The following is a 221,685-nucleotide window of genomic DNA, read 5'->3' as shown; positions in this document are numbered from 1 at the left end:
CCACACGAAATGGATAGCATCTCTATTCAGTAGTAACAGATGGAACTACATTGTTGGCAGGAATTGAAGAAATACATTCTTACAACACGACAGGCATGAATTAATCACTAGCTGAAAGGAAAGCATGCGTAAAAGAGGGAACAATATAGTGGAATTATTACCCTCTGTGGGGAAAATTACAATCTCGAGATGGCTGAAATTCATGGCATCAAAAGTCTTTCTTCCACAGAAGATTTTGATTGGGCTTTGCGCGACAGTACAGAGGGGAAGCAATTTGAAAATTGGCCCAGCCCAACTGGCTGGCAATTGATGTGGTATCACAATACAAAGCCCAGGGAGACGGATGGCAGTGGTAACAATCGTGAATTGATCAATGGATGATATCTACTTCTTGAGAATAAATCATGACAAGAATAGAACAGCGATCTCATGTCCCGGTGTCATCCACATTGCAAAATTTGTGTCGTACATGGCGTATACAAGGGTCGCCAATTTCAGCCGTACATCATTTTGACAGACGAGATCTCATCACTGCTTTGACGTCCTTTCTCTTCCAACATGACAACGCGGCCATCTAACCCAACCAGCAGCAGTCGCCAAGTTTGTGTACAGGTATTACAAATGTGGTTTCAGACTGTTGCATTCAGCAAGATTATAATGTGAGCACAGAGAAGGCATACAGGACAAGGAAAAAAAAGAACAAAATCTGAAGCAGGCTTTCAATGCCCTTGGTTAACCTCTAGATCCACACCATCCAGGATTTCCACACATATAAGACAGCCATATTGGTTTACCTTGTCTGTCTCTTTTCTCAGCCTTTGGAACACAGCCCAGTGTACATGAGTGCATCATGGGCACTGCTAAGGATGTCCATGCTAAATACCATTCACTTTTTACTGAAAAGCTGATTACACAGACAGAAATTAACAATGAAAATCACTCATGATCCAATATGCATATATTGAGCCCGTATCATGACAATCATCATGGCTGAAAATTGCTGGGAAATAAAAGCCGACAAACATTCAATTTCACCTACAATATAGTGGATTTCTGCTATGCAGCTGAAGTATAAACTAGTTGTGTGTTCTCCTACCACACAGTGTCAACACTGTCATATCATCACAGCGGAAAGATTTATTGTAAGTATCAGATGTAGCCATATAAGCAAAATATTGCATTTCTACTTTAATGAGGAAGAAATATTTTACTGGTGAACCCTGTTATAACGAGCATAGACGTGAGATTTCAATATTGCCAGAAGATTTTCCTGACACAGAGATTTTATCATGTATGTCTCCTGTAGGCCTATATGTGCCAAAACGCACTCAATATAGCCAGCTAATTCACTGTCATTATTTCCCTTATTTATGCCATGTTCTGATCCATGCTTTGAGGATTCACAACCAGATGCATGTCTTGGACATAATATTATCACACAAACATGAGACATATGTCGCACCTCATTACACTTGGAAGTGAAGAAGAAAAATTCACTGTGCAACGTACATGAGTGTCACATCAGTAGCACGCAGAATACAGCATACTACTGTGTACGCCAAATATTTCACGAGGTTTTTAGTTTTGCAAATTTTGTGAGTCAGGTGCTTTGCGATCCTCCATTCAGTAATGTGCCCCATAATTGTGAATTTTACTCACGAAATAGTCCAGAAGTCCAGGTTTGCGAAAAATTAGACTCGCTAAATATATGGCGCATACAGTATCTACCCATCGTACACACGCATTGCAGGAGAGAGCGTGACTAATTTTTTTGGCTGTGATCAGCGGATGCTTCCACACCTTTATGAATGATAGAAATCCATGGAGAGTTTGCCATCGAAAAGGGGTACTGTATAAGCTGTTATTTTCGCGAGGGTTTAATTTTTGTGAATTTCGTTAATCACTTGTGGACCACAAATTTTCAACAGCAGAAGACATTTTAAACTGAGAGACATTAGTGCACTTATGACAGCTTCAGTGTCAAAGTCGCAAAAACATCTCGCGAAATGTCTGTGACAACCTCATTAACAAAACAGCTTAAATACAGTAGGACATTCTCTCCCCCAAGTCTCTCTCTACACAGTTTTTATACTTGCAGACATCCATATACACTGAATATTCATTAAGGATCATCAGAGGGCTCACTGTTTGATCACAAATACATTTAACAGATTTACTTTTCAAAACTCCGTATTTGACATGAACAGCTAAAATGAAACCGCTCTCACTTGCAAGTGGGGCTCAATGTGTCCCGACCGTCTGTAGACCTACATGTATATATTTATGTAGCAACCTATGGGTGTCTGTTTTAATGAGATCTGTTATAACGGGAGAATTCTTGCAGTTGCAACTATCTGGCTACAACGTGGTTCGCCTGTACAGAATAAAACAAAAAAATGGCTGACCGTAACTACGCCATTGCAAATGAAACATTATTAAGTATCAAGGCAATGAAGCATATCGAATAGAATGTTTTGATGTCTTGGCAAGTTGAATACTAAGTACTCTCTACTGCATAGATGTTTTCAACATCATTCTTGCATAAATTCACAGTGATGACATACATCTCTTGATGTTAGTTAACATGATATATCAAGTCATAATTCAAACCCTTTGTGCTTTTCCTCGAATATTAATATTTTGCATTTATCTTAATTGAGTGCCGCTCTACTCTCTTCATCCTCAAATATGCCCATAAAATGAATTGAAATCACTTCTTTTGGCCCTGCCAAATACCCACTACAGTCACAGCACTATGACACAACACTCAAATACACGTGTATCTATATATCCAAGTCAAACAAAAATAAATAAATTTACTAAATTCTCACTGAGAAACAAATTAAAATCACATGCATCATTGCAAATCACAATGACTTAAAATCTGCTAGAATGACTCCATATTCTGTTCTCCCGTATATCAACCTTTTAAGTCACTGTGTAGCTCTGAATTGATACATCTTGAGGTTTCAGTAGGAAGTGAATTAGGAAGAAGAAATGAGTAGACTGTTGCCTTTGCATTTGTTGCAGATATCCACGAAACAGTATTTACTCTGACTACTAAGTGAACATCCAATTGCAAAAGTATCTAAAGCTGAGAGCTAAAACATTCCATGTTCCTTGTAAAATGTTACCCATACACCCTACTAATTTTTGCCTAACCATACCTGCAAAGTGTCCAATCTTCTACTCTATCAAAGCTGATGCCACTCAAAAATATTAAAGAGAAAATCACTTCTGGTTAAAAAGATCACACAGTAAGAGAGTTGAGAGGAAATTTCCAATTTTTGCAGCAGTTGCACGTGATAAGAGTAAATCGGATCCAAAATTTGTACAGCTCCTTTTCCTGAAAATAATGGAATGCCACTGGAAAAGAAAAAGAAAAGCATTTTGGTCTCCAACCAAAACAAATATGTATATATGAGAAATAATACACACATATCATTCCATTTTCTGTTTTATTGTATCTATAAATCTGTCTGTACAACCATAATAGAAGACACAAAAAACAAGGAAATTTTCCTTGGAATATATATGAACAGAAATGTGATACACTGAGCAAAAATAATGTTAAATTTGGAACATTCCTACAGCATCCAGATTGTATTACACTGATAAATTACTGTATTTACAGTCATACACTGCACCCACATGCTCTCAGTGACAAATCAATGGAAACGGACAGTGTTTCAGATTTGCCACATTGTTTCAATGAATGAAATATTCCTATTCAAACTTCCGAGGCCATTTGTATGTCACTTTTGTTGTTGTTGCCATTGTTTATCCAACTAAAGTGATTGCCAATCAATACAATAAGATGAAAGTTGTGAAATTCACAGCAATCAATATTGACGTAAATCTTGATTATTATCCCATAGCTATTGTCTTGCTTGGATGAGTTCCTTGATGAGCTTTTCTCCCATGAAAACGAATTAAAAAAAAAAAGAAATCAATATAGCAACAGCCAACAAGCATGCAAATGCTACTCGTATCCATGCCAGCTGCAGTTACTGTCAGCTACATTGTACTTTAAAGAAATATTATGTTTTCCATGGGACTCTCACCCAAAAAGATGCCTCCCCAAACTCACTTGAATTTCATAAAGTTTTTGGTCTGCCACTGACAGAGAATTTGCTAACCTAATATCATATTTTGATGGCTAGTACAGGAACCCTAATACCATCATGTGAAGGGGCTGGAAGTTGCAGTTCTCATATTAATACGAAAGTACTCTTTGAAGTTACTAAACTTTCAAATCCTTGAAGAGAGAGAGAGAGAGAGATCTGTGCAAATGCTCGTTTGGGTGACTGCTAGAAGTTTTAGTCAAGCTTGGATGCCACTTGTTGCTTACTTACACATTACACTCTATGAGAACAACTGTGGCAATCTTAACAGCTTATTCAAGTATCAGATCTAAGAAAATTCAGTAATTGCAGTCACTGAGCTACAAGAAGTTCCAGCACTACCCTCCCCCTCTCTCTTCCTACCTTTCTTCTTCTCTCATACACACACAAAGTTTCCGAGTGACTAATGGGAGTTATTACCATGTTCGAGTAGCAAGTGGCATGTTTTTGTCCTCCAACCCTTTATGGAATAATGCAAGTTTACAGAAACAGTTTTACCCAGCAGGGTGCAATAGCGAACCCTCCCACCCACGCCCTTCCTGGGATTAAACAGCTCGCAGTATCATAGCCACAGCCCAGTCGTAAGAATGAGAAGAACTACATCCTTGAAACACAAAGAGAAAGTAAAATAAATCAGACTTTAAACACCACAAACATCTTTACACTTCACAGTGGACTGATGATGTGACTTCAATAGAGAACAAGCTATTAGCACCACTGTCAAGAACTGAATGAAATATTCATACTCATGGTTCTTTTAAAGACAAGCTTATATTTACTTCAAACCTCCTATAAAGGACATTGTGACCAGCACAAATATTCTTCCTTCTAAATTTGTTTAAGAACTGCTTTTCCTCTAAAAGCACTCGCTTTCAGTATAGATAATACTTACACATCTGCATGCACTTTTGATGTAATTTGCATAATGATAACAGAGAAAAAGCTTTGCAATCCACCATGATAAAATGAAGCAATGCCGCATTGCATTGAAAAACAAAACCACTACGATTTCAGGGAGACATAAGAGACAAATAAAAATGCGTATGTAAGGACTGATGATTACTCTCCATTAAAATCTGCTCTTTTGCACTTGCAAAACTTGTATATACAAATAAATAAAGCCAATTGCTCTGTGAATGGGCAGGATGCTCGTCAGAAATGGATAAAGCACATGCTTAGAATCATGAGAAGCCAAACATGAGAAGCACGTCGTTGAGCAATATGTTTCTTATCAGATTTATAGAAGTGGACCACACGTAAGAGCATTATGACATCATAAAAAGAGGAACTATACCAAAGGCAGAGTAATTGCATACCAGGCAGTAATATCACCAGTCACACAACATCCAATGAATATTGGCAATATTGAATGCTGTGATCACCAGGAAAATTGCCTCTTTTTTGCAGTATCTCGCATATTTCAGCAACTTTCACTGTCATAGTTGCTTTAAGGTTGGGAATACAGGTCATATTTCAATATGGATTAGGCAGTCTGATGGCTAAGGGGCGATGATTAACGAATGGAGTGCTTACTCTTTGAGTTTCCCAAACTGACAACACATTCAAGGAAACTTTCTTTGCAGCTCTTCTGCAAAGATTTGTCAGAGCTAAGCACTTGAGGGTAAACCCAGACAAGCAGACCCAAGTTCATGATAGACACAACTATGCCTTCATCACACGGGGGTGTTCTGTAGGATGGTTTCCTTGAGGTCACGGCTGGCTGCCGCCACATCGTTGATCCTGTCCACCATCTCCTGCAGGGGCTGGACAGCAGGGAACTGCAGGGCAGCATTCTTGGTGGCATTAACGCTGATGTTGAGCCGCTCACAAAGCAGGTCGCTGTGGTAGATGATCTTGTTGCGCACCTCCTGGTTGTGGAGGTTGTGGTGCAGTGTGTCGCCGACGAACACCAGCTTGTGGCCAAGCAGGATGATGTGCTTGCTGTGAGCGACAAAGACCTTGGGCGGCTGGTTGCCTTCGATGCAGGAGAAGAAGAGGTCAATGGCATTGTGAAGGGAGGTGAACAGAGTCTCAGTCTCATTGTTGTAAAACGTCAGCAGTTGTTGGTCTCCTTTGGAGAGCAGGGGAAGTGGGGGTGGGGTCAGAGGAGGGTGCTCCGTGTTGACAATGATCTGCCGGTTGTTGAGGGACTGGGGCTTTTGGATGTAGCCATCGTCTGGGCCTTTGCCATTTTCCGGCATAGAGTGGTTGCCGTTCGTGCCGGGAATGAGATGCTGCGGAGTGACTGGGGTGCTGGGGACGAGGGGCAAGGGTCGCGTGCGGATGGTCTCCCTGGTGGCAGCAATGGGAGCAGTGGTGATGAGTGTCTCCTTCTCGGCAGCCATCCAGTTACTTGATGCTGTAGAATGGCTGGGAGGAGGAGTGGGCAGTGGTCTGTTCTGAATGACGCCTGCTCTCTTGAAGAGCAGAGATGAATTGCCTTGGACAAAAGTAACAAACTTTTTGACATCATCTGGAATTCTCTTGGCTGTAGCAGCAAAAGTATCTAATTCATTGTTTGTGATTGGGGTTCCTGGCTTTTGAATCAACTTACTCACATCCCAGTTGAGTTCATCTAGCATCTCAGATGCCTTTGTCATGATCTGAAGCTCATCCTGTATTGGCTTGTATTGCTTACTCAGTTTATCATGCAGTGTTGGCTCAGAAACATAGCGTGCATTTGACAGCGCACCGTCGGCGAACTCCATGAATTCTCTGAATGCGAGTTTCAGCTGATTGCAGGCTGCTCTGATCTCGTGGATGTGGGGCTCCAGATGTGTCTGGTGTCGCCATGTGCTGCTGACGTAGCTAAGCATGTACGCGACCGCAGAATCCAGCGCCTGCTGGCGCTTTATGAGCAAGTCCATAGCAGCGTCGCGGTCAAGGTTTAACCGCCTACCATACGTCTCATCCAGACATTCAGCTGACTTTGATAACTGCGGAAGAGAGAGTTTATCCACACCAGTTGTGATATCATCAGCAGAGCGGTGGTGCTGAGATAAGAGAACGGTTCCTCCAACGGGTCTATCCTGAGTGACTGTTGGAGGAATATCGTACACATGATCTGAAATTCGCTTCTGTGAGCTGCTTGCGAGTGGTCTCAGCCCCCTGGTAGAAGGTGGCTGATCGTAAATTTCGTGACCTAGACGTGCAGGCGAGTCGTAGACTTCACCTGGTGTGAGTTTGTTTGGAGGCACGTCGTACAGGTCACTGCCATCCTTGTCCTTTTGAAGCTGAGTCTCGTACAAAATCTGCGTCTGCGTCCTCTGCGGCGGAATGTCGTATTGCTCTTCGGGGGTCATAGACCTCTGCTCCCCCTTCAGGGGTGGTATAACATCATAGAGGTCATTCGCTTCCTGGAAGGAATTCTGCGAGGGCGGCACATCGTACGTGTCTACTGAGTCTTGCGGTGACACAGAAGACACTGACATCTCGTCCTTCCCTTTTGGCATAGACGGCAGAACATCGTATACATCCTGCGACATGCTGTTGAGATTCCCCACATCACGCTTACCTGGGGGAATATCATATATCTCTCCCATATTCTCCTGTTTGGGAGAGCTCTGTCCACTTTTAGAGTTCAGGGATTCGCCGCTTCCAAACGCCCGCGGAGGTATGTCATAGTTTTCTGCCGGAGATATCCTCTGCGCACTGGGTGGCGTATCATAGAGTTCGTGGCCGGGGGGAGTCCGGCGGCCCGGTGGCGTCATTCGTCCCTGATGAGTTGGGGAACTATGTACTGGTCGCTGTAGCGATGGATATGAATTTGGCTGCTTCCGCATTGGCGGTACGTCATAGTCTTCATTGGGTCCAAGCCCAGTATTTGCTGTCAAAGTCATGTAGCCAGAGGATGACAGGCCCTGTACAGAGATAAAGAAAACAACAACAAACAAAGGTACGTGAGAGTTTGCATCACTGCAACGATATTGCTGAAGAGCGAAATGGAAATGTAAAGTTATGTATGGTTGCTTTGTTAGCATAAAATCCTTTTCAGAAGGTTAACTATGACTCTTGCCACTGAGGCATGGAGTTGCTATCATAGCATTTTTGTTTTGTGTGTGAAATGGGCCCAGGAGATTTCAAATTTACATACAGTATCTGTTTTGTGTTTCACATATCCCATCAAAGAAATCTTCAAATGTGCCCCATTCCCATAATTTTTAGTTTATCCCTCCATCCTCTTCATTTTTTCTTTTGCTTTGTTTATGCTAACCACCAAATGTTTACCTTACATTTAAACAGAAACTGTCATCTACACATGCTGACATTTCAAAACTCTATCAAAGTACAGATTCCTTGCAGCACCATCTCTTTTCATCTTCATGGCTCATAAATTGAGGCTCATGGGGGAAAAAGTGCTAGTAGATCCAGACATGCCAAATGGAATGTTCCAATAAACTCCAATCTCCGCCAACATTGTGGCCAACCTTCGTGCGACACATACATTCTCACCCTCATGGAAGCAAGGAATGATGATACCAAAAAAAAAAAAGAAAAAAAAAGATCCCTGCTGCAGATGCAAACACTATTTTCATTTCCAAAGACAGAAGCAATTTGTTATGCTGCTCTTGTAGCAACAGTGGCGCCTCTCCATGAACTGCATCTCTCTGTAAAGTGCATTTTTATTGCCCGATTCTGGGCAGCATTAGAGGCGTGGAGGATTGCTATCTACTCTACCAAATAGTGTGCATACACTGATGTTTATGAGAATAGGCACTTCTAATATGAATTTCAGCAACCTGTATTAGATTTAATCAGAAAACCAAAAAAAGATGATGAAAAGGTGAAAACAGCTCTCCAAATGAGCCCCTTTTAGAATTGGGATACAAGAACTTGAACACTGATTGATAGTCTCATCTGTGTGTAATTGATTTAAGAAATTGATTCCCTAATAGTCATCATGACAAATAGGGTTTCATTAATTAATTGTGCTTGAAAGTAGGTCTTTTATTTTCATGTAATGCCCCTATTCCTATTCCTCTTTCATTTTAACATCTTTGTAACAATAACCTTTAGTGACCAGAGTAGCACGTGTTGAAGAGTTATACAATTTTATGATTCTTATCTAATTTGTGATGACTACTTGTTTTTTTTTCTAATTCCTTTCAAAATAATTGATGCCCTCTTTCTCCCTTCTAGATAACACAAATTCTACCTTCACCCTTGTTTTTTGGACACAAATTGTGCAGATAAGTAAATAATTTTCATGAAAGAGTAAAGATTCATAAAAAAAAACTGTTCCTAAGGGTAATTTGATATGCAATTGTAAAGCGAAAACATGAATTCCACAGTGGAAAACATGACTCAAATAAGTACCATTCCACACTGACAGAGAGAGAGAAAAAAATAGCATCGCAATATATAGCATTTAGTTTTTGCAACAGCAAATCAATGGCAAATGGGCGCTCTTCATATCGGGAAATTAGCATTTACTTGATGTCAATGGAGAAATCATGTGATACTTTTTTTTTTTCTCTAGTTTCTATCTCTCAGACCTAAATCAAAGGGAGCTGTAGGTATTGCAATTATCTAAGGGAATTAATTCTCATGATGAATGTAATGTTCAGTGACTCAAAGTGAGATTATACTGAAATTGCTCGGATACACAGACATAAGCACAAAGAAACAAACACACACTAACACACACGGTCTACATACACATGTGTACACAAACACACACACATGAATACACACTCAACTGATCATACATAAACAAATACACACACACACACACACACATACATACATACAAGCATATCATAAGCACGTCTTTCTACCTAAGTAATAAAGCATCAAATAGCTTTATTCAAGACAAACATGAACTTGCCACGATAATCCCAGATGGAATAACACTCCAACAGGTTAAGAGTGGCGGCAAATTACAGACTTCAAAATGAACAGATATCTTGCCATCAGACTCAAAGTAGACACTGATGTCACTGCATCCTCTTGCTAGAATGAAAAGATGGCTTTTCCATTAAACTTAATAAAGTCACAGCAGCATCTCCATTCTTCCCTTTTAACTCTTAATGTAGGAGTTCATATGGCATAATTTCCATCACGGCTCCAAAAGTATGCCTGAAACTAAAAAAAAAAGAAAAAAAAGAGGGTATATCATTGTAATCTATGCTTGCCTAATGTGATGTAAGGTATCTGGTACTCAAGTGTAGTCTCTTTGTTAAATCTACAGTGAAAATTATATTCCTTCAGATGGGGCACAAAAATACATGTTGTTTTTGCTGTCTTGGCACAACCTAATCCAATAAATATTACGAGGACAAATGAGCCAGAGCAAGCTTCATTAGAGGCAGTTACAACTGTTGGAGGAGATTCTTGCTAAGGCAGTAACCGAGGACAGCCATTCTTGGAATGCAGCTGGTGGGTGCGCATCAATATCTCATTTGTTCATATCTGTCATACGCCAGTGCGCCGGGGCACATATATTTCACACACGGTGAAATATACACTGTACATTGGCTTCCATTACATCACCAATGCAATATACTCCCTTTGGAATCTGGGGCATTCTACTTATTTCCTCAAAGCTCAGCTTCATTCCTTCTTTTTTAATGAACCATAACATATTGCACACGATCCTCTGACGATTCCTGTCGGCATGGGTTCACCAAAAAGCTGATATTCTTCTGCGCCTTTGATTGATAGACAGCAAAGCAGAACAGCTGTGTCTTAGCCCATCTCATGCTGGTGTCAAAATAGAAATAACAAATCCTACCACGTAAATCTTTCTCAAATTTCTTATTTCTTTGGGAGGGGGGATTCTCCATATTCTTGCAAACTCTTGACATGAAATCATACTCTGAATTTTACTGCTTAAATTTTCAAGAGCCTTCTGGGGCTCCAATAAATTGAATTGTCGCCCTGCACAGCAGTCTTTTACATATTTTCCACTCTTCCCTGTATTCCTGGTATTTCCATTGGTTGATACTTTCATATACTTTATAAAGCAGAGCAAAAGAAAAAAAAAAAGACTCTTGTTCAAACAGACTAATACATTTCAGGAAATGTGTTTTGTGAAAACATTGGAAGGAGACCGTATGGGTGGTATGCGATTACAAGTACATTTGTGACTTTTTTTTTGTGAGTGTGTGTTTGCGTGTGCATGTAGCGTGTGTCAAAACATATGTCAAGATGCGTGTATCAAAAATGAAAGAACCTTACTGTTTATTTTGGTTACATCATTGTTTGTCCTAAACCACATCCTCAAGATCAAACAACACTGGAGAAGTGGACGGAAAGGAATCAAACAGGCACAGACTGATGTGTATTCATCAAGAGATGCATTGGTAGATGTGCAGACAGATAGATAAATAGATGGATAGATATAGATAGATAGATTGATAGATAGAGATAGATAGATAGATAGATGGATAGATAAATAGATAGATAGATGGATGGATAGATAGATAGATAGATAGATAGATAGATAGATAGATACAGTGTACATGTAGATATAGATACATACATACATACATACATACATACATACATACATACATACAAACATACATACATACAGTGTACATGTAGATATAAATAGATAGATAGATAGACAGATAGTGAAAGAAAGAAAGAAACTGAGAGGCAGAGAGCGATGAAAGGAAGAAATCATGCTGAAAAGTCACAATACACAGAACTTCAGCATGATTTGATGTATTTGTATAGAACACATCTATCAGCATAGGCGTGACAATACCTGCATGATTCATGAAACTCAAATAGGGGTTATGGTGTCAAGTTGTGACAAAGATAAATTCAAATTGCATGAACAGCTCCCCCCCCCCCCCTTTCCATCTTATTTCTTTTCTTTACTATTTTCTGGGTAAACAGAGGGTTGTCACACAAGACTTTGAGAACAGGTCCTCCTGACATTTTCACAAAAGAAGAGAAATTTTCTCGAGGCTAACAAAAAAATTTTCATGAAAGGACATATGTACACTTGTTATGATTAAGGTGGATGATCAATGGGATTGCGCAGGGTAGATACAGGGGGGTGAGAATGTGTTGGTAGGCATACCTGGGGATTCTTTTTGTTGTTCTTTCTTTTTTTTTCTTCAGTGTCTTTGTTGCTTTCATATATTATTCTGGCTCAGCCGTTTGACTTTAATATGCAGAGGTTTGATCGATGCATATTGTGCGCTCCTTGGGAATGAGAGGAAGGAAAACACATGTTCGAACATCGCATGTAGCTATCGAAGCACACCGCACCAAATCAAACCGTCATCGCGTAATGGGATTCGTGGACGCATCAATCACCACGATACAAAAGAGATAGAAATTGATATTTGCAGGGGACAATCTCGCTCTCCATGCAGTAGGCACTGGATGAGCAGCAGTAGAAGACTGTTATATCATGGACCATTCTGAAAGAGTATAAAAACTAATAACTACATTGTACCACCATTAAAATTTATATAATTGAGATCGTCTGAATTCAGTACTGCTATGTAGTAATAAAATCGCTACATCACAACACTTTACCAGTCAAGTTTGTGACAATGTCATGTATATGCACACTGAACTTGACAGTTTGAGTGGGCCTACATATTAGCAAAGCTGGCTTATACATTAAGAATCTAAGCACCTGGCTACAAACTCACAATCTATATTTCAAACTTGGTGGCAGGCTATAAATCAGGACAGGGGATGGAAGTCAGATGACCAAAATCACCAGCTTTCTGCAGTGAGAGTAAGAAGTTCAGCTTTGCAGTGTAGTCTTTTTATGCCAATTTTTAGAAAGTTTGTAGTATAGTTGCTTAGAAACTGTTGATCACCACAGAATTACATTTTTTTTTTTAATATCACAGTATTTCCCTGTCAGTGTGAAGCCATTAAGCAGGATATTGTAGCCTTACTCATGTATGAAACATCACCACATGCAGGGAACTTTTGAAATAAATTCTACACAGTGTAAGACCCAAAATGTGTTACAACAGCAATGATAGATCCCATCAATCCTCCATCAAAGAGAAAAACACTTTCAAGAAACAGCACTCGGAGAGACTCTGAGAAATTGCATCGACATACAATTGACTATTCACTAAAAAAAAAAAAAAAAAAGACAACCCAAAACAAACTCAACCCCTCCCTCAATCTGTCCATGTCTTTCTCCATGCCCCCCCCCCCTTTCATTCTCTGACATTCAAAGTTCTTTTCTTGGAATAGAACTGCTCCTCTAGTTAAATACATGATTAGCAGAGTAAACACTAAGATGTGACAGATTGGTCAGACCAGACTCTTTGCAGGGACATCAAATAAGGATCCTCAATGAAACATGCCTTCAGAATGGACCCCTGTTATGTCCACTCTTGTTTTACAGAGAATGACATGCTATTTGCTACACCCAAACAAGACTTGCAGGAATGATTTGATCTTTGTTGGTGCGTTGGTATTCTCAGTGAAGGGGACATTAATCCTTCTAACAATGCTTGAACATTTCATTTAGATTGCAAACAGAGGACTCCACTATCTACAAGGGAGATGTGAGATTGTTCTTAAGATTTCTGTGTATTTAAGCTAACTTTGCCTTTGTGGGGTATCCTCCTTTCCCCGCCCCCTCCCCCCCCCCTCCCCCCCCCCCCCCCATTTGACTGAAGGCAGCAGAAGTTTGTTATTTTTCAAGAGTTTTGAAACTGCCTATAATCAGTATTTACAGGTGAGGAGTGAATTTACCCGTGTTGAAAAGCCTGAGCAGGCACCACTGCAAATCTCAGTTCCCCACATCTCTGTGATGAGTTTGCGACTCAATGACCAGGTACATCAACTGAAAGCCTAGGGGTCAAATTAGTACTCTGCTACTTCCTAATCAATCAATCAAACCCCACACTGCTGGCTACATTCATGGAACATTTGTATTTGTAATCTTATTACATTAAACATGGCATACTCATCACTTTGTTCTATACGGTTTGATTTGGTTTATTTTAGTTTTGATGGTGGGGTGATTTAAGGGGATTTAATCAACTAAGATTGCCCTCCTTTTAACTGTTTGTATTTAGGTTCTAGGTACAACTAAAGACATTGTTATCTTTATCTTGCTTTGTGATAACGCAACAGGATTAATCTTTGATAAAATATTTTGTGTGATTAACTGCACTCAAGTATGTCATATTAAAAGCTCTACTGAGAGTAGTAAGACTGCCATGTTGAAATTCACAAGGATTCTTGGAATTTTTTTTGTAACTTATACAAACTGCATCAAGTTAAGTTGTATAACTTTATTGGTATTGAAAACCCACTGCAATGGCATTCCTGGAAAGCAGGTGAATGGCACATTTTTCTTTTCTTTTTATCTCCGTAAAATATATATTTTTCTCTCTTGAAAATAAACTAAACTTTGTAAAATCCCAAATCAAGGTCATTTCAAATGAACAACACACTGAGTTGATCACTGCATTTTTTTTCTCCATTTTTACTCATACATTTATACACATATGACATATAATATGACCTTTTGACTCTCCAAAATAAAAGTGACTTACTCTTTGTAACAAACTTATCAAAGTTTGATTCACATGGTTCCCATGACTTGGGAACTAAAGGAAAACAATCATCCTATTTGCTTTCACTTTCTTCGTAATATCATGTAATTCATTCACGAAAGGCATTATAACGAAGAAAGAAAAGGACCAATTTATGAATATTTAAATTGAACAATTTGCTGAGAGAGCAAAACAGAAAGCAAACAAAAGGCTGTATATATCTGCATTGGTCTCACAAAAGTGCATGTACAAATGTAGCTTGGTTAAGTGATACTGAGAGCCCATTGGGATCCTTGAAGACTGAGATGAACTAAAATCTAAAGTGTTGCTATTTCTGAACCTGAAGGCCACAATGGACACATTACCTCTCAGGGCGCATAGACAAAACAGCAGATAAAGAGAGAATGGACTCTAGAGATGATTGCCAAAAACCTTTCCAAACACTTTCTCAAAAGGTGTGCCCAACAACTTCCCAGTGAAGTGGACCCCACTTCTCACCTGACAGCTATCCAGAGCGCGTGATGTCACTCAACAGCAGAGAGATCAAGATGGACGTGAGGAGAGAGAAAGTCATGTGCAGAGAGTACACACCTACTCCTGTCTTTCATGCCCTGTTTGTCCTTCCTTCATCTCCCCTCCCCCCCAGCTTCTTAAAGGTCAAGAACCATCAATCTGTTACAACCTATAGCTGGCAATTGTGCCAATTGACCCAATTTCATTTATTCCCCACCCCCCCCCCCTCAAAAAAAAAAAAGAGGAAAAAAAATCAAGTTTTCCACAAAAATGAAAATATCTTTGTACATAGTAAAGATACAAAGGTCAAGGCACAAGACAGAAAACATATTCTAAGCCCTTGTTTGTAAACTTCAAAAAGAATAGAAACTATAATAGTGTATGCTTTTTCTACTTTCTTATTGCAATTTTCTGCAACACGGGACTCTGAGTTGCCTGTCAGCTGAACCTTCTGAAGAACAATATTTCCTAACATTGTACACAAGTACACAAGTTGCTTTTGGCATTGAGAGGGTAAAAGCCACACAGACGGTGTGCCAGCCTTTTGGCACGTACAAGACTCTGTCACGTATGCACAGTTTGAATCTTGGTTTCCTGAATTGCAGTACAAGTATGCACATAATACATATTTGGGGTGTAATACGTAGTGTATACACAGTGGATTTTATTTACCTCTGTAACCACAAGATGTATCACTGTAAATGTCTTGAAATTATCATGATATTGTGCTTGAATAGCAGGATAATTCATATACTACCTGTTAGGCTTTTTGCCCTAAAACACACTCACTCACACACATACAACTAGAAATATTTTTCATTCCATACTTTAGTATGATCAACAAAACAGGGTATGGACAGAAATAAAAGCACAATCCCTAAGCACAAGCACATGAAAATAGCTTATGAATTTCCTATAAACTAAGGTAGAGTTGATGCTAGAATTTCATCAACATTGTAGAACAAATTAAATGAGATCCTCCAAAACTCAGAATTCTCATAACCTAATAAAATCCTTCATCAAAAAAACTTTAAAAATGTCTCACTCTAATGCAGGAATCAAGTACAACAGCCTCGGAGTCACTTTACATCGATATCTGACAATCACTCTCTATCAATTCTCTTTCCCTCTTGGTTTCTCTTCCCCCCCCCCTCCTCCTTTCTCTCAATCTCTATCTCTTTCCCTTTCCTCTTCTCTGTATTATCTTTTTATCCTGGTAGCTTGTTTGAGCTGTTACCCAAAGACTCTACACATCATTTTCAAATTTCCTTCACAACCTATGACTAGGCAATTCTTTAACAAGCTAACAGCACACACATAAATGGACTCTTTCTGTGTTCATTACTTTTCAGCAAATTCAATACTCCGGGTGTGTTCTTTGACAGACTATGATCTCAATCACCGCATTTCTAATTCCATATATATTCTTCCAGATTTCCCCATAGAATCTGGGAAAAATTTGTGATGATCAAACGAGATATGCTTAGCTAAAAATACACCCAAAATCCAAATGCGATCCATTCGATATGCACGGAGCAACTTCTCCCAGGACAGAAGTAGTCTCGCTTCAATCCTTAGATGTGAATAAAAATCACAGGTTATCATAGTGTGCATGTTTCTGTACTAACCACTTTTTTATAGCCCCTATGTATTTCTGGTAAGGAAACTAATTAAGCTTCATAAAACAACAACAACAACAATGAGTTCACTTGCTTCCAGATGGTTGATAATGGAAATTCTTTTCATCCTTGATCAAAGCAGACTCACAAAACCTCCAGAACAATATAAGCAAAACATTGTTATATAAGACCTGGAACGCTGAAGCAGCATTAATATGGAAATGATTAAGTCAAATTGACAATATCATTTTTAGATAACATATCATTATAGTGGTTTCTCTGCCCATGCATAAAGATACTCTCTTCTATTTTGAATGAACAGTAACTTCTACCCTCACCCAAAATGCTGTTTCTGATGCAACTGTTTTGGAGTGTCTTTTTTTCGGGGGGGGGGGGGGGTTGTAATCCTCTGTTGATTATTTACGTGTCTGTGAGCAATTTAGAATAAAACTCAAGTCACTCTTCATCTGTGAAAAGCTACAGCACTTTCAAGATAAAGACAAGAATGTAATCTTGAGACGAATTGAGGCAAAGTAGCCAATATTACAAAGAAATAGCTAGATCAGGAAGACTTGAAGCGCAATGCCAAAGATAGGTACAGAAACAGAAAGATGTTTGGGGAAGGAAGACAAGCAAATATAGTTCCCTCGGATGTGCAGTACTGGCCAAATGTTTTCAGTCAATCCCAAGAATTGTCGGGCAATGTCTCCTACTTATTCTGCAGTTACAGCCGGTTAGAGCCTTATTGGCAATAGATTGGTGAAAACCTTGAATTGATCAGAACCCCCTGTAATGAAATCGCCAGACAAAATTGTTCGGCCAACTTCAATTCCATGGCCAGCTCGAGGAGCTCGAACACAGGACATTTATTTTTCACCCTCTTTTCACTCTTCACAAGAAAAGGCAAAAACTAAACTACAAACACACACATACACACATACACACACACACACACACACACAAGCACACACAAACACGATCCAATAGTACTCCTATAACCTGTCCTTCCCAGTTTATTTTCATCCTTCTGTTGCTGAGATCTGCCCATCTATTTGACTTAGTTGTAAATCTTCTATCCCACCCACGAGAAGCATGCATGGACAGCAATTATCGTTCCTGTAACCAAAGTCGGGCATCGCACAACGACCACATCCAACACATGTCATTCCTGAGCAAAGCCTCGATTAATTACATGGGACAAGGATAAGGAGAAAAGACTATATACAAAGTATAAAGAAAATGGATAATTACAGAATATATAGCTGAATATATGTGAGCATGTACACCACAGGGAAAGAGATGAATAGATATATATATAGATGGATAGATTTGTAGGTCGATAGACAGAGGGGATGAAACTTAATAAAAGAAAAGGAGAAAAACAAAGAGGAAGGTGTATGAGGATGGGCATGGATAGTGCATGCATGGCTGGCTTACATCTCATCCACATTTCATCAAAATCGCTGGACTTTTTTTATCGAGAGAGATTCCTGCCTAGTCAATCCTACAAACATGTAGGCCTAAGTACCTGTATATCAACTTGGAATGATAGATATATATGAATATATACATACAAACACATGAACACTTATAAATTGCTAACGATGAATGAAACAGATGTCGTTCTCTCTGCCAAAAGGTCTAAATATGGCACTTGTTACCAGAACAGCATGTGACACATTTCATAAAGATCAGGAATCATGAAATATAAGAATTCCTGGAATTTCCTCTTTTTTCATATTTCATTGTAACAGGTGTGTTTCCGTAAGACCTTGAGATTATTATAGGCCGCTTCATCTGATAAGATGTGAAGACAGTGACAAGGAATGTTGCAATATGCGGACATGAGTCAGCATTTGTGGCAAACAAATGTCAAAGAAAACAGAAAGAGGTTAGATGGAGGAGGAGAAGGAGGATGAAGAAGATGATGAAGAAGGCTGAAGAGGAAGAAAAAGAAGAAGGAAGGAGGGAAACAGGAAAGAGAGAGGAAACATTTATGGATGATGTGTGAAGCTACCATTCATCTCTTCTCAACGCCATCTCTCCTTCCTCAATGGTCTGCCTTTCTCTCATACCTAGATCTCCTCCACCATTCATGCCACCCAGTTTCTCCTCTTTCACCCGTCTCACATTAAACAGAGACAAATAATGATAAGGAAAAAAAGAAAAGATTAAAAAAAAAAGAAAATTGCCTGAATGTCATCACCGGCTGCCAAGTCTGTTCCCACTGGGGACTTGGCAAAATCTAGTTATGACTGCCGACACATAGCGGTCACATTCACGCCACTCTTTCTTGGCAGAGTACCAACTCTGGCATGTAGTGAAAGCCCTGAACCTGAGCAGAGGTCGCAACAGTGCAAGGCTTGAACTTGCAGTAACTGGTGTCGAAAACCCCCTTCGGCAAGGGGTTGAAGCAGTTACAATCACACCGATGTCATTTATTGAGTTAGGTGATCAGAGGTAAGTAGGAAGATGACTGTGCCTGATGTACATCTCCAGTTGCTTACTTCACCAAGCAAGTTTAAAAGGCAAGAAACAACATCAAAGTGCTTATCAGGAGTATATAACAAAAGAAGGATGCACGGCAACAAAAGTCCCTTTGATGAATAGAAAAACTAGCCCCCTAGTCTTAACCCCCCTTCCAAAAATGAACAACAAAAAAAGAAAAGCACAGAAAATGAAAATACATGGGAAACTATCATTCCAAGACATAAAATACCCAGACTCGATGTTTAAACTGATTTAACTCTCTTATGACGTGACTACTTTCTCTAATGAACCACAAGATATGGAAAGAGTTACTATAATGTAGCAGTAAGTATGCTTTAGATTAGAATAGGAAATCACTTTTAAACACTGACAATCAGAAACCTGCTTTAATTGGACAAAATGATCTTGAGAGGTGTTCTGAATATGCAAGCAAACGACTTCTTAGGAAAGGCTGAACTGTCCTCTCGGTATTGCCAGTGAGGCATGCCATGGTTTTCAGACTGAGTGAAACCGCTTCATCGGCACTTTGCAGAACGAGAAGGAAGAGATGGGAGAGATGAAGGGAAGAAGGGGGCAAGAGAGATCAATATGGCAGATACGACCGTCTGACGCAATCCCATCTCCATATTCATTCATCCCAAAACAAGCTCTGAATTTGCAAAAAACCTAGCAGAGAGGACATGAAAAGAAAGTGTTACCGGTATTTCTATGCTTTGTACATAGTATACGGATGTATGTGTGCGGGTACACACTACTTGACATAAATTGAAAAAGGCAAGTATAGATCATGACCCTTTATACCAGGAAATGACACATACCCGTGCATATAATGTATGAAATTAATGCAGAGAATAAAGCAGCGTAATGAAAGATCGAGGAAGGCAAAAAGAGATCGAAAGACAAGGAGAAAGAAAGGAGTGCTACACAGACAGAAAGATAGTCACTGATGCTACAAAAATACTCTAGACAACTGACATTTGAAAGGTCCCTACAGACACGCAGCGAGGGGGGAAGGAAAAAACATGTTAGGCCACCCTTCACCCTTCTTCTATTTTCTCCACTCTACAATTTGAAAAAAAAAAAGTCTCTGAAAGTCATCTTCTCTTAATTTCGAGGCAGAAATGAGTGCCTTTCCTGTTGTTCTATCATTTTAAATCACTGAGACGCAGGTCTACGCTATCACACTCGCCCCATCTCGATGATCGAGCTAAATGCGGACTGATAATTTCCTACTGGATAAAAATCAAATTTCTTCAACTGGGACTGACAAATTCCGCACGTGATGGCAACAATTCTAGGTCAAACCTTCTGTGTGTGTGTGGAGCTTGAGACAAGATGTGCTGATAAGTTCTGATAATTTCTGCTGAGCAAGTCTACGGAGCATTTGCCTAATCTATGGACTGAAAATCTGAATAATAGAAAACGTAACTGTACAGTTCATAATGACATGTCACTTTTTTTTTTGAATAAAATAATCAATAGAATATGCCAATTACGTTTCTTCCCATGACTGAGAGTCTTAGAATAAAATTAAAAAACAACAACAATAAACGAGAGCTGCAGTAAAGTGGTGGTTAAGACGTTGAGACGTTAAGACGTTTACTGAAATGTGTCTCACAATAGAGTGCATGGCCAAAGGCAAACCAATGCTGGGGTAATTACTTAATGCAAAACAAGCTATCAGCTATCAGCTATCAACAATATATTCCCCTTCTTTGTCGCCATGCATTATCACTAGCAGACTCTTCCTCAGTCTAGTGTATACCTCTAATCTCTTATCTACCTCCAGCTCTGGAGCGGCACACTTGATTGAAGAAGACGTGCTGGAAACCGAAAGAGTTGATTGCGCCACACGCAAGGACTTTTTTGGGCCCACCTCGGTGCGTGCGATTATCGAGATATGTCGCATCCAACTTCGAGATCTGCGCAGGATCCAGCAGCATGGGAACTTATCGGCTCAGATACTATTTCCCCTGCGAAGAAGGCGCGACAGGAAATTCTGAAACCCTGATCCTACTCATCATGAGCTATTTTTTCTTTTTTTTTAATATCAATTTCTTCTCTCTCTCTCTTTCTGTTATGCATACAGCATGGTTACATTCCATTTTTTTTTTTCCAAGCCAAACTGCAGTCCCTGGCAATTAAGAACCCGATGGAAATTCTTGGACTTGATGGCGCACCTGTTCACAGCCGACTTGGATTCAAGCAGGCGCATCTCTTGGCACTTGTAATCTCGGCTCCAGGCATCCCATGCATCACTTGTTTACCCCGCAATGATAGTTCCTAAATTTCCACGCCAGTCGATGTGCGACTTAAAGATCTCACTCGCTCTCTGCAGCAATGCAAGATACTCTATCCGTAGCATTTGTGTGATGACATGCATGCAATTAACAAAGAAAAATTGCTTGCTACACAACATGTGGCAAATTTCTGCATACAAAAAGTGAAGACAAAAGTGCTTATTTTTCCACTCTAGAACAAGTCTGAAATGCAGGTAAAACTATGAAGAATTGTAAGGATTGTGTTGCCCATATTTGAACGTTTCTTAAAAACACATGAAAACACAATCTTTGGTTGTTTTCCACGATTGGTGCAAAACTCTCTGTGGAAAAATGGAACATCACTTACACAAAAGCAGAAACAATCACTTCAAAAGAGACACAAATTTTTTAGATGCCATAAGTTCACCTTAAACACAGAGTCAAGTTCAGTGCATGGTGAAACTTTCTAATTGAGCACATCAGAGAAATGTCAGATATAAATAAAATTGCTGAAAGCATCCTTGCATCAAAATTTGGATGACCTTTACTCACCACCAACAATGACAAAATCAGTTAAGAGACAGTGATGGGAAACTGTCTAGACTTTGGTTCTCTTCACAAACATCTTTCCTTCTTGTTGTTGGGTTTTTTACGGCTCAACGCCTTCATCAAAGACAGCCTATGGTTGACACGAAAAGCTACTGTTACATGAAGTTCCGCTCATGAGGGTGTGTCTACAAACTGAAGATTCACAACATGCCGAAATGTGTCAACACCTCGGTTCAAGTTTCTTGAATTATTTACCCAAATCTCTCTTTAAACATGACTTGCCTATTGATCCTGCCTATAGATTTTCCACTTCACACTATGCTCAGGGAAGGGGAAGGAATCTGATTTCTTTCCAGCAACGACCAGCGATAGGAATTTTTTCGATGAGTTATAGCGCTGTATCGGAACCATCACAGACTGCAGAAATCAATCAAATGGCCCACACATTTCTCTCACCCACATGGGGAAAAGAAATAGAAACAATTTCTAGCTCTGTGCCAAAGATGTTGTTTATGGGTAGTGCAGTCGATTTCGGCTTTCCGGGGGTGCGCAATGACATAGTTCCAGGGAGTTGAGTGCAGTTTTTTCCCCAAATATTTATCCAGTAACTTCTGTCGATGGCTGATAAAATGTCTGCAGGATGATTTGATCAATCAAAAGCTGGCTGTTGGATCACTTTCACTACAAATTCTTTTTCATAAAAAAAGAAATATCTTGACGTTCTCATCGCAGCATCATTGCCTGATGGCTTACAGAAATGTTTCTGATGGAATCAATCTAAATATTCACGTTATTGTTTTTGTTTCTTTGGGGGGTGGTGCTGAACAGTTTACGTGAAAAAATGTGTAAAATCTCTGGAAATGGACAAAAGTTAAACATGAATATGAATTGTATCAATTTGCAGGTGTATGCAGGAGCACGCAACAGCAGATGGGCCACAAAATATGTGAAACACCCACACAAACATGACAATGAAGCTATCAGAAGGATAGGGATGGATAATGGAATACAACATCACAGCTAATCAGCTCAAGGTAATTTTTCTCAGTTCATCCAATATTCGGGCATATTCTGCATACCTGCAATACCTTACACAACACTATGTGCTATGTATTTCTTATACACGACTCAAGGTCCGGAAGACTGTAGCCTCTCTGAAATCTAAAAACCTCCCCCTCGTTAGCATGGTGAAAGCCATCAGGCCACGCAAGGACGCATTCAAATTGATGAAGGTCCCAATGAATCCAGCCTCACTAACGAAATCTCAAGAAACATCTCCTTTGTTTTGTAAGCCTACAGACCTGGTACTGACTTCTCCTTGACAGAATCACAGATGTGGAAAAGATCTTGAGCCGACAGCTTTCGCCCACTCTCACTTCACTTCTCTCTCCTCTCCCGTTTCTTTGCGCTGAAATGTCAATGCATTAACAGCATCTTTGAATTCAATCAAGGTCAAGACAAGAGGTGAAAGCTCTTTCACTCATCTATAGCACAAAAAAAAAAAGGAAAACAAAAACAAAAACACCACGAAAACACATCAAAACACGTTTTCCCATTTTGGATTCTGATGCCTGTAACACAAACAGTACGAAATGAGCTTGTTTAACTTTAGAAACACTTTTTAATCTTAATTTCTTCAATCAAACTCATGATTGAGACTCACTTTATATCTGTTTTTAAAAAAAAGTTGCTTTATGCTTTGAAAATATTCAACCAATTTTACCTGTTTAAAGTCACAAAATGGAAAATAGTTCTGGGATATACTCTACAACGGGCATGTTCAAAGTACATATAAATGGTATAATGACAACTGAGTATCAAGTTCAATTCACTCTTTTTCATAATTGAAGACAAATTTTACATTTAAAACATAGGGGAGAGGCTTATTCCTTATTTAATATTAACACAAGCAGGTCTGTTCCAAAAAGTACTAGACATAACTGCTTACTGCTTATTTCAATGCTGATTTCTCAAAGTGAAATTCGTATAGATCTGATCATTCTGATGGAGGTTTATTGAGTTAAGGATTCTTTCTAATTAGACTAAGCTCATCGGAGGAAAAGATGCTCATGACCATAAAAGCTGGCTATCTAGAACACTTTTGCATCTTAACTCGGAATCAATCTATATCTACTGATTGAAATAATACATCTAACAGCTCTTCATTTTTTTTTTTTTGGGGGGGGGCGGGTGGGAGGATAATGATTTGACATCTTTGTTGCATCTGCTGAGATTTACATGAACGGCAGACACTCTCTTGGGGTCTAGCAGAGGGGAGGAGCGCAGACCAGCTGTCTGCAAACCTTGTGCAAACTTAGAACAGACACCCTGACATTCTTCCTCAGACTACCTGGGGGTTGATGACGGATCCCAACACCCTTGTTGTCATGTAACCTTCGTGGCGCTCCAGATATAGCACAGTGACAAGTACATTGTACCCTCTCAGCCGCAAAAAAAAAAAAGAAGAAGAAGAATGTTTCAGTTCCACGTAGACGAAGAATGTTATTGTGCATGCCCTTCTATCTTCACTTCTTTAAAACGCAGGTGTGAATAGCGTGAAATTATACTCGCTCACATTCTCTCTAGTTTTTACCTTGTCGTGGCACGTTCCTTCCTGTGCAATTTTGGATTGAGAATGATATTCCAGGATGTACTCATCACGATATCCATTTCCCTTTTCAGCACTCTTTCCTACATAATATAACCACACCTATGCTCTCTCTCTCTCTCTCTCTGCCCCTCCTCTTTAACAGCAAGGCAATTCTTCTATTTTGATGTCTGTAAGAGCTTAATATCTACTTGTGATGACTAGCCCTAACTGCCTACATTTCTGTGCATATAAATGCTGCACTGTTTTGAGGGTGATTGGATCCCTTGCAATTTATCATTATTGATGCTGTTGGAGCTCTTTCTTCAGGATACTGCAATACGTCTCTACAATATCTACCTCCTACTGTGCTCCTTCTTTCCTACCCCAATCCTACCCATCACTACTCTGTCCATATCCAGCCTACTCTTGACTGACACATCCTATCAAACGAACTCTTCATGATGGTAATGATCACATCTACACAGACTAAAACGGGGCAAATTAGTGGGCTGGTAGGTCATCCACTCTGCTACTATAGAAACTACTCGGACACGATGACGCTATGACCTTAGATGGGATTAAATGTTACCTGAGATGGGTGGGTATTACAAGACATGTTAGGGAAGGCGTAGGCACCAGTGTCCTTAAAGAAGAGAGGAAAATGAGAAAACCAGGCACCTTTGTTTTTGACAACAAAAAGCAAAAAAAAAAAAAAAAGAACGAATAAGGCTACTGAATTACCAGAAGATCACGTTCACTTAGCACAACTCATCTGTCATACTCTCCCCCTCCCCCTCCCCTTCTCTGTCTTTCTCCTTCATTTTTTGTCTTGTCATGAACTTCTAGGAAACAAAATTGTGTAAAGGGAAAGTGTTGCACCTTCATCAGCCTGCCAGAAGTTACAAGGCTTCCTGAAGAGATTTGCATGTTTTGTACGTCACAACAATAACAGCAACCACTACCACAAAGACGTTGCACCACGTCAGCTGATGAGTGGCTACTGCTCTGGTGGCTGCAATGATCAACATTTGCAGTAGTTGTGAGATTTGTTTTTTTATGAGGGCCCCAACAATCTACCTAAAAGTCATGTCTTTGTCCATAAACTATAATGCAATTTGATGACAAGCCATTGTACAGAATCATGTGGGAAGCAACAGCATGGTAACAGAGACCTGCCTCTGACATACAACTGAATAGTTCAGTCTCAGTCATGTTTCACAGTGAACTGAAGGGAAGAAAAGTCTTCCCAATGATGATTTGACCAAAGGGATGTAATCAAAGGCTAGCCATGACAACCTTGGACCACTGATGCAGGTGACAACTCTTTATGGCTCGCTAATTGCAGTTGCAGCTAGGTTGTGACATATATATATATCTCAGTGGTGGTCACAGCTCTGTCCTGTACATCTTCATAACTCCTGGAGGGCATTTCAAGAAGCATTTTGGTCAGATATTTTTCTGACAAACTGTTACAAGCTACTGAAATCCTTGCATCTGATTGGCTGAGAGCAAATTTGTCCGACAACTTTGTCGGACAAAATGCTTCATGAAATGCCCCCCTGGTGGAATAAAAACTTCCAACTTCAGCACGTAATGGCAGGTTAGATGTCCTTCACCCTGATGTGGCTAAATATATCTAAGAAAAGCTCAAATGTATCTCCTACAGACACCAAGTCTCCTCCTGTCAGATGAGACAGGAATAGGACCTGGTGAAATTAGGGCAAGGGTAACATGCATATTTATAACGCTCTGTGGGCTGGCAGGCTTTTGAAGCCAAACCAACATTATGCAGTCGGCGGTTTGATGACTGTATCAACAAATTATATCAAGCAAACGAGAGCAGAGGTGCAGAAAAAGATTCCTGTCACTATGAAATGATGTCCTTGAAAACAGAGTAGACAGCCTCAAATTGGCACATAATATCTTAACTAAACCTCTTTCCTTCACATAGGGAGAGATGCAAAATCTGCATGAACTTCAGACAACATCTCTCAAGGTCTATAATGCTGGGCCTTCACACTCCACCTGAAAAATTTTGCAGGCAGAGAGGAACAGAGAAATTATGAGCGACATAGAGAGAGAAGGGGAGCTGCAGAATTCCGCAGAACACTGCTGACTTTTGAGGAAGTATTTCAGCAAGTAGCAGCCTCAAGTTTATCCTAAAAATAATCCAGCGCTTACACAGGGCGCAATGAAAATTAAATGCAAAGAGCGCAGCACACTCGCTGTCATGTTCATGTGAGTCATATCTTCTTTTCCCCCAACGGATCCAAATCTAATGTGTTAACTTGTGTTCATTCCACATCCACCTGCTTAATGCAGAACAGCTTTGAGCTGCATAACAGAAAGAAAAAATGGCTTTCAGCAACAGGTTCTACAAAGCATGTTTACAAAGTGAAAGAGTTGGACCATTTCCTGTGAAACAAGTTAAAACTATAAAGAAAAAAAATCCCTTCTTCCTTTAAGTTTACACAAGTTACCAATCTGAATTGATTCTGGTTTGGTGGTAGTGAAGAAAATGCACAACCATTGGATCAACCTTTTCTTCTTCTTTTTTGTACGGATTTTCATGGGCTTTGTCTGTTCAGGAAAGAAATGCATAATAGCCATAAATAACTCAATCATTACTTGATGTCATAAAAAGACATAAATAAATTTAATGTGTATAGTAAAAATAACTTCTGTCTTTTTGTCTTAAAAATTGCAGAATGTTGAACAAGGCATTCCCCCTCCAACAACAACAACAAATCCTAAAAACTGGCCAAAAAAAAAAAAATGTTTCTGCAAGGAATCCCATCAGTGTACAGTGATTTATGAATTCTCTTGCAATAATTTTGGGGAACTTTCTTTGTTTTCAACAAGCATTGTCATATGATATATCAGATAAAATTTCTCAAAAGGTTCAGTAACAGGATTTCCAGAAATCTTGACAACCTTTGCCTTGGACAGAATCTTAGTGCGATTTTCACTTCACACACGGACAGCCTATCCATCCATACCTCAAGCTCTTAGTCTCCTCTCAAGGGTATCTAATCTTTATGAAAGTTCAGCCTTAAAGGTTGCTTAATTCCTTCCCCTCATAATCCCCTAAAAAAAAAATATGAATCATTTTTCCATGATTAGAAATTCAAAGGTTCTTTTTCTGTGTTGTCGTTGTTGGGGGGCAAAAATATGCCCCTCTCCAGGGGCAACAATGATTATCCATTACACCAGCAAGGTTTAACCCCGCCTCCAAATCAGCCTCTGTGATTACACGTTGCCAAGTGATGGCGTGCATTCGGTCACGTCTAGATTCCCAGTTGCCCTTTACCTCTGCAAAGATTAGCTGCATCCACCTGTTCAAAGGTATCCAAGTTTTGACATACTTGGCATGGTAATTACCTAAATTTGTAATTTTCTTCCAAATGACAACTTGATTTTGTTACAGAGAGAGAAGGTTCAAGTGGATAATGCACATGCTGCTCCTTAGCATCTGCCAAAAAAAAAAATGTTTTGCTGTCCTCATCCTAAAGCCACTACGTTACAGTTAACCTTTCCTCTCTTTTGCCCTCACTCTTCAAGTCCTGTACGTTTAACTTATAAGGATGAATATAAAAAGGTATTCTGTATAACAGTGACTGTCTTTAGCATGCGCAAAACATGAAGACAGAAAACGTGGGCTCTGTACAAACATGTGGCGGTGAAAACCCGATTCTACGCGAATGATCGCTGACTCACGGAGGTTCCAAGTACGCATAATCCCAAGAATTAGACTGTAAAGAATGTACATCCTCTTCAAGGAATCCTAATCTCATACATAAACCTATTTGGATATACGTTACAGGACTTAAACAGCTTTAAATTCAGTTATGGGTGGGGGAAGAATGTGAAATGTGATCCCATGAATGCAGTGATGTTGCAAGGAGGGAAAAAAAAATCTTTATGCAGTTCTGTGATGAGCAGTGTAATGCTGCCACAAATCTGCACATCTAGCTTAAGACGCAGCCTTGATAATGATCCCTCATCAGGCTAGACTCAAAGTCTAAGGTGATGTTAAGGCAGAGGCGGGTAGGGATTTACACTTATTCATCACCGACCAGAACACAGGCCCATTGCATCTTTCCTCCCCCCACGTACTGCATTTCCTATGCTGCATACGCCCTTGAGGGCTTCCCACCCATCTTCAAAATCTTTGTCGGTTGAAGAATTTCTGCTTCCTGCTCCTCCTACGGCGCAGATTATTATTCAAAGAGTCTTAGACTGCCATTTCTGCAAATAGATCATTGCGCACATTCTCAACTTAATTCTCCTGGTTTACTCACTTGAAGAACATGAGGCAAGTGGTGCTTTCAAACATCAGCACCATCAGTGATTGACAGCTCTATCGCAGCAACTTTTGAGGAAATTGTTGAGATGTCGGAAGAGTTATCCAGCGTGACACAACAAGTGTTTTACTGCAGACAGAGAGGTAGTCTACAAACAATTCTTTTTCTGAGCACAAATGTTTGGGCTGCATTTTACTTGGGGGCAGGGGGTTGATTTAAATTAGAGAAAATATAGTTTGATAAACATCATCACCACCACAACAATTCGAAATGATGCTCATTTGCAGCATGTGACCAAAAACTTCTTCTTTCTTTCTTCAAGGAGAAGTGGAGGGTTTGGTACAAACCTTTTGACTGCTAGATTCCAACACAGAGCGTGCGTTCGTCATGGGCTGGTTTGGGCTTTCGTAGATACCCGCCAGGAGCTTCAGGCGGTTGCCAGGGGCGATGCCCTGCCGGCCATTCAGGGAGCACAGCCACCATCCTTCCAGGCCACCAGTGTTCTGTTCGATGACCGTCACCACATCTCCTTTCCGAAAGGCCAGCTCGTCTGGCGCCTCCGCTGTGTTGTCGTAGAGAGCTTTGGCGAGGACATGCTGGAGAGACAAAAGATGCAAAGACAAAGAAAATTAAGTTAGATGGTGATTACTTCCAGTTAAGAAACTACGTACTAATACTGTAAGAGATGATACAGAATTTGCAATGAAGCACTGCCACAGACTGTGAACTTTTGTGGGGTTAATGATTAGTTTTCGTGCATGTCAAACAAAGTCACGCTGCCTTGCTGGTCTATATACTGTATTCTCTCCAAATTTGAACACTTTTCAGCTGGTCAAATATGTAATGCTCCAGGAATAAAATCATATCCTCTAAAAAAGACATAATTGATGCCATTTCATTCTATTTTATATTTTATAATGGTGGCTTGTTGGAGACAAACAATGAGTATGTGACAAAATCAGTCACCTTGTCAACAGGGACTGCAGCTATATGTTTTCTTGGCTGAGAGAACATTGATCTGTCTGTATCTCCAACGAAATTCTGCACAACTTTGAGAAGATATGTTCTTGAAGGGCTGGAACTATCTTCACGAAGTCTGTAACTTCCACAAGCAACCGGTTTGTATGAATTCCCACTGGCACATTAACCCTTTGCATGCTTTGAGTGGGGCATGGCACAGAAAAACCCCATAGTGTTGTACACACTGTTAAACATTCCTGGCACAGAAAGGGACAGTGGTCTGGTGATGGCTGGGAGAGGGTTAAGGGCACACTGCTCTGCTTTCCAACATGGATCCCATTGGGGATTGGGAGTAACACTGTAATAAGGTAATCAGCTATCTTCTGTGGAAGGGGTATGATGCAGATGGAGTCTGATAGGCAATATCGCGCCATTTTCACATCTTATTAGCGACACCTCTGAAAACTTAAAGGATGGAAGATGACTTCTAATATCCGATCTCTACTATGTAATATCATCTATGGCTGCAACACATGATAGACACCTTGCCGAAAGGGAGTGTGTGTGTGTGTGTGTGTGTGTGTGTGTGCCTGTGTGTCTGTGTGTCTGTCTGTGTGTGAGGAGGGACACAGGAATTTGTCATCCTACAAAAGAAGCAAGTCAAGGCTGCGATGCAATTTGAAGATATTACTTGGTCAATATCAGGCCAGTAGTGGGTGTTCAAATAAGTGACATAAAGAGGATATTGCCTTTCTCGTAGAGTAATATAGCATGAGCACCTGGTATGAGACAAACGTGAGACATTTCAAGGACACTATAGGACATTTACATATCTATCTGATGTGCTGCACAAATAAATCACTAAATAATGATGCAACTTGGAGTAATGTTTTAATTCTATCCTTTTCTCTGCTTGTCTTTATATTGTTCATGGAATATTGAAAGAGGAGCTGGACTTCTAAATTCATCTATGCCATGCGCTCCATGATGCCCGGCTGAAAGTAGAAAAAAATAGCCCTCTATTCAACTTGGCATCACAGCGTAATGCAAGTCCTTTAAATCACAAATAGCAAATAGTGAGTATTCAAATTTGTATTTCAATTGTTCCATCAAAAATCCATTCTTCTCTCTTTCTCTTCCTTTGTACACATCTATATACCTCTCCATAAATCTACATATCTATCTATCTATCTATCTGTTTGCCTTTATAACCGGGCTGCAGGCTTGTCTTTTATCATCCTTTCTATATTTCATTCTCTCTCCACTTTGAGAAAAAAACAAGAAATGGTAAGAACAAAAACAAAAAGGAGAACCAAAAATGGAGTCGATATTGCAGTCTGCTGCAAAGTGCTTTTTCTCATGGCAATGGGAGCGATGGAGTGTTTCAGGTCCGTAAATGAAACGTTGGTGAAGTGATCCTTTGAAGGGGGCTTGGAGGATTTGAGACATGACAAATGATCCAAATTCCGATGCAAGACAGTGCCTTTCCTCCCTGGATGGATATTGGCAATGTGAGCGAGGATGACAAGGAGATATATAGATAGGCGACCTTCAAAACAACTGTGTCCCATCCCTACGACGAAAGGAAAAACTTATTTCTCTGTGCGCTTTGGGGAAATATTTCCCGAGAACACTTTGATATTTTTGCAAACAGCATAGCGAGGAGAGACAAAAAAAAAAAGCCTATGAATAATAAACTTGATCAGCAGAAGTTGTAATCAATATACATGAACAAATAAACAGCAAAATCAGAGTCACGTTGTAACAACAACTAGATTTTGGCATATTCTTGTTTAAAAAATAATAAAAAAATGTGCTTCAACTTTACAAGAGAGTCAATACCACAATAGATATGTGGGTTGTTTTTTTTAGAGGTATTACTGTCAAAAAGTTATTCCGATAGAGTTATACAATCTTCTCACATTTGAAAAGGTATAACTTGCCTTTCTTAAAATTCCTTATACTCAAGTTCCATTGATTTTCAGGAATTGCCTGTTTTTGGAAGAAACTTTTTCTTTCTCCTTCAAGGTGCATTCTTCTTCAACATGCTTCCATTACAAATTTTAGAGTAAAATTTCACCAATGAAAAGGTCACAGACATTTTCACAAGATGTTGCTTTTGCGATTTGACTCCGAAGCTGTCATAAGTGCACTATACTGCATATCTATTTGCGATATATTTGTGTGCTGTTAAATTTGTGGTCCAACAGTGATTCGGGAAATTTTCCAAAATTAAACTTTGCGAAAATAACAGCTTTAAGAATATACACATCAAACATGCAGTGATGTGCTACACACTTATATAATGCGTGAGTATAATACACATCTATAGCTACATATTACAAATCATTTTGAGTGATATATCATATTGTCTAAAGTGGTCTGATTAATACTGCTACATTTTTCTTATCATATAAACCAGCTATGACTTCATGGTACACATACACATACAAGCAGAGCCTAATTTAAAGAAATAACATATCACTCAAAAATATATATCGGCCGATATGATATGAAACAAGGATAGGTTTAAAAACCATTTCAGAACTAGGAACACAACAAGAAATGATACTGACCTTTTTTGGCATTTATTTTTTTCAGTTCTACAGAACCATAGCAAAGTTTTCATATTTTCAAAATGTTTTTGTCATTTTTCTATACACCTTCCTTATAAATAGCATACTTATAAAACTATATTATGTAACATCAATATGCAATTATCTTCTTATAAAATATATCGTATTTACATGTTTTGTTGAAAATGGAAACTAAATAAATTAATAAGAATGAATGAAAGTAACAAACAATGCATATTTTTCTTCCTTAAAAATGAAAGGGAGCCACATATTTTTGTGAACACTATACATTGTCATACTGTCTTTGGGATTCAATAAAGCTACATATTATGTCAAAGTAGAAGAGATATACACATGACTGTCTTCTTCTAAGAAATCCAAGCAGTAAAAGTTACATCAAAAGCAAAGACACCATTGGAACGGCCCGTAAATTCTACGGGAGTTCTGACACAAAAGACATACATGTCGAGGAACTCAGAAATACCAGTGGAAATACCCTATCCATTTGGCTGTCACCTTTGGACACCACTGAATAAGAGGTGAGCACAACAAACACTTCAATAAAACACTCTCACAGATACCTAGCAACCTGCAGTGATCTAACCGCAAGAGTATGTTGACTTCTCAGCGAAAAAACAGTACGGAAAGCAATCTCTTCTCTTGTTCTTGTTCTAACTCCGCATGGCGTCTGAGTGATTTCCACTTTTCACTAAACTAGGAGGGGAGAGGACAGTTATTGACAGGATGTGTCAACAAATCACAATAAGTTTGAAGACTGCGTCAACCACAAATTTGTTATTGACTAGCTATAGACTTCCAAGAAAGCAGTTTTGATTTTTTTTTTTAAAGAGTGAATGAAGATTGTCACTAGAAACTCCAGGAATACACACAGACACCTGTTTACAGCAAATTTGGACACACTTGTGTCCGTTAATTTGACAGCAGCGTCTGGGTATAAATGCTCAAATAGAATCAAAACTCACCACATGAGCGTAAACATCCCGAATATAATAGACCAGGCGTGTTCCATGGTACACCATGGTGAGCTGGGTTTCCGAGTGCTGCCCAGCAGGGAAACAGGGAAAGAAAGTGTCAAGTGTTGTAGCTCTTCCCTTTCCTCTCCAGTTTGGAAGGAAAGAGAGAGGAAAAAAAAAAGAAGGAAAGGATCCCAACTTGACAAGAACTGTTATAAGATGAAGCTATTCCTGGTGGCAAGAATGAAACCACTTTGCTCACTCTCCTAGAAAGCAGTGGTGTCCACGCTTCAGTCCAGCAGCCAGCTCTTTTGGGAACGGCACCACTTCTCGGAGTGACACTGACAGAGTGATGCCGTGTTTGCTCAAGCAGGGGTGCGGGGACACACAGAGGAGTCACGACAGCACGCTGCCGAGGCTGGAGCTCCTTAGCGATGCATCCTTGGGGCGGGGTATGCAGAGTTCATTGCCCACGCATGCAAGTAGAAATGCACACACACACACACACACACACAAACACACACTGAATTAGCAACTGTGATATTTTTACACACACAGAAGTGAGCATGTAGCATCGACGGGGGAATCTGCACACGCAGGGCAAACAGGACCAGCAAAGAAGAACATCTCCTTCGTCACTTAACGTCACTTAACTACAAATCCCTGTTTCTTAACTTGCTTGGGCAATATCTGATCCTTATCAGCGCTCGACACCTAACCCAAACCAAATGAGGGGATTGAGGCCTTCCCCTTAACCTCACTCTATCTCTCTACTCCACCCCCCCCCCCTTCTCTCCCCCTCCCTCTCTTTCTCTCATTCCTTCTAAGGCAAATGACGTCACTGGTTATTCCCCCACGACTTTACGGAAAAAGTGTAGAGGAAGGGGTTAGGCTGTCGGTCCTGATTTAACTCAAACATGTCATCGTGACATTGACACTTAGAGTGGCTGGAAAATCTGTAAAAAAAAAAAAAAAAAAAAAACCTGTGAGGCAAGGCTTCCCCCCCCCCCCATATATTCTAAGAAAACACCATTGAAAGGAAGGCTCATGTATGACCTATACATATTAAAATCTTACGTTGCCAGTCTCAATTATGTTGTAAGTGTGTTTCGTTTTAAAGGCATAATTTACTATTTGCAGATGAAACAAAAACCCTGCATTAGTGCTTCAAAATAGTTGTAAAATGTGAGTTAGGGATAGAAACAACCAATGTAAAAATTTGAATAAGTATAATCGATAAATATCAAAATGTGCACAATAGTTGTAACAAAAATGTCTCCAGACTAAACCATGAACAGTTATGGTTTAATGAGAAAAATAATGATATCTCCTTCTATTTTTGGCTTTATTGCAAAAATGTTATATGGCAGGATGTTTTGCGATACAACTGACCTACACATATGCATCAAAAGTGATATCTTGAAAAATTTTTAAATCACTGCTCCCAAAGGTAAACATAACTTTATAAGACTGTTCTGAAATCTTTAATTTTCATGTTTTTTTTTTCTAAAAACAGAGATATTCCTTGCAGTTCCCAACAGACATTATACAAGAGTATGACATCATTACCTCATGATTCTCTCACTGATTGGAACATCAGGATATATACAAATTGATTTTTGCTCAGTAGTAGAACAGCTACATCTACAACTGAAAAGGTTATCACTGCCAAATTTTAATGACTTTAGAACAATCTGATACAAAGGATTAATTTATATTTCTTCAATTTATTTGAAAAAATGGAGCTCTATTGGGGGAAAGTGAAAAGAAAATGAGTGAAGATATCGTCCCAACTACCAAAGCTACAACAGGCGTGAGGTGACTGACTTCAATAATCCCATCACATCTGTCCATCTTGTTGAGTGACATGTTTGACTAATTGATTCCGGCAGCCAATAATCTACTGTACCAGAGGGAAGGCTAGATTCAGTTGCCTTCTCTCCTTCTGCAGGTCCAGAGTCCTAATACGGCCCGTGAGTCCAGGTGGTGAACGACCGTGTCAACTTTACAATAAGCAACATACGTACAGAGGCAGATATACTGTAAAACCAGAAATTTCTGTGAGCATGAAATTTTTGTGAAATTCGCAAGGAGCCAAGATTTGCTAAATTTAAATGCATACAAACGTTCTTATATACACTACATGCATTGAATGCCAGTAGCAATTTGCGAAAATTTCATGCTGTGAAAAAGGCTGTTGGCTCCACTTTGTGAAAATTTCATGCCACAAATATTTCTGGTTTTAGAGTAGCATGCTCATACAGCCTCCTATACAAGATTTTGTACCACCTTGCCAGGTTGTTTTTTTTTTTCTTCAGTGTGACTCAGTCTTGAGTAAGACTATACATAATGTCCTGATTTCTGTGACAAACAAAGATGAGAATGCGATATGTGATCTATCAGGATACTCCAGGTCTACTTCACATGAAAATCAATTCTCTGTACAGCAACCAAGTGCCGGGCTTTAAGCTTTAATTTACATGCTGACAGACTTGTAATAGAGAAATATTTGAAATTCGGTGGTCTGAAATAATGATGTTGATATCCTCAGGGGATCTAAAGGCATGTAGAATATGCAGGTGTGCGATGGATTACGTTCTTTCACTTAACCTTTTACCCCCGTGTGCACTGCATTCAGACAGTTACCGTACCAATCACTGGATCAATTCAGATTCAAATCATACTTCATAAATTTGCATATTTGCCCATTCCTCACAAAACAAAACTGGCTCAAAACCAAAGGTGGTATTAAAAGAGTCACTATCATCAGCAACAATATTTCAAGCTGAGCAATGCTTCAAGTTATTAATGTTGCTTTTCTTGAGCTGAAAAAAATCCCTTTCTCAAAGGCAAAATTACACCTCAGTTCTACTTGAGTGCTTGAGGCTTGAAACTATAAAGAAACATAGATTTATATAGTCAATTTTAGATTGAAATCTTAAACTGTTATGAAAGGAAAAAAATTGACATACGTGGGTGAAATGACCTTAGCGCTAGAAAGTCACATCACTCTGTCCTCAAAGCCTTCCAGGTAACATCCACCGCGTCGGAATATTGCACCGCTCACCGACTATCGCATCGATATCGCCAGCATGGTGCTTCCTGTGACGCAAACCGCACGGTATTCTCCTTTCTGACTCTCTTTCGATCCCTCCCCCCCCCCCCCATCCTTTCCTTCTCTACGTCTACAAAGTATCTTTCGGCCGTCAGCCTGCGTTAATAATATACCCAGGAAGTGGCTTGGCTTTGCTAATGTTGTCAACGAACGCCGAGGCAAACTGACTATCACTCACAGAAAAAAGACATGGGGGAAACAGCGCTCAATTTACACTTTTCAACTCCCTCACGGCCTACTCAGAAAGCTTGCGATTATTTGTAGATATGCAATAGTCCCTGCCAATTCATTTGTCTGTCTAGTTTGTTTCTAGTTGCCCATTGAGTTGCTAAGATATTCTTTCCTGTTGAGAAGCAGGAGTCTAAACATTTGATGGGCAAATAACACAGGAAAGCACTTGGGCAAATGTTAGGTGTTACATTTCATATTCGGGCTGTTTGCAACTCTGGAAAACATACATGACAAGAGTGTGCAGCCATTCGCCGGACGGAAATATAAAACCGTATTTCAACAAACATTTCCACACAAACGGGATGTTGTGGGAAATAGTCACTGCATCAAAAATTTGATCTCCACAGCAAATATTTAGACAATGAAAACTAAATATCAATATATTCAAAGATATCTTTGACAGTAACAGAAAGCGATATTTACAAATTAGGTATGTAAGGATTCTGTTCACTCACAAATGATACTTTCCATCCTCTCAAAATAATCTTGACAGATGTCCCATGAATGTCTACAATATAACTTTTAAAGTGATTCAATAATAATGTTTCATTATTTGATTTGCGCATGTGTGTGTGTGTGTCTGTGTCTGTGTCTGTGTGTCTGTTTATATGTATAACCTAGACAATATTTGGTCATCCTTTGACAACATATTTTTGTTTTGATACAATTTTGCTAGATGAACTAGAGTCAATTGGGTCTTATATCTACAATGTGTGGTGTATCTAGAACTATAAATAATTTACTTTCATGGTAGAAGATGGTCTTCTCCTACCCTTAAGTTTAGGATGGAAATATGATTAATTCAATGCATCACAGCAAACGAGTGATGCCCCTAATTTGGCAGGCGTCATCAGTCAAGCTCACATGAAGGTGCTGATACCAATGACCAGATATCTACCTTTAAGCCGCACACACACACACACACACACACACATCCCAACCCATATCTTGCCCTCCAGTGATGACGCCTGCATTCATCGGAAGGAAATGACATAATGAGAGATAAAGGCAGGGCTCTTCTGCTGATCACCGAGGCAACCCTCCACCGGCAGTCACTGTCATCCATACAAGGACTATACCATCCTGACGTCATCCTCCTCACCGCGACGATAATCGTCTTCAGTCTTGACCCGGGTATAACAACACCATTATTAAGCTCCATCAATTCCTTACATCTCATTCACAAAGTAAACACACGATATGCGTGGGATTCGCTCTTACTGGTTTTCACTAACAAACTGGCCAAGATTTGTACACTGACCATTTCTCTCCCAATGGCACCACCATGAATGACTGGGCAAACAGTTCACAAGTCAAGTGCATTGTATTTGTCCTTCATTTCACATCCCTCATTATAATAAGTCCTACTAGTAAAGTGGGCCTAAGGACAAACACACCATGACTAGATGTGTTTGGAAAGACTAATGCTGTGAGAAAAATATACTGGATGACAAAGAGGGATGAAAGATTAACTGTCAACTACTTGAAAAAAAAGTGTAAATAACAAAGATCTACGCACAATGACACACTGTCAAGATGTGCTTTTTTTTTAAGTTTGGTAGGAGAGAACAATGACCATTACCTGCTTTGCTACACAAAGCATCTTGGTCAGCAGATTTACCCTGACCCTTACTACACTAACATAACGTACTGGTTTAGTCACAAATGTTGAAAGATGTTGCCGTGACAACTGGACTTTGACAAGAAGTCAGGGTGTCCTCAACATTTTCCCCCTTGAATTTCTCCACCGCTAAAGAGCTTTAAAAGGGAAAACAGGGAATGACAGAGAAAAGTTGATCTGACTGCAACATCAAACGATGTGGCATGACCTATCAGCAGGAATCGTCAGGAATCATAAAGAATCGTCGTCAAGCAATCAAAAATATTTCACCAGGAAGTTGTCAAGGAGAGGTCATCCCTGTGTAACAACATCTCAAATTTTACAAACCTATACCTCCTCCCCCCCCCCCCACACACACACACACACACAAAGCCTGTAGCATGGGCACGCTGGCGAACAGGAGGCTGTACAGATTGTAATGATTATGTAAGGATGGAGAAAGAATGTCATTGAGAATAAAGAGGTCATGTTGTCCCAGCAGCGAGGAGAGGAACAGCAACTGTCATTATCATCTTCTTCCATCGACTAAGAGAGAAATAAAAGGAGAAGAGGGAGAGGTAAGAGGGATAGATAGAGGGAAAAAAGAAAGACAGCAGGGTAAAAGGAAAGTCCTGAGTGAGATATTATTAAAAAATGTCTCCATAATACTACGAACAAGGAAAAGTAGAAATTACGCGGTGCGTAACATATGTCCCCGCCGGAAGTAGCATTTTGTAACAAAATGTGCAATATAGGTAAAAAATCAAGGTCAAAGGTCAAAGAAGTCAAAGGTCAAAATTCTGTGTAGAAGTTTTGAAGCCCTCACCTAGTGCCATCACATAAAGCAAATGGAATCGAAATTGGGTTAGAAATGGCGAAGGAGTAGCATTTTGTAGCCAATGTACAATATAGGTCAAAAATCAAGGTCAAAGGTCAAAGAAGACAAAGGTCAAAATTCTGTGTAGACGTTTTGAAGCCCTCACCTAGTGCTATCACATAAAGCAAACGGAATCGAAATCGGGTTAGAAATGGCGAAGGAGTAGCATTCTGTAGCAAAATGCACAATATAGGTCAAAAATCAAGGTCAAAGGTCAAAGAAGTCAAAGGTCAAAATTCTGTGTAACAGTTTTGAAGCCCTCAACTAGTGCCATCATATAAAGCAAACGGAATTGAAATCGGGTTAAAAATGGCGAAGGAGTAGCATTTCGTAGCAAAATGTACAATATAGGTCAAAAATCAAGGTCAAAGGTCAAAGAAGTCAAAAGTCAAAATTCTGTGTAGAAGTTTTGAAGCCCTCACCTAGTGCCATCACATAAAGCAAACGGAATCGAAATCGGGTTAGAAATGGCGAAGGAGTAGCATTTTGTAGCAAAATGTACATTATAGGTCAAAAAATCAAGGTCAAAGGTCAAAGAAGTCAAAGGTCAAAATTCTGTGTAGAAGTTTTGAAGCCCTCACCTAGTGCCATCACATAAAGCAAACGGAATCGAAATCGGGTTAGAAATGGCGAAGGAGTAGCATTTTGTAGCAAAATGTACAATATAGGTCAAAGGTCAAGGTCAAAGGTCACGACTGAAATTCTGTGTAGAAGTTTCAAAGCTCCCATGTAGTGCTATCATATAAAGCAAACAGAATCAAAATTGGCTCATAAATGACAGAGAAGTAGCAAATTGAAGATTTTGATCACACACGGACGCACACACGGACACACGGACGGACGGACGGACGGACACACGGACGGACGGACGGACGGACGGACACACGGACACACACACGTACGGAGCCCGTTTCATAGTCCCCTGCTCGAACTCGTTCGGCGGGGACAAAAATCTGAACTGAAAAAAAAGAACTCACTGAAGAGGACAAATCCTTCAAAAATATTTTCTGCATGCCTACATTACCACAAATTGTTCACAATGTAACGCTGCCCCATATAAAGACATATATCACACATATAAATGTAGACAAATACATGTTTATGACTACTGGAAAAACAAAAACAAAACAAAACAAGGCCATCACCTCTAACTGTGATCAAAATGTTTAATTCACTTTTGTATTTGGATGAGAAGATTTGAACAATTATTCCAGGTAGAGAAAACATTGATCACCATGATTATTGTGAAGTGGTTGCTGATAAAAGACATTTTGTTTCAGCTAAAATACACATTTCATGAAAATTTACAAGCCATTAATTTCTCACTCCATGAATGAATTTCCACAGCAAAAAAACTGCATTATTTCTTTTCAGCGAAAACACAAAATACCACCAAGACTAACAAATGACCCAATCCCTCACTCCATGAAGAGAAGAATTCTCATGGTCAAACTATATCTATTCTTTTTGAAAAAAAAATTGAAGATATGAACTCCAAAGTCTACCTCAACTGCGTCATCATGGTAGTAGTGTCCACAGAGGGCTGGCATGGTAACCACCTCCCCAGTGATGACATCTAAAGATGTTGTCAGTCCACAATCCATGCTCACAATTCTGACTTTTTCTGGGGGCAGGCCAGAAGGAATGCAAACATGCAGAATTGCAGCAAACCCCTACCAATGAAGGGGAGTATTTCACGTACTGAAAATGATAACTGTAAATTAGGATTCTTCGGCAGATGTGAGTTCCTGGGTCAGAATCGGCATGATTATAATCATCGCATCATGTTCCTTTTCAAAGCAGGTCCACTGAACTGATCAGAGGTTTCACACATAAGAACTTCACCCGTGCAAGAGTCTCCTTCCTTGAACTAACAAACATTGAAACTTCGGGAAGCAATTGAGTGACAACTTGTGACTGAATCAGATACAGTCGGTCAGTGATGCTCTCAAAATTTCTCCAGAAATGATAGCAACAATGGTGAATTTCATTCACAGCAATCCACCATAATCCACATCACAGTTAGCACAGTTTCAGTCCGGCTTCCACAAAGAATTTTTGTGTCACATACGAATCCAGGTTGAAGCAGTTCTGGTGTTGAACATTGTCTCTGCTGGTCTCGCGCAATTTTATAGTCCAGCACTATACACAGGATATTTAGGGTCTCTTGCTGTACAGGCTTACGATCTCTCCGCAACATTTGTGCCTTGCCGCCAGTTCCTGTCACACTCTTTCACATTTGCGTTAATTGCGAGACAAACGGTGGCCACATCAGATCCTGTTTCCCTGTTATCGTGAGCCTATAGCCGTCATCCTGTTATGATGAAACACAAACCCCGTGTTCCTAATCGCTGTCGGAACCCAATGAGAATCTTTCCTGCTTTGTGTTATCACAGAAGTAACAGCGTTCAAACTAAAATGAGACTTTTTCCTGGAAAAGCTATAAAAATGCCTGATTTTCTTTACAAATACCTCTTGCCAATTTGCACATTTGGCACAAATGGTATGCACAGAAAAAAAAAAAATGCTTTTGTAGCTAGGAGCAAGAGCAAATCAGCAAATTTGTTTGCTTTGACTCAACAAGGAAAAACAAATTTCTCTAAATTGTCCAATCAGAAATTAGATTTTATATACAATCAACAATGCATTGAGGAAATGTTCAACAGCAAATCGTCATGTCAGCTCTGGGTCCTGATTGAGAACTGACTGAGAGCAAATGTGGCCACTGTTGACTTATGGTGTCTTGATGAAGCCTATCAATACCAGTGGCTGCCAGAGGATGTAGTGAATCCACTGCCATGCTTTCACCCATGTGGAGGGATGCCATCCGATGCTGCTCCTCCGTGGAAATGGGTCATCCAACTCCACCACAGCAAACAAACATCTTCCTCTTTTTTTTTTTCCTTCCGAACCTATGAAAGAGATTAAGTGCTAGCTATCAGCAACTGACCAATCCCTGTTGTCCGCCTGCTACTGACAGAGAGAAACTTCAATATCACGAGAGCACAGTAACACATTCCTATTGGGTCTATCATCTGTTGGTATTTGGAATTAAAGGCCACATAGTGAAATAATACATCAACAGCAAAGGTGCAGGTATATTTTGATTACAGCTCACAATTATTTATCTCATGATAATATACATAGAAACAAAATTTAGATACCCCCCCCCCCTTCCCCTATGCTTCAAGAAAATCCTGGTCATGTATGTAATAAATTCATATATCAATCTAAAGAAGACCATTTCAAGAAGCTACAATCAATGAATCTACCATGACAATTATCTGGCTATACGTATGTTCCACTGGTTCTAAGAGAGTTAACGTTTTTGTTGGTTCATACACCCCCACCCTCACCCCCACCTCCCAATTATATGTATTAACTGCTTAACCCATATGTCACACAGATGGTGTACACTGTACTTTCTTCAAATACAGATTACCATGGCAGAAGTTTTCATGACCTTCAGATCGAGGAAGTTGGGGATTTCTCAAGCACTTTAACAAGCTGTCATTTTTTCCTCTCCTTCTAGAAAATTTGGAAATACCAATGAAAGAAGCTAAAAGGGCAAGGTCACATGTCAAATTCTTGCTAAAATCCACCCAGTTTATATATTTTTCCTCTGCCAGTGCCCGTGAGGGTCATGCAAACTTGACTTCCATTCTGGAGTTGTAACTTTAGCCTGCCCTGCCCTGATATCAGACAGAGCGGCCAGGCACAAACTGAAACTGACCAGAGAGAAGGTAAAAAAAAAAAATCAACACCCCAACAGCCAACAAAACATTCCAGAGCAGTTAATATTTGACCACAACATGAAGACATCTACCCCATGTGTAATCAATCAAACATACAAGGGGCACTGAAGGTATGTTCTTGGAGTTTTCTATGCCCACGATTGTCCACTTTAAATACTTCACGATTTGATGACATGAAAAACACAACAAAGAAATGTCATGATTTTCACGATTAGAGTCAAATCAAAACAAAACAACAACAACAAAATCTTCCCATTTTGACTTATATGTCCATTTAAGATCATTAGAGATGGGGTAATAGTACAAAATTCATGGTTTCTCTTTGTAAACTTGACGGGGACAGTAGTATGCATGCTATGTTGCTGTTCATTGGTGGATTGTCTGGAATCCCCCGAACAGGATGCAAATGAAAGTAACATTCCCCAAATGCTTGCATGCACAGGGGTGGGGAGAAGCACTTGATCAGAGTCTAATATTTAGTATAAACTGATGATAATGTACAATGGCAAACCAGACGAGTTAACACAAAATCTTCCGAGATGCTTTTATGTTGTTGTTGTTCAAGTTTTCACAAAATTCACAGATAGGCCTAGTTAGTAAGCAACTTCCCTCACGTTAAAAATGTCTGCACAATGCAATTAAATACCACCACTCACAGTCTTTCTCAACACTAAAGCAATGAAACTTTCCATCTCTGTCCAAAAATATGGCGTCGACAAGGGCATCTACTTCATGTTGCACTCTAACCATTCAACATTTTTTCTTTACATCATGAGCACTGAATTTTTCCACTATCAAGACAACACTAATATGACCATGGAACCATGTTACTTCACGGCCAAAATCTTTACTTTCTCCGCTGACAGTACCAAGACTTAGCTGTGACGAAAAGATGATTGATATGCCCCAAATTTTCAACCTCAGAAATACAAGCACAATCTGGTATTTTCATTAAAAATGCTTTCACTGGCAGACCTCCCTTTCAACTCTCACTTTGCAAAAGAAGCAAGAGTATCTAAAGTGCATGTGAATAACGACAAAAAGAAAAATGAAATAAAAACAGTACTTCCTACATATGCAACGGATGGACTGTTTTCTAATCAGCAGCAGAAAGGACATGAAATTTGCATTACAACAGATCCGATTTTCCAGTAAAACGTCCTCGCTGGGTGGAAAAGTCTCGCCTAAATTAACTTGGGCTTTTCCGTGGACAGGAAACTATCTGTGTTCCAAGGTCTAAGAGCACAAGTTCACACAAACGTTTAAAGCTGTGATTTCCTCTTCTAAATAACTCTAAATAATAAACCCTCTAACTTTGTCCTCACTCCGTCATTCCATATTACATAACTACACTACAGGTTGACTTTTTTTATTCATCACAAGTTAGATGGACCATTCAGTATGAATCCCTATGTATCAGTTACCCAAACTAATTACCTGGTACTTAAATACCTCATGACAAGAACTCTACAATTGCTTACAATTTGTAAGTCAAAACGTCAGAGCAAATGCTCCTGTACCAGAAAGACAACTAACTTTGACTACATACAGAAGACTAGAAGCAAAAGACATGTGAAAAAATCATGGGAAAGCGGACACAAAGTAAAACTGCTCAGTGTTCTACACTCAGTACAGTTATCTCCATCTGAAATTTTTGAGTGGAGTCTCGAACTATCCTGCCTGCACATATAACCTTCAAAAAGATTGCTACACTTGTCACTGACCATGGTACACTTGACATTCCTAAGCAAAGGGTACAGAAATAATCTTTTTTCAGGGCCAGAAGAGAACTGCCAGAGAGAAACTATTGGCATTTGGGGAGAAAATGCCCAAGACGCAGCCTAGTTTTACAGCCATCGCACGACAGAAGACTTCGACAATGCCCCAATTCACTCTTCACAGTTGAAGAGTTTAGACTGCAAGAACTGAGAAAATACCAGAAATTTTCCCCCGGCTGCTGAATGAATTCCATCCCTCGCTCCGGGGCAATGTAAGGCTCTCTTTCAGTTTCTCCAGGTTTCTTTTCTTTTTCTTCCTTTTTTTTTTTTCCATCCTCAACAGCCTCCACTCTGTTCTCTATCTTTAGACAGCTGCTCCTGTTCTTGTGGGTTTATTCACTGTTTTCTAAAGCAGTGATGTTGGTCTTACATTCAGCAGTTTGAGAGCAACGAGAAAGGATAAGTACAGTTCCCATAATCCAGCGTGTTTCTGTAACCACCGAAGGCCTTGAAGCATTTCTTTAATAGCCCTTTTGTCACTAAGAAATATGACAAACCTCAGAAAGTATATTTACTCATACATGATTGGCCATGAATTTGATACAAATGAGAATGAAATATATAGGTATATAAATATATAAGAAACAGATATATTTTGTGTCATTCTGAGTACACTACAAAGAAAAGTGTTAAGGCTGTAATACCTTCTATGCACATATTCACAGAGAAAGCAATAGAGAAAGAAGGGGAAAGAGAATTGATAAAGACATTCAGAAAGTAAGAGGTTTGAAAAATAGAGTAGAGAAGAGACAGAGACAGAAATTAAGAAAGAAGAAAGAAATACAAAAGACAGAAAATATGAACAACAGAAATATATGAGAAACTAAATCAAACCAAAACTGCACACTGGGAGAACAAACAGTCATGATATAAGCAGAGGGAAAAGATATGATAAGATAGAGAATAACAGACAGAGACTGAGAGACAGGAGTAATTCAGTAATTGGAAAATTTGTCCGATAACAGATCCTCTTTTCAAAATCAGATAACAAGTTTTTGACACAGACAATGCAGACAAAAGTACCGCTTTCATCATGGCCATATTTGGCTATAGTATTACTGGTACTGAGACAGTGGTATAATCTTACCCATGGGCCATAGTTTTCCATCCATATACCTATCTCGCCTTACACATTCTCTTTGCTATGCAAATTCTGATATTCTTGCTGACATTGTAGAATTTGGTGCATTTACTATTAAATGTGTACAGCAAAACATGCTCCTTGAATCGAGTCATGCAGTTCAGCAAATACAAGTATTCTCAAACAATTACCACACTCACACACACACAAAATCTGAAAATTTCTGTATAGTATCAGTTTGAATATCAAGAGTGGTTGTCAAATATAAACTTTGGCTTCAAATATTTCATACATATTTGAAGATCTGGTGAAGCAGAAAATTTGCTACCCACTGATTTTTTTTTTTCCTTGCAGATAATGGTATGATAACTGATTATCTGCTTGGCATAAAGTTGGAGAAAATGGATCTCACTGTACACCCCCCCCCCCCTTTTTTTTTGTATGCTTCTGTATGTCAGTGGTTGGGGTCAAGTTAGAAGCTTATCATATCCACAACCACAAGAAAAGATCAATAATCATCATAATCTCATCAGGCTTTTGGACAAGTTTTCCCTGTCAAAAGGTGACGGACTCGTCACGCATGAGTTCAACTCTGCCGTTCACTCGCCACCAGAACAACTTGGTTTTCTTCGATAGCGATCACAGGTGCCTGATCTACAGACTGCAGATGGATCGCTAGAGATGTGATGGGGCTGCCGGGTACCTGGGAACGTGCTAACTTTAAAAGTGGATACCCTGCATAAGTGCTTTATCGCGATGATTGATTACAGGAGAGATGGATATAATATATGATCCAGCCTATTTTTTTCCATAGCAGATCTCCCTCATACTTGAAAAGGTTTATTTGTGCACTTTCTCTGAGACACTGCATACCTTCCATATGAAATATGATCACTGGGGCTTATTTTCTTTACTTTTTATATGTTTGTAAATGTATGTGTGTGGGCCTTTTTTCCCCGACAAAACTAGACATACAAACCACTGGCATTTGATAATAACTTAAAAGAGAAGTATAAATATAAATTGACTCATTAAAAAATCAATTCAAACCACATCAAATAGCTTCTAAATTCATGGATATTGCCTTTAACCAGCCTCACAGAGGAGTGAACATTCATCTTTCGTTGACAGCACTTCACAGGACATTCAGAATCTCATTGTATAGTTGGTCTTAGAAAGCAGTGCTGAGAAATTGTAAGTAAAAGCCAGCAAACAAGAATGACACCTGAAATGATTTCAACATGCATTCAGGATTCAGGGCATCCGAAACATACCAGTGTAACCTCCCTACCATTCCTCCTATGTTTCTCTTCAAACTCTCCTGCCCTTTATTAATCACATAGTTCATCAGAAAGTTTAAGATATGCCATACTTGTCATTGATAAATGTTTAACTTGCATTTAACACTCATCAGGGCAGATTAAGACCATATGTTTGTAAAAAGAATTATCTCATTTCAAAGCATACACACCTTTTTGACTCATGCTTCCTAGAAGAGGCTGATATCAAAGTAGTATGCATTTAGGACCAAGTGTAAACTCTCCCTCTCTCCATCCCTCTCTTCTTTCCTCTCTTTCTCTCTCTCTCATATGAATGATCCTACTTGGTATCTACAGTAATTGGCTGAAATATTCCTAAGATAAACAGTGCAGCTTCCTGAATTTATTTTCACGATGGTGGTTACACTCTCAGCCCTCTGCAAAGATGATTATGATATTGACAGAGTGCTGCAACGAACCCACGACCGACAGCATCGGGACATGTTACCGTATTTTCGCTGCGATGCCACTATCACAGACGGCGCCATCTCACGATAAGGTGGCTAGAAATGCCTTGGCAATAACGCAACTCTCCCAATGTCAATTATCAGTCACTAGAAATGAAGGGTATGAACTTGAATAACATGAATAGATACATAATGAATGCACAATTACATTGCACTCTACTTTAGTAACCTCAGCTCATATAAATTCAAAATATCAGAGGAAGATTTCACAAATATCTGTGTCTAACTTTCCATTCTACTTTCCATTCAGTTAGTATGACAGTTCAGACTTTGAGACCACAAGAGTGTGAACTCTATATACCCTGTACAGTTTTGACTCATCTATTCAGCAGATAATATCAGAAAGATGAAATGCTCTTCAGAATTAAAAAAAAGAAATTCTTTCATCTTCACTGGTCAAGCACCTTTTGAAATTCAGTTAAAAGTGAATAAAAACCTCTTCAAATTGCTTGTATGTATACAGCAAAACTTGACTAGCAGACAGACAGACAGTGTTATTGTGATAAACCCGAAATGCACTGCCTACACTTTGTGCAACACAAACAGCACTGTATGAAAGAGAATCATTATGTCCTGCACACAAATATGAAATGGAAAACCACAAAACAATCTGGGGGATTGTGTATATGTACTTGGGATTCCCTCAGCTTTACCAGCTGGGGCACGGGGCCCATGCAGCCCGCTTCCTAGGAAGTGCATACAACTCCCACAAGCTCTTCTATCAAAAGAGGGAGGAAATTATGTCATCCATTGATGTGGTTTGCGGTGACTCTAGCAGTGCCTATGCCCGAAATGATAGCAGATGCCTCAACTTGCCTTTGACAATAAGAACCAAGGGCTGACGTATGCAGGCATTACATCAGTCTCACATGCATGCACAATCAGTGTAGTGTATAGATATCTCTTGAACTTATCTTCCAGCGTTCAGTGACATTTAAACAACAAAAAGTGCAAGGGTCGTACATGTTTCCTTTATGAAGGAAGAAAAAGGCATTGCCTTCAAAATAAAATAGTTTGATGTGAAAAATCTCTCTTCATTTAATCTGGTTGTAGAAAGATAACTTGGACCAAAAACAGTAGTTGAAAAAACGGCACACTCATGCACATACAAACACACTACCATCTACAGGACATCTGCCTACAGGTTTACCACAGGACTCACTTGAATGGATAATTATTCCCGTCTTTAAGGACACTGTAAACATTTCATATATCTTCTGAAAAAATAAATCTCTAATGCTACACTGTAACAAGCTAGCCTCTACTCCATGCTGATAATACATGATTTAGATTTTGCGGACATGCCAATCCTAGCATATCATAATGGGTTTCCCATCTATGGTCCGTAATTAATGTCTAAACTCTAACCATCAAGAAAAAAAGATTAAAGCTATGAGCCATGGCAGAAGTGGGAGGTGGTAATTACTCTGATATTGTCTCTCCCATTTTTTCTTTCAAAAGGAGAGTTGACATTGTATGAGGTTATGAAAAGGCTGCATGTATGCAGAATCACCATTACCATCAAATACTACCCGACAACCACCAACTACAATTGGAACTCCAGGCCACCCAATAATACGGATCAAATTTAATCTGGACAAAATTGCCACTTTCAGGCATGGTTGGGTGCCCGGTATGCTGGCGGTAGGTAGGTACCGCTGCAGCCTGATGGTGCTACGTGTTTATTGGACAGGCATGAATGCATCACCTCTCACCATCCCAACTGGGTTCATCCGATCTGGACGGTATGTATATGGAAACCAAGCACCTGGAGGACACCATGCTCTGCTATGGTTTATATATAAATATCGGTTCCATTTATTCAGTTGTTATTTCTACAAAACAAATGGGTTCTCAAGGGCACAACTCTTTGTAAGAGGTATAACACCAGTAAGTGTCTTCCACGTTAGATCAATGCTTTAAAGGTCATATAACTATTTTACTTGGCCAAAGGAAAAAACAAAAACGAAAGATTGTGAAATAAAACAATTAGAAAGAGTATCAAAATGTACGTTAATATACTTATTATCATTAAAATGCATAGAGCTACAAATTTGATAACATTTTAGTTATGAACCATAATTTGTATCTTGTCATTGAGTTGGTTCACCCTTCTTCCACTATCTTCACTATCTTAGGGATAAAACCTGCTTCATGTTCAGTCAAAATATATTGAATGAATTGCTACAGGCAAGCACATGCAAACAGCAATTATGATGCATGATAACACAATATGCACTGATCTATTAAACAACATGACTTGCCTGTCAGTACACCAGAGTACATCAGAGTTACACTTGCATGCAATGTCAAATATGTAGGCTTGTTTCATGCACAAGCCCTTTAAGCTTTGGAAATAATCACTTGTACTGTCTGAATATGATGTGCTCAAGAAAACCTGCTTTGAAAATGAATATTTAATATAAATTCATGGTGGTTCACTCAATAACGTACAAGTCTTGGATACTGCTAACTTTATCAGCTGATCTGAGCTTACCGTGCCATTCTTTACTAAAAAGAGACTTCTGGATTGTTATGGTATTATATGGCAGGAACAAACTGTTATAGCCATGAAGGCAGATAAAAATGTGCCATTGTTGGCTTGGCATGTATGCATAGATGTTCTTACCACTATCTTCCTTATTTGTGTATACACAAGGAATACTAGAAATTTGACATTTTCATTATTAACTATTAAACACAATGGGGTGGGTTCTGCATAGTTATCTGATGACTTCAGAAGGCAGGTTCTCAGAAACAGAATTCACATAAGGCAATCAGCAGCAATAACTTTGCCCCAAATGACCCCATTCCAACTTTATGAAGTCATCAAGCCAGAGGGGAGTAGTGGACACCAGATACTACAACCTTTGACCCCATTATGCCTACATCCCATCCTGCACCCCCTTGACCTCACATAAAGAAAGTGCAACCTGCAATTAGTCCATGCATGTCTGGAGATAAGCATGTCTGTAGGATGACCTTACAGGGTCAATTAACACCTCCTTACCAAACAGGTTGGCCCAAGCCAATGGGGTAATCAAGCACTCTGATAAGCTTGGGGCCAGATCATTTACAACCTGCCAGCTGAAATTAACTTGATACCCCTGCCAAATAACAGGTTCAAGTCACTTTTGGAGAGTTTGGCTCTCCCACAAACACACTGGAAATATGACAGCCAGTGAGGGAACCTTTCTACTACATATGTATGTGAATTGCATACATTTAAAGCAAAATGTGCAAAGCACAAATAATGGAACAAAACTATCTGCAGCATATAGGCATATATAATGCAAAAGTATAGAAATATATCGTCACTGGGGCGACAAGACCTCGTATCTACAAAATGTCAAATGTTCAGGAGAGCCAAAAAACATGGCGGCCAAAGCACTGTGGTGAATGGGATAGCCTTTCCTTTGACATACCGTGGTGGCTTCATTTTTGGAGTAAGACAGTTGGGATTTGGACAGGATATCACTTAACCCATTATTTGACCACTAATTGAAAAAAGTCATTTTCACCAAAATTGCAGATACAAGGTCACCCCAGCGACGATATATCAATATCAAACTGTTGAAAGAAAGAACGTTCCAGGAGTTTCTGCATGATGTTGCACTATATTACTTGATTAGCCTTCTCAAGTGGAATAAAAAGCACATACAAAAGCAAAGAAGATGAAGGGGGGGGGGGAGAAAATGAAACTACAGTCCAGAAATGATACATATGCTTTAATTAACTCTTATCTACTTGCTCTACTGTATGAGTAGTTGCTTACATCACAGCACAATTCAATAATACTTGTATTCCCTTCACCATTCTATTCTTTGTCACACTCTGCCCCCAGAATAAGTGCACAAACTTTCATTGATAACAATCATATCGTTTATACTTGTGGCTAGTTGTCAAACGTGACACTTGTTTTGCAAGCCATTGTTTCACACAAGATTAGCTGAACCACCATTAGTATTGTATTGCACAAATCTATACTCATGGAAAGTTACAATACAATGAGACATCTCATGAACAATGGCATGCATATCTACAATACTTTGATACAAATGACTGCTTCTGAGAAAAGAGGAAACTACTCCCCCCCCCCAAAAAAAAAAAAAAAACAAACAAACAAACAAACAACAACAACAATTCTGAGTCAAATACTGTAGGTACACATGCGGAAGGAAGCAGTCCCCAGTATAACCTATGAAATCATTCAAGCAGTCTTATACTGATATTTTTCATCACAACAACACCCATCTTCAATGAATTTGCAGCTCAGTGGAGTAGTCAGGAATGCCGAACGCACACTCAACAACACATAGGCATGCACATGCATACAGACACCACATACTCCAGACTTGTGCACACGTATGAAAAGCTCGACCGGCTTTTCGAGAGTTTGGCAGAGTCAAGGGCACACGAGAGTAAATACCACCCCCTCAAAACATTCCTAGCCATTTACTCAGGGAGCTGTGTCACATATTATACGGAAAGCCTTGCACTCACAGTCTTTACTACGTCAAAAATTAGGACCAGGTTTTTCATGTTGCCATGGTATTCTCACTCAGGTCATGTGACATGTCTGAGGAAACTAAACAGTATTAAGACTGACATCAATAAACTGTGAACAAGGGAATTATGGAAGTGTGTGGATGTGGGATGAAAATGCATTAACGACAAACCATCACCTTTAAAACATAAGACAACATTGGAACAGCAAATGAGCAATCCTGCAATGTGCATTTAATATCAAATATGGTCAAATCTTCTTTTTGTGTGTGTGTGTGTGTATGAATACAGAGAGCTATCATGAGAATAAAACAGGATTTGTTATTTTACTCATTGCAACAATTGTTCTACAAACATTGAACAACAAATTCCACTACAAGCTTTTGTCGGGAAAATGTCAATTTCTTAAGAATTACAGTGAAAATAACACACTATTGGTGCCACTTATTTATTGAAAGCCCAGACACACACACACACAGACAGACACACAGGCACACAAACACACACATCATTGCCAACTTTCTCAATACCTCCATCAATCATTCATCTACATTGTAAACCTTACACTTGTACTCTGGCTCATACAAACCTTGTGGGAATAACGAAATCTGACTAGGCCAGCAATAATTCTAGCAGACTAACAAATTTTGATTTAAGGTGCCACTTCATTCCCAACAACCCTCCCCTCTCCCCTAACCCCCCCCCCAAAAAAAAAAAAAAGAGAGAAGAAAAGAATAATGGATAGAAACAACCAGTTAGACAGCATTCCATCATACAAATTTTTAAGAATGTGCACACTGGCCAAACTGAGGACACTATGCAGCTCATATTCATTGACAAAGCCTGCCTCTTATTGGTGCAAATTAGGTTTAGTGACCTGATATATTATCATATCACAGTGTAGTCAGATACCTGATACTCACAAATATTTGGAAGTATCCCCCAACGATCATGATGTCACCAGTCAGGTTTACTTTACATTTGCAGGATTAATGGCATTCCTGGTGAGATGATTTGTGAAAAATATGACTTAAATGTCAAGTGGCGTCACATGAGCATTCCATCAGCATGGACTGTAGACAGTTAAAGCAATATCCCAATTAATTCTCACTGAGACATAATCCAAACTCTCCTCGCCACAGCACATCAAAAGACTCTCCAAGATTGCTCGGAATCCTTCTTGTGCTCGCCTCCAGCCCCAAATTAATGACAAATATTGATCTCCTCTCTTAGAACTGTGTGATGCATTGATGCGGTTGGATTACTCCCACTCCACCAACAATGATAAGACAATTGGGCAGTTTGTATGTCTCATCCCCCCTGTTTTCATCTACGCCGAGGACAAGACGCGGGGACCAAATCAATGGAGCCACATGAGAGCGGCAGAGGTGATGTGAAAGATCGCAGGGGTAACAAAAGGGGAGCAAAGATGAGTCACTGGTGTGTGGACAGGGGGGCGAGAGGGTGGGGATGGTGACAGCCATGAATTATTCAAGACATTAAGTTTGGTGTCATCCCACGGCAGGCCTGGATGATTAGCCAGGGCATCCCAAAGGGACTGCCCGCCAAGCTGATGAATAAAGTATGTCTTACATATCTGTATCAAAAACTTTTTATTGGATTGATGAACAGGCGGTGTGAATAAATGCAGTCTATCTCTTGTCTCCCCCCCCCCCCCCACCCTCCCTAACTCAATCAAATTTCTAAATTTCTTTCCTCTTTTTTCTTCTCAATCTCCATCTCCTAATCACTCTTCTGGTCCATCAGCCCTAGGATTTCCATTCTTTTTCCTGGGGGGGGGGGGGGAGAGCAAGATGGCAAGTCATTTTAACAACAGTTGTTGCCTCTGGGATTAGCTGAGAAGCAGAAGGCCATTAATGCCACAGATCTTTTTTTACAAATTCTAATCGCCTCATGCTGCTCAAGCAATAGAATGTAGGATCTACTCAAGATTCTCTTGCATTTCCTCACACTGCCTCCATGTTCAGTTCATTACTCCTTGCTGTTCCATCTCCCGTCATTGCTACACACTACACGTGGCCAAATCGTCAAGAGCACATGCTATTAACAGCACGCAGCTTGACAAATTCGAGAAAACAATGCATCCACCAGGCGTGCCTGACAACAGTTGCTCGTGATGGAGAAATGTCTTCATTGATGCGAGAGGCAGAAATTAATTCTGCCAGCTAGAATGGAGCCCGCAATCTTTGACGAAGAAGCAGATTTCTGTCAGAGACTCCTATCGACACGGGAGCTCGATGTCATTTTAATCACTTTCCGTGTCAATGCGATGTCACTCCAAATTTCTGGGGCTAATTTCAAATTTTTGGTGACATACATGAGAAAACCAGAGCATAGGCATCAATCAGTAAAATCTGATGATGTACCAGGCTTTGCATGTCTATGAAAGATTGAGAAAAGGAAGCGGGGAGGACGAGAGAGAAGGTGGAAGGGTGACATACCAATGCTGTATTTGTGGATTATTTCCACAGTGTTTTCACATTCACAAATTTTGCGAGTAGATCAGTTTTTGCGAAATTAACAACTTACAAAAATATTGCCTTGCATAACACAAATGTGTTGCCATGACATCTCTATGGCAGGAAATTGCTAACTTTTCTTTTGAATAGGGCAATACTTCCTTCTCATTCCACCCACATGGTTCCAGATCAAGAATTCCACTACTCGCAAAACTGTCTTACAAGTCCAAATATGCAAAATGTATGGCAGATACCATACTGTACATAATGGAGGCACTCGATCTCATTCTTACCTCTGACAAAAGGCAATCGAGAAAATCATTCCAATAAGTCAAATTATTCAATATTTAGTGACAGACAAAATCAAACCAGCATTAATCAGTAAGTTCTGATGATGTCCCCGGCTCTAAAGTTTATCAAAAGATGGGGGAGAGATAATATCAAACTAATCTTTTTTGTTTATATATCTTGTACTTATGTCTATGCCCTGTACATCAGTGTCCCTAAATTTAGATGATACACTGTACATCAATTATTACCAGAGTGTACTGTGTCAGGTCTCAACTCAAGACAGTGAGAAAATTGCTGCTAATCCTGTCACAGCTGTCTAAATTTCTAGGAATCAATACTATTGTGATTGTGTAATGAAGCAAGAGTCAACTGAACCCATCACAACACAGTATATCTATTCCAGTCCATTCGCTGGGCACGTCTAGCATACAACAATAACGCTAATTTGTGACTGACAGCTTATTGTACAACCATCATCTCAAATAAAAACACACATATAATACACATAGGCAACCTACACACATACACACACACAAATATGGCCAAGGACGCTCCCGACAAAATCAATTCAGACAAATCGGGCACATAGGGATTATGAGTATGCCTAATTTACTATAACTGTGTATAACATGTATCCCATCTGCACATACACACTGTAGGGCATCTTCAAAAATATGGTTCAGAAGATGTAGTGCTGTAGAGTAGTCCATCCAACGTATGCAAACATTGCTGCTACATTCATCAACGATACACAGCTACATTCCACATCAAGCTTACTCTACGATCTGTCTCTACTTACGACGGAGAATGCCTTCCTTTCATCTTCCATGATTTCTGCATTACTATATTCCAGAGCCGCGGGCACGCTTCGTTCATGACATCCTTCTCCCCTCATGCCTTCAGTGGTTAATGAGTCAAGTGAACCACGGGTCTATTGACTACCAGTACCAATGCCTCCGACTCTGAGTCCGTATAATCCATTCCTCTCTCTCTTCTCTCTCTCTCCCTCCTTCTCTTCCCCTATCTCTCCATCTCTTTTCCTCTCTCTCCCTCTCTATCTCTGTCTCACTTGTCTATTCATCTCTCTGCTCTACCAGTCATACACGAGATGACTCCCAACCATCAAAGCCCGAGGGTCACTCTTGCATTGCAGGGGTTGTAGTCTGCGATACACGGACAGCTCCCGAACTTGACTTTTCACGTTCTCTCTTTCTCCCTATATTCCATCTCTCCCCATCTCTCCTTTTCTGTCCATCTGTCCTTCTCTTTCTGTGACTCTTCTCTGATCTCCCAACAACATCAACTGACTGACAGACAGACAGAGAAATACACACTACTCAAACAGAGAGCCTCACACAAACACTGGTATCTAGCCTTCACACCCCAGTCTCCTGCTACGATGACGATGGCATATTAAAAGTGCTCTGATATGTCCCCATGATTGATTGTGATAATGACTACTGCAATGTATCTTTACACATGTACTGAAAGAAAAATGATCAAATAGATGCAAAACAGCCCTCACGAATATTACACATGCATTAGATATTGATGACATTTGGATACCAACTGAAAATTTTGGAAGGTTTTCTAACCTCAGATCACTGTTAGAATGAATAATATTCCAGCACAGAAAGAGTCCACTAATCATAATAAAATAAACATACTACCAGAAAATCACTATCAGCATGTGATGACTAACAACATCTCTTCTGAAGGCACAACAATTAACTAAATTAAACACACTCCTTGTGCACCTACTGCACACAGAATAGCAGTGAAGTGAGATATTTCTTCTCTTTTCAAACAGGGCTGAATATCAAGACTATCAACGATTGGCCCTGTGTTGCTAAGTACACAAGCGTGCATACCTATACACATCGAATGTAGGCCAAATGGCTCAGCTCTCAAACGCAGCAGAAGCAGCAGCAGCGACAATGATGTTGTCACAGCCAGGACGTGGTAGCCTGGCTCACCCTACTCAACCTTCCCCCCTCCTCCCCCCCCCCCCCCCCTTTAACATCCACACATTCAGTCATAAATTCTTGATGCATGAGCATGCCTTTGAACTCCCACTAGGGGACAACACATCCCCCGCTGTGCTTCTCCAACTCTGCCACCATCTCGGGCAGAGACTCCTTCTTCGTTCCACCCTGGGAGCGGTAGATGATGAGGAGGAAGTGAGGTGAAACGTGGAGACAAGAAGGAGGAAGAATGAAAACCAAGAAATTCATACCAAAAAGAGAGTGTGGGAAGCATGCGATATGATTAGATCTGACAGGAAGATGATGAGTGGAACGTAAGGCAATAATTAGGACTACTAATGAATGGACAGTATGTACATAATATATCTCAGTGGGGGGATTATCATGAAGAACATGCCTTGTGAGGAAAAATGCGATATTCAAAGGAAGAACAGTGAGGAGAATAGAGCACTCACTGCAAAGAAGCAGAAGTTGAAATATGCAGAGAAGAAACAGAATTATGGGGTCCATCTAGGCCACTATGCACTCAAAATGCAATCTCACCAGAGACGGAAGATTTCAGATTTCGAAGGTGGCACAAGTGCGTAACTCTCTCAACAGCCTAACTCCCCTTGTAAATCTGAAGGTCAGTCGTTTTATTAAAAACCCTACCTATGCCTGGCACCACTCCTAAAAGTACATGCTCTCTCCCTTTCTCTCATGCAAAAAAAAAAGAAAAAGAAAAAAAAAAGAAATGCATTAGTATGGAATACAACATTTGCAGCTTCTGGCTTCAATAAACATCCAAGGCAAAAACCTGTGTTGAGTTTATCTTCCACTAGGAGCAACCACCTTCCTTCCCATCAGTATGTGAGTAGAAAATCAGTTCACATCCAATACACCAGTTTCATAAGGTTATTCAAATGCAGAACTGTAGACGTGCAATAAATTTTCACGTAGCAGTAGGGCGAATTTCAGTAAACTTTAGTTGTATACAATTTCCAAGATGAGTATTTCTATTCATATTTTGATAACTCCCAAATTATATGTGTGTGAGTGTGTGTGTGTGTCTGTGTGTCTGTGTGTGTGTCTGTGTCTGTTTTCGTATTTTCAGGCTCATTCAGAAAATCTCCATATTCCATGTTAACATTATTATTAATAATGTTAACATGGACTATGGAGATTAAGATAATGTCATTATCATGGGTACAGCTAATCTCATATTCAACATCTTGGTACAATTTTCTTTTTCATTTCACTTTGCTAGATGCAAACATGACTGCAGAGGCAAGACTTATAAATTCATGTATTGTCCAGACATTGTGACTAGGAGTAGGTGACAGTTACCGATGATAGGAAAGGCTCACAAATCTTATCCACTGCCTTAGAGTCGCCACTGTGCACTGCTGTATGAGTAGGAAAAGGTCAAGCATCACAAATGTCACTGTTGCTGCCGCCGTATATCCCAGTAAGAATGGGCCTTCAGAGATAGAGCGATACTTTTACAGTGAGATAGAGAGAAAGAAAAGAAAAAAACAAAAACAAAGAATGAGCAGAAAAAGAAACAAGACAAAATCTCACAGTATGTTATCAAATAGGACAGAGGGTTATTGGACGGAGAAGCAAGAATGTAGTGACTAGTCCAATCTTGTGATAAAGGATAAATCCATAACTCTATTTTAGCAGGAGATATCACTCAAAATCTACTAAAAAACCAGAAATATTTGTGTGCATTTAAATTTTGCAAATTTCGCTATCTGAGCCAAGATTCACGAAATTGAAATGCATGTACACAAAAGTTCTTGTCTATACTACATGCATTGAATGAGGCAATTTGCAAAAATTTCATGCCACAAAAAAGACCATCGGCTCCGGTTCGCAAAAATGTCATGCCGCGAAAATATCTTGCTTTCCAGTAACCCGCATGATAAAAATGCGAGAGGAGAGATCAAAGACGGGGCATTGACCGACTGACGGTGGCTGGGACCCTTAAAGATGCTGAGCACACTGCCGAAAGATGAGTAAGATGACCTGCTATCATGAATAATCAAACATGGGGACACAGGATAGGGATCAAAATCACCGAGGGGGGGGGGGGGGGGTAGTGCTGCCGCCGAGATGTGAGTTACATATCCTAGAATCCAATTGATATGGATATTTGTCAAGTTGATTTATTTGCACATCCTATGATATCATCTCCTTTTTCACCAACCATTTTCATTCATCTCAATTTATTCATCTCATCGTGACAATGGTATTTAAATTTTAATTTACCATGCATCAAATTTTTTACTTGAATGTCACCTCTGGGCTTTGAAGTGAGAACTTGTCTTCCTTGTGAATTTCTTGATATTTTACTTAAATCACTGATTGGCATGATATATTTCATATCATGCAATCATGATATGATATCATGATATGATTCATATCTCAAATATCAGCCCTCTGCCTAAGATCACTCAGCTCTAACTTCTATCAGAACGGAGAGAGAAAGAGATTTGATATGTGTCATAAAATATTAAGACATAATCAATAAAAATATTTACGAGGTGGTTTTCTCCACATCTACCGGCCTTCATAGACTTCATACCATAGAGCTACTAACTGTAGCTCCATGTTCATACTGCACTGGCCTTTCAACCTTCTCATAAACTTGCTGGACAAACACACTCTGGAAGGTTGGCCTTTTATTGACAACAATTGCAATGCCATGTCCAGTGACATCTACAACAAACATGTTGTTCAACAACAAAAAGTAAGATAAAAATAAACAAACTCCAGTATAGTGTCAATACTATATTTACCTCTGGCTTTTCATTGGTAAAGCAAATACTCTTGGCACAGTCTCTGCTGTTTACTCTTTTGTAAGTGGCACTCTTTTTTTTTTTTAACCCAGTTGCTACTACTACACAACACGGAGGTCAGGTTCCCTACTATTATGCACCAAGGAAAGGTCATCTAATTCATTAGGCTCCACGCATTCATCGACTAATTGATTTTGGGTAAATATGGAGAGGGGCATCAGCGGACCTGTTTTATCGTCCTCATTAGAGGGGAGATTGAATTAATTGATATATTGCACAACAGCAGAGGGCACAGGCATTACATATATCAGATCTACACACTGGAGACTGGATGCTCAGTTCAATCGACTTCAGTCAAAAAACAAAACAAAAAAAAAAAACAGATGGTGTAGCTATTGTGTATGATGTTTTACAGTATCAGCCCTGTTTGTGGACAGATGATGCATTTTTACCTCCTCCTTTATGATAAATATTATTGAAAATTGCTACATGTCAAATCCATTCTTTCACAATACGAAGGGGTGCAGGCATTGTTTCCATGCGCTTTTGTTTTATCCATTATCAGTTCATAAAGTTCCTAGTTCAAGCTAATCAACAAGAACAACCAATAGCTAGATCAACTGGTAATGCACACAGCAGCAAGTATTATTCAGTATAATGATTGATGACTAGTTCAAAACTTTTCCTATTTCTTTCCTGGTATAGATGACCTTATTTTCCACATGGATGAGCATGACCTCCCACTTAAAAAAAAAGAAAGAAAGAAAATAGAATGGTTACAATTACAAATGGTTGCTTTTCATTACTGTGAAAAGTCATTCAGTGGCTATTATCCAGCTGAATACAAAGAACTACTAAAAACGAGAAAACATGTACATCTTCACTGCAGTTACACATTGTACCTCTTTCATATGTGTCTCAGCTAGGACCTAAACATAACTTTAAAGGAAAACAAACCAAATATCTGATGATTCCCTCCACAATTAAGTTACACCACAAATAGGCAATATACCATGAGTGCATTGGTGACTTTGTAAGTTTTGGTTGAACGACAGCTATCTCATGAGAAGGAATACTGTAAAACATGATATTTTGGCGGCATGAAATTTTCACGAATTGGAGCCGACGGCCTTTTTCACGGAATGAAATTTTTGCGAGTTGCCTTTAACATTCAATGAATATAGTGTAGACGAGAACTTTCACATGCATTTTAATTTTGCGAATCTTGGCTCTCGCGAAATTTGCGAAATTAAAATGCACGTTAACATTCGTCATTTTACAATAGTATGGTTATATCAGGTTCAAAGTTAAGTATCCTGTCTGTGGTGTAACCTGTAGCTTTGCTTGACCGTTAATGGGCACATAAAGACAATGCCCTTTTCACTCAACAACCAGATAATGTCCTCCCTTGAGGATGACCTGAGATAGAGGAAGGTTCATCTCCCCTGTCCATACACCACACAACATTAGTAGACACCAAACAAGCCATGCCTGCCCGATGACCTATCCTCCCCTTGTCACATCTCATCCACGGCTACACAAATTTGTAACATCAACCCCATGCAGCTGAAGAAAAAAAGAAGACGAAGAAGTGAGGGGCACTGGAAGGGGGGTGAGAAGAGAGAATGGATGATACCAGCGAATTCAGATGGAGCTGAGGCAAAGAGGGGCCATCAAGATGGGGGGGGGGGGGATGGGGGAACCAGATTGGATACGAAACAGAGACGAGACCGGGGAAAAGGGAAGAAAGAGATAAAGAGTGATAGCAGGAGTAGAGGAGAGCAGCAACAGATTCTTTGTGAAACTGTGTGAAAATGGGACGGGGAGTAAATAAAATTAGAAGCTGACAGTTTGACTGATGTTACACTGGAAGACTCCATTTTTAAACAGTGGATACCATGTCAGAACGAGGGAGAGAGTGGCTGTAATGTCAAGAGAAATAAACAAAGAAGAGGATGAATGACATTTGAGAATGTACAAGCAGGACAAAGTCATGGAGGCAGAAGGAAAATTTATCAACAGCATTCAACAAAGGATCTCAGAGATGTGGATAAAATTGGTAAAAATGCATGATATACACAACAGAAATTTAAAAAAAAAAAGATCAATACCACAGTTGACTAATAATAAAAGAGGGGGAAAAATCATTTTGAGAATGAGAAAGGAAATGATTTGCGACACTCGAGCTGATACTCAAGATAGGTGGAGTGCCTGATAAGTAATGACTCAATGAAATGGGAGGGTGCAGATTTCCAAGGTTTCGATGGCAGAGCACAGCCAGGGAGCAGCTGAGATATCTGGAGTGGGGATGGAGGCAGAGACACTGGACTCTCATCTTCTTCCAGTGGATGACTCACTGAACTCAGCTTGAGTTCCCAGACAGTCTGGAGTGCTCATGGCAACGACCCCCCACATACAGACCAAAAAGGTCTGGCTCAACTTATCTTAAAGGGAAAGATGGGCTTGTCCTACCATCATTTTAAATTCTCTAACATGGCTCTTCTCTTGATACTGTAGAAAAAAAAAATGATAGGTGGGAAAAATCCAAACATTCAGTGGCAGTCATGTGACAAATACATGAATTTTTGTTGCAGTAAGCAACCTCGTTACAAAATGTCACCAAAAACTTCACACAAAGTCTGAAAAATAGTGCCCCAATCGGTAACTTTGTTGGCAATGTTTTGAGTCGCTTTTGGCAAAGTTGGTAGGCAACTTTCACACGAACATAATAATTGTTTTTTAATGTTGTGCTTTTCACAGGCAGCATGAATTACCCCTAAGGGTGATCATTGAGGAATAGAATGATTTTTTTTTTTTAACCTGACAAATTACATCTCAATAAGTTAATAACTTTAACAATTTAGTCTTTCAGTACTTCTTTGTCTAAACTTGACCTGCATGTTTTGAATTTCATTATGCCTTCTTTTGTACAGGCCTACTTTTAAAGGACAAGTTCACCTTCATAAACATAAGGATTGAGAGAATGCAGCAATATCAGTAGAACACATCATTGAAAGTTTGAGGAAAATTGGACTATCGATGCAAAAGTTATGAATTTTTTTAAATTTGGTGTTGGAACCGCTGGATGAGGAGACTACTAAGGCTCATGATGTCATATGAGTACAACAGTATAAAGAAAATGTAAAGAAAATTCAACATATTGTAGCGAACAACGGGGCCTTGGCACTTATGCAGACCGAGCCGACCGTCCGTTTGATCGAAATATACGATCACTCTATGAAGAGGATAAAACCTTAAGTTTCCCACCACTTGTACGTCACCAGTCTACACCTTGCACTTCACACTATCTGATTCAAACACACATTCTCACTTCTCACATCTAATTCACCCAACACACTGACCAGTGAATTTTCACTCTCACTCCCGACGTCGTTTCTAGAGTACGTCGTTCTCTGACGTTCGCCTTGGAAGTACGTCGTTTGTACTTTTCATTTCCAAAGTACTGTACTTCGTTCTCCGACGTCAGTTCTGGAAGTACGTCGGACGTACTTGTTTCTTCCAAAGTACTGAACTTCGTTCTCCGACGTCTGTTCTGAAAGTACGTGGGACGTACTTGTTCCTTCCAAAGTACTGAACTTCGTTCTCCGACGTCTGTTCTGGAAGTACGCCGGACGTACTTGTTCCTTCCAAAGTTCTGAACTTCGTTCTCCGACGTCTGTTCTGGATACTCAGTTATCCCACGGTGCAGCAAAGCCCGCTCGAGAATGCTCGCAAAGGCTGCTGGATGAGTTGTCTTCTGCTGCAGAACCACCGGATGCCATCCTAGTCTCACCAGCATTCATTCCAACCAGTACTTATGTTATACTGAACACGAATGCATCACAATTTCAGAGGCGATGTACCGGAACACCAACTTGTTTATTTACAGGTAGTGTGTACATACTCACGTTCACAACTCGTACCGAGTACAAGACAGAAAGACAATGCTATCCCGAGGATCAGCCTCTCTTCTTCACTGCCGAGCACTGAGAATATGAGCAGAGTAGCATGTAAGTGTGATACAAGCACATATTTTACCTGAACGAAAAATGAGGTAGCTAATAGTACCTGTGCTGAATTATTATAGGCATGGTTATCAATTTCTCCTAAAATTTCCTTTATTCTTTCTTTAGTTTTACACAGAGTTAAGCTATCCCTCTAAACTCTTCACAGTTTGATTGAAATCATTTAAATCAAACATCAACACCATATTCAGTCCCATAACTGATCAGGTTTACTAATTAATCAACATTAATTGTCTAAAATGTGTCATATGGCCAACCTGTATACACACGTATACACACACAATGCTAAATGTGTGTGTCAAACCTCTGTAACACAACTTTGAACTTACTGTAGGAATTATCGCTGCACTTATCATCCATACTTTTTATCACTATCTGAATCTCCACAAAAACCACTAATTGACAAATAATCATCAATACAGAAGGCTGACTTAAAGGAACAATTCAAACACTCTTTTAGAATGCATAGCTTGTTACATGTATAAATCAGCACAAAGTAACCACGACTACATTGTGTTACTGAATATCTATGAACAAATTTCGCTCTAACAATAGTTTCGCACAAATTCCAAAGGAAATGCACTACACTCTACACAAAATAAATATCATTTTGTTACAATATTTTCACTTTTTTCGCATAATAAAAGAGCACTTGACTTGCCTCTTTCTAAAGGCAATGGGAATAATATTACCCATAACATATGTCAGTAACGAGTCAAGGGAATGTGTACTTTTTTTCAAAAGATGAAATTTTGTGAAATTCTCTTTATATTTTCCTTATATTGTTGTACGCATGTGACATCATACACTGCAGTAGTCTTCTCATCCAGCGGTGACTGCACAAAAACTTAAAAAATTCATAACTTTTGAACGGATTGTCTGATTTTCCTCAAACTTCCAATGATGTGTTCTACTAATGTTGCTACATTCTCTCAATCCTTATGTTAATGAAGGTAAACTTGTCCTTTAAAGGATTTGAGATTCAAGGGAAGTACAGCATAGTTTTCATGGACTTTCGTTACCATTCCACAGAAACTGATCTATGAGAGTGAGAACTGATGCACAAATTGACAGTGACCAAAATGGGGGGGGGGGGGGGGGGGCGAGGAGGAGGGAGGATGGGGGGGGGGGGACGGAAAAGAACCAGGAATGTGATTACAGAGGAATATGATTCATGGGTTCTCTGGGCAGTAAATTCTGTAACAGATGGCAGGAAAGCAGTAGGATCAGACTAATGATCCCATAACATTATCACAGCTCTGGCCCAGTTACACCTCGGCAACATCCACTCACATGACCTCATGAACATAATGTGGCCTAAAATCATTGTAACTCTCACTGTACCGTTACATTTTTTCACACATTTCCGAGCCTATTATGCAGCTTTCATCTTTGACAGATGGGGCTAGTGAGCAAGTGTACTTGCCTATTATAAAGGCACTACTATGCTAAACATGAAACGGACACAATAAGCATACTTGCCAACTAGTAACAGATTTTATCAGATTCAGTAAGATTTTTTACATTAAAAATAGCAAAATCAGATTTTCTGTCAGAGAAATCAGATTTTTTAAAAATATTTAGATATACCTTTCATGTGTATTTTCTGAAGATTTGACCGAAAGTAAGATTTTTAACTTCAGTTTGCATACAAAATAAGATTTTTGCAATCCATGAGTAAGATATTTCATCTTGAAATGTTGGCAGGTATGAATAAGAATAAAAAAGAGAAACTGATTTAGAAAGCCAAACTATCATGCATTATCAATGAATTCATCATGCATGCTTGGTCAACAGAGGAAAAGAAAAAAACATTTATACTTGAGCAAGTCTTCAGCATTTGGGGTGGGAGAGACTTCATGATCAGAAAGTCTGCAAAATATCAAAATTGTGATTATTCATCAGGCTCCACACACACATAACATCACATGTGAAGATGCAATTATCCTGTCTGTGGTAGAAAAAAGAAGAAGTAATGAGCTGTAACAGATATGTCTCTGTCATTAAAGAAAAAAAAATGAAAGCAAGTATGCCTATTCATGGTGTGTGGGGGTTTTTTTCAAGTCATCAAAAAAGCTTCAAATCAAAATGAACATAAAACACTATTTCTGTGTGGCACATCTTTGGGCATATTTCATCGCCTTGCATAAAGATGCATGGACAGTGCCACTTACGGTTGTACCTGCCCCACCTGGTTCTGTATAAAACACATCTTTCCACGGACTACAAAGGGTCACGACACAATAGGACAACTCCTGAGAACGTGCCGAAACACTGCAAGCTTTCTGGGTTATTCTTTTTTTTTTTCCCCCTCACTCAATTCACTTTCTCTGCCTTTCTCACATAACAGCTGAAAATAACATCACTCAGCCCCAAAGTAGGAACATCGTGTCTGGAAATAACTACCCTCGTTGCGACCCCTGGTTTTTCGGCTGATGTTGCTGCTGTTGCTGCTGTTGTTGGATGGCATGCCTACTCTTGTTTAAATGCTTTACCGGTTTGCGTGCCAATGCGCACTAAAACAATCTAATCCCTATCCTGTCAATTGCTTGGACAGACAAACCTTGAGCGGTGGCGTTGGGATTTTTCTGTTTCTCCTTTCTCTTTCCAGCTACACAGAAGAGAGAAAATTGGCCGTCTTGTTTTCTTGTTTTCTAAGATGTTTACTTTTTCTAAGACTGATACCCCCCCCCCCTCAAAAAAAAAAGAATGAAAACAAAGAGAGCTCTCAAGTTACCTGTCTTAAGTTAAATGTACCTGCAATCCAGTAAGCATACAGTAGTTGTCTTATAATCCAGTTAGCATATTATATTAGTTGTCATACAGTAGAACTTGTGAAGTGGTCATGTCAGAAAAACCTTTTGAAGCTTTCTGGTGGCCAGAAATGGCCTTTTTATGCAGGTACGCATGAAAAATATTTAGATGCTAGTGCAGTGGTCTCCAGTGGGCGATAGGGCCTACATGTACAGATATACAGAAGCTTCATGGACTGGGCACCCCATGCACACATGGGTGTATAGTCAATGTACTGACTTGACAACCAAATGGTGGTTTGGTAGTGGTAATGCTCACTCAAATGATTGACATGAAACATGATGTTGAACACTGAACTCGACAGCCACAAGTCGATGGGTGTGTCCACCAATATCTGTTTCTCCTTTCTGCAGATCTGGTGTCAGCCAAACTTAGTCTGCGCCCCTAACCATCACCTTTTCACCCACGACTTGGGACACGGCAGGGTAGATATGATGTCATATGGTCTGATTTAGTCACATGCCTCTTCACGCTGAGGACGTAGTCCTCAAAACATTCCTACGCCTGGCAATAAAAAATTTCACATGAAATTCACTTTGACACCAGCAAATACCCAACCTTCTCTTTTTTGAGTTTGTGCACAGCAGACATCCAATATAGTAAAAGCTGAGAGCAATCTGCATTTGAGTAGATTTTGATTGTGCAGTTTCTATCGATGTACATATTTGATAAGTTATCGAACAGAGTACTGTAAAACGAGGAATGTTCACGTGCATTTTAATTTCACGAATTTCGCAAGAGCCAAGATTCGCGAAATTAAAATGCACATGAAAGTTCTTGCCTACACTATATGCATTGAATGTTAGAGGCAACTCATAAAAATTCAATGCTGCGAAAAAGGCCATCGGCTCTAATTTGCGAAAATTTCATGTCGCAAAAATATCTTGTTTTACAGTAACATGAAAGCGTTGAAGGACCGAGGCTCACCAGTGATCTTCATATTTCAATGCAATTGAAAGGTCCCATATTTTGGTTTGATCAGAGTTGTCTACATTTCCCTATTCACATCTTGTGTATCTCCTCATACAAACTACCATACAAGGGACTGCAGATCGAGAGTAAATGTAGTCTTCTGAGTAAGATCCCATCCTTTGAAGTGCAGTTTTCATTACCGCAAGTTTACCAGACAGGTTGCTCATCAGTTTTTTTGTGTGTGTGTGAAGCAGCGGGGCCCTTCCGTTCGGCAAGGTACCTGGGAGACGTTGCGTGTTAAACCGTTGCCTGTCATAGTGGATCACGTGGGCACAACAAATTGGTTTGGAGCAAGTGTATCCCTCCTTGGTGTGCAACATGTCTAATTGACAGGATTATGATTAAAAATTTCCTTCCTTCCTGATGATGCCCCCCGTCCTTGATATCAAATCAACCTGCTACATGATCTAAATTCAATATTTCATGGACACATTATGTCTTGCTCTTCATCTTTCTTAAAAAACTCACGCTATATTCTCCAGAGCCCAATCCCAATTTCCCACAGCATACTCCCACACCCCTTCCATATTCCCTCTTGCTCTAACTACAAACCTATTTCACTCCAACAAGTAGTGTTTAACGTTGCTTTAAAAAAACAACTACAAATACTTTGCTAACTGAGCTATATCAAAGGTGTTCAAAATGGATGAGAAACATGGAGACATACACAAGTATAATTCACAAAGTGGATGAGAAAACACTGAGAATGTATAACGTTTTGAAAATTATCATGTAACTATCAAGATATCTATTCAATGAACAGATATCATCAAACTGGTAAGTGAATCCTTCAATTTAAATGTAATACTGAATGGTATGTTGTTTACAATTTTTAATGTTTTCCCATGAAAATTATTTACAGCTATTTTAAGGAGGAAATATAGACATTATGAAACAAAGATAGAGAGATATATATAAAGAAAACAAACAACAAATACCCCATATAAAGAATGACTTTTTTTGTCACTTCTTACCCATGACATGTTTACCATAAATGTCTAAAGCATTCAGACCTATATTGTAGCCATCCTTTTCTCGGACACTAGTATAAATACTAAATAAATACTAGTATAAATACAATGGATTTCTGATTACCAAGACAATTATTTCCCAAACTGCAGTATATCCAAACAACAAACATCACCAGGCAAATGCTTGTGTGTTCAAACTCAACAAACATATGCTCTTTAAAAAAAAAAAAAAAAAAAAAAAGTAAAATATTGTCTGCTTAGATACATTTAGCAGGGACAAAGTATGTTGACAATTTGTCACAAGTCATTGCCCGGATTTCTCTCAGAGTTTAACCACAACATCTGGAAGTGGGTGAAATGCATAAAGAACAGCATATTTGCGGTTACTTTGAGGAAATGGAAGACTTGCTGGAGCCAATGGATGCTGTACAAGAACTTCTTGGTTCAGTAACCTACAGTGCATGATTTGGGATGAGACACACTATTCAATTTTGTAAATACTAAACAAACTCAGCAGAGTTTGGTGTCATCCCCTTGACAGTAGATTCATATACCAAGAAATGCAAAGAAATCAAGTTACTTTTTAAGGCTACACATTCTGAATAAAATCATACCACTTGTGGATGAAGGTAGTTTCCGGTGGGTTACTTTTTCCTTTCTTACTTTTTTTTTTTTTCATGTCATATTCTTTTGAATAGGGGTAGCAAGCAGATGTAATAATTTCAGACAAATTGAAAGAGATTTGAATTGACAAACAATATCCAAAATTCATTGTTCTCGTGTCGACTTACACCTGCAAGGAGCCACTAGCACTACATCAGTGACAAGGACGTGCCATGAAAGTGGTTTTCTGATGTTGGCAAACTATTTTCGACAGACAGGTGGAGGTCTCCAATGGGGAACATGACTGGTAGTGAGCTGAGAGGGGGGAGCTGGGGAAGAGGATATCCATACAGTTTCCCCTATGAGAGAGAGTTTCCATGATGAATGGAAGGGGTTGAGCAGGTGCATCCAGGGTAGTTGGGAAGTGACCTTAAACCCTTTTTCAGGACCAGATGCTGAGAACTGGGGTACAAATCTTTTCACTCCTGGGGTCACCAAGTTCACATTCCTGTGGCATGACCAAATTTGGCAGGGAATATTGTGGTTTGCATCCCCTTCATGCATGCTCCCCCCCCCCCATAAAAAAAAAAAAAAAGAATGAATAGAGTCAGGTCCTTTAAGATTGAAGTGGGTAGACGCAAGGAAAGGAGAGGCTGCTAAACCAGTCTGTTGGTGGTTCAAGTCTTCTACATTTAGTCAATTCAGTCAGAGCTGCACTGAAACACACACACACACACACACAAAAAAAAAAAAAAACTTTCAATACTCCATTGTCTTAACAATCTAAGATATATAACAAAGATATTTCCATCTAAATCCACAATATCTTTCTATTTTTCCCCAAACATTTTGTCGGAAGTCCATTTTCGATTACAGAACTGCTCATGTGTTTTCATGAGATTGCTTCTGACGTTTGTCCAGGTAAGTCTTTAAGTATATGACGCAAAACTCTCGTCACCATGGAGGTCAACCATACAAAAGCCTACCTCAACCAAAAGTTGTCACTATCCTTCAGATCCTATAGCACACATACATTCTTTAAACACTGATAAGATTCACTCAGTGAACTTGAAAACACAATAAACAATCTTCTAGATCTTTAAGAGTCGCCGCCATCAAACAAGCATGTTTAAGATGATCAGACTTGCAGAAACAACATTCATCATCTTCTTTCTTTGGGTAGATAATGCATGTTTTCTTTTTCCCTCACTGTTACATATCACAAGGGAATCATGACTTTTTTGTCAATTTAACAATATCAGTCTTTCACTCCATTGTCATCATTGTTCGCATTGGGAAGACTTTCAGTCCCACATATTTGTATAAATATTGGTGTTATTCAGCCTAAGGTAATCTTCAGAAAGTGCTTTAAAGAGATGGTACACTATTAGTTGAGGTGATGATTCATCTTTTAACTTTTTGTGAGATACGTAGAAACCTCTTTATGAAATGTTAAAGAGCATACAATTCTAAGAGGAATTCAAACTTTATTTGATGAAAATCTGTTATGAAATGGCTGAAATATCTAAAAACAAAGTAAAACAAAGCAATCCTAGTAAAAGGTATGACCCACCTTTTATTAGGATCGCTTTCTTTGGGATATCTCAGCAATTTTAAAACCAATTTTCATCAAATAAACTTTAAATTCCTTTTAGAATTATATGTCCTTGCATATTTCATACCAGGTTTCTCATTATCTCAAAAAGTCATCATCAAAAACATTGGAAACCTGAAGCCCCATCTCAACAGAAACACCAAAAGTTCTTCATGAAGACTGTCATATATCTATTAAAAAGATCAGAAAGAATAGTTTATGCTGAAAAAATGAAGAAGTGAAACTTGTAATAAACAATGAAGAACATACAATCAGTCTATATATGAAAGGAAAGATGTTGCTTTGGGACTTTTGGGAAAAGAGGCTAGCCAACGATATTAAAGCATTTGGGTGTAAACTCACCGTAACCCTATTTTGTTCCACTACCATGACGACATGTCCATTAGTCTTATTCATGCTGAAAACATCTCCAATCTCTGTCAGCAAATTGGCAATGTGTGCTGACGAGAAGGATGAGAGTAGCCAATGCTCTCCTGACTGATGTTACTCCAATGATTGATCAAGTAACACTAACAGTCAGCCAGATGGGCTGGGTTGACCAAAAGAATTCCACCAGCATCTTATCGGAAGTGAGGTCTACCAAGAAATGTGTACTGCTTTTTTTTTTCTTCTTCTTCTTCTTTTTTTTTTTTTTTGTAATTAGGCAAGGCTGTTTAACCATCATGAGCATATTCAGATAACAATCCAGTTTCTCTGAAATGAATTCCTGACTTTGTACTCACGTTCCTGTATTTCTCCTAAGACTATGTGCTCTTGTGTACTCAAATACATTCTCAGCGTCACAGCTGAGGCAATGAATCACTTTATATGCAGTGTGTGTGTGTGTGTGTGTGTGATTGTGTGTGTGTGAAGTTCAATCTACAGTCATGTGACCCAAGTACATCAGCATGGCAGGCATTCCGGTGGTAAATTTCATTTCCTCGAATTTGTGAATCATTAGCACATGAGTTTCGAACGGTGTAAGTCTTACATATTTGCCCACATCTCCTGATCCATACCATCAGAATGCCGTTGATAATTACATGAATATATACTTGTGTGTATGTGCCAACATTATGTATGTAAAGAAAAATAGCTCAGTTGTAAACTTGTCAAACTGACAAACCATTAAAGAAAGATTAATATGCTCATTATAAAATACCACACACTCACAGTGATATTGGATACTATACATGCACATGCATGCACAGGAAGGTAGTCTTTTCTGAAAAGTTGGTTCACAATAATAAAATAACATAATCTTGGCCAACTGCAGTATATACCAAAACCTAAGCAAAAACTTACATGCAAACATGCTCACATTTACTGTTTTTTTTTTTCTTTGTAAAAGGTGTACCTTTTCGTAAACACTATCAATTCAAGCATTTGCATCAGTTTGCAAACAATATCCTGTGCGAACCTTTCTCTCTTCATTCACATTTACATTATTCATTATTATTACTATTATAATAATAATAATAATTATAATTATCATTATCATTATTATTATTATTATTTTTATCATTATTATCATTATTATTATCACTATTATTCAATCAATCAATCAATCAATCAATCATAGTTTATTTCCAATCAACGAAAATCCAAAAAAGAAAAAAAACATAGTACAAAGTATACATGTGATGAAATATTGTTCAAACGTTTGCATTATCATTATTATTATTATTATTATTATTATTATTATTATTATTATCAATATTATTATCATTACTATTATCAGTATTATTATCAATAGTAGTATTATTATTATTATTATTATTATTATTATTATTATTATTATTATTATTATTATTATTATTATTATTATTATTATTACATGGCAATGGTTGCTAGCTTCGATGTAGTACATCATGACTCCTCAGGTCAATAACTAGATTTCTATCATTCTGTGATGTGAAGTCACAGTCTACCAATTCCTTTCACAATGCATCGTGTTTCACTGCGTCACACTTTGCTTGATCACATACAGTGATGTCACCACAAAAACAATTGTCACGAAGCATCGCGCAGATAAAAGAAGTCATTTGTAATAACTCTGCTGGTCCTTCGTCACTTGGATAGTTCTGTTGTTTCCGGCTTTAGTTTGATCAGTGTCTCTGCTCTATTCAACACACACACGCACACACACACACACACACACACACATATATATCACATATATATATATATATATATCCATAGTATGACGATGAATCAACTTTAGTTGTCTGTGTCAAGTAATCATGCAGTGGCCGACCAGCAGTACTGATGAGATATGGACAGACTCGTTTGATTTATGCTATTGACATGACATTTTCAGGCTTGAATATTTTACTGCTACACAGGCACTTTAATTGGGAGTTTGGTTGACAATTTGGTAGTAATGAGACGGGTGACACTGTTTGTCAATTTTCGGTACAATTTACGGCTGGCCCAATGCGGGCCATGAATTTGACAAGCTACAAGAAAGGAGCACCCAACCATGCATAGATGATTCCAAAAGATATCGGTCCACTACAGATGATTCTATAAGATATCGGTACAATACAAACACCAAATACTGTCTCTAGGAGAGACTTGTCATTTCTGTTTACAGTCATTTTTTAATGACCTTCATAAAAAAATCTTCAAAAATAATAAAGATCTGACAGATGATATTTGGCACTAGGAGAGCTCTTGTCCAATATAGGAGAACATATCAAGGATAAAATCTCTTTCCAGGTGAGTGATGTGATTTCTCCTTCTTTCTCTCTTTCCTTCTTTCTTAATTTTTCTCGCTCCCAGCACACTCAAGATTTTTGTAGCAGGAGAAACATCAATTACTACTGGAAATGTCATGCTGTAGCAATAAATCAAACATCATACTGGCATGATGAAAAATGCTTGTTTGTATCAGGAAGCAAACTTCTGTTCAAGGTTCCCTTGGGTGTAGTCTAAACTACAGGTTCACTTTTTCATCACATGTCCCACCAGACAGATATAGGGTGGGGGATGGGGGGGGGGGATTAAAAAAAAATCCCTTTTTCTAGATCAGGATGCAGAGAATATAGTTTATAAGGTACCAAAGCCTTCATATGGTCCATATCTACCCATGCCATCACCATAAAGTGTAACACAATAGTGAAGCGGTAAGCTTTTGAAGTTCATCTCAGGTTCTCAATTCCTGCACTTTTAGCACAATTCCCAGATGTGTGCCGCCAAAATACATACTATGTATATAGACACTAAAAATAGGCTATGTATGTAGGCCACTTCACAGGTAGGCATGTTTTGGCCCAATTCAATTCAATTCACTTATCCCTTGAAAGGGATCATACAGTTTTGGTTGAGACCTAATTTCAGGTTTCTAACTTATTTGGTGAGATAATGAGAAACCTCTTATGAAATATGAAAGAGCATGTAATTCTATGAGGAATTCAATGTTTATTTGATAAAAATTGGTTTTGAATTGGCTGAGATATCCAAAAAAGAGTGATTCTAATAAAGTGTGGGACCTACACTTTATTACGATCGCTTTGTTTTACTTTGTTTTTGGATGTTTCAGTCATTTCAAACCCGATTTTCATCAAATAAACTTTGAATTCCTCTTAAAAAGGTATGCTCTGTACTATATCATAAGTGATTTCTTGGTATCTCGCAAAAAGTTAAAAGCCCAATTCTCATCTCCACCAATACTGTACCATCCCTTTCAATTCGATTCATTCAAAACCAAGTATATGGGCCTATCAGAGATTACATAAATCACTGCTACATTGATTAAATTTCATGAGCTACATACGAATAGTTCCCTATTTAGTTTTACTACTCTTCCTTCTGAAACAAGGAGACAGTATGGCATAAACTACTCCCCAAGTCAAAGCCATGCCCATAAGCACAACTAGAAGGCTGCAGTCTTGATTCACATCTCTGAGAAGTTAAAATGCCCTGGTAAGTGAACTGTGTATAAATCCTTACAAAAAGTATAAAAAGGTCTGCAAATAAGGTTACCCCCTTGCCTAGCCAAGTTCAAAGGACCATTACCTGTTTAGAGGAAATTCAAAATAACGTGTCTGGTGTCCGGCGGGGAAAAGACTAAATGCTTGTAATGTTGAACAAGTTTACAGAGCACTTTCCTCCAGTGGCTGCAGGAGAAAGTGTTTGCCATCTAACCAAGGAGTGCAGGTGGCTTAGGATAACATCCTCTGTGTAGCTAGGCTATCATCTTGAAGTAGGCCACTTGTCAAAACCAGGGCCATTTGAAAGTTGTCTTTTGTGCCTCCTAACTACTACACCCACTTCACTTCTCCAGTCTTCATTCATTCTCCCTTTAACTCTGGCTTGTCTTTCCTCAGTTCTGGCAATACCAACACCACTTTATCTCAAGTACTCGCTCTTTACATCGCACAGGGATATTAACTTGTTGGAGTGACTTCACTCATGTCTTTTTCACACTTCACTTCAAATACTTGCTTTTCTGACAGGTTGGTCAAAGACTTTTTGCCTCACAACTCGACATAATTACATGACTTTCTACTCACATGCCTTTTTTAATTTTTTCCAAGGAAACTGCTTTATACACTTAGCTGCCAGTCAAGGGGATTTTGCAGATATTTCCACTGCATATGCTATGTTCACATATAATGACTTTATTTTTTTTTTCTTCTTGATGTGGACAATACGCCACTCTTGTATCATTCATCCGCATACATCTATTTATCACACAAAAGGCAACTTATCTCTTCTTTTTAATTACAAAATTGTATGTATTCAAACATGTCAGTATGATTCAACACATACCAGAAGGATGAAATGAAGTGTTAAGAGATTACGACAATCAATTATTGTCAACAGATAAATTCACTGAACACTGTTCTGACTCCTTTTTTGAAGTTCCTCTATTCTTCAAATCATGAGACTTGCTAAACCACCCCAAAAGCATTTCACATTAATTTTTGAAGAAGCTTTCACAATGGAATGCTCCTTGATCATTACAAGCTCTTCCCTTAACTGCAATAGATAGTTGTACAACTGTAGGTGGTGAAACAATTGCTAAGCAATGATATTTACTGACTAACATGACAATCCTAGGACCTTATCCCACATATTTAGCGGATGACATCAATCCTTTCTGAGTCCAAACACAAGACCAGCAGAGCTCACAAGAATCAATGGTTCAGATGTGTCTGGAACTCAGCCGGTACTTGGCTCAAAGCCCGAGGGTCACACAAAGAGATATATGGCGCTATGCAAACAATATGTTTGCCCATCCTCTGAGTGCTTCTTCTAACAATAGCAATGTGAAGACAGAAACAGCCTGGGAGAAAGGGAAAAAAATAGGGGGAAAAAAAAGAAGAAAAATCATACCAACATGGCTGTCTAATGGAGCCCATGATGCTTTGAATCCAATATCTAAGTGTTTGCCGAGAGCCTTCAACTTTGTAAATATTACGTCCGGGAACTTTTCATCCCCCTCCCTGGTAGACCCTGACGAGAGTCAATGACATCATCACAGAAGCACTGGGATCATAATGAACCACACATTTCCAGATTTAACCGTTCAACTCCACTTCATGTTCTTCCTAACTTTGTGTAACAAGAGTAAAATTGCACAAAAGCAAATTGCAGAAACCTGTGGTATGGCAGAAAATTCTAAGCACAGAACCTTTGGAAAATATGGGTGTTCCAATTTTTCCCCTAATTTCTCCTATTTTTTTCCCAAATTTTTTTCTGGCTGCAGGTCAGTTCCACGGCCCCATACCATGGTATGAAACAGCATCCCCTATGCACCTAAACTCCTTCCCCCTGGAGGGAAAACATCCAACATCAAACTAGACCTAAAATATAGCATGAAAACAGCCTGCTGCAAATGCTACTGCTAAAGAGTGGACAGCTATAAACAGTTAAAGGACAAGTTCACCTTCATAAACATAAGGATTGAGAGAATGCAGCAAAATTAGTAGAACACATCAGTGAAAGTTTGAGGAAAATTGGACAATCGATGCAAAAGTTATGAATTTTTAAAATTTTTGTGTTGGAACCGCTGGATGAGGAGACTACTAAGGCTCGTGATGTCATATGAGTACAACAGTATAAAGAAAATGTAAAGAAAATTCAACATATTTTCACTTTTTTCGCATAATAAAAAAGCACTTGACTTGCTTCTTTCTAAAGGCAATGGGAATAATATTACCCATAACATATGTCAGTAATGAGTCAAGGGAATGTGTACTTTTTTCAAAAAATGAAATTTTGTGAAATTCTCATTATATTTACTTCCTTATATTGTTGTACGCATGTGACATCATACACTGCAGTAGTCTTCTCATCCAGCGGTGACTGCACAAAAACTTCAAAAATTCTTAACTTTTGAACGGATTGTCCGGTTTTCCTCAAACTTTCAATGATGTGTTCTACTAATATTGCTACATTCTCTCAATCCTTATGTTAATGAAGGTGAACTTGTCCTTTCATGACAATGGTATCTGCAACCCTCACTTAGGGCCCTTCATCTGAACCAGAGAGGTGAGTATGCATTGGGAGACAACTACAGCAGCAGGGCAGAGCCCTGTTGGAAGGGGTACTTCACACTTTTGACCAATAGAGGGAGACAGATCATCTCACTCAGGTCTTACCCTTGTGATCAAGCACAGACCTTTAGAGGGGGGCCTTGCATGTGTTATTTTTGATTTTCAGTTCAAGTTGATGTAAAAGTTTAATTTTTGGTACCATTGTAAAGGTAATTGTCTATAGATCAATTTTGGTTCGAGTGTCAAGCACACAAGTAAGAATACTCTTCTAGACTTTTGTCAAAAAATTGGATAAAACTCTCCATTTGAAGTGATTTAAGTGCTGAACCTGATATTTTCAAGGGTAATGAGATTATTGGACACATTTAGAAATAAAAACAATTAATGCCTTTTGCTTAATTTGCATAAATTTACATAAATTCCATTTTTTAAGCTTTTTTCTTAAAAAAATACAATTATTTAGAGACAAAATGTATATAAAAAATGAAATAATCACAAGGAAATGATAATAAGGAAAGAATTACAGCGAAATCTTCCAGAAATGACCTAAAATACATTTTCAGCACATCCGATGAATAGGGGGTCAATAGCTCCATGTTTTACAGAGGCATTATACTCCAAAGAAAGGTCTTGGGACTGCTAGCGCACCCATTTGAAGTGATTTAAGTGCTGAACCTGATATTTTCAAGGGTAATGAGATTATTGGACACATTTAGAAATAAAAACAATTAATGCCTTTTGCTTAATTTGCATAAATTTACATAAATTCCATTTTTTAAGCTGTTTTCCTTAAAAAATACAATTATTTAGAGACAAAATGTAAATAAAAAATGAAATAATCACTTTCAAAGCAATGTATCAATACATTGCTTTGAAAGTGAATGCTATACAGAATCAGAGCGTATGTGAGTTTTGTCCTGGCAGCTCATATTACAGGATATAACAGTAGTTGTTGAATTCATGTTCATGGAATACAGCAGTGAACACAGAAATGTACACATGCACTTTACATGATCAGGAGTTGATATTTCACATGTTGTTAGATTTGCGAATAGTACCCAGATCGCAGAATTCCCACAAATAACCCCAGGAAAACAGGTACGCTATGAAGTCTCATTAATAAAGATTGTCTTTGATGCGTTTGAGGTTACAAAAAATGATGTCAAGTATCAAAACTAAATGCAAGCGTAGAATTTGCTTTGTGTTTGCTCTGTGTTGTGGGCTGCTCAGGTACAGCCCTGTCGCGATTTATACAGCGACTGGGCTGTGTATAGTTAGTGTACAGTGTATTTACATACATAATATGCACAGCCCTGTACAGTGTATTTACATAATATGTGTATGCACAGGCCTGTCACATCATTATCACAGCAAGTCATGACTGGTACTCTTAGTGGTCTCAGTCTGGTGGCCCCTGGCTGGGCCCCCTGCCTTGGGCCAGCACTTAGGCTCCTGGCCTCGGCCCGGCCTTGGGCCCCGTGAGCCCCTGGGCCCCTGGGCCACCGGGCCACCGGGCCACCGGGCCCCCGGGCCTGGGCCCACTTGGGCTCTGGGCCCCTGGTTCTGGGCTAAGGCCCGTGGCCTTGGGTCCGGCCTTAGGCCCCGCCTTTGGCCCGGCTGTACTTTGTACATGGTCTATGTGAAATCAAGCTTGTCTGTAACTATATAATTACAAATAATTACAAATAATCACAAATGATCAACAGGTCCATACTATGAATATATGAATATATAAATATATGAATATATGAATATATGAATATATGAATATATGAATATATGAATATATGAATATATGAATATATGAATATATGATCATATAAATGTGATCAGGCGTTCTGTTACGGTGTCAAATCTGCAGTCATTCATATACATAGCAAATTTTATGCATGTATAAATGGCATACATTCATGTGTACAGTATGCTACACTACCGCTATGAAGTAACTTTGCAATAATGCTCTACCGGGAAAACCGTTCCTTACTGGTAAAATATTGTCTTACCGATCTGCTTTCATTCAAGCATTACCGTTTGAAAACCGTTGCAAAGCTGACATGACTACTGGTAAAATACTCACGTAAAGAGAGGGCTTACCGTTGGCACAACTTTTACCGTACCGTACCGTTGTTACCGTACCTTTACCGATAGCGCGCAAGTACTGCAGAGCGTGTGCGCCCGCAAATCTGTACTTCTACCAAAGATAGTAGATAACAAGATACGAAGGCGTGCGATAAAAATGGACACATTATGGCTACCCTACATGACGATACAAAAGAGAGCTAAGTACAAACTCAGTACACCTAGGAACATCATTCATTTCCAAAGGTAGTGGTTAAAAGATTTAAAAATTATAGTCGTAGCTTTTTTTCGATTAAGGGGATTATTTTGAAGAACGAGATTTTGGAGTAATAAGGATTATTTCGTGGAGGTAAAAATTTGGCAACAACATGATCTCACAATCAAAACGCTTGATAAACAACAACAACATCTTCAAAGACAGCGCGTCTCCGGCAAAAGAGACACACATCACCTGAGACGCGCTGTCCCTGAAGCCGCTGCTGCTGTTTATCAAGTGTCAAGGCAGCGCGTCTCAGGTGATGTGTGTACTTCATGGACCCCATCACAGGACAATATTCTTGTCTTATTCATCTGAAGGAAAGTGAAAACAAATATCATTCATGCATAATTTCTCTGGATCTTAGAAATGGAGCAGGCAGTTAACACGCGAGAACTATGGGACTGAAGTAAAACAAACCAAATAATTTAATGTGCTCAAAAATACAACATAAACATTTTCATCTGTCATTTTCATGTCTTTCACACAACTACAAAAACAGCAGTCAATTGTTGAATACTTTCCAAGGATTTCTCATCCATAGTCTATTGTCTGACTGTTGTCATTTTTTTTTTTACAATTCTTACAGGGTAACAGATTATATAAAATTTATGCTACACATGGCATTAGTGCATGGTCTGATTGCACGTACTATTTGTGGTAAACTTGAATAAACCTCAAAGCAACCACAATAAGCCCTCAGGATTCAATAAAATTAGAGGAAGATTGTATAAACCCTCCCACTTGTCATCAAAAAATAGTTTCATCTCAGAGTTCCTACATGCCACCCTGAGCCCTTTCAGAATGACACAGGACCTTGTTTGTAAACATATCTAAAAATGGTATTCATGCTAACTGGGGAATTTTGTAAACTCGGAAAGCAGATATCGCATTATGTTTCTCCCTGGACTATCACATTGTCACTTTCATCATGATACATGCATTTACGTATGTACTCTGGAATGAACAAAAAGCATATCCTGAGATATGGGATTAATTGACGGACCATGGAGTTTATGACATAGATGTTGTATTGAATTCTACAGTATATTTGCAGTAAGTAGTTTGTGAGGGGACTCGTCATTCAACTGTAGACACTCCCATCAGTTCAACCACTTTCAAAAACATGTTTAAGAAACGTGATTACAAACGAGTTCTTTTCTCAGTCTGAAACACTCTCTGATTCTGATGACACCCAACACTGGCAGAGAAGACCTTAGCAGCAAGTGAACAAGCTTGAAGAAATATCTATATCTATCACCCTCATACCATTGTCCTAAAACAACACAGTGTGAAAAGTGGGGTCACTGCCTGAGAAAATATGGCCACTACTGACAAGCCTTTGTAAAAGGATCAAACTGATTGCCTAGAGACCTACCCACCACTGTTTCTTGAGGAATTTCTTTCTCTGGAGATGGAGATCATCTCCAGCTTGGGAGGAAGATGAGGATAAAATCCCCAAGAGACTATCAAGAGCCCATACAGACCCAGATCTTGTGTACATGATTTTACTGAAACAACATCCTACTTGTTGACACCTCCGCAAGGTATCACCCACTCTCTGTATGAGGGATTTCAGACTGAAAACAAAAATGATTTTGCAAAGCAGTTTTGAAGCATATGGTCATGATCATGCTTAGCATTATGAGCCCATAACAAGTCTTCTCACTGACTTCAAATCAAAAACAACATTCTACACAGTGGTTATGTCGCTAATTCCATGGCTGGTCAGTCATGCATGCAACTGACTCTCTACATGCCTACCATGTATGTGCAAAAGTAGGTACGTACACATGCATGTACTACAGTTATGACGTAAAAACTGTGACGTCAAGCTAAGCTCTATCTTCTCAATCATATTTTAAACTGCAAATTTGCTCCCAGAGTTCTGTAAAACTTGATTAGAAAACAGCATGAAACATGAGTATCTAAGCATGATTTGAGGTACATATTTGGGAGAAAAATCATGCTGGGTTGCTTTCAGACTGACAAAAAAAAAAGTAGCAATATCAGCATGAAGCATGTTTCTAATCACATGTACAAGTTCTTTTGTAAGTCTAAAACTGTCTCCCCACCCCCATCTCTAAAATATTTCATTGCTAACCACAAAGGACAATTTCCATTTTCACAATGAAGAGCTCAATTCCAAAAACCTGACCGTTCTATTCTTGTGGATTTCCATGAAAATTTTGAATCAGTATTTGACTTCGTATAGGGGCCTGAGGATATTGTAATTCAAATGATACAAATTTGAACAGAGTTCCAGTGTTGGCCATTGTTCAGAGGTGGTCAATGTGCAGTGATGTCATGGCCAAGTCTTGAATAGCTTCCAGAAAGCTCCATTTTGGACAAAAATTTATACATCAGTTTGATTGAGATCTTCAAACACTCTGCCAAATGTTTGCAACCTCGGGGGAAAAGGGGATTTTGACATGTGTTTCCTAGCAGAATTTTTTTCTTTCCTCCTGTGACTTTCAATTTGGAGATATATCAACAGCTATCATATAAAATATTGCCTCCAGTAAAATTTGCCAAGAATATTTTGTGGAAGGAGGCACTCGATAAAATCAAAAAATTATTTCGGAGAATTGTTTTCACAAATGGAAGGGCGACAAAGTGAATCATGGCGTTCAATGAAGCTCATTAGATTCATGAATTCAACACTAAGAATTTGTTGAATACATCAAAATTCCTTGGTCAGTAGTGACCATCCTGCTATACAAATTGATGCTTATCATTATGCTATTGTCACCTTCTTCAAACTTGTACAGATTAATACAGTTTGTCTCATAACTGTCCCTAGCCCCTCTGACAAGGAGATATATCTTAGAAGATTGATGTCCCATTTTTCCAATGAACACTGCAATTTCACAGAAATTTCTTCAAATATTTCTAGAACTGTTGCCTCTCTGCTGAAACTTACAATATGGTCTCCATAACAACAACAACAACAACAACAACAACAAGAGCTCTGTTTGTGTCCAAAGTGTTGACCTGAAAGCCATCAAACTTTTCCAGCAAAGCAAATGTTTGGCATTACTTTCATTCTTGAATACAAAAAAGAACAATGAGTGGTATCCTGTAAGGTTGACAGATAAATGGGGAGTAGAATGCATAGGGCTCCATTTCTTGGAACTAGCATTACGCAAGCACCAAAAGGGGAAATCAAGAGAGGAAAGTGTACTTTTTGGTTGACTTCATCATGTACATGTACAGCATACTGCTCATCATAAATTCCTTCTGGCACTTCACTGGCTGTTCTGATTTATGCCATTGTGAAAGAATCGCTGCTATTGCTACAGAAGGGAATGCAATCTCAGCAGGTGGAGTTGAACTTGAGGCATTACCTCATGACCCTGAAGGAAGAGAGGTCAAATTCTGTGATCAGATCACACTGTTTATCAACCTTAAATAAACAATAAAGAAAGACAAAGAACTTGACAAGATCAAAACCCTGGGTGGCTATTAATCAGGGCACTTCAGAAATGAAAACCATAACAGTGAAATTGTAACTGCTTAGCGGTGATTAGAACACATATCTGACATTCCTGTGTTTCGGATTACTATGGAATATGAGATGATTAAATTAGGGGATTTAATAGATTGGCACATTTTCTCTTCCATTTCCACTTCCTATGAAACATTTATCATTTATAACCATTGTTCAGAAAGATAAATGTTCAGAAAGATCAGAAAGACAAAAATTTGTTTGCAGTTAAAAATGAAATACATTGGTTCTTATGGCATGTTATTATGACTGTTGTTGCCAAGTTGATTCTCTGTTTGAAATCAAAGCTAGATGAAAAACATAAAATGTTTCCCAAACTTAAAGCTGAAGGCATACCTGGGGAACTTGATCTTTTTCTAACACATCACATACCGTGCCTGTATCATTTGCAGACTGTGTTGGTCTACTGCCACATCAGGTTTACACATCAACTCCAGTTCAATTCTCCATCCCCAGACTACATGATCCTGATCTCTATTAAGAACAATACTTGGAACGCTTATTAACAGAAAGTGCATTCTTTTTACTCTTGGGTTGACTTGGGTTGACTGCGAGAATGACAAAGCTATTAAACTACTTCTTGAAGTACATACAGAACAGCATTGTTAGTGTCTAAGCCACTCTTATACAAAAGATAAACAAATCATTTACAGATTCAGTATCAAAGAATGAATAGATGAATGTGACATTACACTAGCAATGTGCCCTTAAGTCTGACAACATATCAATGGACAATGAACATCTGTTTCTCTAATGACAGCTCAGATTTGTGTCATTTAATTACAGACAAATTCAAACAATGAATAAGATGGAAACTCATCTGGGTAATGGAAGAGGGCGAACTATTGAAAATAAGAATCCCTGTGTGTTGAGGTGACGATGGCTTAATTCTGTGATAACCCCTTTAAAGGGATTACACTCAGGCAGCAGCACAGTTACATTCAATTAAAACACCTAAGAGGATTAAGGTATTGTATTGTGCTTTATACAGTTCTAGAGTGGCTTTCAGGCTTTTCACACATTATGGCAGAGAGGGAAAAAGTGGAAAAAAAAGGAGAGAAAAAAAAAAGGTGGAGAGAGAGGTGTTAGGGTACCCAGTGTCCTTTTTGCCAGACATTGACTACAGAGCACTTTCCGGCCTTCATTCTAAGCATATTACTTGCCTCACTATCTTCAGTTTCATGTGCGAGAGATTACACACATTGACATGAATGGTCTTCAGAGACAGAACTTGTGATGCGCTACAAATGTTCCCAGGAGTATCGCCTGAGCCTGAAAATTCCATTTGAGAAACTGCAAAACTACATTTGACTCAGGGAGGTAACATTTCAAAACAGCAAGTTACTGGAAACTTTTTTTTTTTCCACTTTGGTAAGAATCTGTATGTACTACAGTAGCTTGCAAGGATGTTTAAATGTCTTCCTATGTATATTATCTGGAGGAAGGAAATAGTTAATGTCCCACTTCATGTATGGTGTACATGCCCTCTTTGGATAACACTGGAGTATCGAAATGGAGGTTGATCTGGAAATGCTAATGTTTTTACTCAAAAGATATTTACACTTCAATAATGTACACAATGGGGGAAAACACTTTTCAAAAACATTGATACATGATTAACAAGGCCATTTAGATTATTATATACAGATTATCCTCCTTTCAATAAGAACATATATATCAAAGTTATTAAAATATGATGTCCCATTCTCAGTAATCTTGCATATCATTCACTATCTAACCCAATAATAAAAGGAGCTCATATGGATTGACATTTGTTCCCAATTCACACACAAAAAAAAAATTATGAACTCTTGATAAAGCTAAATTACATTAGATTAGGTTCAGCTTGATTCTAATTTGATTCATGCAGAGAGACCATGATTAATGGCAACTTCCTTTCTTGTCCAATCCCTGTTGCACTGGTAAAGAAGTAGACTGACCCCTACCTGTACCACGCAAGGACTTGCACAGTGTAAGCCACAGAGATAGTTTAATCAATCCAACAATACAAAGTGGCCTTTCTTCTAATTTGCCATTGTCCCTTACAAGATCACCAGTGACTCAAATAGCTGCTCTGCTTATGTGCGCATGTAATTCATTCAAATCATTTTGTGGAGCAATCGTACGTCCTCCCACTCGGGGATGAAGCAAGCTCTGTCCTTTCACAATCCCCCTCTCGGATAAATAAACAGTCAATTCCTGGGATCCCTTCCATTGTTTGGTCCGGAGTAGCATTCAATCCCGGCGCACGGCCATTTGACTTATTATCAAACAATAATACAGCCTCATGAGGGAATTAAGGAATACACAGCTCTCTTCTGACGTCTTCTCTACTCTCAGTCTTTTTCTTTCATTTTTTCCTTCTCTTAGTTTCCTTTTTATCTACGGTGATTGGTAGACTTGTTGCCAATACATTCCTTTCTTTTGGTATTTTGTTGGGATTTTCCTGGAGACGTTGGCCCTCACTTGACAATTCTTTTCACAGTCTTCACATCGTGTCAGTGCGTCATCAGTGTTTTTGGTTTAAATTCTTTCTGAGTGTCAGAGCGTGCGTTCACTTGGCTTGTTTTGAGTAAGTATTGTCAGTGCCCATGTGTGTTTTTACAAAAGCATCAAAGAAAAATTTGGTAAAACTTCACTTTTCTTCGACCTGGAGGTAGAGGTAGACGTCATCTGATGACACATAATAATACACAGATACACCTACAGACAAACAGACAGAAAAATAGATAGACAAGTAGACAGATAATAAAGGCAGATATAGCAGATAGATAGATATACTGTAGATATAAACATGTGTAGATAGAAAGATAGATAGATTCAGAAAGATGGATAAACAGATAGACAAATAGATAGATTGTAGATACGTGGACAGATCATCATGAATAGCACATGTGTAAAAGCACTACATACATGAGACCACAGTGCTATGTGAGTGCATCTGAATGATCACTCTAATTCATGCATGTTTCATGCAGTCATTGTCAACCTGCGGGTTGCAGGGTTACCCGAGTTCAAGCATTGCACAATAATTAGTAGCCACATCCTGCCATTTAGAGTAAATTGCGGGCGAGAGATGTACAGAGAAACAGACAGACAGACATGGGTAGAGGATAAAGCAGAGTAGGGGGTCAAAGATAAGTTATCAACCCCTCTCTTCTATAAATGCAAAAGATTGTTCTATAGCTAACTATGTACCCACCTGTAAAGAGCATAAATTAATTTAATTGATTTCAACAATTTCTGGAAATTCTCACCACAGTCCCATTGTCATGAATACAGAAGAAATAAATTGTTTTGTGGTACACTTTTGAATTGATTGATTACACACATAGCAGCAGTCTATCAAAAAAAAATCATAATATTGTGATTGAAGAGCAGAACAACACTGGGTACCTCACTTCCCGAAACTTAATTACCCCCCCCCCCCCTCCACACACACACACACACCTCTGTAAACTAGAAGAGACACTCACCAACAAACACATCCTGATACTAGAAGTAGACAGAAGGTAAATTGCACAGACTGGTACTAAATACAAACAGGAATTGTCAGAATACCACTACATCATTTTATATCTAATTTACAAGAAAGGGATTTTCTTCTTCTTCTTCTTCTTTTGTTTTTTGTTGAAGGACTGGCTGAATCCCTGCATAATTTGCAAGAAGGCAGATATGAATGATAAATTATTTGGATAGAGATGTCACATCCAAAACTCTTGCCCTGGGATAAATGTTTGCTTACCATTCTGTCCGATGATTTCTTTTACACGCAAGTCTGCCAAATGTAATTAAAATCCAAATATGATCTGTAATTCTTGGTTAGCTGTCCACAGCATTGGTGGGTGACGCAAGCATTCCCCAGGGAGCTTCTAACATGCACAGCTTCCCACGTCGTCCTGATCAACCGATGGAAGGGGAAAACACAAATGCACACAATCCAAGGCAATAAGGACCCAGATGAAAGAGAGGAATTATGATGATAGCATGGCACATGGCCGATGACTGTCCCACCGCGACTAGCACGCCAGCTGTCCAACTATTTATAGGTGGACAAAAACTTCTCCACTGTCCACATATCACTGCATCATATCTTCACGACAAGGATCACTGTAAATATTCAGTCCAAGTCAAATCATTTGAATGTGTGACATACAGTTTTGAAGCAGCTTTATTTTCCTTTTTTTTTTTAATAGATAACAGTGGGCATAGAATGTCCAAGTGTGGCAAGTTATTAGAAGCACTTTCCCTTGATGTGTGATTTCTGTTCTGAAAACACACTCGAACGGTGTTTATCCAGGGATCACTGAAATGTTTTTCTTCCCAAGTGTGATCCTGTGTGATCTCGCAGAACAAGGACAAACAGCATCGAAGGGCCACAGAAGCTTAATTTAATGCAGGGTTACTGCTCAATCCTTGCAAAAAGTACAGCCGCTAAACCGAACCTCTCCATTGGCAGCCCTGAAATAGATGGCCATGCTAACACATCAAACATGGGATGCATCGTAAAACGTGACATCAACCAAATGGATACTGCTGGTTGCTTCATCAAACCAAAGTCACATTGGAATTGTACAAAAAAAAACCAACAACAACATAAACATATTCGCAGACCACATTCACAAGAAGGGCTGCATGGAAGAAGAAGAAAAAATGTTCCACTATCCACGCCAGGAAGGCAAGCTAACGATCATCGGGCGATAAATATTGCCAGTGGTATGAAGCAACTTCACAGACCCATCTGGTCTGCACCTCAACGCGTCTGATAACTGGGACGCAGCTCAGTCTGGGCCTGCCAGTGATGGGTATTGTTTGTGCCAGAGCTGAGCGGAGGATCTGCGACTACCAAAGAAGTGACTCATTTACTCCTAAGCCATGCATATCAGTCTTTACAATGGTAGGACGATTCACGTGAATGCCTGTCTGAGAAAAGGGAGAGAGACTTAAAGAGAGTATGTGTGCGTGTGTGACAGGGGAAGAGAGAAAGAAGAAAAAAATCAAACATACTTTGAGAAGGGTACCACAAAGTTATTGCAAAACCTAATCATATCAGTCGCAAATCACAAGCACGTCCCAGACTAGATATTGGTATGGGGGATTTCATCTATTTTCATTTATATCAGATATCATACAGCCTACTGAGAGTGAAAAGGTAGTAGAGTTGCAAAAGATGAATATGAGGGAGAGAAAATGTTTGCAATTTCACAAGGAGAGACATAAGGGCCAGATAAGGTACAGGGAAGAGCAGCTTAACCCGTTGAGGACGAGTCCAGAGTATACTTGGGCGGGTGTCTATGGGAAATGCATGTTGTAGTAAAATCAGCCCATCCTCAATGGGTTAATACCCCTTTCACACTCAGCAAATTTTATGGGGGTGAACCCAGGAGATGTTGCATTGTGAAAGGTCTCACACGAGAAATCACAGGTAAAACGTATGGTGACTTTTCAGAAATTTTACCACTCAAATCAGAAGGCCAGTGTGCTAACAAGATCTTGTAGCCCTTTTTGCGCATTTGCCATAATGTGTACTTCCACTGCAACAGAAAGGGAAAGAAAAAATCAACCTGGAGCTCCTTCGCCTGTACTGTAAAACCAGAAATTTTCATGTGCATTTTAATTGTGGAAGTTTTGTAAGAGCCAAGATTCACAAAATTGTTACGGTATATATGCAAAAGTTCTTCTCTACACTAGAGGCATTGAATGCCAATGGCAATTCGTGAAAATTTCATCTTAGGTATCCCCCCCCCCCCCCCAATGATTCCTGAGTGACTTGTGTGAAAGGAGTATAAGATAAAGTGTTTCTCTTCTTTCATTTTTTCTCTTTTTTCAGGAAAGAGGGATGTGGGAGACCTTTCAGTGTCCACTTTATTTTGACCTAAAGATGGCAAAGATATGAGAGGACCGGGCGAAACATTGTAGCTGAAGTAACTAAAGGACATCAATCTTTGAGATTGGAAAATGCTCCTTGACATTCTATTTTCTTGTCCAATATGTACAAAGACAGTCTCTTATTGGTCCATCATACAGGTGGGGAGCGACTTATGTGACAAAACGCTGTTGTTTTAACAAGGTATTTCATCTTAGGATAGTTTCTAAATTGCAATGACAAGCATCAAACAAGCAAACAAACAAACAAACAAACAAAAACTACCCCATTAATTTGACTTCAGTTCTTCTTGAAAATATCTACGAAACAACATAAAAATTGTATTCATGGAACAGAATGCATTGATGTGTTCATCCATTCTGTGATAAATACAGGAGATAAAAAACAGTGTTTGATGTCACCGAAATGGGACACTCTAGAAGAGAAACAAAATAAACAAATGGATGAAATAGATTCTCTTAAAAGTGCTGTCATAACTGAATGGCAGAATATTATATCATTTACCCTTGATACTCTCACACACTTGCACAGATTAGATTAGTTTTTCAAATAAGCAAGTGAAGTGGTCTCAAAAATATTTAAGGAAGGATAGCATTGACACTGTGCAATACAACAGCCAGACCCAAATCTTGTGCTTATTTTACCCCCATTACCTTGGAAATGATGTGTGAATGATTTATGGGAGTTCTCTGAAGAAAATGTCAAACTCCATTCATGTGTCATTGTCTACAGAGACCACATAGAGCCGATTGTGCCCAAGCTTATGTAAACACTGCAAACTTGACACAATCGCTAGTTCAGTATAGAAAGGAATAAAAGCAAGTGCACTTGCCGCTTTGATGAAAGATTCCCACTGAAGACTATGGCAGGCTTGAATGAAGTTTGATAACAAAGACTTACAGAAGTCACAGCCAGCAAAAGAGACATAATAAATTGTGGACCTCTAAAGCTACATTTTAACAGCATGTCAGTATTATTGTCTACTCTCTTTAAGAGGACAGAAGTCAAATCTTTTACCTTGACAGAGACTACAGAATAGGTTCGATGTAGACCTGTATTCTTGACCTATATGCCTGAAATGTTAGCACTTGATTTTAGGCACCTCAGAGTCTATCTTCTGTGGGACTTGTGTACTTTGTATATTTTTGGTACTCAATCAATTTCCATTCAGTTAAAGAGACATTTAGTTTGAAGAAGAAAAAAAAAGAGAGAATACAATAGCAAAGCTCCATAGCATCCATCAGGCTTCTCTAGGTAAATGTCTGGATAGGAATAAGCTTGTAACACACCATCAAGCAAAGCAAGCAGCAGAAAGGTAATGAGCCTTTACCAAGTTAATTATCCATGAACAGATTATTAATGGGTAAGAGTCATTTATGAACAAAAATTCCTGCTTTGGATACTCTTTCCTAACTGATTGCATGATCACAGTCTTTTGCCTTAATGTCATACTAATATACCAGAAACTTCCATGAATCCTTTGGCACTAAAAAAAAAAAGAAAAAAAAATCAGCATCATAATATGCATATCTGTAGCCTGTTTCAAAACAATATTGAGTTCTGTTTCCAGTCCACTTGCAAACTGCATTATGAAGAAGTAAGCTCAAAATCAATTCCAAGAATCAAAGTTCAAAATGTGATCAATTCTTGTTTCTCCTCACACTGAAATAAATGGTTATATGTTATCATTCGAGAATTAGAAACAAAAGTGAATTTATACAGACAAAGTCATGTGATCAATACACATGTTTTGCCATACTCACAGCAAAACATGTTTAACAAATGATTTACTGATACTGAAATAGTCATCAACAACACATCATCATCATTTGTGTAGTTTTAACGATTTGGGGTTGTGCTTCACTACTCATATTCCACTGCTCATACAGTACACAAATATCTTCCATGGTGGAATTCTCCTGTAAGTTCCAAATGCCAGTATTTGACATAACACTCCATTTTAAGAGGATACGCTTGTACCAAAATCCTGCTTTTGTGTCGGGCTTATCCCAAACGAAGCCTCATATCACGCTACTTGTTATACACGGATTAGCCATCTGCGACTCTTTACACACATCTTGTGCACTGTGAGATATTATATAGTTTTCCAGGTCTCCTATTGGTAACTGAGACAACTGACTTCATTTAGTACATTTGTATCAAACATTCATTATGTCCATCTTATGACATTCTGCATTCAAAGGCATCTTATGACATTCTGCATTCACAGGGCACAACACACACAATATATATTTGGAGGCTATTACCTTGTTGGCACCTTCATTTTGTTGTATAAGGGTGCAAAATACAGTGTTTAATTGGAGAGTCATTCTATTTCTAAACATGAAGATATCATTTCATTAGATGATGTACAATATATCAGCAATCATTATTCAAATTAGCAATTCAGAAATCTTTTTTTTAATGAAAGGAAATATGTACCTTTGTGTGCTATGTATCTCATAAAATAATGGCTGATTCAAAGCCAATTTATCAATTCAGACTGCTCAATCATCACACTGGTGGGCAGATTACCACACTAGACATGACTGATGCATATTATGTATATGCTTTGTATATTATTCGCCATTGCCTAGTTGAGCGAGTTGAGGCAGATCCAATTCTGAAAGGGTGTGTAGTTGATGCTATTCTGTTGCACAATCGGTTACAGCTCGTTATTCCGAAGGTTCGTTATTCCGAAGGCTCTTTATTCCTAAGATTCGTTATTCTGAATTTCATTTTCGGATTAACCAATCTTCGGAATAACGAACCTTCGGAATAACGCCACAAATTTTCGGATTAATGAACCCTTTTTCATTTTCGGATTAACGAACCTCTAGGTATAGGGAATTGCGTGTTTCGGATTAACGACCCTTCGGAATAACGACCCTTCGGAATAGCGAACCTTCGGAATAAGGAACAGCACCCGCACAATCACCCCTTGCTTCCCAATTACTTACCAAAACTCGCAGCATCCATAGAAATCCACGGGTCTGAGGGCCTTTATTTTTTTTTCTCATATACAATTTTGTACGTTTTTATTAATGAAAAAAAAAAAATGTTTTCTCATTCCTTCGTTAAATTGTGCTCTCTTATACCCATGACCACCCTTCCCAGAAATATAATATTACATTTGTAGTACCTCCCCGATGATCTGGTCCATTGGCTGGGATCTTCCCGCCACTTGCTTTTATTACAGAACTTGAGTTTCAAGGGGTTATCTGCACCCGTTGAAGTCCAATGGTTGTCTCTTGTTGTCCATCACCCACCCCTACACACACACACACACACACACAGATTTCCACCCCCCCCCCCCCCCCCCCCCCGCAGAACAAAAAAAGACAAAAACAAACATTCAGGGAAAAATTACTATAAATGCTTTCCCTGAAAGTTCTGCCCACAGATTCTTCCCGTCGAAACAGGGAAATACCCTTGACACTATGATTTTGATATTAATTACCCCTGCTCTTGCCTCCATGCAGGCACCCGTGGGAATCCAAAGCTGGTCTCAGGGCCTCATATTTTTTTTTTTGCATTCATATTTCTTTTCCCACGTTATGACAATAGGCTATTGTCCCATGGCAGTTTGCACATTACAAGCATTCAAGTGTTACATCTAATAACTCTAGAAACAAATAAATATAACTAATAAATTTCTGATTGTGATATCAGTGGCTAACCTCACCAGTGCCTCTTCCACTGTGCAAGCGGAGAGAGGGTAGGCATTAATATGGCATTACAGACAGTGACCAATGTCAAGAGTAGCACAACTGTGATACAGGGGTGGGGGCTGGGCTCCATGAAGGGGTCAATGATCTGAGAAAGCTCTGATGAGGTCACCGCCCACTTTAACACAGATAATAAGTCACATGGAGATCCCCTCCCCAGGTGGGCTGTTAATCTTATTCTCTGGACACAGAATCTTCCTTTAAACCTTCTTTTTCATCCTCATCCTTCTTTTGATACATATCTGATGTAGTCTATACTTTCAGACCTATCTCATATGACTGCTGGCTATTACAGTCAAAGCAATCATTACCCTTGTTTGGATTGCCATTTTTGTGCAATAACCTACACCTGCTTTCATTGCTGGAATTGATCTACAGATATAACTTTATTCTTCAAAGTTTTGTATTACTTCATATAATATGGACAAGCATTTCTCCAAGTGCAATGAAGAACACCATAAATCCATTGACTCATGGCCCTCTATCAGAATGAATTTCAGTTTATGATTTACATTTATACAATTTATTCGTTGATTTCGAACAGGTTCAATGATTTGGATACTTCCTCTCCTTGGAACTGTGACATAACTTTGGAGTAGATGCAGAGACTGAAAATCTTCAAGAATGGAGTTTGAGACAGAAAAAAAAAACACACGCTAGTGTTCCTCACAAGATCAGTTTATCAAAGCAATCAATAGCCAAGTTCAGTGCCCAGCATGAAATCATGGTCACTGCAGGACATGGTTTGGTCAGTAATCCTTTGGTCAGTCAATGGGGAAACTGTCTGCCCAGCCAAAACTTTGTGCTTATGGTCAGCAGACCTTGCCAGATACATCTGTATAAGAATCTATAACTGTCTCATACAGTGGGAGATGGTCATTGCCATCACCAATGACCATTTGGACATGTAATAGTCCAGCTGTTGGATATATTGTCAGCACGAAGAATTTAAACACTGGCAAAACAAGTGACAACAATGAAGCTTTGTTTCATTGGTCCCACTAATGCACATCTTTGTATGGATGAAACAATGTTCTAGAGTTAGAGAATTCTGAATTATGTCACAAAAATCTATGGGTAATAGAACACTCTTGCTATGCACACTGCTAATGACATGGGTATATGTGATGGATATGGACCAACAGTTATTACAATTCTTTTGTGGTACATACGTATTGTCAAAATTGTGTGATACCAGGGAGGTGGAAGAAAGATGGAGATGGCACTCTGAGAGCTTCCCTCAGAGAAAAAATCAAGTGGTCTTACACCGATTAACGTCTTGAAATCCAACCCTCATTCTGTGATAAATATGTCAAAATCTGGCCTTATCAGTCCACCCATCACCCTCCGGCGCACTAGAGTGACGCAACATGATCTCCTTTCCAGGCCTTCCATAAACACACGCTCGTAAAAATCGGGCTTTGAAGCGATGCGTGGCACCGACAATATGACGTCATATTCAAAATTTTGGCAGTCTATTACATTCAGTGAAAGACGTCCCCCTTCGAAAGCTACAACTTATGGCTCAAGAATTGGGTAGCGTGGTATGTCTATACCTGTCGCTGGTTCAGCAGACTGTGCTGAGGAGATTGCCGTTTGAACCAGCGAAATCGGTACACAAACAACGGAGTTACTGAGCAGTAAGTTTTGTGCGCTAGAGATGTCATCATATTGTTTCTGTATCTATTATGAGAAATCCCGCACATTTCCGCAATTTTTTTATAGTTAGAGAGGTAGGCCTGACCTTGATCTTCAAAATGATATAAGTTACATGAGCGTGTTCGGGCGTGTTTTCAAACAGTTCGAGTGTAAAAGTAGTGCTTCATAGAGACCGAGGCGGTTTTTTTTTTCGTCTGCACCCGAGCGAGCTGGGGCTTTTCAGCGTACTCGTCGGGTTGTTGTAGGGCCGCCGCGTAGGCGTCGGGACAGCGTTCGTTGCCGTTGTTTCGGTGAATTTGAGTTACTAGTAAATACATATTGGAATGGAAAGTTGAGTGTTAAAAAGTGTAAATTAGACATATCAGCCTTGATTATAATAATTTTCCGTAGAAAATTAAAGATGATATCTATAAAAGCCTAGATGTATGATGCTGTAAGTATATTTTAGGGGGAAAAACAGAGCTTAGTATACGGTTTTTCGCCTCACTCTCCCTCGATCATTCATCGGTAAATACCGGTAATCGGCTTGACTCTACCCCATGCTAACGTTCCAAAAAATTGAATTAAAAAGTAGTAGAGTACACCTCTGGAGCTAGTAGAATCTAACGTTTAACAGTGGTTAGATTCTAGTTTGTGAAATACTAGAGTCTACTAGCTAGGACTAACGTTAGGTATCCCCGCTTTTGCTAGGCAGCGTACCTGAGGTGACGCTGCGCTATTAAACAGTGTCCTGAGCCTTGCCCTTGCCTTGGCCTCCAATTTCCAAGCCAAGGCCCAACTAACTTTCTGAGTTTCAGTTTCAATTGCAAATCAAATTTCGTTAAGTTGCTGTGTCAATGTGATTTTGAATTTGCTAAAAGCAATTCCTCCTCAACAAACTCGTCTCCGTCAAAATCACGATCGCCAGAACCACCACCACTGCTTACACCACTGCTTTACAGAATACACTCTATGAGTTCTGTGCCGACCACAATGCATTTCGCGTCGTGATTTCCGCCACAAGATTTACGACTTGCAGTGCGCCGAGCGTGAGTAATGGGATTACGGGAGGGGGAAAAAACGCTGTCGGGGCCTGTCGGGGCCACGCATGACTTCAAAGGAAACTCAGAAGAGCACACTCCATCTTTCTTCCACCTCCCTGGTGATACCATGTCAGTGAATTCCCTACTATACACTGTACTTGCCAAAAGTTCCACAAGTGCTTTTACTGCTCAGTATCTTTGCCCAAGAGCAGTACAATTTTATAAAGAGCAATTGATACTGGAAGACATTTTTTTCTTTTTATATTAGAAAAAATATCAAAGGCCAAGACTTTGCATGTAAAACAAGAGAAAGCTATGAATGCACAAATAATGCCATTGATATACCACACTTGACTCTAAAGACAATAAATTTGCTGGCTGGTCATACAATGCTTTGATTTCTTAGATCTAATGCATGCATACCATGGCTTACAATGCTAGAATATGCACAGTCAATTTTTCACAGAGACTATCATTAGTTCATTTGAAGTTCAAGTGGCATTAGAATATTGATGATAATAACACATATACGACAGTAGTTTGATATCAAATCAGTTTGGTTGGATGTATGTGGGTGTATTAAAAGGGTAGCTGGGAGCACACATGATGCAGGTACAGGCTGTGCTCCTGTCCCTTTCTCATACACCCAAAACATGCAGAAACTGGCTACACATGGTTATTTAAGACTTCTATATTATACTCATTAAAAAAGAAATACTTTGCACCAAAAAAAGAGTTAACCCAATAGTTGAAATCAATAAAAACATATAAATTTAAAAAAAGTTAAGTCCCTCTGTGACTTGTTCCCTAATCAATCACAATTCAGATGATTTTTTTCTCTTCCTTCATATCCTCTGTTCTCTTTCCATTCTTTCTATATTATGGTCCCTGACCCCTGCCATGCAAACCTGTTACAAAGAGAGAGAGAGAGAGACAAGCAAAACCACAGGAATCACAAGAATGTTGATAATTCACACCTATCCCTCTTTATACTTTTTCCCTTCTGTACAAACCTGCACACAACACTCATTTCTTTTCATGTATCTATCTCTGTGGTTTTGTTGTTATTGTTGTATAAATGTAACCTGTCTACAGAAGGGAAACAAGACAAAAAGGAAAAAAAAAACAGTAACAACAATGAAATGCAGGAACACAGTGCAACGACCCACAGCATGATTGACACGTACATGTACTTCAAATTAGGCGCACACTAGCACTGCAGTGGGAAATAGTTGTGCCCAAGTCCAGATCTGCGGTCACAAATCCGTGCCTTTTGTGATGCACAGACGCATGTCCTTCTTGCACTACATCAAAACAGGAGCCAATGTCCAGTGGGGGACAACTGAAGCCTTACTGGGGTGGGACTCTGGTCACAACTTGGCTTAGGATGGAAAAGAAAAAAATAGAAAAGAAAAAGAATCCTTTCACCTGTGTTTACATTCATTTACTTCGCGGGAATTCGATGAATACCTAATTAGCGACAATTCCTTTCAAGGACTGATCGTCCATCCATCACGTGGGGAAATACGAGAAAACTTTTTGAAAAATAAGAAAAAGTGATAGCAAGCAAGGAGTAGGTCAACTTGATTACTGGCCAAAGGGCAAGCAGTGGGATGAGAATGTCTGTATTTTTACAATTTTGATACCATGCAGTACAAAGAGAAATATGAAAATGGCCAACATTTGTGACAGATCTGATAGAGTTGTCTCAGTTTCAGTTCTATTTGCAAGAGAAGCAAAGGACTTTGATCAAACACATTTAAAAAAAAAATGCATAATTTGCATATCTTAGCATTTTCATCTTGTCTTCATGAATTTTCATAAATCTGCAAAGGCAAAGCCACAGCATACACTGACTTCAAATTCCTCATCATTTTAGGAAAGAAAATGTCCAGCATATTCTTTATCTTTAATATGACAACTAGAATTTTTCACACTATACTATCAGGAATCATAACTTTTATTTATATCAATAACCACTGTAATTTGAATTTTAAAAAGGAGTCTCTAAATAAGATTTCAGCAGTAGCTATGTCATGTTGAGACTTGATTTAGACCAGCATGCCTCATTTGTAGCCTCCTTTAAAGCATGGTTGGTGGGAATTTCCCAATTAGAGGCAAAAAAGTACAACTCTGTTTTGCAGAGGGAGGTCAATTATTGAAATCCGTCAAAACACAGTCAATTCTGGTCGAATCAAAACAGTTTCCACTTCTCAGCATGGCTCTAATCTCAACTTCCATCTTTTTTATCCCAGTGTACTGCTTCAAGCACATGCACTCATCAAATTGGCAAGGTAGCACCTGCACCCTCAAACCAAAAAGGTAGTAGTACCTCCTTGCTCAGACACGGTAGTAACATTAGGATACTTAGGACTTCTGACTGGAAGGCACTGACGACTAGCAATTTGTCCCCTATCAATATCCAATTAGAATGAAATTAGTACAATTTAGATGATTATTGACAAGCCAACACCCAGAGGAAATGGGGCTGGAGGGGTAATGAAAAGGTCAAAGGTTGTATGCTCTGTATTCACCTTCCCTCAAATCGCTATGGCTTGGTAACATGGAGAGAGTCTTTCATGATCTCCACAAACTTATAGTACATGACACTTTTAATCACAGCATGATAACAGCAGTATTTTGATGTTGATGTTGTTGTTCAAATGGTTGCTTGTAACTGGCCAAGTATTCATCATAATCACACAGAATTTATGATAAACACAATAATTCCATCTGTGAACTCTTTTGGTAATCATACTACATATCTACATGAGATGTGTACATAGAAGAAGTACAAGACAAAAATTACTCAGGGCTATATTCAGTTTATGAATTCCATTCTGCCTTCCTGAATCAATTAGGATGAAATGCAGTCCATTAATAGACTGTTGTAAAAAGCAAAACAAAACATAACAAACATCTTGAGCAACAGAACATTCATATTTCATTTCATTTATTTGTCATATCATTGTGCATGTATTCAATCAAAATGATCACTAGCAATACCTATGCAGTTGAACAAAAACAATATTTCAGACATTAGATCTCAAGTTTTTGGATAGTCAGATGTGTTATGGATATGTTATGAGTTCCTTACAATACTTAAATCACTGGAAAATCTCACTGCTCTGTAGATCTTAAGGGAAAAAAAAAATGCACAAACACAAAGGATTGAATTACATGTGTACCTAAGCTTCCATACTGGCTTGTTTTCTTTGCCATGACATTATTTTGTTGTATTTACCCCTGGCCTACATATGAAATCCACACAATGGCTATCAAATCAATCCAAAATCCACATTCTGGCCTCTCATGCAATATACAATGTGGCTCACTCGGATGAAAAAAAAAAAAAAATGTGCAGTTTTATAAACAGGCCTGATCTGCAGATGTAGAGTGTAGATTAATGATCCGATCAGACACGCAGCCGGAGGTAAAGATTTCAGAGTTCTGCCTTCCAGACAAGATAAAAAGACCTGAACAGGAGCGGAACATTACTGCAAGATTATCCACATTCCAACTGTAAGATTATGTGCATTCCAACATCAGAAAAAAAAGAGTCTGTATCGATAGTTATGAAAGAAAATTCAAGGAGAAAATCTTGGCAGGAGATGGAAGGGGGAAAAGGCACGGGGGAGTCTCTGCATCAGCTTTCGTCCCCAAATGTTGCCTCAGAATGAATTAAAAGAGGAACTTCAGATATTTGAACTTGGAACCCCAGGGCATAGTTAACCTGTGTTGCCCCTTCCAAAGTTCTATGAATAAAGAGAATGTATGAAGTTTCTTCATGATTTCAGAAGTGTAGTCTTAAGAGTACAGAACCTTTGCTTCAACCCCCTCCCATCCTCTCCACAATACTTTTCAGTTGAGAACGAGATGTCAAAATGTCCTACAAAGTCTTATGCATTCAGTATACCCTCCTCACTCTGCACTGACAATTATGAAGGGTAAAGTATCATCTCTTTTTACTGCATAATTAACTGCATAAATAAACTGCATATTGCTACTTTTGATACCACTACCAGAGTTTTTTTACATGCAAAAAAAAAGACAACATTCACTTAATACGTATCTTTGATACGATGAATCCCCTCAGGCAGATTATACCAAGACTGCCAACATTCAAAAATCAAAATCAGGGAGGTTCTGCGAGCATTTAGGGAGATACTGTTATGGAGGGCTGCACACTAACCCATTTTTTTTCTACTGGTCCGACCTGCCTGTCGGACCAGTAGGTACCAAGTTTTTCCATGTTTTACTGGTCCATTTGTGAAAAAGTTATTGGTTCGAAAGTGATTTTTACTGCCAGGTCAGGGACAGTCGGACCAGTGCCAGTGTGCAGCAGTGCTTTATGTCGCTTAATAATGGTCCATGGCTGTCCTCTTGCAGATTATGGTCCACTACAGAGAAAAGTTGACAAATTTATATCATACACATTAACTAGTTAAAGACTACATTATGTTCTTCCAGCTTGTTTGTTTGTTCATTTCCATCTGAGAAGATGGCTGGATAGCCCATATTCAGCTACATTAAGCTGGTCTTCCATGGGGTCCAGTTGGATGTGAGGTGGGAACACTTCACCCGGTTAAACACCCTGCTCTTTGCGATGAATGAATGAAGCGGGATCTTTTACGTGCATGAGTTGCCACTCTCTCATACACGAGACCTCCATTTTATGTCCTATCCGAGGGACAGAGTGTTTTGCCTCTTGCTAGAGGGGACGGTATGCTTACACACAACATTGCTCAGTCCAGACTCGCGTTCGAACCCGGGCTGCGTGATCGTGAGGCAGACGCGCTACTGACTGAGCCAACTCACTGCCCTGCTATCTTTTGAGGGGATATTTTCCTTATTTTCTGTATTTCTTGGAGGTTGTGAAAGCAGTAGTCGGTGCCATAAATAATGACATTCGCAGAGTGGTATGGAAGATCGGACCAGGGAGGTGGCTTTCCACCTTCCTGATCGGACAGGGCATGGGGAACCAAGCAAAGGATATGATTCAACTATCAATTGAATATTAATTTGTATTCATACTTCGCAACTTTTTCTTTGAATGATGCACATGGGGACAGAATCTAGCTTTGCGTGAAGTAACACTTAATTCAGCAATTTTCCTCTTTTTTTTTTTTTTTTTATTTGCCATTGGTACAATCACATTGGCTGCCAGCAAGATTTTTGAGACGAACACTGTATGATGGTCTGCCCGCAGGCAACTTTTTCCGCCAATCACATGAATGAATGTACCTAGAAAGGAATGAGAGTGGCCCCACTTCACTTACACACAACAGAGGAAAAATTGATCTCTAGGGAGAAGTCAATCTTACCTCACCCCCATAATGGACGATCTTTGTGAACTGAAGAGGAGCATGAAATTATCTGTATTGAAAAAAAAAAAGTATCAGCAATCATACATGTGTGTGTGTGTGTGTGTGAGGATGCGAGTGTATACATAGGCCTATATGAGCCTGGAAAATGAGATTTGGTGAGTCACACATTGCCTGAATGTGATGAAGAGCTGCAGACCGAAGAATGGTGCCTGGAGGGATGGTGGTGGTGGAGGGAAGGGATGTGGGAATTGATGTGGATGGTGGCAAATCTATGCATTTATGACGTTTGACTGAAAATGTGCCACGCGTGTAATTGCCTCTTGCCCCATAAATTGATTGCCTAGAACATGACTAATAGCCCATCTTTTATCTCTGCTTGCATGCATGCATGCATGCATGATGCGCAAGTTGTTAAAAAGTCTGTCGATGTACTGCTGTCATATGTTGTATCTGTGTTGGTGTTGTTTTTTTTTATATGTGTGTGTGTGTGTGTGTGTGTGTATATATATATGCGTGTGATGGAGTACATGCTTTTCCATTGTTACTGCCTGCAAGATGGCAAGCAAACTTTGTGATAAAAATGAAACACTAAAGATGGTACCTCCAACCCATAGGCCTATATGGTGTAAAAGTATTTACAAACCCAAAATTTAATGACATAATATGGCAAATTATACAATCAAAATCTACATCTTGCATCTAATTCTACATATTTTTCTTTTCTTGCTGCAAATGCACAAAAAAGGTCTTTAAATTTTCTCAAATGTAAATGCAAAATAACTGCTCTTTACATTGTACATTGGACTTAATTACTGGTTTTCATCGAAGCCTGTGCATCTATATATCACTGCACTTTGACTAATCCTTGCAACTATTAAAGGCATAATTTACCATTTGCAGATGAAAGCATTAGTGCTTTAAAATAGTTCTAAAATGTGAGTTAGGGATAGAAACAACCACTGTCAAAATTTGAATCCGTATAATGGATGTTAAGTGTTGTTAAATACACAAAATGTGAACAATAGTTATAATAAAAATGTTTCCAGACTAAACCGTATACAGTTACGGTTTATTGAGAAAAATCCTGATATCTCCTTATATTTTAGGTTTTATGGCAAATATTTCATTTGGTAGGATGTTTTATGATACAACAGACCTACACATATGCATTAAATGTGATATCTTGAACATTTTTGAAATCACTGCTCCCAAAGGTATACTGGACCTTTAAAGCTCATGACAACAGGGCCCACTGGGCTTTAACCTGTGAGTACAATGTGGATTTTGCATTGTCTCTATCTCTCCAGTAGTATTGGCATGGCTACAGCCCAGACTAACCACTGCATGTTCACGACCTATTAAATCTTTAACTGGAGAATGACCACAGCGGGACTAAATGTCCTAAAACAAGGAACAGTCCTTTGATTGAACGGCATTGGAGGGACCCTTGTTTGCATCATGTAGTAATGACTTATAATACCTCAAAGGGAGTACCTCATTTACACCAAGGCTGAGAAGGTGACTCATAATGAGTGATGCCAACAGGGAAAACAAAGATATCATGTCATTCTGCCCGAACAAGCTGATGAGCGAATACCGACAGAAAGAATCAGAGCAGAACAGCAGTATGTTACATTTGTGACCCCTGGCACTCTATGAACATACTTAGCATCGAATGCTTGACTCACGATAATGCCATTTGGTATGTGACCCATAAATAGAGGCCCAATAACACTAAGGTACACCTGCAGTACCTCCAGTGATTTGCTGCAGTGGACTCGTGTCATAACGAAATGCTTGGGACTAGCAGTTTTCTTTTTTCATTATATCAAATTTCATGATAATCCAACAAATTAACAAATATAGAACATAGAGCTGAGTGATGTTGGAGCCTAACTTTTTACTTTGTTGTAACTGAAATTTCATTATAACCATGTTCGTTATAACAGGAGTGCACTGTATTGGAAGTGGTGACTTGCTGCTGGAAGTGAATTCATGTACTATATGTGATTTGTGCACATTAGTATTGGATGAAATAATTTGCATATCAATACCAAACGACCAGGGTATGACTTAATAGGTCTACATCGTATGTTTTACATTTTGTGCAGAAAAGTATTTGATGTGAAGTCAAGAGGGAATCAGAAAATGTCATGCTTTCAATGAACTGACCATGGATGCAACATTTATAACACTCTTGTTTTCATACTCAGCATACTCAAGCACTAAACATTCCATAACTTTCACATGGGATGAGTGAAAATGTCTATTTTTAACATAGTGTATTGTTTAGATCTTGTGTCTGTGTGTATAAAAAAAGAAAAAGAAAAAGAGAAGAGTAGTTATATTGCATGGAAAAGTCCAGACTAATGCTACAAGATAGATCGGCTTATAAGTAAAAGTTCACTGATTCCAGGGTCCCTTGAACAATTGCCATTGTAGCTCATCTATGTGCTGATTTGTAATACTGCATGATTGCCTAGAAACTGGAATAGATAATAGGTTCAGTACTGGATTGCTGAAGTATGGTCAACTGGCTACATTTCAAGTACATCTGAAACACAATGATTCAATAGCATTGCTCATAATGCACAAGACAGACAAAAAGAATGTAAAGTCTAACTTCACAAATCAAATTCCATTTATCTCCTGAAAATCCCATCTATACAAGCTCAAGACTTAGCTGGTGGATAATGACTACAGTACGCCTAGAAAACAAAGGTTTACAGTGGTATGTTCCGCCCTTTGGGCATGGGAAAAGAAGACAAAGTAATTTGAATGGCACAGCCCTTTCTGCCAATTGTTGACACAACTGCTATATCAAAATTGAAGCACACAAATTTCCCAAAATGTGTCCAATTTCAACCCGCACTAGGTCACGGAACAATGCAGAGACAGATACATGACAAAAGGTCGTTGTCCTTGTCGCGATGTTGTCTCCTGCTCCCTGCTGATACAATGATCTTGTCAAAAATAAACACTGCCGTAGATATAAGTGGGCTCTTGGCTGCATAGTAAGCAGAAAGGAATACTGGTGATATTAGTAGGAGGACAAGTGTTTCACAGTTTTGAATAGTGATATGGCCTTGTGCTGAACAGGTCTCCTAGGCAAGAAGGACTGCTGTTCATTCCAAGTTTTATGTCAATACTAATTCTACATTCCTCTCTCCCTATTGATATCATTACTGAATGTAGCCATGACAGCCAGCATATTTTTTTCACTCCTACATGTAACCTGTTTGTGTAGAATATTGGCAGCATTTTATAGTGATGGCGCTCACATGATAAACCCTTTGGCCCAAATTCACGAAGGTGGTACAAATGAAACCATGGTTTAAACCATGGACAAAAACTATGGAGCGCCAAGTGTCGCGTGGAACATTTCGTTACAAAATCAGTCATTTTCGTTGATGAAATGATTACTTTGTAACGATATGACAACATTTTGTAACTAAACGAACATTTAGTCCATGAAATGATAATTTCGTTAACGAAACGGTCATTTTGTCAACGAAATGACCAATTTCGTAACGTTCGCTCCATAGTTTTTGTCCATGATTTAAACCATGGTTTCATTTGTACCACCTTGAATTCGGGCCTTTGTGTGCTTTGAGTGCCAACTGTCACAGAAAACTCAACATTGTACACACTGTCTGTATTACAGTGCACACAGAAAGGACTAAACACTCTCCATGATATATTGTGTTCCTCCTTACCTAAGAGTACCTTTGGTAACCTTAGCATTTTCCACACAGATTGAATGCATCAGAGTTCTTCATTGATAGTGAGTGGGAACGATTCACACATAGAGTGAGAGCAAAATCGCTGCATCCGTTATTTGATAGTTCATCCCATGTTTCAACAAAACTGGTCTAACAAACCATTTTTCTTCTGCATCAGGGCATGTTTCAGGTAGCAGTCCAAACAAAATACTTTAGTGTCACTTCATATTTAAAGGTCAGCACAATCCAAACTAGATATGATACATTTTCAAACCTTTAAGAAACTATGCAGACCCTATTTCATGGGATATCTCCTGAAATTGACTTTTTAAAAACAAAAATTGTACTGGGCCTTTAAGTCTGACGATAGAAGACAGCTTCAGTATTTGCCTCAGACAAGGCACTCTTCCTACCTATCACAATCAATTGGTAAACTCCATTGGTTCGTCTCGCGACAGAATTACGGCTGACAGCCAGCCATGCATCCATCTTCATTGTGATCTGTCATCAATTTTCTACCGTAATTCTCCCTAAAATTACCTGAGATTGAGTAAAAATTGCACTCAGTGACGCCTTGGGGAAAAAAAAAAGGATGCCTACAGAAAAAAAAAAAAAAAATCCTCTCTTTGTGTTGTCTATAAAGCCTGCAAGGCAAGACATACTGCTGGGGTTTGGAACTCCTTTATCCACTAAGAAAATGTACTCTGCAATTGTTCAATGAGTGGAAAATGGGCTTGGGTATTACTTCTGTCACCAAACTGTGAGACAGAACTCTTGGAAGAGTCTACAAAACCGAAGACATTTAATGCACACTCTTCTAAATTGAGGCAGAACAATCCTCTTGCAGAGAAATTGAAAACCATTCTAAGGTGTACATGTACAGTTGTACATCCTCTCTCATTTTCCACGATGTTTTGGTTTCTCTCTCTTTTTCTCTTCTTCTACAATGCATGTGTATATATCTTTATTGATCTCAATCTATCCATCAATCTACCTATCAATCTCTCCATGCAAAAATCTACACTCCTGTGTTTGTGTGTGAAAATAAGTGATTTCTATTTCTTTTTTTGCATTTCAATGCACTTTCAGGCAGCATAATTCAGGGGAATTCTATTTTCACAGCAAAGCTTCATACCCAATATGGGATAAACAGTTACATAAACATTAATTCACATATAATTGAATTTAACTGCCGTTAACCATAGTACAAATTTGAGAAATCATGATTTATTTATTTATCTATTTATTTATTTATTAATTAATTAATTAATTAATTTATTTATTTATTTATTTATTTATTTATTTATTTATTCATTCATTTCTTTATTTCTTGTATACAAGAGGATACTGACGTTTCAAGCATGCACACAATACAAACTCTATAGGAACACACAATACAGCTGAAATTCTATTTTCCACAATCCGTATATTTCCTTTATTGGGCTGTCAGAAAGTAAAAACAGCATCTAAAAGTATTGATGGATGCAAGCCAGGGTGGGGTGCTGAGTGATGCTGGTCCTATCAATCAAGCCCAGCTCTACAAATCCAATCCAACAACACATTAACCTTTTCACAACCACTAGCCTAATATCCTACTGACTATATAAATAGACATTATGGCAGAACTACAAGAGTTGAGGGCATATAATACTGCATGGAATTGGGGGACCATGAACTTTGTTGGCCTACCTACAACAGGGAAGAAATGCAACTTAGTGATGATGAGTTTTGAAAACCCCAAGGACAGTTTCCCCTGTGTGATGGGGTTCCCCATTCCATCTGCTCTACTCACTTGCCTTCATTGTAATCTCAGGCAGCTCTTTCCAGTACTTGGGGACCTGTGTAAGGTCCATGCTTACGAAATGTCACGGGGCCAGTTTGTTGTCTTCCTGTTTTACTATTTATGACAAAATCAACACTGGTATTATGCATCGTCAATTTATTCCTCGTTTGACGTGTTGTACTCATGCTTTCTCTTGTCATTTTGTGGGTCTAGTCTTTCCCCAAACCAACACAGCAGGCAGAGGGCAGTATTCATATACATTTTATTTTTTTATTTCATGAAGTCAAACCCATTGCTTTGTCAATAATATACAGAATTTACTGCAAGAAACACATCAGTGAATGTCAGATCACTACTTGAGCATCAAAAGTATATCAATAACGGGCCACACACACAAAAGGGGAAAAGAAAAATGATTAAGAAAAATGCCCCTTCTGGCACTCAACTCTCATATGATATAGAATTGCCAGTATAAGATTACCAGAATGTGCAGACAATAAAAGCACTATCTTATGAGGGAGATGGGGGGGGGGGGGGGGAGGGGGTGAGAGGAATATGATTGTTCAAACAGAAGTCTGTGGCATGCATGGCCACACTCTTAGGCACATGAATGCTCACTAAATTGAGAAAAGTGATGTGCATAATTTGACTTTTTCGTGTAGCAACCATGGGAAACCCATTCGTGGGAAAGATGGAGGGAGGGGTGGACCTTTCTCTGGTTAACTTGGCTGCAATGAATGAAGAAAAAATATGTCAAAATATGATATTCATTTTCAGTATTTCTTTGTTTGTTTGTTTTTTTGTGTTGGTCATGAAATTTTGTATAATGTCAGTTTACATTCAGAACCCAAAATGTGTCAAAAAATGCTTAATGATGCATAATTAATTGTATAGATATATCACAATGATGAATCAGTGACAGACAATATCTATCTTTTTTTTAGCAGCAAACTAAATAATAGAATACCATCTATTGCCTTGTGCAAACACATATATTTCATTGTTTCCATCCATGAGTGGCTATCATTCTTAGTCTGGCAAACTTGTGCATTTTGTATTCTTTGTCTTCTCACCCTAAATTGATCTGAACACAGAAAATCTACACACATTTTTGCAAATGGTTGACTTTGCAATCTAGCACCACATGGACAAAATGGGTAAGAAGTATCACTTTCAAAGAGCAAAATCAGTGATTTCCCACCTTGGATATGATAAACTAAGCAATTATGTTACATGAGGCAATATCTTTACAAATTGTTAATTATGCAAATAGGCCTACTGGTTGTCTCATAAAATGTTGCATGAAAACAAGGCAAAATATACCGCATAGTACTTTATCATCATCATCAATTTAAAGAGCAATTCGTTTCTCTCAAATGCACATCCTGAAAAGATGAAGGCCACTGCACCAGGAAAGCTGCTACCTCAGGAAAAGGGTCCCCAACATCAGGAAGACTCATTTCTAAGTACGCAAACAAAGAGAACATCACCCATCCCCCTCTTCATGTTACCCCTCCTTCAACTAACTACCATGAATGTCTAGCCCCTTCTTGCTTTGTTTGGTATCAAGTATTGGTATCATCAGACGGCCCTACCTCATTAGGGGTGCGGCATCAGCTAGATCCATCTCATACCCATTAGACACAGATGTACTGCTCCATTCTCCCTTTTCCCACCATGAGCAGGAGCTACTAGCATTCCAGCCCCTTTCTCCATTTCTTTGTTCAATTCCACGTTACAGTACCATTACCAGTAAACACCAGCTCATTAAGGGTTCAGATTCCGAGGGGGCTGTGAAACTCATTAAACGATTCTCTGTACTTTCGCAGGGAAAAAAAAAAAAGACAGACAGAATATGAGTTCTTTGAGAGCATCGCAAATGGCAGATGACTTTGAAAGGCGCGAATTACATGCATCCTCATTACATATCCCTCGCACTGATGCCCAACAGTCTCCAGACCTGTGATGCAGGTTGACATCCGACGAGCAAGACATTTATCTGTGGGTGTCATCTCTGTACTCATCCAGAGCAGATCAGATAAGCGATGGGTTTCAGACTTACAAAAGAACTCGTTTAAAAGGTATGGAGTATTCAGATGCCAAACTGAGTCACTTTGTTGACTGCTTACTGCAAAAACATACCATACAACAGCTTTGTCACAAACTCCTTCTGCCTATCAAAGCATGCAACTTCAAAGCACGTATTAAAAATTATGCAAGAGTTAGTACTGGTAAGTAAGCACCATGGCGGAAATAGATGAACATAAAATTGTACATGGTCAAACTATTAAGTTCTACCTCCTCAACTGTGTTTTAGAGTCAAACCCCTTGGATTACAAGTGTGTGCCCAGAATAAAGAAAACTTGTTTTGGAGAAAAACGCAATTGAGGTTTGTTTAAAGACCCAAAAGCAAGGGGATACCGTGCAATCGGAAGGCTGGCCAACTACAAGTATTTGGGAATCCATGCAACAAATTGCGTACAGCTTTATCACTAATATCTATGTCAGTACATACACATAGCTGGAAGAATCTTGACTAGAGTCAAATGTTACCGATGAGCGTAGGCTTCAATGCGCATATTCTGTGGCGGGCAATTCTATTTTAGCAGGCCTGCTCTAGTTGTGGTTTTTCAAATCTATACCCAGGTGGGCAGTGAGTGAAGATTGATTCAAACGGGTCAACCCTCTCTCCCCTCGACTTTAATACAGAAATTACGTGATCAGAATGAAATGTAAATTTCTCACCAGATTTAGAAACAACTTATTTGGCAGATCTGAATGAGCTCAATGAGAAGTGCACAGTGACCTTTCAATGCAGCTATAACAACAAACGCATCAAGAAACAATGCTTAGACTCTACTGCACATTGTTACATCAAGAATGTATCATGTGTATCTATCCTACTGGCACATGCTCTTACTATCCAAGGGAAACCTGGAAGGCAATGATTTTCATGAGTGCAGTATAATTTAGACAATACATTGTACATTTGACGAACGAATAACAATAGCCCGTGCTCCAGCTGGGACCTTGGTGAATACACAGAATGATGTAACAAAAAGCACCCAAAAAAAAAATACAACTACAGAAATCTCAACATGACATAAATGCAAATTACAGGCAAAAAGGGGAATTCATTCTTTTTTAACAAAACATCACATACTTCACAAGAAAGTATGTAAACTTATCACATTTAGTAATGTAAGTTAAGTAGGCCCAAACTGATCAACGAACCAAGACTTCAGGTGGCCTGAGTTAGAAACTGTCTGATATACCCAGACAAGATACCAAACAGCTCACAGAAGAACGACTCTTCTGCACCGCTGCATTTCCATAATGAGATTCTTGCGCATTCTTATTCCCTCGTGAATTATGACAGATCAGAACAATGATGAGGTACTGCACTTGTGTTTAACCAAAATTAACTAACTAAAAAAAAAAAAATTATTTAGAAACAACAGCAACAACAATGAGCATTGATCACTAGACTTCTATCAAAACTTGTTAAGACCACCATCTGACAAGTCAGCTGCTACATGTATTGCACATGGCAGTTTTACTCTGGCTGCAAGTACAAATTGTACTCTGGCTGTTAGTACTTGATGCTCATTCCCAAAGCTGTGCTTCCTTTAACTGTAGGCACAGATAGTACCAATATACTCTGAGACAAGCCATCTTGCAAGATCATACGTGTATATATGTCACTACCATAAACATGGCCTAATTTCTCTTCCTTCTGTGATCATTGGCAACACCACAGTGTCTTTGTAATCACCCAAACTATTCTCAAATGATGTCCACCCCCTTGTCTCTAATTGCCCGCCTCCTGAAATGAAAAAACAAGGGCTTCTGCAAACATTTGCCATCAATCCTGCCAAATATTTACGGTACTTTTGTGCCGTGGTGATGATGATCACTGCCTCACGTAAAAACAAGAGCAAATTACGCGTTCGACAGTTCTGAGAGAAAGAGGTGAACGAAGAGCAGACATCGAGATTGTCTGAGGCCCAATTAATGCTTTATTCACGATCGCATCGATGTTTACCTTATCCTGTCTGAAAGCCCGGCCGGAGTTTGACTAACGTTCCTTCAAATCATAACATCAATAACCCCTGAAGTGTTGAGCATACATGTCCATGTCTGGACTACATAAATGGTCCTGTCTCCTGTACATTTTGGTATCAGCTCATGAGAGAATACACTGGAGAGACCATGATATGTAAATGACTGCAGTACACCATGTCTGTCAAATATTCTGCTTGTATATCTGCGGGTATAACACAAACTTTAGAAATGACACACTCATTATTTTACACACACAGGTGTACACAACATTCTGTAATGACATAGGTACTAAAAAGTGATAAATTCTGTAAAACGAATAAAAGAAACATCAAATCCTGAGATGTGTTTTACATTTGTAATCAAGTTTCCCAATTTGTTACCCTAATTTCAATGCTGAAATACACAGTGGTTTCTGCTGCTAAAATGCCGCAAAGAGGTTCTTAAATAGAGACTGTAATTTTAAAACTCAAAGAGTATACCACAAAGTATGTTTCCTAAGTCCATGCTTATACAAATACTGCCCCTGTGAGTTTGTAGGAAAGAATAATCACGGTAACCCACGAGGGGGATTTAGCGATAAAATTCATCCTCGCCAACCACTATGTGGCAAACCATCTCTAATTATACGTCAGCATTTCTCAATTTTGTTTTCATAATATATAATGTTCCCTGTTTGTTTATACGTAAAGCATGTAATGGGATTTACAAAGGATCATGATTATACAGGAACGGGGTTACACAGAAAGAGTGAATACAACTAGATAAAGGGCTCTATTTGGGCTTGAAACCCACAAACTATCTAACTTTGAAAGCACCCATCACAAGGGGCCAACCCAACAGTGTTGTCTCTGGAAAGGAATAGCGAGAACAGTGTTTGAACATTGCTGAAGCACAGGAAATCCTCCAATCTTGTTTGAATTTAATACTACAAGTGAATTTGTGACTGAAAAAGGATTAATCATTGTGTACCCTGAACATGCAATGAACCAAACCTCATTCAGTGTACATACCTTCATTGCTGTCATGATGATTATCTACACGCTAGACAGACCCATGACCATAATGCTGCTAAATGAATGACCATACTCATTGAATTTACATTGGTGATTCGAATTATGCTGTCATTGTTTACTAATGACTTTCATAAATATGCAGCGTTGCTCATTAGCAGAGTCTAGAAATGCAAAATATTGAATATTCATGACTAATTATGTATGGTATTGAGCCTGTTGTAATTGCATAGATAATCCAATAATCATCTTGAACTGGAAGGTTACTTTCATGTCAAGCTAATGTTAGCTTTCAATCAATTCATGAATAATGTATGTCATTTGACATGTACCTAAATCTCTTTTCATGAATCATGGGGTGAAAAATTGCCAAATCTACCTTGTTCATAAGCAAAAAACAAAAAAAAACAAAAAACAAAAACAAACAAACAAACAAACACACACGTTTATTAAAAAAAAAAAAAAAAAAAAAAAAAGGTTGACCAATCTCATTCCACTGCCATTATGATGATGTAAATGTTGAATGATGATTTGCCAATCTGGTATTTCTCTTTATTATGGATTTCTCCTAAAAGTTTGTTTTAATTTATACTGGGCGCTAATAGAATACTTTTTGGTATTACAGGTATATGGATATTTTTCAAACATACATCAAGCGCCACTGTGAATTCAGAATGCAAATTTGCCTTAAATCAAATCTCTTTTCACAAGATTACATACACAGACACACATACACAATCTTATCTGATCCTTTTTATTCATGAAATTACAGCCAATGGCAATTAGATAAAGGTCAAAGGTCAGAACAGTTGACAAGAGGATCAATGACGCTCACTGTTGAATCAGAAGAAGTACAGTGACATAAATATCAAGAACACAGGCTTTACAATGAAGCCATCCTGGGGTTTGGCTGATACAGACTACTTTAATATTTCAAGTTAAGCCACAGCTAATAGATGATTCACCTTTTATAGGAGCTCTAGATAGCTCATGGCCAGATGAAATTAGATCATTGGAATGCACAGAGGACTCAACCGTTTCCAAATATTATTTTCATGATGTCCTGGTTCCAGATCAGCTTCTTTTCATCAGCTCTCATCAGTATTCATCTTTCTTTCCTAGGTCTCGACTCTCTCTCCTCCTCAGTTTCTATTTTTTTTTTCTCCTCTGCATTATTAAATGTCATGATTCTTTGTTCTCCCTCTCGTCAATCAAGTCCCAGAAAGATGATATATTTTTCTGTTATTTAATGCTGCACCATTTCATTCCTTTTTTTTATTGTTAGTGTTTTTCCTGAAATGGAAAAAAATACAGTGTATCATTCAGTGGAGTCCTACATTTTCAATTAGTAGCTCACCTCAGTTGCAGAATTTTCAGAAGCCTAAATCATAACTGTTTTTTAAAGCAGCAACACATTTGAAAATCCAAAATTCTGTGTCTTTCTCATATTGGTAAGCTGTAAATTTCTCTATCTCCCTTTGTGCAAAATTTATGAATTTCATCAATTCCTCTAGTCTTTCTGCAATGTAGGCCCTATAATATGCAATGAAATTCTGACGTACCCATTTCTCAATTACATTTTCTGCAGCCCAATTTCCATAAGACATGTTGGGTTTAAAGAGAGCAGGCTGATTGCGACATGAAATTGTTCATGAATTCAAGTTATTACTGCACATGTTCACGAAATGTGTGCTCATACAGTCGTAAATATGATTTATAAATATAGCTGTGCTGTGCTCCTCTGGCACGCATCAGTAAAATAGCTATGATTCGTTCAGAATAAATATAACACAATCTACATTCATAGTATAGCCACTGTATCATTACCAAACCAGCGGCATTTCCCACCGAACCAATATCCTTCTGAAAGCTGATACATGTATATTTCAGTACAGACTGTTTGGAGCAGTGGTTTATTGTACAAGCGTTTTGCAGGGCATATTGCCGTTATTATTATCATATCCATCGCCACCACAGGCAGGCAAGTAGCCGCTGGTGTGGAATACGCATCAAGGCTGATTACGACACAAGGTACAACCAGCAACTACCGGCAGCAGAGCGTAGATAATGGATGATTCACTTCATCACTGCCACCATTTCGCATGCTACTAGTAAAGATCCCAGGACCCACCCACTGATGGAATGTGCAGTATAGGAACAAGAAAGACTTTAAACAAGATAGTGAGAGGGAAAAAAGGAAAACAAAAATGAAACAAAGAAAACAAATAATGCTATCAAAACAATATGAAACAGAGCAATAAAGACAGCAGTCATATAACGGAATATAAAGAGTTGATTAAAAAGTTATATCGTAGAAAAAGATAGTGAGAGCAGGGCTTGACATGTAATGTTTAAGCAGAGGCCCAGTGACCTGGGGCCACTGAAAATTTACATCGGGCCACCAAATTTCCAAAAAGGCTATCTTTGGTGGCCCAATGGATTGTCATGTTTTCATTTATTTCGGGCCACCAAAGTTTCAGATTTAAAGATTTTAGAGGCACAAACAGGCCACCAGTGAAATAAATTAGTGTGTGTCCTGAAGAGATACTTATACACAACTAAACAAAAAAAAAAAGGTAAGAAATAGATAGGAAACACATTTCTTTTCTTTTTTTTAATAAAAAAAGAATATGAGCACTATCAATATTGTCAGACTGACAAACAGCGGCACATTCACAATATGCATACCTTTGGTAGAGTGCTAACATGTGTATACACGCCTCTATTTTCTAAGCAGACTTACTGTACATTGATTGCGCATAAACAGGAGTGACTTAGTGTTGCACCCTATGGCATATGCCACACGTTATGGAAACAAGGAAGAGATACTCTCCTTTGGATATTTCACGAAATAAAGTGCTCTTTCTGATCCGCAAAATCTTGTTTTAAATAGAAAACCACAAACTGAATACTTAATTTGATAAGATGACATCATAAGGTATCAGTTTAAAGCTAACAATGCTTTCCGTATTTCCACAGAAGGCCTCACTATTTAGTACTTGTGAGTGAGGGTAGCAGCATTACATGGTTGTTTCTTGAAAAGCATAGTTCATATCATAAAAGAGTGACAGCGTACATGCATTCAATAGTAACCTCAGGACACATAATTTTATGAAGTGTTAATAACAAGGCATGTGAGATGTCCATAAAAAAAAAAATTGTATCATTCATGACTCACAGTCTACCCAATCATAAACCTCACAAATGTCTCTGAGCATACAATACAGTGAGTTAATATGAGGTGCAAGGTTGTCTGCCTTGTAATTGAATGCTTGGATAGCATACCAGTGGTGGATCCAGAAGGGGGCGCACCGGGTGCGGGCCCCCTCTTTATTTTTTGCTAAAACAAAAAAAGAAAAAAAGAAAAAATGGGGAGCATGGCCCCCCTCCCCTTTATGGAATTCCTAGATCTGCCCCTGCGTACTTAAAAAGTGAATAAAAGTGGCAGAAGATTTCTCCACTAAAATTTTATAGGCCTTTACCTACAATTTTACTGCTTCTTACATAAGGAGGAACTGCACAGTAGCTAACCGTACCACCATCACATTTTCTTCGTGTCCCTAAGAGGGATTAAATTTCCATGGTAAGTGTCATTGACACATATATTTTATGTCACCATCCTGGTAGGGATTGGAGAGTGCTGTCAGCAATATTCACTGGAGTTGCTTTAAAAGTAGCAGTGAAATTCCCCTACACATGCTCCAAACAGCAAAGAAAAATTGTACAATGCAATAAGGAAAATTTTGTAACTTAAAAACAAACAAATACAATCATACACTACATTTAGTAACTGGTCACTTTCTGTTGCACATTTTTGTGTAGTTGCTATTGCAAAGACGGTCATTTCCTTGATTAACTGAGCAAACAGACTTTGTTCAGTAACACTATCTATAGATTCAAATGAAATCCAGCTAATACATATTACTGTAAAACGAGGAATGTTTGTGTGCATTTCAATTTCGCGAATTTTGCAAGAGCCAAGATTCACTAAATTGAAATGCACGCAAAAGTTCTTGTCTGCACTGTATGCATTGAATGCCAGTGGCAATTCACAAAAATTTCACGGCACGAAAAAGGCCATCGGCTCCAATTTGCAAAAATTTCATGTCGCGAATATATCTTGTTCTACAGTGAGTCATAAAAAAGCCTCATGTATGGAGTCAAAACAACTGCTTCACAGTTCACTTAACCTCAAGAGGAATGATGTCATTGGAGAAGCTGCATGTGTGTTGTTAATTACATTGTCTTTGCTCAAGTTTATTGTCCTTCTCACTTCTGTCAAACCTTGATTAACTCTGCTAAATTTCATGGCAGTATCATATTCCCACATATTATGCAGGTACTGTATTGGGATTTACCAGGTGGAGAACAATCCATTCATGGTCTGTAACAGGCAAAGCAAAACATGGCAAAACATGGCAAACTTATCATTATCATTCATTATCATTAGCATTCTTTCAGCACTCACACACATACACACACACACCACACACACACACACACACACACACACACATACACACACACACATACACACACACACAAATAATATATCATACAAAAAACAAATGCAATCTCTCACTTAAAACTCTTCCTCTTTCTCCCCCTCCTGACAGTTCATTTCTATTGTTTTACCGGGTATACCTCACTCATCCATCAACATTCCACTTCCAATGATATCATCCACAATGTTCTTGTTGATTCCATCTGAATTCTATACAACAGATGGTGACAAAGAATCACACACACACACACACACACCCACACACAAATGAAATCATGTTTGACAGATATCTATGCACCAAAAAACAAAAACAAAAAAAAGAAGAAAAGTAACAGGATTGAGGATTGTAACTTACCCCTCTGTATGCCATTGTTTTGTTATTGTTTCTTCTTTCCTTGCTTCACGACTCCCAGTCACCACTCTTCCATCAGTCATGTGGTAGTCTGCAGGGAGACAAAGTCATGTGTTTAGCAAATTGCAACATAACGGCAGCCCGTCTAATCCCTCTTCAACGGGTGAAAGGACAGGGGTCTGGTTCTCGCATTAGACGTGGCAGCCCTCAGTCCGCAAGACTGCATCACTTCGAACCAAACATCCACGCAGTACAATAATTCCAGTTCACTTTTCTACAGCAGTCACATAAATACACTATAGAGCCAAAAGTATAATTGCACATGGAGACATACAAGTAAAAACTGTACACAATATTTGGCATTTCACAAACAAGGGTGCATAGCATGTAGTTTTGTATGTCCACAAATAGCAATGTACACGTAGTAATTACGCTCTTCTAATCTGCTCATAACCTCTTCTCAAGCTACAGGGCCCTCCACCCATTTGAAAGAATGCATTCCACTCCTGTGCTTAAGTCAACATTAAACAAACAGTCACATTAAACAATCAGAACATAAAACTATTAAAACAAATGAATAGTCATCGTGGTTTGGTCTGTTATTGAAGGGATCGTATAGTTTTGGTCAAGACCTAACGGCAGATTTAAAACATTTTTTGGTGAAATAAGAAACCTCTTATGAAATATGAAAGAGCATGTAATTTCAAGAAGGATTCAACGTTTATTTGATGAAATTAGTCCTGAAACGGCTGATATATCAAAAAAAAAAACAATCCTAATACAATTGACAGGCCACAACTTTTATTAGGATCTCTTTGTTTTACCTTGTTTTCTGATATCTCAGTCATTTAAAAACCGATTTTCATCAAATAAACTTTTGATTCCCTTTGGAATTGTATGCTCTTTAACATTTCATAGAGTGGTTTCTGAATATCTCACAAAACGTTACAAGCTGAATCCTCACCTCAACCAGTACTGTACAGTCCCTATAAAATAGGGTTATAATCATTCATGGGGAAGGCGGAGCATACAGTAGATAAGCATGAAAAAGACCATATAAGGATATGGCACAAAACATTCATGTTACATATGAAGAAAAAAGGAGATAGAGGGGGTACACTCAGTAGGTCTCGGACAATTACCCCCCCCCCCCCCCCCACCCCTCCCTCCAGCAATAGATGACTCATCAAACTTGGAAGTATGATATGTCCTTAAATCATTTGATAAAAAAATGATAATAAAGAAAAGTAGAGGGAACATTGGGGTTCTCCCCTTATCTCTTTTTATCCCCTCCCCGCCCCCCGCCCCCCACACCAGACATTTATTTAGACGCAACTTCCACAAAACAGTAGTGCGGAAGGAAGTGTTGGTAGTCACAATGTGGAGCATGTGCATTGTTCCTATTGTACACCAAGTGATGCATGTACACTTGTATGTGCGTACATCCTGTATATTGTGTGTACAAGCACCATAGCACTCATAACCCTGAGACTAAAGCTTCATGTAACAGGCTGCATGAACGCATGATCCATATCTTGAACAATATGCTTCTTACGACATCCTGAAAACAAGGGTAAAACTCATTGGCACTACACACTTCTCCACAGGGACTGCACGCAGGGCTAAGAAACCACTGGCTTGTGAAAACTCATTTATCATGTACAATGTATGAACTTGCATTTAGTCTATCAAAATTAGAAAAGAACAACAAATCTGAAATGAAGCAAGATACAACTACATACATTGTAAATATGCACTCTACCCTGCCCTGAAAGTGTGAAAAATGTAGTCTTCTCCAGTCCTGACAATAGGCAAATGCAGATCATGATGCCACAACACAATGTGACAATGACATTATATACTGAATTGTCTTAATTCTGACCGTAAGTTGTATAACAACTGCAACTGGTGGTCATGTGTCACACAAACAGCTAAAACACTTACTTCGATATCAACCAAGAAGTACATAGTACATCCATGGACAAGATGATTAAAAACCTATACTACAATGCATACATACTGGTTAGGGAATGAATGGTTCCATAACACCTATGTAAATTCAATCTTATCTGTATTGACATCAACAACTTCTTGGGAGCATCCAAGAAGATCTGGAAGAATTGTCCTCTTGCACATTACAATGCAGCCATCATTAGAGTAAGACAATCCAATTCTGACATTTTGATACCCTGGCTCGAGAAGAAGAAAATATAACATTTATAAGCACTCCTCAAGCTGTGATATATACAATGGTTTGTATATCTATTTATTCATTGTTTGTGGGTATTTCCACAGTAGAAGGGTACATTTCAGGGATGTCCAATATGCATTTCTTTCCAATACAATATGATCTTTCTGAAAACTCTAATGAGAGAAATCTTTGCCCCAAACTTGCTTTAAACAAGGAATCAATTCAATTCAATTCAATTCATTTTAAAGGGAGCGTATAGTTTCGGTTGAGACCTAATTTCAGGTTTCTAAAATTTTTTGATGAGATAATGAGAAGCCTCCCATGAAATATGAAAGAGCATGTAATTCCATGAGGAATTCAACGTTTATTTAATGAAAATTGGTTTTGAAATTGCTGAGATATCCAAAACAGAGCGATTCTAATAAGTGTGGGACCCACACTTTATCACAATTGCTTTGTTTTACTTTGTTTTTGGATGTTTCAGTCATGTTCCAAACTCGATTTTCATCAAATAAACTTTGAATTCCTCTTAAAATGGTATGCTCTGTACTATTTCATAAGTGTTTTCTTGATATCTCTCAAAAAGTTAAAAGCCCAATTCTCATCTCCACCAATACTGTACCATCCCTTTAATCGTTCCATTAAAAAAAAAATTAAAAAAAAAAATTGATTTTTTAAAGCCAAAATGAACATTTCAGGCAAACATACATGTATGTAATGCTAGACTGACATCTACGTACATAACATATGAAGGTCAAATAATAAAATCTCATGGAAAATTTGCTTTTCAACCAAATGGCCTGATATCAATTAGAAAAGATAAGAACAGCCCTAAAATTCTGTCGAACACTGTGTTTTATACCATTTCTTGAATTAGTGGTATGTACGTAACGTGGACTGACCAAATTGTCTCATTTCACACTATTATACAATAAATAGCCCACAAGAAGTTAGCAAAAGTTAACACAAGTTAACTTTACAAAACATATATTTTGACAATTAACATTGCTAACGTAAAGGTTACCTTTTTCTTATTTAAGGTACAGTGTACACTGTACTTACACAGTGCTAACTTAAAGGTTACCTTTTCCTTATTTAAGGTACAGTGTACACGGTACAGTGTACACGCTACAGTGTACACGGTACTTATACAGGAAGTCATAATGGGAAGGGGGTTAAAGTCCAGTGATAGGGCAAAGCTTCCCACTGTACTTTGTCTGAGTAATTATTGTAAAGAATGTGCAGCACTGTTTATCAATACTGAAACTAGACACAGACACTGCATTCTGAAACTCCATATTTCAGAATAGGCATGAGCCATTTCTATGGCTGATATTGTGGTAAATCAATAATAACGTAGTATGGTAAGGTACTCCATTTCTTTACCTTTTCTAACATGCCCATCAATAACATACCTTTCTATGTTATTCTTGCTTAAATAATATAGTTGGTAGAAATGCTGCATTTCAATAAGATATTACAAAACAATTCAAATTCCAGCTACATGTACAATGTACTTAGTATATGACACTGTATAAATTGGCACAGTACATGACATTTAGAACTGAACACAAGACACAAATTCCAGTCTTTGGCTATCTTTTATATCCCTCTCTTCAACGGCAGTGAAACAACTAGAACTTTAACACACAGATCTATTTTACTACCTACATGCATATCAACATGAAAACTGACATCTAGAATTCACAGCTGATTTTCTCATGCAACACTATGTTCTTTGTCAACAACAACAAACCAATTCATTTACTTGCTGATGACTAACTCAAGATTGTATTACAAAAGTGTGTTGACCCTACATTGTAGCACACTCTCATCAACCTAAGCACTACAGAGTGAATCAATTTGTCAGAAACAAAGGCATAGAATATCATGGGGGGGGGGGGGGAGGGGATAAGACTGTAGCATATCGCATGAAACACTACTAAGTACCAAAATGCTTTATTTCCTTTGGGCATTCCCACTCGTGTTCCATTACTATTAGCAAGAAATAGGGCTATAAACACAATGAATAGGGACTTGGTGGATATGATTTGGCTAAACTGTGTATCATTACCTGAAAATACCAAAATTGCCACTCTATTTTCTCTTTCTTTCCTCTTCTTTTCAACTAGAAACTGCTTCAAGCGTACCTAATATAAATCTCAGCCTTGGTGGCTCATTGGGAAAGAGCAAGGTAAACAAATTTGTCAGGTCCTTTATTTACAGAATGTAAGTGCACCGACAATTGCGATACTGCCGTCATCAAAAGGCACTTATCCTTCTCTGCCTAGTGTTTTACAGGACTTATATAGTATACAATTGGTCTTTTAAGTGGGCTTTTTTTTCTTTCTTTTTTTTGGTGTCTCATGGTTGTGATTGCTTTCTAATGATGCCTTTAATCCTTTCCTTCAGCCGCAAATGCCTTGATAAATCAAAACTCACAGATCAAACTTCAAGAAGAAGCCATAACAGATAAAAATGAAGAAATGGTGTGCAGTTTTCTTACGCAATCTGCCAATAATTTGACCACAGCAATGTCCAAAATTTGACCGCCTGCTACATGTACTGTAGAAACGATGTAGGCCTATGGGCCTTTTACTACCCTTGCGCGTGGTCGAACCTTGGCACGGAGGTCGAACCTGGTGCAAATGCCGATATGCATACATAGACTTTATCAACAAGTGTATCTACAGTTTTTCAAAAATGAAGAATGTATACTGGTATGGTTATCTTTGCGACTTCGGGCAATCATGATCTGCTGACCTGTGTTGTCATCAACAACATTTCACATCATTCCATAAATCCATGGATCAGTGCTATCCACAAGAAAAATGACAAATACAGTTGTAAATGAGGCAAAATTTTCTACAACACAGTCTGGTCTCAAGCCTTTTCACATGTGCATGAGGAGAAATTGTAAATATGATTATTCCAAACGATAATCTCAAACGAATCCAACTCCAACAGAATAGTTACGTTGACTGTTCTACTTCTAGAACGGAAGGGGAGGGCGAGCCGAAACTCTGGGCTACTACACTGACTGCAGCCTTCGCGGCAGGCCCGCTGTGATTTCACCTGCTTCGCGGTCGGCGGAGGGGACTCCACCGCGATACAGACAGTATGCTCTAAAAATACGGAGAATTTATCTGCTTTTATCGCCAGATAATTTAAGTAATATGTCAAGGCCTGGCAATAAAATGAGTCAGAAATAACGATAAACTGTGAACAATATTAGATCTTACCGGCTATCTGGTCTTAAATCCGGCAAATCTACACCGGAAGTGTCAATGTTTTCCTCAGATATCACAGGCGAAACACTCGTTACGATCCACAGTTCCAACTAGGTATAGGAATTGCACATCCACACAGTAAACCCTGTTACCGTAACGTACGTACCGCTAAAATCAGCTGTCAAGGCCTAAGTGGCCACCAAGAGAGGGCGACATACATGATTCACCGTGGAATTGGTTCAGTGCTCAGCACAATGAGTATCTAGTCAAACAGTGAATTTTGTTTTCTGTGAAGTGAGACAATGGTCAGAATTCTCTGGGCCCTGTCTTATAAAGACTTGTGATAGAAATCAATCACAAGTTTATTGAGAGCTGCAATGCAAGTTGCGATTGATTTGGGGACTTGTCATTGATTTGAAGTCTTAATAAGTCTTTATATCTGAACTACGAAAAAGATATTACACTGACCGTTCCATTTTCGATAATTTATGTCATCTCCTCTGCCAAGTATATAATGACAGAATGACATTACAAAGATAAAACAGAAGAAAAGTTAGTTTTGTTCATTGATATCTTGAGTTGTTTGCTATACAGCTTTCAATAAAATCACTTTCCCTGCATTTCAAAATAAGGCTCCTTTCTTTTCTTTTCTTTTCTTTTCTTTACTTTTCTTTTCTTTTCTTTTTGTCCCTCCTAACACCTTTTGCATTTGAAATACGCTGTTCTGGTAAATCGTCAAATTCAACATTAATATAAATGACAAAGATTTATGAAGGAACTGCATATATAGCTTGTAAATATCTGAATGCCAGTATTTTCTTCATAAGTAGAGCAATCCAAGTTACTGCTATGTTTTGTTTTAATAAGGATTGCGTTCGAGAGGCGACTATAGCCGGTGGTATCTGATATGGTAGTGCATGGCATTATACTGAAGTCTTCACTAGAAGAGATCATCGTATACATGCCTCGATTTACCCCTGCGGAAGAAGCTGGCTATTGCCAAACCTGGAATCCCTTACGTTGGCGGTGCTGATGCCGAACAGATAAAGTGCAGTTTATTTAACGTCAAGTTCTTCATTTGACTTCAGCGAATATAGAGACAGAGTAAAATCTGATGAACAGAATGATAACGGTTGAATCAAAATCAGACATAAGATTTTTTTTTAAGTTATGATATGCGAAGGATGTTTTTCTTTGATTTCAATTCCGTGTCAAACAAGAGAGAGAAATTTAGTGAAGATTACTGCTCAGAGTAAAATTTATGAGATGATGATATCGTTATTACTAGTATCACCTCCGCAAATATCAGTGTATGCGTGGTTTTCGTTTATCGTATCAGTGAGCTAAGAAAACATGAGGAAACTTTGATATTTTCTTACTTGAGGTCCAAGTCTGATGAAACCTACGTGATTCTAAGGCTGATTTTGCTCTAGTTATTTAGACAATTTCAACAAGGCCCGGAAATGCTTCGTAAGGCTGAAACAAGAACTTTCACAATGCGTTAGATTTGTTCTGACTGAAAGAGTATGCAAGCGTAGTTCAATAAAATGATATTCCATTTTAGCTCATTTTTTTTTCTTTTGGAATGATTACCCATAGATACAGACGGTTACAGCTCGTTATTCCGAAGGTTCGTTATTCCGAAGGCTCTTCAGTCCGAAGATTCGTTATTCCGAAGGTTCGTTTTTCCGAATTTCATTTTCGGATTCACAAATCTTCGGAATAACGAACCTTCGGAATAACGCCACAAAATGTTCGGATTACTAAGTAACGAACCCTTTTTCATTTTCGGATTAACGAACCTCTAGGTATAGGGAATTTGTGTGTTTCGGATTAACGAACCTTCGGAATAACGAACCTTCGGAATATCGAACCTTCGGAATAACGAACAGCACCCGATACTATCACGGTTTACAACTGACTCAGTAGAGTAAAGATCTACAGTGAGGGTTCTCAGGTCTGTGAAACAGGTCATTACAAAATTGTCCGATCAATTACTCACTCCAAAATATGACGCCACAATATAACTGACTGCCTGCAGGCAGGCAATAGCCGGAGATGAAGTTTGCCTCAAGTTCTAAACAACAACGCGTCCAGAACATTTCCTTGGAGTAAGAGAATGAAAACAAAGACCCAATGGACAGCCATTCTGAATGATAGGGGAAACGAATGATATAATACCATGGTATCAAAGTTATGACAATCCCCATGATGGGAGAAATCTGCTACGTCAAACTATTACTGAGTACGATACCTCCATATGTATATATATATATATATATATATATATATATATATATATATATATATATATATATATATATACACATATACATATACATATAAATATATATATGTATATATATATATATATATACATATATATATATGTATATATATATATATAGATATAGATATATATATGTGTATATATATATATATATATATATATATATATATATATATATATATATATCGTGTGTGTATGTGTGTGGTGGATTTAGGGACATGGGTTATGATTTTTGATGTAATAAAAAAAAATCGTTTTAATAAATTCAAGAATGTTTTATTAGATTTTAATTTACTGAGGCTCTCATGCCATGTTTTTCCTGTTATTTGTCGATTTTATACTATTAGCAGGCTTGCATGTTATGCTGTTATTTCATTTGCATATCTTGTACGATTAAGAGGAAGTGGTTTTTTTTTTTCAGTTTGATTACGTTGATAACGTTGAATGTTAGTATTCGTTTCATTGTGAAAACGACGGTGACATCAAACGGAATTCTAATTAAAGATATTATTTACAAAAGTGTGTGTGTGTGTGTGTGTGTGTGTGTGTGGGTGTGGGTGTATATATATATATATATATATATATATATATATATATATATACACAAATGTAACATATGTGAATAGAATAGATACGGTAAATAAATATAGAGATACTATCTAGATATCTATCTATGAAGCACAATGTGGAGATATAAATAGATAATAGATAGATGGATAGATAGATAGATAGATAGGTAGATAGATGGATAGATTTTCATAAGTGCAGAGATATAGGGAGAGAGATAGACAGGGAGAGGGAGAGCTCAAGAGAGAGGGGAAGTGTGTGTCTGTGTGTTGTGTGTGTCTGTGTGTCTTTGTGTCTGTGTGTGTGAGAGTGTGACAGGTCACAACAAGAAGAACTCCATCCTATTTATACAACGGTCCCATGGTGTAATGGTTAGCACTCGAGACTCTGAATCTCGCGATCCGAGTTCAAATCTCGGTGGGACCTTCTTTTGATGGACGAACAAAAATGACAGAAGCTTTCTTCACACTCTGCTACTTGTTTTTGTTTTGCTTTGTTCGTGTTTTTTTTTTTTCACTTTGCGTCATTGAAATGGTTAGGCAAGTGTGTTCCTCACTGTGTATACCCAGATGTTTTAATAAAATAATAGTAAATATTTCTGACAAACAGTCCTTCCTTTTTCTTCCAACTTACTGCAGCCTCCCTCCCTCCCCCCCCCCTTCCCCAGACTTTCTGCCATCTGCAGTTATCACATTGTGTACATAAAATTACATTTTTGTCTATCATATACATGTCACGCACTCAATAAAATGAGATGGTGTGTGACTTCACGTGACTAGGTTTGCTTTGCCGATGTTTGATTACATAACTTGGCCTTCCTCACTGTTTGGATTGTATCATAAAGCACAGTATCGGCCTTTCAAGAGACGAAAACAATGTCAAATTCCAAAGCACGATTAATATCTTGCACTCCCATTGTTTTGTTTTGTTTTGTTTTGTTTTTTTACATTTTCTGCACAAATGATAATGCTCCTCACATTGCAATTTCTATCAAACTGTTATTCTCAGCGAGAAATAAAAGCACGGACCTTTTGTGTCACTGTCAAATTTTGTTAGCTTTTGTTAACAGGATGTTCACGGGATGGAGTCACAACAGTCTTGTTCCGTTGGATCCATGTCCGATGCTGCCACACGAAAAAAAATATTTGAAGTATGTGCTAAACTGAAGCTGCTTCAGAGATAGGAAAACAAGCGATTCATGTGTCATTGCATACACTTTTTAAGGAAAATGTGTCTTTAAGATGGTAATTTCTTTTCGCCATCCTTAGTTATATAAGATGAGCAGTACATACTAGTACAGACAAGGTGATTCGCAAATGAATATTGCGCAAAAAAAAAAAAAAATTATGAAATAAAATCACAATTACTCGGCTTTACATGTCTTTGCACTAATCCGACATACAAATGAATAAAGAACTATACTTGAAGACTATATCATATCAGTTTCATTGTCGGAAGTGATCGAAAAATGATTAAATCGGCTTTCCAGTGAGGATTCAGTTTCAAATACTTTCATAATATACAGCTCAGATTTGCCATTTTGCACACATTTCTGAGAAGGTTATACTTTTGATTTATATGCTTTATCATTATGTGAAGTTTTATTTTGTTCAATAAATAAACAAGCAAAATATATCCGGCATTCCGAACAAAAATAATTCTTTACGACCATAAAAATGTGGGTTATTGTTGATACTAGCACAAAAATAAAAACAGTAACACATAATCGATCAAAACAGAGCAAAATATTCCAAAATTACAGGTACCCTGTGGCTTTGCTAAAAAACAAAACAAAATGAAACAAAAAAACCCAAACAAACACAAAAAAAAATAAACTAAACAACAAAAAGAGTAAATGAAACAATGACGATATGAAGCTTTTTCAAGATCTAATGATGCCAATACCTCATCTTACTGTGCAGATTAAAGTGCCCAATATTTGATAGATAACAGTCTAGGATATAAGCCTCTTACTGTCTGAAATATAATCAGCAGAGGATTTCTTTTGACTGATAGCCTGATGATAAATCTGATAACCAATAATCTACCTCACCATATATTCGGCCATTTTGCGACCATTGTTCCAGTTCGTAAATCGTCATCTGACTCTGACGACGGTTTCCAGTTGACTTGCTCGGCTAAAACTTCTCACCGAAGATGACAGCGAATCTACGAGTAAGTTTCCAAACGCCAGACTCCACAATAATTATTTTACTTGTCTTACATACACTGATTTTGTGCTTCAGCATGTATTTTCTCTTTCGACATATTAGAACTCACTCTTAAAAGATAACCCCTTTGGTATATATGCAAGTGCAGCTACTCATGACTTAGACATGATTCTTCAAAGTAGATGCACGAGAATCTATGTCGTGCAGCTGCTTGTGTTATTAAATTTTGTAGAATTGGTAAAATCCACAAATGATTGAGTCCACAAATGATCGAACGTTTAATTCAAGCAAATGTATCTTCTCGTCTTGTTCCTCCGCTCCTCCACTTCAACCCGATCTCCTCTCCGTTCTTCCTCTACGCCGAATTTATCATGTAGTCCTCGCACTTGTACACGTACTAAATATATATATATATATATATATAGATATAGATATATATATATTGTAATAGTATTCTGTATTTCAATCATATTTCTTTGTCTCGTATCAATGCGCTCAGAATCGATCGTATTAAGTGCTATGTAAATGTAATTTATCATATCATAAATGGGCAGTTTTACTTGATTCAGACATTTCATAGCAGATTGCAATGAAAGAGGGCGTTAAGAACATAAGATTAAAACGATCCAACCAATGCCATGACGAAATCGTTATTTCTGTTTGCATAGAAATGACATATCTCATCTGCAGAAATACGTCAACTTTACTTTCAACAACCTTTTTTTGCATCACTCCATTGATTGACTTTATTGATCTGAACAATGTTGTATTTATATTATATAAACATGAGAGTTTCGTGACACAATTGCTCAAAACATTGCCGGAGTAATTGGTTGATTGATTGATTGATTGATTGATTGATTGATTGATTGATTGATTGATTGATTGATTGATTGATTGACTGAATTCTATTTCCCAATATTTATCATGAGGCACACCACACAAAGTACCAAATCACAACCTATGCTCAGTGTACATGAGTGACAGAAAGGACTTCACATTTATTTCACTTCACTTTCAAATGTAAAAGCCTCAGATTCTAGCCTTGGCGCTATATATAGCGGCGACTTTGACTCACGTCTGCTCTGGTCAAGGGAACTTGCCCCTCCCAACAAAATGCATCCGACCAGACCCCATGCCAAATTACGTACCAAGCAATCACCTTGGGATCTGGTACGAAATCGGCCGGGTAAGTCTACATCGTCCTCCATCTTGAACGACAGGTGGCTAGCATCTTTCACCATCAACGTTGATATCATTATCTATCTCCTTTAAGTCGACCATAGTCTCTGTAAGCATAATTATCCAAATCCGTTAGTGATTCGTTCATGTTTTAATCTATGATACCATACTCGTAATGTTGACATTTTTTTAATCTAACCTGTTACGTAATGATACCCGTGGATTTTGTTTTTAGGGGATGAGAAAAGAAACTTGCTCGACAGCTGGTAGTATTTTTTCGCCTTGACGAAAATATAGGAATACACTACTCTAAAGGGATGGTACAGTATTGGTGGAGATGAGAAGTGGGCTTTTAACTTTTTGCGAGATATCAAGAAAGCACTTTTAAAATAGTACAGAGCATACCATTTTAAGAGGAATTAAAAGTTTATTTGATGAAAATTGAGTTTGGAATGACTGACACATCCAAAAACAAAGTAAAACAAAGTGATCGTAATAAAAGGTGGGTCCCACATTTTATCGGAATCGCTCTGTTTGGATATTATCAGCCATCTCAAAACCAATTTTCATCAAATAAACGTTGAATTTTTCATGAAATTACATGCTCTTTTAAGAGGTTTCTCACTATCTCACCAAAAAATGTTAGAAACCTGAAATTAAAGGTCTCAACCAAAACTATACGATCCCTTTAAGATGATCACATAACCATGAGGAACAAACACGCACATGCATACTAAAAAAAGACGCTTTATGTTGTCATGATATTGCGAGCCAGTTTTTATACAGCATGGGTGTGTTGTCAGTGATTGCGATGTAGAAAGGTGTCGACGCAATGTGTGTCACTTATTGCCACTCCTAGTGTTGCCCACACTATCCTTGATTTCACGGCCACTCTTCTTCAAATAACTTTTATAGAATTGTAGTCAATTCTTATGCACAGCCGATTATTATCACTTTTTTTTAATATGATCTCATGAATATTTCAATGTTTAGAAGAAAGATATTAGGAATTTAATCAATTCATGTCGATCGACTGACAGAATGTCCATTTTTAACGTTTGGATCAAAATGTCGGAGATCTGTGGTGAGTGGATTTAAAGATGGAATATATATTAATTAATTGTTCTGTCCTTTGATTTTGACCCTCCTATAGATCCAGCCCCCAGGTCCAGCCAAATACTTCCAGAATGACTGCTTCTGTTCCACAGCGAACGTCTTCCAGTCCCCGAGGTCATCCGTTCCAACTGACTATGACGTCATTTACAGCTGCAGGGACAAGTCCGTCTACGGAGACCTGACTGCTTCGGGAGGTACCTACAATGTACTATATAACTACACTAATTACAGTATATGGATTTCAGATTTAAAGCAACAACATCATCAACGACAACAACAACAACAACAACAACTTATACAGGAACTTATAAAACACTGAACTTATAAAAAAAAATTGTAAAGAACATCCACATACATACACACACGGACACGCGCACATTATTCAGGGTTTCATGTTGGTAAATAATGCGCTGGTATATGGCAGAAGAACAATCCTTGCCATTGAGCATCGCACACATGCACCCACCACCCACCCCCCCCCCCCACACACACACACACGCACGGACAAGCCGTATTTCAGCATTTGAATAAAACGAAAATATCTATGCAATTAAATGACATCATTGTTTAACATGCCAATAGACACGAACTTATCTTGTAAACTGTACCAAAGTTAATCGCGTAACTCTCGTTCGAGTAACTGCATGTTCGGTTAACCGTAGATAGCTCGCGAATAGAATCGTGGTAACTTTCCGTATTTCTCTTCCACCTATGCATAGAATAGTCTGTGCATGTATAGCATGTTGTTGGTTACAGTTTGTAATTTGAAGGTTCGTATTACCAAATGTTCATTAGTACGCACCTTGTTTTCATTTCCGGATTGACGATCCTTCTGAATGATTAACGAACCTTACTAGCATTTAATTTTCGAAATAACGAACCTTCGGAATAACGTAAGATATACGTGTATATGGTTAGTGAATTGTTTTTGTTTGTGCGTGTAAGCATGCAATGCCAGTGAGGTTATTTGTTCTTTCTTTCTTTCTTTCTTTCTTTATACTAGCTTACTTGCGCAAAATGGGGACACCTGGATTTTGGCTGGAAGAATACGATGAATGGGATCCGGTATGTCAAAAATTTGTTTGGGCATTCAATGTTTTCTTCTTCTAGGTATGCGTGCGTGTGTGTGTGGGGGGGGGGTGTAGAGAGAGAGAGAGAAAGAGAGGAAGAGAGAAGATTTACATGTCAACTCCAATATAAGGAACAACTAGGGATATATCGAGATTTCGTTAATACGAGAGAATTTTAGCGATAAAATTGTCATAATTTCCATCACTTGCTTTGTTCGTTACAACGAGATTGAATCAAGGGAAGGGGGGGGGGGGGTAGTGGGATATTCGAGCCTCTCGACTTTAGAAACAGTCTGCAAGACGTTGTTGGTATATTGACACCCCCCCCCCCCCCCCCCGGAGTTTACCGTGATGCTTTTCATAACACAGTGTCACCCCGGAGTTCGAAGGGACACTAATCGGGAGTTTACTAGGGACGGTTCGAGGATAACATTTTCTGAAAAGTTACCCGCCATTTTATCCGGCATTTTACCATTATTATTTGTTAAGGGTCATCTCCTAGAAGAGAGAGAGAGCTTTTGCAGTTTTAAACTTGACATTCAACGATCTGGCGTTTGTTTATAGGAAGCAATCTAAAGGCCTCCGTTTCAATGAAATTTTGGTAAAACGATGGTATTTTCGTGATCCTGAGTATCGGGTTCGCCCGTACCATTATGGGGGCGACGATCGTAATGTTATGTGCATGTGTAATGGCAAAATGAGTGATAAAGTAAATAGTACGGAATTATAAGTTTTTCATATCATTTCGTTTGGCGATAGATTATTCCTTTTGAGAAATTCGCGCAGAAAACAAAGAGTTGATTAAGCAAGTAAAATGTTTCACATTAAACTAAGTTAGGAAAGGTGACGTTATTTACATTTGATACATAATGTCTATGTGTAATCTAAATAAATTCGAACTTATTATGCAATTCAATGTTGTCGTGTAAATTGTCCAACCTTTCTCCCTCTCTCTCTCTCTCTCTTTCTCTCTCTGTCCGTGTGCAAAGACTGATTACACTGTCATGTTAGAGGACGCGGATGGAAGTGAGTACTCATTGCTGTACACCTGTACGCTGGGATCCATTCCGAATAAGGTCAACTACTGTATCCACGTGATGTCCCGCACGCCCACACTCGACCCCGCCATCACGCAAGGCCTCCTGGATGAGGCGGAGAAGTTGGGACTGAATTTCTACGGCATGGATTTCATCCCGACACCTCAGGAAGGGTGCTGGTGAACGAGTCTACCTCAAGTTCACCTTCTCAGAGATACCATACCTCTCACAGACTCCCATAATGGGCCAGTGTGATATGATCAAAAACAATCTTATTAATCGAGAGCTTTTTGAGAGTGCAAATATGATGAAATAAGTAACATATCCTACAGAACTACAAAAAAAAAAAGAGAGGAATGTACAACGAGTTTGAATTATTGTATTGAAAGCATATGGCAGGTGGATAAAGAGATGCGTTCACTTAAATTGAATAAATGAATACAATGAGTTGAACTGGTGTTTCCCAACATTTTCTTTTATGTTCCACAAGGGAAAATATAGTACATGTACATAACCAAGTGAGTGTAATATCACATTAACTGTGTAAAGTTGGGGATCATAAAAGGAAGGAGAGTGCGTTAAAGCTACTTTTGCAATGTATTGTTGTTGTTGCTCATTTTCCATCTGTGAAGATGGCTGGATAGCCCATATTCAGCTACACTAAGCTGGTCTTCCATGGGGTCCAGTTGGATGTGGGGTGGGACCACTTCACCGGGTTAGACACCCTGCTCTTTGCGATCAATGAATGAAGCGGGATCTTTTACGTGCATGAGCTGTGACTCTCTCACACACGGGACCTCCATTTTATGTCCTATCCGAGGGACAGAGTGTTTTGCCTCTTGCTAGAGGGGACGGTATGTTTACACACAACATTGCTCAGTCCAGACTCGGGTTCGAACCCGGGCCGCGTGATCGTGAGGCAGACGCGCTACCGACTGAGCCAACCCACCGCCCTATTCTATACAGTTTTCTATTGTTTCTTTTTAAAGATACTCTTCTTGCTAAGAAGTTGGGCAAATTAGATATAAATTTAAAGCTTAACATCGGACCAATTCAATTCTTCCAAAATATTTCATTAATTAATTCATTCATTTTTTCCATCTCCAACAGAACTTGTAAATACATTTTTTTACCCACATAGAATATAAGTACAGAATTGTATATGTCAACATTACAAAATATGATAAATGAGATTTATGGATATACAAATGATCGTGTGAGAAAGAAAAAGCACAAAGAACATTCTGAAGTTTAGAAGATGTGGGAGATGGGGGGAGGAATGCTGAAGAAGCTATGTTTGTAGGGTGCATTCCCCCAAACAGTAAAACACTGAAGTATACCTTGTATATATATATATATATATATATATATATATATATATATATATATATAATGGTATTATTATCTGCGTGTTGGAATAAGAGCATGAAGACGATGAAGACAAACAAGTTGACATAATGCATTAGATTCCAACTTCATTTATTTGTAAACCAAATTTTCGACCCTTGCACGGATCTTCCTCAGGGTAACAGTGATATTTGTATTTGAAGCTCAGCGCAGAATAATAATAATAATAATAATAATAATAATAATAATAATAATAATAATAATTTTGATCTAAGAACACCGTGCGTGTTGGTTGCTAGCTCAAACTCTAAGCTGACAACCAGGCGCGTTTCTTTGTTATTATTATTATTTTTCTGTGCTGAGCTTCAAATACAAATATCACTGTTACCCTGAGGAAGATCCGTGCAAGGGTCGAAAATTTGGTTTACAAATAAATGAAGTTGGAATCTAATGCATTATGTCAACTTGTTTGTCTTCATCGTCTATAATATATATATATATATATATATATATATATATATATATATATATATATATATATATGTGTTCATCTTGGAATTTTCCACGTGTTGGACTTCGAATGTTGTAATTATTAGAAGAAAGAGTCTCAAGTACGCCATGGATCCAACGATTACAAAAAATTTTTATTACAAAATTTTCGGTCTGCCTCAGACCTTCGTCAGTGCAAAGACAATGATGGACAATGATGTCCATCATTGTCTTTGCACTGACGAAGGTCTGAGGCAGACCGAAAATTTTGTAATAAAAATTTGTTGTAATCGTTGGATCCATGGCGTACTTGAGACTCTTTCTTCTAATAATTATATATATATATATATATATATATATATATATATATATATATATATATATATATATTCCCGACATGATGGTTTTTGTGATGACGCATCACATATAATCACAATGTAAGCACTGAACGATACAAATAGTTATCTTTCTTGAATGTCTTGCTCGCTCTTTATTGTCTTTTTATCAGCTGATGACAAAAGAAGCAAAAGGACTTCAATGATGAGATGCTGTGTGTCTGTGGCTGTGTGACATGTGTGTTCACTAGTATACTGGGCATCATCATGGGACACTGTGGCATTATTTTGTATATAATGATCATGAGTACCTGCACAACATCAACAACATCAACTTGGAATATTGTGATGGATAAAATGGTGTGTACATAATGAAATTTAACATGATTTCAAACTCAAAATAGTGTGAAAATGCATAATTTTCATTAACCCCCCCCCCCCAAAAAAAAAAAAAAACCCCACAAACTATATTTAGAATGTCCTTGCCAATACTGAAATCATTAAAGGAATTAGATTTGGTACCTCTCCGCAATATCTACAGCCACGTTCACAATATAGGAAAAAAAGAATAAAACAGTACACCGCTTACAATAACCATTAACGATGCACACGGGAGAATGGGTGGAGCAGGTCGGAAGAGAGATGCCTTCCATCGGCTCGGCACTTTTAAGACGCAGAGCGTCATTCGCAGTAGTACAGGCAGTGTTGACAAATGCTTTGCTGCCACCTAGTGATCGCAGTCACGTCGTAGCAACGTTACGCGTACTGCTTATCTTTGGTATTGAGACCACTGATCCGATACGATCGTCTGCGTCACCGGTTTGTCTGCTAAATTACTTAGTAAGCGAGCGTCCTGCGCATAATGCGCGGCAGGGTTATTAGATGGTGGTGTCTGCGCAGTCATTAGACTAACCGCTACTACAATGTTTTAATGTTGCGTTCACAAAATTTGTCCGTGGACGTACGAGTAAAGTGTTTTGGGTAATTCGTCATTTACCGGGTGTGTTTTTGTTTCTTTTCGATACAAAATTGAAATTTGAAATGTATCTATTAGTATTAAACACATGCATGTTGAAACAACTTATCTAGGTCTTTCTAGAGTCTAAAGTAGTACTAGTAGATAATACTAACCCCAAATTATAAAATATTGGAGATCTACAAACAAACAAACAAGCAAAATCCCAATCAAAACAAAACCCTTCTCTGGAACGGATGCCTGATACTAGACTGATCGCTAATAACTTGTTCGACACCATGAGCAGACGACGAGACGCTGGCTGGTTGGTTTGGTGGTCGTCGCGTTGTTAGTGATCTTTCTCTAAGCAAGAGGGCGCGCATCCCCGGCCGTGAGTGTAGTAGACGTACCGAACTCTTATCGACGCCGTATCCGCACCACCTACGCAATAAACGTATACAGAAACAGTCTACGGGAAATCGGATTTGTTTCCCACGGCCAGACAGGCGATCTCGAATCTCGAGCTAATCCCGCTATGACGGAGTGTGTGTCGCGTCGCCTGTAGCTAGCTACAACTGTAGCTGTACATCGTACCCTCCCTACCCGTCGATGATACACGCGTCGGACTCCGTACTGAAACCGAAACGTCTGTAACACACTGAGTATTTCATCTGCCAATTTTAATAATCGTCTCCGACTCCGACTACTACCGGTAGGGCCTACCGTCTAATGACAGGTGAGCTGTTACCAAGGATAGGCTAGCGCCCAAGTATTTAACCCAGTTTGTGTGATACCCACCAGTGCCATTTAACCGTATATGCGTGAATAGTATAACCAACGGAGCACAACATCCGTTTACGTTTTAGTCCTTAACGTAGATGAGTTAGAACTGAACAAGGGAAGGCATTTGGCGTCATGCAGTGTTTTCATTTGAGGCTCGGAAATGAAACTGAGCTGAGAGGGGTCTTCTCTCACAGTCCAGTCTCAGCTCGGGCTAGTTGTAACGTTACTCAGATTCTAACGTTAGAGAAAATGGGTCTATAAAATTTAACGTGGGTCGTTAATAGATATCTTATATCCAGTTTTGGATGATGCTGAGTATCCACGTAGAGAAGTAACGTTAGAAGTAGAGAAGTAACATTAGAAGTAGAACTTTATGTAACAATGGGCTACTGGTGGAGGGGATCCTTGAAGCCAGACGCAGTCTGTGGAACATATCCCTGATGACCAGATACAGACTGATCTTTCGGTCAAGGTTCCTCGTGTTAACGTTTGACCTAACAATTTTTGAAAGAAATCTTAATTTGTAACGTCAATTACCGTATGGTCGCCACTTGTGTGTAATTCTTGTGCACGTCCGGCTGGCGAACTAATATCGGCACTGAATTAGTTCGCCGCCCCTAGCCGGCCACATATTATTAGCGTGTGTGTTATACATACGCTTCAATGAAGGAGGCATTGTCGGTCACCGTGTTTGAAAATCTCCCTTAATCTGCCACCTGAAATCCATTCTAAATCAAAAACATCCTCGCATTAAAAATGGTTTTATCACCTGTTACATATGGTAAAATATATTTTGATTAAAATTATTTGTGTTTTTACGGAGGAAAAAGGTGAATTACGAATGTATTTTGAGAGTGATGAAAATCCGTCGCCCAACCTGATCTCCGATCGCGGCGCGCGTTACATGCGATGTGAATGTCTGGCGAACTTACCGCAGTGGCGACCATACCGTAGTTGACGTTAAACGTTACGCCTAACGTTAATCTTTGTCTCTAGAACCCAGAAAATCTAAATCTGTCCTAACGTGAAATTCTACGTACATTATATAGAATCTAACTTAAATATAAAGGGTGTGTCCAATTCTCGAGCGCTCTCCTAAAGCGAACTGTAACGTTACCGTACCATACCCATGCCAGATGAGCGCTCAAACACTCTTAAAGTGTACCGTACGTAGAGAGTCTAGAGTAAATGTCCAAGTTCGCGGCCAGGCACCTGTTCGTAGCCACTATAGGCCTACAGCATATTTTGTAATATAATGCTGAACACAGCGACACACTCTATACCCCCCCCCCCCACCTGTATACCACACATTCACTAACACATTGCTAATATACAAAAATCAACCGATGACATGGGCAAAATCTCCAACCAAAGTGAAATACTAGTATTCTTACCTAAATGATGACATCTCGCATCCAAAATTTCATTTTCGGTACTTCTTAACATTACAGTTAAGGAACAAGGGATCTAGAAACTGGATTTTTTGTCATTTTCCCGATATTCATGGATTTTGAATACACGTCCTCACATAGTTTTATAGAACTTTAGCAAGGCGATGTGGGCTGCCATTTTTTCTGGAAGTGGATGTTACGATCAAAAAAATACACAAAAAAAAAAAGAAAAAAAGACAACAGTTGTAAACACCGCCACAACTGTAATCCCTGTTCGTGGTCAGTACACACACGCCAGCCCTTTTCACATGCTTTCACAATGGGACTTGGCGCTTACGCAACGTTCGCGAGCCAAATGAAGGCGTTCAGCAGAATATCGCGGAGCACGCCCGTATCGCATAGGAATTGTACATTAGGCTGCGAACCGGCGGATGCTGTACCGGGTCGTGGCCGTCGTCTTTTTTTACTATCGCGATGGACATTGGTGACGGTGACAATAATGTGACTTGCTAAGTGGTCAACCTCTATGATATAACCTGGGTTAAAGCAATTTGCAAGTTTGCGTTTCTGAGTGGAAAAACCCTTATGCGCCCGCAAACCGAGACATTTACTCTACTGTACGGAGCCAAAAGTGGACCACTTCCCGATTTGCTCCAAAAAGGTACCCTTAAAGGGATGATACAGTATTGGTGGAGATGAGAATTGGGCTTTTAACTTTTTGCAAGATACCAAGAAAACACTTATGAAATAGTACAGAGCATACCATTTTAAAAGGAATTCAAAGTTTATTTGATGAAAATCGGGCTCAGAATGACTGAAACATCCGAAAACAAAGTAAAACAAAGCGATCATAATAAAATGTGGGTCCCACACTTTATAACAATCGCTTTGTTTTGGATATCTCAGTCATTTAAAAACCAACTTTCATCAAATAAGTTCAGGACATCTGTAAGTAGATCTAGTTCAAGCACGCCAGGTGAATGATCCTTTCGGTACAAAATATATGACCCCCTCTAAAAACAACTCGTGAGGTAGGATTCTATGCATTCTCAACAGAGCGCTCGAACGCTTCTGCACAGTTCAGTACGGTACTCTTTAATTCATTTCGGTTTGGTTTGCTTTAGAGGGCTCGAATGCACTGTAAGATAGTACCGTAGTTTATGGGTAGGCCTATACTCGGCCTAATGATAGCGGGTTAACTTGGCCACTTGTAATGAGGGTGCTAGGGGCCTTGTTTACCTGTTAGGCTGAGTTTGCCCCCAACTACGGTAAAAAATGAAGATCGAGTCAGTTGGTTATCATTAGGGGGTCTAGAGATATGGTAATGACCCTTGTCTCCACATGCTACCAGGTCTAGGGAGTTGATATTTTTAGTTGTTCAATTCAATCTGAAAGGATTTTGTCGTAGGATGTTAATTTGCGAATAAAACGTATATGACTCAGTGGCGGATTCAGAGGGGGGCGCACTGGACGCGCGCTCCCTCTTTATTTTTTGTTAAAATGACAGCAACAAAAAGAAAACTAGACTCGGAATTTGTCAAGACTGACAAATTAGGTGATCCAAATTTTTTTATAATCAATGATTCGAGTCCTGATCGCAATAGGCATGACCATATAGGTTTCATCTGTGTTTAGAGACATTGGCCGTGTGATATTTGGATTCTCATTTAGAAAAGAGAGTCAGGTCTGCCATCTTTGGTACCAAATTCGGTATACACTATAACGAAGATACAGAATGAAGTATATTTGACCATTGACCCAACTTTGCACACCCAAGATGGCATCTGAGCAAAAAGTGGTTATTTTGTGAAATGATTCTTGTAACATGGTCTTTGCGTGTGCAAAATATGGGAAAGATAGGACATGTATTCACCAAGGAACAGGTTGAAACATTTATGACCTTTGACCCTAATTTACATACCCAAGATGGCGTCTGATCAAGTAGTTGTTATCTTATGAAATAATGTACGTGACATGAACTAAACATGTGCAAAATATGGAGATGACAGGGGCTGTTTTTCTCGAGTTATTGCAAAGAAAGTTGCAGAAAGAAAGAAATATCTCAATACATCGAAGATAAGTTTGATTTCAACCAAGTTTTTAGACGTGATCTCGGCGTCGTCTGAAAAATTGGAGAGAACATCAACGATAGCCCAAAGTCTCAGCTACAACATATTATAATCTGGGAGAAATTCACCGAAGAGTAAGTAAGCTAGTGCTCGATAAAGACCGTCATGTCAATTTTCATTTCCAGAATAATTCCCTCCCATAGAGATAACACGTAAACTGGTTAAATTTGACAAGGTTACATTATATCCATTTTCACGAGGTGAAGACATTATCCGATTAAAACTTTGATTGAAGAAAACTTAAAGAGTATTACATTGGCTACAACATACTAAAATCTGGAAGAAATTCACCGAAGGGTAATTGAGCTAGTCGTCGATAAAGACAATCATGTCAATTTTCACATCTAGAAAAATTCCCTCCCATAGAGATAACACGTCATAATGAAGATAAAGAAAGAAGTACATATGACCTTTGACCCTACTTTGCACAGACAAGATGGCGTCTGAGCAAAAAGTGTTTATTTTGTGAAATGATTCTTGTAACATGGTCTTTACGTATGCAAAATATGGGAAAGATAAGACATGTATTCACCAAGATACAGGATGAAACATTTTTGACCTTTGACCCTAATTTACATACCCAAGAAGGTGCCCGATCAAGTAGTTGTTATTTTATGAAATAATGTACGTGACATAAACTAAACATGTGCAAAATATTGGGCTGATAGAGCTTGTTTTTCTTGAGTTATTGCAAAGAAAGTTGCAGAAAGAAAGGAATATGAAAATACATGGAAGATAAGCTTTAATTTCAACCAAGTTTTTGGGCATGATGCCGACTCCGTATGAAAAAACGAAGGGCACACTTACGATAGCCCAAAGTCTCAGCTACAACATACTAAAATATGGGAGAAATTCACCGAAGCATAAGTGAGCTAGTGCTCGATAAAGATAGTCATGTCAGTTTTCATTTCCAGAAAAACTGCACTCCCATCGAGATAACACGTAAACTGGTCAAATTTAACAATGTTACTTTTAATCCCTTTTTACGAGGTGATGCCGTCATCCAATCAAATTGTTGTTATTATATATCTGAAAGACCATTTAATAAGCTACAACATATTGAAATTTGGACGAAAATCAACTAAAGAATAAGTGAGATATGCTTGAATGAACTTGAAATTTGATGACGTCATTTTGAAAATTTACTTTTTTAACTTTATTAAGAAATTTGATATATTTTAATCATTTTTCCAGCATCGCCAACCCATGAAATGACATGTACAACTCATCAGCTTTCAGAATATGTAAAGAAAATGGGGGGTCACCGTCCATCCTGACGAGTAAAATGGGATTTAAAATTGGCAGTTTTTTTGGCATTGTTGCACTGTATATCGCCATTGACGCGCGCGCGGAATTTCAACTTTGACGGACCCGTATGACATCATTTTGAGTGGGATTGACTTGAAACTTGGTAGAAATATTCCTTGACATTTCAGACATCCGATCAAAGTGAAAAAACGGGAAATTTTCATTGCATATGAGCTGTGCGTGCGTATATGTGCGCGCGCGTACGCGTCCGTCCGATTTTTTCAATTTTTCAAAAAATGCTCCAAATGGTCTTAAACGTGTGCAAAAAAATTTTGAGCTCGATTTGAGCATACAAATATTTCAACGCGCGCGTACGCGCACGTTTGAAGTATATAGATGAATTTTGAAAACATGAGTAGAATCACGTTGACTTGAACTATATGTGACGTAAATTTCATTGAAAAATTCCATTCCATAATTGAGATATAATTGAGAATGTGTTTTCATATAATGACGTCATAGTGACGTCACGGTCGACTGATCACTTTGATTTTAGTTCGATTGTCGTCTTTGGGACACGATACATATATGGTATAAGTTTGACATTCATAGGCAATGCACTTTCTGAGCTAATCTCTACACAACTTTTGTAGAGAAATAAAGAAGAAGAAGAAGAAGAAGAACTAGACTCGGAATTTGTCAAGACTGACAAATTAGGTGATCCGATTTTTTTTTTTTTTTAATCAATGATTCGAGTCCTGATCGCAATAGGCATGACCATATAGGTTTCATCTGTGTTTAGAGACATTGGCCGTGTGATATTTGGATTCTCATTTACAAAGAGAGTCAGGTCTACCATCTTTGGTACCAAATTCGGTATAAACCAGGGAGGTACCTCCCTGGTATAAACTATAACGAAGATACAGAATGAAGTACATTTGACCATTGACCCAACTTTGCACAGCCAAGATGGCATCTGAGCAAAAAGTGGTTATTTTGTGAAATGATTCTTGTAACATGGTCTTTGCGTGTGCAAAATATTGGAAAGATAGGACATGTATTCACCAAGATACAGGTTGAAACATTTATGACCTTTGACCCTAATTTACATACCCAAGATGGTGTCTGATCAAGTAGTTGTTATTTTATGAAATAATGTACGTGACATAAACTAAACATGTGCAAAATATGGGGGTGATAGGGGCTGTTTTTCTAGAGTTATTGCAAAGAAAGTTGCAGAAAGAAAGAAATATCTCAATACATCGAAGATAAGTTTGATTTCAACCTAGTTTTCTGACGTGATCTCGGCGTCGTATGAAAAGATGGAGCGAATATCGACGATAGCCCAAAGTCTCAGCTACAACATATTAAAATCTGGGAGAAATTCACCGAGGAGTAAGTGAGCTAGTGCTCGATAAAGACCGTCATGTCAATTTTCATTTCCAGAAAAATTCCCTCCCATAGAGATAACACGTAAACTGGTTAAATTTGACAAGGTTACATTATATCCATTTTCACGAGGTGAAGACATCATCCGATTAAAATTTTGATGAACAAAACTTAAAGAGTATTAAATTGGCTACAACATACTAAAATCTGGAAGAAATTCACCGAAGGGTAAGTGAGCTAGTCGTCGATAAAGACAATCATGTCAATTTTCACATCTAGAAAAATTCCCTCCCATACAGATAACACGTCATAACGAAGATACAGGAAGAAGTACATATGACCTTTGACCCCACTTTGCACAGCCAAGATGGCATCTGAGCAAAAAGTGGTTATTTTGTGAAATGATCCTTGTAACATGGTCTTTACGTGTGCAAAATATGGTAAAGATAGGACATGTATTCACCAAGATACAGGATGAAACATTTATGACCTTTGACCCTAATTTACATACCCAAGATGGTGTCCGATCAAGAAGTTGTTATTTTATGAAATAATGTACGTGACATGAACTAAACATGTGCAAAATATGGGATTGATAACAATTGTTGTTCTTCATCTATTGCACAGAATGTAGTAGAAAGAAAGAAAAATAAAGAAAAAATTATGTTATTTTATAGAAATTTGAAGGAGAAGCATTAAAAAATCAGAAAAAGATAAAGTTAGGAAGGGAGATTAAGACTAAATAAAGAAAAAGAAGAAAAAAGAGTTTGGAAAAAAAAATAAAAAAATATTGGCAAGGGTGAGGCTCGAACCAGGGACCTTAGGATTACGAGTCGGATGCGCTATGCAATGACCTATTTCATGCTCCATAGGCCCTGTGTATTAAGCAAAATGACGCTGCATCGAAGCCACGTGCCATTTTCAACCAAGTTTTTCGACGTGATGCCGGCCTCGTATGAAAAAATGGAGGGCACATTCACGATAGCCCAAAGTCTCAGCTACAACATACTAAAATCTGGGAAAAATTCACCGAAGCATAAGTGAGCTAATGCTCGAAAAAGATAGTCATGTCAATTTTCACTGCCAGAAAAACTGCCCTCCCATAGAGATAACACGTAAACTGGTCAAATTTGACAAGATTACTTTTAATCCATTTTTACGAGGTGATGCCGCCATCCAATCAAAATGTTGTTATTACATTAATGAAAGAACATTTAATAAGCTACAACATACTGAAATCTGAGTGAAAATTGGCAGAGGATAAGTGAGATACGCCCAAGTAAATTTGAAAATTGATGACGTCATTTTGAAAATTTACTTTTTTTACTTTATTAAGAAATTTGATATCTTTTAATCACTTTTTCAGTATCGCCAACCCATAAACTGACATGTACAACTCATCAGCTTTCAGAATATGTAAAGAAAATGGGGGGTCACCGTCCATCCTGACGAGTAAAATCGGATTTAAAATTGGCGGTTTTTGGGCATTGTTGTACTGTATATCGCCATTGACGCGCGCGCGGAATTTCAACTTTGACAGTCCCGTATGACGTCATATTGAGTCGGATTGACTTGATACTTGCTAGAAATATTCCTTGACTTTTCAGACATCCGATAAATGTAAAAAATCGGGAAATTTCTGTTGCATATGAGCTGTACGTGCGTATATGTGCGCGCGCGTACGCGTCCGTCCAATTTTTTCAATTTTTCAAAAAATGCTGCAAATGGTCTGAAACGTGTGCAAAAAAAATTTGAGCTCGATTTGAGCATACAAATATTTCAACGCGCGCGTACGCGCACGTTTTAAGAGAAAATATGAATTTTGAGAATATGAGTAGAATGCGCATAACTTGAAATATATGTGACGTAAATTTCATTGAAAAACTCTATTCCATTAGTGAGATATGATTGAGAATGTGTTTTCATATAATGACGTCACAGTGACGTCACGGTCGACTGATCACTATTATACATTAGATCTGTCGTCTTTGGGACATGATACATATATGGTATAATTTTGAAATTGATAGGAAGAGGACTTTCTGAGCTAACCTCTACACAAATTTTGTCCAGAAATAAAGAAGAAGAAGAACCAACAAAGAATCCGTACAGATACAGAAGGTGATCCGAGAGGATTCTCGGATCACCTAAACACAAAGAATCAGTACAGATACAGAAGGTGATCCGAGAGGATACTCGGATCACCTAAAAATGGGGGGGGGGGGGGACATGTGCCCCCTTTAATTTTGTAAAGGCGCCTAGATCCCCTTTACGGAATTCCTGGATCCGCTCAAGATTGTAATTTATCCTTCTACTCACCATTCGTTGCTTCTATCACATGATGAAAATACTCTGCGCTTCATAACTGTGTCTGGAGTCAATGTCACAGGAAATGGTCCTTGGATATAAAGTTAAGTTACTGAACGTTTCCTGTTTAACGTACATGAACATAACGTGACACACATAGTCCCGGCAATTGAGGTAGGCACAATGATGAATATGCCATGAGATGGCAAATTTTAGAGACAGAGAGAGAGAGATAAATAGGTAGAGAGGGAGAAGTTCACGAGACTGATGTTGTAGAGAATGAGATCATGTGGAGCGAGTTTGCAAGATGTGCTTTCACCTTGAAAGGTGGTCAAGAAGTGTAGTGAGCTTGAATTGTTGAATTTTGTGAAAGAAAGAGTAACAGGCGTGCGAAACTTCTCCGAAGGAAGGAGGTTGGCCAAAAGCAGTGTTCATCTTACGTCGTTGTGGTGACCGGAGGAGTGACTGGGAGGTGAAGTTAAGTCATTCGCAAGGAATTTGAGATACATGTGTGTTCGCAACACAGTGGACCAGAGTGGTCATAAAATTGTGACCAGTGACAATGGTTTCAGGCAAAAGTCAGGAATTTTGAGAATTCATTTTTGTCGAGCCCACCGGAGGTGCGGGGAGACTAAGGGATCGCCTGCAGTGTCTGTCCGTCTGTCGTCCATCCGTCCGTCAGTCGTCCGTCCGTAACACAACAAAAACTTGAGTAACTCTCTACTGAGGACTTTGATTTCAATGAAACTTGGAGGGAAGAGTGGTTACACAAAGTTACACATTTTACCAAACATGAAGGTCACCTCAAGGTGAAAGGTCACAGGCAGAGGTCAACAAACTTTAGGGCCCAATGTTAAGTTTTTACGGCACGTTTTGATTATGGCTCATAACTTTTGATCCCTATGTCCGTTTGTGACCAAACTTGGATAGTAGATGTCCCTTGGGGAGTTGAAAGTCACCACAAGGTCAAAGGTCACAGACAGGCGTCAACAAACTTTTAGGGCCCAATGTTAATTTTTTACGGCGCGTTTCGATTATGGCTATATCCCTATGTCCATTTGTTACCAAACTTGGATGGTAGCTGTCCCTTGGGGAGTTGAAGGTCACCCAAGGGCAAAGGTCACAGGCATGGGGTCATCAAACTTTTAGGGCCCAATGCTAAGTTTTTACGGCGCGTTTCGATTATGGCTCAAAACTTTTGATCCATATGTCCGTTTGTGGCCAAACTTGGCTGGTAAATGTCCCTTGGGGAGTTGAAGGTCACCACATGGTCAAAGGTCATAGGCGGGGTCAATGAACTTCCGGGATTTAGAAAAACATTGATTTCTTCTACGCGAATGGGTGAGACACATTTTGGCACTTGCCTTGTTTCACTTAATCACCTTGCCTATTTCCTAAGCTTTGCATCAATATAAAACACTTGCATTCTCCGGCACCGTAAGCGATCATATAATGTGAACACAAGTTTTGTAATATGTTACCCTGACAAAATTGTGAGAAAACGGGCTTTGAAGATTCACCTCTTGCTCGAAAACAATGTCCGAACGGCAATGCGAGATGAGAATTATCCATCCGTACGATGGTGCCAATCAAGCTTATGCTCTACCTCTAGCAACCACAGCACCTTCTGATTGGCTCACTGAGAGAGTCAAATTTCCTGGGCACCTTCCTGGGAACTCGGCGTATGGAGCAAAATACACAATGCATTTTGCTCGAGTTTGTTTACCAGTACGTCTGTCATATGGTCATACAGTGTGGATACGGTAATTACAAGCTTGCTGGTTTACGTGTGTATATGGGGCTCGTATTACCCAAAGGCATTCACACGCCATACCTGTGTGTTCACGTAACAGGAGCGGGTGGCGCATTCGTATCCACATCTTTACAAATCATGTTTTCATTGTGGTTAATTTGTTTTATTTTGTTTTTTAAGCCGAGCATGTGTTACATTGTATGGAGGTATTAATAAAACAAACGAACAAACACACGGTCTACTTGTTTGGTGTAAATGTGACATTTAGGATTTGAATATAGGTCATTTATGACCGCTCCTATCCTCTCCTCTGCTGTCTTTTGAGTCAACCTGCTAAACCAAAGCCAAACGAGCATACACTACAGAGCGAGTGTATCTATTGTAGCAACAATGATGGAACATGCACACATATGGACAAACCATTCCCGAAATGCTGCGAGGCGGGTCTCCGAAAGCTGAACTATGTAAATGTGCACAACGCCCTAGCCAATTGCATGCGAGATGCTGTGCCGTAGCAACACTGGGCATATTGGTGCGATGTTCAAAAGAAGGTCAATACTGGTAAGTGCGATCCAACATAGGCTGTTTAAAATTCCATTTTCGATAGGAAAAACTTAGTCTTATGCTATGAAATTTAGTTTACATGTAGAAAACATGTCAAAGATTCTATTTCTACAAAAACCCCAAATCTACTAAAATATTGGTCAAAATCTTTGTACCCCACCTAGGAGGGAATTTGCTCTTGCGATTTGCCTTAAACTATTGTCGTGGGTCACAATTGCTGTTATAGAGTGACCACAAGTGGATATTGTCAGAGAATAGACAAAAACATTCCTCAGTAAAGTAAGAAAATGAAAGCATAACTCCATTTGCTGAGACAAGTTGGTTCTGGGGTGCGTTCGAGCATTGTCCTTAAGCAAAACCATGCCGAACCTGCGCCAGAGGAGGGCTTGAAAGCTCCTAAAGTGTATCGTATTGAACTGAACGGAATGTGCCTCATGTTTTCCTGTACTCTAGAAATTGGCAGAAAAAATATGTTTTTTTGTTCTTATTCAGCCATTCCATGGATAGGCTATTGTGGCTTTTATTTACTTAAAAGCGTACAAAATTGTTTTATGTTCAAAATGAGCTATATCAACAGAAGTCTGCTGTGTGATATGAAATCTGACCCCACAGTAGTACTCCATTGTTGTGTCCTGTTATGAGCATGAGACTAATGGAGTTACCTGTACGCAGTGCCTCTGTGTGTGTACGCATCTTCCTTTCAGTTATATCATATAGCTTGCTGTCATGGTTCATCAGAAAAGACTTGGGAAGTGCAGCAAAGCGATTCCAGTTCACTCTCTCTATGGTAATGATTGCACACAATGAATGTATCAGCGTTGGCGTGGAAAGGAGTGGAAACGTGAGAACTTCCTTTGTGCGCATACTCTATGCTGGCTTAGCGCAGCTTGTTTTCCCCAAGCAACTGAATTACTGCTGTTTGCCAGCACACAATCGCAAATCATATGCTGCTTTGCTCCTGAGGCAACTCTGAAATGTTGTGTAGAGCACTGCTGATAATGATCAAGATAGTGGTTATGTGAAAAAAAAAAGTGAACAGATCTTATGAAGATGACCCAAAGTTTATTTGAGAGGATGGAATGAGAAAAGGTGATAACACAACAACATGCATTTAAGGAGTTTCTTCTACGGAAAGCATGATCCATTGTAACACACACACACACACATACTCACAAAAAATGTCCAATCTTACATGGCACTGGAAAAGTTCAGTATTATGAGAGAAGGCATATTTTCAAACAAACAACTACCGTAGTAAAGGCCAATAATAAATAATGGTGTTGCAAGTGCTTAACACATGAAAGAGTGCTGTATACGGCTGTATGTATGCCATAGGGCCTTTATGGACATGGTTTGGATTTCCTGTGTTAGCCTTTGTTGTCTCCTCATTTATCTACCAAAATTGTATTGGCCAATCAACAAGCTTGCTGCTTCAGCGGCTTGAATTCAGTATGCAGATCGTTTACGCAACTGTAGATAATACAATGGGTTTTCAGCAAGCATGACACAGACATGTCTTCTCACGTGATGCAGGAAGAGCTTGATGTGCTGAAGCTTTTGGCTTGTTGGCATTGTCTGAAGTTTCATACAAGTGCACTGTTATACAGGTGACTCCCATTATAACGTAGTCCTCTTGACTGGCAATTTTCTTTCGTTTTCTGGAAATTTCATTATAACTAAACAATAAAGTGCATAAAGATAAATAGTTCAAGTTCAAGTTCAAGTTCAAATTTATTTCATATTTCCATTTTCTCAATGATGACATTACAAAATTATTGACAAAACAAGAGTACAAAATATATACAATCATGTCTTTTGATTGTAGAATTAAAAAAAAAAAGAAAATATACTTGACACAAATGTACATGGTCACATCGTATGAAAGTGTCACTAGTAAGTATAAGAAATATGATGGGGCCTACATAAAAGCTTTAAAGCTTGTAAAACTGTAGGTTCCCGAGTTCATAGGCATATAATTTTACACGGAGAACGGATTTGTTTGTCTTGACCAACTAAAATTACACCAGTACAAAAAATCGATGAGTAATAAACTAATGAACCACATAGATATCGCACAAACCGGACTGCATACAAATCTCGCAGTGTTTGAATAACAAAAATGCTATATTATAAGATGTATCGGTACCATGAAATCACTTGAATAACTTGGTGCTGAGGACAAGGACAAAAGACTGGGAGCATAAAAAGGTTGCTAAAGGCTTGGTAGTGTGTATCCACTAAGTAATAACTGTTTTAATTTGCGTTTGAAGGTGAATAAGGATAAGGAAGAAGTGATATCTAGAGGGAGATCATTCCAATATCTGGGTCCAGTAAATATAGTTGTCTTCTTTGCAAAATTAGTGCGAGTACGGGGAAGGTGATAGGCGTCACTCTGGCGAGTGGGATAACAGTGGATAGAAACGTAACAATTCCTTTTGAACATGTGGATAAGAACAGATGGTAATTCATTAGTTGTTAGTTTATACATAAAAATTCCGAGATTATAAGAAAATAAGTCTGAAATTTTCAGAATTCTGTTTTGATGGAAAAAACAATTGGTATGGGCGAAATATCCGGCGTGATTTATGATTCTTATTGCACGCTTTTGAATACGGAGAAGGGAATCTAGTAATGAGTGAATTGCATTTCCCCACGCTAAAATTCCATAATTGAAGTGTGGAGATAGTAAACAAGAATATATACTCTGCAAAATATGAACAGGAAAGAAATGTTTGAGTTTATTCAAAATGCCAATATTTCTAGACAAAATTTTACTTACAAAATTAACATGAGTTTTCCAGGATAATTCTTGGTCAATCCAAAGCCCTAAAAACTTTGTGTTATTAACCTGCTTTAAACATAAATCATTTATTTTGATATCACATGGAACAACATTCAAAGAATTACTAAATACCATATATAATGAGCTTTTTCTATGTTCAAGGATAATTTGTTCGCATAAATCCAGGATTGCACGGACCTGAGCTCAGTATTCATCATATTTATTAGTGCATAAGGGTCTCGATGTGAAAAAAACAAGCTTGTGTCATCGGCGAAACAAATGAATGACAAAATTTGCGATGATTTTGGAAGATCGTTTATGTATACGATAAATAAAAGTGGGCCCAAGAGGGAGCCCTGCGGGACTCCACATGAAATAGGCTTTAATTGCGAATCATGGCTATTGATATTAACAAATTGCTTTCTTTCTGTGAAATAACTCTTAAACCATTCTAAGGGGGTACCGCGGATTCCATAGTGACACAATTTATGAAACAAGATTTCATGATCTATCGTGTTGAAAGCTTTAGAAAGATCAAGAAAAACTCCAATTGTAGTTATTTTGGGACCTGAATTTTTACTCTTTTTAAAAATGTTTACATTATAACCGTGTTCATTGTAACTTACGTGCACTTTCCTGAAGCATAGCTTGAAGAGTACCATAGCTGGAAGAGTACCTGGTCATGTGAATACCACATAATCATGAGAACGATATATATGCATATTCTATACATTGTGCCTGCAATTTGTAACACGGGCAGACAGCAGCTACACACAGATGCCTCGCCTACTTGTATCGGGGACATGCATGCCAACGGTTTTTGCTGATGTATTAATAGCACATATTTTTAGTCAAGAAAATCTAACAAATTGGGAATGCAGTAAATTTTGGTACACGGTTTAATACAGGGAAAAGTCCAGTGTTATTCCATGTACTGCTGCAAAAGGTCGCATGGCATCTTGGTTTTGACTGGCTTGAGCGATAAATAGTGCATCGATCGTGATAATTCAACCGCTTACGTGTATGTACTTGGATAACCTCATCAGACACCCTTCGAAGCTGTGCCATAGCATTGTGTATGTGTAGAAAATCTACACCCGTAGTGAGTGCTTGTTGGGTGAGCAACCAAATTATCATTTTGAGTCAGCTCAGTTTCCCCACGTTCAATTTCTGCCTTTTCTCCTTTACCTCTATATATCTATTCCTATTCCTTTGTTTCTCCTGTATACGAACATACTTTTGATATTGTTGATGGTTTGTAAGTGGTCGTTGGGTGCATCATGTTTCTGCAATCATAAGTAAGTGTCTGTTTGCATGATGTATGATCTGTGTGATGATGTAGCATGCAAAAATATTCAAACCATATTTCCGATGTATTTCTCATTGCACTTGCGTTTACTTCGATGTCTGGATAACAGAGAGATGCAGTTAATACTGTATACGCCAATATTTCGCGAGTCTAAATTTTCACGAATCGTGACTTCCCAACACTTTTGCGAGTGGTTAAATTCGCGATCGTGGAGCCCTGTACTGAATGGAGAATTGTACGCATACGTCACATTCATATCGGCATGAGAGTCAATATTTTCGCGTGTTTTTAATTTTACGAATAGCAGCTGACTCGCGAAATTCGCGAAAATAAAAAACCTCGCAAAATATTTGGCGTATACAGTAGATGGCCGCATAATCGAGGTTGGACTGCATGTGCTCTTTGATTTGTTAACTGAAGTATTTAGCTTGAATGGTGATGATAGCAGTTCTGAATGTTCAGCAAAGGATCACATGATTTGATTAGCGATAGTGATGATAAATTACTGCTGCTGGTGTAAAAGACAGCTTCCTAAGTAGGCATTTCCTCCTTCCCTGTCCCTTGTCACCTGTCACTCTGTCCCCCAACCCCTGAACAATTAACAAAAAATACCAGTGCGCTGCCACAAATGAGGAGCACCTGCTACAACCAATGAGTGCGTTTATGCTCAGTTTGTGAAGGTAGAATCAGTGTCTTAAAATGCTGACCCAAATTTCTGATTCAAAACACCATCCATAGGGTAACACTTAATTTTTTTGAGCTCGCATTAATATTGAAAAACTGTGTATACCCCTTTTGTAGTACAGTTTACACGATTTTCCATTTATGTTTCCTGAGTAAATGTTATTAGAATAATCAATCATAAATGTGACTTGCATTTATTCTTCTGCAGTAAATGTGATTAGACAGAATCGCCGATTGTAAATGCACCTTTTTGTGTGAAGTTTTTATGTAGGTAATTCAAAACACAACTGTGTTTTGCACTAATCACGTTGCAAAATGCTGATTGTAGCCCAAAAGAGGTATGCATTAATGTGCCCAATGTCTCCTGGAACAAAACGTTCATAATGATAATAATAATATTGATAACAGTTGATATTTTTAGAGCGCCTTTTCCACTAGATACAAAGCGCTATGAGATGACATCCCTGGTTGCCATAGGAGATGAAATATATACCACACAGTGACAATATACTGTAAAACGAGGAATGTTCGCATGCATTTTAATTTCGCGAGCGCCAAGATTCGCGAAATTAAAATGCACGCAAAATTTCTTGTCTACACTCTATGCATATTCACGAAAATTTCATGCCACGAAAAAGGCTGTCGGCTCCAATTCGCGAAAATTTCGTGCCGCAAATATATCATGGTTTACAGTAAGTCCATTGCATAATGACAGTGAAATACACAGGTAATGATAGTGAACACAAACTTTATGATAATTTCCATGAAAGACAAAGTGCTTGATGTGGAGGGCAATGGAGGGAGAGATACCGTTGAGCAAGAAAATGCAACACGCTCGCATTCCTCAAGGTCATAAGGAAGAAGTGGTACCATGTCATGACCTCTCTTTGTGTGGGAGCAATGATGATGCGTCAAGAAGCTAGTCTCAAAGTAGAGAACCCTTCAGCAATAATGCAAACATCATGATTCTATATTTCATTCACCCGCTCTGTTCAATATTAAAGTGTATCTGTACCCAGAAATGTATTTTTCTGACATTGTCGGTTATTGTACTGTACTTATATCAAATATAAGAGTGCAGCGTTACTCACATACAGAGATATAGCAATCAATAAAGAGAAATAGAGCAATCTCTAAAATGCCAAAAATTACATGCATCTTGATCTAAGGGTAGTCGTCTGGCGTTATCGACTGCATTCGATTGCATAGTTCGATAATTTTTTGTACGATAAAGTGTACTACTATACTAGTGCTCTCAAAACACGCAAACACATGCAAATCTTCATGTACGCAGCTAGGTTGGTGCTGCCGCGACAGCCAGCCGCGATAGCATCTACTTATGCGGCGGGATGCATGGCTCGAGAGAGAGAGAGCCAGCGCGTGAGGCTGGTGCGGCATGCATGCAGTGGACCGGCGCGGCCCAGCGTCTATGCACAGACTCCCGAAGTTGTAGTCCCGTAGTACTACCTAGTAACTGTGCACTCTCGAAATAAAATTGCATGACGCTCCGACGATGGAAAATCTGATACTGAACACAGTCCCGGGCATAAATTTTGATTCAGTGCGCTTGTAACCATTTTAAACAGGGTGGCGGTGTTCGAGCCCCTGGCGAGGTGCAGGCACCTCACTTATGTAGGCTACAGTGTTAGACGTCTGACATTTATAGGGGTCTTACGTTAAACACACAGATCTAATCATTGATAGGTCTACAGTATGTAGTACCTGTTAATTAAGTACCAGGTACTAGATCTTGTTACTCGTTATTCCGGAGGTTCGTTATTCCGAAGGCTCCTTAGTCCTAGGATTCGTTATTCTGAAGGTTCGTTATTCCGAATTTCATTTTCGGATTAACGAATCTTCGGAATAACGAACCTTCAGAATAACGCCACAAATGTTCGGATTAACGAACCCTTTTTCACTTTCGGATTAACAAACCTCTAGGTATAGGGAATTTGCGTGTTTCTGATTAACGAACCTTCGGAAAAACGAACCTTCGGAATAGCGAACCTTCGGAATAACGAACAGCACCCCTAGATCTACTAGACCTCTAGACCACACAATACATCTAACATTAGAGTTAGACCTAACATTAAATCTTCACGGTCTAGTGACAGTTAGTGAGTGTTTCTGACTACCGGTACTCTAGTAACTATTCTAGTGACTATCACTTTTCAGTGTCAATTTCAAATTTCCATCATTCATCATGAGTTACGGTTGTCTACCTCCGTAACTTACTGTTGAGTCTACTCACAAGACAAACGGGCTTGATGAAATCTGAGGGAATAGCATGCAAATTCAGCCTGATTCTGGTGTTCTGATGATGATGTTCTGTACAGTCCAATGTCGACAATGTGTGAAGGCGGAATGGCTGTTGAAAGTCACATCTACTATTTTCAGATTTGGCTACTATTGCAGCGCACACTAGTGCGTGCTGATTTATTAAAATTAATATTTCACAATTTGGGGCATTTTTTTGTGATGGAATGGAATTTTCTCTTGAGTTCTTAGGACATGCTCCCACACCTCAAATGTAAATTTTAGGGTGCAGATTCCCTTTAAGGGTACATTCTTTTTTTCAACAAGCCTCTGGCTTCCTGTAAATTTTCCCTTTTACATTTTGTGAACACTTTATACTGTATTTTCAAATTATTGACATTACTGGATTAATGTATGAATTGAATTGAATTGAATTGAAATGAATTGAAATGAAATGAAATGAAATGAAATGAAATGAAATGAAATGAAATGAAATGAAATGAAATGAAATGAAATGAAATGAAATGAAATGAAATGAAATGAAATGAAATGAAATGAAATGAATTGAATTGAATTGAGTATTTCTTTCTTTTGGCCTAAAAAAAGAAGAAGAACCAGTGAATGGTCCATATATGGAGATCTCATGAGCTTATATCACCCTTGTTGGAGCAGACAGGGGTGAACTTTGAAGAAATAATCCCTGACATGCGTAAAACTAACCGATAAGGGTGATAGCACACGTGAGCTTGCCTGGATGAGCTTGCAGTTCGGACTGCCCACCCCGCTTTTTATTGTCAGATTATCTGTCCAGAAAAAGGAAGCTAGAATTTGAAAAGATCGAAGCAGCAGTTAACAATGTACGTGCAAAAAAAAAAAAATTATCCACACAGATCGCAACAACCCAACTCTACACATCACACACTAGCATGATAATACAGCCAGTATTCGGGATCCACACACACGTCCCACTGCCTTTTCTCAGTGTAAACGTTAACTGGGCCAAATGCGCGGCCAATTTTAGTCTGGCTTCCAAACCCTCTGCCTGTACTATTTCGCTGTTCAGGATATTAACCCCCTCACCATCGAAAACTAGTATAGTTTAAGGTGGTTTTGTCCTGCAAAGGATTTTTTCCTTCGGCAAAGGCCTTTGCCCGAACGGTGACTTCGTCGCCATGGAATTCATTTGGCAAAGGGTCTGAAAACCAGACAATACCAAATTGCATTTGTTTACAAGCAGAGCGCCACTATGACAACATATTGAAAGGTTTGAATCAAAAGCACGGCCGAGCCCGGCAGTGTAAACGGACAAAATTGCAGGGCCTGGCCTCGCAATTGAGGCTGGGCTCGGCCGCGGCTCGGCCGCAGCTCGGCCCAGCCCCGCACTGTAAACGGGGTCTTATCCACTATGCCACAGCGCCCCCACTGGAGGAGAGCAACAACAACAACAATAAACAAAAAACAATAGAAGAATAACAGGGGAGAAGGGAAATTTAAAGAAGGAAACATATGCTCAGCAAGCTGTCTTTTTATTTTTCTTTTATACCAGTATCTAATCAAATCATTTCCTCTGCCACTTTGACTATTTTCATTATTATTACTAATATCATTATTATCATCATCATTATTTATTATTTGTTTTTACATTGGTTTCTTGTGTGTTTGTTAGTTTGCAAGTTAACTTAAAATGTAATGAACAGACTTGAATGAAATTATCAGGGAAATTTTGATGATGACACAAGGAATAAGTTATTAAATATAGGTAGTGATCCTGATGACTGTCGCTGTGTAGGACTATGATACCTTCAAACCTGTGTATAGATGCCAGGCAAAACAAATTATGAGACTTATACAGTCTCACGATTTTGGCAAATGCATCATTGGAACAAACCTTCATTCATTTGATCCACAAAATAACGCTGTTTAGAGATCAAAGTACGTGAAAGTCACGATGCCTGCCCTATTTAATGCATAGAAAGAGGCAGCTATGCTAACTTCCAATGCTGTTATAACATGTTAACAACATGCACATTACAACAACCCTGATTGCAACGATTATACGAACACATTTTTCTCATATTCAGGCCACACGCAAACACACACACTGTATGCATACTATGCATGAACAGGGGGAGTATGAGCTGCACGCAGGGAAGGTGAATCTCTGTATTGCACTGAAGGGGGTGGTAGGCCTGCATTGTAAGTGCATGAGTAGAAGCTGACAACGTTCGATAAGATAACTGCCTTTGCTCTGTGTCTCACTGCCTAACGGCAAATGTTTAGATTTGCAGTCAGGATAATCTATCGGGAACTGGTTAGAAAATAATCCTTCTGGTAAGGAAATGAAATCCCTGCAATTATTTCTAAGGATTTACTTATTACTTTTAGACATTAATGACTGGATGAATGGGAAAAATTTACGTCAGAACAATAGAAGTGTTTCAGCCAGATTTGTCCCGATAAAAGAGTTCATGGTTTTTATTAAGCGGTGGAAATAATGTGAAAATTTTGTTACATCAAGTTTTGTTGCACTTAAGCAGGGTTCCCGCTAAAGCGGTTCCCGATTAACAGGTGAGCACTATATCTCAGTTTCCACTCGCTTCACTTGAAAAACTAACTGCTCACAGCCTGTAGAGATGGCTGTGCTTTCAGAGGTATATATGACAAACTCTTTTCAGCTGGCATTATGTGCCGAGCTGGTACCATTTGCTGGTTATTGCCAGTTACGTGGGGCGAACCATGAAGGTTTGGCATCATTTGCTCATTTTACAACATGTGTGCCAAGCAGATCTCTGGGTTTGCACCCATCCTTTGAAAGAAGTGAAGTGTAAATTTTGTTTTTTGTTTTTTTGTTTTGTTTTCTAACATGCAAGCAACAGTTGTGACTTTCTTGCACATGGGTTGTTCAGTTTTTATGCCTCCGCCACGAAGTGGTGCCGGAGGCATTATGTTTTCGTGTTGTCCGTCCGTCCGTCCTTCCGTCCGTCCGTAATGAATTTTGTGGACAAGGTAACTATCAAAACCCATTGAGGTATCCTAATGAAACTTGGCATGTATGTGTATTAGGGGGTGAAGTTGTGCCTATCAACTTTTGGGTGCACATGCTCAAGGTCAAAGGTCAAAAGGTCAAGGTGAAATACATAAAATTTCACTATTTCCACCATATCTATTGAATGCCTGAAGATATTTTCTTGAAACTTAGTGTATACATGTATTACCCAATTAAGATTCTCTGGTGAAAGTTTGGGTCATGAGGTCAAAGGTCAAAGGTCAAAAGGTCAGGGTCAAATACATAAAATTTCACTATTTCCACCATATCTATTGAATGCCTGAAGATATTTTCTTGAAACTTAGTGTATACATGTATTACCCAATTAAGATTCTCTGGTGAAAGTTTGGGTCATGAGATCAAAGGTCAAAGGTCAAAAGGTCAAGTAAAAATATCAAAACTTTTTTTTTTCTCCATACCTTGGAAAATTGTTCAAGGTATCTTCATGGAACATAGTATATACATATACTGACTGGAAGTGATTATCTAGAGAATGTAGGGTTCATGGGGTCAAAGGTCAGGGGTCAAAGGTCAAGTGCAACACTTCAAAATTTTACTATTTCCCTCCTATTATGCAATGCCAGCAGGGTTATTTTTTTTACACTTGGTGTATGCATACATGTGTAACCTAATAGAAATTCTCTGGAAAGTTTTTTTTTTCTTCTTTTTTTGCCTCAAAGATCAAAAGGTCAAAGATCAAGTGAAAGTGCTGAACTAACTTTTTCCTCCATATCTCGGAAGTGGCTCAAGTTATCTTGAAACTTAGTACATGTTATGCATGTTCTACCTGAAAGTGATTATCTTATGAATTTTAGGGTCAAGGGCCAGATGAAAATGGTAACAATTTACTATTCAATTCAGAAATTGCACTTTTTCTCCACACCTGTACCTTGAAAATTACTCAGTGCCTAAATGTATGAATGGGTCAAAGTCGAGTTAAAGTCCTTAAATCCCTAGATACATGCTCTCCTATTCATCCAATTAAACCTAGGTCAAGGAAGGTGAACATTCAACACATTTGTGACAAACTTGTCATTTCAATATTTTGCCAATTTTGTGAAAATGTAATCACACATTGTCCACATGTACTATCTAGACCTATTGGGAAAATCATGCATTATGGCGGAGGCATACCAGTCGCCAAAGCGACATTTCTAGTTTCCTTTCTGTGTATAGCAGGAAAGGTAAAGATAACTGTTTTTCCATGAAAAATATGCCTTCTCAGCCCTCGGAATGCTGCAGTACTGTTTGCACGGTTGATATTTCTGGATAGGTTGTTTTGCGTCTCATCTGCTACAAGGGAGGATATGGTCACCCACAACATTATTCCACTAGAGTTATCAGGACTGGAACTCTAGCCTATTGAATACAAGGCACGATTATGTTCTTCCATCTGAGCCTTGTCCTTGTTCTTGTAATGAAGTCGTGACTTTCATTACCGGTAATGTTGTTGTAGCTATCCATAGAAATATTTTATGAATTACATGTAGGTTGACTTCCTGTGCAAGTTTGTGTTTTTGGTATTTGTTTTTTCGTCAGAAGCAAAAGAATAAGTGTAACTTCAGAAATGATAAATTCTAATTCATTTAAATGGTGCTCTGATACTGCCACATCCCATAGGATCCTAATCCTATGGGATTAGGATCTCATTTTTTGAAAATTGGGCACCATGCCCCACCCAGGGGGGCCCAAGGAGCCCCCTTAGAGGTCAAAATGAGAGCCTAAATTGTATATTTTCATCTTCTTCTTGAAAACATTGGGATGAATTTCACCAAACTTAGCAGGTAGCATCCCTAGGGGGTTAGGATCTCAATTTGTTAAAGTGGGCGCCGTACCCCACCAAGGGGGCCCCAGGAGACCCAAACCCCCCAAAATTAGGGGGTTAAGGAATCTTTAAAAATCTTCTTCTCCAGAACCAGAAGTGATAGAGCCAAGTTAATACTATGATTTAGTACATTAATGACTGTGGTTTCTAGTTTGTTCATGGCAGAGTCAGGGGTGCCCCTCTTGGTGCGGGGGGGGGGGGGGGGTCCAAATGGGGGCCTAAATTGTGTTTTTTTCATCTTCTTGAAAACCCCATGATGGATTTTTACCAAACTTGGTAAGTAGAGTCCCTAGGGGGTATAGGATCAAAATTTGTTCAAATTGGCACCATGCTCCCCCTGGGGGCCCACCCCCTCTCCCCTCCCCCCCCCCCAAAAAAAAAAAGAAAAGAAAAAAAAGAAAAAAAAAGGAATCTTTCAGGGGATCTTCTTCTCTAGAACCAGAAGTGATAGAGCTAAAATTAATAATTATATTAGTAAGTACATTGATGACTGTAGTTTCAAGTCCGTTCATGGCAGATCAATGGGTGCCCCCCTTGGAGCCGGGGGGAGGGTCCAGATTTGGGCCCTCATTGTACATAATTTTCATCTTCTACTTTAGAATGCCTAGTCAAATTTTAGTAGAGCTGTGTGTAATTTAGGTTAGTGAATGTGTGAAAGGTGAACTTGCGATACTCAGGTGAGCGCAAGACCCCCCGGGTCTCTTGTTGTATAACTTGTAACAGAGGTATGCATTGATTTTGGTTTGCATTTTCTTGGGTAAAGAACCTTGAGTGGTTAGTAGAACTGTATTGCTTATCGTGAAATTTCTATCACATTGAGATGTTGAATTTCTAGAACCATTGCAGTATAAATGTCAAATTTCTGTATCACACTTCTTATTCCACACCCATTTCCCCCCCCCCCCCCCCCAAGAAAAGGTCAGGACATTAAGGCCCAGTCACACTGCCCAAAAGTTGCATAAATGCATGAATCACGCAAGAAATTTGAGCCTTATGTGATACATGCGCAATTTGCGCATTTCATGAGTTTGTCTGACGTGGAACCTCTGTAGTTGTCTGCCGATGTGCGCCGAATCGGCGCTTTACGTGATTCCAGGTTTTGAGCAGCTCAAAACTCGGCTTCGCGTAAGAGTCTATGCGGTATTGCGCTGTTTTACGTAATTTTTGCGTAGTTTGCGTAGTTCTTACGCGGACAGTGCGCGAAATATGCGTGGAATATCAGTGATCGTTCGCGAAAATGTTGCCACTATCGCATTCATGGGCGAATCGTGCAATTCATACGCAGTTCCTTAGTGTTAATGCGCAGATTATGCGTGGTTTTCCTTGGACCTCGGTCGTCGCGCACAACTACGTATTCGCCCTATTTGGGGCCTTTGTGTGCCTATGTGCTGAAAGTGCATGGTTTGTTAGTGATTTTTGTGTGATCTTTCCGTAGTTTTTTCTGATATTCATCGCTGATTTTCATCGTGTAAATCAGCGAAAATTGTCGACAGACAAGCACGCACAACCAAATTTCATGCGTGATTCATGCGTTTACGCGACTTTTGGGCTGTGTGACTGAGCTCTAAAGCAAAAAGGTTACAGGAGCATTCAGTCTGATTCTTTAGCTGTATTTATCAGTCATGTATGATGAAATATGTGTACCTCTGTATCCTCTGGACGCAAACTGCAATATTGAAAATTGTACAATATATGACCCCTTGGAGTGACCCATTGCCCTTGTTCAAATGGCTTGAAGAATAGCTGTGGCTGTCATTCTTTTTAAAGTGAATGTGAGTAATGTTGGTGTGTGAATTTGTGTATCTGTGTGAGAATGATTTATAGGTTTGATACATGTTCAGAGAAAATAGGTATTTTGCAGAGACAGAAAAAAAAGCAAACGAAAAATTGCTGTACATACAGAAATCATTTGAAAGGTGGTAATGAATGCAGTTGTAGAGAGGCCCAGAAGTTTGGAGATGGAAAACATGATTTCCAGGAAGGAGTAGATGCTTACAAGAGACTTGCCTGGGGCAGTTGATGACTTGTGCACTGATTTTTCTATTAGGTAGCCAAAGCTTCCTCTCGCCCGTGCGTGTGTGTGCCAGACAGACCTGTAGACCTTTTTCCCTGGTTTTGTTAGACGTGAAATGTGGCCCAGAGCTTTGAAGTAAAACAGAAAGGATTTGGATATTCTACCTCAATCCTGTGAAAAGAATGCTGTGTTCAGAAACAAATACTTCATGCTAGAGTAAGAGATGAAAACCTGTGACATAATTCCACTTTGTGACCCAAGGGTTTACAAGAGTTGTATTCCAGTAAAATCTTGTGGACTACTAAAAGTAGGATGTTTGAATAGTGATACAACTTTGTTCATTTCTAGGAATGCGTTCTGGTAAACAATCCCCTAGGGGATGCTGTTTTTCTGCAGTAGTCTGTCCCCGCGTTCACATTAGGCCCGTTCACAAACAACGAAAATCGAAATTTCAATCGCGATCCAAATTTCGATTTTTTTTTCGACCGTTTATACACAGGGAAAAATCGCACTTCGCAGCAAGGAAAGAACGATCAGTGGCCAAACTGCGCATGCGCGAATCTTGCATGACCGAAGACTGACCGCGCAGTCCCAATAGAGTTTCGCACGCGCTACGAACGATGGGACAAAAAATACCGATTTCCGAATCTCGATCGCGCTCACACACACGACGCTTGGCAAAATAATCGCGATTATTCTGAAAAATCGCACTAATAGTGCGAGTTGGATCGCGATAAGGATCGCGGTAATTAGTGAGATTTTTCTGTCCACACTGGAAAAAATTTCGAAATTTTGATCGCGATAAGAAAATCGATTTTTAAATCGCACTTTTTCCCTTGTGTGTGAACGGGCCTATTGGTCCCCGCGACGCGGGGACAGCCACAAGAGATCTTATCTTTTTTACGACTGACCGTTCACATTGGTATCTCATCTGTCCCCGAGCTGTGGGGGCATTTTGGGGCTTGGAGCGAGCTCTGCCACTTGAATCCAGGCATAGCGCATGCGCACATTTGATGACCACAGCTGGACGCTATCAATTGCGCCCCAAGGTCACTCTCCCCTCCAAATCTTGTCCCCGTACCCGACTTGCTTCGCGGGGACGAGGGGACAAGTCCCAGCGAGCGTTCACATTATGGTTTTGGAGGAGAAAGTCCCACAGCTCGGGACTTTCCCCGCGTCGCGGGGACCAATGTGAACGCGGGGTATGATGCCTTTTACATGACCTGAGGCTGGCACCTAAGAAGCCTGGAAATAGATGTAAATGATAACCAGCCAGCCTCAAGATGTAGATCCCTTTTGGTCCACCTGTTGGTGTGATCTAGTACTCTTTTCATGCTCAGTAAATTTCACCCGAGATCTGCCGGAAACTGTAGTCTGAAAGGCATTGTGGGTAAAATTCTGTGTGAAATGCCAGGGGACTTCTCAGAAATCTTACCCTTGAACGTCCCTGGTAAACTCCGCATGACGCTGTGGTATGAAGGTATAGGTGAATTTTGCTGGCTATTTCGCACATGTGCCATAATGTTTGCTTGCACTGCTGAAGAGCAGAAGAGAGAAATTCAACTGGGGAGCTCATTTGCTGTATGAAAGAAATTTTTCGTGGGTCTTCCTCGTTTGATTCCCTGTTAAATCTTCTTGGGTTTCCGAGTGACTAGCATGAAAGGGGTACTGGGCCAGACCCCCCCCCCTTGGCAGTCAACCAATCACACATGATTGTTCCAGACAGTCAGAGTGCAGCATGAGTGAAATCACACATTTATTCAAGTCATATGCACAGATGAGCGGCGCTTGCGTATGTAATGAACAGATACATGGCCATAAACAAATTCATGTAGAACAAATATTTCTAGTCACTTTTCAATACTTTTACCATCAAATGAAAGAAAAAAAAAATCAACGGATAAGCTCATGATCAAAATAAAATGGAAAAGAGGAATCTAGATTATCAAAATAATTTCAGTATTGTATTTCAAGCAGAAATTCCTTCATGTTTGAGGCCAAAAACTAACATGAAATCTTCCATTCTCCTCTAAAGATATGGTGTGTGCTATGTTCACTAAAGTATATTGTATCACATTTACGACACCTTTTTTCAGTTTTATTTCAATACGAGCCAGGAATTAACAAAATTCAGAGACATTCCAAAGGTAGAGTTAAAATAAAAATGTCTTCGAGTCTGCACTGGAATTTTGTGCCTGTGATTGGTCGAAACATGTTGCATGATGCGAGTCTTGCTTTGATGTGAGGTGAAATCTTGATAATTATCTGGCAGTGACACATGGATATGACAGTTGTCAGAATCTGTTATTAATTCAACTTATCACAACACGTAATCATTCTACTCATGCTATTACCATCCCACCTATTTGGTGTGTTACGACGTCAGTAAAATTAGCTATGTACGAGTCAGTATGACTGTGCGCAGCTAACTCAGAATTCTTAAATTCTAGGCCTGTGATTGTGCGCAGCTAGCTCAGCCTCAGATGCCGGTTTTGGCTCGCAACAGTAGTGCTGAATGGTATAGAGACAGGGCTGTATATTGGAAGTCCTAGACAACGATGTGATGCCCCTCACATGAATGTACAGATGAATTTCCTGTTGACTCTGAGGACATACTTAGGAAAACTCAAATTCCACGAAGTAAAAACCAGCGTAAGATCGATAATCCCCAGTATAATTGAAAACAACTTAAAAGACTACGAGAATTCCCACATGTGGTATCTACGTATTAAACTTTGGCATGACTGGCACACACAAATTCACACATTATAACATAAAATTCTCTGTTTTAAAAATAGTGTCCCTCTTTGTCTTTTAATTATTCACAGTCTCTCAAGTTTCATGTTTGTGTAATTGAAGAAATTACGGATATATCTATTTTTAGTAATGGTCTGGAACTAGCAAAACATGAAACTATGTTCTAAAAACTTCGTAAGCAGTGGCGTCATATTCATATATTTTGATGCTAAAAGGCTTTGCTAAAATGACAGCAAAAATAGGGAAATGAATAAGATATCAAATTAACAAGCACAATCAGCTCTTTCGCTTCCCTCAACCATCTTGGAGTAACACAATACATTGCAAAGGCTTCCAAACTTCTTATTGTGACCTCTGCAAAAACTCTCGCAAAATCCTGTCGGTCTTGATGGTACTGACTGGGCAAACAAGATTCTGAATAAACTCAGCAGTTTTGTCTCATTATCAATGCACTGCAGACTTATTGCAGAATTTGAAGAGATACCCCCTTTTGAGGATTGAAATGGGTTACGATTTTTACCCCCTTTGAGGATTGAAATGGGTTACAGTTTTTACCCCTATCACAGGCTTTTTGGAAGGGAAGCCAGCAGAATTATCCCCTATCGCAGGTTTTTGGAAGGGAAGCTAGCAAAGCGGCTTGACCTATGTGTAGTGCATATGGCAAAATGTCTCGTGAATACAATGTGGAAGGCTAGCCAGGCATGCTTTGGAGCAAAACATGCACAATAAGCATATTTAGGTGGATTGGGGCAAACACCAAGAAGCTAGACTACCCCTATTTCAGAATTTCTTGGCATTTGAAACTAACCCTATTTGGGCCATATTTCAGGATTGAACAGAGAAGATTTGAAAATTGCCCAGCAAAATTATTATCAATGTTTCAGAGAAATATATACTAAAATACCTCCTTTTTCAACGATTTTCAGGATTTTCCCCCTGAATTGTACTCCTAAAAAATATATTATACTCCTTTTCCCCAAAAATCTGGAATGCGCATATAGTACAGATGACCACCTTAGTGTGTGTGTGAGTGTATGTGTGTGTGTGTGGGGGGTGGGGAGGGGGGGGGGGGGGCAGGGCCTGCCCCACAGGCAACCATAACTTAGAACTGTAAAAATGTTGTACACGGTATATATATTTTCAACCACACTTGTGAGTTTATTCGGGTGCTGCTTATACATGTACATCCTGACAGCTGATATGTACTTTGTATCTGCATATGGTGTGCGGACAGTGTTCGCTCATGTGTACTGTACAACTCTATTGGTATACAATCTATCTCGATCTCAGTAGGTCTGTGTATGGTTCCTGAGTGACAAAGTATTTTGGCAGAAAAAGTGGCATTAGTGCCAAACTTTCCAGGGGAAGGGAGACCTTTGAACAAAAAAATGCCCCACGTGTATGCATGTTCTGTTCCAAACAGAAAGTAAACAAGAGGGAGGACTCCTTCATGTACACTCTTTGGGTAAGAACAGTGACAAAATGTCTACAAGCTAGTTCAAGAACAGAACCTTTGGTATAATCGCAAACATCATGATTCAATTTTTGTTTCCTTTTCCTGTATTAAAGACAGCCAATGGTCAACTTTTATGTGAGGTATGTTGCAAAGATATCAATCTACCAATTTATGGAAAAACTCAAATGCGACGTGTCCAAAGAAGAAGGCAAAGACATTGACGCTGCCGTCACATAAGGCGTTTTCACATCAGCCCGATGTTTCCAAATAGCGCGCTATTTTCTGACTTGGGAAATTAACCCGATCACGAAATAGCGTGCTATTTGATAATGTGAATACAAATTAGCGCGCTAATTTTATCGCTCTGATCGAGAAAATTTCTTGAGTCCAACTCGGGAAATCTCTGAAATAGCGGGATAATTTGCGAACTAGTGCGCTATTTGATAATGTGAAATCGCCTCAAGAAATTAGCGCGATGCATCCCATCATGCCTAGCGAGCCTAGTGTGACGGGGGAATCGCAGTTCTCCCGCTGGAAACAACGTGAACACCATGGCAGTGAGCAGAAGAAACGAACGGTTCCTTCTCTTCACAAATTCGAAGAATCGTTCACGATTCCTCTCCTCACGGCGTATTCTCTTTCGCATCGTAATATTAAGCAGGGTTTCGTCAACTGCCATGACCGATGAATGAATACAATAAAACACAAAACTGAACAAATCTAGAGCAGGAAATTAGCGAGATCGGAACAACTAATAAACAAAACGTGCTTGTAGTGTAGTCGATCAGTCGGTTGAGGCAACCCGCACACAAAAATGGCAATCACGCGGGTAATTTTTTTGAAAGCGCGCACTCTACTGGTATACCCAACACTGCTTGTGCATGCTCAGCTGTCAAATTAGCTCGAAAAAATTTCGGGCTAATTCTCTTCGGGCTGATGTGAATAGGAAATGAAATAGCGCGCTAATTTGCGATCGCGAAATATATCTCGAGCTTGGATTTTTATCGGGCTGATGTGAAAATGCTTATTCTCAGTTTCATGAGCTTACATATGTATGACAAGCACACTCTGTACACAGAGCAGCTACCCAGCTGCATATTATTATGGTATGAACATTGCATGCAGCTGCTCAATTTTGAAGGAACTTGAACTTCAAACTGTTGAAGTTACTCTGATCATACTACTTAAATATGGATTTGGCAATCTGCAGTGATTTGTTTTTTGCTGGTCTAATAAATGATGGCTACTGTTTGTTATTCTGAAGGTTCTTAATTCTGAAAATGGAGAAAGGTTTGTTTCCAAAGGTTTATTAATCTACACATCACCAATTATATGGTGGTCTCTGTGAATATATAGCAATTATTATATAGGCACATGGTGCGGTGGTAGTGCAAGTACATGTTTCATGCATGTGACACATGCACTGGGCAGTGATTACTGATGGCTGAAATATGGAATGTAGTATATACACAGGTGCAGTTTATACACCATTAATTATGGTTAGGTTGTGTTCAAATTTGAATCGCTGTGGCATTAAATGCCACGGCAATTTATTGGAACCGTTCTCACTGACAAAATGCCATGGTAAAAGATACCACGGTACCACTCTCATTCAGGAAATACCGTGGTATTTGTGTAGCGCTGCACATCTCTTATGGGGAGAAGACAGGAAATCCATCAGTCACATGAGAATACTACACCCCTTTATGATCGGTGATATTTTGTGACACGATTCACACTCAAATCTTGCGTGCATATTTCCACGATACAGTAGTCTCCTCATAATTGGGTATGCCGCTGATGCTACGTTTACACCACGTTCCCGGTGGCCACGGCAGCCCCGTTTGCCCGAAACGTAATGCGTCGTGGTAGATGAGACATTCTCCTAGATTTTCTCTTGGAACTGTATTCTAGTCCTCGTCCAGTTATCGCTCCAGTGAACGTGTAGCTATCAGACACTGTTCTCACAGCGTCTGGTCAGGCTAGACTATGCAACATTTTCAGTTGCGTTTTGTTACGGCCTGTTATGCGCCGTCTTGTTTTGTTGTGTTCATCCTTTTTTTAATGGTCTACAAGGTTTCTCATAAGCACCCGGGACTGCAGTTTGCAAGGACAGGCCACCGTCTACCCAAATGGGGGTTCTCGGCTAGCCCGGCGTGTGGCTGTGGCCATCCTGACCAAACCCTGCATCACATTGTGGAAGACTGCCACCTGTGGAAGTTCCCAGTCAGGCTTGAAGAACTTGCTCAAGCAAGTGATGCTGCCCTGAACTGGAGCCGCTGCTTAGATATCAACCTCTAAGTCTATAACCCCTCACCCACCCCGTTGTATTGCATCATATGACAGAAGAAAAAGTGCCAAATGTCATGGCATCCACGACAATCACGGCCTGTCACGCCTGCCTATCCTGTCCCTTTGCGTTGTTTCACGTCCTTCCCGTTTTGTCCACAGTGGCCTGAAACGTGACTGCTGTGACCATCGGGAACATGGTGTAAACACAGCAATAATTGACGTAAAAAGTGAACAGTCAGTTCCGATTCATGTTATATCTACCTGGTAATTGATTGGACATTTTGGTTAAATGGGTGGAAATTTTCCAAACAAGCCTCATCTATTCTCATTGTTTTCCACAGAAAGTCTTTAGATTAATGATTGTAAATATAAATTTTGAAGGAATTGTGAGGTGCCAAGAGGTGATAAAGGGCTATGGTTTATATTTATGTTAGAATGTGCAGTGAACATCCATTTGCTGCATCACCAAAAGTAGACGCAGGGGCAGATCCAGGGGGCGCATTTACAACATGGGGGGGGGGGGGGGAGGCGCACGCACCCCTCCTCTGTTTTTTATGCCTCCGCCACGAAGTGGTGCCGGAGGCAGTATGTTTTCAGGTTGTCCGTCCGTCCGTCCGTACGTCCGTCCGTACGTCCGTCCGCACGTCCGTCCGCATTCGTTTACGCGATAACTTGAGTGATATTGACTGGAATTTTACCAAACTTGGTCCAAGTATAAAGTATGATAGGGCAATTACTTGATTAGATTTTGGGTGAAATCGGCTAAAGGCCAAGGTGAAAGGTCAAAGCCAAATCATGAAATTGTAACTGTTTACGCGATAACTCAAGACTGGATCAAGCAAATTTCACCAAACTTTGTCCGAGGATGGTGTATGATGGGACAATTACTTGATTAGTTTTTTAGTGAAATCGGACAGAGGTCAAAGGTCAAAGATCAAGGTCAAATCCTAAAATTTATCTGTTTACGTGATAACTCAAAATTGGATGAAGCAACTTTCACCAAACTTGGTCCAAGGATGAAGTATGATGGGGCAATTAGTTGAGTGGTTTTTTAGTGAAATTGGCAAGAGGTCAAAGGTCAAAAGGTCTAGGTAAAATGCTAAAAATGTTGCTATTTCCCCCATATTTATGCAATGCCCAAAGGTATTCTCTTGAAACTTAGTGTAGACATGTACTACTGCATAATGATTCTCCAGAGAGAGTTTCATGTCATAAAGTAAAAGGTCAAAAGGTCAAAGGTCAGGTGAAAATGTTACAATTTCACTTTTCTCGCAAATGGTTCAATGTATCTGCATGGAACTTGGTACATATGCATGTATTGACTGGCAGGGATTAGCTAGGGAATTTAGGGGTCATGGTTCAATATTCAGGGTCAAAGGTCAAGGTCAATGCCTTAAAAATTATACTTTTTCTTCATACCTTGAAAATTATTCAATGCATAAACTTATATTAGGGTTGGTTAAAAGTCAAGTAAGAATCCTCAATTCCCCAAATACTTGTACATGTACCTGTGCTCTTAGACAATTAAAGCAAACCTAGTTCAAGGAAAGTGAACATTCAAGACATTCCTGACAAACCTGTCATTTCAATGTTTTGCCAGTTATGTGAAACTGTCATCACACAGTGTGAAGACATTTTACTGTACACCTATTGGGCGAAACATGCATTATGGCGGAGGCACACCAGTTGCCATAGCGACACTTCAAGTTTTTCTAGTGTGCCTGGTGCGGTCTCCCTGGATCCTCCACTGGTAGACATGTCTTTGTACATGCCAGATATAAACCCTTGCATTTTTAAGCATTACAGACAAACTGTCCAAACTACACACACAGTGCACACTAATCACAACTCATATGTAGCCAGCTCTCGATAAAAATGGAGAATAACAAGTAAGCTTTCCTTGAATTGTGTTTATGACATAGTGAACTTACGATTGCCGATATGGGAACAACAAAATTTATAGCTGCATGCAAAATTTATGATGTTAAGTTGCATTTACAATAACTTGTCCGATGTACCGGTATGTTGTACAATGTACTTGCATGAATGGCGAGTCTGCACTCATGCAAGCAGGACCTCGTTGACTCAAACGTTGACTCATTGAATTTGCAGAAATAAAAGTTTTGCTGAATATATGCCATTTTACAGTAGCATGCAGATAATCATTTCAATGGACCGTCCATAAAATGTGAAAGAGCTGATTTACAATGTGTAGTCTTGCAGGCCTCAAATTTCGCCAGTTTTAGGGGCAGCCAATTTTTGGTTTTGGGGGCACTCTCTCGCAATATTTTTTTATGGGCAGCAAGGCAAGTCAGAGGGGCACCAAGGCAAAACCCAAAAATTTGAAAGGGCATCAAGGCAAAACCAAAAAAAAAAAAAATAATAAATAAATAAAAAATAAAATGGCTTCCAAACTTTCGCATAAGTGAACATTATTTCCAGTCATTCATTGCTGTACTTTACATGGTAAGGGCTCACCTCAGTTTGAGTTTAATTAATGTAGACCACATTTAATTATGTCTTTCAAGAAAGAGAGAAATATGATAAAAATGGTCCATTTAGAGAAGAGAGAAATACCATATTCATTCACAGGTACATGTCCAGTAGATTTAGTGGACTCTGAAGCGCAGCTGTTCAGTTGGTGGAGAGAAAACGCTGTCACTGGTTGAGATCAAACATGGAAGATCATTTTATTACCTGTACAGAGCTGCCTACCTTTGGAAGCACAAATTAGTATTCAGCAGCTCCAAAATTTGTATTCCATCAGAATTCGTATTTTTTCTATCTCCCTCTTTTTGCTATTTTGAAATAAACTCGCCAACTTATGAGGCCTACAGGCTCTAAACATAACATTACGACACATACTGAAGTACCGAGTTGGTCATCAGCACGATAAAGATTCCAAACTACGCAATTTTCAGTGTTGATTGATTGCTTACTCGCTCGCAAAGAATGTGTACTATAACTAGTGCATGTATGTACCTCTAAAAACTTGCTGGGCTGGTTGTGGAAATTTCCACTACATAGCAGGGGAGGGGGAATGCTTTCATCTTCTCAGAGCTTTTGTGTGAGCGAATGCAAAACTCTATTGGGTGTTTCCAATTACTGTATAATATAAAACATAATTATGCGTCGTTTTCAGGCTTTTTCATTTCATTGGATTTAAACATCATTTTCTGAAGTATTCCAATTTCTTTTCCCCTGAATGGAATCGGAATGTCTGCCATAACGATGATCGTTGAATGTCGCGCTGTGTGTCGATGTGCCGATGTGCAAAACATGTGGTTTGACTTGAAAGGAATGCGCCATGTGCTTACTGCAAGTTCAATGGATCGAATAATGCGCCATAGCTGATTAATGGCTTGGTTACGGTAAACACTTTATGTTCGATATGAAGAAATCATTACGTCTTTCACGAGGAAAAAAAAAGACACACAAAAAAAAAAAACACCCACGAATGAATATTGACAGCCAAAACTTTGAAAAGTAATAAGCAGTTTTGATGAACTTGAAATTAATTGTCATGATGTTGCTGTCTAAGCGGGTGATGGCTGCATCTCATAGGACCTACTCATAAAGAATTTGTCTGGGCATACGAGACCTTTCATGTATTTCTGTGATTGCATTTTTAATCGAATGAGTAATCAATCATTTTGGGGTTTTTTTTATCGTTCAGGAAACATATAAGATATTCGATGAAGTACACTATAATCGACTCTTCGATGTTTCCTACTATGTGCCAAAAGAAAGGCTATAGAATCATGATATCTTTGCGATGATTCCTTTAATTTAACTCTTGCGCAAGTTCTTCGATCGATATTTCCAGGATATTTACAAGCTGTTTATTCCAGTGCACGCATTCTTTCGTCTGGCACCTGGGCCTGACACCTGCTTTTGTGGAAATTTCCATAAGGGGAGAGGGGAGGGGTGTCAAGTTTCTTCGAGCCAAACAGACTGCATACACAATCTCCTTGCTTCTATCTTGCTTCTATTTACTGTACTGTTATTTGTGTTTTCCCCTTATTCTTTGCTGGTTATGAACATTTAGATTTCACTTCATGAAGGTTGGTAGCATGTGGTTCTTTTTGTTGTAAGGTGTATGTATTTTCTTTTTTATCATTCTTGGGAGGGGAAAGAAGAGTAAGAGGGAAAATGAAATAAAATGAAGGGCAAGTACGCTCAGCATTCACAGCAAGCCGTCTTTTACACCTGCATCGTTAATTATCATCACCATCAGGCATCACTCTGATCATTTTGACCTTTTAGTTTTCCTATCAACATTTTATAGAAACACGATCACCATCATCACTCGAGATAAACGCCTAGGAATATAAATCACAAATACATGTACAAAGTATCAACAACCTCCCGACAACAACACAAACATTACAAAAGATAACACACAACACACCGAAGCGGCTGGGATCAAACTCGCTTCGAAATATTGCAGCAAAGCAGAGAAATTGCCTTTAAGAAAATGTATGTACAGTGCTAGGCACTTGAAAGAATTACGTTTAAATAATTCAAAGTATAAATGGAACGGATAAAGTGATATTAAACGGAAGAAATCCTACCAAACGAGGCATGAGAAATGACAGAAATAAAATGATAAGTAGGCCTAGGCCCTAGCAGAAGTTTGCCGCACCGAAACTACAAGAAAATAAATGTACAGTAGAAACTCGGTATTATGACGAGATCCTTGATATTGGGATCAGCAGTCAATAAACGATACAGAACAAAGGAAATTAATTCATTTGGACCGGAAAAAATAGTTTGTTAGAAGTATTTATGTTATATGAGATCTCCTTAATAGGCTTAGAAATACATCGAGTCACAGGAAAGAAAGTTTGAACGCTTTTCACCTGCACTACTGCCGTACTGGTACTGCAGTGCACATCAACACATGAACAGAAACTCACCTCTTACTTGCAGAAAAATGATGCAATAACGTTTAAAAAAACACACAACAGTCTAACAGTCATTTCGTACTTGGAGACAAGGGAAAAGCGGATGAAAAAGAAGAGAAAAAGAAGAAGACATTGCTTCTACCCCACCTCAAAAGAAAACGAAATAGGATACTACTACTATGTACTACTTAGGCGTCTAGTAAGTATGTGGCTGGAAACTGGCTAATGTAGCTACTAGAACTCGTGCTCCCCAGCTGGCCAGGCTGCACACACACGGGGATGCCACAGCGATCGATGTAAACATCCTAGGGGTCCGTAGGCGGCAGGGATTCACGCGCGCGAAGTTCCATTTGGTGTATAGAGTACGCAAGCAGCGATTTGCGTGTGCGCCCACTTTTCTATACAGCGCTTTCTACATTAAGTGCGTACGCGTTGCGTCGATATCCCAGCCGAGTACAGATGACAGGGCACATAATGCGATGTGCGTTTGTCATTTTTTTACCCAATATTTTTTCCCACTGTGACTTCGTACTTTCTAAGGACGTTTTCGTATTTTCGTATTCCGTTCGATTTTTCGTAACAAATACAAATTTTTTGAGCTGTATTTCTGATGAAAGGGCATCATGGCAAACCAAAAATGGGGGACAGCAACAAGTTGCCGTGAGCATGGCAATTTTGAGAGGGGCATCGCGGCAAGTTGATAGGGCATTGCGGCAAATTGCCTTTTGCCGCCCGGGTAATTCAAGGCCTGGTCTTGTTTGGAAAGGCCAGTGGTCAAAGATATATAAAAGCTTTCTTCATAAGCCCTCATAATTTAGCTGTAATTATTAGTCAAATTGTAATCAGACTTCATTCAGGCAAAGGCTTTGTGGCATTTTTACTGCTGTACACTTCACCGAGAAAACGACAGCGTTGCAAGGGTCAAAGGTCAGTTAGTTTTACTGATGTAGTCCCAAATAAAACGCACCGTGCCACAGCGAACCAGAGCAATCTGGATTGTACTACAATGGTACAATCTGGTATACAAAAGTTCAGGGAGCATTCTGGTCCATTTTCAGAAGAGTGCCACAAAGTTACCTTTGAGGCATGTGTACAATGTAGCTCATTCAGCAAAATTTTGTGAAAGCGTGTTCAGCATTCATGAAAAAAAAGATGTGATTTTAGCACATAATACGTGGTATCATATTTACTTTTTCCAAACACTTCTCAGTCTTAACTTTTAGTGGTATATTATTGTAAATTGTATACAAACTCAATGCGACACAGTATGCTCTGGCACTTTTGTGCTCAGTCCCATTCTGTGGCGAGGAAATGTTTGCTCTGGCACGTTCTACACCACATTGCGGGTGGTCTACCATGGTATGCTTCCTGGCATAGGCTGCAAATTTATTGTCTTTCCCATGATTGAAACACGTTTGAATACCAACTATCAGTGCGCATTTGCAAAGGCCTTCTGAATCACATTTCTTGAGTTGTTGCGTTAATCATCTCTATTGTGAGTCGAGAGGAAGGCTTTGTCACTTTGCAGATCCATTGCGCAGTTTGACCCAAGGAGCAGAGATCATGTAGTTCTAGTTGGCATGGGTAGGTTTGAGATAAACGTGTTTCAAATGTCTTTGCATCTATCATCTCTATGTAAACGTGTTTCTGGCTCAAATGTGTTTTTAGTGTTTCAGAAAGACATTTCCTACCCCACAATCAAAACAGCTTTGTGTTTATCAATTGACCGTATCTCCCTTAAAGCCGTTTGGAAACCTTAATTCTGCTCCAAAAGTGAGTTGATAAACGCACCCAAAGTTTCCTCTGAAGGTTCGGCTTGGGAGTGTTTTGCCATAACTGAGAGGTTGCTCTAGTCTGCTCCACCTGGATCATTCAAAGGCTGCGTTTATCTAGAAATTTTCTGAGGCAGAATCACAATCCTTAACGCGTTTGAGGCATTTTTAGGGGTTAGATAAACGCAACCGTGTTTTCAAACGCGTTTAGAAACGCCGTTTTGAAACGCCTTTCTAAGGGCGTTTTGAAACACGTTTGAAACCACGATCGCCATTCTGTGAGTTAAACGCAATGCCGTTTCGAAATGCGTTTATATTTCAAGGTCAAATCCCAGCTGTTCCCGGTTGTGCTCTCTAACCATTATTTGTGTGTGACTGATGAGGCATGTTTGGTGGTATGCAGTTGACCTTTACTTCCTGGGTCAAATGGCGCAAAGGAGCTGCGCAGTGACACCACTCAAATCGTGATTGTATGATGGTTAGATAAACGCAACACCCTGAGAATCGCGTTTCAAACCACGTTTGCAAACACCGTTCCAAACGTGTTTTGAAACATGATTCTCTCTCTCAAGTTAGATAAACGCAACCTTACACTCTTTAAAGATTGGACTGCACGCGCCCATAGATTCAGGGTTAATATTGAGATTTTAAATTTTGCAATGTCTTTTTTCTTTATGTATCATATGTTTCAACAAATGAGAGCAAACTTTTGATATCAAAGGAAGAGTAGATAAAAAAAACAAGTGCTGTAGTTTGTCTTTTGTAGTGTTGACATGACGCGTGACATTATTGGATGTTTAAATTTTGTTCAAAGGGATGTTAGACTTGCACAGTTTATAGCCAGCATGAAAACTGTAATTAATAGAGAAAGGAAGATGTGGTGCAGAGAGAGAGAGAGAGAGAGAGAGAGAGAGAGAAAACAAACGAAAAGTTAATTGAATACAACAGATGATAAGAATCATGTTGGTCATGCAAAAAGCTTCATATGTTGAAAAGTGGAAAGTTGTGCAGATTTTTTTTTCTCTCTCTGTTTCTGTGCATTATTTATTTGTGAATAATTTTTGTTAAATGCAATTTCAATAGTTTAAGCATTTTTATTGTTTTTCTGTTTTAAATTTTTGAACTTTAACTCCACCAAATAAGCATCCCCCTTCTTGTTGATGTGTGGCATCAATTCTTTGCTTCAGACATAAGTACTATAACGTTAAGATGTACCGGAATATCTGCTGATCACTAACATTTTTGTACAAGATAGTTGCGATATTTCCTCACATTTCGATAATGTCATCTGTATTTGATTGCAACGCACAAGTTCACAGAATATCGCATTTTAGTGCGTGGAAAGCATCAGATGTCTCTATGTTGAAACAAAGAAAAGAGGATGGTACATATATTAGTAACTATCACACCAGTTGGTTTCACACGGCCCAAGCTTCCTGTTCACATGGTTCAATATGTACAGTGGCAAACACAGTGGGAGAAACTTGGGCAGGCGGGCCTGATCTACACAGTAGGGATGGAGTATAAAAAGCTCCGCTGAGTAGACTGGTTGTGTGCATTGACGGGCAGGCATTGTGTGCATAAAAAGAAAAAAAAAAAAAAAAACACCGTGCAGAGGTCACGGCACACCCTGGCTTTGCCTCATTGGTTGCCTGCCTTTTACCAGTCAACGGGCATGCGGTATCCACATGACAAGTTGGTTTACAGCATCGGGCACTTCCATGTCGAGCACAGGGCTTTGCATTTCTCGGAGGCAGGTTACGTGGTTCAAAAATAACTTTTGAGGGACGGGTGCTTCCGTTTAATATGGAAATAGAATTCTGCTCGTGAAACGATGTTCACATTTAGATGTACAAAACCTGTTGAATATGAGATATTTTAAGACTTTCCAGGAGTCGAAGAACTGTTAGTTTACGTTATTTTGTGAAATGTGTATCTTTAAGAACTACTTTTAGGGTTAAATCCTGGATATTTTAAGCCTCTTGTATAAATTATGTAAAAATCCTATGCCTTTTAACGTATGCTATGTAATCAGTCTAGCCACAATTCAGAGAACGTAGTTTTGGATATTCTTGCCTTTTTTCTCAAAAATAGTTCCGTATGCTGATATGTAAAATTACAGAAAAAAGACCATCGTGTTTACATAGATCTAATACCATATTACGTAAACAAAGTGTCTTTTCATTCTCTTTAGCATTTGAAATATGCCTTCAGATTCCAGAATATTCCACTTAAGAGCCAGAAAGATAGTGAAACTTAAGCACGTATGTTTGTATTTATGTACGTAATTAAGTGTATGCATTTATTATATGTACATATGTGTACTATATAAGCTGTTATTTTCACGAGGGTGTAATTTGTGTAAATTTTGCAAATTATTGTTCTACCGTGAATTTAATAATATGCGGAAATGTCGCCATGCGCAAAGGTGATAGTGCACTTACAATAGTCTTGATGTCAATACGCAAAAACAAAATCTCACGAGAATGTCTGTGACCTCCTCATTCGCAAAAATGTATGTACGCAAAAATGACCATTTATACAGTATGTTTTTCTTGGATTTGATGGAATATGATAAATTCTAGAACTACTCATGTGCAATGTAACACATTTTTACTGGAAACAGGTTTGAAGGATGATATTATAGCAGGGAAGTTTCTTTGGAAAGAGTAACGCTCTCACAATGTAATTTGTGAGGTGTTTCATAATCGTCCCAGTCTTTTGTGTCCATACATAATGTTCCTACTTTGTAGAGAACATGACAATTAGTAATTTCCTGTAGTAGTCCATATTCGTCTCATATACCCACGTACGTTTGTTTTATTCATGTTTTTGTAGTCTGCTTCGTAATATGATCTGACAAACATAGCTTGCAATAATGTTCGGTAGACAGTGGATGCCAGAATCTCAGCTCAACAAGAGCAGCTATCTGCACGATTATTCGTGTTGATGTGTGCCTGCTTGTCTTTTGAACCAAAAGCAGTTACCATGCATTGGCTGATCGCTCTTAAAATTCACGCAGGTAATGATAATGTAAGAGCTGGTGTTCTCAATAGACAGCTGATATATACAATATATAATGCATTCATGTTAGAATAGTCCATTCTCTCGGTTGTACATGTACAAACGTGAAATTCACTCATAACAATATAAAATAGTTGTTAGGTCTGTGACAAGTTGATATTGAAAAGTGGGAATTTTCTTGTGATAATGAAAGATAACATGGACTAGTTTCATGTCAAATGGTTCTTTGTTACTTATATATGCCATACAGCAAGAGTAAAGGCTTGCGAGTCTGCACACTTGAATATTTGCACAGAATAAATTTTGGCTAATCATAAATGCCATTTACTTAAAGAAAATAACAACCACTTGGTATGATTATGCATCTCCAAAAATGTCTGCGTTACTCACGTGAACTCAAGAACGTAAGTTTTTCTGAAATGAAAAATGCTACAATTTGATTAAGATCTGTCAGGAAATATTTTCAGGGATTTCATAATTGATGTCAAACCTGCGCTTTTTTGTGTTCATATATTTCATGCGGTCTTTGTACTGCTGTCTCTGTTGCGTATTCTCAGAATTTAACATTTAGCTGTTACACATTGATGTCAAAAGTCAGTCATTGACACCTATGATGCAAGTCATAGATGCATTTTCATTGCTACGTGTTTGAATAATAACATTAAACATGTTCAAAGTCGTCTGCCCGTAATTCATGAAGTGAAGTCGTAGGAAAGGCTTGGAAGGCAGATGAAACATGCTTTGAAGGAACGTACAGTTGGCCTGTATGTACCATAGTATCACCTTTGGAATTCATGAGAACCTGCCTCTTTGCAGGTTGTATTTTTAATGTTCACAAATAATAGTATGTTTACATTTTTTTTCGTTTTAACAACATGGTGTGCATTACGGAACTTTTAAACAGGAAACAGAATACAGAAAACAACTTGTACTGAAACGTATGAGAACCTGTCTCCGCATTATACTTGTTACTTCTTCTTTTTTTTTGCCATGGGGGGGGGGGGGAGGGGATGGGGAAAGGTGGATAAAAACACTCATACTGATGGACCCGGGAGAACCCCTACAGCTATGAATGGAACACCCAAGTGATTGAGGCCGCACAATGGAGGAGGCTCGTGAGGTGTTATGCAACATTGCTTTATCATACTAAAACCTCTCCTTTTCAGCACAGCCAAACATTGTGAGGGCACAGCTGTGAGTTGTTATGCTAATGCCTTACTACCAACGTATGATAATGAGCCCGGAGCTCTGCAGCCAGTAGCTACAGTGCGTGCATGCACACCAGGGTCCGTGGACACATTTTCATGGGGGCTGGGCTTAGCAGCGGTCTGCCCTCCTTCCACATGCATGGCAAGGGGTCTTGTCATTCGACACCACTCTGGAGTGTGGAGTGTGTTGGCCTTTTTTCCCCCACTCCACCCCTCCTCTTCCAAGAGCAGTCTGTGAAGTTATGTGGTAAGTGACAAAGTTTGTGAGGCACGCAGATTTCACTTGGGTTTACAGACCAGAGGCGGAGGTACAGCAGGTTGCCACAGCCATCTTGATTGTGAACTTTTACTGATGGTGAGGGACCGTAGTCATTCCTGTGTTGGTTGTAACTTTTAGTATTGTGTGTGTCATGCTGATATGAATATATGAGTTGGTTCTCGTAACAAATTTTTGGTGTCATGTGATGTTCGTTGATACACATGTTATTGTTTGTCGTGCTCACAAAAGTTTTTTGTCTTGTTGGTGCATACTTCAGTTGGTGTAAACTGCCAAACGTCAGGCCCCAGGAAATATCAGTGTATCGTAAAAGCAGTAGCACCAAATTACCACCTGAACATTCTGTGGTCATTGATGACTTAGGCGATTAACCTGTTGCAGGATTCAGGAAGGATTCAATATAGTAAGCAGGCTGTGGGGGAGGGCCGGGAGGGGGGACAGGGGTGCGAGGGAGAGGATGGATGGATGAGATACCTTCCTAGAAACTAAAAGGTGTGTAAAAACTTAACTTTAGAAATAGGATTTGTCTTCTGGTTGTATGTATATTAGATGTGTACTGTTTGAACCTTTGGTGCTTTCAAACATGAGTGACTTTCAAACATGGTGCTTTCAAACATATAAACTTTACTGTTTGAATGAGAGTTGAGACTTGAATGTGTGGAGAGTTATAATGGCAGCATTTATTGTACATATGTGAAACCTGTCCACATTTGCCGCATTTAACTTTCACAAATCGGAGCCAACTGCCTTTTTCATGGCACGAAACTTTCACAAATTGCCTCTGGCAATGAGTGCATTGTAAAGAACTTTTGTTTGCATTTTACTTTCACGAATCTTGGATCGTCACAAAATTTGTGAAAGTTTGTGAAAGCACGAACAGTTGTGGTTTCATCGTACTATATTCTCCATTTCTGAATATTTTGTTTGTTTTTTCTGTGTTTGCTCAGAGACTCAGAAAGTACTGTTTCAAACCAAAAATGTTAGTGTGCATTTGAATTTGTGTGAGCCAAGATTTGTGAAATTAGGATGCACATGGTAGTTCTTTTCTTCACCAAGTAGTACTATGAAGCAAGATATTTTCGCAAATCGGAGCCGACAGCCTTTTTTTCGCCATGACATTTTTGTGACTTGATACTGGCATTCAAGGCATAGGCTCTATATGTGAAGACATGAACTTCCGATGGCATTTTAATTTCGCAAATTTGGCTTATGCGAAGTTCGCGAAATAAAGTTTATGCATGTAAACATTTCTGGTTTTAAAGTGTGTTCTGAATGCCAGTGACATTTCCCAAAAATGTTATGCTGCAGAAAAGACCATCAGCTCCATTTTGCGAAAATTTCATGCTGCAAATATATATTGCTATGCAGTTACGTTTATTAGAAATGATGTGTTTGACCGAATGCATGTGTTCTATTTAGGTGCTTCCCCATTTTTGAGCAAATGTAAAATATCTATTTTTCTACCCCATAAAAGGAATATCTGAGCCAATACAGTATAGAGTTTGATCAAAGCCCAGAAAATTATTCGTAATGCTTCTCACATATGAGCATGTTGTCTTTTCTTTTGTACAATCTTGTGAGCAATACTTGTCATAGTAGGGCCTACTGTATAAGCTATTATTTTCGCGAGGGTTTAATTTTTGCGAATTTCGCGAATTGCAGTTGGATCGCGTTAATAGAGCATTAACGTAAGTGTCAGCATCGATTCGCGAAAACAGCATCTCGCGAAAATGTCTATGACCTCGTCATTCGCGAAAATATCCGTACCGTACGCGAAAATAACGGCGTATACAGTATTGTGAATGCAAAGTTGTGCATTTATTGAATGTAAGTGGAAAATTTGTACTTGCACAAACATTCTAACATTTTGAAGTTGCTGCTTTTTTGTTTTGTTGAGGGAATTCTTCATCATTGCTTTGTATGAACGACAGTTATGCATCCTTTTGTCATTCATTAATGTCAAATTACCATACGGACCTGAAAACACATCAAGTCTCACGCCGATGGCGTGAGACTCACACCTCAGGGTCTTTCTCACGCTCACGTGCTTGTTGAGCTTTTTCTCACATCTCACAAAATAAACTCTCATAACAGTACCACACACACGCTCACACACACACACACACACACACACACACAAAGAGAAGGGGAAAAAATTCCAATTACCATAATCATATTTTGAGACAATGTAGGCCTTATGTTTTTTTTTTTATTTTTTTTTATTGTGACAGAATAAGCCAAAATATTACATTCCGTATGCATTGTTCACATGATTTACAGCTTATTAAAAATGCTAAAAGTGGTGCTGACACGTCGCAAAATCTCGCGCCGAGCTGCTTTCTGGTCCTGACATTTCTTGACGTGTGAAGTTAAAATGTTGTGTAAGTAAAGCATAAAAAGTTTGCATTTTGAGCCACAATTTCAAAACATCAATGATTGTCTTCTGCAGCCTGTCTATAAATCAGGCACTCTGAAGACCAGCAGGATACTGCAACACTAGCTCATTTATTGTACATTCAAAACGGGCTCGTCTATGAGCAGTTATATTATGGAATGCAGGTGGTTCCCAGTGAAAACATGATGATGCAAAGTGTTATATTGATATCCAATGGCGTCATTTTCAAGTGCTACTTCCAAGTCATGGTAGCTGATTTAACTACTCGTAATAACTGGAGAACAGTTTGTGTTGATGTGTTAAAAGTTTGTGATAGTAGTACTAGTAGGGTAGCAGTGCCAGTCTTCTACACGCATGAAGGTACTTATGTACAATGCAAACAGTGTTTTCAGTAATAAACCATATCTTCTGCAAGCTACATATTGAAAGCTGCAAGATTTTGTGCTTGTAGGAATTGATAATTTCCATAGTTTGATGTTTAGTTGGCATCACAAAATTAACAGTGCAGTGATCTATACTGATTATCATTATTTGTTGTTGATAGTAAAACGTGATTGCGGAAGCTCATTAAGTAGTAGCTACGGTGTAAAGTAAGTAGTACATGTATACGGGTACTCCGTAATAGTATGAAAATGTTCAATAACATGTATCGGAGTATTTCAAAGTATTGATCATCTTGGAAAAATTTGGAATTTCCAGCAATATGTTGCTCTCTGTTTTGATACAGGCATGTTGTACTGCAGTGTGCACATATCAAATATGTTATCACGTGATACGGTTTTCTTCATTGCATTGATCCTGTATGCCATGTTTTCCACACTGTGTACGGGCTTTACCAGTCACACATGCCTTTGTACATGGACAGCCATTGCTTATAAATCCTGCGTACACTCTCCTCGTTCCACAGTCACTGCCCTCCCAGTGGCCTCTTTGCGCCAGCCTTGAATATATTACCCCAGCCGTTTTTCCCTACTGGCGTGTCAGAACTTTGGCAGGCAACCAAGTGCCCTCCACCACAAACAAACAACCCTCAGCCCAGCCACACAGCCATTGGCTTCCATCATGCCACCCAAGCGTGGGATTTCAGTTGACGACTGCATAATTACGTGGGGCTGTTCCATTACTGAGAGGGAGAGGGGGGTTGTACGGTGTGCTGCAGTTTGCCTGTCTGGTTAGACGCTAACATTGTGCCTCATATTTTTGCAGTGTTCATTGATAAAATTTCAAGTATGGTGAACGTTGGTCTGACTGACGTGATACGCCATCGATAATCTCTCCCGAACCTGATTTTCACGTAATGCTTATTTCTGTGTTAGAAACAAGAATGCTAGAATTTAGTGTTTGGTTGGAAATAGTCTGTGAATATTGTGCGACTAAATCTGGAGAACTGTCAAGAAAACGTCAAGCATGCCATTTTAAAGGAAATGTAACAAAAGTATATTACTATTGAGCAAGCAAGGTATACATATTGAAAGTTGTGGTGTTTGTGCGTACGGATAGACATAATCATGAATAATGCAGAACTATTTCATCGTATGATGGGTTGCTAGTGATGTTTCGCACAAAATTGAAGTGTTGATGTATATAGAGTGTTCAAAATGCAGAAGATGAGTTTGTGAGTTTGTGAATGTGTGAAACTTCATTCGGAAATTGACTTGGACTCAATAAGGTGCATAATATTTGAAAAGCTCTTAAAGTGGAGACGTATTGACATTTATTGAAAAAAGAATACTTCTGTGAATGTCCGTATGTTGTTACCTGTGACATACATCTTGCTACTTGAAATAGTTCTGTAGGGCCTGTGACTTTACTGACTGTTACATACAGTTTAACCCGTTGAGGACGAGTCGCGAGTATACAGGTGTCTGTGGGAAATGTGTGTTGTAGCAAAATTAAACTGTCCTCAACGGGTTAATGTAGTACTCTACATTTGCATCATACAGGATTGAACACAATAATGATTTACGGACTGTAGAGTTTTCAGGGATGGTATGGACTCCTACATTTACCTGAATGATGTATTGAGGCATGTTTTCATTGAGTCTCCTTGATCAGAGCCTTGGAAAAAAAAACAAAAAACATTTGTACAGGAAAATGTGAAATGTGGCAACGTTTCACATTCAAAACCAAGTAGGAGTACAACTGTATCAAAAGTCCTATGCAAGTGTCGCCCCTGTCACGTGATAATGATTACTCTTACGATGCTCGGAAACAACTGTACCATTAGACTTCCTGACTTCCCAGCTTCAAACAGTCTTAACTTCTTCATTTACTGCTAAACTGCTCAGACTTCACTTAAAGGCATAATTTACCATTTGCAGATGAAACAAAAACCCAGCATTAGTGCTTTAAAGTAGTCCTAAAATGTGAATTAGGGATAGAAACAACCACTGTAAAAATTTGAATCCATGTAATTGATGTTTGTTAAATACACAAAATGTGAACAATAGTTATGATAAAAATGTTTACAGATTAAACCATCTACAGTTATGGCTTATTGAGAAAAATACTGATATCTCCTTATATTTCGGTTTTATGGTGAAAATTTCATGTGGTAGGATGCTTTGTTATACAACAGACCTACACATGTGCGTCAAATGTGATATCTTGAACATTTTTAAAATCACTGCTCCCAAAGGTGAACAGGACCTTTAAATGTTACTACATTTTCACAGTTCTTCAAAATAGCTTTTAAAAGTTCTATATTAATATCTCTTTCAATTTTCTCTTTCTGTGCCATTATGCAGCAAGAAGCAGTCAGCGAGGACTACCGGTAGAAGTCCCATCTTGCTAGTAAACTCAAGCAGGACGAGGGAAACGGCAGACCTGCTGGTGAGAGACTTACGCTATCTCAGCGCTTTGTGGTCAAGTGTAGAATGTCAGAGACATTGGGAAGAATGCAAAGGTCCCTTTTCTTGTGATCCCCAATTATTCATACTCGGTGCAATATCTAACAGATGCACAATCTTTATCAATCAAAATAAGCTCAACACCAACAGAGCAATCGATAATTCTTGACCTACATGACATTGCGCACAAAGGTTGCCCATGATCACCCTTTTTTTTTTTGCGAGTTGGAAATGTGCTCTCAAGCATTCCAGGTTGTATACAAAATCTGGTTAAATTCAATCAAAAAGTAGTTTTTCAACTTCTTGCTTAACAGTGAAACCAGAAACATCAAACATTTCATGCATTTTTCTGAATGTAAAATGTAGACTGATTTCAACTCGCCTGAAAGAAGCATATTTGCTGTGGCACAGGTGAATATTTCTAAACGAATAATAATGATAAATCTTTTGCAGGTAAGGCCAAGTAAAAAAACTTCTCGCATAACTATTTGCAAAACTTCCCACTCAAACAAGGGATATTTCCCCCACCCCTGCCAAACTTGTGGATCTGTTGGCAGTGTCACACCAGAACTGAAACTTTGCGAAATTTGTCACTAGACTGGTCCACCATCTGTTTGCAGGCGGTGCTTCTCCCCCTATTCAGATGCATGCCATTTTATACCCAAACTCGGTAACGTTACGATGTATAAAAAATCATTGTATAGTCGACAGACTGTTCAGACACTAATTTCGACCGTTCTTTGAAACGTTGTATAAATACGTGCAGTTTCCCACTGCGCATGCTGTTACAGTCATGAGTGACAGCTGTGGGGTCACCTTTCGTGTGCGCTTCCGCTAAACCCCGCCCAGTTATACCGTTTTATGGTCGCCATATGTTCAGACGCACACGGAATGCTGATTCGTTATTGAGTTCTAGTTCGAAACGATGCTCTGACCGTCATTTCATTATACGTCATTTTGTTAATCAGTGTTCAGACGCAGAGACTCCAACTCGCCTGTTTTCGACGGGAGATCTCCCGCCGAAAACCCATTTTTGCAAAATCTCCCGTTCTCCTGCTTATGATTTAATTTCTCCCGCTCTGGCTCTGTGTCTCCCGTTGGAAAGGATTTTTTACTTATTGCTTTTGTATGTTTAAAGAATAAGCCTTAGATAGCACCAGAGAGCATCTAGAACCCTGGGAATTTTGCGCTTCGTGCACATCAACTTGGAATCTCCCGTTTGCTAGGGGTTTCAGGCGGGAGAATCTCCCGATCAGAAGGTGCTTTGGGGTGGAATCTCTGCAGACGTATAAATTCATCGTATAGCTATACTGTTTTGGTATAGCTATACTGTTCTAGTATAATTTTTTTTTTTTTTTTTTGCATCTGAATGCCTTGAGAGAAGCGCATGGTCATTGTGATATAGGTGTGCATTGTTATGTCACAATCACCAGCTGTCAGATGGTGTGCTCTTTCTTCTTTCTTGCGCTCACTTACCAGTGACCCAGACTTCTTGATCCAAAGATCAAGAAGGGGATTAAAAAAAAGAAAAAGATGTAAGCAGAGAACATTGTCATGTATGTTCATGTTAAAGATTGTAAATTGATGTGTTAGTTTGGAGTACCGATAGGTGTTTTTTTGAAAGAAAAAAAAAAATATGTGTTTGAAATAATACAGATCTGCAGCATTCCATAGCACATGGGGTAATGTTTGTTATTCCGAGGTTTGTTGTTCAGAAACAAGCAAAATCCGTATACCTACAGTCTGTAGATGGTCAGTAAATCTGAAAATGAAGTGAGGTTCTTTAATCTGAACATTTGGTGTTACTCCGAATGATCATCATTCCAAAGTTTTTTTAATCCGAAAATGAAGTAAAGTTCGTTATTCGAAAATTTCCATGTCGTCTGAAAATTAAATAAAGTTTGTTAATCCAGAAGAAAGATGTGTACTACAAACCTTATATCATTATCAGCTACGTTTTGGAACAAACTTTTACCCACACTTAAATTACAGTGTACCAAAAGTTGCTGTTGTGATGCAACTCAGACAGAAAGGGTCACCATTGCAGCCTGTATGTTTTGGGGTTAACTTCGTTGTGAAAGTAGGATTTTACATCTGATACCCCGTTTATACTCTGGGCGGGTTTCAGAGCCTCCTAGAGGAGGTTCAGTAGCCTGCTCAAAAAGCAGTCTCTTGTCTATTTATATTGCTCGGGCTGGGTTTGTCCAGGCAGGTCTGACTGCCTCCATTCCCATGGTAACCAAGCTCCCATTAGATACACAGCGCAGGCTTTTGAATTTCCTACAAAACCACAAATGTAATTGAGTGTGAAAGTGTGCAAGTTGTGCAGCGTTTATCAGCGATGGTTGGTCAAGGTGGCTGGTTTATTCACATTAGCTGGCAATGACCTTCAGGAATAACTTCGGAGTCAGCAAAAGCGGCTTCTTGAACCCCCTAGCGTTACTAATGTATTGCAGCGGAGGCTCTTTGAGGAAGCTAGAGCAGGCTCTGAATGCACCCCATGTACAATATGTACATGTACTTGATTTCAGAACCTGAACTGATCGGATCTCCTTTTTTGAATTCTGTCTGTTTATACTGAGCTTGCTGGGTTTAAATGGGGTACTGTATACGCTATATATATTTCGTGTGGGTTTTATTTTCGCGAATTTCGCGAGTCGGGAGCTATTCGCGAAATTAACAACGCGCGAAAATATTACATTCCAAAATGAATCCCTTGCCTTGACGATACGATACGAACATTTTATGGCTTACCGAACAGACCATACTGGCTAAGCTTGTTTACGTACATATAGCATGTCCACGTCTAACTACTAGTATACACAGCCCAGTCGCTGTGGTAGCATTCGTGGCTAGTAAGTTGAAAATTCACACTTTCTTTGCCACTTCATATTTTCTCTGGTCCCCCAATCGCGAATTTAACCACTCGCGAAAATGTGTGACACCGGCAATTCACGAAAATTTATGTACACGAAAATTATAGCGTATACAGTATTAGGTGCAAATGTCCCACAAAAATTGTCAAATTATAAGTAAGAAAGGTGAGATCGTTATGGGGGGGGGGGGGTGTCATGGTACAATACAAAGAGGAAACAACTTTGAGCAGTCTGCCTGCCACTACTACAGAACACTTGGGATGTAGAATGTGTATGGAGTTGTAGATGTATGGTTACGAAAACAACAGACTGTTCTCTATCCACTAGTGCAGTGCACACTACCTAGGGCTGTGTTTATCTATTAAACTTGACAGATAGAACCATGTTTCGAAATGCATGTTGAAAGGCGTATACATAGGATATGAAATGTGTTTCTCAGGATGCATTTATCTGCGAATCTTATTATCATGATTTGGGAGTTGTCACTGCACATCTGCCTTACGCAGTTTAACTGGGAAATTGGCTGTATTTAAACATGTTTCAAATCAGCTTTGCATTTGTCTACTTTGCAGAAAGGCATCTCTGGCTGCAGTGCATTTCACAACACCCTTATATTAGTGTTTCAAATAGGCATTTCTTACCATGAATGAAAACACAGTTGTGTTTATCTATTGTCCGAGACGGTCATTATGGGTATACCTCAGAAAATTGTATGGTAAACTTTACCATCTCCTTTGAAGAAGTCCTTTCTCCCGGTTTAAGGAAGAGTTTTCGTGTTCACATCCTTTTCAGATGTGACAAGTTCCAACAATGTGCTCAATGTCCGTATTGCATTCCTCTACTCATAAAAAACCCCAAATCTGTCTGATCATCTCCAATTGAAACAACAATGAAATCATGCTGAAAATTAAGCCACTTGTGCATAAACATCTGTGATGTATTATGAAAAGGTTGCTTCCCAGCACATCCCACTTGACAGTCAAAAAGTATTTATTAACCTCTTACTTCCGAGATTACTTGATTTCCCATTGCTTCAAAACAGGGTGCACCCTGTTACTTGATTTCCCATTGCTTCAAAACAGGGTGCACCCGGTTCCCGTAGACAACTGGTTAAAACATGGCATCCACTAGGGTGCGGACAAGGCATGGAACAAAAATATTGTAAATCTGCATTTATTCAGCAACCTCTCCGCATGTTCTTGAAAAATTCTGTTCACTGTCTTTGTTATTCCTAAATATTTCCTGGCATTTCAGGACACTTTCAGGAGAGGGCAAAATTTCCACATCCAAATTTTGAATAAGGCCAAAATTTAGACATGGAAATGAACTTCCTTACACATTCAGTGACATGTCTGCATTGTTATGAGACCATTATGAGGACATCACGCCATTCTGTAGCTCTTCCTCTCTTCTGCTCAAGCTTTTGTGGAAGCATCTGCTGTGCAGATAGCTTCATGAAGGCAAGTAAGTGGTAGTCAACCAGAATGTTTCTCTTTGAGGAAAGCGCGGACCTGATGCAGATCTTTACAAGTGTGCGGTCAAGACATGGAATAGCTGCAGATCGCAACATGTATCCCTACAACCTCAAAATTAAATTCAGTTTTATGCCAATAAAATACAAGAAGTCAGAGAAGGGGATTGTGGGCAAGGATCCCATTCCTCAGTGGACCATCTCATCTTATGATGAACCAGTGAAAGTCAACATTCCCCAAGGCCCGAAGACTGAGGCAAAGCTGAAGATCAGTGTTGATTAATGGGCCATTTGGTCACCTGGTTCATGCAAGTTTACTCTTTGACATGTGATTTGATTTCTCCCATGAAGTGATAATTTTATCTTTTTGCAGGCTTGAATGAATGTCTCAGATACATAAATTGACTGTTCACTGTTTGTATTTTAGGTCAAAGGAAAGAAAAATAAAATCATAATGTTTGCAATTATGGCAAGAGTTTGTTACGTGAGACTAGCTTCTAAACATTTTGTTGCTGTTCACATGCAAAGAGAGATCATGCAGTGGTTACGCTTCATGTTCATAGTATGTTTGGAACCTAAGGACTGCTAGTGTGGGGCATTCTTTTGTTCAAGGTTCTCCCGCCCTCATCGTCGCAAGTCTAGCACCTTGTCTTTTGTGGAAATTATTGCCAAGTTGATAGTATCCACTGTTGTTAATCTTTTATTTCTGTTTGTCAATGAAAATTTTGCTTCAAGAGATGTAAAGATATTGGTTGTTAGCAGGTGGCCCTTGTCTGTGGCAGAGGATCTTTTTTGTCCATCATTCATGGGGAGGGGGGAAAAAAGAGTAACGGGTGAGAAGGGAAAACGAAAGAAGGAATTACTTGCTCAGCAAACTGTCTTTTACACCGGCCAGCATCAGTAATCATCATCACTATCACAAATCAAAGCACTTGGTCCTTTGCAGAACATTTTAAACTATTGTCATCAGTTGAGCTGAACACGTCAGCAAACAACTGACAAAGTACCACCATTCCTGGTTGTGAGACAAACATAAGCCAAGTAAAAGAATTATTAGTTTCTTGTCCCCGTCCGCATCGTTTTTTGCCACCACATCAAAAAAGTTCTTTTTTTTAATGGTAAATAGAGATGAAATTTCGCACATGCACAGCCTACATATCATACCTTTTAAAAAACGACTGGAAATTAGACTAACTGAATAGCGTTGTGCAGTAGATCGGCCATTTTTAAAATCCATTGTGTCAACTGTATCCTGGTACCTAAGGAATTGAAGTGAAAATCTGTCAAAATCCACTACAATGCAACATCCAAACTCATTACCGTGCAGTGAAAAGTATAGAATTCAGAGGTTTTTGCATCATTCTAATAATGGTCTGTGTGTGTGCTTGTATACAATCGCTATAAAGTGGCACATCATTCAGAGAACTCTAAAACCATGATATGCACATACGTTGTATAATGGATGGATCTTGAGATGGCACTTTGATGGACGTTTTCAATGGCATTGCCAATGGAGAATTTACTTGCGATGCATATATTGCATATAAATGTTCACATTCAGTCATTAGAGGTTGGGTCCGTACACTAGCCGTATTTTACTTGTAAATGAATGAGGTGATCTCAAGCACCCATATGCCACACACGAAGTCTCACTTTCGCAGTTCATTCATGCACTTCCGGTAATGCGAATTTACTGTGCTGCAGGCATGGGCAAAGCGCTTACCGGTATATGTGGTAGTCATATCTACAGTAAAAGTGGAAATTTTTGCGGTGTTGAAATTTTGTGCGCATTTCACGCAACCAGAAGCTAGCGCAAAAATAAAATCGCACAAATATTTTGCGTGCCATATGTTCCAGTACTTTATGTCTTGATTCCGCGGAATTAAAAACACGCGAAACTCTTCATACATGGCCAAATGTGAAAAATTAGTCGCGCGAAAATATCCACTTTTACAGTAATTTTCCCCTTTCTATCTTGACTAAAATCTTTTCACTTCACTTTATACATTTTCAATCTAACATATGTAGCAGTTACTAAGAAAACCTTTAAAACTTTTGTAGTTTCGAGGTAGATATACACTGTAACATAGTAATCCTGTGTTATTCATGTATGATCAGATAGAGCTCATGCTGTGCACCGGCACCTAGCATTGTCGAATTGTTGTTATCGAAATTAAAGCCACCACTGCCGTTTGAGTTTTTACATGCGATAGTGAGATAATAATTAAAAAGAAAGTGCCTGCATTCTCCTTTTTTCAAAAAGTTAGGAGGAGAAACTAACATTTTTTTTTTTATTTGGTTTTACTACAAATAACATAGAGCAGTAAGAACAAAACTTCCTGTACAAAATTCTGCAGTAAAACAAGACAGATGAATTTTCAACATGAAAATAAACACACTTGAAAGAACTAATGTATACACAGAGTATTTTGCGAGGGTTTTATTTTTGCGAATTTCTTGAATTGGATGCTTTTCATGAATTTAAAAACACACAAAAATATGAACTCTGATTCCGACGTGAAAGCAATGTACATACATTTCTTCGTTCAGAACTGTATACTCCACAATCGGGAATTTAACCACTCGCAAAATTGTCGGGAAGCCCCAACAAAATAAACAATGTTTTTAATCATGCCCGTAGATTTGGACATTTTTCATATCTGTTCTTCTCTTCGTGCCGTGGTCTTGATAATGGCAGAATGATGTGAATAGAATCAGAGTTCAAAACTGGAAGTCTTTTTACCTATCACAGGGAGAATTTAATCATTTTTATGATTCAAAGTAGTATAAATGCTGAGCTATTGTATTGATACGTTTCCTCCTTTTAATAAAATGCATTTTAGGGTACACGTAATGAATTATGAAAGTGGTAACCGCATTTCTCAATTGTCGCTGGTGCCTAGTGCTCGTATTTGTATTGTAATTAAATATGAATAACCACACTGTAGTGTTATATTGGATTAGATGGTTTGCACATTATGTTCCAACACCTATACTCCGAACCATGCCTTTTTAGATGATATAACTTTCTATCATCTACGATGTACGTTGTAATATAGACATCATCTTTTAGGGACCTGAGGTTGCATGGTCCGTGAATACTTCATAATTTGCATGTGGTCTCTGCTCAGAAAGCTCCGTCAATTCTGTGGTGGCAGTGCATGCTTGTTCACAGTACGTACCAAACTTTTGTGCACAAATCCTGAGTGGCAGTTCTATTCAGTGTACCCTGTACTGTGCCACTACAGTAGACCTTGTGCAGCCTGCATAATCCCTGGACTATTCCACTTGCTAGGCAGGGGGAAATGCATTCATGCCTAGCCTAGACAGTGAACAAACCTCCCCTGGTACACTGATTGCACTGAAAAAAGAACACAGCTGGAATGCTGGCTCATTATGCACACGTCCCCGCCTACGCAGTGTACGGGGATCACAACTGCCCTATATGTTGTGCACGTAGCTCAGTTGTTCACTCTTGTGCGCAGATGGCACATTATGTGCACATGCACAGTTTACGTGTCCATATCTGACTCTGTACCGACTGGTATCAACGGCAAGCGTGTTTCTGCAAACTTTGCACTGCGCTCTAAGTTATGCGCATCAGAGGTATGTGAAAATGTTATTCTGATGTAGAATGTTAACGTGAAGTTCAATATTTTATTTCGTGTTTCACGAATAATACACTTATGCAGTTTGGGAGCCTGAGTCAGTAAGTATTTTGCGTCGATCTCGAACTGTTTGTGTAGCTGTTCATCTTAACGTTTTTAATCTTTAAGAGAAAATTATACATGCAGTGGTTCAGTAGCAACATGCTTTCTGCAGTCAACGAGGAAACGTACAATTCTCATCTCATCCTCAGTTGTGTACCTGCCCCGTTAGGTCGGGGTGGGATACCGAGCTGCAATGCCTGGGTGTGCATGTGACCGTACAACACGGCTCAGTGTATGCCTTACTTTACAGCAGGTTCACGTACAGCTTTCTGTCTGAACGATGCATGTCTATCTGCTGCGTGCAGTCTTTGATCATTTAAACGTGTCTTGGCAACTGTGAAATGTGTACGTTTCTGGACTTGATACAGTAGTAATGAAATAGACTTTCTTTATGTGCTGTGTTGTAAAGGTATTTGTTTGTGTAATTGTATGTGTGTGTCTGTGCTTATGTGTGTGCGTTTGTTGCTGTTCGCAATAATCGATGAACATCTTCCCGAGAGTAGGCAATACAAACTGTAAGTCTAAAAAGTCTGGTGTATATGCACACACATTACATGATATAATCATTTCTCCTCAGCATTGGTATAAAATCGTAATGTCATCAGCAAACAATCCCTATGATCCACGCTTTTGTTTGTAATGTTGATGAGAAAGGTATGCCTTATTTTTATGCAAGCTGACTATTTGTAAAAGTAGGTGAAAAATAGATTTTATCAGTGATACGTGAAAGCTTGACATCTACCATTCAAGATAGATACATACGTAGGTGATACATAGGGGAATGCGCGATTTGTTCATTCTGTAATCTGTAATATGTCCAATTTTAAAATTAGGGACAATCAGGGATTGAAATAGGGTCAGGATTTTGATTAGGTGTAGTTTGGGATGGAGCTGGAGGATGTTTCAGACAGGTAGTAGACCAATTTGCATCAAACTAAATTGACCAATGATGTATCATACTGCAAACTGCATAAACTCTACCAAAGGTGGTTTTCAGAACTGGGAGTTAATAATGTGTTGGAATTAGAACATACCACGGTATGTGGATAAGACTTTTCTGTTTAAAGGGAGATATCACTTATCTAAAACTTATGGTGAATACGGAAAATTATTAGATCACATGGAGTTTTAGGAAATTTGGATGAGCTGTGCAAATGCAGTCAGGGTGCTACATGAGACTAGCCCGATTGCCTGGGGCAAGTAAAAATTAAAATCGGACAGGCATTTTGGGGCAATGGAAAAAGTTGCTTGGCCGCATTGGGCAAGCAGAACGTTTTGAAGCCACCTTTGCTTCCCAATACTTACGTGAAGAAGTCCCAATCCAACACCAACACTCTATCAAACCACATCTGATGTTTAAATTCAAATGATGGTGTTTTATCTAGCCCTTGACTTCACAAGTGATTTTCTATATCACTTTCTTATATCTTTGGACTTTCTTTTGAGGCAAATAAAATTCATGTTCAGGCAAGTATTCTGCAACAATTTGAAAATCTGCTTGCCCGACCGGGCAAATGGTGAAAAAAAAGAAGGTTTTGTAGCACCCTGGTTATGTATTTGTGGTCAAGTCTCTGTCCCTATCAGAACAAGCAGAAAAGGCTGCAATATACATTGTCATTTAGTAGTTCAATAATATAGAGGAAAAAACAATGATAGAAAAAAATTCAACAAACTTGTTTTTTAAATGAAAGTTACACAGTCACCTGTGTATGAAGAAGGTATAAAGTCAGAAGTGCTCTCTCATTATGCTGCTAGAGTGGCAGTATTGTGCATCCTCTTTATATTTTATTCAAATGTACTCTTTGAAGTTATGAAGTGTTTTATTCCTCACATTCAGCATTGATGCCACATTGATTTGACAATACTGTACAGCTACAGAATTTCAAATTTACCCAGAAATGTGAGGCGTCCTGAGTGATGAGAACAGTAACCCTAAAAGACAAGGAATCAATGATACTGGGTACGAGTAGATTTTGTGTGATCATGTCTTTACTAATCCAGTGTTCTGTAAAAAGTTTATTGTTTCAATCATACTGACTCTTTCAGAGCATTGCATTAGGCTGTTTTGTATCCCCCCCCCCCCAAAAAAAAAAGAAAAAAAAAAAGAAAAAAGGAAGACTTCTCCGGAAGATACGGATTTGAATAAAATGATGGTGTTCATGGCAGGTTTTTTGTTTTGTTTTTTTCTTGGAAAGAGTTAAAAACCTGTCAGTAGCAGCCACCCTAGGAAGAAAAAGAAAAAGGTGGCCCTTGTAGACAGGTGGCCGCTATAGACAGGGTCGTTAGCATGGCTTTTCTCTTGGGGGAATTGTGTTTAGTGGTCGCATATGGCAGGTGACCGCTATAGATGGTGGTTGCTATTAACAAATTTGACTGTAATTTTATCCAAAATACACTCTCCTTTTCAGTAAATTGCACACCCCTCCCTGAGAGATTTACATCATATTAATACACTGAAAAAACAAAAGCAGATATTTTTGAGAGTTTAGACTGATCAAGTGTCAGTCAGTGAAACTGCTGTTCAGTGGGCTAATAGAGACAGCTGTCTTGGCCATGTGACTGTATATTCCTTGATATATGTTTCTGTTTTGATAACAGGCTGATCACAATTTACAGTTTGTTTGTAATACCTGCTTGTATGATATAATCCCGACTCTAACCTATCTGCTCAATGTGAACAGTGTTACCAAATTCATTCTTACAACTCTCGAAAAGGAAAGCAATGTCTAGAGAGGAAGTTTATCTTAAATTGAATTTTACTCCAGCACTTGATGAAAATAAGACAATTTGCTATGACATGGTATTGTATGCTAAAAGTTTTATCCTGAGCATTTAAGCTCTGTTTGAAGGTGAAATATTATAAGAATACATTATCATATAGTCATGTATGCTCAGCCCAATTGTTAAGTTGTGATGAAGCACAAGTATGCTCATTTTTTTTCTTCACGTGTGAAAGCTCCCCCTCCCCAGATCATCAAGTAATGTCACAGTGAAATGAAAAAGACAATGACCTTTGTCGAGAAAATACCACATAAATCATTGATACATATATGATCTTAACGCTGTTATTACTGTTCTGATATCATATTTTTGGTCACGTGCCCCCAAACCCTCCCCCTAATTACTTTCATTGGAATGATCACTTTTAAGTTGGGATTTAGATCTTCTTCAAAGACAAGTAAACCACAAATACTGGCACATAAACTTTAAGGCAGCAAAGTGTCATTTCACAATGAATCACTGACCTCCAGTGAACCAGCCACAGTTGAGTGGGCTGCAGTTTGTTTACCAAGAGTTTCTGAGAAACTGGTATAATAGACATGGGGTGTCTTAAAGACCGGTAGTATGGGGATTCTTTTGAGTGGTTCGATTCATTCGCTGCCCACTGAGGTACAGTCGAAAATCACATATAGCACCAGTCAGCGAATATATGCATCAAAGCATAGGCTCATCAGCACCAGTCGACTACAGTCAAGATTCTTTGGCTGTGTGTGTTTACAGCTTTAGATCAGTGATAAGGCTGTACACGATTTGTTATGGGGATTCTCAAATATATCCAAACTGGGCCAGCCTTCCCACTCCTTGAAACCCCATGCTACAGGGTCTTTAATTAACCCGTTGAGGACGAACCCCGAGTATACTCGGGCAAATGTCGATGGGAAATGCATGTTGTAGCAAAATCAAGCCGTCCTCAATGGGTTAACCCGTTGAGGATGAACTGATTTTGCTACAACACGCATTTCCCATAGTCTTCTGCCCGAGTATACTCATGACTCGTCCTCAACAGGTTAAAGGCTTCTATTTTTTAGCTTTTGGCTGATAGACTGATTTTTTTTTTTTTTTTTTTTTTTTTTTTTTGGTATTATGACATGTTTTTCTGGGTGCTGTACAAAAAGATTGGAGATCAACACATAGTTTGCCGTAAGTAAAAAACCCTCTTTTGAAATTATCACCATGAAATGCTGGTTAGTATTTGTTTTTAACAGTGCGTGCTGTACATCTAAGATTTCATTGTTAAGGTTTTTGTAATGTGGCATCGAGTGATGTTCGTTATTACAGAGTTTGTTTATCCAATTGAAAAAAAAAATGTTTGTTATTCCGAAGGTTAGTTAGTCTGAAGGTTTGTTAATCCAAAAATTGAATAGGGTTCATTAATAAAGAAATGGAAAAGGTTTGTTATTCTGAAACTGAAATATGTAATTGAAAAACAGGTCCCTACTAACGAACCTGTGGAATAATGAACCTTATTTCATTTTACTATTCATTAACCTTTGGAATAACAAGCCTCATTTCATTTTGGGAATTATAAACCTTTGGACTGTAATGATAAACCTTTGGAATAAGAACTGTAATCCATGATAATGTACCATAACTACCACAGTGAGAGTTAAAGGGAAATTTATCGTACATGTGTAATGCACGTATGTGGATTCAGAGAATGCAACAATATCTGTAGAAGATGTCAGTGAAGTGTGATGAAAATTAGACAATCTGTTGAAAAGTTTTGGTACAGCAATTTGATGGATAAGCAGACTGCATTTGTTTGTGATGTCATAGTAATGGAACGATTTCTGAAGAGATTCCCACATGTTTTCATTTTCTTGTCATAATGAAGAGCACTTGACTCAACTCATTCCAGAGGCAGGGGGAATGATATTGCCCTGAACATATGTGTGTGATAAATCTAGGAACTGTGTACTTATCGTAACAACTTGAATATTTTGTGGAATACCCTGAATTTTTTTTTATAACATTCCACGTTCCATTATACGTCACAAATTATTGTAGCCTTCACATCGAGCGTTGACTGCTCATAGATGTAATAAAAACTGAAATTCATAACTGTTTAACAGATTTTCCAATTTCCTCTAACTTCACTGCTGCATTCTTCTATCATGTCTGCATACACTAACTAAATACCTTTTACACGTTTTGGGGGGTCAATTCATCTGTACTAACTTGTACCCTTTTGTGAGTGGTATAACAGGCCATCTGTTTACACATTTTATGCTACATTTGATGAATACCTAAATCTAAAAACAAATGATTTACTCTGTAGTGTGTACTGATGAGAATTCTTGTAATTGTACGGTGCACAACTAGTCAGTGGCTAACTCACGTGAACATAAGTGGATCGTCTGCTTTGCAGACTGCCTTTTAACCCCATAGTTTGTTGCCATGCGGATACTTCAAGAAATAATACAAGTGATGCTACCATTACGTTTCACATGACGAAAAGTTTCCTTTTTTGAAGTTGCATGATGTTGCTAGGAATTGGAATTGGTCAAATAATGAGATATGCTGTTTTTGATACCCGTTCAATGTATGAGAACCTATGGTGGCCAACTGTGGCAACTTGTCGTGTGCTTATACAGTAGTTCATACTCATCTGACAACAAATTTGTGTGCATTGGGCAAGTAGATGTGCAGGTTACAGTTGGGAGCATCTTCCATGTACTGCTTGAAGCTGGTTAGGCATTTGTATCATGGAACCATGTACATGAACTGGCATTAAATTTTAGTTTCACGCAGAATGCCAAGTTGTCTGTGAACAAAATGAAAATGTTTGCAGAGAAATCTTATCTCTGAAAGTCCGACATAACACAGTAAATCCTATGCACAGACCTTAGGGTTCTTTCAATCCTTGACTTTTATAGTTCGTGTCAACAGTGTTCCGTACAGAAAAAGCCAATAAAAACTAAAGCGACAGGGATCTACAACACTTCTCTGTTGTTTTTGCACTATAATGTTTGTCAAGTCATAGGTAAGTGAAAATGTTATTCTAAATAAATGTTAATAAAATAGACGTAAACTGTACTTTGGGAATGTATCATCATAATGTTCCCTTATGCGTAAGCTATTCTTTTGCTCCCATCGTCCCTGTTGTGGCTGCCGCGTGAATTGCCACTACCCACTTAGACATGCAGTCGAACACACACGCCCAGTTCCAGCTCGAGGGAACCTATGGAATGTGAAGGAAGCAAAGGTCAGTCAGCCTTGCTATAATGCTATTGGCTAGCGCTCCTCGTTGTCGTCGCTCTTCCCGTAGACTTTTTTTCCCTCTCTCCTCACTCTCCTTCCTCTGCGCCAGTCTCCCTTCTAACTCCCCAGTTCTTGCCAAAATACAGCCAACCTACATGTACAAAAAGAATAAAAAAAGAGAAAATGAAAGGAAAAAAAAGAGGGAGAGGGTGAGAAACAAAAAGCTGCCAGACTACTTATGTGAGGCATTGCTTGTACTCAGGCTGAAGGATATTGTTGTGCAGGAATATTCCATTTTGTGCGGGAGGGGATCGAAGGTGTGTTTTTTTTTTTCCAAAGTTCTTTGGAGATTGACTTATTGAAAACCTGATTCCTGTCAGAAAATGTAATATGTACTGCTTATTTTTGTTGTTGAAAGAGATGGAATATTACAGTATGTTGTCTATAACTGATGTGACCGTGAACATTTAGTACATTGCACATTACTTTGAATATAGGCCTATTGCGATGCTTTATGCTTTTCTCGGACTTACAGATGGTCATGTTACTTGTCCCATAAAGTAAGTAGGCGTATCCTTTCTATGGGTGGCTATACATGTATCTTCATGCAACGCATTGGTATTCTAGTGTATTTCGATAACAGACTTGTGTGTTTGCACCTGTATTGAGTTTTTTTTTATTTTTTTATTTTTTATAAGATCAAATTAGACATGATGACAGTATGGCAATCAAGATTTTTTTGTGGTAACTTGTAGCAAATAATCCTAACTAGAAGTGTATAGACAACTGAAGAACATGTAGTATTGCTGAGCAGTGCTGTGGAAATATCGTTTAATGTTCATGATGACATGTAGTGATCCTAGATCTCCTGATTATCTGTAAATTTACATCTTCATGTGGTAAATCTTTTATTTTAATGTGTTATTTTTTAAGGGGATCTTTTTTCAACCTCTCCTTTTATACCGTGTTTCATGTAAACATATCTTTTGACTTTATTCAGGCAAAATTTGCATGTACAAGGAGGTCATCGAAATCCACCAGAGTTTTTAGGCGTGAAATGTACATTGGTTTGTATGATTGCCAGACTTCAGAATAGTGAAACATGTTGGCATACATGTATACGGCAAAATGCAGCCGCTGCGTGTAAGAACCGTAGAAGCAGAAAAGATGGCTGCGAGATTTCTCATAATGCATGCAGTTCGAGCGGGAGTGTTCGCAAAATAAGATTGGCTCGGCGAATTTGCGCTGGCACCCTGATGGTGAGTCATTTCCCAGAGTAGGCAATTACCCATGCTCTGACAGTGCTTACGCGTTGTGAGTCTTCTCCTCCCCCCCCCCCCCACACCTTTTCTCTCTCTCTCTCTCGCTCTCTTACCGTTTGGCTGTGTTATCGCGTGCTGGAAATGGCTCGCACTTTGGTCGTCATATCTGCTGATTAGACAAAGAAACGTACAATACGTGTGGAGCAGTGATCCCCATGCCCACAATTTAATGCATGGAATGCTCAATCAATGCGCATAATTACGACATTTTTGTGATGTACAAACTGTTTTTAATGCATATCTGTGGGTTAAGCAGTAGCGGAAGTCTTGTCAGACAGTTTGTAAGTCTGCAGAGCAGGTATACTATGGTTTCAGATACATTTGTAGTACCACATGCTGTTAACTTTCACACAGCGTTATCATTTTTCGTGATGTTGCAGTTTTGAATATTTTGATATGTTGGTAACACTGAGACAACACATACGTGTACAACATGAAATGATACATTTCTCACGTTTTAAAGTGTTTCACATGTCATTTGTTGTCTGCTTCTATTGTCTGTTTTCGTTTCTTATAGTAAAGTGGGAATGTCTGAAACAAAAATCAAGAATCTTCCCCTTTCGTGAAGAACCTGATTTTAATGAATCATGATAGAAAGTTTTTGTCATATTTTTTGCACTAGGGTTTTGGAAACAAGTCTACTGCTAAAACCAGCAAGCGGTGTGGGAATCCAGAGTCAAATTTTGCCTGTTGCTTGCTTTTCAAACTGTGCTTTTATTAAGCGTAATACTTAATTTTTATGTCTGAGCAGAGACTTGTACAACTAAGTATTAAAGTTTTATGCATTCATTTGCCAAAATTCTCTGTTGCTCAAGCAGATCTATGCATTGTATAGAGCCATATTATATCAGTGGCTTTTATAAACGTATACAATTAACTGAAGTATGCATTTTTTTTTTTACTTATGGAGGCAGTAACATGCATCATCTCTCCTGCAAGTCCATGGATAAGTGTTACGTCTTTGCCTTTGATGTAGAAACATTATTTTATACAATTGACAAAGGTTGATGAAATTCACGTTACACGATTGCAGAATTGTCACGTTGCATATGGTTGCAATGCCATATGGTGCACTGTAGCCACGATCCAGCTATGGCCGTTTTCACTATGCGTTTTCAGTCTCGTGCATGAGTAATTTCCTGGTGCTTGTGATTGTGTGCGCACAGCACATGTCCCCCCCTCCCCCCCCCCCCCCCACCCGTCATGTATGGGCGGCAGAGAATTAATTCACACTCTACATGGCAGCAGAGTACTGCCAACTTGGTCAGTGGTTTTAATTATGCTTCCCCCAAATCAACTCGGTGGACCATTCTTTGTGTTTGCTTTTCGATACTTTTTTTTTTACAGCAAACTAATTATAGATAGTGAAATGATAAAGAGATTAGACATTTAGCACAGAGACCTTGAAGATGCTTCTCTTATGTAATCAGTATCTTCTTACATGTTCTCTACCATTTCTTTTGTCATTTATGTATGAAATAATGGATCTCGTGCAGAATCAAAGTAAACCACAAAACTGTTCACTGCATGATATGTGCATGTATTTCGTAACTTTATTAGACTGGGAAGAGCAGAAAGAAATACATACTCTATGTGCCGTATATTCAGCAAGTCTAATTTTTCACGAATCAGAACTTCCCAAAAATTTCACGAGTTGTTAAATTCGCGATTGTGGCATACAGTACTGAATGGAAAAGTGTATGAGTGCACGTGACATTCATGACAAGATCAGCCTTAACCTGTTGAGGATGAGTCTTTAGTATGCTCGGGCATGTGTCTACGGAAAATGCATGTTGTGGCAAAATCAGTCCATCCTTAACGGTTAATATTTTTGCATGTTTTTAAATTTGTAAACAGCAATCAACTCACAAAATTTGCGAAAATAAAAGCCTCACAAAATATTTGGCGTATACAGTTAAAATGATGCTCACTGACACAGAATAAGAAATGACAAAAAGTGGAATGACGTTTACCTTGTCATGTTATGCCATGATATGCATTCTGAGTATGATCCTTTTTAGTTTTTTTGCCTCATGTCCCCCAAGTGCCAGCAGGTTTGTGAGAAAGAAGATTATTAAAGACTGACTGAAGTGGTTCCAGAATTGAAGCATTCACATGAAATTATACTTTAACCTGTTTAGGACAGACTGATTTTGCTACATAGTACAACACACATTTTCTATAGACACCTGCCGAAGTATACTCGGGACTCATCCTTAACAGGCTAAAACCAGAAATGTTTGCGTGCATTGTAATTTGGGGAATTTTGTGAGACCCAAGATTCACGAAATTAAAATGCACGCAAACGTTCTTGTCTACACTATATGCATTGAATGCCAAGTGGCAATTGATAAAAATTTCATGCTGTGAAAATATCTTGCTTTACAGTTACTGCATGTTATGATTTTCAATTTGAAGGTTTCAAATGAATCTGTATATCAAATTAATGATTTTTCACATATTTTAAAGAACCAGACCAGTTTTCAATGACAGTCATGTCACATGACCAACTCAAGATCACGCTAGGCTTCTACACGTATTAGCCATTCAGTTCGTAGGAGAGTGCAGCTACAGCGCAAGCAGTGGTGCTTGAGGCCCTGCTACCCGGCAGCAACTGGCCTTGAGCATGGCAACGTATACAGATGTAGTAGATGGCTGCAGGCGACTGCACTTTATGGCCGACAGCACCATAAACACGGTAATACCAAAATTCTTTTTAATACTTGTATTGGCTGTTACGCCAGCAAACTTACAATTAGGCCAACCTTGAGGATTCGGGGGCAGTCTCCTGGAGAGAAAAAGCTGTTTGATAAAAAAAAAAAAAAAAAAAAAAAAAAATTCTGATTGAAGGAATAGGCAAAAATGGCCTTTTCACCTTTTGGCCTATTGATTGCTGTCCAGGCCAGGATTTTGACCCCTTATCACAGGCATGTGGAAGGGAAGCCATCAAATTTACCCCGCCCCCCCCCCCCCCCCCCCCCATCACAGGCTTTTGGAAAGGAAGCCTGCTAGCGATGTACAAGCAGCGTGATGTATGTGCAGCGCATGTGGCGAAATGTCCTGTGAAAAGCCCAGCTTGGCATGCTTTGCAGCAAGACATGCACATTAAGTGCACTTGGGAAAATTGGGGCAAACAGCAAGGAGCAACATTCCTATTTCGGATTTTTTTTTTGGGGGGGTGGGGGTGGGGGCAAGGGTTGAAGCTAAATTTATTCGGGAACCCCTTGCAGGATTGTTCTGGAAATATTAGAAAACTACCCGTGATTAAAGATATTTCCAGAAACATGCTAAAGATCCCCTATTTCAACGATTTTTTTTCAGGATTTTTCCCCCCTAATTGAGGCCCCAGCATATCATTTAAGTTCTTGTGGTACCGTAATGTGTTGCACAAAGAAACTGCCAATGATATGTACTGGTAGCTGATTAGCATAGCCATCATTTCCACTAAAAATATGGGCATGCTTACATTGGAAAATTTTTAGTAAATACATGATTTTTCAGCTAGATGTATTTTTTTCGCGTCGGGAAAATCCGCAGCGAGCGCACCCTTTGCGAGATGTTTATGGATGAAAAGTCTCATTGGTAAACCACACGTGTGTATTACATACTATTGAATCTGCGTGTATTGTCTATGCGGTTCCAGTCGCATTGTTCCGCTTGGATGCTGTCCTGCGGGAAGCTGCTTTGATTTTGTCCCTCAAAGAGGGTCAGCTTTCCTTTGTCGGTCAAGTCTTTCATCCTTTTGTTTTGGTGAACATCACTAATCGTCCCCACGCTCGCATAGGAATTGCGCGCAGACAAAGACCTGCCGACTTCAATAGAGTACCCCCACCCGCAGTCCGCTTAGACAAAAGAAGGATTAATAGGCTCTTCCCTCTCAAGCGGACAAAAGACACGCCTTCCAGGGCCCGGGACAATTACTTTAGTTTCAAATACAGGATCTGGGACTAAAGGACTCAGATTTGGGAATGAATTACTGAGGCAGAAAGAGAAATTGCGAAGACAAAATAAACTGCTAGTATCGTTGGAATCATACAATTATAGAAGGCAATTTTGTTATCATTTGAAAGAGGAGATGTTGCTCTAAAACTTTCTCACAGAGTCAAGGGAGCGTTCTCTGGAAGAAAAAACACGACTGACTCTTTTTTGCCATACTACACAAAAATTTCTAATTTTTTTTGGATGTAACAATTATTTCTGCAATATTTCAGGTTCAGATAGATATTATGGCAAACTGACTACATGACACGAAAGAACAAACATTTCTTGATATACATTGTGTAGAACTCAGTTCAAAACAGTCAATAGTTTCAGAGATATGGCGGTTTTAAATTTCATTGGCAGTCCAGTTTCGAAACGTTCTGGCAATAGGTAAAAACCTCTGGCACGTTAAGGGTTTTGGGCCTGGCCCATTAAGAGTTAATATCTCACAGGGTATTCAGACACAAAAAATTTATACTAGAACGATATAGCTATACCAAAATGGTATAGCTATACAATGAATTTATACGTCTGAACGATGACTGATGAAACGACGTATAGGGAAACGACGGTCAGAGCATTGTTTCGAACTAGAACTCGATAACGAATTAGCATTTCTTGTGCGTCTGAACATATGGTGACCATAGAACGGTTTAACTGGGCGGGGCTTAATGGGAGCGCACACGAAAGGTGACCCCACAGCTGTCACCCATGACTATAACAGCATGTGCATTGGGAAACTGCACATCTCTACGACATTTCCCAGAACGGTCGAAATTAGTGTCTGAACCGTCTGTCGGCTATATGATGATTCTTTATACGTCGTTTCGTTATCGAGTTTTGGTATAAAATAGCATGCGTCTGAATAGGGGGTCCATCCTGATTCCTGTTCTCGCACGGTGCTCATCCAATTATTGGGAAATGCTTTAGCTAGAACACTGCTTAAGTGCAACAAATTTCAATGTGACAAACTTTTGGCGTGTTATTATTACCACTTCATTGAAGCCAGAAACTGCTCTGATTGGGACACATTTTGGCTGAACCACTTCTGTTGTCCCTAATCAGTGCCTGTAAATGATAACTAAATCCATAGAAATAGTCACAGGGATTTCATTCCCTAATGGAAGGATTATTTTACAATGTATAAGCAATCCCAGATAGATTCCACTGATAGCACAATTTATTCCTTGCCATTGGGATGTAGGAAGTGGTACTGGTGGTCATATTGAGCACTGTCAGCCTTTATGCATTCATGCGCTTGTGTGCAAATATGGAGAGTCACCTTCCTCACATAGGGTGTGTTCAAACACTATTAGGCAAACCAAAGTGAACTGAACTATTAATGAATACTGTACTGAACTATGCCATATTTGGGGTGTTCAAGCGCTCTGTTGAGAAAGGGTACCTCATGAGTTAAGTTTAGTCTAGGTCATGGCTGTTGGAGCAGAAGGGTCATTCACCTAGCACGCTTGAGCTACTTACAGAAGTCTGGAACAAAGAGAAATAACTCTTTGTATTTTGACGTATGTGCATGTTACGCGCATTCTCACAAGCGAACTTTCGGTAGGCTTTTGGTGCCCTTTTGGAGCACATCGGGAAGTGGTCCACTTTTGGCTCGGTACAGTAGGTACAGTAGACTTTAGGAGCTTTTGAGCACTCCTCTGGCACAGGTACGGTACAGTTTGCTTTATGAGAGAGCTTTAACACACCAATAGTCTTATTCTGTGTGTATCAGAAAACATAAAGTGGGTGTGTTTGTGTGTGTGTGACAGACAGATAACAAAAGAGAAATGATGGGAAAAAGACAAAAAAAAAAGTTGTGTTCATCACTTTGTTCCATGCATAGTGTATGTTGTTCCCTTGAATACTATGCTGCTTATTTCTCTAGATTGGCAGGGTCATAGGCGTTGTGACCTGATGTATTGTGAATTCTGAAGAGGATTATTTTGCAAAAGAAATGAATGAAGGCTTGTCTCAGCTTGTTTACTGGATTTGTAGTTTGTTTTTCCTTCCAGTCACTTGTTTCTGGTGTTGAGATAATTGTTCCCACCATTAAGATATGTCAATAAATGTTTAGAGCATAACTAAAACTTACACTTCCACACATTCTAATTTGTATCTTTCAGAAAGTTGGAACATGGGTAAGCAGATGAGCCCTGTCTTGTAGGTAGAGTGAGATATGGAGTCCTTCACCAGTCCATGTGGACCTCTCCACCACCCTGTCATGGAGTCACCAGAGTCACCACCTCCTGTGGACCAACAGAGTATGGAGTGTGAGCGCACATATACAGACTCAGATGAAGTGATAACATCTGTAGTCACAGCAGAATCGGGCAACAACTACATAGGTAGCATGACTCTCACACCACCTGAGACAGACAATATCCATTCTTCAGAGGAGATGGCTGATACAACGTTGAATACCCAAGCAGATGGTGAAGAAAATCATGTCTATCAGCAGGCTGATGAGAGTGTTGGTTCTTCCAAAGCTGGAATCAGTAAAGCAGTTCAGCAACTCTCACTGTGTGATGATGATTCTCCAGAGGTGGTTGCATCTTCAGAGGAAAGTCACAGCTCAAAGGGAAGTATGAGTAATGACCCCAAACCATCCAGATATGATGCTCACTTTGTTGACACAGATGGCAGTGAAAACTTAGCGGGAAATAATGATGAAGGTGTAGGTCAAGTCACATCTTCAATGCATGTTGCATATTCGCATTCTCAGATGACCTGCGAAGGGAGCAGTGACAGTTCAAAGCAAGAAACCATAGAGCCTGTGTACATTAACTGTGAACCAGAAGCTGATCCAAAATCTCCAGCTGAAGTTGGAGAAAGCAGTTTGTACACAGATACTGGTGAAGAGGAAAATGGTGTCTTATTGGAACATGGACCTACTCCAGAGATGGTTAAGATTATTTCAACAGATGAGGTAGAACAGACCATTGAAAGCAAATGTGAAGAAACTGGGGGTCAGTATGTTTGTAGGGATTCTCCTCTAGAGGCAGATGGTACCAGTGATGCCTTGTTGCCAGATGCAGCACCTTGCAGTGCAGGAGATGAAGCCTTGAGTCCAGAAAGTCAATTATCATCTGAACTTATGCCAGAGAAGTGTACAGCAAATGAACCAGAAGAAGGGTCCGACAAAGAGTGTGTTCCAGCTGGGTCCATTACGGTTAAAGAGGATGTAGCACATTCAGATATTGAGACCTGTGCTCCAGCCACAAACACGGAACCACAGTGTTCATCCCTCACGACTGGTTTATCAGATTGTGATGTCACTGCACATTCTTTGCCACATGACTCGTCAGAGATGGATCAAATCAGAGAGGAGAAAGAGGAGACTTCAGATGAAACATTAGATAGTAGTAAGAGTGACCAACTGGATACATCATGTGACACATCCAACTTGACCACTGACAATTCTGATAGTAAACTTGCCATCCCCAATGACTCTGACATGTCCGTACACAATTCATCCGACAGCAAGGACAATTCATCCGACAGCAAGGACAACTCCTCGGCATCCCTTGTACAAAATCTTGCCCAAAGTGACAGTCCATCTGGATCTGGTGTTGAAGTAACAACCAATTCTCCTCCTGTGACGTCTCAAGCAACTAAAAAGTCGAAGAAGCGTTTCTCGCTGGACAATCTTCTGGCCAGGGTAGATTCTACAAGTTGCACATCTTCGAATGATGTATCACCCATGAAAAGCAGCGAAACTTCCATTCCCAGTGTTCAGTCACAGTCAAGAAGAAAGATATTCAAACAGAAACCCCCTACTGTGTTACTGAGAGTCAGCAGTTCATGCAGTGAGGATGACAATGGGATGACAGAAGATGAAATGGATTTTGCTAGTGAAGCAGTGGATTGCGATAATGCTGATGGGAAGGATGAGAAACCAAGTGATGTTACAATGGACACTGATGAGAAGGGAGATACTCAAACTGTGATCTGCAAACCTGTAAGCAGTATGTTAACAGGATCTGCTGCACAGAAACGCAGAGGGGCAAGCTCACCACGTATCGCCCCTGTCATTGAAAATCTTCTAGACTCTGCGTCAGACATCACTGATTTCTGTGACATAGCAAGTAAAGTCTTCGATGGTGGTGAGCCTCCAAGGGACCCAAGTCCTGTAGAAGTAACAGATGAAAATGCTGGCATTGAAGAATCAACATTAATGGATTGTTCATCAACAGCTTTCCAAACCAAAAGTGATGACCAACCTATACCCCCACTCAATATGCCATCAAAGGTTATGTTGGAAGAGCCACAACAGCATCAGACTAATCAGCCAGAGTCAGTTCTTCCAATGAATCCAGCAGTTGTTCAAGGAAAAGCAAACACTGACGCATTCCATGGGAATAACTCCCCACATTTGTCCCGTGCTCTATCTGGGACAGTGGCCAGAAATGATCCAAAGCAAGCCTCCCAGCCGGTAAGCACTTTGTGTTGGTGTAGTGTAATGTAAGTACATTGATAGACTTATTCTTACAGTTTGGTTTGAATATAATCACATGTTGACAATATAACTTTGACCATGACTTTGGTATCAAGTGTGGAAAATTCATCAAGTTTTGAGCAAAATGAAATCCAGGTCAGACATCAGAGGTTAAAGGGACTGTACAGTACTGGTTGTGGTGGGGATTCATGTTTTGAACATTCCTAAGTGAGATAATGAAAAGCCTCTTATGAAATATGAAAGAGCATGTAATTTTAAGAAGGATTCAACGTTTATTTGATGAAAATTGGTTTTTAAATGGCTGAGATATCAAAAAATGCTAATAATAAAAGGCGACATGCCACAACTTTATTAGGGTCTCTTTGTTTCACCTTGTGTTTGGACATCTCAGCCATTTCAAAACCGATTTTCATAGAATAAACTTTTGATACCCCTTAGAACTGCATGCTCTTTGACATCTCATAGAGTGGTTTCTGAATATCTCGCAAAACGTTAAAAGCTAAATCCTCACGTCGACCAGAACTGTACACACCCTTTAAAGAATTTTATGCAAAATTTTTCTGTGTCAGTGCTTTGAAATTGACACCAGGACCCTGGTGCATAAAGCTGTCATAACATTACAGTTAATGGTAAGTCTGAAATCAATGGTAACTGTCATAGCAACACTATTTCATAGCCAATCAAAACCAAGAAATCATTGATTGTTACCACTGATTGCAGAGTTTTCATTAGTCAAAATGTTACCCAGAGATTTTCATAGGAATTTGACATGACTGTGCAAATATTTTCATTCATGAGGTTAGCACATATTCAATTCTGGAATTATGACATTTACACACACATAGTAACTTGAATATTGAATGTCATCCAGTTGGTTGGGCATTAGGTTCTTTTTAAAAGGACAATATGATAGTATAAATCAAGAATGAAATGGTAATGTTGATATCATGGGCCATAAGGAGTAGAAATATCTAACAGAAATATCCTTTACCCCGTACTCGTGATAAGTGGAGAAAAGCAGAGTCTGTACAGTACATCAGATGCCTTAGAAAGAGAGCATGCCTCTGAAGAATGTGCTGCTAAATATATTTTGCTGGAATTTTAACCTTCCTGTGGCTTACTTTTAGTTTTTCAAATACAGTTTGGTTTATGTCTTCACCTTGAAGGGTGGCAGAGGTGTTAAGTTTTGGGATGTTCATCGATCCTCCCTCTTTGTTGTTATTTTGAAGAAAACTGTATTCTCAGTATCCCCAATATTAAAAAAAGAAAAAAAAAATCTTGGCACAGTTATAGAGCATTATCACAGATTCACTGTGGCATAGCTTGGATGGCATTGTCAATTCCAGTTGTCTAGAGTGCATCTAAGACACATGTGATACAATCAATGCAGTGTGCATTTCTTTGATTAATACCCTTTTCCTCAGTTTGAATTTAGCATTTACGAAGAATGCGCAGCTTTTCAATTTTACTGATTTCCAGCCATTAGAGCCATGGGTCCTCACTGTGAAGCAGCAGTATGCTGGTCGCATGATGATAAGCGAAGACATTTTGAAAAAAAAAAGATAAAAGAAAAATCCTCAATATATGCTGTAGCTGGAAAAAAAAAAAGTCTGTAATAGTGGGCCTTGTTTTGTGGAATTAGTATCAAATCAAGTCATTACAAAATGGAATTATACCGAGATTGTTGACTAACTTTCTGAAGCTTTACTCTACTCTCCTGTGGCTGTATACCATGGCAGCATATTTTTTTTTTTTTGTGTGTGTGTATATAAAATTGGAGAATTTTCATGCGTTTTATACACAGTTGAGCGTGAACTACAGTATCTTCTTTGTACTATTGTGGTCATTTCTGATTGTTATTATTATTTTTTTTTTTGGTGTGTGTATATTCTTTCTCTTTCAGAATACTGGAATGCCGGTTTCCCAGAAGACAGTATTGATGCTTCAGGCAGGGGATACACTGAAGGTTGACATGCATGGCAATCTTCTACTCTTCAATGGCCAGGGTAAACAAACAGCATGTGTCAACAGCAGTCTAATCAATGGCATTGTCCTCTCGAAAACCGTCATAAAGGCAGCAGAGCAGGCAAATAAGAGTACTGATCTTGGTTTGCCTCGACCTTCCCAGTCACCCGTTTCTGCTGTAGGGCCACATCACCAGACTCCAAGTCAGCCTCCGCCATTGGTGCCAGCACCTTCTCATCCTCCTCCTCCTACATACGGTCAGCGAAACCAGAGAGACCCAGCCTGGAGGGCGACTGATCAGAATGACATTTCTGCTGCTGCAGCAACGAAGGCCAGGCACCACAGCACTGATGATGCGGACACTGTGTCTGCTCGCTTTAGGCGTGGAACTGTGAGGAGCCTGATTGCATCGAGCACCTGGCTTCCGAATAATTCTCCACCACCACCACCACCTGCTAATCAGGTTGTACATGTTCCACAAGCCCAGCATCCATACCCAAGTCTCCTACATAAAGCATTAGTTGAGCAGACACAAAATAACCTGCACAATGTTATGTTAGCTCCAAAGCAGCAGAAACAACATTTGCAGCCACAGCAGCAGGGGGAGAGGCATCAGCAACCAGAACAAAAGCAGCCACAGCCCAGTGTTCATTCCAGTTCACAAGGGCAGGCTCAAGCAGTAGCACACCTTTCACTCCAGCAAGATCTGAAGAAGCAGCAAATGTTTATCCAGCAACAGCTTCAGCTTATTCAAAAGCCACAGCAGCAAGGCTTTGACGTTTCTGTCTCTCAGCAAAATATTCCTACTGTCAATAATGGAAGGCCAGCTCCTCAAGCCAGCCTGCAGCCAGGGGCATCAGGTGCTCACCATGCAGTAACTATTGATCCCAGACCAGCCATCAGCAATGCCACACACCTCCAACAGAAAGGAGTTACTCTCCCATCTCCAGAATTAAATCAGCCAAATGGAAGGCCAGGTTCATCTCATCCCATCAAATTGCTAACTGGTATTGGTCAAAATAATGCGTTCCCTCTTCTTCCTGCAGTTCAAGAGCAGACTCAACCAGGTAATGTGGAACCTGAAAAGGGAACTGAAGCCAGCCCTTCTGAGTCTCCAACAAGGTCACCTGCCAGGTCACCGGCCAGTAGTGGCCCACTATACACAACACAATCAATTGACAGTCTGAAGCAATGTGAACGCTGTAATCGGCTGTTCATGAAAGAGGAGTCCTACGAGAAGCATCTGCAGACAAGTCCACATCACTGGGACCTTTGGAAAGAATTCCACCGCAAGAAACAGCGTATGAAGTATATCTGCACACAATGTAAGAAGATTTTCATCAATAGGGATGCACTGCTCTCACACAAGGAGTACTATCATAATCGAAACAGGCCCACTCCCAATGGTAGATTCTTGCTGCGATGTGATTTATGCCATCTCAGGTTCATGGACAGCAGGCAGCTGACAGCTCACTTTACCAAATGTCATCCTGATGCTCCTGTGCAAAATGATAAATCACCAGCTGAGATACTTGCTTCCAAACTGGCAAAGGAAACTTCAGACACCAGTATATCCACAGAGCAGGAGCCAACTAGAAATGATAGCCAAGCTCCATCTACGAGTGCAGCTGGCGCTGGGACTTTCAATACTGAAACACTTTACAGTTTCCAAAGTGCTCGAGGAAGGGGACGAGGACGTGGGAGAGGAAGGGGACGAGGAAGGCGTCGGTCACTAAAGTTACGAGCTGAGTATGGAAGCAGAAAGCTAGCCGAGTATGGTGGTAAAGGGAAATTAGAGTATGGGGGCCGCATCAAGATAGAGTACATCAATGTTAATGCTAGAACTGGTGCTGGACGGCAGAAGCGAAGAAGTTCCGATGATGGTCCATCATTTGTCATATTGAAAGATCCCAAGGCAACAACCACTGATCTTGTAGGACAATTTGGCAAGTATGAGCCTGGAACTCTGCGCCCATACAAGTGCAACTTGTGCCCAAAGAATTTCAACTCCACCCATTGTCTTCTTGAACATATTAAGATCCATGTCAAGCCATACTCATGTGGTGCCTGTGGTATGAAAGCGTCCAGAAAAGACAATGTTGCAAAGCATATTGAACTTGTTCATGGTGGTCCAAAGTATGTACCAAAAAGGCAAGTTTATGCAGAAAGTACCCTTCTTATGAGTAAACGTAAGAGGAAAAAACTACTAAAGCGTCGACGCAAGAGGCAGTCCACTGAAAGCAGGGGTTACAGTCAAGAAGAAGCAGCAGAAGTAGCTGGATATCCTGCAGCAAATACTGAACAAGAGAAGGAAGATGAGAGCAATAATACAATACTGGACTCTATACAAGATGATGCGAATTTTTCATCAAATGTCGATGCCAGTGATGCTACAACAATCAACCCAAACAACCCTGCAGAGATTGAAGACTTTGCTGATGCTGCTGATAATGTCATGGATGCAGAGGAAGGAAACAGTGCTACAACAAACTATTGCAAAGATGCACAACATTCAGGTGGAAATACAGTGGCTGCTAATGACAATGAGGAAGAGAATAATTACCCTGTCTCTGTGCCACAAAGCCCTGAGACACAAGCTTCGAATAAAACTGAAGTGGGAACCAAAACTCTCACAGAGAATACTGCTGTAGATAATGTCAAGGAGATCCTCTCTGATACTGCCCAAACCAGTGCCAGTGATGACAGAGACAAATCGTCAGATGTTACTGTACCAACTCTTACTGTGCCAGAAAGTGAAGAGCAAGTGAAGTTGAAAAATGGAGAAACTCAAAACTTGAGCTCAAGTGAAACAGACAAACAAGAAGTATTGACTGAACACATGCCTCAACTGCGTGTTGCTATTTCAAGAATGGAAGATCTCTTGAAGAAGTCTGACCAAGCGAGAGAAACTTTAGGAGATGAAAATGGTGGTGATGAGAATAACCAAACTCCAGAGTCTGAGCAGGAAAGACAAGCTGATGTTTCAGAGGAGAGTGAAAAGAACAAAACTGATCTCGGTGATGTCAACTTGACAGAAACAGAAACTATTCCAGCTAAGGAAACAAGCACAGCTGTAGACACTTCTCCTGAAAAGTCTTTCCAAGAGAAACCCCCAGTGCACAGAACTGTTGGTGACTTTCTTCTAGATATGACATGTGAGGATGTGACCAATGATCAGGAAGTTGATTCCCAGGATGATGAATCAAACCAGAATGATAGGAAAGATGAGGCTGAGGCAAATAATTACATGCTGTTGAAGGAGGATGTTAAGCTGAATGATGAGAAAATATCTGGGAATGAACCTATTGAGGTCGAAGACTCTGTAGAAACCACTTCTGAGGAAAATTATGCAGAGAAGCATTCAAAGAATAGTGATGAGGTGATGCCTGTGATTATATCTGTTGAGTCCTTGAAAGGAACTGAAGATGCCACTCATAATATTTGCCCTGGAAACAAGCATACACCAGTGAAAGCAGATTCTCATCAACAGCAGCAACTCCAGTATTCACAAAGGCATGGAGTAAACTACCAGATGCAAAGTAGTTTGGTTAGAAATGTAAATCCAACCCAGAGGTTTCCCCATTCACACATGCAGTATCAACAACACATTCCTCAGTATCCATCAGTTGGCCTTGTAGATGGTGGAATGCAGCCAAGATTGTCTATGCCCGTTGGGTTGCATGCACAGCAGCCAGTGTTGTTCAAGCCAGAAGCAAGAATAGGTAGTGTTGAACAGAACCCCTATATTGAAGCACTACAACAACAGCAGACAGCTAACCCACATTTGCCAATGGCTCATCCTCATCATTTGCCACAGCATCCAGGATTGGTGCATTCCCAGGTACCTCCTGGTGGTGCAACACAGCAGACAATGTTTATTCCTCGGACTGCAGGTGCTGTTGGGTACCAGATAAACCCAAACCTAAATCCATTAGGTCTCGCATCAGCAGCTGCTGCACAGGGTATATCTATGCCACTGAATGGACAACCCCTGAATATACACACTCTTCCAACAGCTGCACCTACACAACCAAATTTGCAGAGAGCTACGGGTCCTATCACTCTGGTAGCACTTCAACAGCAGCAGCAACAACAGCAATTGTTCGTCCAGCAGCAGCAGCAACAGCAGCAGCAGCAGCAACAACAATTAGCTCAACACCAACATCAGTGGGCAACCCAACAGCTGATGATGCGAGCTCAAGTCAGCCAACAGGGTCTTCAGCAGAATGTGGTTTCAAGTGCACCTTCTGTGCAAACACAGATGTCACAACACCTACCCCATGATTTGGCCAAACCTATCTCTCAGTCTTCCATGAGTCATCAGCAACCCAGACCAGCATATTCTAGTGGTTATGATAGATCTGCCAATGTAGTTGCTCCTCCTCCATATCCAGCTTGGAAAAGCAAAGAGACCATCGATTCCCAAGGGCAAAGCAACCAGTCTCCAAGGCAGGTTGATACAGTTTCTCCCAGCAGAGCCCTACCATTATCATCACCAAATATTGTACAGCCAAATGTTATCAAACCAAATATTGGACTGCAGTCTGACAGTGAAAACAACTTATCACCAGTTATCACTAACCCCAGCCAAGAACTGCATGCTGATGCCTTATCACATAATGCAACTGCAAGAGCCCCATCAAATGCAGAGGCACCTTCTTCAAGCAACTCTCCTACCAAATCACTTAGCATTGCCTCTGGGGATGAGGTGAGTGGTCATCTTCATTCACCACCTGCTGGCAGCACTGTGACAGGCCAAACAGCAGCAAAGCCAAGACAAAGAGCCAAATGGCCACGTTCACCTAGATCTGTGAAACCATTCCAGCACAAGATTGATCCAGAACGACCATTCATCTGCCATATCTGTGGTAAAGGTTTCAAGCGCAGAAACAACCTGACTGATCACGTTCGCACTCATACTCGCCCTTATAAGTGTGGTGAATGTTCATTTGACACAATTAGATGGCAGTACCTTGCAGAACATATGAGAAAAGCACATGGCTTTGCTGGTGATGCCAAAGACCTTGAAATGCTGTTCAAATCTTCATCAAAGAAACTTATTCCTACAGATCGCATTCCCATTGCCAGCCTAACACCAGCAAAGACAATTGGGATCGGGCAACTTCCCGCTGCCCCCACAATGATAGGAAGTGATCTTTCCAGGACTGCTCCAGTCCATACATCTATGGATTATGACTTTGATCTTGTGGATTTCTTTGGAAAAGATGTGGAACCAGGAGAAAGTAAGTCTAATGAAGAAACCGCTTACAACTCTGAACAACAAGCAGTGGAAGTGGAAACTCCAGTGGAAGAAAATACTAACACAACAGACTCAGATGCTGTCCAACCTATTGAAGCTGCAGTGTCAGACCAACCCAAGGATGACATGATAATACCTGGGGATGAACAGCAGGGTAGCATGATACTTCAGCCAGAATTGAAGGAAGTAGCTACTCCTCAGGTGATTGGATCTGATAGTCAGTCACAAGAGGAAGCAGAGGAACCAGATGATGTGCCATACCGTGATGATGATGATGATGAGGATTATTCTCCTGTTCCAAGAAAGAAGCGGAAGATTCCCCGTGGCCGTAGAAGGCGTTTTCACAAGCGTTGGGCTATGAAGAATGTCTTGGCCAAGTATAAGCAGAGAGGGAGACCCCGAAAAAATAAAAATCCAGCTGCTGCTGTGGAAGCACCAGCAGTAAGTGTTGAGCCTGTGCATACAGATGCAACTCCTGTGGCTGAAATAGATGTCAGTGTACCAGCATCTGCGGTGCAAGAAAATGACATCCCTTCTGTTTCTGGTGAAGTAATGACTATCTCGGCTGAAGGTGATCAGGATCTAGCCAAGGAAGAAGTTGCAGCCATACCAGCAAATGTACATACAGAAAAAGCAGCAACTGATGAGGATGAGATTCTTTACACACCTAGTGGCAGGCCAAGACGCCGTACCGGAAACTACAATCCAGGTCACCTGGAACATGGCACAAATCCTGAAGCAAACGAGTCTCACCACCAGGAGAAGAAACAAGTAGAAATTGCACCCACTCCATCCAGGAAGCGTGGTCGCCCACCAAAGCAGAAAAGCAAAGGGAACCTTGTAATGCGTATTCGCATGAACTCGGGGTCTGATGACAAGCCACAACCTGAAGTTATTAAGCGAATGTCACCCAAGGCAAATAAGGAGGTTGACATCATACTTGACCCAGATGGGGGTATTCAACTAAATGAGTATTTTACGATTATCAAGGATCCTCACAGACCATATGTCTGCACCATTGGAGATTGCTCTAAGAGTTTCAAGAGTAAGCAGCACATGAGGGAACATCTTTTCACTCACCTTAGGCCCTATAAGTGTGACCACTGTGGTCAAGGATTTGCTCGGACTGACTATCTTGCATTCCATATGAAGGAGGAACATGGTGTGTATCCTACCAAGGAAGAGCTTTTCGAGAAAAGGAAATTGGCCAATGCCAGGGCCATGAATTGTCGGTATCGTGCAGGTAGCAAGGACAAGCGTAGGCAGGCTTTATACGCTGGTGTCATTGCAGGTACCGAATGAGTTTCTTTTTTTTTTCTCTCTCAAGGTAATGTTGTACACTCTCTCTTGACCATGGAACATTGATGGACAAATGGCTTTAAATGGTCACTAACTAATAACTAGATGGATATCTGATGATGAACAAGTTATGAATAGAAACTGTCCTGAAAAAGAAAAGGTTATTTTTTGTTTTGCCAAAGTCACCTTTCCATCCTTCTTTCAAAGCAGACAACTGTGTAAATAGGGGTTATGTTAATAATGGTGACCAACTTGTTGACATTCTGGCTTGTCATCAAGGCAAAGAGAACAGCTCTCAGGTTACCTATATCTGTCAACTCAGATACTATGGCTTGCCAGTATGTTTTGTGATTCAGGAGAAATCTTTGTAAAGGCATAGCCATGAAGTATGACCACCATTATGATCATCCTTTAAATATGGTATGCCTTCGTCAGCAAAATGCCCCTCCTGTTGTTTTTGTGTTTGTTACTCCATTGATGCTATCACACCTCAAGTCATTTTGACCAGTGTACAGCCAAACATGTTTGTAACAGCCAACAGTTATAAACTGTAGGCGAGGGAACCGAGAATTTACCAGGCCAATGAAAACAGTTTTCTATATATACAGGAAAGGTATGCCCAATATAGTCTCTCTACACTCTTGACTGTTACAGATGATGGCTTTGTAGACAAGTTTTACTTTACTTTGTGTGTAGAGATGTGTTGTTTTTTTTGTTGTTGTTGTTGGTGACTGATGTTATGTGACATTTACCCCTCGTATGATCAAGAAATGCAGTTGCAGTGCCCTTGTCCAAACTGCTTGATCAAGCAACAGCCACTAAAGAATAAAGGCATTAGCACTGTGCTTTATTTTCCTTTAAAAATTTACTTTAGCCCGAGATGTAATGAATATCTTGCCTTTATTATCAGTATGCACTCAGATGACTACAAATTTGTAAATGTATTGATAAGGTTTACTTGCTTGGTAAAGCAACAGAGTTTGCCTTGTATTAGTGATCTAGATGGGTCCTGAAGTGGGTGTTGATGTTGCTGAGAAGTCATGTTTAGAAGGCGATTTAATCTACAGCATTTGCACAACAGCTGTCAGCAGTGGTGGTGATGCAGTCTGCACACACATTTCGTATAGCTCAAATGTGGACCAGAACTATCACTGTCATTATTTAAATCAATTAGTCTTTTTTGCTTCCATTTGCTATTGTTTTCGTTTGCGTAACACATACGTAAGCTTTCTTCCACTGTCATTGGAGAAGACAGATTAAGAACATCTCTGTGTTTGCTTTGTGTGAGACTTGAAGGCATGATAGTAAATTAAAAAGAACACCTGTATTCTTAAAGCATTGATGGATCAGAAGCCTAGTCACAGTCATAGATGTACATTGTAGCCTTGTGTCCGTTATGGGTAATACACCATTCTGGATGATGGGTATTGCACAGATTTATTTTGACACTTTGCAATGTGGCTTGACCTTTTTTTTTTTCAATCATTGCTTATCATCTATAATCTCTAATGTTTGGAGCATTACTGTTGTTTTTTTTAATACTATGAAGGAACTTTTCCTGTTGTGTGCTCCCTTAAAATCTCATTAAAGAAAGGAAAAGAAAATTAGAAAATTGCATCTCAACTGATGTCATCAATAGACCAGTCGTGTAATGCGATGTCTTTTCACAGTCAAGTGTGGCTGTCAATTGTAAAACAAGAGTAAAACATTCCAGATGATTTTAAAGAGAGAGTTTCTCAATACTTGAGAGGTGGGAGGATTTGTATGTGGTCCTGCAGGATTTGACAGGTTTTTCATATATTCTGCACAGTTGTGTTCTAAAATTTTCTTATTTTTTTCCAGACAGGAATTGAGAAACCATCCAACCAAACAAACAACAACACAAATGGTTTAACTTGTTGCTTCATGTCACAGAGTCTGTCAGAAAAATTGAGTGTCAAATATATTTCATGCTGAAAATGAAAACTATTTGCAGCAAAATCTTTACATTAACAGTACTGTACTTGATTATCAATGTGAAATCATGATAATGTGTTCAGAATATTACTACCGTAAGAATGTGGTTGATCTTGTCTTTGGAAATTTTATTTTTGTTTTCTTTTAAAGACAGATTCAGTATTTTGTGGCATGTTCATTGCTCTACGAGTGGACACATCTGTTTTTGATGAATACAATTTCAAGACGTATTTTTTTTTTAAAGTACAGGAGTGCATGAAAAAATTGATATGCCACTTTAAAAGCAGTGATGATAATATACTTTTTTTTTTTTTTTTTTTTTTTACTACAGGATGAGGCTTACTTCAGAATGTTGCTTCATGTAAATCTGATATGGTTGATGTTGAAATCAAATTATTCAACTAACCATCAATGGGAAAAAGCCTCCCCCTTATTTTTTTCTTTCTTGGTAGCTCTGTAGTGCTATGTTTACTATTTTATCTGCATAGAATTTTGTGTTTCATGTTTGTATGTAAATAATCCATGTATTTGTGTATAATGTTCAATTGATGTTTCATTTAAGCGTGGTATTCGACTTATCATGATTTGTGTTGAATTTTATTAACTTTTTTTTTTAGTGTAATTATTTTACTCTTCACTGTTTTGCTTATCAAGTTCTTTGCTATATTACTTGTGCCTTGAAATCATGTCTGTTACAGCTTGAAGAGGGATGACTTTAACAAAGTGCACTTCAGTGGTTGATCAAGAATTCTCTGTGTGTCCAAGTAATATCATTTTAATCTTCAGCCATTTTTCAGCGTGCATTATTTGAGTTTTTGTTTCAATTCTGAGAATCCCCCTTTTTTATATTTGTTTGATTTATTTTATTCCAAAAGTGCCCATGTAGTCCTTTCTTGCAAGCGTCTTATTGACTGAGAGCTACCTGCTAAAAATGGCAAGTTCTCATTCCAGTGCAAAGATAAGGTATAGGCCTACAATGGAGGGATAGCAATAAATACCTTATAATATGTTGGATGTATTTTTGTAACATGAAATTTATTTATCATTGATATTTATTATTGATGAATTTGGACGTATCTCACATTTTATTCATTAGAATTAGCTGTTTGTTCCTGAATGGAATATCAAACTAATTTCAAAGAATGTTTGAATGAGAATAAGATTCATAGAGAATGAGATACAGTTATAGAGAGACTGTGTGATGATGAAGAACATTTGTTGTTTCATAGTTATTAAGCCATAAAGCTGCCGGTTACTTTTTGTTCGTTCATTCAAACTTATGCATCTCTATTCGACTTTGAAAAGGAAAAACTCAAATGTTAATGTGTAATTGTCAGACCTCGGAAGATATGTGCAGTGTGTTAGATGTTTTGTGTACAAACATTGCATGGTTTGAAGCATTCAGTGACATGTCTCATATTGGAGGTTTTCTGTGAAAATGCTGTTGTCGTTTTCAGTAAGCGACAAAGTATTTGCAAAGCATCATGGGGAGTCTTTATGAAAATGTGGTCACTACATTAAACAATCAACATACTGATGTATAAAAGAGCTCTGTGATATTTCTCTGATCATCAAATAACCCCAAGAGATATAGGATACAACATAAAGGTGCCTCAAACATTCCAAGTAAAGAAAAATTAGAGGATATGAATGAGACCCTGCACAGTCTATACCTGTATTTAAACAAAAAAGGGATACAGTGTGATTTAGCATTGTGTGTGCTTATCTGAATCTCATGTGCCAGTATGACCACTGCTGTCAAATTTGTGACATTGTATGAGTGATGATTTGTGCCCATAGAAGAGTTGTTCATATGTTGATTGTTTTCAAATGCAAGTGACAATCCGCATCAAAAATTAATGCTAGGTAGGCATAATGCCCGAGTCTCTTTTTGGTAGTTTTAGGTTTCCACATGTGATTGTCACATGAAAAACAGAAAGAAAAACAACCCCAGATGTTGTGCATTGTGACCTGAACAAACGTACAGTGTTAATGTACCTACCCTGATGCCAGTTCAGGAAATAAATGGTTTGCATCTCCTATATTTTCATTTAGGACCCTGACATTCTCTTTTCGTTCATACTTTGACTGCATATGCCAGAAGCGACAACTTTGTGTGAGAATTGAAAGTAACAGTTCTTCTTACTTTCCCCTGAATGACAGACGGTATTTAAGGTGTGCTGTTGTATTTGTAGCCTTAAAGTACCTTCTCACAGTGTGTGAAAAGCAGATACCACAAATCATTACCATATGACCTCAGTGACGTCAGGCCTAACCCCTCAAAGTGTACAGTGAATATTTGATCAGGGTATGTTCCCGAATTTGCCCGGTATGTTTCCAAATTTCCCATGTTCCCTTCTATAGGTGTATGTGTATATACACCAATTAAGTGATAACTGCCAGTGCTTGTGCAGGGGATTTCCCCCGACAAAATGTCCCCTTACCCCCTTTGCACATCTCTTTGGGCATTTGTTAAGGTCCACAAAGCAGGTATTACCTTTGCAGAGGGAATGCTGACAATTCAGTACAGCTGTATTTTCTTTCCTTTTAATACCAGTGTGGAAATTTGCCACTTCAGTACCCTCTTGCCAGTAAAGAACTTTGGTTTTCTGATCAGTGATGAAGAAACAGTATTACCTTTCCAAACGAAAAAATTTGTACCCTTATGTTGTGGTGTTTGTATCTCCTGGTTTCTAGTATTCTTTCTTATGATTATATGTATAGGATTAGACAGTAAACCTAAATTGTAAATTTCTTTGTAATACAGTTACCCAAAGAAAACACTGCTTTTTCTATGAGGAAAGAAAAAAAAAAAGGCTAAGAAAGACAATTTAAAATGTTTATAACAATTATCTCATCGAAAGTTGCCGAAAGTAATTACCAGTAAACAGCATTGGCACAATTTTTTTGTGCACAGGTAATGAATGTGCTTCATATGTATTTTATTCGTAAGATCTCCAATTACCTTCTGATGCAAATTGTGCATTTTGACATCTGTGTAAGCTCATCAACAATGTTACTCTGTTTCTATACATTGTTTTAGATTGGCAAGCAGTGATCAAGGATCAGTCGTCTTTATTGTATGCATCATCTCCATTTGTGCTGAACCATTTCATGTTTTGTATTTCATGTAGGCCTTGACTTTGGATGCACTTTTGCCATCAAGCTTCATGTTTCATTGTCTTGTGTGCACAAAAAACAAACAAAAGCAAACAACAGTTACTACCATATGTGAAACAGGATACATGTATGTATTGTACAGTGTAGTTGTTGAGTCTTGAACACCTTCTTTATTACAAAAAGTTGATAAGAAAATAGAAAAAAATGTTTTTTATATATATATTAAAAAAAAGCACAATAAAGAGAAGTAGTCAATTGACATTTCCGCGAGTTATTTGTTTTGTGATGCTGTCCCGGGTCAGAGAGAAGGTTGGATTCTGCAGAGGTATTCATGAATGATAGCAAATTTAAGAATGTTAATGCTTAGCTTGTACTCAAGGGAAGTATCAGTAACCCTCCTGAATTTAACTAACTTTTTAGCTCTGTAAAGCTTTTTTTAGCCAGACAAGGATTTTGTTCTTGCCAATACATGTACACATATGACAGGTACACTTCTCATAAACATACATCCAACTAAATTTATTTTCATCTAAAAAATGCTGTCTCCACATAGGACAGCATTTGGTGCAACCTTTTTGCTGAGGTGATGCTCTGTAACAATAATGAGCTTTAGATCTGCAATGCGAATAATGCGACGAAAAAAAAATGAGGCAAAAAAAGGTGTTCTACATAATGTAGCAGTGAACCCGATAACTGAGAAGCGATGTGCATTGAATGTACAACGTAATAACTAAAAGGCTCACTCCTTTGGAACCACCCTGATTGTGATGTGTGAATGTTGATGAGTAAACTTTATTTTCAGTCATCGCATGTCGGAACTCAAATTTCTTTTCTGCATGCGTAGTACACATATGAACTTTTACCAGAAGACAACACACTCGTACACACACACACACACACACACATACGCGTCTGTGGTGGAAATCGAGGACATGTTTTACCCACAAGAATTTTACCACATAACTGAGGACCTGTGTGTAAGTACAGGAATCTTGTCAACCAAGGACTCATTCGTATATCATGGCCGGCGGAACTGTGGGGGCTCAGGCCCCCACACTTTTTGTGCACCATACAAAGGAATACATAAATCATCACTTAGGGCCCCCACACTTCTGTTAACCCGGAAGTACGTAAGTGGCACTAAATAGAAATAGATAGAGATCTTGAAATGTGAGCGCGGTAAGGTTATGTTTTTCCACTGAGGATCATTTTCTTTTTTTTTTTTTTTTTGCTTGTCAGCTGAAAAACTAGAAATGTCGCTTTGGCGACTGGTATGCCTCCGCCATAATGCATGATTTTCCCAATAGGTCTAGATAGTACATGTGGACACTGTGTGATTACATTTCCACAAAATTGGCAAAATATTGGAATGACAAGTTTGTCACAAATGTGTTGAGTGTTCACCTTCCTTAACGTAGGTTTAATTGGATGAATAAGAGAGCATGTATCTAGGGATTTAAGGACTTTAACTTGACTTTGACCCATTCATACATTTAGGCATTGAGTAATTTTCAAGGTACAGGTGTGGAGAAAAAGTGCAATTTCTGAATTGAATAGTAAATTGTTACCATTTTCATCTGGCCCTTGACCCTAAAATTCATAAGATAATTACTTTCAGGTAGAACATGCATAATATGTACTAAGTTTCAAGGTAACTTGAGCCACTTCCGAGATATGGAGGAAAAAGTTAGTTCAGCACTTTCACTTGATCTTTGAACTTTTAACCTTTGAGGCAAAAAGAGAAAAAAAAAAAAAAACTTTCCAGAGAATTTC

General features: G+C 39.1%; 2 protein-coding genes and 1 non-coding gene across 6 annotated transcripts; 2 read left to right on the top strand and 1 right to left on the bottom strand.

Moving 5' to 3' along the window:
* Positions 1-3,444: 3,444 nt before the first annotated feature.
* On the bottom strand, positions 3,445-116,209 carry LOC140233520 (breast cancer anti-estrogen resistance protein 1-like). Of its 2 annotated transcripts, none has more exons than XM_072313640.1 (3): positions 116,118-116,209; positions 29,297-29,545; positions 3,445-7,984 (listed from the first exon to the last, which is right to left on the bottom strand). In XM_072313640.1, the coding sequence occupies exons 1-3, from the start codon at positions 116,130-116,132 to the stop codon at positions 5,798-5,800; spliced, it is 2,451 nt and encodes an 816-aa protein (XP_072169741.1). In that variant the 5' UTR covers positions 116,133-116,209; the 3' UTR covers positions 3,445-5,797. The 2 variants fall into 2 exon arrangements, with proteins under 2 accessions (XP_072169741.1, XP_072169740.1); XM_072313639.1 differs by lacking the exon at positions 116,118-116,209 and adding an exon at positions 33,469-33,544.
* An 8,537-nt stretch (positions 116,210-124,746) lies between these two features.
* Positions 124,747-124,818, top strand: Trnaq-cug (transfer RNA glutamine (anticodon CUG)). The gene has a single exon. It is a non-coding gene; the product is annotated as a tRNA-Gln (tRNA).
* A 9,902-nt stretch (positions 124,819-134,720) lies between these two features.
* On the top strand, positions 134,721-216,304 carry LOC140232473 (uncharacterized). 3 transcript variants are annotated; one of them, XM_072312565.1, is made up of 4 exons: positions 134,721-134,830; positions 182,410-182,494; positions 203,980-206,288; positions 208,216-216,304. In XM_072312565.1, exons 3-4 carry the CDS (start codon positions 204,033-204,035, stop codon positions 214,837-214,839), a joined length of 8,880 nt encoding a protein of 2,959 aa, XP_072168666.1. In that variant the 5' UTR covers positions 134,721-134,830; positions 182,410-182,494; positions 203,980-204,032; the 3' UTR covers positions 214,840-216,304. The 3 variants fall into 3 exon arrangements, with proteins under 3 accessions (XP_072168666.1, XP_072168664.1, XP_072168665.1); XM_072312563.1 differs by lacking the exon at positions 134,721-134,830 and adding an exon at positions 177,207-177,237; XM_072312564.1 differs by lacking the exon at positions 134,721-134,830 and adding an exon at positions 177,273-177,345.
* The last annotated feature ends 5,381 nt before the right edge of the window (positions 216,305-221,685 follow it).

This window comes from Diadema setosum, chromosome 9 (genome assembly GCF_964275005.1).
Source record: "Diadema setosum chromosome 9, eeDiaSeto1, whole genome shotgun sequence".
Lineage (NCBI taxonomy): Eukaryota > Metazoa > Echinodermata > Echinoidea > Diadematoida > Diadematidae > Diadema > Diadema setosum.
The sequence above is the reverse complement of the archived record's forward strand: the minus strand, read 5'-3'. Positions and strand labels throughout refer to the sequence as shown.

Coding starts and splice junctions, on each gene's coding strand:
- LOC140233520 (XM_072313639.1), bottom strand. CDS start 33,525: ATGGTGTACCATGGAACACGCCTGGTCTATTATATTCGGGATGTTTAC. Junction 29,546..33,468: donor GGGATGTTTACGCTCATGTG/GTGAGTTTTGAT, acceptor TTGTCTCTCCAG/CATGTCCTCGCCAAAGCTCT. Junction 7,985..29,296: donor TGGAATCTAGCAGTCAAAAG/GTTTGTACCAAA, acceptor ATCTCTGTACAG/GGCCTGTCATCCTCTGGCTA.
- LOC140232473 (XM_072312565.1), top strand. CDS start 204,033: ATGGAGTCCTTCACCAGTCCATGTGGACCTCTCCACCACCCTGTCATG. Junction 206,289..208,215: donor CAAAGCAAGCCTCCCAGCCG/GTAAGCACTTTG, acceptor TTTCTCTTTCAG/AATACTGGAATGCCGGTTTC.